This window comes from Cervus elaphus, chromosome 10 (genome assembly GCF_910594005.1).
Source record: "Cervus elaphus chromosome 10, mCerEla1.1, whole genome shotgun sequence".
NCBI classification, from domain to species: domain Eukaryota; kingdom Metazoa; phylum Chordata; class Mammalia; order Artiodactyla; family Cervidae; genus Cervus; species Cervus elaphus.
In genome coordinates this window covers 41,402,836-41,665,663 of record NC_057824.1, presented here as the reverse complement: position 1 = coordinate 41,665,663, position 262,828 = coordinate 41,402,836, and the positions used below count along the sequence as shown (strand labels likewise).

The following is a 262,828-nucleotide window of genomic DNA, read 5'->3' as shown; positions in this document are numbered from 1 at the left end:
GGCCTTGCTATACTCCAGTATAAATTAATTTAGAAGAGAGAAAAGGAAGAAGAGAAAATAGTTTAAAGCTGACAATATCACTTTCATAGAACTCTAGAGAATTTATGGAGCAGCATGAAATATTCAAGTCAGAGGATTCAGGGTGTGCTGGTAGCAACATCAGCATTCTAAAGAGGCTTAGAGTTCCTTTTTCAGTGAAGGTAGGGGTGCGCTGCTATATGGAGGGAGATGTCAGGATCTGGCCAGGAGTGGGCCACTTAACCTGTCTTTGCCTCCATGTCCTCAAAGAAGGGAAGGGAGGACTCAGGCATTCGTTCTCAGAAAAAGAAAGAAGAAAGGCATTTTAGAGGTATCTCTAACAATGCTGGGACTTCCCTCGTGGTCCCATGGCTAAGACTCTGAGTTTCCAATGCAAGAGACTGGGTTTGATCCCTGGTCAGGGAACCAGATCCCACATGGAGCAACTAAGACCAGGCACAGCCAAATAAGTAAATAAATACGTAATTTAAAAAATGCTACGGGTCTTCCCTCGTGGCTCAGTTGGTAAAGATTCCGCCTGCAATGCAGGAGGCCCAGGTTTGATCCCTGGGTGGGGAAGATCATAAAGAAGGACATGTAACCCACTCTAGTATTCTTGCCTGGGAAATCCCATGAACCCCAGGAGCCTGGCAGGCTACAGTCCATGGGGTCACAAAGAATTGGCCATGACTTAGCGACTAAACCAACCATGGGACAGGAACCCACAATACGACCAAACTGTCAAGTGAGTCAGAGTCCACGCAGAGTGGGAGAGGGGTGGCTGACCCTGAGAACCCTGAGTTTCTCCAGAGGGTGAAAGTTCAAAAGAGCTTGTGTCACAGCTGCACACCCTGCCCCTGAATCCGCTCACACCAGCAGCTGTCTGCACAGCCAGCCAATTAATCTTGTGCCAGCAAGATTGTGGCCACTTAAGACTTCTTATTTCCTAAGGATGAAAAAAAAGAATGTTTTGTTCTTTGGAACAAAGAATTTGTTGTTGAAATTTGCAGCTGAGGGGCACTTTCTAGATGACTGATTCCAACCCCTTTGATAATAAATTTCAGTCAAATGAAATCTAAAAGCAAAACACTCGCTACACTAAGAGGAGTTCTCGTCAATAAAACGTTAAGAGAGTGAGGGTTTTTGACAATATTGAATGATGTATTGGTTATTTGCTGTGCATCACAAATTAGCCCCCAAACCTTAAAACTTTAGTGACTTAAAACAGCAATAGTGGGATTTCTCTGGTGATCCAGTGGTTGAGACTCTGTGCTGCCAATGCAGAGGCGTGGGTTTGATCTTTGGTCAGGGAACTGAGATTCTGCAAGCTGCAGGTGTGACCAAAAACAAAACAGCAACAAAACAACAACAAAAACCAATAGTTATTGTTTCCCACGGTTTCTCTCAGTCAGGAACCTGGATTTCCAGGAATCCACAGCCCAGCTGGGTCCTCTGTCTTTGAGTTTCTCGAAAGGCTGTGCCAAGGTTTCAGCCAAGGCTGCAGTCTAATCTGAAGCTTGAATTGGAGAAGGGGCTGATTCAAAGCTCCATCACACGGTTTTGGCAAGATTCACCTCCTCACTCGTGGTTGCACTGGGAGCCTTAGTTCCTTGATGACTGCTATCCAGAGGTCAACCTCAGCTCTGGACTATCTGAGTCTTTCCAGGTGGCAGCTTGCTTCATCTGGGTAAGAAAGCAGAGACAGGAAGAGAGAGTACCAGCAAAGCAAAGTGGTAGTGAGATGGAAGTCCCAATGTTATAAGTAACCTAATCATGGAAGTGACATCTGATCATCTCTGTGCATTCTGTTTCTTAGAAACCAGTCATCAGAGGACTTCCCTGGTGGTCCAGCGGCTGGGACTACATATTCCCAATTCAGGGGGCTAGGTTCAATTCCTGGTCAGGGAACTATATCCCACATGCCCCAACTAAGACCTGAGACAATCAAATAAATAAATACATATTTTAAAAATTCCAGGTTTCTCTGGTGGTTCAGTGGTAAAGAATCCACCTGCCAATGCAGAAGATAAGGGTTCGATCCCTGGTCTGGGAGGATCCCACATGCCACGGAGCAACTAAGGCTGTGTGCCACAACTTCTGAGCCTGTGCTCTAGAGCCCAGGAGCTGCAATAAGAAAAGTCACCACAGCAAGAAGCCCTCGCACTGCAACTAGAAAGTAGCCCATGCAGCAGCAAAGACTCAACGCAGCCAAAAATAATAAATAAATAAAATTTTTTTTAAGTCATAAGGTTCAACCCACACATCAGAGGAAGATATTACCCAAGGGAGTGAATACCAAGAGGCACGGTTATGGAAAGTCATGTCAGAATCTGCCCACTGATGGTGTGTGGAAGGTAGGGAAGGAGTTAGCATCACAGAAATGTAGAATTTTCTGGTTGAAAGGAAAAGGCCCTGTAAATCCCGCCACCCACATGATGCCTGAATTCCCAATATAGCTCGCTGCCAAGTGGCTTTTCATTCTACATCTGCCCAGTGACACGGTTAGAAATGGTATCCCAGCCATTCTGGGCAAGAAGCCGTCTGCTGTAATGTTCACCCTTGCCCATGCAGGCAACCCGTAACCTGTGAAAATGGGGGAAAGGTTAGAAAATACTGTTTTCTTTAAATGATGGCTAACCACTTTCATGAAAGCTGAAAAGTAAATGGTAAATAAAGCTTTGGTCTAATTTTTAAAGTAACCTGGAATATGTAGCATGTTTCTGCAATTATTAGTCCATGTATTCTTTGACATATAAAACAGCAAAGATTTCTCTCAGGAGCTGGACCAATCAGGGAGTTTTAAAGGAAACAGCAGTAGGAGTGCCTGGTACAACCAAATCAGACATCAAAATCTGCAGTTAAAAATTCCAGAACTGAGAAAAGACATGGATCCAGAGGAAGCCCCAGTGCTTCACTCCTTTGACAGGAAGGATATTTTTCATGTGCGATTCTGAAGTTGGCAAGAAGTCTGAACTGTGGCCCAGTGACTCGCAGACAGCATTTCAGAATTTGCAGCACGCTCCCTGGGAAACTCTTACAGCCACAGTTATGGCATCGTGTTTGACCCTCCTTTATCCACAAGACCTGACTCAAATGGCTGTTTATAACTGCTAACTCTAGTCTCAAAAGACATATGATTGAAGAAGGTAATTAAGGCTATAAAAAAGCAAGGAAGCCACGAAGGAAGGAAGGAAAAGAGGAAGAAGGGGAATAAGATCTCTTTTTGCAAGTACTTCCTCCTTATTGGGGGTGATTACAAAGTTATAGGGGCTTCCCAGGTGATGCAGCGGTAAAGAATCCACCTGCCAATGCAGGAGACCCAAGAGACATGTGTTCAATCCCTGGGTCAGGAAGATCCCCTGGAGTAGAAAATGGCAGCCCACTCCAGCATTCTTGCCTGGAAAATCTCATGGACAGAGGAGCCTGGTGGGCTATAGTCCATGCGGTCACAAAGTCAGATAAGACTGAGTGACTAAGCATACAGACACACGCACGTACAAGGTTATAGGAATACATTAAGGCCTACCTTAAGGATCACAGCACTGTTTTGAGTGTTTGCTCACTAGAAAACCAATCTCGCTAATTATCTCATAGAATGGCCAAGATGGAAAGGATCTTGGAGAATTCCCTGGCGGTCCAGCAGTTAGGACATCACATTGTCACTGACAAGGGCCCTGTTTAATCCCTGTTTGGGGAATTAAGATCCCACGTGGAAAGAAAGAAAAGGATCTCAGGGAACTTGTGGTCTTATCCCTAATTTCAAAGATGAGGAAATCAAGTTCAAAAGAGCCTAATTAGTTCACCAAGCGGACAGAAAAGAGGAGGGCTTAGGTCAGCCGTTCCATAAGGGGTCACCTATGGGAGACTGTCTCCTCCTAAAGGGTCTGTCAGTCCCCTTTGCATCCGGCACTCCCTCCAGCAAGCAGGATTTCTCAACTTCCAGCTTATGCAAACCCTTGAGCAGTGCCAGCTCCTCAACCAGGTGACGCTCCACTCTGCTTGCCATTGAGGGCAAAGGCTGTGATGGTTCGGCCCACTCCCAACTCCCTCCTGAGGCCTTTGCTGTTCCCAGTTGGGTGAATAGAGACCAGGCTCCTCGAGGAGGGGCAGAAATGGACAGGCCAGCCTCAGGGACTGTGAGGCCCTGTCTTGGTCCCTCTGAGGGCTGGAGTGGGCAGCGGGGACCAGGGCATCCAGAATGACTGCCCAACACCACAGCCCGCAGGTCCCCGGGGGTCTGACCCAGGAGGCACCTGCCAGTCCTGACTGAGTGTTCGGGGAGGCTGGCTGTGCCAAGTGGGGGCCTCCACGGCGCCCCCCAACTCCAGGGTGAAGCCGAGGTCAGCCTCAGCCCCACACAGCGTTGGCACATGGGACCGGAGTGGAAGAGGACAACGTCTGTCCAGATCTGTCCCGGGGTCGGTGGGGACGCTGTGGGCCAGGAAGAGACCTCAGGGAGACGCCAAAGCAAGAGCGGGCGAGGCTCCGGTGAGCCGCCTCCCTAGTGCGGGGCCTGAGCTCCTCCTGCTCGCTCTCTGCGCGGAGCGGATTCCTCTCACGGGAGGGATCCCGTGCCTACCCCTCTTCTCCTGCAGGGGCTTCTGTCACCTTGTGTCAACCTGGATTTTTCACAAAAAAAAAGGAGGGGGCAAAGGTTACTTTCTTCTTGAAGTAAAAGAGAATATTCAAATGCTACTAATCTGGGGGGACTTCCCTGCTGTTCCAGGGATTAATACTCTGAGCTTCTACTTCTGGGGGTGTGGGTTCAATCCCTGGTCAGGGAACTAAGCTCTCTCATGCCACGTGGTATGCCAAAAATAAATAAATACCACTATATATCTATATCTATATCTATATTTTTTAAATTTGACTGCACCAGGTCTTAGCTGCAGCATGTGGGATCTAGTTAGTTCCCTGACCAGGAACTGAACCCAGGTCCCCTGCATGGGGAGAGCAGAGTCTTAGCCACTGGACCATGAGAGAATTCCCAGTACCACTATTCAAAAATTTATTTATTTATTTAATTTATTTATCTTTGGCCATGTTGGGTCTTCACTGCCGCGAGTGGGCTTTCTCTAGTTTCAGCAAGCCGGGGCTACTCTTTGTTGTGGTACACAGGCTTCTCATTGCAGTGGCTTCTCTTGTTGCAGAGCACAGGCTCTAAGGCAGGCGGGCTTAAGTAGTTGCAGCTTGTGGGCTCTAGAGCACAGGCTCAATAGCTGAGGCGCAGCACCTTAGTCACCCAGAGGCATGTGGGATCTTCCCAGACCAGGGATTGAACCTGTGCCCTTGCATTGCAAGATGGATTCTTAACCAGTAAGCCACCAGTGTTAGTTGCTCAGTTGTGTTCAATTCTGTGCAACCCCATGGACTGTAGCCTGCCAGGGTCCTCTGTCCATGGGATTCTCCAGGCAAGAATACTGGAGTGGGTTGCCATTCCCTTCTCCAGGGGATCTCCCCAACCCAGGGATCGAACTCCGGTCTCCCACACTGTGGGCAGATTCTTTACCGTCTGAGCCACCAGAGAAGTCCATAAATACCATTATTTAAACAAACAAACAAATGCTACAAATCTGTAGAAGAATTCACTGGCCACAGGCAGGGAACAGATGAGAAAGATCTTCAACGTTAATGCTGCTTGAAGGTTGAAATAATTTGTCTGCTTCTCTATACATTTTCTCTCAGCTCAAATGAAACCTAACTTTTAGTTCTAGATGCAAAATTAAAAAAACAAAAACAAAAGCGCTGAAATACAAGACAACACGTTGAAAAGACCAAAGAGTCGAAGGAAGCCAATTGTGTCCAGAGGGGTTTAGTGAAATCTGGGGCTAGAGATCAGGAAAGGAGAAAGTGGAGGGTGAAGAGGGAGGCATTTCAAGAGATGAACAGATTATTTTTTTTATCAGAAATAGTGTTTATTGGACTCTCCTCCATTAAAATATTGCCCATGGAAATAAGATTATTCCCTACAGTTCCCAGAATACCAAAAAAGTGGGAAGAGAAGGATGGGAAAGGAAGTTAGAAAAAGAAGGAGGGCTTGAGGGAGAACCAGGGAAATCCTCCAGAAAGTTAGGGGCAGGTGCAAGCCCTTGCTTCACTGCTCTCCCTTCCAAGCCTTTTTGTTTTTCCCTAATTTGTCCGCACTGAGTCTTGGTTGCGGCAAGCAGGTTCTTTAGTGTGCAGTGTATGGGATCTAGTTCCCTGACCAAGGATGGAACCTGCCCCCCTCCCTCACCCTGCACTGGGAGCTCAGAGTCTTAGTCACTGGACCACCAAGAAAGTCCCCTCTCCTCCACTTCTATATTAGCACCAGAAGGGATTCCAAGGCTCATTTTGGCTTATCTCTCATATCCCTCAATCCATGCTTGTTCCTCAAGTATTTAGCTAGGGAGGAAAGCTATGAGCTAGTACAATCTGCTCCCTCACCACCTCTGGAATTTTCCCCTTGGAAATAGGACACAATAAAGTCAGACAATGAAAGCATTCACTCCAGGGCAACCCGGGATGCCTTTGTTCTGGTGAACCAGAATGAAGCTTAACCAGAATCAAGTATGTCAGGGAGCAACTTAAAGTGGAAATGGAAAATTATTTTCCACTTGGAGATAGAATAAAACACATTAGCAAGAGCTTTGGGGTCTAAGAACATCCAATGAGTTACAAAGGATCATTTTCATTCTGTCCAATGAGATTGAGGTAAGTCAGTAACAAAGTTTAAGAAAAATGCCAACATGTTTCCTTTTCTTTAAAGTTGTATTCTCCCTACCCACTTTATTGAGGTATGATTGACATATAGACAGTTGTATATATTTAACACATACAACTCAATGTGTTTTGGGGGTAAAACTGTGTCCTCTTTTGGATCATATTGTACTTAGGGTGCTTAATCATTTAGACACACAGAAACGATATCTGAATCATTTAAAAGGCAATGCAAGATAACACTAGAAAGTGTCTAAATGTAGCCATTTGGGAAAGAGTTCCATCTTTGATTAAAAGACAGAGCTTAGGGGATTTCTCTGGTGGTCCAGTGGTTAAGATTCTGCACCGCCAGTGCTAGTGGTACAGGTTCGACCCCTGGTCAGGGAACTATGATTGGGCATGCCACAACTAAAATATCCCGCATTGTGCAACTAAGACCCAGCAGAGCCAAATAAATTAATATTTCTTAAAATATAACTTGAGAATTTTTTAAATAAATAAAACAGTCCCCCTAAAATAGTCACACTCTAGCCCCGTGCCCTGATTCATTTTTCTTCATAGATGTATCACATCCTAACATTATATCTTTAATACTAATGGTTTGTTTACCTCCTCCTTCTGAGAGAAGGAATCTTGTGCTTAATGAATGAATGAGTGAATAAAAAAAGTGATGACAGCAAAAAAACAGATTATTCTCTTTTAATTAGTCCAGACTCAATACTAGGAAATGACATGAGAGGGAACATTTCAACACTTTGCTTGGATTTCCACATAAAGGAAGTAAGCCACAAAGTCTCCCTCCCTTCATATTCATTCTAAAGATGAATACCTTTATTGCATGCCTGCTATGTGTCAATTACTCTATTAGGTTCTGAGAATGAACAAGAGGAGACCCCTGCCATGTGTCGCTTATGTTCTAATGCGGGGCGGGGGGAGGGAGAAGACACAATTTTTTAAAATAAACAAATAATAAGCCAATTTTTGAGTGTGGCATCTGCTGAGGAAACTAAGCAAGGTGCTGTGACCAAAAGGAGGATGGGTGAGAGAGGTGATGCTTGAACTGAGGTCCGGAAGATGAGAAAGATCCAGCCATGGCGAGAGGTATGAGAAGTGTTTCATGCAGAGAAGAGCATGTGCAAAGGTCCTGAGGAGAGAATGCACTTGGTGTTTACAGGGCTGGAGCACAATGAATAAGAGGGAAGAGAGATGGCAAGGCAGGACCAGATCATGCTAGGATTTGGTTTTTGATTTTACATTAAACTCAATTCTAGGAAATTCCCTGGTGGTCCATTGGTTAGGACCCTGGGTTTTCACTGTTGAGGACATGGGTTCAATCCCTGGTCAGGGTACTAGGATCCTGCAAGCCATGCAGTGAGGCAAAAAAAAAAAAAAAGTAAACTCAATTCTAAAAGAGTGAATGCTGTCAAGTGGGGAAGTCACACAATATCATTTATATTTGAAAGTCACTCGGTGCATCAGTTATCTATTGCTGTGTAACAAACCATCCCAAGTTTAGTGATGTAAGATAATAGGAACACACACTATCATTCTCACCATTCTGGGAGTTGACTGCACTCAGCCATGTGGTTCTCGATCAAGCTCTCTTCTGTGGTTGTCTTTTTTTAAAATTGGGATATAGTTGCTTTACAGTGTTGTATTCGTTTCTGCTGTACTGTGGTTGCCTTTAAACAATGGCTGGGCTGGCGTGACCTCAGTGTTCCCTTGCTCAGAGATCTATCAGTTGTGACCTCCCCTGTCGCTGTCCAGTGCAACACCTACACGTAACCTCTCCACGTGGCCTGGACTCACTTAAGGGATGGAGAATGGGTCCCAAGAGCAACCACCCCGGGAGAGAGAGGCAGGTGGACACCTTATCATACTTTTATGACCTGGCCTGGGAAGGCATAGGTATTCGGTTTTCTATTCTTAGAAGCAGGTAACTAAGTCCATATTCAAGCAAAGGGGAACTGGATTCCACCTCTTGATGAAAGATACATCAAAGAATTTGCAGACAGCTTTTAAACTACCACATCCTCGTTCCTAAGTGAAGAACAAATCCCTGAGGGGGCAACAGTGGAAGAGAGGCCAGTTAGGAGTCAGTGGAGTACCTAGACAAGAGGTAAAAATGGGGTGGAGATGAAATAGGTGCAGAACTCTGGGGAACACTGAGGAGGTAGATATAAGAGGATTTGGTCGTGGACTGGTTGCGGGCCATGAGGAGAAGGATGTCTATTAAGCCTTCGACTTGAGCAGTGGGGTGAATATTGGTGCCATTTACTCTAACAGAGATAACTGAGGGAGGAAAACTGGGAGGTGGGAGATAAAAACTAACAGATTCGTATAAGACATTTGGATTCTGAGATGCATATTAGATGTGAAGATGTCAAGGAATCAGTTGAAGTCTAATCTGAGTTCAACAGATAGGTGTGGGGACTTTCCTGGTGGTCCAGTGGTGAAGAACCCTCCTGCCAATGCAGGGGACATGGGTTCGATCCCTGGTCTGAAAAGTGATATCCTACATACCACAGGGAGATGAAGTCCATATACCACAACTACTGAAGCCCAGGCCCCCTAGAGCCCACGCTCTGCAATGAGAGAAGCCATCGCAATGAGAAGCCTGCGCACTGCCACTAGAGAGTAGCCTTCACTTGAAACAACTAGAGAAACCTGGCAGGCAGCAACAAAGATCCAGTGTCCTGTATCAAAGGCCCAGCACTGCCAAAAATAAAGTAATTGATTAATTTAAAAAACTCACTCGAAGAAATAGGTGTGGACTAAATGGGTAAGTTTGCCAGTCATTAGCATCTACATGGCATTCGATCATAAGACAGAAGAGACCCTCTAGTCAGAGGATGTAGGCAAAGAAGGGAGAAGGACCAGTCCTAGAGGTGCTAAACATTTAGAAACCTGTATGAAAGAAAATGCATCCCACACTTAGAAGAAAATGCCCCTACAAGTGCTTTATAGATGAATCATGAAATAAGAGCACAAGCTCAAGAAAATGACATCCAGAATGAGATGGAAAGGGAAATTACAGAACTAAGGAAGTGAAGAGAAGACCAAAACACCACCATGAACATCTAATCAATTAGACACGAGGAAGAGAACCAGCATGGTCAAAAATCAGGATTGTTAACAGAGGAAATGCTTGAGACAATCTTAGTGAATGCAGAGAAGAAAAGAAACAGGTGAAAGCACCTGGGGGAAAATTCATAATTGTGGAAGTTAGAAAGAGACAATCCAACACTTGGTTGCAAAGGATGACTCAGAGGCAGAGAATCTAAAAAAAAATCAGACAGGAGAAGTATGCAGAGATACAGTAGGAGGTAATCAGCGGTCAAAGGGCACACCAAATACCTCGAAAAATTAATAGAGTGACTGGCCTAGAGCCAATCCTGGCTAAGCTATTAAACTTCAAGGCAAGAGAAAGCATTCTACAGGCTTTCAGGCAGGAAAGTGTAATCTACATATGAGAAGAAACTTTATCTAGCCTCAGAACTTTTCATAGCTTCCACCAGTTCAAAGGAAGGGTCCAAGACGGGAAAAAATGAGTCAAGACTATTCAGTCTTGACTATTCTCTGATGGCCCAGTGGTTAAGAATCCCCCTGCCAGTGCAGGGGACATGGGTTTGATCCCTGGTGCAAGAAGCTCCCACATGACGCGGAGCATCTAAGCCCGGGAACCACAGCTACTAAGCCTGTGCTCTACAACAAGAAAGGCCACTGCAGTGAGAAGCCTGCCCACTGCAGCTAGAGAACAGTCCCCGCTCGCCACAACTAGAGAAAGCCCTCACACAGCAATGAAAACCCAGCACGGCCAAAAGTAATTAATTTTAAAAAGGAAAAAAAGAATATTCTGACAGAGAACAGACTTTTGGACGCAGTGAGGGAGCTAGGGTGGGAAGAAGAGGGTGGGATGAATTGAGAGAGTAATATTGATATAAACGGACTTCCCAGGTGTCGCAGTGGTAAAAAAAAAAAAAAAAAAAAAAAATTCACCTGCCAATGCTGGTGATATCAGAGACATGGATTTCATCCCTGGGTCAGGAAGATCCTCTAGAGTAGGAAATGGCAACCCACTCCAGTATTCTTTTTTTTTTTTTTTCATTTATTTTTATTAGTTGGAGGCTAATTACTTCACAACATTGCAGTGGTTTTTGTCATACATTGACATGAATCAGCCATGGAGTTACATGTATTCCCCATCCCGATCCCCCCTCCCACCTCCCTCTCCACCCTATTCCTCTGGGTCTTCCCAGGGCACCAGGCCCGAGCACTTGTCTCATGCATCCCACCTGGGCTGGTGATCTGTTTCACTATAGATAATATACAGTATTCTTGCCTGGGAAATCCCGTGGACAGAGGAGCCTGGACAGGCTGCAGTTCACGGGGTCGAAAAGAGTCAGACATGACTGAGCACAACACAGCAGCAGCATTGACATATACACGATGCCACGAGAAAAAGACAGCAAGCGGGAAGCTGCTGTAGGTCACAGTGAGCTCAGCTCAGGGCTCTCTGTTGACCTAGAGGGGTGGGATCGGGGGAGCTGGGAGAGAGGCTCAAGAGGGAGGGGATACATGAATATGTACAGCTGATTCACATTGTACAGCAGAAACTAACAGAATATTGTAAAGCAATTATACTCCTATTACATTTTTTTTAATTTTTTTAATTTAAATAAAGAATATTCCTTCCAGGGGGAAAATATTGGATCTGTGAAAATATCTGCTGTTCTCCATCACTGGTATGCTCATTCAGCTCTTTTTATCTTTATATTCCAGTAAGTTATTTCACTCTCACCGTTTAACAAAAAAAAAAAAAAAAGAGCAACATAAAAATCCTTGCATACCTTGTTTAATTGGAGAATTTAAACTTTTTATCATTGTAAAACCAAGGAATTTTGTAACATTTTTGTATGAAGCTATTACATGTAGGGCAATCTGCCTTTGTTGTTATTTAGTTGCTAAGTCATGTCAGATTCTTTGGGACCCCATGGACTGTAGCCCGCCCAGGCTCCTTTGTCCATGGACTTTCCCAGGCAAAAATACTAGAGTAGGTTGCCATTTCCTTCTCCAGCGGATCTTCCTGATCCAGGGGTTGAATCCTGTCTTTAAGTAGGGATAAACCACTCTCATAGAAATGAATCTGAAACAATTTTCCCTTCAAGTCAAGCATTTTGTTGTTTAAATAAACTTCTTGTTTAAAAAAAAAAAGAACAATAGTCCATCCAAAAGGATGTGATCCCAAGTATAAAAGCATTAAGCAGAAACTCTCAAACATGCACCAGTCCAGGAAACAGATATGAGCTAAATGGGAACTGTAATTTAAAAAGAATTACTGTATTTTGTAATTATCTTTTATTCATAAGCTTAATGAATCTCAAAGAAACAAATATCATTAGTACATAAGCATTTACCTGAAGTTCAGGAAATCTTTTCATCTTACTTTAGCTCCTGTTACAGTAAGCAAAATTAAAGTTCACATTTTCATTGAAACCAAGATACAAATATGTAAAGCTATTTTTTAATAATTTTATTTATTTGTATTCATTTATTTCTGGCTGTGCTTGGTCTTTGTCGCTGTGCGGGCTGCTCTCTAGTTGTGGTACTTCTCTTACTTCAGAGTAAGACAGTAACTACTTCGGGCTTCTCTTACTGCCGAGCACAGACTCTGGGTACGAGGTCTTCAGGAGTTGTGGCACATGATCTCAGGAGTTGCGATCCTCAGGCTCTAGTGCACAGACTCAATGGTTGTAACGCACAGGCTTAGCTGTTCCTCGGCATGTGGGATCCTCCTGGATCAGGAATCTAACTCACGCCTTCTGCATTGACAGGCGGATTCTTTATCACAGCCACCAGAGAAGCCCCTGTAAAGTTATTTTTAATCCACTTACTCATCCAACTACCTATTAAACTACCTATTTGCACAGAAAGAGGTGTGAAATGATTATAATCTAGTGTTAAAAATAGTTATTTCTTGGTGGTAGGAAATTGCATGATTTGTTACTTTCTTCTTTGTGCTTTTGTATTTGTTTTGAATTTTTTTTTTTTTTTTTTTTTGCTGTTCCACAAGGCTTGCAGAATCTTGCAGACCAAGGATTGAACCCAGGCCCTCAATGATGAAAACGTGGAGTCCTAATCACTGGACTTCCAGGGAATTCCCTATGACTTAAATTTTATATAATCACAAATTATTTTTTCAAGAACAATAGTCATTTAAAAAAAATTTAAGTTAAGCAGTCATTAAGAATGAACTATAGGAAACACTTATTCAGCCTTTATTATGTACTAAGTACTTTGCTCATATTGGCTCATCTAATCCACATATAACTGATCAAGGGATGAATTATCATCTTCATTTTTCAAAAGAGGAAACTGAGGCTCACAGGTATTTGTTAATTTTTTAGAGTCACATACTAGGAAGGGCATCATCCGAACTTTGCCTCAATGTCAAAGTCAATGTCCCTTCTAGCAGCCTGCCTCCCCCTGGTTTTATCAAGTTTAACCCCCACCCCCACTGAGTGTTCACACACACACATTTCTGCAATAGTCCACCTGCCTGAGCCAGGAACTTGTTATGACAAGCCAAATGCAACACCCATTTCCTAACCAAGGCTGTTATCCAGTATCTCTATGATTTGGGAAATAGCTGGTGATCTCACCCTGACAAGGGTCATATATAGGTCTTAACAGAAGTTGTCATCACAGCTCTATGTGAAAGGGTATGATGTTCAGATATAGCCAGCCCTTTGAGATGCTTTGCTGGAAAATGGTTGAAGTACAAAGTACTATTGACTCGTGGTCACTTTTGTCCACTTTCATTAATAATGATACTTTGTACTTCTTCAGTGTTTGCCATAAGAGTGGTTTCAAAACCCTGAGGAAGCTTATCATTTCTGGGTACTTCAAATATCTTTCTTAATGACCGATGAAAAACAAGTGGCAATATGGGAATTCCCTGGCGATCCAGTGGTTAGGACTCTGTGCTTCCACTGCCAGCGCTCGAATCCTGGTTGGGGAGCTAAGATCTCACATGCTGCGAGGGGCAGCCAAAGCAAAGCAAAAACAAACAAACCAAAAGCAAATGGCAATAAACGTGTCACCCACGTTTCCCAAGTCTGGCTAACACTAGCCTAGAGATGAAAAACGAGGCCACCACCAGAGTCATAAGAGAATGTCATTGGTTCTGGTCCTACCCCCACCTTCTCTCTGGGAACTCCATCGCATAAAAGCCTGAGTTGCCCAGGGTGTGTGTTGCATGTGTTCTTGGCTACCCCGTTTGGACCCTCCTCTGAGGCGGCATGCTCATGACCATGTCTCCCAGCATCGTGAAGGCCCAGAGTAGCAATGACTGCCAGGGCCATGGCCCCCTTGAGGTTCCATTGCTTCCACGAGGACCCGTATGCAAAGCAGACCCTATTTCCTCATGTCCCTCTACAATCTTGTTTCCACAAGACAGTAGGAGTAGTGTGTGTGAAACATGAATCAGACCAGATAGTTCTCTGGCTCCAAACTCTACAATGGGGTCCCACCACATACCAGGGCCTGAGAGACACAGCAGGGTCTGGCCCCATCTGCCTCTCTAACATCCCCTCTATCTGGGCTATGGGCTGGAGGATGATGAAACAGCCTGAAAAGCAACACTGAGCCACTATTCCCATGACCGTGGCCCATTACTCTTGTCGAGTGTGCCTTGGTGCTCTTTCTTCCTGATGACTCCCCTGTAAACAGATCCCAACAGCCCCACCCCAATCCCCAGGTGTGCCAACGGGTAGGTGCTGGGGGTCTCCAGTGCAGTATTCTCATCATTTTCAACACCCCCACTAAAGTCACACCAAAAAATGTCCCTACAAGGGGGTTCCCTGGCAGTCCAGTGGGTAGGACTTGGCCTGTCCACTGCTACTGGCCCGGGTTCAATCCCTGGTTGGGCAACTAAGATCCTGCAAGCCGTGCCATGCAGTTAAAAAAAAATTCAATACCATCTAAGCAAAAAGAGTGTGTTTGATAGTGAGACAAGTCAGGGAGCTGCAGCACCCTCCAAACCCAACTACCCCAAACCCAATTTCTGCCCCTGCATTTTCTGAGGTGGAGATTCTGCAGCTGCCGCTAAAGAGAACACTACGGTAAAGATATGGGAAAAAAGGACTATGGGATCTCAGACAGAAATCTCCAAAGTCAACTGGGAAAGTAAGAGAAGGTGGCACAGGTGAGAGGTCGCTTTTAAGTCAAGTTCTAATGTCAAGTAAAAGACATCATGGGGCTTCCCTGGTGCCTCAGTGGTAAAGAATCCACCTGCCATCGAAAGAGACAAGGGTCCAATCCCTGGGTTGGGAAGTTCCCATGTGCTGTGGGACAGCAAAGCCCATGCCCACATGCCACAATTACTGACGCTCTCCTGCCCAAGAACCCATGCTCCGGAACAAGAGAAACCACCACAGTGAGAAGCACATGCACTGCAACTAGAGAGAGCTCCCACTCATGGAAACTGGAGAAGGTCCAAGTTCAGCGATGAAGACCCAGCACAGCCAGAGATAAATAAATAAAATGAATCTAAAACAAAGCAAAACAAAAAAGACATCATGAAGGCTTGGTATGCCAAGCTAAGCAGTTCATTTGTCCAATGAATAAGTGGTATTCAAAGTGGGCAAATCCTCCCCAGGAGATTCCAAAAATAACTATTGAGATATGGAAAGAAAATACCAGAACTTCTATTTATTTTTACCTTGCACATTTTCATTTCTTTCTTTATATATTTTATCACATTTATAATTTATTACCCACTAGAATGTATTTAAAAATTTTTTATGAAATATAGTTGATATACAGTGTCTCAGGTGTAGAGCAAAGTGATTCAGTTTTAATTTATATATATATATGTATTCTTTTCAAGATTCCTTTCCATTATAGGTTATTACAAGATATTGGATACAGGTTCCAGTAGGTCCTTATTGCTTATCTATTTCATACCTGATAGTGTGTATCTACTAATCCCAAATTCCCAATTTATCCCTCCCCCCTCCATATTCATAATTTTAAGTAGAGCAGAATACGTATGTAACTGAAGGTACATAGACTGTGGTTGAATGCTCAAAAATGTGTCACTGATGTGTTGTAGAAACAAAGTTGGAGACTACTGTTAGAAACAATGGGAACCCATTTGAAGAATTTAAGCTGGGGAATGACAGGATCACTTTACTTTAGCAAAAATCACTCTGCCTGAAGTGTGGAGAATGAGTTAACAGAGGTGAAAATAGAGGCAGAGGCTATAGGCTAGGAGTTATTCGAACCCTCCAAGCAAGGCTTGAACAGAAGCGGTGGGAGTGGGCATGGAGAAGGGAGTGAGGGAGGGGAGTAGGGGGAATGAGACATATCCCGCAGACTGAATCCACTTGACCTGGTGATCAGTATGGGGGACAGTGGGGGAACAGAAGATTCAGATGACTCTTGGGTTTCTAGCCTCCATCAGTGAGTGGAACGAGCATCCAGGATAAAGAAATTACCCATAAAGCAAGAGCTAGGTACTGGAGAAGCGACTAAGATCACCAGAGTGCCAACAGGAGCACATCAGAAGCAGTAAGGAAAACCTCCTCCTGAAATGTCTCCGCAGTACCTCTGCTGATAGAGCCGGACATCTTACTAGCTGACACAGAAAACATATTTAAAGGACCCATCTTGGGACTTCCTTGGTGGTCCAGTGGTTAAGACCCTGCACTTCCACTGCAGGGAGTTCAGGTACCATCCCTGACCTGAGAACTAAGATCCCATTTGCCATGTGTTGCTGTTGTTCAGATGCCAAATCGTGTCTGACTCTTCATGACCCCATGGACTACAGCATTCCAGGCTTCCCTGTCCTTCACCATCTCCTGGAGTTTGCCCAAGTTCATGACCATTGAATTGGTAATGTCATCCAACCATCTCATCCTCTGTCGCCCTCTTCTCCACTCCACATGTCATGTGACCCAGCCAGAAAAAAAGATCCATCTTTACTTCTGCAGAGCTGACAATGAAGAATGGATCTGGATCTGAGAAGCAATAAATTAGTAACGATAATCCACCCCTTTGACTTTTCAGCTTCTAGGAGAAATTGTCACTTTTATCTGGATCCAAACATATGTTCCCATTCCAGGTTTTGGAACCTCAGTTTTTAGCAATTCATACTCTAACCTTCATGTGAGAAACTTGGTGAGACTTTGAACTCAACTCTACTATAAGCAACCTGGATATGTAAATAATTTAATTTTGCGCTTGATTTTCAACACTATCAGCCCTATGAACACAAGAAAGAAGAGATTCTTTCAGGGCTATCATGGAAATCTCAGATTCTTAAACCATGACTTAAGCTGAGAGTTAAAGAGCTTGTGGTTTTTCTACCTGTAAGTGCTCAAGTGCACACTCAAGAATCCATCTCACGGCAGTCTTCAAAGTCATCATTACTGTCGTAACTGTCAAGTGCAGCAGCTGCTCTGCCTCCAAGGCCATGTACTTCAGTTGGCATTTCACCACAATAAGCAACAAATAGCTTGATTAATTGTGATGTCACTTGATGTGATAAATTACCAGCATCCCATTGTCCACTGACAAGGTGTTCAGTGCTGCACTCAAAGCCATGACCGAACCTGTCCCCAAATCCCATCTTTGTGGGTCTATTTCCTGGTACCACTCTTGGTACCAGTCCTATATCTGCCAGGGTCCAATCAAGAGACATGGACCACACAGAAATTCAATAAAGAATTATTCTAACAGAGGACCTGAGTAACCAAGGACTAGTTAGTAAGAAGAGAACTCTAAAGAATATAAGAATAGCAGATGTAAGGAGTAGCTATTTTCCCCCAAATTGAGATAGAGTGTCCAAGGTAGGGCCCCCCTTCCTTCAGGGCTGAGATGCAGACCACCTTGGGTGGGCACAGTCATGAATAAGTGGAAGACAGAGTTGTGGTGCTAGAGAAGACTCTTGAGAGTCCCTTGGACTGCAAGGAGATCAAACCAGACAATCCTCAAGGAAATCAGCCCTGAATATTCATTGGAAGGACTGATGCTGAAGCTGAAGCTCCAATTCTTTGGCCACCTGATGCGAAGAGCCGACTCACTGGAAAAGCCCCTGATGCTGGGGAAGACTGAGGGCAGGAGAAGGGGGCAACAGAGGATGAGATGGTTGGACGGCATCACCGACTCGATGGACATGAGTTTGGGCAGACTCCAGGAGATAGTGGAAGACAGAGAAGCCTGGTGTGCTGCAGTGCATGGAGTCACAAAGAGATGGACATGACTGCGTGACTGGACAACAAGAGTCACAGTGGAGATTGCTAGAAATCCACACCCTGGAACTTGCTGGAAATTTCTTCAGGGTTCTAGAATAAGCTGTTAATGAAGAGATGTCTCACAGGAGGCTCTCCGTTATAAAATCACCTAAGTGGTGTGCTGCAGCAAGCTGCTGGCCACCGGGAGCTGCTAACCACTATCCATTGCAGATGTCTGAATGGTACCCCTTGTTCCTGCAATGTCTCTCCAGCGCCCTCTACTGACAATATTTAATATTGCATCAGCTGGAAAGGAAACAAAGGACCCATCTCCATCTTTGCAAAGCAGACCATGAAGGGTGGGATGTGGATCTGAGTAACTGGTACACAATACATCATTTCCATCTGCCAAGTAAAGAAGGAATGGAGGAAGAAAGGGAGGGTGAGGGAAGGAAAAGAAAGCTGGCCCTTTCAGGTTTGCAGAGCCAGTCTGAGAAGGACATGACAAAGACCACATAAGCCACTGTTAACTTCATGACTACCACCCTCCACTGGACCCTCGATGCTTCCAAGTTGTTTGCATGTTTGCCAACTTTATAGCCCTCATGTTTTCCAGATGCTTCTCTGTGCTCATCTGTCCCTTACTTGCAGTCAATGACCCCTTTCTCTGTTTCACAGAAACCTGGAAAGCATCAGACAGAAACTCTTAACTTTTTGCCTCTAAATCTACACACCATCCTGTATTCTGCCTTTCCTCCTTCCCTCATATTATAAAGAAAGTGCTATTCCCCCATCTCAGGGAATTTCCTCTCTGCCGTCTCTGAACCCTCACATCAATTTCCTTCCCACTTTCCTGTATCTTTAACCTGTCCCTGTTTTTTTGTTGTTGTTGTTGTTGTTCCTTCTCATTAGCATTTCAACTACTCATGATTCAGGAATTCCCTGGCAGTCCAGTGGTTAGGACTCTATGCTTTCACTGCTGAGTGTTCAATCCCTGGTTAGGGAACTAAGATTATGCAAGCCCACTTGGAAAAAAAAAAAAAAAAAAAAAAAGTATGAAAGAAAATGGATTCTTTCCTAGAAATTCCAGAGAAGAAAGCTGCCCTACCAACACTTTGTTTTTCACCCAGTGAGACCCATTTTGGACTGCTGCCCTCCAGAATTGTAACAGTAAATCTGTGTTGCTTTACACTATCAATAGGAAACTAATACAGTTACTCATTCATTCAAGGAATATGTATTGAATTTCTGCTCCTTGTCAGGTGCTTTTTAGGCACTGAGAATACAGCAATGAACAAAGGCTCACACCCTACTGATGGACAGAGTAGAGCTCATCAAACTGAATGAAGAAAGGATTGGGCAGGTTCTACCAGATAACAGAGGATTATATTCTTAAGCAGAACAGAAGAGTACCAATTTCCTTTCTTTAGACTAGAAGCAAAAAAGTTAACTGCTGCCATTCCCATTTTATGAAATAGAATGCAAGGGCACCCACGAGGGCTGAGCTGGGAACTGGAGAGTTATTCCTCAGCTAGGAGTTGTTCAGTTGCGATGATGGAAAACTCAATTTATCAAAAGAAGATGAACTGGCCTAGTAACCAAGAAGCAAGGACTGCCCTGTGATTCAAAGTGCCCTTTCTCTCCATCTCTCCACTCTGCCTCCCACAGTGATGGCTTCATTCATCCTTAGGACCCTCACAGTAAGGGTCCCCCATCCCCACCTACACACAGTCAGTCAGCCTCCTCAGCTGCAGCGGCTGAACCTCATATAAGCTGTCAAGGGAGAGACAGTCCAGTCCAGGAGCCAAGCTTTCTCACTGGACCACACTGGTCTCATGTTCATCCTTGAACCAATCATTGCGGCCAAAAGGATAAGACAAGCCAATTGGGAAATGCCACTGCAGGGGAATGGAGGCCTTTTTGAGACAGGTCATGAGAGTAACAGGAGCGCTGGCTGAGCAGGGACCTAGGGGAGGTTCAGGCCAAGGAAGTACAGAGGATAGAGGGCTGGCTGATGCTGTCCTCTGTGGTTTTCTCACCTGAGAAGGGCGTGTGGGTGATCTAATCCAGGGCTGGGCATCTCCAGAGCAGGGGGGCCTCAGGAATACCAAGAAGAGGAAGAGTGGTGGCTCATGAGACCAGGAGGGTCTTGACTAATGGGTCAGGCCAAGGCATTGAAGGTGTCAAGGAGGTTGAAGGGTAGGTGGGATTAAGGAGTCAGAGAGGAAGATGGACCTAGAAAATAAGATTCACATTGCAGTTCAAGGCTGGGGTGGAGGAGCAGTCCTACTCAGAGGTGTGACTCAGGGTGTGGTTATGGAAACCAGTTGCTCAAAAAAGTAGTGAGGAAAAAGATCATAATGGTCATCATGACGTAAAGAGTACTACTAGGAGTTATTTATTTGTTTATGCCCAATCAGAAAGGACTTAGGAGGACTTCCTTGATGGTCCAGTGGCTAAGCATCCATGCTCCCAATCCAGGGGGCCTGGGTTCAATCCCTGGTCAGGGAACTAGAATCCCACATGCCACAGAATCCCACATGCCACAGCTAATATGCAGTGTTGCCATATAAATAAATACACAATTTTTTTTTTAAAGAAAGGATTTAGGGTGGCTTCCAGAGATACACACAATATGTCAAGAAGAAAAAAAAAATTTAAGAAAGAAAAAAATGGAAATTAAAAAACAAAACATATCAAGACACAACCACCTAAGGTTGGGTGAGATGATGATAAAAGGAAAAAATCAGAGTGGGCAAGTAAAAAGGAGAACAGGAGTGAAGTTAATACACAAAATCCATCCCACCCATTCCTGCACACTCCACAGTGATGACTGTAGGCTTTCCATTAGTCGTAGAGAAGAAACGAACAAAATAAGCAGTTCCCTGAGTGCCCTAAGGATTAAAAAAAAAAAAAAAGATACTAAAGCAGAAAGCAATAAGAAATATAATCAGCACTGGTACTGACTTCAGATAAAGGTTTGTGAGTAGGTCCTGGAGGAGAAAGTCCTCAGGACATCACAGGGGCTTGTGAGTCTGACAGGCCTCACTTCTTCACATCCTGGTTCTAGCACTGTAGGTGCTCAGTTATCCCGTCAGTTAAGTGTAGCAATTCTCATCTTCCTTGGGCTGTTGTGAGGGTAAAACGAGGGCATGTGTATGTATGTGTTGAATGTGATCAACTCCCAGTAGCTATTGTACCCCCAAATCAATTCTCAGGTCTGCATCTTAAAGCCAGGTGCTTAAAAAGGACATTTACACTGCTTCCTACTGTACTTTTGGGGACTTCTCTGGTGGTCCAGTGGTTAAGAATCCACCTTGCGATGCAGAGGACATCTTTGATCCTTGGTCAGGGAACTAAGATCTCACATGCTGCAGAGCAACTAAGCCTGCAGGCTGCAAGTACTGAGCCCATGCACTCCACGTCTCGTGTGCCACAGCTAGAGGACCTGGGCACTGCAAAGAAAGATCCCTCATGCTGCAACTAAGATGTGATGCAGCTAAATAAATATTTTTAAAAAGAAAAAACAGCAGTCTCAGTTCATTTTGGGCTTTGGAAAAAAAAAAAAAATCAGTCTGCCTACCCAGACAGACTTCGCTGGACCAGAGCTGCTCCTGGAGGTGGGTCTGTTAACACTGGATGGTGGGTCCTCTCCCATCCATCTGAGTCTTCCCCAATTGTGGGTCTTTCGTATAGGATGGTGAATAATGGACCCAATCAATATCCAAAGGAAGGCTGATGATGGAAAACAGAGAGAGAGAGAGAGAGATAAAGACCCCAAGAACAACAGAGTAGCTAGCTGGAGACTAGAATTCCTTACAAGAAGTCTCGAAGTCTTCAAGCTCTTCCTTGCAGCCTGAAAGGGCCACATAGAGCCTGTGCCTCAGAGAGAGGGCATGGCTGTCCCTCTCCACCGCGTCCTGCTCTGTGTGGGGGAGAGGTGCAAGGCCATATCAGGAACCAGGCTTTGTGTAGACAACTGTGCGCCCACTGCAAAGAAGATGTTATTCATCCCATTTCACAGATGAGGACACTCGGGATCAGAAACAGTAAACAATAGTGGCAGAATCCAGATTTATTCAGTTAAAACCTTGAGTTGTAATGTACAGTATTTGCCTTTATATCCTTCTCCTCTACCACACTGTGAATTAATTGAGGTCAAGCCCAGTCCTATTATAACTGTGTGTTTATAGCTCCTGGCACAAAGCCTAGCACATGGTAGACGTCCACAAAAGGCTGAATTAATTAGTCAATGAATTATCAACCATATATCAGTGAATTTTACAATTATATAATACATATAATATACAACATGTAATAAAGTTGAGGAATTATAATAATCATATATCCCAAACAGATACATACAAAGTCAGATGACCCTTAGGAATCCTGACCCCAACCTCCCTGAAGCTTCTAAAGAATACTAGGATCCCATGAAGCATATCTAGAGACTCTCCTTGCAAGAAAATGCATTACCAAGAACGTCAGTCCCTTGTGTTGGGACTTTCAATATCATTTCAGGGCAATGCATGCCTAAACAATTCAGGTCATGGAATGGTTAAGCAGAATTTTTGTTTTACCTAGAATTATCCCTTTCTTCCCCACACACTATGGATGCTTCCAGTGAGAAGCAGGACTTTTTTGAGTCCCAAGAATCAAAGTGTTTCATGGCCACTGGATGTGCTGTGTTCTGTGTCTTGCTGGTAACCTATGAGCCAGCTGCTCCCTGGGGCTGGCTTCATGCTCCTCCGTATCAGAGCTGATGGGCTCTCTTCACCATGGCCAAGCATTCCCAGCGTGCACTGGTCTACATATTACAAATCATTAATGCTGTATTTCAAACTAAGTATTTGTTTCTCTAAAGGCCCAGTAAGCACATTTATGGGCTTCCCAGATGGTGCAGTGGTAAAGAAACTGCCTGCCAATGCAGACGACACAAGAGACATGGGTTCAATCCCTAGGTTGGGAAGATCCCCTGGAGAAGGAAATGGCAACCCTCTCCAGTATTCTTGCCAGGAAAACTCCATGGACAGAGGAGTCTGGTGGGCCACAGTCCATGGGGTCACAAAGAACTAGACATGACTGGACATGCAAGCACGTGTGTAATTGTCTTGTTTTTGCAAATTCTCAAGAAGCCAAGAACACAAAACCGTGTTTTATTTTGTTTTCCTTTGTTACCAGATACTCTTAAAAATAAACATTGAGGGAATCCCCTGCTGGTCTAGTGTCTAGGACTCTGCTTTCACTGTGAAGAATGTGGATTTGACTCTGGTTTGGGAACTAAGGTCCTGCAAACCATGCACACTGCCAAAATATTTTTTTAATTTTTAATAAAAAATAAATGGATACTTCTGCACTAGTGAATTACATTATGGTTTATTAGAAAGTATTATCCCATATATAATTTTATTTGGTCCTTGGAAAGTATGATTATCCCTGTTTTACAGGTGTGAAGTCAGAGGTTCAAAGAGGTTTTGTAATTTGCCCAAGGTCACACAGCTAATAAATGGCAAAGCCAGGACTAAAATCCAGGTCACTGGATACCATTCTCTCTATACTGGAAAGAACTTCAGTGACACTTAACTCTAAGCCCAAATGAGAAACTGTAGCTCAATGAGGCCAAGTGACCTTCTCCAGGGCACTGTCTGGTAGGCTTATTTATGGCAAAGAACAGTCTCCATTCTTCACAATTTACCCTAAGAGTCTGCCATGTTCAAAATCACTCATATACCAAGAGGGATAGAAAGGACTTAAATTAGTAATCATTTAGTGATTAGGTTGAATAACCAGAGAGACATTGGTCATATTCTATTATCAGAAACCTCCAACAGACTCTCCAAATAGTTCAGTTCTACTTAAATATTGTACTAACCAATACTTTGGGCTTCCCTGGTGGCTCAGTGGTAAAATAATATGCCTGCCAAGCAGGAGACGCAGGTTCGATCGGTGGGTTGAGAAGATTCCCTTGAGGAGGAAATGGCAACTCCAGTATTCTTACCTGGGAAATCCTATGGACAGAGGAGTCTGGCAAGCTACAGTTCATGGGGTCCCAAAGATTCGGACACAACTTAGCAACTTAACTAGAACACCAACAGGCAGTGCTTTAAAAATGTGGGGACTTCCCTGGTGGTCCAATGGTTGAGAATCTACCTCCCAATGTAGGGGACACAGGTTTGATCTCCGGTCCGGGTAGATTCCACGTGCTGCAGGGCAACCAAGCCCATGCACCACAGATCCTGACGTCCATATACCCTAGAGCCTGTGCTCCCCGATAAGAGAAGCCACCACAGTGAGAAGTCCCAGGCATCGCAACTAGAGAAAGACCTCGCACAGCAACAAAGACCCAGAGCAGTCAAAGATAAATAAATAAATAATTTTAAAAAGTGAACTAGGACTTCCCTGGCAGTCCACTGGTACAGGCCGCACATGCCGCACTGTGCAGACAAAAATAGGAAAAAAAAAAAAAAGTAGGCTGAAATCATCTTTGGATGGCACTATGATATTCCTCTGATGGTCAAGTAGTGTATATTTTTCCGGATTTTGGACAGTGAAATTTATACTCTAGGGATTGTGTGACCGCTATGCCTGCTGCCACAGTAGATATGATCCATGAGAGTAAAATCTAAGGACGTTCAGAAAAGGAGAGACCTAAGTAAACTTCTCTGATAGAAGCACAATGAAAAAAAATAAAGGAAATACAGTGAGTATAATTCTGATGAATGCTACGGAAATTCAAGAAACACTACCTTCCTCCATTCATTCTAAACTGCAGCTACCACTTAAAGAGCACTCACTTTGTGCCTGTCACTGACCTACGCACGTAATGTTTTTTTTAATGTTCTTTTTAAAACAATTGTTTTTTATTTCTGGCTGTGCTGGATCTTGGCTGCAGTGCAAGGGCTTCTCATTACAGTGGCTTCTCGCTACAAAGCATGGTAGAGCCCAGGCTAGAGCTGGGCTCAGTAGGTGTGGCATATGGGCTTAGTTGCTCTGTGGCATATGGGATCTTCCCGGGCCAGGGAGTGAAACTGCGTCCCCTGCATTGGCAGGCGGATTCTTATCCACTGTACCACCAGGGAAGTCCCAACCTATGCACTTTAAATGTATCAGATAAACCCTATTTGCCCCACGTCGCACCCTCTCTCACATGGTAGAGCAATTTAGGATGATCTGGTGGGGGTTTGGGCCGAGTGTCACCATGCTCTGTGCTCAGCTTCCACCACACGCACTCCCACTGCCAGCTCCGGTGGGGGCTAGACTTTCTCAGGAGCCATGAGGCAGTAAAACACAGGTCCCAGACCCTCACTGAATCCAACCCCAGAGGCCATCTCCAATAATCTAGCTCTGTTTTCCCAGGTTCACTTCCTCCAACCTCAGTACAGCATTGATGAAGTGATCTGTACTCCCCCAAACAAAAGCCTTACAGTCCAGTGGTTAAGACTCCAAGTTTCCCATGCAGGGGGTGCAGGTTCAACCCCTGGTTGGGGAACTAAGGTCCCACGTGCTGTACAGCAAAGCAAAAAAAGATTGAAAAAAAAAAAAAAAAACCTATGGGTGGGAGAGGAGCAGGGTTCCCTCCACTTAGGACTGTCCAATTGAGAAAATACAGATACAAGATGCTAAAAAATAAAAAAAAAAGCCTTACAGGTGAGAGGGGAACAGGGTGCTCAGCTAAATTTGTGTGTCAGATAAACAAGAAATAACTTCGGGGCAGAAGGGGGATATACTTATACTAAAAAAACCATTGGTCATTTATGTGAAACATAAATTTAACTGAGGATCTGTATTTTACCTGGCAGCCCTATTTGCACTCCACCTTTTCCCAGCTTCACAACATAAAAGCCAGCAGGAACCCTCTTAGGATGGGGAGACCCATACCCAGAACACAGAGGCTTCTTGGATGGGGAAGCAAAGAGTATAAAAATATCTCCCCTTCGTTTGAATCTTCTCTGCAGGGAGACTGAAGCACAAATGAACAGCCACCTCAGTGATGACTCTGCCACTGAAGCAAGGTGATAGCTCATGGTAAGATTTTTAGAATACTGTCTCTGTGACAAGGCAAATTTGTTATCCTAACCTAGGTATTCACAGGTCTAGTCCTGAGACCTTCCCAAATCCCCAACTACTACTTTAATGTAAAGTGCTGCTGAAAATTTTAAATTACCCTTCAGACTTTTAATGATTCCCATACATACATGATTTGAAATAGCCTGCAAATGAAATAGCCTTCTGGTTAAAAACAATTAGATGCCTCAGCTTTTCCTTAACTTCAGTCACCAGATTTAGCACTGACTTTCATTTCAGACCTTTTGCATTAAGAAATATGTTTTATCACTTCACACACACTAGGATTATAGAATAAGCAAGATAGATAATATTAATAACAAATGTCCTCCAAGTAAAACAAATAATAAAATTTTAAAAAATAACAGATGTTGGTAAGGATGTAGAGGAAGTGGAACCCTTGAACATTGCTAGCAGAGATGTAAAATGGTGCAGTCACTTTGGAAAACAATATGGCAGTTTTTCCAAAGGTTAAATGTATAGTTACCATATGATGCAACAGTTCCACTGCTAGGTGTATACCCAAGAACAATGAAAACATATGTCCACACAAAAACTCATACATTAATGTTCATAGCAGCATTTTTCATAATAGACAAAAGGTGTAAATAAACCGAATGTCCCTCAACTGATGAATAAACAAACTGTTATAGCAATCCAATGAGATATTTTTCAGCCATAAAAGGAATAAAATACTGATACTTGCTACAACATGGAAGAACACTGAAAACATTATGCTAAGCCAATTACAAATGACCACGTATTTCACAGTTTATTTGAAATGTCCAGATTAGGCAAATTTATTTACAGACAAAAAGTAAGTTTGTGGTTGCCTAACACAGAGGAATGGGGGAAATAGGAGGCAATGGCTAAGGGGTGTGAGCTTCTTTATTTTCTTCTACTTTTAAGTCGCTCAATTATATCCTCTTTGTGACCACATGGAATAGTCCATGGAATTTTCCAGGCAAGAATACTGGAGTGGGTAGTCTTTCCCTTCTCCAGGGGATCTGATCTTCCCAACCCAGGGATCAAACCCAGGTCTCCTGCATTGCAGGCGGCTTCTTTACCAGCTAAGCCAACCTGGAAGCCCAAGAATACTGGAGTGGGTAGCCTATCCTTTCTCCAGGGAATCTTCCCGACCCAGGAATCAAACCAGGGTCTCCTGCATGCAGGCAGATTCTTTACCAGCTGAGCTACCAGGGAAGTCCCAGCTTCTTTATAGGGCAATGAAAAGGTCATAAAATTGATTGTGGTAATGGATGCACAACTCAATATTCTAAAAACCACCGAACTGTACACTTTAAATAAGTGAATTGGATGGTGTATGAATTACAACTCAACAAAGCTGCTATTAAAAAAGCAAAGCAAGGGAGGTCCCTGGTGGTCCATTGGCTAAGACTCCACACTCCCAATGTTGGAGGCCTGGGTTCTGTTCCTGGTTGAGAAACTAGATCCCACATGCAGCAACCAAGGATTTGCATGCCACAACTAAAGATCCCACATGTTGCAACGAAGATCTCAGATCCCATGTGCCATAACTAAGATCCAGTGCAACCAAATAAATAAATATTAAAAAAAAAAAAAGGCAAAGCAAGTTCTTATCACTTCATGAGAGTGACCAAGAGGAGTACAGAAGAACAAAAGAGCACTGAGACATGATTTTGGGGGTACTGGTTGGGTTCAATCATGAGCTAAGTGGCTTTTGAAACTTGTAACAACTCTGGAGGGGAGTTATGCAGATACAATCTAAAATCCATTTCGAATGACAGTAATCTAATTTATGTGCCCTCTAATAAAAAAAAAGGCAAAGGGCCTAAATAGCAAGTGGTCTGAATGACAGCAGCTATTTATTAAAGATTATTTTTTAAAACAGCATGTTCTTTAAAATAACACCCATGGAAGTTCCATGCTAAAGAAGCTCTAATTTCACATTTGCTCAAGCATTGATTTGATGTAGTCAATATGACTCCAATCTTGAATAAAGATGTGCAAACAACATATTTTTTATTTCCTCATTTATCAAAATGGATTATGGGAAAAATTAATGAGGGAACCAACAAGATGTTACAAGCTGTTCAGAGGATTCTCAAGACTGCATGTATACAAGACTATCAAAAATGATAAAGACGTGAAATCTAAAATATTGATACACATGGGACTTCACTGGTGGTTGGTGATTAAGAATCTGCCTTGGGCTTCCCTAGTGGCTCAGACTGTAAAGAATCTGCCTGAAGTGCAAGAGACCTGGATTCAGTCCTGGGGTTGGGAAGATCCCCTGGAGAAGGGAATGGCAACCCACTCAGTATTCTTGCCTGGGGAATTCCATGGACAGAGGAGCCTGGTGGGCTATAGTCCACGGGGTGGCAAAGAGTCAGACATGACCGAGTGCCTAACACTTTCACACTTTTGCAAATTCAGGGGATGTGGGTTCCATCCCTGGTCAGGGAACTAAGATCCCACATGGAGCAGCTACTGAGACCTCAGGCCACAACCAGAGAGTCTGCACCCGCAATGAAAGATACTGCATTATTCGAGGAAGATCTCGCATGCCACAACTAAGACCCAATGACGTCAAATAAATAAAATGATCATAGATGTGTTAGAACACCAGATAAGGGCAATTTTTAAAATTTTCTTGTGTTTTCCAAACTCTTGATGTCATATACTGTCATATACATCTATAATTTTAAAATAAATTTTAAAAATATTTTAGCCCATTATTCACCTAGCTTCCAGCCCAAATTTAGAAAGTCACATATATCTCCCCAAATTAATATAATAAAAATAAGAGAACTATATTTTTAAAAAGTTCAGAACCTACTAAAGAGACATTTAAAGCTTTAGTGAGTTTATCACCTGCTCACCTGAAGAATAAAATTACTTCCTGAGAATCACTCCAGTAAATATTAACACAATGAAAGCTACTTATGAAAAAAATGTAGCCTTAGCCTAAGAGATTTTTTGAATTGTAATGGAATCTTGAGAAACACCTGAATCCAAATAAGGTGACTAGAAACAAGTTGCATGTGTAGATGAAAAAAGTTATAACTGAATTAACTTCCTGAAAATTGGACAAAGACTAGAATGGCAGAAATGTGTGCGTTGGTTAGTGATTCAGACTTGAGCAATGCACTTACATCTTGTAAAGGAAAAATTATGATCCTCATATGTTAAGGGGCTTCCCTGGCATTCCCATGGTTAAGACTCCTCACTTCCAATGCAGTGGACCTGGGTTTCACCCCTGGTCAGGAAACTAAGATCCCACATGTCACATGGGTCAGCCAAAAAAAAAAAAAAAAGTTGACCTATATTATTTTTATTATGATGTTACTTGAACACATAAAAACCAAAAAGTAGATATAAATGTCTTATTCTAAAAAAATAAAATAATTAAACGGCTTGATGTTATAGCTCCTTCTACAAGGATAAAGGGCTTCCCCGATGGCTCAGTAGTAAAGAATCCTCCTGCCAAGCAGAAGACTTGGTTTGATCCGTGGGTCGGGAAGATCCACTGGAGAAAGAAATGGCAACTCACTCCAATATTCCTGCCTGGGAAATCCCATCGATGAGGAGTCTGGCAGGCTACAGTCCATGGGGTCACAAAGAGTTGGACATGACTTAGCAACTAAAACCACCACAGAAACCACAAGGATAAAACCAAAGCAAGTCTGAAAATTAAATATAATTGTACCAGTAATATAAATATATTAAAAATGGTAAAATTCAAATGAACAGCATTCATTTAACATAATGTACAATGCTTTCTGAAAAGGAAATTCAAATTAAACCCATGAGGTATCATTTCCTGCCCACTAGAATGGCTAACATTTAAAACAATGAAATGCCTACCCGGTTGGCAAGGAAGTGGAGCAACTGAAACATTCACACGTTGTTGGAAAATGTAGGATGGTAAAACACTTTGGAAAATTTGGCAGCTACTCATAAAGCTAAATGTCACCTACCATATGACCCAGCAGTTTCATGCCTAGATAGTTTCCAGAAGAGTAATGAAAACATATGTCCACAAAATATATATGTCCGCAAAATACATATGTACAGAGTCTTTTTATTCATACCACCTTTATTCTGAACAGCTAGAAATTGGAAACAACTCAACGTCCACCAACAGGTGAATGGATAAGCCGAGTATGGTATATTCATACAGTTGGCTTGTACTCAGCAACAAAATACAGAAGAATACCAAAGCCCGACAGTGCAAAGCCAGTTCCTGACTGTCACAAATGACTTTTTCTTTCTCATTGGGTGGTTACCAATGTGCCCACGCATTTATCCAACACATCAATGAATTTGCAAAACCCAGTGCATGACAACCGCCTTACACTGTTGGTGGGACTGTAAATTGGCGCAGTCAATTGGTGCAGAAAAGCAGTATGGAGGTTCCTCAAAAAACTAAAAATAGAGTTATCACATGACCCAGCAAGCCCACTCTGGGGCATATATCCTGACAAAACTATAATTCAGAAAGATACATATATCACTATCTTCATGGCAGCACTATTTACAACAGCCAAGTCATGTTCATTGACAGATGAATGGATAAAGATGTGATATATAAACATACACACAGACACAGGAATACTGTGAAGCCATGAAAAAAGAACACAATAATACCATTTGTAGCAACATGAATAGATCTAGAGATTTTCATACCATGTGAAGTAAGTCAAAAAGAGAAAGACAAATGCCATATCATATTACGGGGAATCTAAAAATGATACAAATGAACTTATTTATAGAACAGACCCACAGACAGCAAACAGACTTGTGACTGTCAAGGGAGAGGGTGAAGAGGAGGGAATCACCTTGCTGTAGACCAGAAAGTAGCATGACATTGTAAATCAACTATGCTTCAATTTAAAATAATGTTTTAAAGTGCACACATAAGCTTCTTGTGTGTTATCGCATGTAAACTTTACCTAAAATATGTATAAACATATAAACCTTAAGAAGAAATAATATTTCAGAGAATCTGAGTAGAACTAATGAACTGAATGTTTGTGTGACTGTCACTTGAAGACAAGTCACTCTGACAGCATGGTTGACCAGCTGAAGGGAAAAGAGATGGCAGAACTGAAAGAAGCTCTCCACTATTTGACAAGGATGGTGATAAACATCCAAAAATTGAAGAGTGTAATGAGGTCTCTTGGGCAAAATTCCCTAGAAGCAAAGTTTCAGAGTAAATTAATGAAACAAATGGTGATGAAAATAGTGCAATTAACTTTCTGGACTTTTTGATAATGATGGCAAGAAAAATGAAAAACAGAGAGTAAACAAGGAATCAGAGAAACATTCCTTGTGTTTAATAAGGATGACACTGTCTATGTTGGTGCAACAGAACTACATCACATGATAAAACACCTTCGAGGAAAATTAACATGAGGAGGTTGATGAAATAGTCAGGGAAGCAAATATTGATAATAATAGTCAAGTAAACTCTGAAGATTTGTATAAATGATGTCAGCAAAGTGAGACCATTGTACAGAATATGTTTAAATTCCTGTACAAAATTAATTTGCCTTTTTTTTTCCTTTTTGCTGTCAAAAGAATATGCATGACTAGTGATTAGGGCTTACTCCTCTAACTTTTTCTCCCTTATCTCACTATCACTGTCTGTCCTGTACCTCATTTTTTAAAGTGCATCAAGTAGCAAGTTGCACGTGGCTTACTAAATTACTGGCTCTCAAATTTTGGAAGCTCAATATCCCTTAGCATTTTAAAATTTTACTGAAAATATCTAATATTTTTTATTTAGGAATTATATATATTAAAAGCTTGCAGATGTCCTTGGTGGTCCTGTGGTTAAGACTCCGAGCTTCCAATGCAAGGTGTGTGGGTTTGATCCCTTGTCAGGGAACTAAGATCCCATGTGCCAAGTGGCATAGCAAAAAAAATAAAGTAAAATGAAAAATAAAAAGATTAAAGTTTCCATATTAGAAATTAAAACAGAATTTTAAAATATTTAGTTGCTCATTACTAAATAAAAACCATTACATATTGACATAAGTGTTTTTTAAAAATTATATTTTCCCAAACAAAAAAAAAGATTAGTGAGAGAAGCGGACACATTTTACATTTTTACATATCTTTTTAATGTCTGGATTAATAAATAAATAAGAATAAACAGTTATCGAGCAAGAGAAGTAATAATAGCAAAGATAGTGAAAGTCACTCAGTCATGTCTGACTCCTTGTGACCCCATGGACTGTAGCCCACCAGGCTTCTCTGTCCATGGAATTCGCCAGGCAAGAATACTGGAGCGGGTTGCCATTTCCTTCTTCGGTGGATCTTCTCAATCCAGGGACTGAACCCAGGTCTCCTGCATTGCAGGCAGATTCTGGGTTCAATTCCTGGATTCGGAAGATCCGTTGGAGAAGGGATAGGCTACCCACTCCAATACTCACAGGGCTTCCCTGTGGCTCAGAGGGTAAAGCATCTGCCTGCAATGTTTCATCCCTGGGTCAGGAAGATCCCCTGGAGAAGGAAATGGCAACTCACTCCAGTACTCTTGCCTGGAAAATTCCACGGACGGAGGAGCCTGATAGGCTACAGTCCATGGGGTCCCAAAGAGTTGAACACGACTGAGTGACCTCACTTTCTTTCTTTCTTTCTTTCCAGTATTCCTGGGCTTCCCTTGTAGCTCAGCTGGTAAAGAATCACCTGCAATGTGGAAGACCTGGGTTCGATTCCTGGGTTGGGAAGATCCCCTGGAGAAGGGAATGGCTATCCACTCCAGTATTCTGGCCTGGAAAATCCCATAGACTGTATAGTCCCTGGGGTTGCAAAGATTCTGACATGACTGAGCAACTTTCATTTTCACTTTCTTCACCATCTGAGCCACCAGTGAAGCCCCAGTAAAGACAATAACTCCCAGTTCTGCTTCAATGGTAAAGACTAGCATGAAGCTTTCTTGAGATGTTTTGCAGAATTTAAACTCCCCAGGCACTTAACTACCAGGTCAATTGAAACCTAAGGGATGATGTTGTTGACATTTTCTGATTCTTGAAACTTCAATCAACTAAAGCTTGGACTCTGGACAGCCCAGGCCCTTTCATGAATATGCATGTACTCTTAGCTTAAAAATTTCCCAATTTTGCTGTTAAGGGAGATACACTGCTTTGGGAAAGATCTTCTGTGTTCTCTTTACTTGCTGCAAGTAATAAAGGAAGGAAACCTCTTTCACTCTTTGGCTTGATTATGACTTTTGGCTTGATACCTACCAAGAAGCAAATCCAGTTTTCAGGTAACAGCAGCGGCCCACTGTCTCTATGGGGTGCTGTGTCTATGGCTGTCATTTCCCCCCCAGGAGATGCTGTATGGTCCAGCTTCTTCTTACATTTTATATCCCCCACCACTCTGGTCTTGCAATATGGCAAGCTGCTGAGTCAGTGTTGATCTACTGCAGCTATGACTTCAGAATTCATCAGGGCACTTTGTGTTTCAGAAAGCAAACAGGTGAAGGTAGACGCAGCTCATCACTGGCCAACTTAGCGGGTTGAAGACACTAGCTGTGAGTCTGCCTTTGCTTCCAGGACTCTTTGAATAAAACAAATTCACTTCTCCCAAGGAATTCTCAAAGTACACCCCCACCAATGGTGAATCTGAAACTGTGTACCTCAGACTGGGACTTGAACCTACTGGTCAGGACTCAAACCCAGCCAAAACCTTTGGTTTTCCAACTGAGATCACACACCTGGTTTCAACACCTAATGAAACTCAGGTTCTTGATGTCTCATCACGGAAAGAATTCAGTGAGAGACAAGTGATAGGTAAGAAGTGGATTTATATAGAGAGAAACACACTCTGCAGTGTGGGTAGTCTCAGAGGGAGAGAGCAGCCTCAAAATACAGCAAGGTTAGTTTTTACCAGCTGGGTAATTTCATAAGCTAATAAGAGGATTATTTCCACTATCTCAGGGAATGGGGTGGGGCTTTCCAGGAATTGGGCCACGACCACGCCCACTTTTAAATCTTTGATGGTTCTCTGAACTGTGCTTGTGGGTGTGTCCCTTAGCTAGGTGATGTGCTACAATGAGGGTATGATGAGGCTCCAGGTCTAGTTGAAGTTGACTGATCCACCATCTTGGACTTATTTGGTTCTAATCAGTTTATGTTGTATTCTAGGGTTATGTCATTCTTTAAAGTTTGTGCCCTGCCCCCTTCCCTCCTATTTCAGATCTGTCTTTCTAGAAGTCCTATTTTAAATCCTCTTCTTATATTCTTTCCCTCCTTAAATTACCTCTCACACATCTGCAGGGATAGCAAACCCAGATCTCAGTGGGACTGGCAGCTAGCTTCAATGATGAAAGGAGGCCCTAATGTGGGGACCAGTGGGAACTGTGACAAACTGTCATTCACATTCAAAGGTTATTAAAACTGCTAGTCAAACCAAACATATGAACAGGAAGTCCACTTCAATCACCAGCAGCCAATGTGGGGTGTTTAATTTACATTTTATAGTACCAATTTCTTGGAGAAGGCAATGGCAACCCACTCCAGTACTCTTGCCTGGAAAATCCCATGGATCGAGGAGCCTGGTGGGCTGCCATCTATGGGGTCGCACAGAGTCGGACACGACTGAAGTGACTTAGCAGCAGCAGCAGCAGCAGCAGTACTAATTGCTTAGTATTATTTACAGGGCCCTTCAGATCCAGCCACTCCTACCAATTATTACAGGGAAGAACTGACTCCATGTTGGATCTGTTTCTTTTACCTTAACCTTTGCTTCCCATTGCTTTTGTTCACTAAAAGTGTTACAGAATCCAAGCTCACCCTGCTCGCCTGTCCACCTACGGATGGCTACAGGAAGGAAGAAATCAACACATCCCCTTCCCAAGGCCAGTTGTTCCAGGAGATAAGATTAATGGCCTTTTTTACTTTACCTCCTCACCTCCCTGCTCTCTGTTCTATAAAAGAACCTGGTATCCAGACCTCGATAAGACGGTTATTTTGAGATGGTAGTCTGCTGTCTTCATGGTCAGCCAGCTTTACTAATAAAGTCATATTCCTTGCTCCAACACTTTGTCTCTCAGTTAATTGGCCTGTCATGTGGTGAGCAGAATAAGCTTGGACTCGGTAACACCATATCCCCACACTCTGATTACATGACATACTTTCACATATTGTCCCTGTCACCTTTGCTTACTCATTCTTTTTGTCCCCCCAACATTTACTGAGCCCCTAATATGTATCAGGCACTATAATAGATCCTGAGGTAAAAAGGGTGAACAAGAGTTTCTGTTCTCATGTCTGTCAATGAAAAATTTATCAGTCCTAGTGGTGCTAGTGGTAAAGACTGCCTGCCAATGCAGGAGATGCAAGAGATGTGAGTTTGATCACTGGGTCGGGAAGATTCCCTGAAGGAGGAAATGGTATCCCACTCCAGTACTCTTGCCTAGAAAATTCCCTGGGCAGAGAAGCCTGGAGGGCTACAGTCCATGGGGCTGCAAAAGGCAGACACAACTGAGTAACTGAACACATACAAACATCTATGAAAGAAATCAAAATTTTTACCCAAGTCATACTGAGAATTATAACCCGGGAATGGTCTCTCAGAAAACTCTGAGAACTGTTCTGCCCATTAGAAGTCAAAGCCCAGTTAAGTAAGTTCTTCGGGACAGAGGGCTATACATTAAATGATATACTACTAATAGTTTACACAATCCTGATCTGCAAGTGCACAGTGATGGGTCATCATAATGCCTTACAAAATCAGGAAGGAATGTCATATTTTAAGAAGCTGCTGTGTTGGTGTTGGGAGAATGCTGTTCTTTATGGCTGAGCAGGTATGTCTGCCTAAGGGACGGTTTGGTCGAAACATAATGCAGATACACAAGGCACAGTAGAGGGCAGAGAGAAGTCAGGGGAAACTTTCTATGTTTAAATTTTTCCTTTCTTGCCATAAAGTATGAATTTCATGTCACAGTAGTGAGGAGACACATGAACAGTTACCAACCTGTGATAAGTATAATGACAGAAGTACGGGGTTTGCTTGAACTATACACAAGAGGCACCTAGCCGGATCAGAGGGAGATGGGCTTGGGAAGGCTTCTCAGAGGAGTAGCTATCTTGGCTGAGGTTAAGGATGAGCTAAGGAAGCAAAGATGAGAGTGAAAGGATGAGGGTGATGTTAGTGAGAGGGTTTCCTGGAAGAGGAAACAGTACTTATAAAGGTCCCCAAAGAAACTGACATTCCATGTGGCTGGAGAGAAAGGATGTAGGAAAGGGTGTCACAAGATAAAACTGGAAAGGTGAGGAGAGGCGGGATCTTTCCAAACCTCGTGGACAAATGAGTCAGATGCTAACCTAAGGGCAATGGGCAGCCAACAACAGTTGTTTTTTCTAAGCTATTTATTTATTGGCTCTACTGGGTCTTAGCTGCTGCACGTGGGATCTTCATTCTAACTTGTATTATGAATCCTCAGTTGCAGCACGTGGAATATTTTTTTAAGTTGTGGCATGTGGAATCTTTAGATGTAGCATGTAAACTCTTGAGTTGCAGCATGTGGGATCTAGTCCCTGATCAGGGATCAAATCTGGGCCCCTTGCATTGGGAACTTGGAGTCTTAGCCACTGGACCACCAGGGAAGTCCCAACAGTTTTTAATCAAGGACTCAAATTTGTCTTTTAGAAGAATTCCTCTGGAAAAAAAAAAAAAGAAAAAGAATTCTTTTGGCCTTATTGTGAAGAACAGGCTGAAGCGAGCAAGGGGTGGATCAAACAGGATATTTAGAGGTCCCTCACAGTAAACCAGACAGAGATGATGATGACCTGGCATGCGAAGTAGCAGTGGGGTGGAGAACATGGATCAGACTTGTGAGAGAGAACTGATGCCACTCAGAGATTTAGTGATGTGGGAAGAAAGACAAGAGGAGGTGTTAATGATGATGAACTTGCCCCGATCCCCTCTTCATCTTCATGGACCCTGCAGGCACCTTCTTACCCACTGTTCTCACACTCTGCCCCACTATGGTTTAGCACACCACACTGTATAATGGTGAGAGGCTGGGTGTCTTTCATCCTTGTTATGTTGGTCAGGGACCCTGTATCACTCAGGTCAAATTAGGAGATGGAAGCCACACAGCAGTTGGAACAGCTAAATTTTAATATACAGAATTATCAACTATAACAGGGGATTTCAGTAAAGAGAGATTGGCTACTAGCCAAAAAATAAAGCGAGCTCTAAAGAATATAGGATCTGCATATATAAGGTATATCCACCACCTCCCTAAGCTGAGGGGGAGCACCAGAGCTGAGAGCCAGCTTGTTGGAGACTTACGCAGCCATGGGTGATTGGATGGCACAGAACTCACTTAGCGCTGCACCAATGGTGAAACCGAGTGTGGCCCTGTGGGTCTCCTGGGCACAGAGGCCCTTCTGTCCCATTTCTGTTGTCAATGAATTCCAGGTTCTTTCTTCATCTCAAAAGAATTCAGAGATGAAGCACAGAGGTTAAGAAAGTGAGTGAGTGAGTGAGTGAAAGTCACTCAGTTGTGTCTCTTTGCAACCATATGGACTGTAGAGTCCATGGAATTCTCCAGGCCAGAATACTGAAGTGGGTAGCCTTTCCCTTCTCCAGGGGATCTTCCCAATCCAGGGGTCGAACCCAGGTCTCCTGGACTGCAGCCAGATTCCTAACCAGCTAAGCCACAACTCTTTAATATTTATTTATGTATTTGGCTATGCCTGGTCTTCGTTGCAGTGTGCAGGTTCTTTAGTTGTGGCATGTGGGATCTAGTTCCCTGACCAGGGCCCCCTGCATTGGGTGCTTGGAGTCTTTGCCACTGGACCACTAAGGAAGTCCCCAAGTCCATTCTTTAAACAAGTAAATGATTCTTCTTTGTTATTCTGAGCAGATTAAAGTTAGCTTTTCCATCTTCCCACAGACAACTTGGGCAACATTTCTAGACTTGTCTAAAAAGTAAAGCAAAAGTTTATTTAAGCAAGGATACATTCTCAAAGGGAGAGTGGTCTGGCAGGAGAGGAGCTGCCAATCTGGGTTTGACAAGTTGGTTTTGAGGAGGGTAAAATGAAGGGGCTGAATATTCCCTGGGGAATGAGAAGTTTGGGCATTGACCTTCCCGATTTTTTCATCGCAGCTCCATTTTACTGAGGAAAGGAGGGATTTTGTCCCTATTTAGCTTAGAGTAGAAGTGCCATGGTATACATGCCTGATGACTATTCTTATCTGTCAGGCTAATCTTATCATAATGACAGCACAATGAGCAAAAGGTTACATTTGGATGCAGGGGATTCCTGACTTTCCTCACCTTTCCTGGTCGCCTACTCAGTCCCTTATCACCCAATTTCCTGACAGTCTGAAGGTGCCCGCTTTCCTTATCTGCCCATGGACTCCCGATGTTTACAAGATGCATGACTCTTCTGTTACTTGGCCCCTGGCTCCATTTCTCTGCTCCTACCTAACTAAGCTGCATGCTGCAACATTTCTTGTGAGACTCCAGCCTCAATGACCTTCCCTGAGTTCCAAAGGGCAGAATCAAGGGAGTTGCTAATCAAGGGAGGAGCCATCAAGAAACCACTTGATTAAAGAGATCAGAGCAGCTCATCAAGATGAGATCACCTGAGAAAAGGTAGTGCTGAGCCCTGCACACACCCTAATCTTGTCAGAGACCCACCTTTGAGTCCCTGTTATAAAACCCTTCATTCAATCCTCCTGGATTGGCAGTCAAGGGGGAAAGGCAGCTGCAATGGACGTGTTCGTCATGGTCCGGCGCGGCAAGACCACCATCTTCACTGAGGCCAAGGAGTCGAGCACCGTGTTCGAGTTGAAGCGCATCATTCAGGGTATCCTCAAGCGGCCGCCGGATGAGCAGTGGCTGTACAAGGACGACCAGCTTCTGGACGACAGCAAGACATTGGGCGAGTGTGGTTTCACCAGCCAAACGGCACTGCCTCAGGCCCCAGTGACCGTGGGGCTAGCCTTCAGGGAAGATGAGGCGTTTGAAGACGTGTGCATCGAGCCCTTCTCCAGCCCACCCAAGCTGCCAGATGTAAGGAAGCCACAGGACTTGGGAAGCAGAGCAAATGGACAAGCTGTGCAGTAAGACTCCCACCTCAACTGCCCCACTCCCCCACTAAAAGAGGGTGGGTGTCTTAAAATTTTTTCCTGGGTTGGGACTGTTAGGTAGTTAGAATAGGGAAAAAGAGTCCAAAATGGCGGTGGCTAAAAGACCTGGGAGGGAAAGCCCGCGAAAATAGAACAAAGGAAGGTCCGAGGACCGGAGTGAGAACCTCAGGTAAAACAAACAACACTCCTCCAATCCTAACTGGAATTATAATGACCCTGAACACATCTGGGAAAGAGATCATTTTCTAATCTGTATAAAGGCAGGACTGAAAGCAGCCCAGCAAAAAGTAATCAGCTATGCCCAGGTCTCAGCAATAACTCAGGAGTCCAATGAGAACCCCAGTGCCTTTCTGGAAAGGCTAAAAGATGCCCTCCAAAAGTTTTCCAATTTGGACTTAGACTCTTACGAAGGACAGGTGATTTTAAAAGACAAATTCCTGTCCCAATGTGCATCAGAGATCAGAATTAAGTTACAACAGCTACAGCAGCAGGACCCTGCTGCCTCTCTAGATGAGATGATCCAGACAGCCACCAATACCTTTTATAACAGAGAAAGGAGAAGGAGGCCAAGGCCCAGGAGAGGGAGAGAAGGAAAGAGACAAGGCATGCCCAGATGCTGGCCGCCCTCCAGGGCAGCCCTATGGCATACCCCAAGACCTTAAATGACAAGGCACGAGGCAAATGCCTAATCTGTAGACAGGCGGGGCATTGGGCCAAAGAGTGTCCTAACCGTGACAAGTTTCCTAGAACAGCTTGCCACAAATGCCATCAACTGGGACATTGGGTGGCACTCTGCCCTTGGGACCCAAGAGCCTCAAGGTCAACCGCCAAGCCTTCCCTCACGATGGTTCAAGAGGACTGAAGCGGCCCGCTCCAGCCAGCCCGCCTGTCACAGATAACCATCACGGGGCTGGAGCCAAGGGTGCAACTGGATGTGGCAGGTAGGTCCGAGAATTTCTTGGTTGACACAGGGGCTACCTACTCTGTCTTGATCTCCTACTCCGGAGCCTTCTCCTCCCAAACCTGTACCATTTTGGGTGCTACAGGAAAAGCAACTACTAAAAGATTCACCCAAGCACTTCTTTGTTGCTGGGATGGACAGATATTTTCCCACCAGTTCCTGGTGGTCCCTGAGTGTCCTCCTCCCTTAATGGGAGAGACATATTCACTAAACTGGGGACCACCCTTGTGATGGGAAGCTTTTCAGCCCCTAGGGCCCTACAGCTTCTGGTTACTACTGAGGAACCCATTACACCTCCAAAAGAGAGAGAACAAAGACCATGGGAGGACAAAATTAACCCCCAGGTGTGGGACCAGGGGATTCCTGGACGAGCCCACCAAGCTGAACCGGTCATCATTGTCCTCCGAGATCCCATTCAGTTTCCTAACCGGAAACAATATCCTCTCAAAAGAGAGGCTCGGGAGGGACTACAGCCTTTAATAAACAAATTCCTTGCTTGTGGGCTATTGGTCCCCACCAGTTCGCCATGTAACACCCCAATCCTCTCAGTAAAGAAAAAGGATGGAACCTGGCGAATGGTTCAAGATCTCCAGATCATAAATGAAGCTGTAGTCCCCCTCCATCCCACAGTACCCAATCCTTATGTAATCTTGGGAGAAATTCCAGCCAGTGCCAAGTGGTTTACAGTCTTGGATCCCAAAGATGCGTTTTTTTGCATACCACTGGATAAAGAATCCCAATATCCTTTTGCCTTTGAATGGGAGGCTCCAGGAGAAAAACACCAACAGATGACTTGGACAGTATTACCTCAGGGGTTCAGAGATAGCCCCCACCTGTTTGGACAGGCCCTTAGCCGGGATCTCCTAGATCTGGACCTGGGACCTAATGGGAAAATATTACAATATGTAGATGACCTACTAATCTGCTCTCCAGATGAGAAACGTGCTCAACAACATGCAATTCAGGTTCTAAACTTTTTGGCAGAAAAGGGATATAAAGTCTCCCATGCTAAGGCACAGATGGTCAAGACAAAGGTCACTTACCTGGGTGTTCAGATTACACATGGGTCCAGGAGGCTGTCCTCTGATCGGGTACAAGGAACCCTCCAGTTGCCCTCCCCCACGACTCGAAAACAATTGCGAGCTTTCCTGGGGCTAACTGGGTACTGTAGAATCTGGATACCCAACTATGGTCTAATTGCCCAGCCCTTATATGAAAGCTTAAAGGGACGAGATGATTCAATCCCACTGATGTGGGGAACTCCTCAAAAGAAGGCAGAGGCTACACTAAAACAGGCCTTAACTCAGGCACCTGCCTTGAGGTTGCCAGATCCAAAAAAAGCATTCCAACTTTATGTCCATGAAAGAGAGGGAATAGCCTTGAGAGTGTTAACTCAAAGGTTGGGATCTGAGCCCCAGCCTGTAGCTTACTTATCCAAGAGACTTGATCCAACCTCCCGAGGCTGGCCCCCTGCCTTCGAAATCTTGCAGTTATTGCAATCATGATAGAAGACCTTTTGTTTATGTCAATGACCTCTTCCTAGATCCAGAGGTTCAGACCCTCCAGTCTTATACCATGGCCTTTGGGCAATTCCAACAGGATATATGCTTGTGGGGTATGAACCAGGACTCAACAGACTCTAAGGAGTCACCACTATAAGCTCCAGGGACTCATGTCCTAATTAAAGTCTGGAAAGATGGGTCCCCAAAGGCTCAACTCCAGCCCACATGGAAGGGCCGCTACCCTGTAATACTTTCTACCCCCACAGCAGTCAAGGTACCAGGACATGACTCCTGGACTCACTACTCACGAGTCAAGCCATGGAAGAAAACAGAAGAGGACACTCAATACACCTGTGAGCCCCTGGGAGATCTCAGATACCTATGCAGAACTACAAATGAGTGCCCTTCTAATAAACAACCCCAAAATCTGGTCCCTGGGGATAAGATTTCTCAAGACAGCTCTAAAGAGTCAACACAGCTTGGCAGAAATAATACTCCAAAACAGACAGGAGATAGTTCTTCTTATCTCTAAACAAGGAGAGACTTGAGCCATCCTGGCGATGTAAATTTAAAATTGGCCAATGCCCCTACTAGTCCTTGTTATGCCATACTGACGCTGCTGATGACTGCTCCATGTACTGTCAACTGTCTAACCTGTCTTGTCTCTGCCCAGGTCAAGCTACGACATGCAGCGCCAGTTCAACAAAGATAAAACTACAGCCAACCACAGAAAACATCAGTCACCCTTAGATGGACACCACTATAAGGACTCTGAGGCCTGAGACTAAGCAAGAGGGGGAGGCCCCATGCCCCTCGCCATCCCAGTTCAGCAGGAAGTAGCCAGAGAGACCTCGACGCCCCTATTCCCAAAGAATTGGGCTTTCCATCTCTTGAGGGGGGAATGTTAGGTAGTTAGAATAGGGAAAAAGAGTCCAAGATGGCAGTGGCTAAAAGACCTGGAAGGGAAAGCCCGCGAAAATAGAACAAAGGAAGGTCCGAGGACCAGAGTGAAAACCTCAGGTAAAACAAACAACACTCCTGGCTGGCCCAATTTACATAAGACAGGCCCAGGGACAGAGAAACATATAAGAGGAGCCAAAACTCTCTCTCTCTCTCTCTTTCCCACACGATGGGGCGCTCTTCTCTTCCTGTCGAAGTGCCCTCACACCTCGAAGATGGATTTTCCTGCTATCATCTAAATAAATAGAGCTGTAACACTAAGCTGTAACAGTGATTTATTTAAGAGCTATAACACGGTCTGTCCTCCGAGAGCTGTGACCCCCCGAGGGGCTTTAATGTCTGTCACTCCAAATCTTTGTTGTGACGAGACAAAGAACCGAGGAGCATACACTCGCGTGACAGGACACATAGTTTTTCAAGGCAGAAGCCCTTTGCCTGGCAAAGTAATAAAGCTCTCCTTGTCTATTTCACCCAAAACTGAGATTCTCTTTGGCACTGGTGTACAGAGAAGCTGAACTTTTGGTAACAATGGTAGTTGCTGGAAATTGCCCTCCAGAATGTGTCAAGAACCTACCACCTAGGGCTTCCCTGGTGGTCCAGTGGTTAAGAATCCGCCTTGCAATGCAGGGGACAAGGGTTGCATCTCCGGTCCAGGAAGATCCCACGTGCCTTGTGGCAACTAAGCCCATGTGCCACAACTACTTAAGTCTGCACACCTAGAGTTCACGCTCGACAACACGAGAAGCCACTGAAAGGAGCAGCCCATGCAATGCAGTGAAGAGTAGCCCCTGCTTGCAGCATCTAGAGAAAGCCTGAGTGCTGCAATGACAACCCAGCACAGCCAAAATATAAATTGGCTGCTATTAAAGAAACAAGCAAATTAAAGAAACAAGCAAAAAACAAACCTCCCATCTAGAGTGTCAAGAAAAGCCATTCAATGGAGGCATCCTGAGATAAAGCCACCCACGGTGGGGAGAATTCGGGGGAAGCTAGGGCTGCTGGGTGGTGTTGGCCCCTGTCACGGCAGGAGTGGGGCTCTGGAGGCGCTACGAGAGTTGGGACCATGGTGCTGGAGAAGCCATCTGCACTGCAAGAGCTGAGCACTAAGGAACCCACGCACACCGCAGGAGCCTGCTACAAGAGGACGCTAGAACTGTTACCACCAAAACGGCAGTTTCCTTGGTTCTTATCCCCAGAAGAAAGAATTCAACCAAGAGACAGAGAGCAGTTGGAAATAGCAAGAGTTGTATTAAGCAAAGCAGAAGTACACTCCAAACAGAGAGAGAAAATGAAGGAGAGCAGGCTGCCTGGAAACAAGAAGCCGCCTGCAACAGGGTCGGGTTGGTTTTTCAGAGTGGTGGCAAGTCCCTCTCTCTGTCCTGTGTTATTTGACTAAGTTGATTGGCAGGTTTAGGTTGTATGACTTTCCTCCTAGTGCACAGGCACTTACCCACAAGCACCCAAGTGGAACCCAAGTGGGCAGAGTGGGTGGGGCAAAATTCAAATGGTAATTTACTACACAAATACACAAATAATGAACCCCGGGCTACTTTGAGTCATCTTTTAGGTCTTGGTACACCTGTGCTGGCAGGTTTTATCTTGTTTGGTCCTGATAAGGCTGAAAACTTATCAGTCCTTGATCACAAAAAGGGAAGATCTCGAGGTGTGTTTTAATCACCAGTGTGGGGTAGGGGTAGGGAAGGCAGAGAGAAAGATGACCCTGTCCAGGATGGGGCAGGGACCAGCTCATGTCTGACTAACTACCTCACAAAAGGAGAAGGGAAACCCCTTCCCCCTGCAATTACTCTCCAGAGTTGACAAAAATTAACATCGTCCCAGCTGGTATAGAAAAAAATACTCAAGTGGTCCACCTCAATTTTTGCACAGCAAGCAATAAAGGGTGAATTTGGAGTCAAGAGGCAATAAATTGGAACCTGGCACAGACTCCATCTAGAAATCAACACAGCAAGGAAGGTTCTGAAAGAAGAAAAGTATATTCAAGTCTGTTGCCCATTTTTAACCAGTGTTGTTTTTTGGTTCTTGTTGTTTTTCATATATTCTAGATATTAACCCCTTATCAGATATATGATTTGCAAATATTTTCCTCCATTCTGTAAGTTGCTTTTTCACAACTCCTGATAGTATTCTTTTTTAAAAAGTATTTATTTTTACTTGTTTGCACCAGGACTTAGTTGCAGCATGCAGGATCAAGTTTCCTGACCAGGGATTGTACACTGGCCCCTTGCATTGGGAGTGCAGAGTCTTAATCACTGGACCACCAGAGAAGTCCTGCCCATGTATTTACCTTTAATAGGAATTTTTATGTCTTCATATGACTACAAGTTACTGTCTAGCATCCTTTCATGTCAACCTGAAGGAATCCTTGTAGCATTTCTGGTAGGACAGGTCTAGCGGTAATGTGTGGGAAGGTGGTATGGGTGGGGGTTTGGACAAAGGTAGTCAAAAGATACAAACTTCCACCTATAAGACAAATAAATTCTAGGGATGTAACATACAATATGATTAATATAATTAACACTGTTGTGTATTATATATAAAAGAGAACAAATCCTAAGAGTTCTCACCATAAGGACAAAAAATGCTTTTCTATGTCTTTAATTTTGTGCCTATATGAGATGATACAGATGTTGACTAAACTTACTTGTGGTCATCATTTCATGATAGTGTGAAAGTGTTAGTCACTTAGTGGTGTTGATTCTTTGCAACCCCATGGACTGTAGCCCAGCAGATTCCTCTGTCCATGGGATTCTCCAGGCAAGAATACTGGAGCGGGTTGCCATTTTGTAAGTCAAATGATAATGCTGTAAACCTTATACAGTGCTCTACACTAACTATATATCAATAAAACTGGAAGAAAAATGTATATTAAGGTATATTCATGAGGGAAAGAATTCTAGCTAATAAATGTAGAAGAAATTATTGAATTAAAAAATTGCCATCTCACAGCACCTAATGAAATAATAACAAATGAACACAACAGCAAACCAAAAAAATGAACCATGGTTGAAACTATTAGATTGAAACTATTAATGTTGAACTATACAATTGCAGGGATAGGCTGTCACCACCTGAGCCCACTGATCACTAAAATTGGGGCAATGAGTTATTGTGGGTCTCCTGGTGTGATGCCAACACACATCACCTCCTAGGAAAGTGAATCTGTGCATAAACCCACCTCTAGAATCAACCTCAATTTTCAAGATATGGGAGAGAGAGGAACAAGTTAAATGACATGACAAGGAAGCAGATAAATCCACAAAGTGGGGCATTTACAGGACAGCTGACCCAGTTTTTGCAACGAGTCAAGGGAAAGGGCAGGGGCCTGCCCTATATAAGAAGTGACTTAAACACCCTAACAAGCAAATTTCATCTGTAGATTTTTTAATGTATTCCAAGTTGTATGTTGCCTATTGTTGTTTAGACATCAAAATTATGTAAGAAATAGGTCGAGTTTTTCAGAGCTGTGTATTGAGATGCATGCTTCCTAGGTGGCTCAGTGGTAAAGAATCCGCCTGCCAAGCAGGAGACATGGGTTGGATCCCTGGGTCGAGAAGATTCCCTAGAGAAGGAAATGGTAGCCCACTTCAGTATTCTTGCCTGGGAAATCCCATGGACACAGGAGCCTGGCAGGCTACAGTCCATGTGGTTGCAAAAGTCTGACACAACTTAGTGACTAAACCACAACCACTGAGATGCACAGGAGTAAAATAACTTAAGATCTGTAGCAGAGCAAAACAGAGAGGGATAAAGCAAACCAGACAGGATCTTGATAATTGTTGAATCCCTGTAAGGGGCTATGAGAGTTCTTTGTTCTATTTTCACTTTTGAGAATGTCTGAATATTTTCATAAAAAATTCTAAAGAGATTTCTTTTTTTTTAAAAAAGGAGATAATGTGTGGGACAGTGGTATAGGGATAAACATTAGTTTCTCTCTTTCCCAGTAGCAGGTGTAAGACACGTGGGTGGAAGAGAAAATCCCCTGGGTGTTTTATTAAAAACACTCTCCTGGGACTTGCTCATTTAAGGAACTACCAAAATTGCCCTCAGAGCTCGGTATGTAGGCCACGCCCCACCAGGGACACGACTTTAGAGAGCAGGGAAAAAACTCAAATTGGCAACTTGGTCACAGACAGAAACTCAGCAAGATCAAATATATGAGGCCTTTTTATTTTTTTAAGTAGAGAATTATTTTCCATCTATTAAAAAGAAAAGTCCCTGGAGGGGGATGACTGCAATATTTGTGGGAAGAGAATTATCTGCACTAGTTAAAGCAAACGCAAACAAAGGCATTCTTGGCAATAATACCCTGAGAGCAGTGTTCAGGGAGGCAGTAATTAGGCAATTAGACCTGGGAGTCTCGCAGAGCCTCGGGTGCCGCTGGATGTTAATGACTCCTGCTCCGCCGTCCAGCAGCCCCCTGCGAGGAAGTAAGCCTGGCTTTTTCTCAGCGCAGAACACCCGGCCTGATTACTCTCGCCTCTGCTGCTCTCCGCGAGCATCCTTTCCCCCAATACCCGCGGGGCTGGCGGGTGGGACGCGGGGCGCGCGCGGCTGCTCCCCGACTCTCGGCCCTCACCCCCGAACTGCCAGAGCATCAAGCTATCACACCAGCGTCCCCTGACCACAGTACTTGGGCACCCGCGGATAATCCGAAATTGCCGCGCGGTTCCTGGCCTTGCACCAGGCAAGGTAACTTTCCCTTAATTGCTCGCTTAATACTTATTTTCTACTCCTTATCAAACACATGGACTATGGAAAGGAAAAAGAACTAATGTATGTCCCTAGCAGCCAGGAATACTTTTAGCATTCTGATGCATTTCCTTTTCATCTAGGTGTGTTTTAAAAATACATTACTGGGGGACTTCCCTGCTGATCCAGTCGCTAAGACTTGGCGCTCCCAATGCAAAGGAACGGTTCACCCCTGGTCAGGGGATTAGATCCCACATGCCGGCAACGAAGGTCAAAGAGCCCGGTGCAGACAAATGAACGAATCAATTAAAAAAAAAATACATTTCTGGGATACCAGAGATACTATTTCAGAACCCTATTTTTCATTTGCATCATTACTGCGCAAAGCTTCCCTTGTACCTCAGTTGGTAAAGAATCTGCCTTCAATGCAGGAGACCCGGGTTCGACTGGGAGGATCCCCTGGAGAAGGAAATGGCAACCCATTCCAATATTCTTGCCTGGAAAATCCCATGGACAGAGAAGCCTGGGAGGCTACAGTCCATGGGGTCGCAAGAGTCCAACACGGTTTAGCGATTAAACCACCATCATTACTGCGCACTTAACTCATGTCGTCAAATAACCTGACAAAATGCTCATTGTTGCTCACCCCGAGGAATGCACAGCCCCCACACTACTGATAATTGGCTAGTTTCCCACTTTTGACCGACATAAACGAATCTTCGATCGGATTTGCCAAATACCCCTCTCCCACCGGGGGTGCACAGAACTGGATGGAGAAAAATGCCATGGTTCCCCGGACTGTAAGCAGCGCGGAGGCCTCCTGCCGGATAGTATCCCAGCTCTGTGACGTCAGCCCTAGGCTCCACCCCGCCTCTGGCGAAGCCAATCGAAGCGCGGGGCGTGGCCCTCCAGAAACGCGCGCGCCCGCCCGAGCGGGCGACCCGGCGCGATGGACCCGGCCGTTCCCACTGTCCAGCCTCGAGCCCAGCCACCGCCACCCGGCGTGTGGCCGCCGGTGGGCTCCGAGGAGGAGTTCTATGACTGCCCGGATTACTACTACCTGCGCGACTTCCCAGCCTGCGGGGCCGGTCGCATTAAGGGCCGGACGCGGCGCGAGCGAGAACTGCGTACCAACTGGCTGGTGCCCGGCGGCCACGAGCGCAAGATCGCGCAGAAGCTCCTGAACAGCCAGCGCAAGCGTCGCCAGCGCCAGCTGCAGCCCCGGCCGCGCACCCGTCTCACCTGAGCGCCGGTGCGTGCGGGCAGCCAGTGGCCCGAGCCCCGGGGACCCGCGCGATCGCCCAGGCGGCGCTCCGATCCGTCCCCTGCGACTCAACCCGGCACAGTCGCCCCCTTCTGAGGCTTCCCTGCGTAGCCAAGTCATTAGCTGGGTGGGCCCCCTAAACTCCCAGCTTCTCTCCCGGCTGCGGTTGGAATAGTGTAAAATTATATTTTGGAAATTTGTAGTTGGGTAGACGGGGCTAGGAAACGCAGAAAACATCTTCCTAAAAATACAAGGAAGGGATTTAATTGCAGTGTTAATGCACGGACTAAAGAGAAGAATTGAATTTTGTTTTTTGTCTGGTTTTCTACAGGATACCCATACCCGAAGGACCTAAGTATTTTCTCTGACTCCACCTGTAATTGTGGTCCTAAGGGGAACAGTCCATGTTGGTCAGCAGAACTTCTTTTCAACATCGCTTAAGTTTACTGCTTCAGTGTCTTCCTTACTGATTGTTAAGTAACATCCAAGTGGGTATGCCTGCTTAGGGTTTAGGGTTTTTCATTAAAAGAGAGCAGCAAGAATGGCATTTTAAGTCTTCTGGTGTTTTTTGGTTAAGTTGTTGTGGTAATTTGTTTCAAGCCCGCAAATATTTGAGTTCTTAAGTGTAAAGAAGTGACAGAGATGAATACAGGCAGAACAAAGATAGGAATCTGTATAAGACTTTAACTCAAATGTCATCTAGGACTGTGTACCCTTAATATTTGTTTGTCAGAATAGGACTATTTTAAATTTAAATGGTGTATGCTAGGTTCTCTGCACTACTGGCCCACAACAATCCTTTGAAGTGAATGCTATCTCCATTTTACAGGGGATTCTGAGGCATAGAATTCAAGTTACTTTCCAGAGGCCATACAAGTTAGAAGACAAGACATAACAGATACTCAAAAACATCCACTCTTCCCACCACCACCATTTTCATCAACTGTAGACATCCTTTTGTGGCTCAGAACCACCCACAAATTCCATGTCCAAGAATTAGTTTAAAGATTATGCAGAGTATGGCAGGGTCCCTTTCCTATCTCTTGTCTGCATTCTGTCAGGCCTTTGCACCCAGTGGTGAGTGCCTGGTTAGGAAAGAAGGGTGGTGTTCTGGAATGATCAACCTGAATTTTAATCCTAGCGATGACTGTTCATCAACCTGGCATTCAGCAGACTTTGAGTGGTAACTACTTTCAACTTCTGCCAAGCTTCAGGTTTCACATTTGTAAAATGGGAATAATACTGGGTTACCCTGCCAAACTGATTATTGATAAAGTATATAAAATATCTAAGACACTTAAGGACTTGACACATAATTGGTGCTCAATAAATGGGAATTATTTTTAAGTTTACAGAACATGATCCCTCCTCTTTATCCTCTCTTGTCAGGAAGCCTTAAGTTCTTTCACTCACTTCATTAATTCTTTTAAAATGTCTCCAAAATTCAGGCAGTGTGGTAGGAGTCCTCCTGGCTTTGGAGTAAAATGCCTGTATGGACTTGGGCAAGTTGTTTAACTCTATACATCTGTATCCTTACCTATAAGTTAGGAATGATACAGTACTTATTTCAAGAGTTCTTGTGAAGCATAAATGAAATAATGCATATAAAGCTGCCTGATATATAATAGGCAAGTAGCTACTAATAATGTTCCCATCACCACTGTCTTATTTAGCATTCAGGATTTTTTTCCCTTACCCTTAGTCTCCCTCTGCTACATCACAGAGGTAGCCAGATTAATCTTCCTGAAGATCATTTTAATCATATAAAAACCCTCAATGACAGCTGTAACCTTGTAGGTTAAAAAGCTTAGATGCCTTATATTGTGCTGGAAATCATCTATTGGATTTTCTTAAATTTGTTTCTCACAACTTCCAAAAACACACTGGTTCTTGACACAGGTCTTCTGTCCTCTAAATTCACCATATTCAATTCTTCCTCTTCATTTAAATCTGTGCTATCCTACTCAGAGTGCCTTTAATCAATTTTAATTTTTCTAAAACTAGTGTCAGCTATACTTAAAAGTGCCACTTTCTCCCTGAAGCCATCATTCACACTGAATATCCATTCCCTTAAAATGCTTTCAGTTCAGTTCAGTCACTCAGTCGTGTCCAACTCTTTGTGACCCCATGGACTGCAGTACTCCAGGCCTCCCTGTCCATCACCAACTCCCGGAGTTTACTCAAACTCATGTCCATCGAGTCGATGATGCCAGCCAGTAATCTCACCCTCTGTCGTCCCCTTCTCCTCTTGCCCCCAATCCCTCCCAGCATCAGGGTCTTTTCCAATGAGTCAATTCTTTGCATGAGATGGCCAAGTATTGGAGTTTCAGCTTCAGCATCAGTCCTTCCAATGAACACCGAGGCCTGATCTCCTTTAGGATGGATTGGTTGGATCTCCCTGCAGTCCAAGGGACTCTCAAGAGTCTTCTCCAACACCACAGTTCAAAAGCATCAATTTTTCGGTGCTCAGCTTTCTTCACAGTCCAACTCTCACATCCACACATGACCACTGGAAAAACCATAGCCTTGACTAGACAGACCTTTGTTGGCAAAATAACGTCTCTGCTTTTTCATATGCTATCTAGGTTGGTCATAACTTTCCTTCCAAGGAGTAAGCATCTTTTAATTTCATGGTTGCAATCACCACCTGCAGTGATTTTGGAGCCCCCAAAAATAAAGTCTGACACTGTTTCCACTGTTTCCCCATCTATTTCCCATGAAGTGATGGGATGAGATGCCATGATCTTACTTTTCTGAATGTTGAACTTTAAGCCAAATTTTTCACTCTCCTCCTTCACTTTCATCAAGAGGCTTTTTAGTTCCTCTTCACTTTCTGCCATAAGGGTGGTGTCATCCGCATATCTGAGGTTATTGATATTCCTCCTGGCAATCTTGATTCCAGCTTGCACTTCTTCCAGCCCAGCGTTTAGAACTTCATATGAACAACACAACAACTTGTTTTATAGTATTTTGTACTTTTAGACCATTAGTTAAATTCATTCATTCATTTTTGTCTGGTATGTGCAAGCCTCTATAAACATATACATATGTCTTAGTTACCCAAACACAAAACTACATTTACAGTGTATGGACTTCCCAGGTGGTGCAGTGGTAAAGAATCCACATGCCAATGCAGGAGACACAGGTTCGATTCCTGGGTCAGGAAGAACCCCTGGAGCAGGAAATGGTAACCCACTCCAGTATTCTTGCCTGGGAAATCCCATGGACAGAGAAGCCTGGTGAGCCACAGTCCATGGGGTCACAAAGAGTGTTAATCAACTGAGCAACTGAGTACAAAGTGTATGGACCTTAATGTTTTAAAACATCTCAGTTCCTCACAATTTCTGCTGTAAAGTACAGCATACCCAGATAGACATCAGCTATGTTAAAGCAACCTGTAAAGTGTTCTAAGTAGATTTTGCTCATTTTAGATAGTAGAGCTTTTAAAATTCAGATATGGTCACTGTAGAAATTACGTGTATTGGTTATGTATTGCTGTGTAACAAATTACTATCTTAGCTTCTGTGGGTCAAGAATTTGGGAGCAGCTTAGCTGGGTAGTCCTAGCTCAGTGTCTCTCACGAGGTTGGAGAAGAATTTAATTTGAGTCTACCTTTTGAAAGGAGTGTCAACGAATTTGAGGACATGTTTTAAACCACCAGACTAGGTTTATTCATTGTGTGTTCACTGTAGACAAACTGGAAAATAGAGACAGGCCAAAAAAAAAAAAAAAAAGAAGGAAGCAGAGAAAGCAGTATCCAATGGATAACATCACTACTTGGCTGTATATAATTCCAGTTTTTAAAATACATATGAACTTTCTCAAAATACATACTGTATATACTATTTTATAATCTGCTCTTTCACTTAATATTGTGTGAAGACAATTCTCATGTCAGATATTCTTCTATAACATTTTAAATGGATGTCTAACATTTCATCATATGTAGGTACTAGAACTTATTTAACTAATTCTAAATACATTGCAAGACACTTAGGGTATTTCAGGTTTTCCCTATTTTATACATTTTGTTAAACCAACATCCTTATGGCTAATTTCTTTCACATTCACAACTTTTGAAAATTCCTAGATATGGAATTTATGGAGCAAAGTCTGCAGTTTTAAAGCTTCTGATAATTTATCTTAGCCTTCAGGATTTTTTCCCCTTACCTTTTGTCTCCCTCTGCAATTTTTAACTGCAATCATCGAGTCCACTCAGCCAAATGCCTGTATCAAATATCTGTAACAACGTCTGCAAGAGTTCTTTGCTCAAATTTTGATTACTGTTTAACTGAATTTGTGCCACTGCCTCAAGGCAACCAGTGTTATCAGCTAAAGATATTTTACACACACACAGTATGGTCTTTTCTCTCCATTTCACACAAATATAGCACCTTGCACTCAATTCTGCCATTTGCTTTTTTTCTCTTGACAGTTTATCTTGTAAATCATTTCATATCAATATACAGAAAAACTTTTTTTGTAGCTTTATATATAGCTTTATGATTTTTCAGTAGTCACGTATGGATGTGACAGTTGGACTATAAAGAAAGCTCAGTGCCGAATTGATGCTTTTGAACTGTGGTGTAGAAGACTTTTGAGAGTCCCTTGGACTGCAAGGAGATCCAACCAATCCATCGCAAAGGACATCAGTCCTGAATGTTCATTGGAAGGACTGATGTTGAAGCTGAAACTCCAGTACTTTGGCCACCTGATGCGAAGAGCTGACTTGTTTGAAGAGACCCTGATGCTGGGAAAGACTGAAGGCAGGAGGAGAAGGGGACGACAGAGGATGAGATGGTTGGATGGCATCACCGGCTCAATGGACATGAGTTTGAGTAAACTCCGGGAGCTGGTGATGGACAGGGAGGCAAGGCCTTCTGCAGTCCATGGGGCCGCAGAGTCAGACATGACTGCGGGATTGAACTGAACTGATATTGTGTGTGTGCCATAATTTTTTAAACCTGTATTCTACTGACAGAGACTTAAACTTTTTACTCTTTTACTATCACAAAATAGCCTTGTACAAACATTTAACTTTCCTTAATTTAGGAATGAATGACTTAGCAAGGTAAATTAAAACTGTCTCTGTTCTGGTCTGCATGCCTGTCTGTCCAAAGCTCTCCTCAGTCTAAGCTCTTCTGGTCCCAGAATGTCCTTTATAAATAAGGTTCCTAAAGCAATTATCCTTCAATTAAAAATAAGTATATATGGGGGGGTTGGGGGAAAAAAAAAAAAAAGTATATAAATAAGGTTCCTTTCTCCCATCTCTTTTTATGAATTATCCAAAGGGAAATACAAAGGTTTACCATTTACAGTTTTCATTTCTTTAAGAAATTCTGTGAAACTAAAACTTTTTCACAAAATTTTTTGCATTATTTACCCCTCAGTTCCACAAACATTCTGCTGTTGCCAGAAAGGCTGCTTTAAACTCTGTCACCTCTGGTGAAAGGGGGAAATTTCTGACTGACATCCAAGCAGAAATGAAGGTTCTACCTCTGCTTTCTCTCCTCCATAAAACCCATCCCATCTCCAAGGACTTTTCCATGAAGCCCCCCATGAAATGCCATTAGTTTACTTGTCCCCTACTGCAGAGGCACTAAAATATATGGTTAAAAGAATTTTCCACCAAGTATCACTGAAGCACAGATCCTTGGGGCCTTTGCAATTGCTGTTCTCACTGTGAGGAATGCTCTTACCCTTGAGGAGGCTTGCCTCCCCACTTCCTTAAGGACTCCGTTCAAATACTGACCCTTCAAAAAAAGAACTCCTGCCCTCTCCGACCCCTAACTCTCTACACCTGGCTTATCCTGCTTTTGCTTCCTATCACCACCATCTAATTAATATAGGTGTTTGTATCTCGCCTCTATGAATTTAAACTCCATGAAGGTAGTCTTGTTTCCTGCTCTATCTTCAGAACCTACCTAGCACTTGGGAGATCATTCAGAACACCTTATTTCATTATCAGTGAACGAATATCATTCCAATTACGGGCACAAGTTCTATAATACACATGAAGGGGTTCGGAAATGTGTGAAATACATAAAAGTAAGGCATTATTACTGCCTGAATCTAACTTTTGTTTACTGGATGAACAGACAAAACCCAAGTAGAACCAACTCGGCTCTGTCGATCCCTAAAATTGTCCGTTTTCTTCATTTCAGTTCTTATTATGTGCCCACACTGTGCCTCAAAAAATATTTACTCAAATGAGGAACTTAATGGTGAGAAAGGTTAAGTAACTGACCCAAGGTCCAGGGACAACCACGCCTGAGGTCTGACTCACTCTCTCAAGGTTGGAGCTGACCTACCACATTAATAAGAAAACGTTTGAAGGTAGAAGCGACGGTCCTTGTGCCCTAGGAAACGGTTCTGACTCGCGCTAGGCTCGGACAAAGTTTCCACACCCATGTCCATCTCCGGTTTTCTACAGTCCGGCCGCCGAGCTTCTGACGTCAACTGAGTGCGACGAGGCGCCGCCGTGACACCCTGCTCTTCCTGTGACCTTCAGACCCGCGGAGACGTCGGAAAACGGAAGGCCTGTGCGCTGATTGGCCGCGCGCTAAGACCAGCCCCGCCTCCCAACTTCCGCTGTCGCTCTTCGCAGAATCCGCCGGGGTCTGTGAGTGTCCCGCTTGTCTACGTCGCTTAGGAGTGCAGTCAAGATGCCTCGTGGAAGCCGAAGCCGCACTTCCCGCGTGGCCCCTCCTGCCAGGTGAGACTACTGCGGGGATGGGGTCCTGCCCGTGCCGTGACACAGAGGGAGGCTGTGCTTTGCCTCGGGACGGCGGGGCGTCTACGGGCGGGGGCGTCCGAAGGCTGGGGCGGCGTGGGCCTTTCTCCGGTCGCCGCAAACTGGTTATGAGGCTTTGGGTAGCTTTCCCGTTAGTGCAAACTTCCTAATTTCGAATGTCCATGAGTTATTTCTTAACATATTTTAGAGTCCATTTTATGTTAAAACATGCCAGTTCTAGAAAGTGGATATTTGTAAGTGTAATCTGGCTGAAACGTCAAAAATAGCAACAACAACAATAAGGAAAAAAAAATTAGAATAAAGATGGTATAAACAGGAAAATGATCGTATCTCAGTTCAAGTAAATAACCTTTGAGCACCTTCCATAAGCAGTGAGCGTTCCGAGGGCTCAGCCCAGTATACAGTGCCTAAGGTCTCACGTGTGCATGACATTTCCGGTTCATAAAATACTTGTAAAATATACTGTCAGTTGCACCTCCTGATAGCCTCAGAAGGTAGGTGTTTTCCTGTTACAGGAACAAGGAAACTGGAGAAGCAGAATAAGGGACTTGTCCAAGGTCATGCAGAGGTAGGAGATAGATGGGCCCCTGGGCCAGGCAGCTGGTATTTGTCAAGTGGAGTAAAACTGAAGCTTTGTTCTCGCCCTGATACTAAGGACAAAGCTAGTGGCAGAAGCTGAACTCTGCTGAAATGAAGAGATAAGGTGTCCTCTCCTGAGGTCGAGGAAAACTTTCCTCTCTGCACATGGGCAGAAAGGCTCCGTGGGGGTCAGAAAGAGAGGGTGTGCCACTCCGTGATAAGTGTGGAATGTACCACAGGCCTCCACAATGGGATCCATCTTAGCAAAAAGTTGCACGCACATCTTGGGGAGGGTTCTAGGAATAGTCACTGTGTGAAAAACAGACAATTGGCCAAATGTAAACAAAGACCTTGAAGGACTGTCCTGTGTAAGTGATTTAAATCACCTCTCTACTGAGTGTGTCATTCAGGATGCTGGAACTCCTCTCTGGGTGTGTATTTCTGCCTAGTTTCTGACTTAAGTTAAACTATATACCTGTTTTTATAGTTTTTGCTTCTTGGAAACATTTTTGCTTTCAAACAGGGCATGAGCCAGGAACTCTGCATCTAGCCTCCAGCCCCTGGTGGTCTCAGTTCAATTCAGTCGCTCAGTCGTGTCCAACTCTTTGCGACCCCATGGACTGCAGCACGCCAGGCCTCCCTGTCCATCATCAACTCCCGGAGTTTACTCAGACTCATGTCCATTCATTCAGTGATGCCATCCAACCATCTCATCCTCTGTTGTCCCTTTCTCCTCCCGCCTTCAATCTTTCCCAACATCAGGGTCTTTTCAAATGAGTTGGTTCTCATTTGGCCATCAGTTTTGGCCAAAGTATTGGAGTTTCAGCTTCAACATCAGTTCTTCCAATGAACATTCAGGACTGATTTCCTTTAGGATGGACTGGTTGGATCTCCTTGCAGTCCAAGGGACTCTCAAGAGTCTTCCGGTGGTCTAGTGGTTGGGATTTCTGATTTTCATCCTGGACATGAAAATTCATTCCTGATTACCCTGGACAGGGAGCTAAGATCTCTCTTCAGGACCACTCACTGCTGTCCTTCTCTATGTTTGGAGAAGCCAGGTCTCAGAGTTTTCTGGTGACATCTTCAAAACGTTTAGCACAGTACCACATTGCTTCTCTAGACTAAGGTGAATTGTGTTCAAACAGTGTGTTAGGAGTGTAGAGAAGGAGTTCAGTAATGGAAAGATGCTACTATCCAAAGGAGCGGAAATCACATTTTTTGAGAAGTTAGACCAGATACTGGATACCAGCTGATCGGAAGTCATAAACTTTTGACCTAGCCTTAACTGAGGGAAGAGCACTCAAGGAAACAATCTAAAAAATGGACAGAGAGTATAATCTATGTGAAAGATTTTTAGAGCGGTACTGGACATATTGGGTGGTGGTTTAGTTGCTAAGTTGTGTCCCATTCTTGCGACCCCGTGGACTGTTGCCTGCCAGGCTCCTCTGTCCATGGGATTCTCCAGGCAAGAATACTGGAGTAGGTTGCCACTGGACATTTTAGTGAAATTTTAAAGATACCCAGATGTATAACAGTCCAGGCAAGTCAGTTCCACTTGCTGGGTTTCAGTTTTCTAGTCTGTGAAATGAAGGAATTGGACTAAGTTTATTTCCGTAGATGACTGTCGGTCTTTACTCAGTTGTTACCTCCCTTGAGGGTCCTAAAATTGCAACATCCCAGAACATGCTGCCCTCCCTCTCTTAATATTTTTTCCTTAACATTCACTTGATCCCTCAGTGTCAGCTCCATAAAGGCAGAAGGTTTTGTCTCATGAACAGTTATATCAATTTTTATGAAGTTTTGGGATAACTGTGTTCTTAAAGATGCTATAGACTTTGTGAATACATGGAGATGGTTGCAAAAAAGCAGGGAAGAGAAGTTTATACTCGGTGATTACAACCTTAACAAAAGGTTCAAGAGAGGAAATGATGTAAATAGCTTAGGGAATTATGTTCTGTGAAGTTTTCTTGTATGTATATCGTATTTGTGTTTGATCATTTAAAACCCTGAGGTTTATTTTAATATACAAGGGTTGGTTGTTTAAGTTGACAGTTTCCAAACCTGGCTGGGAATGGGAACTTACTACTTTTTGTTCCTTTCTTTCACAGCCGCGCGCCTCAGATGAGAGCAGCGCCCAGGCCAGCGCCCGCAGCTCAGCCACCAGCAGCGGCTCCTCCATCTGCTGTTGGCTCCCCTGCTGCTGCTCCCCGGCAGCCAGGCCTGATGGCGCAGATGGCAACCACTGCTGCTGGCGTGGCTGTGGGCTCTGCCGTCGGCCACACTCTGGGTCACGCCCTCACTGGGGGCTTCAGTGGAGGAAGCAGTGCTGAACCCTCAAGGCCTGACATCACTTACCAGGTAAGACTTGGGGCAGCATTCCCTTTGGTGGTGTATTTTATGAGAAAACCTAGTTGTTTGTAGGTTCCTTATGTCTTGGCACTGTCTCCACATGTGGAAAATGGTTTATCAAGAGCCACGTTTGGTAGTTGAGTTAGTACCTTCCTTAGGCCAGTATCAGAGAATCTTGTACACAAGGTATTTCTCCCCAGGGCGTAGAATTGTAGCAGTTCATCCTGATGCACTGTCAAGCAGCCCTTTCCCCCTTATTTTGAATGTTCTGGGGAGTTCCCTGGTGGTCCAGTGGTTAAGACTTAGTTGTTTCACAGCCATGGGCCCTGGTTCACTCCCTGATTGGGGAACTAAGATCCCACAAGCCAGGTGGCTTGGCATAAATGAATGAATGAATATAAATATATATTTATTTTCCTGGTCACTCTTAACTCATCCAGTCTCAATCTTAGTTAAGTGTTCAGAAATCTTTTTTGTGACTCTTATGCTCTCTGATATCTTTCCTAATACTTGCCACTGCCCTTATTTCTGACACGTGAATTTTCTTCTCTAGGGAGGGTGGGCATATACTTTGTTGTCTTTCTAGTGTACCTAAAGCTCGCGTTCCTCTGTTTTTCTGTAGTAATCCCATTTTTTCCTTGATGAAACGTCACTGAACCGTTGATCTTTCGATGCCCAAATAACCACTTTAAATTGCATCTTTGTTCATGAGTCTTTCTGACTACAACTGGAATTTTTGTTACAGCTCATTTCTTTCTGCCTTTAAATTTCTTCATGTTCCATGTTAAGAGATAGGAACTTTAATTTGAGTCTGGTTCTAGTTCTGTTTCCCCAGTTAACCTCAGAGTGGCTGTTTCTCTTGGTCTGGGTGTAGGTCTGATTTCCTTCCTTAATAGTCCTAAACGTTGCAGGAGCCTCAGGGAGCCCAGCCGGCACAGCTGCAGCAGAACGGCCCCTGCTTCTACGAGGTGAAGCAGTTCCTGGAGTGTGCCCAGAGCCAGGGTGACCTTAAACTCTGCGAGGGTTTCAGCGAGGTGCTGAAGCAGTGCAGATTGGCCAACGGTAGGTGACCTCTCAATTCATGATTGAACTTGGATCTGTTTCATACACTGAATGGTACTCCTGGCCCCTGTAACACTTACAGAGTCTGTGTTTGATAAACTAAACTGACAAATTGGAGGAGATTTTGTTTACTCTAAAAATAATCCAACTCTTCTAACAAGGAGCTGGTCCAGAGACCTCTAGTCATTATCTTACCTTTTGCCAGTTATGTTCTTAGTTTGATTCTTCCTTAAGCAGGTATAGATTAGTGTGCCAAGATCTTAACTGTGGCTGTTGCATAGCCTCAGTGCTTATTTCACCAGAGTCCAGAAATGTGCACAAGATTTGATGGGGCATTGTCAGTCTACACACCCCCTTCGAGAGAGACAAGTTTATTAGATCCCTCTGAGGGACTTTGAGCTTTAGGCTCTTTGGAATATTGGCAGTCAACTTATTCTCTCTCTTGCTCTTTTTTTTTTTGATAATTTCCTCCTATCAACCTAGGAATTCACCATCTATTGAAAATGCTTGTTTTCATTTTACTGCCTTTATTTATGGCAGTAAATATGGCAGAAGTTAATTTTTTCAGGTGGTTGAACTGTGGAATTAAGAGATTGCATGGCCAAGTTTTATCAGAAGTCTATGGTGAAGCTCCATCTAATACCAAAGTGACTAAACTTCTGCTTCAGAACTCTGTGCCCAGAAGTACATATACCCTCTCTTTTTCATTTGTGACAAGTGTAGAGTTGAAGTTTGGTTGGTGGCAAGATGCCTAGGGCTCCCCTGGTAGCTCAGTTGGTAAAGAATCCTCCTGCAGTGCAGGAGACCCTGGTTCTATTCCTGGGTTGGGAGGATCCACTGGCGAAGGGATGGGCTACCCACTCCAGTATTCTTGGGCTTCCCTGGTGGCTCAGCTGTTAAAGAATCCTCCTGCAATGCAGGAGACCTGGGTTCAATCCCTGGGTTGGGAAAATCCCCTGGAGAAGGGAATGACTACCAACTCCAGTATTCTAGCCTGGAGAACTCCATGAACTGTGTAGTCCATAGGGTCACAAAGAGTCGGACACAACTGAGCAACTTTCACTTCACTTCAAGATACCTTAAACAGTTTCTTATGAAAGAAACTAATAACCTTGGCTTCCATCCCTCCTCCATCATTTGGAGGACTTCTGCTTTGTTGAGAACATGTAGCTAGTGCTCTTCTAACAAACCTTTTCTGTTTGCAGGATTAGCTTAATCAAGAAGTTCCAGTTGAAGACATGAAAAATCACCTCTCGTGACCATGTTGATTTAGCATTTAAAATATAATTAGTAGTGAAGATGTGAACTGTGAGACCACCCGTTAAACCTCTCCTTAATCATTAGTAGCTTTTGTTCTTCACCATTGCAGTGGAAGAGGGTGTCGTCACTATATAGAAGTTCATTGAGATGGTATTGAGTTTGGGATTGGGCAGAAGAGGTGGTTGTGGCCTCTTAAGCGTGCTTTTCTGATGTTATTGTTTGTGATTTAATTAGAATAAAGTGATTTTCTTTCTAGTCACTTTTCTTTCTTTCTTAAGTAGAAGGTTATAAATCACATATGCTGAACAAAATGGATTTTGCAGGAAAACACAGCTGTCTCTACATGCATATAGTTTATAGTCTCTGGGTATTACAGCAGTGGCCACATTGTTACTCCCCAGCAAATGTGCTGCGCCTTAAACAGGTTCCAGGTGCAGTACTGTCCTAAATCAGAGTGATAAAGGAAACATGGGAGCAGAGCCATTATACGTGCGGTCTCCATGTGGCCAGGTCAGCAGTACCTATCACTGTCACCCTGGAACATCCAGTTAATTGGTTGGAGATGAAAAATCATTCCCTTAATGCAGGTGGTTCCCCTGCCAGTGCTTTCACTCTACTTAAGGCATTAAGGGGCCTTCCCTGGTGATCCAGTGGTTAAGAATCTGCCTTGCAATGCAGGGGTCGTGGGTTCCATCCCTGGTCGGGGGACTGAGATCCCACATGCCACAAGGCAGCTAAGCCTGTGTGCCGCAGCTAGAGAGTCCATGTGCTTCGATGAAAAATCCCATGTGCTGCAACTAAGACTTGACATAGCCAAATAAAAAAAATTTTTTTTAATTCATTCTATTTAAGGCATGGCATGTTGCTCTTCCTGAAAGATTTAAGTTGCCTACTCCATGTTATCTTAAGGAGATGGACTCCATTTAGTGTGCATCTTTTTTTTTTTTTTTTATGAATCCAGCTCTATCCTTCACCACTCAAAATTTCATTTGCAAAAAAAAAAAAAAAATTTCATTTGCTTCTGGGAGTTGACCTCAAGTCTACATGGTCTGCAGTTTTCTGACTTTCAAATATACCTCTCAGAGCTCCCATTATCTGATTTTTTATTTTCCTCTCTGTTACCATGAGGTGAGTGAAATGCTGTTGAGTGAATTATTCAGTTGTTACCTCCTATCCTCAGCAGTGTTCTCAGAGTGCCCCATTCTGTACCTAATCTAATTCAGTTCCTCAAAGAGGTCAAGACTGCATTGCCCAAGGACCTAAATGATCATAGACAATTCATTCTCATCCAGTCGCCCAGCCTATTCCCTCCTGGGTTCACCAGTGGGCTCCTTTGTCTATTTTCCTAAACGCTTAAGACCTCTGAGTTCATAGTGTTAATGCTGTTTATGTCCAAGGCAAGATGGTTATGTTGGGTACCCAAATAGGGTTGAAGCAATGAATCCAAGGAAAATGAACCTCTGAAAGTAAAATGCAAGAGTCTGGCTGACCTGGCCTCCCCCTGGGTGGGAACCATGACTACAGAAAAGGGCACAGGGAATGATTCACTAGGTATGTTGGCCTTTTGCCCTGAGGTCAGAGGGATTTTTGTCTTGCATTGAAACTAAACTAGCATGAGTCTACAGCTTAGAATCAGGAGAGGGAGAAAAATGAGTCTTTTTGATAGTAAGAGGGGACTTAAGTGTTTTTATGCTTGGGACCAAATGTTGCATCTCAGTAAGGTGGTGGCCTTTATGGATAGACACAAAGTCATTCACAACTCCTTTCTGTGTAGCAATTCAGCAAAGTATTTCCCTGGAATGAAAGAGATGGTGACATGGAAAGAGCATGTGGGCCTACACCTGGGGTTGACTCAGGCCCTTCTACTTGGTGACCTCATTGAACAAATCACATTCTCTAAAACTGGCTTAATACCAGAGTTTAAGGGGCCCAAGTGAGAGTGCATTTGCAGTACATTGTAAAATGCTCATTAAGTGGGTTTTTATAGGCTCAGCATCTGTATGAAGCACAGTATTATCCGTTTCTTCATTTGGTGTATTAGAATTAGGGGTTTGAAGAACAGGTAGCTTTGGAATGAGAGAGCATTAAAAAAGTGTCTACTGGGACTTCCCTGGTGGTCTGGTAGCTAAGACATCACGCTCCCAATGCAGAAGGCCTGAGTCAGGGATGTAGATCCCACATGCCGCAACTAGAGTCCTCATGCAAAGAAGTGACAAGATCAAAGGCCCCTCCAGCCGCAGCTAGGACTCGACACAGCCAAATAAATTATAAATAAAAAATAAATATAAAAACGCTTAATTTGTCTGAAATGTTTTTTTAAGTGCCCTTTTGTGCCAGCATACATTATTTCCAATTCTGTCAACCTCTTAAGCTAGAATCATACTGATGAGGACCCTCACCCAAAGAGCCCAAAGCCGCCCACAGTTAGCACCCAAGTGTTTTTCCTGGCACATTGACCTCCTCTCATTCATCAGGAACTGCTGGCTGAACACAAAATGCGTTAAGAATGAAATCTTGATCAGAGATGGAGTACTGGATAACTTGAGGTCTACATTTGGTCAGACAGCCACACAAACCGTAGCTGAGCGGCTCCCCCGAGCAACCAGGCTTGCAGGGTAGGTGTACAAGGGTGTCTCCAGGGCACTCAGCACACAGAGAAGCCAGTGCATTCCTGGCAAGCTGGCTTTGTTCTCCAGGCCTGGAGGCTGAGTGAACTCCCGAGGGAAGACATCACTGACTGATCACCGTGTGCTGTCCTGCCTGCTCCCAGGCCACCCAAACTTCCTTCACCCTCCACCAGAGGTCACCACCTGGTGAGACTTGGCCTGCCAAGCCTTGGCCAGCCTCCCAGCTTTGCAGTTGTGCTTTATTTTTGGCACATCAGCCTTCCGTCCTCAAGTAGCAAAGCCCGAAGGAAGAACAGCAAGATACGCTACTCGGGCCGCAAGTGTCTGCTCGGGACACGCTTCAGTCCTCCGCTGTTCCCTCTCCCTGGGGGGGTCCGGGACCTTTGGGATTCCCATCCCGTTCACTCCAGGGCCTGCGAGGACATAGCGGTGAGTAGCTGGGTCAGTGAGTGATAAAAGCCAGGTGGGGAGCAGGAGAGGTCATGGGGTAGAGAAGACAGAACCCTCCCAAACCCACTAGGCCCACTTCTCCCCACTTCTGACAGTAGACAAACCCAGGAGAATGGCAGCATTGACTTTTGAAAGTTATTTGTCCACAGAAAGTAGATCCCTGTGACTGTTCGCTGACTGTCAGTTTTAGGGAGAGATGTCATGTTCCAAAAAGGACCGGGCTATGTCCTCGCATTTGGGGACCCTTTCCAAAGGCGTTTTGGGGGATGCAGGTGGGGGCAGTTGACAGAGGCACGAAGCTGGCCCAAGTTAGGCCTAGAGCAAGGGGATGGGGCAAGATGGACCTCCCCACCCCCCCCCGCCCAGTACCAGAACTCGGGTGGAGCTGGTTATGCCAGGGGATGGGGTACCCGGATGGGATGGCATGCCAGGCTGGGGCTGGATACACTCTCTGCGCATGGAGGGCTGGGGGAAGGGAGAGACCTCTTACCCAGCTTTGAGAGGTGGGGAGGGGGAGAACAGATGCCTGCCTTGGAACTTTACAGGACTCACCAGGAACTGGGTTAATTTTTCTGCGGAACAGACACTCCTGTGCTCAGCCAGGGTTGCTGACGAGGGTGGAGTGGAGGCAGCGCCAGGCCTGTCACTGGCAGAGGAGACTCTTGTTATTCTTGTCCTTCCCCCGGTAACCAGGCACCCAGCAGTGAGGACACCAGGCTTCCTGGAACAGCCAGCCTGTACCCAGGCAGCCCGGGCTGCCGCCAGTCAGCAAACTGGCCCCTTGATCAGGCCAAGCCTTCTTGGACCCAGAAAGCAGGATGGAAGTAGGACCAGAGGCAGCTTTGGCCATGGTGGGTGGAAGCTCGTGCCTGTTTTCTCTCTGCCCCTCTTCCGGTTGGTACAGCATTTTCTCCATTCCTCAAATCCTCCGAGCGAGGAAGGAGTTCAGTGCCCAGTGGCCTCCACATTCCTAAAGCAAAGCTGGCCAGCTCCTCTGGGTCCAGGCCCGAGTGTCCTGGCTCCGTTCTGCCCACAGTGCAGTGGAACCACCCAGGGCTCACTGGTCATTGTTAGGTAGGGCCCGGGGCATGCTGAGGACAGGACCATCCTGTGGGCAGGAATCTGGACCAGAGGGATACCTCTGGCCGCTGACTTAAATCTGTGGGGCAGCACTAGTAATACACCTGCCCTGGGCACAGCGGGAGGGATGGTTGGGAAGTCCCAGAGACCATCACAGTTGGATGGAGTGGGCACATGTCCACGAGTGACACCAGAAGCCGGGACCAGGACTCACCCATCAAGCTCCGCATCCCTCGGAGCACCTGGCCCAGTGCTTCTCAGAGTATGAAAGAAAGAAAGGAAGGAGTAAAGGGGACTTCCTTGGTAGTCCAGTGGTTAAGACGCCAAGCTTCCAGTGCAGGGGGTGTGGGTTTGATCCCGGGTTGGGGAACTAGGATCACGCATGCCCAGTGGTTCAGCTCCCAAAATAAAATAAAACAACAATATAGGGGGAGAAAAAAAACTTTTAAAAAAAGGAAGGGGAAAAAAAGAAAGGAGGAAAGAGAACAGAGGAAGGAAGGTAGAGAGCAGGAGGGAGAGTGACACAGAAGTCCTGGTTAAGGACAAGAGTGAGGAAGCAGCAGTGGGAAGCATAGGAAGCCTGTCCTGGAAGGAGAGGTGTTTTCCGGGTAGGACAGTTACTACTGGAGCGATAAGGTGAGATTATAGGGGCACCGTATTTGAAGATGAAACCGTGAAGTTTCTCACCTTTTCCACAAGTGCAGAGGGCAGGCAAAGGAAAGCAGGACCAGCTTCATCTCCTCAAAGAGGAAAAGGAAACAGCACTTTAATTTGTCCTTTGCAGAGTTTGTTGGTGGTTCTTCCTAAAGCCAGGGGTGTGTTGGCCTTGTCAGAGCTAACCCTGGGGCCCAGTGGTCTGATGATTCCTGCCTCGAACCTGGGCTTGGACCTGGCTGACCATCTGCTGCTCCTTCTGGGGAGGAGCAACAGCAGGAGTTGCTTCTGGGGAGGAGCAACAGAAGGAGCAACAGCTAACAAGGAGAACATTTTGGGAGCCACGTGGTCACCTGGGGTCACAAGAGTTTACACCAGTGGGGAGAAGCAAGCTGGGCTCTTTCCAGAGCTTCCTAAAAATTCACAAGTGTTTTTTAAATTATTTTTTATTTTAAAAAATTTATTGATTTTTAATTGAAGGGTAATTGTTTTACAGTGCTGTGTTGGTTTCTGCCATGTACCAACAGGAATCAGCCATAACTGTACTTATGTCCCTTCCTTCTTGAACCTCCCTCCCACCTCCCATCCCATTGCACCCCTCTAGGTTGACACAGAGCACCAGGGTGAGCTCCCTGTGTGATACAGCACATTCCCATTGGCCATCTATAAAATTCACAAGCATTTATTTTGAATATTCACAAGAGGTGAGCCCTATGCCAGGAAATACAAAGCTAAAGGAGAGATGGTTTTAGCCCTCACAGACCACATCCCCTAGGTCAGGAAGGCTGACGGTTTCTTTCTGTTCCCCTTTTAGAGCTGATATGACCCAGGACAAGTCGCTGCCAGACTCCCATTCTGCACAGGGCTTCTATGAGAACTATGAGCCCAAGGAGATCCTGGGCAGGTAAGGCCCAGACCTCCCCCACGAAGTGCTATCCAAGGTTCTGGCCAGCTCTGCAGGCAGGAACAATGTCTTCTTGACTCTGAGCCCTGACTGTCTTCATCCCCAAAGCACTGTCCACTTGGAGGAAACTTCAGTTTGGGGTTTGGGATGGAGGAAGCAGGTATAAGGGCACCCAGAACAGAGACCCTCCCAGCAAAGGGAGCCCCACCCCCCAACCCCAGAGCTGTTGACAGCACATCCAAACCCAGCCTTGGCTCAGGGTCAGGGATCAGGTGTCAGAATGAAGTTTGCGGTCCTAGGAGTGAGTGTACCATTTCTTCCTCTGTGCTGAGAAAGAGCACTGAACCAGGAACCAGGAGGCCTGAAAGCAGACTTCTTCCTCTTTGGCTCCAGGCAAATCACCCCCACCCCCTGTTCCTTATTCAACCTTCCGTCCCCCAAAGCAGGGGTTCCTAACCTCCGGGATCTAATGCCTGATGCTCTGAGGTGGAGCTGATGCAATACTAATAGAAATAAAATGCACAATAAATGTAATGCGCTTGAGTCAACCCAAAACCATCCCTCATTCCACAGGTCCATGGAAAAACTGTCTTTCATGAAACTGGCCCCTGGTGCCAAAAATGGGCCCCAAAGTTGGGGACTGCTGCCCCGAAGCTCACAGGGAGTTGGGGGACAAGGCAGGACCTCTCTGCTGTGGCCTGAATGTGGGCCTCCCCCGGGGGTGAGGGGCCCCCGGGACCATCTGTCCTCTGCACCCCCAGGGGAGTGAGCAGCGTCGTCAGGCGCTGCATCCACAAGCCCACGTGCCAGGAGTACGCTGTGAAGATCATTGACATCACCGGCGGGGGCAGCTTCAGCTCCGAGGAGGTGCAGGAGCTGCGGGAGGCCACGCAGAAGGAGGTGGACATCCTGCGCAAGGTCTCGGGACACCCCAACATCAGTGAGTGCTGGCCCCGAGCCCCGGCAGGGGGCTCTGCCACCGCTCTGCCCTGATAACCCAGGTCGGGGAGTGTGGCCCCAGTGCAGCTAGCCAGAAACACCCAGACTGTCTCCCGCAACCCAGGGCCCCACCGGCCCAGTACCCGGAGGCTTGGGGCTCCCAGCTCCACCTTCCTGCCCCCAGGATTCAGCTCCAAGCCTCCTCTTCCAGTCCCACAGAAGGGATGACAGGCAGGGATGCGGGTGGGGGAATGGGGAGTTCAAAGTCCCTGGCTGCCCCCTCTCCCGGGGGGCGGGGGAGGCTTCCTTTGAACCCTGATACCCCCTCCACCTTCTGAGTCAGCCCACAGCGCCTTTAATCCCCTCTCCCCTGCGCCTCCACTGCCCCGCCTGGGCTCCTCTGCTCCTGAGATGAGCCATTTCCATTTCAGTACAGCTGAAGGACACTTATGAGACCAACACCTTCTTCTTCTTGGTGTTTGATCTGTAAGTACCCAGGCCTGGGGCCTAACTGAGAAAATTCTATTGTCCCCCCCACTCTGCCCCCCGCATCCAGGGCTTCCTGGAGACCAGCAGCCAGCCCCCTACATGGTGGACATCAAATAAGGTCACAGAGGCTGTAGGCAGATCAGCCCCCTGGGGTCAGGCTGCCAGGTTTTGAACCGTGGGTCCCTTCTGGGCTGGATGACTTTGCACATCAGCTTTCTCATCAGTACTGCAGGAATAATAAATACACAGGGACTGACACAATGTAAACGTTGCTGCTGCTAAGTCACTTCAGTTGTGTCTGACTCTGTGCAACCCCATAGACGGCAGCCCACCAGGCTCCCCCGTCCCTGGCAAGAACACTGGAGTGGGCTACCATTTCCTTCTCCAATGCATGAAAAGTGAAAAGTGAAAGTGAAGTTGCTCAGTCGTGTCTGACTCTTTGCGACCCCATGGACTGCAGCCCACCAGGCTCCTCTGCCCATGGCATTTTCCAGGCAAGAGTACTGGAGTGGGTTGCCATTGCCTTCTCTGAATGTAAATGCTAGTCCTTACTAACTACCACGATGATGACCAGGGTGGCCAGGCAATGCTTATTCTAGACACTGAGGATATGCAAACCTACTGCATGCACTCGTTTTCACAGAGAGTCAGGAGAAAGCAATCAAGTCATAAAACACACACAGAGTTATGCACATATCCAGACACACAGGGCTGAGCAAGGGTCAGAGGGAGCGGGTGGGGGATGTTCTCCTGAAGTGACCTGAGCAGAGACCAGGATGAAGGGCGAGATGGAGTCCAGCCACAAGACCCAGAGAAGGAGCCCCCAGCAGAGGGAAGAGCTGAAGCAGTATTGGCGCAAGAGGCCAATGAGACAGGCAGGCAGTAGAGATTCTATTTGGCATGTAGTTCAAAGATTGACATTATCATCAACGTCATCATCACCATTATCACTGTCAACAACATGTTACTATTCCCCTGCTTGTGCACCAACAGGACTATTGAGATAAGCTCCTTGTCATCTAGGGACTAGATTTACTTCAGAGAATTGTTCAAGCAGATTTTGTATCATTGGAACTTTTATTTTTTGGTCACAATACTGAACATGCACAGTGTTACTTACTTTCGTGGAGACACCATTTAATGTGGCCTTTGTGTACAATTAAACTGCCAGCTCTAGGAAGGCAGGAGCCTGCTGATGGACCTTGCAGTGTCCCAGTGTTTACTGGTATATCTTTTTGCTGCTGCTGCTGCCATTAGTGAATTCTCCTAGTGTGTTTTAAATGGAATTGAAGTGATCAAAACCGGAGACACACACTGCTTTTTAGGAACATGGTACCGATAATGTCTGAAACAAGGGTTATTTCTGTAATTTCTGGGCTGCTCCTCAAAGAGAACTCCCCTCCCTGCTGCACCAGCTAAGTTCAAGGATTTCCTTGTCTCAAGGATACTGGCTAAAATCTCTTGGACCCTGCTTTCCCTGGAGGGGTGGGCAGGATGCACCTTTTTTATTCAACCAAGGGAGACTTTCCCAGCCTTGCCCAGCTGCAGCTGTCTCAAATATGCTCAGTGGCTCAGTCCTGTAGAGCCCTTGGGGGCAGCTCAAATGTCTCTAACCTTTGAAGAAGTTGCTTGGGAAGTTATTTTTAATGCTGCCTCAAGTTGCCCTCCAGGGTATAACTAGATTATTCCAGCAGAGACCTCCTTCTAGATCCTCCCAAGTGGGAAGATGGAACCACACTTCTTAATCCTAAGAAATCCAAAAACAGGCAAAACCGCTGCTCCATCACTTGTACTGCTGCTGCTTCCATTTGTTCCTGGAAAAAGTCAGGACACTCTGGTCCTTCTAATCTGGGTCTGGGACCTTGGGCCAGGGACTCAGAGTCCCTCTCTCCTCCCCAAACTGATTTTGGCTTTGATGGGTTCCAGTCCATGCTGTCACTCCCACACACGGGGGACCCTCACAATGGTGCCACCCCACCCCTCCAGTGTCCCTTGTTCTTCCTCCAAACTTCCCAGACAGCCTCTCCACTCACTTCCCCAGCTCCTCCCTGCAGATTGTGGTCCTTCGTGGGGAGTGGGCCACTTTACCCCTGGAAGTGTTAGGTGGGAAACAGGGTAAGGAGGGGGTAGCCTGCTGGTCCATCCAGTGACAAATCCTCTGTCCCCACAGGATGAAGAGAGGGGAGCTCTTTGACTACCTCACTGAGAAGGTCACCCTGAGTGAGAAGGAGACCAGGTGAGGGTCTGCTTGCCCCTCTCTCTACTTCCAGTCTGAGTCCAGCTTAGGCACAAAGGTCATGGAGGCCGCGTGGCATGCACTGGTCTGGTTGGGGAGTGTGCGCCATGGGCTATGGCGGCATCCCTCCTTCCTTGACCCAGCCTAGGTGGGTCCGCCTGTCTGGAGTCCTCTGTGACTTGCAGTCGGGCTGGCCTATGGGCTTTGGTCTCCCCGCCTGTTACCTGACCCTGCAGAGTAGCAGATGAGGGTAACGTGTGCCTGTGCCACCCCAGGAAGATCATGAGAGCCCTGCTGGAGGTGATCGCCACCTTGCACAGACTCAACATTGTGCATCGGGATCTGAAGCCAGAGAACATCCTCCTGGATGATAACATGAACATCAAGCTTACAGACTTTGGCTTTTCCTGCCAGCTGGAGCCAGGAGAGAAGCTGCGAGGTCCGGTAACGTGGCCCTGGCCCATGTCGGGGGCTCAGGCTCTCTCATCAGCTGTCCTGGGAACAGGGACTGCCCGGGTTTCCCCCCCCCCGCCCCCCCCAGCCCCCCCCCCAATAAAAAATCTTACCATTTCAAGGCTGAGTGTCTCTTCCTGGAACTGGGCTGAGCCAGGTTCCCACTGCCTGTGTTCCAGGCCAGTGCTGGCTCCTATGACCAAGCCACTGACAGGCCCCAAGCGGGTGGCCATAGGAGCCAGCACCCTGGCCTGCCCTTGGCTCTGAGCCTGGGGCTGTGTTCGGAGTCCCAGTCCGGCCATACCACTTCAGTTCCATGTCCACTGTCTCTGTGGGCCTTTCTCTTCCATGTGCCTCTGCTGACCTGCCCCGATGGAAACTGTTCCTGCAGAGGTCTGTGGGACCCCCAGTTACCTGGCCCCTGAGATCATCGAGTGCTCCATGAACGATGACCACCCTGGCTATGGGAAGGAGGTGGACATGTGAGTGTGTTGGGGGGAGGGAGGTGACCTGTAGGGACAGGGGTGCCCCTCTGACCGGGAGCACCTGGCAGGGGAGGGAGTGATAGAGGTGGGAGCTACAGCCCGCCCACCTGCCTCCCTCCGCCGCTCCCCCGGTGCCAGGTGGAGCACGGGGGTCATCATGTACACGCTGCTGGCCGGCTCCCCGCCCTTCTGGCACCGCAAGCAGATGCTGATGTTGAGAATGATCATGAGTGGCAACTACCAGTTTGGCTCACCGGAATGGGACGATTACTCGGACACCGTGAAGGACTTGGTGAGAGGCCGGGCGTGCTGGCTCCCGGGCGCAGGCGAGGGGCAAGTCCAGTGTTCCCGGCGTGGGGGTCGGCGTCGGGGGGAGCGGTGGGAGAGATGGAGGCGCCTGCTGGGGGAGAGACCCCGGCCTGACACGTCCTCCGTTCCGCCTTGTTTCTCTTAGGTTTCCCGCTTCTTGGTGGTGAGCCCCCAGAGCCGCTGCTCAGCAGAAGAGGCCTTGGCGCACCCCTTCTTCCAGCAGTACGTGGTGGAGGAAGTGCGTCACTTCAGCCCCCGGGGCAAGTTCAAGGTACTGGGGGCTCACCTCCCACTCAGGGTCCCCGGGGCAGGCGCCAGGGCCCCTGAAACCCAAGCCCCCAGGGCCCTTCATAAGGACTCCTTACGACCACGGCGTTTCAAGAGCACCTGCCCTTCCCCCTCCCACCCAGCCCTGTGATGGTTCCAGCTCAATTTCTTCTGGCTTCTGGCGCTGACAGCCTAAAAGCCTGCGCTTGCGGGTAGGGCGGGAATGGGGGTAATGGGGGTCGGGGGTCGGTGACGCTAGGACGTGCCCAGCCGACACCACACGAGGCTTGGAGGCATACAAGCTCCGGTCGGCCTGCGCTGGACGCAGGAGGAGACAGGCCCGGGGGGTGTGGCTCCGTGCTCAGGCCCCGCCTCCCGCAGGTGATCTGCCTGACTGTGCTGGCTTCCGTGCGCATCTACTACCAGTACCGCCGGGTGAAGCCCGTGACCCGGGAGATCGTCATTCGAGACCCCTACGCCCTCCGGCCTCTGCGGCGACTCATCGATGCCTACGCTTTCCGAATCTATGGTCACTGGGTGAAGAAGGGGCAGCAGCAGAACCGGGCGGCCCTCTTCGAGAACACGCCCAAGGCCGTGCTCCTCTCCTTGGTTGAGGAGGACTTCTGAGGGGAGGGCCGGCGGGGTAGGTGGGGCGGGGTAAGGCAGGGTGCAGAGGACACCGAAAGGGGGTGAGAGCATGTGCAGGGCCCTGTCCAGAGGGTGCACTTGGCCCTGGCCAGGACCCTAGGAACGGGGGCCACTCCCCACTCTCAGGGGCATCACTTGGTGGTCAGTGCAGCCGGAGCTAGGCCCCCAGACTGGGGGACCAGCTGCGGTCTAGAACCTGGAGCCTCTCGCAGCTCCACTGTCCAGGTGTACTACCATCTCCTCTTCTCCTCTGGGAGCCCCAGAGTTACTGACACTCAGTGCACTGCCCGGAGGGTCCCAGGGTGAGGATCAAAGAGACCAGTCTGAGAATCGCAATCACAGACGATTTTTACTGACCCCACAATATCCAGCGACACCACGGGAGCCGGTTCTTCTCTGGGGACGTTTATAGAGGCATGTGGGAGCCCTTGCATAATTAACAATAGAAAACAATAGAAAGGGACTCATCTGCTGTTTCTTCTGAGTATTATTCATTCTGTGACTCCCATGGTGCACAGTCTCATCTGGTAAATCCATGGTTCTCCTAGACCCTTTTAAGACTGACTTTGAGCTTTAAAGAGCCCATGGAACTGCATTTCATGTGCTGGAAACCAGGTTCCCTTGGAGATGTGTGAAACCCCACAAATAAGGCAAATAAAGGAATCATTTTCTTTTTATGGCAACTTGCTAGGAAAACAAGGAGGCCTGGGGAGATTCTGGATTCCCTGAGAGCTCGGTTGGTAAAGAATCCGCCTGCAATGCATGAGACCCTGATTCGATTCCTGGGTTGGGGGAGTTTCTGCCTTGAATAATGTCAGATCCCTGGATCAGACATCATGAAAGGGGGAAGGAGGAGATTGAAAATTTTTTTTACAAACTGCCTTTCTGAGCACTGTGTCCCAACTGTTTGAGTATCTGGCCCCTATATGGTCAATATCTGACCTCTAAGATAAACATCCAGCTCCTGGCCACAACCAATAAGCTGGGCCCCTTCTCCAAGACACAGTGTCACCCCTCTGTGGAGGTCAGGATCCTTTCCTGCCCTGGGGACAGGTGCCTGCCACAGAGGATGGGGAAGGGGATGGAGGTCTTCTGGAGTCTGGCTGTGTTTGGAATGTGGCTGGGGAGTGGCCTAGGTGCCATGGGACTCTTCTGGTTTCTGCATGGCCAGTCACAGCTCCCCTGGCGGTCGGCCTGCACTGGAAGCGCAGCGGAAGCCTAGGTTGTCTGAGGCTGAATCTGGAGTGTTGCCCATCCTGCCACCAGAGAAGGGGAGAGAGAATGGACATTTGCTGAGAAAGGGGCCTGGGCCTCACTCAGCTCTCCTGCTCCAGCTCCCAGGGCCTGCTGTGGTCTGGGAGATTTGGGGGCTGGGGACTGGGGAGGGCCTGGTCTGGTAAGAAAAGTGGTATGAGGGCAGGTCCAGAGAGTGTGCCATTCCTGGGGAGTGGGAGAGGTTAAGAAGGGACCTTGGGACAGGGTGGAGGAAGAGAGGGTGGTCCTGAGACTGCATGAAAGGCAGGAAAGGCCATGCCTAATAACTTCCAACTGTTGGTAGTTTAGACTAATAACTCAGTCAAAAAGAACTTGTTGGCAACAAGTGAGAACATCATAGAGTCAATCAGTACTCACACTTTTCAAAGAACTTTCACACGGATTACTGCATTTGCTATTTCTCTTACTGCTCTGGAGGGTAGGTTTTGTTCACCATCTCACAGATCCCAGAATCATATACCAGGAAGACTTAAATGTCTTGCCCAAGGGCAACCACTGCTTCAGCGGAATCAGCAGCAAACCCAATTTCCTGGTCCCCAGATGAATCCTTTCTCCACTACTTTGTCCTAAGATAAAAGGGGGAAGACTTCCCTGGTGGCCCAGTGGTTAAAAATCCGCCTTGCAATGCAGGGAGTGGGGTTCGATCCCTGGTTGGGGAATGAAGATCCCACATTCCTCAGGGCAAGTAAGCCGGTGCACTGCAGCTGAGCCTGAGTGCCACAACTAGAGAGTCTGTGAGTCACAATGGAAGATCCTGCCTGATGCAATGCAGGCAAACACACAAGTAAATAAATGTTACAAAACAGAAAAAGGTGAGGCTAATCCACAGCGCCCCTCCACCACCCTTAAGGAATCCAGGTGCAGGAGGAGCTGCAGGGAGATTAATCAAAACAAGTTTACAGACAGAGCAGAAAGTCCTAGAAGGCAATTTGGGAGCTGGGAACTCTACCATTCAGGGGCCAGCACTAACTGTCACTAATCATCCGTATGAAATGAGCAGGTCCCAGGACCTCCCTGAGTATTTTTCCTTGATTGTAAAACAAAATGGTTGCAGAAAATGTCTTTTTACGTGCCCTCTTGTTAGAAAAGTTAATATTTCAATGATCCCTGGTCATGACCAGGGCCATGTGGCCACTCCAGTCCCCTCCCTCTGCACGCCTAGCTATGAGGAGAAGAGAAACCCATATATTAAAGACGTCAGACACAGTCTTCCTCGGTGCTGAGAGCTGGCAGGAAAAGGCATCGGGCTCCTGGCTTTACCTGGTGAGTTTGGCTTGCTTTCTCTTCTGGACCCACACCTCCCCAGTGGAGAGAGAGGTGTGGAAGCAGTGCCCACACCAGCTCCGGTGCTACCTGTGCTCCAGGAGACCAGGACCCAGCCCCTCACCTGGTGGTGACACGCGCCCGGTGGTTGGCAGAGCCGTCAGCTGTGTCGATCCAGGACGCCCCCCGGAGGACACGCATGTCCTGGTCGGCAGCCTGGTACTGTGACGCCGTCCACTCCCATACGTTGCCCACGAGGTCATAGAGCCCTGAGGCACAGTGGCAGGTCAGGCCCTGGCTGGGTATGCCACCCCCACCCGCCCTGACCAACAACGGCCTGGGGGACCAAATGCTTCCCAGCGCTGCTTCTCCTGCCTCGACCACCAGGCAGAACCATTCCACCAACCAACCTGTGAACGCTGACAGCAACCCGCTGTGCAGTCTTACCGTAGTCGTTCTGTGGGGGGAAAGCATTCACGGGGGAGACGCCGTGGAAGCCATCCTCAGCCTTGTCGCCCTTGGGGAACTTTCCCTGGGGTGGGTGGGAGGGGATGTTTAGGCTTCAGGATTTACCGTCCACTTGCCCAGAGGGGTTTTAACCAAGGCCATCTTGAGGCACCCTCTGGGGCAGGGGAAGGGCATGGGGCAGTGACCTGAGGTCCCAAGCTAGCTGCCTCATGTCCTCCACCATGACATCCTGACTGGATTAGGAATTGTGTGGTTCCCCGTGTGTCCACACCCGCGCAGCCCACCCACAACTTCTCCACTCTCAGCGACTTCCCTCAGCTGCGTGAGCCCCATGTGCCTTCAGAGGAAAGGCCCCACCTCCCCGCTCTGTACCCCGCCTCTCCCTACAGGAACCAGTGTTCCCCTGTACCTTCGCCTGCCCTTCCACCACCAACAGGCTGCACTCTCCCTCACCTGCCCTGACCCTGCCTTCCTCACCTCCTGCCCTTTACCACCAAGATTCTACAACACGTAACTGGTCTTTGCTGACGTCATTTGTTCAACTTATTCATTCTATTGGAGTGCAGTGGCTCTGGGCGCCAGCCTTCAGAGTCTGTCACGTCTCTGAACATGCTGTCCCCTTCCCCACTGCACACGCATGTTGTTTCCTACACTTTTCTCCTGGCAAGCTCCAGTTCCACCAGCTCAAACGGCATGTTCACCGTCCAGTCACTCCCCCACCGTCCCAGGCAGGGATGCGTGCCGGAGCACACACTGCTCATCTTCACTACGCAGCCCCACTACTACACTGTCTTTCACCTCACCCCGTTACTAGTTTTCCAGTCTGTTAGAACATGAAGGCCCCTGAGTCCCATGGCCTGACACCATGCCCGGCCCGCAGCAAGTTTCAATCCGCACCCTGAGAAAAGAACAAGGGTGAGGAATTTGTCTTACCTGCCACAGGTTGGTGCGGTTTGGCTGGAACTTGTTTCCCCAGGGGTACACCTGACCTGCCAGGTGGGCAAGGAAACAGCGGAGGGGAGAGGTGAAGGGTTGGGGAAGAAGGGAAAGACAGAAGGAGTGAGGGGACCGAAAGGAAGAGAGGAGGTGATGAGAAAGAAGAGTAAGATGACTCACTTTGACATCTCACACCCTTCCCTTGCCCTCACAGAACTGCACTCAGAGCCCCTGACTTCTGATCTGTTCCTAGACAGCACAATCCTAGGTGTGGTTTATGGACCAGTGCCATTCTGTAAACTATGTGTTACCCACTCATGCTGGGGTAAGTATAGAAACCGAGGGTAAGCATTGAGAGACTTGTTCATTGGACTTAGAAACAAGCAATCTCATTTATCACATTAACAATACTGACTATGGGTATAGCTGGTGTTCATTCAAAGAGTGTGTAGAGGCAGTGAATATGGGGAGTTGCTATTTCAACTCTTTTTGTTTAGTTAGGATTGAAAAATAACTGAGTTATGAACAAACAGCAGTTTGTCACATTAATCCCTCCACAGCTATGGAAAAGGTATCCAGTGTAGGTTATACTTTTCCTCATGCCACGTGGTTCTGATTATATTTATCTGAAGTGGCACATGTCTGTGGAGTCTCCACTAATTAAATTTTCATTCCATTTTCTAGTTATTTTTATGGTATTTTATGGAAGTACTGGTTTGAGACAGATTAGAAGTAACAGTAACAACTGATCCATGACCACAGAGTGTAAGAAGCACTACTCCAGGGAGTGTGAGCCCGTCCCACCCTTTGAAGCCCACCCCACCACCCCCATGCAAGGCAGGATGGAGAGAAAGAATCAAGGGAGATCGCCCTGGCGTCTCTATACCCTTCAAGCCCCCTCGGGCAGCAAACTCCCACTCTTCCTCAGTGGGCAGCCGTTTCCCCCGCCAAGCACAGTAGGCACGGGCATCATTCCAGCTCACGTGTACCACTGGGAACTCCAGTTTCTCTCGGATGCCAGAGCCAGGACCTGCAGGCTGATAGCCAGGATGAAGTGAGACAAGCTTCTGGGAGCTCGTGGAAGTCTGAGGAAGGCTACGCTTAGGGTGCCTGTGTTCAGCTTTTACCACTAGATGGAGCAAGGAAGTAGGAAGAGAGAGCCTGGTGAGTGAGGAGAGGTCCAGAGACAGAAAGGACTACGGGACACAAAAGGGAGAAAGTGGACAAAGCGGACGGGCCAGGGTAAAAGGACTGGGGCAGAGCGCACAGGGCAACTTGGCTGCTTCCCTGAAATTTCTCCGTCATCCTTTTAAACTCAGTATTCCCAGATGGGCAAGGGATCATGGGAAGCCAGGCTTCCACAATGAGTCAGCAGCGGTAGAAAACAAGACAGAGGAACCAACCCTTACCTGCCTCCAAAATGCCCTTTCCACTGGGAGCCACCAGAGGAGAGACTGCAAAAAAGAAGGAGTGCAATTACAAGGTGCTCTGACCCAGCGAGGCCCCTTCCTGATGACACCTAGGAGGCAGAGACTTCAGGCTGAGACTCAGGTGGTCCAAGTGAGGCTGTGTCCGGGATCTTTTACTTATTTATTTATTTATGGCTGTGTGGGGTGTTTGCTGCTGCGCTGGCTTTCCTCTAGCTAGGGTGAGCGGGACTACTCTCTAGTTGTGGTACACGGGCTTCTCGTTGCGGTGGGTTCTCTTATTGAGGCTCATGGGCTTTGGTAGCTGGGGCTCCTAGGCTCTAGAGCACAGGCTCAGTAGTTGTAGCACATGGCCTTAGTCACTCCTTGGCATGTGGGATCTTCCTGGATCAGGGATCAAACCCCCATCTCTTGTGTTGGCAGGTGGATTCTTTACCACTGAGCCACCAGGGAAGCCCCTGTGTTCAGAATCTTTAAAGTTTGACACCTCACCACCCTTATTAGAAGGAGGCTTCTCCAGGGGTTCTCTGGCTGGTCCAGGGAGTACCCTGAACCCTGTGTATTTCTGCATCTTTACAGGGTCTCTCTATGCGGACCTCAGCACAGAGTGAACATCCCAGGAGTGTGTGTTCATCTGGCTCTTCCAGGGTGGGTCTCTCTGGCTTCTTCCCTGCCTCTGGTTCTCAGGTTTGAGTCTCTACTGTGGCCCAGGTGACCCCCTAGACCCCATAGGGTTCTCGGTCCAGGTCCCACTCCCATGAGCCCAGCTGCAACCCTGGGTTCTCTTACCTGCATTTTCTGGGTTGCTTTGTTTCTAAGCTCATCAGAGACAAGGTCCTCAAAGACAAAGCTCCACCCAAACACCTCAGCTTCTGTGCGGTACTTTTTCTCCCTGACAAACTCCCTAAAAAGAGAGATTTCATAGAGTTTAGCTGACAGGCTTCTGTGCTCCACCCTCACCCTCTCTTGCTCCAGTAAACCTCATACACGCTTATCCTATTAGTCACACATCATAGAGTCTTCAGGAACTGCAAGGAATTAACCTCAGAGCCTGAGCAGATTTTCTTTTAAAATTTGTTTCTGTGTGTGCAGTTCACAAACAGGAGAATTCACACTTTCTGGGGTATAGTTTTGTGAGTTTTGATAAAGCATATAGTCATTGTCACAATCAAGATACAGAGCAGTTCCATTAACTGCCCCCCAAAATTCCCCGATGCCTCCTCAATCACTGCTCTGTTTTTTGTCTCTATAGTTCTGCCTTTCCCAGAATATCAATTCACATAAACTGAATCATGCAGTATGTAGTTTTGGGGTCTGGCTTCTTTCACTTAGCATACTGCTTCCAAGAATCATCTGTGTTGTTGACAGTGTCAGTAGTTTGTTCCCCCCTTTTTTTTTTGGCAGTTTTTGTTCTTTTTTATTGCTGAGTAGTATTTCACTGGATGGATAGACCAGATTTCGTTTATCCATTCACCAGCTGCAGGTCATCTGGGTTATCTCCAGTTTTTGGAGATAGTGAATAAAGCTGTTGAGAAGATTCAAGGGCAGGAAGTTGGTCTCTCTTCATCACATACCTAATCTCACATCGATCATGGGAGGAAGGGAGAATAGGTTTTACCATCTCCCTCAGACAGATGAGAGAAATTGAGTCAAATCACAATGACTTGCTGAGGGACTTCCTTGTGGTCCAGCGGGAATCTGCCTTGCAATGCAGGGGATGCAGGTTCGATCCCTGGTAAGGAAACTAAGATCCCACATGCCGAGGAGCTACTGAACCTGAAAGCCACAACTAGAGAGTCCAAGTGCTGCAACTAAGACCCAATGTCACCAAATAAATAAACGAATGTATTTTTTTAAATGACTTGCTGAGATTTTAGAATGGATTTTCATATAGTTTGGTATGGCTGAGCCAATTTCAACATGCAGATTTCCAGGATAAGACAGATTGTTTTCTCTGGACTGAGAGTACCCGGTTGGTGTCAGCCCTCTGATATGAGAAGAAACTGTTCACCCATCAAAGGGGTATTGAGAATGCAGGAGATTTGGTAGCAATAGCTACTTACTGACCTCTGACCATCTGAATGATTTGAGACTCTTACCAGAGAGGTAAACACAGATTATGGGTTCTAAGCAGAGTTTAGGGGCTTGGTGGAGGTGACATTATACTTCCTTCATCTAAAAGGTCATCATTTGAAACATAAAAGAATGCACCTATCTAGCTAGCAATTTATGGTTGTCATGATGTGGTGTGAGCCTGATCAGAGGTGATTTCTCCTTTGATTTTAATAACTTTCCTTTTAAAAATGTTTTTTAAAGCATATATAACATTATATTATAGAAACATGAGAAAACATAGGTAAGTAAAAAGGAAAAAACTAAAACCATCCATTATCACACCAAGATAGTGTCTATATTCGCTCCCTCTTCACTCCACAACCAAGTATTTTTTTTTTTAAAGATGACATCTCTATTTTAATTTATTTATTTTGGCTACACTGTGCAGCATGCAGAATCTCAGTTCCCTGACCAAGAACTGAACCAGTGCCCTGCCTTGGGAACACAGAGTCTTAACCACTAGACTGCCAGGGATGTCCCCAGTCAAGGGTTCTTAAATCGCTTTCATAAGGTTCTTCCTGTCATTATTTTCATTTGGAAATCGCAAAAACATGAGCAAAATCCATCACCTCATGCAATATTGCATCTTCCAGTTCTTTTTAGTGCATATACATTCTATACACATAGTTTAAAAAACTGGGCCATATCCTATGTAGTATTTTGTAACCTTTCTTCACAACACTTTTTAACTATCTCTTTTTGACAACAGGTTTTTTAAGGCTGCTAAGTATTCTGTTATACTGATACAATATATTTAAGTGATCCTTAAATTGTTAACATTTATTTGCAAAGTCACCTTTTTAGCTAAACTTTTTTTGACAACCTTAAATCTTCAAGACAAATCCCTAGATGTGGAACCAATGAGTCAAAAGGCCTGAGGAGTTTACTGACAATCTTTACACTTATTTCAGCCTGAGTCTCCTGAATCAATTTTCACCAGCAAGTTTTGATCTTAAAAAGTTTTAAATCCACAAATGTAAAATTTAAGTCATTTTTCACATTTGCTTTATTTGTCTTCCCATCCTCCCCTCTTCCTTTCCGCCTCCTTTCTATATACTCCTCCCTCCACTGTTTGAAGGTAAATTACTGACATATGCTGGATCATTTTCTACTTTAGCCTACTCATAATGTATCACTGTGGGGACACTGAGGCATTCAACATGGCTTCTTAGATTGAGCTGGGATCAAAATGTTTGATTCTGGAAATAATTCCATTTCCCTAAGTAATACTGGGTTGGCCAAGAAGTCTGTTCAGTTAGTTCAATAACATCCTTGTTGAAACTGGAAAATATGTCATTTTAACTTAAAACCAAACACACTTTTTGGCCAACCCAATATAAAGGGAATTTAAGGAACTCTCAACTATTATGACCCTTCTCCCGATTCCTCCTCCCCTGATGAAGAGTGTCTGACTTCTGCCCATATTTCTCAGTGGTATGCCTAGTGCATGGAAAAATCCACTGGCTCAAGAGTCAGGGGATCTGAGTTACAGGCCCAGTTGGCCACTAATGAAAAATGAAGTAAACCTCTTTGGATTTCAGAGTCCTCATCTGAAAAATGCAGGTAACACTTGCAAAGATGATATTCTGATAGTGAACAAGCTTAATCTCCTTTTAAATATTGTGAAATATTAGAATAACTCTTCTAGGAGTTACTTCTCCTGGAAGAACATTGGGAGTACCTGAAGTCTTTGTTGGTGACAGGAAATATGTCGATGGCAAAGGGTTTTACCGTCACCTCCCGGACAGGTCCTTCACCATCTCTGCCGTCTGGTGAGTTGGTTCCCATCTGGAATCTCCCACCTGGCAGCTGGACCATGTTGGTTGTCTGTCCATTTCCTGCAGAGGAAAAAGAAAGTGGTCATTAATTACATGAATATATATAAAATAAGTGGTAATATTTGGATCATATGTAAGGCTCAATGCTATAGTGAAAAAATCTGGAGGCCGAAAAATTTGGCTTTAAATTCTTATTCTGCCACTTAATTTGCTGAATGACTGCAGGCAAATTACTTCTTCTGGATTTCAGTCTCTTCATCTATAAAATGGGGGTAATATCTAACTCAAATGCATGGCTATATTAAATGTGTGAAATGTTTAGCACATGGCAGGTTTTCAATAAATGATTTTCTTTACTTCTGTCCCTCTACATGACAACCCTTTGTCCCAGTGAGATAAATCTAAACATTGTAAGAATCTGCCTGCCAATGCAGGAGACAAAGGTTTGATCCTCGGGTTGGGAAGATCCCCTGGAGAAGGAAATGGCAACCCACTGCAGAATACTTGCCTGGGAAATCCCACGGACAGAGGAGCCTGGTAGGCTACAGTCCCTGGAGTTGCAAGAGTCAGACACAAGTTAGCAACTAAACAACAACATAGCCTTTAAATACATCTATCAACTTGCCACTCATTCTTCTGCTCATGTTGTTTCTTTGCCTCTTCTCCATTATATCATATAAGAAAGAACTACATCTATTTTTCCAGGCTATACCTGGCACCTAGCACAAGTGCACAAAAATTATCATCAAATAATCAAATGAACTCTCTCATACTTGCTGCTTGAATACCTCAAAAAAATCATAGAATTAAAAGGATCTTTATTTCAACCCCCTCATTTGACCGGAAGAAACTAAGACCCTAAAGGCCACACTTTTCTGGCTTGATGTACTACTTTGTTGTGTTTTTACCTAAAGATGTCTAAGTACTATAAGTTTTCTAAAGGCAGAGTCCACATGTTTTCATGTTCCCCAGAATCTTATCTTTGGCCCTTTTCTGGATCTCACTGACACACACTAATGATTTCATCATCTTTAAGGGAGGCTGGAGGGTGGAATAGAGCAAGCAGGAAATTCTCAGACTAAAAGAGAATTAAGAAACAACACACAATAGCAATATTTGAATTTTATTTTGACATTAATTCAACAAGTAAACTATAATTTAAGAATACAGCAGATGAGTTTGAACACTAACTGGATGTTCAATGACATTAAGGAGTATTGTTGATTTTTTAGGTGGGAGAGTTAGTGACACTTTGTGTGTGTGTGTGAGTGTGTGTGATTTCTTGTCTTTTTGGCTATTCAAACTAAATAATTACGAATAAAACTATATCGTGCCTCAATCCACTCCAAACTAAATCTCCCAGAGTAATGGAAAAATGGAAGGGGTTCCAAACAAGCAAGATTAAAACTGGCAACTGTTTAAACTGGGAAACAGGTACGTGGGGGGTGGGGAGGGCAGGCGAGAGAGGCTCGTCTTATTAACTTTTTTATGCTCAAAAGATTCCAGAATAATAAATTAAAAGTTAAAATAAGTGAAATACAACGATATGAGCTGTTAACCCCCTCGCCCAGTTGGCCGCCTCTGGGAGGTAACTCCGGGCGCTGCCAGCCGCGGTGGCCGAGCGCCCCACCCCTTTCCTCCTGCCTCCTGGGACAGTCGGGCAGGCCAGCACACTGACCTAGTTCGAGCCACCGGCCGGAGAGGAGCGACAGAACAGTCAGCAGCGGCGACAGCGAAGTTCCCATGCCGGGAACACGAGCCCCGTGAGCACCCGCAGGAATAGCACCACCCTGCGGCTCTGCTGCGCACGCGCCCCGCACGCCTCACGTCGGCCGCCGTGCCCTGCGCGCGCGTGCGCACTGCTCACGAGAGCCCACCCCGCTGGAAGTCCGGAGTTAGGCAGGGACTCGAGTCCCAAGTTCCACGTTGTGTTCTGCTAAGTCACTTCAGTCGTGTCCGACTCTGTGCGACCCCACCCCTGGGATTCTCCAGGCAAGAACACTGGAGTGGGTTGCCACTTCCTTCTCCAATGCATAAAAGTGAAAAGTGAAAGTGAAGTCGCTCAATCATGTCCGACGGCGACCCCATGGACTGCAGCCTACCAGGCTCCTCCATGGGATTTTCCAGGCAAGAGTACTGGAGTGGGGTGCCATTGCCTTCTCCGACATTGTGTTCTAGAACCGGTTAATTAAGAAAAAGCTGTTTCCTCAGGATTAAGGTCTAGAAGCTGAAGCTCCAGTATTTTGGTCTTCTGGCGTGAACAGCTGATTCACTGGAAAAGTCCCTGATGCTGGGAGTGGTTGAAGGAAGAGGGCGTCAGCGGGTGAGATGGCTGGGTGGCACCACTTACGCAACGGGTGTGAACCTGGGCAAACTGGGAGATGGGGAGGGGCCGGGAGGCCGGGCATGCTGCAGTCCACGGGCTCGCAAAGAGCAGGTCGGACACGACTGGGAGACTGAACAGTCTAGAGGCCCTGCCAGTTCAGAATCCCCTTTATTAACTTGTGAACCACTGTTTGGATTGATTTCCTTCCCTTTTATATGCAGATTCCTTTTGTACCCTAGAATACCATCTTGAGAGCACAGAAAGGTTTTAACTTCATATTTATTACACACTCACTGTAGGCAACTGCCAACTCCTCAAAACACAAAGTTCAGCAACACAACTTCACTTTCAAGGGCTTCAGATATACCTACTGTATTTTGTGCAAACATTTAGAAGAGAACAGTAATTTAAGATAAACAGGACACTTGAGGATTTAGGAAGGGTATCAGTATAAGCAAAGGTTCTGAGCTGTGAAAATAACAATCTTGCCGGAAAATCTCTAGTCCTTAGTCACCATATATTCAGTCGTGTTTTTAACCTCTGCCTTTTGTATTTTGCCACTTTATACTTTCAGCTCTTTGAACCCCTCTTGCCTCTGGTTCCATCTTTCTACTCACGATAACTTAACACTTCTGGGAAGCATTTTAGCAAAGCTACTTTAAAAGCATGAAAAGTCCAAAGTGTGCTCGGGAAGCAGGAATGCTTCAAAACTTTAGGTTATTTAAGTCTTATGCTTAATGACAGGGAACTACTGGAAATAAATTAAAATACATCCATTAGAAGAAATTATTAAACTATTAAAATTTGTTTTTCAATGAATATTTAATAACAAGATAGATAACATATGCTTATCTAATATTTTTATATCACTGAGGGTAAAGCAAAATGTCCTGTTTACTGGGTAAGTATGACCTGCTGTATGTGGACACTGCAGTGCAATTTAAAAAATACTGTAATTATAATTTCAGAACTTCAGAATCTGAATAGGTACCAGTGTTCTCTCCTTTTTTAATATGGGAAAAGAAAATCCTTTGAAGATCATTTGAAGCTTGGACCAAAATTCCATAGCTGTATTATTAGGATCACTCTGTAGTCTTCAGGATTCAGATACAAGGGAAGCTTCAATTCAACCTTTTAGAGAAGACATTCCAGCTCTCATGATCTCATCAACCAGGAGAATGTTGGTGGCAATCACAGTGCTGAAAAGGGGGAAAAAAATCAAGACAGCTCAGGTTTGAGGTATGAACTCTAATTCAACTCAATCTCCAACTAACTTGTGCAAATTATGTCAAATTTCCCCCTTACCCCTCCATACACAGAAGGATAGCTTCAGTTGCTATACTTTCGCCTGATTACATTTTCTTATGGAAAGAAAATTAAAATGTACCAATTTTAAAGAGTATGAAGATTCCCTAAATGTTATTTTACAGTTCTGGCTTTCCCAAACTTACCAGGAGTGAAGAAGCTGTTTCTTTACACAATAGTTATCCCATATGCCTGCTTCTGCTGCTACCATTGGTTCACCTGAAAAGTAATTCAGTCTTCTTAAAATCACATAGAGCAGGTTCATAAGATCAGAATGCTGTCTAAAAGAACTAATAAGAGTATTCTGTGTGCTTTTACTCCTCAGTGGTTACTCATTTCCTCTAGTATTAACTATGAGAACCCGAAGTTCCTCACTTAGCCCAATGTTGTATTACAGACCATGACTCCTATGCACAGCAGCTTTGATGAGTGGCTGACCTCTACTTAGAATACTTTCAGTGACAGGAATGCTCTAGTTGGTTGCCAAACATTTGCACATGTATCTTTTTCTGGAGACATTCTTATTTGTACATATTAAAGTACAGCACTTGAGCTATAATCTGGCAAGATAGGCTTATCATTTCCCTCATTCCAGAGAAACCTTTATTAACTGGGAATCTGGGAATGACATATACACATTATTATATAGAAAATAGACAAGAAGAACCTACCGTGTAGCACAGGAACTCTACTCAATCCTCTGTAATGATCTATATGGAATAAACTCTAAAAAACAGAGTGGATATATATACCCACTGATTCACTTTGCTGCACAGCATAAACACAACACTGTAAACCAACTACACGCCAATAGAAATTTTAAAAAGAAACCTTTACATTAACTTGAATGTAAATGCTGTTGTCCACAATAGGTCTTCCACATACTGCACAGATGTATGCACATCTTCCACTTTCTACTTGTATGATCTGTATTACACTGGCCTAAGATCAGGGCCTTAATCATTTCATTAGGTTTGGTTCCCTCTTCCAGCTTTTGCTAATCCTTAGCCTGTTTTCACCCATAGATATGATCATCAAATGTATCACTTTAATCAAAGTCCCTGATAAAAAGGTGAGTAAAGCAAGCTCAATATGAAACCCTTCAATATACACCTGAACCACCTACCACAACTCAGCAACATCACCAAATCTGTACTCTACTTATAGTATCTAGATCTCCCCCTTCAAATGGTTGCATCCTCCTTACCAGTGTTCAAGTCCACACCCACAAGCTGACCGGATTCTGAATGTTCTGCTTGAACTTTAACTAGTGTTTCCTGAAGGTCAAAACCGGAGTTCTGAGCAAGAACCTAAAGGAAACAAATGTAACTATTTAAAGATAGGACCTACTAACTGATAGTCAAGTCTAAAATAAATAGTATTTCTAACTTAACAGTTAAAAAAAACTTTTAATGAATGCAGACTGATATTAATGTTCACTTTACACAATGGCTAATATACATCACTAACCCATTCACTAATCCACCTCAGTCTCAGCAATAACACTAGCCATAAACTGTACTTTCAAATGAGCACACGATAGAAAACCAACATAATAATCTTTCTCCAACTCTCTGTGACCCCACAGACTGTAGCCTGACAGGCTCCTCTGTCAATGGGGACTGTCCAGGCAAGAATACTGGAGTGGGTTGCCATGCCCTCCTCCAGGGAATCTTCCCAATCCAGGGATTGAACTCAGGTCTCCTGCACTGCCGGCATTCTTTATCCTATGAGCCACGAGGGGAGCCCATATTACTCTTAGTTTAAAACAAATAAAAACAAAAAGCAAGCTTGTACCCAAGGATAAGCCCTACACTACAACTTCAGATAGTCAAGCCTCCTGTCCAGAGGAACCAACACATTAGATATTGAGAAACACCTGTTCTAATGTTAGGGTGAAAATGGATGCAATCTATTTATTCAAAATCCACATTATGAAAAAACCCACATTAGCAAAAGCTTTCATCGGATGAATCACTCTGGTGTAGTTTAGAAAACTGTGAAAAGCATTCACACCTTGGGGATAATGAGCAACGCATCAGCAAACGCCTGAACCCCAAGCTGGGCCCTGCCCTTTACGCTGGGCTTGTGTTTGACCAGGGCTTCTGCCATCGCCACTTCCACTGCGCCAGCGCCTGGGACTACACAGCCTGTTGGGTGAGGGAAAGAGGAAAGTGCTAAGATACAAAGAACATAAAACTGTTGAGTCAATTATAAGGAAAAATATACATAAAATTAAAACACAGGAAAGCCATTAATTTGAGAATGCCATGTAACCGCAGCAAGTTTAATACTGCATTTGAAAGCGATACAAGCAACATCTCAAACAACAGAATGATTTAAGGAGCACATGGCAAATCCTGCAAGCTTTTAGTTCATTTGTATCCCCTTTTTAACAACAGCATGCTATGAAAAAACTTAGCATACCATCATAGCCATTTTAAAGGGAAAACTTTACTTTTGCATGGTGTCTGGCTGTGTAAACTACTGACAAAAAGAACACAGTATTCAGCCATGCCTTTTAGACTAGCAGAAAGAATAAACACAGGGAGCATCTTACCATCATCAATAGCATTTTTAACAGCCCTCAAGCCATCTCTTATTGCGTCTTTGATTTGAGTAAGCGTGTGCTTATTTGGTCCTTTGATCAATAATGTGACAGAGCGAGGATTGTTACATTTCTCAATAAAGGTGAACTTCTCTTCTCCCTGTGTGAAGAGGGGGTATTTTAAAAAAACAGGATATGGTTGTGCAAGGGATGACCAGAGGAGAGGGGCTTATGGAGGAATAAATGGGGTATTAATCGGGCACCACACTGATCACATTAAAGCTAACAATTTCTGTGAAAAAAGGTCACATAAATGAAATGTGATTTTCCCATCAAGGGCTTATTGTTACTATGCACAAGTCATCAAAATGTATGTAAACAAAGCAAAAACACTACCCTGAGTTTGGAAGAATTCTTAACTACTGAAGAATTCATGAACCAAAAAGTAGTAGTATTTTGGGAAGAAAGTACACTTACCAATGTATATTCATAGACAAGTCCTGCATGTCCCAAACAATCAGGATTTAGGTCATCAAGAGAATTTAGGGCTATCCCACCACAAGCAAGAGTCAGCCTGAAATATTCAAGTATTTTAAGGGAAATGCAGAAGTGCTTTTATTAGTTATATCTAGAGGTTAATTCTTTTTAGAAAGCAATCTTTTTCAGAATTACGTACTAAAATCATGTTCTAAAATATATTTTACGTAAGCCTTTCCATTTGCCACCAACCAGCTGAAAACTGGTCTTTTCTCCTAACTCTCCGTTTAAACCACTCTCCTCAAGTCAGTAAATACTCCTCTGACATGAAATCTAAAGGCACACCAGAGCTCTGCGGGAGAAAGCATTCTCTAAAACCCTTGGTGCAGTCTCTTGATAAGGAAAAAACGATACTATATAGGTCATCATTTAAAAATAAAACAAGTATATATCAACACTCATAGCGGCACTATTCACAAGAGCCAAGGTAGAAACCCAAAGAAATGTCCACGGACAGATAAATGAATAAACAACACGTGGTATTATTCATCCTGAAACAGAAATGTGATCCCAATACATGCTACAACATCAACTTTGAAAAGATTACATTAAGTGAAAACAATCCAAATGCAGAAGGACAAATGCTCCATGATTCCCTTACATGAGGTACCAAATTCATAAGAGACAGTAAGTGGACTAGTATTTACCGGCAAGACTGTGTACAGTTATTGTTTAGGAGTACAAACTTTCTGTTTGCAATGGAAAAACTTCCGGAAACGAACAATGGTGCTAGGTGCACAACAATGTGAATTTCACTTTATGACACTGAATTATATATTTTAAAATTATAAATTTCGTATTATGCATATTTTGTAAAAACAGAAAATTAGAAACTCACAAAAATAAGAGGGAAAAAAGGAATAATCCAAGTTAACTCCAAAATAAAGTGAAATTCCTGTCACACAGATAATCTGCCACCCGTACCTTTCCATGTTTCTCCTTTTAGCTCTGCGCAGAGCTATTATGCCTTCTTTGGCAAGAGCATCTAAGGAAAAGGGATCAATTCCCTGTAAAAACAACAAAAGAAGTTTCAACATTTTACCTTTAAAATACAAATAGATACAGACTAGTTTATAAAACAAGATTTCTCACCTTTTGATTAATAACAACAAATCCTTTATCTGAATCACCACAGACTTTCTTTTTCAGGTCGATTATTTTTTTAACTCTGTCTTCAATGAATTTCCTTTCAGCTTTCACTAATTTCTCTCTCTCCTCTGCACTCTTGTAAAAAAAGCCAGAATTCACTTCTCTAAAAAAGAAATTACAGACGGGGGAGGAAATATTTAGCAAATGGTCACCAAGCTCCAATCCCACCCCCTGGTATGCTTTCAGAGGCTATTTCCTAGAATTTTCCAAATCCCTGGTTGAGGCATTTTGCCCTTTTGAGTGGAGACACTGAGTCTTAGGGAAATAAAAAAAATGACTTGACCCAAATGCCAAGCCTTTCCCATTTCTAAGGAGCTATAAACTCACGTTTTTTCATATTCTAATGACACGTTGCATGTGAGGATGTACGCATCTTCTACTCTCTTCTTCATATCAGGATGCCGTGCCCCGTGGTCCAAAACAAGACCTCTGATTAAGCTGTTAAAACATGTAAGAGATTATATTCTTACTGAGTTCCAGATGGGGGTGTAAAATATGCTAACAAAATTAAAACACTGAGACTGTATTGACAATTTTCACACAATTAACTTTATTACTTGAGTTACTTGAATACGACTTTTGGGTACTACCTAAGAAGGTTCAATTGTAAAAACGCAAAATTCCAGAACATGATAAAAACAAGCCATTCAAATTAAAGCCACAACCCTTTCTTATACAGAAAATTCTCCACAGAAACAGTCACAATTGGTTGCTATTAAACTGGTGATCACCTCCTTCTAAAAATGTTTTCAAACTAGGTCTCTGAAATAATTATCTCTGAGATTCCTCAAAGTCTCCTATATGCTCTGTACTCAATAGTTCAATAAATGCCAAATGACTGATGTAACTGACTTTTCAGGATCATTCTGACTATAAATACATAAAATTGACTTCAAGAGGTAATACTGCTAAGTAAATGATAACTTGTCTAGGCAACATACAATAATTCAAAAAAATCAGGCAAAAATAGGTACTGTGTAACCTTCAAATGTGTACTCTTTTAAGTATTTCATAGAATTCTAACACCTACCTTGTATCTGTTTCAGATTTATGTTTCATCTCCATGATCTCAACCATGAAGAGATCAATAGGTTCATCTTGTTTTTTAATGGCCAAAATGGAGTCCACTACAGCCTGCAAGAGGAGTATAACCATTCAATGAATTTGATTTGTGGAAGTTGAGACATTTATGGTACTTATTCTTCACAGATGTTTAAAGCAGTTTCTCGTCTTTGAAAATCTCCAAACTGATCTAAGTCTTTTTCTACATGCTAACAGAACACGATGCACTGTGTGTAAAGGGCTGAGTAATTTACATTCCTGAAACCTCCATTGTAATTCAAGAATCATTGACACCTCTATAATAAAAAATACTGACACAGGAAACTTCTTAATAATAAAATCTCCATTTTATAAACCCCCTTTACTGAAAGGTCTGATTATACCTTTGTAACCTGGCCAGGAATACTATTAATACTATTATTTTCTCACTTCTTCTAGGGACACAGATCAGGTTATTACTGCCACAAAAATGAACTTTATGGCTGACCAAACACTTAGTTGACACAGTATGACACTGTGAAGAGTTTAAATAGCACTTTCTAGTTGCAATTAGTAAGAATACGGATATTTCCAGTTGCCAGGGGTTCTCAGTATAGGCGTAAAGTACCAGACACATGCCACACTTAACACATACCTCTGTTAAGACGTCAGCGAGTTCAGCATGAACTTTAGTACGTAGAGATGTTCTGGCCACGTCTATAAGTGTTTCCCTGTCCATCTCTTTGCTTACTTTGACTTGTTCCAAAAACTGAAGTGCCTTTTCCTTTGCAGCTTCAAATCCTTCTGTAATTATTCTGGGATGAAGACCCTATGGTAAACATACAATTACAAAACCACTACTAACACTAGAAATCTTCAGGTAGATGCAACTACAGTTCATTACAAAGCAAGATGTATGAAAGTTTACTCTGCATCATTCATACCCCTAAACACAATTAATATCATGTGCTGACTTTCTGAATACATTTAAAAGGATAAACAGTCCTTTCAATGCAGAGGGAAAGAACAGACATTACTCTAGCACAGGGTCAAAGCCAAGGGAACTACAAAGCACTCTTGGGTGTTCACTGTGCAAACCACAAGGGAAAATGCCCAAAACGCGAAACTGTGTCATGACAATGTGGCTATTACATCTCTTCTACAGGTAACCTGAAAGTAATTCACATCATTTCCTAATGAAAAACAGGGAGACTCTGTTTTTCAGACTCTCTCTCTCTTCCCAAGAAATCCTTCCTACATCAGATTAGTACTGAGGTTTGCTTTACCCTTGGAACTACTGAAAGTTAAAAAAAATTTATGGCATTCTTAAATTTTGTTGACTTTTTCCTTAAAAATATGCCATCCTGGATATCCCATTTCTAGATCTCAATTATTAAGCCATGTTATAGACATATAAAAAATTATACATGGAATGCAACTTGATTGAAAAAACAAAAACCACCTTTCAGGCAAACAAAGATTCTACAATTCATTGAGGATCACAATAAATTTGTGTCAGACAAGGATACAGACTCTGGTTCCCAGATTTAAGCCCTTTGCTCTTTACATTCCATTATATGGCCTCAGCTACTATCAGCACATCAGTTTGTAGGAGTCAAACTGAGATTATTTCTTATTGACAACGAAGTATCAAAGAAACACAAGAATCATGTATACTTCAGAAATGTAGAGATCCGCCTGCTTCAGCAGCTCTCCGATGATGAGGACATTGGAAGTAGTACCATCACCAGTTATGTCATCCTGGGCTGTTGCTACTTTGGCTATTAAGGAGGCTGTTGGGTGTTGAATTTGCTGCAAGTAGAGAAAGAGAAAAATTCCTTAAACAGCTTAAAATGAAAATAGTCCAAATATACCTTAAAATGTGTAAAGGGCTAATCTATTTGCACAAAATGTCAAAGTATCCAGCTACAAATTGCTCTGATTAAAAACATGATTAGCTATTCTGAGTTATCAGTTTATGCTGACAATAACATTTTCATGTATAAATTTACTTCTCAGATTATCTTGATTTTATCGATGAGGAAATATGAGGCCCAGTGAAGGTTTACTCAAGATAATGGAGCTAACAAGTAATAGCAACAATTTCAAATCCATGCAAGCCTCTTTATGACAAATGTAGGATTCTTGTGAGAATAAACCAAGTGCCTTTTAAAACTGAAAGCTCAGCAGCCCAGTTATCATTTGGCACTGCAGAAACAATTTAAAACGGGAAAAAAAAAAAAAAAAAAACTTAGCCTCTTTAGCAAATATTACCACAGTGGATGTTAAGTCACTGTGGAACAGTTCTGGAAGAACAGAATATTCTTTATGTTTGTCACCCACAGATTCTTAACTACAAAGTATCCAATCATGGCCCCTGCACAGTTTTTGTCTCATTGTCCTCTACTACAGCCTTTTATGTCTTTAGGGACACTGACCGTTTTAAGAATCTAAGCAGACTAGCTTATTAGATTAGGTAAAATTAAACAGTCAGGTAAAGATGACTTTTCTGACATCGACTTTAAACTATGACTCCTATTTTTCTCTGCAAGCAGAGGCCACCACTTAACCCACCAACAAAAACTACACCTTCCAGGTTAGCTAATCCATATTGAAGATATTAACAAAACATCTGGACATTGAAGGGATGATACACTATTTTTAAAGCCTTAAATCTTATTCTGAACTCAAAACATAGGCAAGTCATTTCCTTTTCTAGGATTTTAACTGTTTTGGGGAACTCAGGGATGAGTAAAATGACTGCTCCTCTCAATAACCTCAGATTCTTAGTCACTGGGACTTTAAAAATGGTAGTTTTATTTCTCCTTCAGATGGTGGTGGAGAGGTGTGATGTAACACAGAAGAACTGTTGTTTGAAAAAGTATAACCATTCTGTGGCATTCTGCCTATGTCATTCCTCTTAGTTCTTTAGGTTTTATTAGGATTTTAATTAACACCCTTTAAAGAAAACCTTAAATGGTAAGAGTAGGGGATTCAAAAGTACGTTTATTAGACTCCAGGGCTCCTCACTATTCGGTACTATCAATAATAGTACTGATAACATTTTTTCCTACTCTTTCCCACTGTCTGGAAAACCACCTGTTGAGAGTAAAAATCTTCCTACAAATCAAATGTACTACGGAAAACCAAGACACTTTGGATCTAGGACAGCAGCCTCTCACCATTTCATGAAGCAGCACATTTCCATCTTTAGTGAGTTTGATGTCTCCAGCACCAGAAACAAGCCTGTTCAATGGGCAGAAATGAATCGCACTGTGACTTTATCAATGGAGATCAAGTTAAGAGGCCCTTAACAATCGGGTTTTATCCAGATCTTCAGGAGCTGGGGCCAAGGGGTTGGTTCTCTGTACCCCGCTAACAGGGATGGCGCAGTGCCCACCCTCCTCCTGTCTGGGAAGCAATCTGAAAGGGCGCTCAAGTCCCAAGCGCAGGGGGGCGCCGCGCACGCGGGCAGCATTGTTCTCGGCGGAGAAGGAATCGAGCACCAGGAAACGACCAGGGTAAGAAATATGACCCAGCCGGGACAATAGGGGTAAGAAGGGCAGCAGTGGCGAGTTCACAGGCCCGGAGGCTGCTGGCTCCAGGCCGCGGTCCCCGGTGCAGACCCGCGACAGCGCGAGGTGCACGGTGCCCGCCCGCCCCTCCCCGCCAGTCCCGCCTTACATCTTCATGGTGCCCTTAGGCCCCAAGTTGGTCCTCAGCACGTCCTGCAGCCCCCGGGCCGCGCTAATGTTGACCGCCAACGCCGCCTGCGCTCGGGCCACCTCGGCCTTGGGGTTCAGGGTCTTCACGGCCGCCATAGCTGACCCAACAGAGGAAGATAAGGGGACGCAGCGTGGCGAAAAGCCCCGAGCCGGTTCAGCGTGGCTGGGCGGTGCTATCCGGGTCTTCTGGAACAGTCGGGCGCGCCGGGCCCGCCCCCAGCGTGCCCGCGCGCCGCCGCCATTGGGCCGCGGGCCGGCTGGCGCCGCTCATTGGATTGCGGCCGAACGTAGCCCCGCCCCTCGCGTCTGCTGCGGCGCCATTGCGGTCGGGCAGAGCGTGTACCCATGCGACCGGCAACCGGGTCTCCTGAGGCTCTGGTGTCGCAGGTGGTTGGGTTCGGGCTTTGTGCACCCCGGATCTGAGGACGTAGGCGGAACGAACTTGTCGGCCGCGTGCTTCAGGGCGTGACTGGAGAGGCGGCTGCTCTTTCGCGGAGGTCTCCGGCCTTAGGGTGTAGGGTGGGCCTCCTCCATTGCGCACTCGCGCCGTTTACTTTTTGCCTCCCTTTTTGAGTTTATCCCGGTGACCAGAGTTTTCTGGACTATGTACAGTGTGCAGGACGTATTCTAGGTGCTTTGGCGGTTACACAGTGGACCTGAGAAGGACCCTTGCCTAGTGTCCTAGGTGTCTTAGGCCTGGGGAAGAAGAAGAGATATAAGGCAAGATGGAAAGTGCTAGAAGCCTTTAGAAAGCTACCTGATTGGGGCGATGACAGTTGAGAAGCAAGAGTCGGTCCACCCTTCGGGCTTACTACACAGTGCTGAGACCTCAGGCACTTAAGGCAGGTTTGAAAACTCAAACTTGGCTAAGCAGTGATGTCCAGCCAGCCTGTGAGAGGACTCCCTTATTCTGACAGATGCCCCCAGTTGTTTCTAGTATCCAGTTCCCGACCCCCACCTAGATACCAGGTAGTCTCTGATATTTTGTTTTATTTTTATAGGTCATAGCTAAAATTGTTCAGAATGTAGAAGGTGCCAGAAGGTATATGACGAAAAGTGTTTCTCCCTCTACTTAAATTTTCTCCTGATGTATATGTACCTTTAGATACTCTGAATTTCCCAGATGCTGTCTGGATTTCTAAATAAATATGTGTATAAATATTTTTAAAAAGCCCCACCCACTCCCCAAAATGGCAAATTATAATAAACACTGTTGGGTGTGTCACACTTAAAGTATCCTGAAGATGGTAACATATCAATATAAAAATGAGGGGTTCCTCATTCTTTTTTTTTTTTTTTTGGGTTCCTCATTCTTATGTTTAAGCAGCTGCATAATATTCTTTATAAGAATGACCTGACTAGCCAGTCACCTACTGATTGGCTTTTAGGTTGTTCCCAATCTTGTCTTTCTAAGGCTGCAGTAAATATCCTGGTATGTAATGCTTTTCAGTGGCTGTTTATATTTGAGAATCACAAAAGCATGTGTATGAGTTACACAGTAGGAGATAGATGATTAGTCCTGAAGATCCTTCCTTAATCCACAAGAAGTACATAGCCTAGTTAGATAAACTTGTAGACAAAGACAATGACAATGAACAGTAAAGATTCGGATGTTGTAATTAAGGGATGAATGAAGTGCTGTGAGCATGAAGGTATTAACTCTGAGCATCAGGGAAGGCTCTTTGGAGGAGGTGAAGTTTTTTGTTTTGCTCACTGCATGACAATTGGGATCTTAGTTCCCCTACCAGGGATCGAACCCCGGCCTCCTACACTGGGGGCCTGAAGTCTTAACCACTGCCAGGGAAGTCCCTGAAGGAGGTGAGTTGTGAACAGTAGGTAGATACTTTGCAGAAGAGAGCCTAGGAGAGTGGTATCAGACAGGAAGACAGTGGGAGGGCCTGTCAAGCCCAACCAAAGACGTATGCATAGAATGAGGGGGAAAGGTTGCAAGAGACAAATTCAGGGAAGTAGCTTGTCCTGACTGTCAGGGCCTGGTTTGCGAGTTAAGATGTTTGAGCATATGCTTGCTGGCAGTGAGAAACCAAAGAACTAATGATGAAGATATTGGTGGAATGGAGAATGAACTAAGGGAGGACTGAGGATAGGGCAATCAGAAAGGTTTTGAAAACTATGTGTAGAGGATGATGAAAGCATATTTAATTACACAAATAAGGGAGAAAAGCATGGTTTAAATAGCATGTGTAATGTGTTCTCATTTTTTATAACTATTCCCCAGGCATCTGCTCAAAAGGCAGAGGCCATCAAAATATTAACATGGACTATATTAAAAACATTCAGAATATTTTCATTTTTGCAGTACCCCCACTTTATGTGTCCATAAAAGGGGGAGGCAGAAGTATTTACAGGAAAATATGAAATATACAAAATATGTCCATTGTCTTATTTTTATTAAATCATATTGAGTTAATAAACATTTTAATTAAATCATTTACCTATATATGTTTATATGATTTAATAAATATAAATATATATATAAAGGAAAGGATGTCCTCAAAATGTTTAACATTTTGTTTCTATCTGCCAATTTTATAGGTGAAAATGATATCTCAAAGTTTCATTTGTTTAGAGTGATGTTGAGTGTATCTTATATGTAGGAGCCATTTGTATTTTTCTGTGGTCTAGTCATGTCTTCTGTTTTTGTATTTGGTTTCTAAATATTCGTAGGAGCTCTTTATGTTTTCTGTGTTGCAATTAATTTGTCCTAGTGTTATTTGTATTTTGTATTTATGCCTTTTTTCCAATTAAACATTAATTTTTTTCATGTAGTCAGATGTTTCCTTTTTTTATGCATGTTTGAATTTTGTGCTGTGTAAAGTAGGCCTTACACACTTAAATATTTTAAAATTTCTCCCATGTTTTCTTTTGTATTTTCAAGATTTTGTTTCATTTTAAAGTTTTATTCATTTAGAATTTATTTTAATAAGGAATTAGATAAGAATTTGTGATAGAATAAAAAATATATGTTGTCTTTGTCCCTGGTTCCTAACTAAAACCATGGTTTTCTGAGTGATAGGGGTGTCTTTTGTTACCTACTACAGTCCCCTTTAGAATACACCTGAGTCTTTGCTAATGAGGTGTGAGTCAAAGTAGGGAGCCTAGATAACCTCAGATAGAAGCTGGTCCCTGGCGAGAACAAACGTGATTAGAGGATGGGAAGTCTCAGCCCTCTACCCCCAACCTCCAGAGAATGGATGTGGTGGAGGTGGGTTGTAAAAATGCTTAAACAATCTGTGAAGGGACACATTGATGTCCTGGTAGCATGGTATATCCAGAGGGCATGGAAACTGTGTGTCACTCCCCTCACATCTGGTCCTGAGTATCTCTTCCATTTGGGTGTGCCTGAGTTGTATCCTTTATAATAAACTACTAAGTCAAGTGATTTCCTGAGTACTGCGTCAGTCTCAACATTTTTTAGTTTCCCCATGGAAGGGATTATAGAAGCCCCCAAATTTGTCGCCAAGTTGGACAGAAGTGTGGGTAGCTTAGAGACCTTGGACTTATAACTAGTGTGTGAAGTGGAGACAGTCTTGTGAAACTGAGCCCTTAACTGTGGGGTTTGCACTATAGATAGTGTCAGAATTGAATTGAATTTCTGGATGGCAGTTGGTGTCTGAGAATTGGAGAATTAGTTATTGATGTTTGGGAAAAAATTCACACAATCCAATTGTTTTTTTCAAGAGTAATGTTTTCTACCATTAATGTGTAATGTAATTATTAGCATATGCTACATTCCCAGGTGTCTCTGGATCTACTTTGGACTGTATTCACTTGTGTACTGTTGTAAGTGTACACACCATATTGTTTCATTTACTGTAGTTTTACAGTATGTTTTAAAATTTGGTAGGGCCAGATCCTCTTCATCTTTTTTCAGAAATTTTCTGGCTACTTTTATGTTTGTTTTCCTTTTTAAATGAAAGATAGAATTAATCTATCTTTTAAACATCTCTTTTTTTGGATCATAGGTTGCTTTCAAAGCATGTATTACTTTTTAAGTAAAACATACATTTACTAGGTAGAATATTCAAATTAATGCAATAGAAGTGTAGATAGTGAAAGGCCAAGGGGTTAGAGGCATTTCTGACAAAATAGAATTTCAAAATATATGCTACATAGTTACCATTTATAGACTAGGAGTCAGAAGAGTTCAAGAAAATTCCAGAATAGGGGCAGGTTTTGTATGAGGATGTGGGGTAATACTGATTTTGGGTAATGTTTTTCCTTTGTTGGCCATTCATTCTTTGAGTGTCTACTTTGTGGCAGAGTATTGTGCTTGGAGTAAATAGACACATGAAAAGAGAAGGCCCCTCCAAAGACTTCCTTCCCAGTATAGAGACAAACATACTCCAGCACACATAAGGTACACAATGTACTAAAAACCTATAATGGTATATATGATCTCAGTTCCATGCTATTATAGAAGACTTCCTAAAGCAAATCTTTTTCCTAACTATTGAAAAAAATGTGTTTGATTTTCTTATTATAAAAATACACATAAAAAATAATCATAGAAAAAGTAGCAAAAGCAAATAAATTTAAATTCATAATCTTATCACTTAGAGATGACTGTGATGGCTAATTTGATGTGTCAGTGTGACTGGGCCATGGTGCCCACATATTAGGTCAAACCTGTTTCTGGACATTTCTGTGAAGGTGTTTTTTTTTTTAGATTAACGTTTATTAATAAATTGGTGGGTTAAATATACTCTGTTGGTGGATTAAATATACTCTGTTGTAAAGCAGAGTATCCTACATAATGAGTGGGCCTCCTCAGCTGAAGGCCTTAATGTGATCAAAGACTTCTCTCCCCCTAGCAAGATGGGATTCTGCCAGCAGACAGCCTTTGGACTCTGCGTCTCTTCCCTCTGCCTCCCATCTGCCAGCCTACCTTGCAGATTTTGAGTTTACCAAACCTCTACGGTCATGTGACCCAATTCCTTAAAGGAAATCAATCTTGGACTTCCCTGATGGTCCAGTGGTTAAGACTCCACACTTCCACTGCAGGGGGCAAGGGTTCATTCCCTAGTGGGAGAACTAAACTAAGATCCCATTTGCCATAAGACGTGCCAAAAAAAGAAAAACAACTCTCTGTCTCTCATTTTTTTAAAAAATAATTTCGTTTATTTATTTTTGGGTGCACTGGGTCTTCGTTACTGTGTGAGGGCTTCCTCTAGTTTCAGAGAGTGGGGGCTATTCTTCACTGCGGTGCAGGGGCTTCTCTGCCGGGCGCAGGCTCCAGGCACATTGCTTCAGTAGCTGCAGCTTGCAGGCTCCACAGCACGGGCTCGGCGGTCGTGGTGCGCGACTTAGTTGCTTCACATCGTGTGGAATCTTCCTGGACCAGGGATTGAAGCCCTGTCCCCTTCATTGGTAGGCGGATTCCTATCCACTCTGCCACCAGGGGAGTCCTCTCTCTCATTTTAACAGCAGATGATGCCCTAAATATCTTTAACAGCAGATACCCTGTGAGGTTGGTTTTGTGTGTGTGTGTGTGTGTGTGTGTGTGTGAGTATACATAGATAGATAAGATACACATCCTGTTGGTCTTGTTTCTCTGGAGAATCTTGACTAATATGGATAACGCTGTGAAAGGAGCAGAAATTTAAGAATGAATTTTCTTTTTTTTTTGGCCATGCTGTACAGCATATGGAATCTTAATTCCCTGACCAGGGATCAAACTTGTGCTACCTGCAAAGTAAATGCAGACCTAAGAGAAGTTACTTTAAATATATATGTTTAAATTTTATTAAAGTATAGTTGATTTACAATGTTGTGTTAATTTCTGCTGTATAGCAAAATGATTTAGTTACACGTGTGCTTACTCGCTGAGTCATGGTTACAGGGTTACTCTCTTTGCAACCCTGTGGACGATAGCCCACCAGGCTCCTCTGTCCATGGGCATTCTCCAGGCAAGAACACTGGAGTGGGTTGCCATGCCCTCCTCCAGAGGATCTTCCCAACCCAGGGATTGAACCCAGGTCTCCCACATTGCAGGCAGATTCTTTACCATCTGAGCAGGGAAACCCTTAGTTATACATACATACATACATATATATAATATATATATGTATATCCTCATTTTTTTCCATTATGGTTTATCACAGGATATGGAATATAGTTCCCTATACTATACAGTAGGACCTTGTTGTTTATCCATCTTACATATGATAGTTTGCATCTGCTAATCCCAAACTCCCAATCTTTCCTACCCCCAACCCCCACCCCGCTTTTGGCAACCACAGTCTATTCTCTATATCTGTGAAGTCAAATAATGTAGCGAGGTAAATTCTTAATTCTTTTTACTCCCCAGAGTTAACAACTATATAGAGACTCAGATATACTGAGTGTATATCATATACTGCACATGTTTATAGACATACACAGAGTTCTTTTTCAAACTAGTAATCAAGCTATATATAATGTTCTGCAACCTGCTTTATTCATGACATATCATGGATATATTTCCAGAGTGTGACTTATTTGATTGTCACACATTCTCATATGTGACTCTTGACACTCATGTATGGCTTTCTTCTGAGTACATTCTTTTTTTCTTTTTTTCCTTTAATTTTGGCTGCACTGGGTCTTCCTTACAGTGCTTGGGGTTTCTCTCATTGTGGTGAGTAGGCTTAGTTGCCCCACACAACATGTGGGATCTTACTTCCCAAACAGGATGAAATCCACATCCCCTGCATTGGAAGGTGGAGTCTTAACCACTGGACCACCAGGGAAGTCCCTGAGTGCATTCTTGAGATGGAATTGCTGGGTCATAGAAAATGTACAGGTTCAGTGTTGCTAAATAATACTATAGTGTTTCCTAGAGTGACTGTCCAGTGTACTGTATTTTAGAAGGCTATTTTCTTAGCAATGAATTACTTTATAAAAATAGCACTTGATTCTAAAATAGTTAATCATTAAAAAATTTGTTAGCTTATAGAAATGTGATCTATAGAAAACCTTTCAGGAATACTAGTATTACTTGTATTAATAACCAGTTATGATTAAACTCCATATTAACTTTTTAATAACCAGTTACAATTAAAACTTTGCAAAATAATTTGCTAATGTTTTTATTAGACTTACAATATGTTTATATTTGGTTCAGGTATGCTATTTACCATTACTCCAGAAGAACAACAATGAAGCATATTAAAATCTGTTAATATAGTTATCCCTTGTCTGATTGTTCCATGTATCTGTGACTACTCATTAACCTCCTCTGGATAACCTTTTTTTTGCTGTGTTGCATGGCTGGTGAGATCTTAGTTCCACAACCAGAGATTGAACCTGGACTCCTGGCAGTGAGAGCCTCCTGGCAGTGAGAGTCCTAACCACTGAATTACCAAGAAATTCCCTGGACAATTTTTTTTCTAGTTTGTGTTCTAGCTAAACAGTGTGCACAACACTGCCACCTCACATCCACAAGTGTTAATACAGGTGTGAATGTGAGGTGGGTACGGGCATCATAAGTAGTTGACAGATTTTATTTGGTATATTTTACCTGAAATCTGTTTAACATTAAGCATCTATGAAATATGAATAATAGCAAAAATGAACACTTCTACTGTTTCTTTTCCTCTTGAAATAAGTCCTCAATTACCATTTTAATACTTATATACAAGTATTTGGTGTTTACCACCTTGTTTCTTCTGTTCCCCAGTATTTCTAAATTACTTGCCATAGAATATAAACAGGTTCTTGACAAGATTATTTTTTAGACCCCCTTATTTTGTCCTCCCCTATTAATTATATAATCTTTTACCTCATATTTCAAATCATCAAAATTCCTCTTTCTTGTCCTTCATCAAAACCATCCCTGGCAGATCTGGGAAAAACTGAATGGGTTGTGCCCCAAACCTGCAAACATTTCCTTACTGATGAAATGTGAGAATATTGAACTTCAAAGTCACGTGTGACCTCGGAGCATCAGGACTCTTGTTTCTGGATAGAACTGTGTTTTTTGAGAGGTCTGGTAGCAAAGGGCAGGGATGCTGTGTCCCAGCCTCACTCCAGCATCCCCTCTGTGTGAATCACCAGTTTGGAGGGAGCCTGCAGATGTGAACTGTCAGTATTCGAGGTGTCCGTTGTTTAGGGTAGGACCTCACCGCCTAGCTCCAGACAGCTCTGCCCAAAGGTAAACGTTTGCGGGCAGTGACTCCTTATTTACAGTAGTCAACATAAAACTAGCTGGGCAAGTGATACCAAGAAGGAAGTAAGAGGACCCCCTCAAAAAGCTGGGGGTGCAAAGACTCATTTTGTCACTCATGGGTTTCTGCATTTTAGCTGCGAATGTGAGCAGTTTTTGCGGTTCTCTTGGGACTTAAATTCCTACAAGAGCATAAAGCCAAGTGTGGATTAAAAAAAATAAAGCCCCTAAGGGGCTTTCGTTAATTGCAAAATCAGTACAGAGGTCCCTCTCTTCTCTCACCGACTCTTATCCCAAGTGGGTGGTGACGGTAGGGAGCGCTGGGAAAGGACCGGAGCTTTTGCATTTCTCCTCTGCAAAGTGGAGGTGGAGTGGCCCGCGGCTCCGCAGGAAAGCGTCCACCGCCAAATGCAAGTCGAGGTCTGCCGACGCCGAGCCCCCGGCGGGAGGAGGGGGCGGGTTCAGGGAGTCCCTCCCTCGGGGGCGGGGCCAAGGGCTTCTTCCCAGCCCGGCTCTGCAGAGAGGAGGTCTTGCAGGCTCCAGTTGAGTATAAAAGAGATGCAAATCCCGCAAGAAGCCACCGCACTTGTCAGCGGATCTGGTGATTGACAAAGTCCCTGGGGCTCTGCACCGGTCACCTCCCTCAAGCTCCACAACTGAACGTCGGAGCCAACCCTCGGCCCCTTGCAGTCGGAACTTTACAGCCGCGGGAGACCTGAAGGCGGTGGCAGCGGCCCAGGAAGGAGCAGCAGCGCCGGGGTAAGTCTGGGCAAGTGTTTATCTCGCCGTGTGCCCAACTTTCTGATTGAGCGGCCGGCCTGTCCTATACCCGGGGCCTTTATGATTCTGCATTTCTTTCTCTTCATCGGGATAGGTAAATTATGTCATGGGATTCCAAGGCTTTCTTTTCATCCATTTACTTTTGATGGTTTTCACTTGTTTTATCCCACTGCTGCCTGTTACCAAACAGCATGAATGAATGATGCAATCCCACATAGGGGAGTCATCAGTACAAGAGTAGGAAAAGTTCCAGAATTTAGAGTTGCAGTATCTGACTTCGTCAACTTCTTTTTCATCAGAATTCGAATTTTAAATGTATATTTACCAGATACATTGTTGTACGGCTTCAAGCCGGGAATTAAATAAATAATGCTTCCATTCATCAAACTTAACGTTCTAAGTTTTCCTTATATGTGACCTGCACATGGTGTTTACTCTTTAAATATTTGACTACTGGATTGAAATGAGGATCAGGGAAGAAAAATGAAATCCAGAATTTCTATATGCTATCTCCACTGCCCGATGTGTTCTCAATATAATTATCCTAGTCCTGTGGCTTTCATATTGGAAAACAAAATACTCAGGATGTTTTAAGTTTTCAGATTATCTGATACATATCTAATAACTCTTCTCTTTTGGCTGGGAAACTCAACACGGGAAATCTTAGTTTTTCTCTGACCAGGGATCAAACTCAAACCACCTGCTTTTGAAACAGAGTCTTAACCACTGAACCACCAGGGAAGTACCCCTTATAACTTATTTTTAAGATTACATTTTATTGATGTATAATCTAATGCAACAATATGCACCCATTTTAAGTGTACGTTTTGATGAATTTTGATGGCATTGTACACACTTATATTCACCATCACAATAGAATACTTCCATCTCCCCTAAAAGTTTCCTAGGGTCTCTATAATGATTTTTGTCATTATAGCATTTGTTGGTATTTTCTAGGGTTTCATATAAACAGAATCATACTCTTTTGTGTCTGGCTTCTTCTGGTCAGTATAATATTTTTAAAATATTTATTCATGTTATGATGGTGGTTAGTTTAGTCACTAAGTCGTGTCCAACTCTTGTGAACCCATGGGCTGTGGTCTGCCAGGCTCCTCTGTCAGTGGGATTCTCCAGGCAAGAATACTGGGGTGGGTTGCCATTTCCTTCTCCAGGGGATCTTCCTGACCAAGGGATCAAACCTGGGTCTCTTGCATTGCAGGCAGATTTTTACCAATTGAGCTATTTATGTTATAGTATGCATTGGTAATTTATTCATTTCTTATTGCCGAGTAGTGTTCTGTTTATCCCTTCATCTGTAGTTTGGGCTATCGTGAATAAAGCTGCTTTGAATGTTTTCATTTCTCTTAAATACACCTCCAGGTATGGGATTGCTGACTGACTCTTACAGTAAGTAAATGTTTAATTTTGTAAGGAACTGCCAAACTGTTTTCCAAAGTGGTTGTACAGTGTTGCATTGTATGAGAGTTCCAGTTGTTCCATGTCCTCACCATTACATGATAATGTCAATCTTTTTAAAGTTGTTCTTCTTTTGAGCTTATTTGCACATCTTTTTTGAAATGCCTTTTAGGATCTCTTTTTGCTCATATTTTAATGGGTTGTGTGTTTTATTGAGTTGTAAAAGTTCTTTATTCTAGATAAAAGTCCTCTCAAATATGTGGATTGTGAATATTTTCTCCCATTCTGTGACTTACCTTTTTTTTCCCGTTCCTTAATGGTGTCTTTTGAAAAGCAGTTTTTAATTTTGATGAAGTCCAATCTATCATTTTTTCCTTTTATTATTCATGCTATTTGGGTTTTATTTAAGAAAATGTTTACCAATTATGGTTGTTCTATTAGGTATCTATCCCTGCATAACAAATAATCCCCAAATTCAGCAGTTTTAAAAGACAAACATTTATTTTCTTACAGTTTCTGTGGGTCAGAAGTCTGGGAACAGCTTATCTGGGTGGTTCTGGATAGGGTCTCTTAAGGGGTTGCAGTTGGCCAAGGTCAACTTATCTGAACACTTCAGTGGAGGAAGATCTGCTTCCCAGTGCACTCATCTGGTTGTTGACAGGATTCAGTTCCTTGAGGGTTGTTGGACTGAGGTCTTCAGTTTCTCCCTGGCTGTTTGCTGCCAGTTCTGCCACATGCATTTCTCTTAGGGCAGCTACCAACATGACAGCTGCCTTCCCGTAGAGCAAGGAGTGGAGGTGGGGCAAGAATGGAAGCCACATTTTTTTTTAAATTGACAGCAGGCGCACACACTCTTTATTTTTTGGCCATGCTGCCTGACTTGCAGGGTCTTAGTTCCTTGACCAGGAATTGAACCCAGGCCCTGGCAATGAAAGCACTGAGTCCTAACCAAAGGGCCACCAGGGAATTCCCCTAGACAAACTCACTTTAAAAAACCCACTTTTTTGTGTGTGTGTGATTAGAAATAATTATGGATTCACAGAGGGCTGCAAAGAAATATACAGGGAAATCTCATGCACTTTTTCTTCTCCCATGTCCCTTCCCCTGAGGCCAACATCTCAAGGAACTGACTCTGGCACAACCCATAGAGCTTGTTCAGATCTCACAGTTATACACACTCATTTGTGTCAGTCTAATTTTGCAAGTGATATCCTATCACCTCTGCCTCATTCTGTTCACTGGAAGAGAGTCACTAAACCCAGCTCACTGTCAAGGGCAGGGGGTTAGAGATGGGTTGGAATAGCAGGAAGTTGGTTCATTAGGTGTTGTTTGTTTGTTTTGGTTTTTTGGCCAAGCTGTGTGGCTTGCGGGATCTTAGTTCCCCAACCAGGGCTCAAATCCAAGACCTCTGTACTGGAAGCACAGAGTCCTAACCACTGGGCCTCCAGGAAATTCCTACTAGGGGCCATTTTAGAGGCTGCCTGCCACGGGAGTGCAATTTTCCTCCTGCATTTTAGAAGTCTTATAGTTTTAGCTTTTTTTGTTTAGGTCTTGATTCATTTGGAGTTGATTTTTGGCATTGGACTACAAGTTTTATTATTATTTTTACATAATTTGTCATTGGACTACAGGTTAGGGAAGGATGTACATTCCAGTATTTCTATGTATAATTAAAACTACCAGGTAGGATTACAATATAATGACTATCAGAGTCTCGTCATATTCATATTGGTGAAACAAAATAGAAAGAACATTTTAAGTTTTCACATGATTTAATACATGCCCAAATGGAAAAAAAAAAAAAAAAAGGTAAGTAGCAATGTACGAATTCTAAATTAGAAGAGAAAAAGAGCCTGCCTTTATAATGAAAAGAATTTCTCCTTTAGATGTAAATGGATCAAAGGAGAAAGAATAAACTATCTTAAAGAAGCAAATTAGGGCCTTCTCTGGTGGTCCAGCGGTAAAGAATCCTCCTGCCAATGTAGGGGACACAGGTTCGACCCTGGGTCTGGGAAGATCCCACATGCCTCTGGGCAAATACCAATGTGCCACAACTACTGAGCCCGGTCTCTGGAGCCCGCGAGCCTCAACTACTGAAGCCTGTACACCTAGAGTCCGCGCTCTGCAACAAGAGAAGCCGCCTCAATGAGAAGCACCTGAACAAAGAGTAGCTCCCAATGGCTGCAACTAGAGAAAGTCCAGCCACAACAAGAAAAACCCAGCCGTGCCAAAATAAAATAAAATACATACACACATAAAAAAATAATTCACGCTTGAAAAAGAAACAAACAAAAAAGGAGCAAATTGGAAATAGTACCATTCTTGTGCTGCCATTCCGGGCAGTGGGTTGTCTCCTAAAAGGAGCAGCTTCCGGGGAGGGCCAATAGGATGCAGCTCTCACGGGCCTGCAGGGGAGCGGGATTCAGAGCACCTGCAGAAGCTCAGCAGAGTGGGGAAGACACGCTAGGCTTGCATGCTCAGGTACGCTCTTCCTCCTTCTCGGGAGTATTATCCTCTATGACTGGTGAGAGAAAGGGTACGCCACACCGTTTCTGAGTGCAGTGAGGACTGTCTTTGAACTTCCCAGAAGATTTCTTTCCATTCTGTTGCTTTCCTTTGTCAAGCCCCACTTTGCTCTTTCTTGCTGCTTGTTCTTAACTGCTTCTTTTTGTCTCTTTGTTTCTTCTGAGATTTAGCACCTCCGTCCACTTCTTTTTACAGTTTAAATGATGAGGATAATAATTGGACGTTGTTGGCTTCGTTCCCTTCTTACGGAGCAGCAGGGTTCCTCTCTGACTATTCTTGGAATGTTGTTGACTTTCCTCATTTTGAAGACAGCAGGGACCATTTTGTACAGTCTGTAATGTTCCTACATTGGCTTCTCTGTATTTGTATTTTGTTTTTCCCCAAGATCCTCTTTCCCTTTTTCTCTCCTTTCCTTTGCCTCTGAGACATGCCAATCAGGTGTAGGTGATTTTCTATCAGATTTGAAGCTTTTTCTGGTTTAAAGCCACAGAAAAGGGTATATTTCCTCTTCTGTGGAGCTTGAAGGAGGTAGATGTGAAGTATTTCCCAGAGAAAGTAGCCTTAGGAGACTTTGCAGCCAACCTTTCTTTGTTCTAGTCCTACATAGGGAGGATAGTGAAGCTAGACGGTCTCTTTCTTCTCCTGTGTCTGGACCTTGATGTTGATTTCCCAGTTCTTTCTAGGCTCTTACTCTTGCAGAACTCATGAGATCTCTCTTAAAGAAATTTGTAGTTAGAACTTTATCCTGAATTTCTTTATCCCCCGCCTCCTCCCCAGGAAAGAAGTGGGAAGAGAAGACCGTTGTCTCCTGGGAATCCAGCACTGAAGAAACGTGAGTCCGATTTGTCAGTTGTTGTTGTCATTGTCAATGTTATGTGTTTATCAGTTATCAGTTTACTCTTCACCTGCATAAAAAGAATTATCTGCTGTAAAGCTATGTGGTACACATACAATCTTGGTTTCCCTGAAGAAGAGCTGTTTTGTTTTAAATCATAAAATGTACTATAAATGCATTGGCAGGAACCCCCCGTCCTAGTTACAGGAAGGCCCTTTGACTCTCCACTGATCCAGAAACCTCTCAGACTCCATTGGACCTTGTTTCACTGCTTGGAGGGCCCCAAACAGCCTCACCACCAGGACCAAAGCCATCCAGATGATGCCCTTCTGAGTCCAGGAAGCTTTGCTCTGTTGGCTTCCTCAACCTCTGTACCAGCTTATATTTGCTCTTACATAGGTGAAGGTAAGAGGTCAACCCCAGCAAAAGGGGGAGTTGGTGAAGGTGATCTTAGATGTCTCTTGTGAGACACTTAGATGAGAAGCTGGAAGAGAGTCTGTTGGGATGAGAAAGTTTTCTCCCTCTTATCTAACATCAGACTTCCTAAGGTTGGCCTTGAAGGAAAGCTTGCTTTTCTACTTTTGGAACTGGGAGTGGGTGACAAGCGGTTGTCAGCTGTGGCTTCTTTACCAGTTGGCCCTCTGCTTCCCCAAGGGGGACCTGCTTGGGGTCGGGTGGGCAGGAGTCCTGTCCTGAGCCCCAGAAGGCAGTGGTCCAGGGGTCGGGACCAGGCTTGGGAACTGCCATGTCTAAACACAGGCCTTCCCACCAGGATTTCCTCCACCCCTGTCCTGTCCCCCTTCCTTGCTAGTCTGGATGTGAGGGCTCCAGAGTCCATTCTCCAGCATTTTTCTTTGTACACAATTCACTTTGAAGCAATTGGACTTACTCAGCAGATTTCCCTTCCCACCCCAGAACTATGAGAATTTTGAATTTGTATGAATCACGAGTCACTCCTGGTGGAGACGATGAAAAAAAAGGGAACCAGAAGTGAACAGGGAGGTAGAGCATTTTACAGTGGGGGCTGCAAAGTGCTGAAGGAAGCTGAATTTGCTCTGTAGTCTAAGCAGGGGATTGAAACCCATGTAAACTGAGGAGTGGAGGGCATATCCCCTGGCACAAGCATTCTGGGGGCAAGGTTAAGGTCATATAATCTAGCTCTGTCCTCTAGGGAGGGCATGGAGAAAAAAATTAGCCTTCCAGGTAGCTTCAGTGTAATGTTTGTGCATGGCTGTTAGCATAACTAGCACCATCTTGGGTCCTTACAGTTTCTCCTGTCCTTCTGCTGACCCTACCCAGGACTGTATTGTGCAGTGAATCACTTCTCTGTCGTCAACGGCTTTGCAGTTAATAGACATTGTTTAATAATCATCAGGGCTGGGTAGCTCTATGCTCTGTTAGTCCCCAAACAATTATGAAAACCCTCCCTGACATATTTCCAGCACCCCCAAGACTACTTACCCTTTCATCAGTCTTGGCTTAGGAGTGCACGCCCTGTTCCCAAGTACCCCGATTATATGGATCTGCCTGCCTCATCTGTCGCTCTCAAGATGCCTTCTCAGTTTGTGGGTACTTTTTGTTCCCTCTGTCCTCCAATAGTTTGTCTCAAACATCCTGTCGTGGGACCCACAGTGCAACCTACAGGTGTCAGCAGTTCTAAGTCGGGACTACTGTTCATCCGGGCTTGTAGAAATCAGTCCTCACTTCATTAGAGGAAGTGTATGTTTCCTTTTGTATTTGAGGCTCATGATCTGGTTGAAGCTATTGCTGGTATCAGTGGTTGGAAAGAGGCTCAAGGCTCTGGCTTTTTAAATGTGAGCAATAATGATTTGTTCAGCCATCCCAGTGAGACTGAGAGCATCTTGAAGATGGTGCCCATTCTGTGTTTCCCAGATCTTGTGCTGGGCAGAGAGTGGCATTGTGGACTGGCTTCATTGTCTTTGAAGAATAGTCTGAATTCTTTTTATTTTTTAATAATTTTATTTATTTGACTGTGTTGGTCTTAGTTGCAGCATGTGGGATCTTTCATTGTGGTGCATGGATTCTCCAGTTCTGGCACGTGGACTTGGTTTCTCCGTGGCCTGTAGGATTTTAGTTCCCTGACCAGGGATTGAATCCACGTCCCCTGCACGTCAAGGTGGATTCTCAACCACTGAACTGCCAGAGAAGTCCCCAGTCTGAATTCTTGGTGGAAGTGTCTGACATTTCCTGGATCCGTGTTATGTTCTTAACAATGTCTAACTTTACTTAATTCTGCTTAATTTATCCACATCTTTTATGTTGTCTCTGTGCATTTGAGATCCAAATTTCAGTTCTTTGACCATCACTTAGGAGCTGTATGACCTTGGGTAAAGCATTTAATTCCTTATACCTCTATTAGTTAATTTGGTAAATGGATGTATCTGTATTGTTCCTGTAGAAAGGCACAGGACTAGCCCCAGATAATGGCTTTGAGATTCCTTCCAACTTTGGAATATATGATGTTGATTTTGTTTCTCTGTGGTAGTCGTCATTTCTGGTTAAGGATTTTAATTTTAGGGTAATAGCATACTAAATTGGAATTGTTTAATTGAGAACAGTAATGTACTCGATTCTGTGTTGGGTTCTCATTAACTGCTTAGTTTCAGCTCTAATTCCTGAAACATTTCAATTTAACACCCACTGTGCTGGAACAGTGGAGAAGGCAATGGCACCCCACTCCAGTACTCTTGCCTGGAAAATCCCATGGACGGAGGAGCCTGGTAGGCTGCAGCCCATGAGGTCACAAAGAGTCAGACACGACTGAGCAACTTCACTTTCACTTTTCACTTTCATGCATTGGAGAAGGAAATGGCAATCCACTCCAGTATTCTTGCCTGGAGTATCCCAGGGACTGTGGAGCCTGGTAGGCTGTAGTCTATGGGGTCTCACAGAGTCAGACACGACTGAAGTGACTTAGCAGCAGCAACAGTGCTGGAACAGAAAAGTAATTCAGTCAAGGTCCCTACCCTGAAGGAACTCACATTCTAGGAGAGGCATGGGGGTAATTAATTAATTCTTGGTGGGGATTATGAAGGAGATAGTACGGGGAAAATAGTTTAATCTGCACCTTGAAGAATAAATAGGAATTTGCCCCTTAAACATGAGTAATTAGGTGATTTCAGGCAGAATAAACAGCATTTGCAAAGATATAGAGAACTAAAAAACCATGACATGTTTAAGGAGCAAGAAGTCCTCTGTATTCTTTGAGCATAAAGTATGTGTATGTGAGTGTTTGTGGGGGGAGGAAAGTGGTGGGGAGCAGACTGGTGAAATGGAGAGGATTTGAATCATGAACGGCACAAATGAATCAAGTAACAGAGACATTATGTTGATTTCTATGCTAATAATGAGAAATGGATAAGCAGGGACATTCTGAGGTGTGCTGTGATTAACCTGATTTGATTCCACAGTTGTCAGCGGCCAAACCTGAATACAGGCAGGTGCCAACAGAATAGTTAATAAATGCAAATGACTATGTATGTTAAAAAGAGCCTTTACCCTTTAAGTATATACATTGAAATATTTTTGTATGAAATGATATGATTTACTGTGAGATAAGTCAGATTTATCTCAAGATGGAATCCTGTGGATGTGAGAAGGTGATTTGTAATAAACACGTGTTTGGACCTGTCCTGTTTCTGACACAGAGCTCCTATAACCCTTGGAATTTTCCATGATGAGACAGATAAAGATGTCTCTTGTGTGAATGAGGTGACTTTTGGACCTACCTAAGGATGAGGGCTGTTTGCCATGAGAGCCAACCATGTGACGAGAGGGTTGGAACCTTCGTCCCACTGACCTGACCCCGAGAGGGGTTAGAGGCTGAGCTCGGGCACCAGTGACCAATGATTTCATCAAGCGTGCCTTTGTAATGAGTCTTCCTCAAAACCCGCAAAGGACGGGGTTCTAAGAGCTTCTGGGTAGGTGAACACGTGAAGATTTGGGCAGAACAGGGAGCCTGGAGAGGGCATGGAAGCTCCCCTCCCCTCCCACATATCTTTGCCCTGTGCATTTCTTTCATTTGCTTTTCCTAAGTTATATCCTTTAATAATAAACCTAGTAAATTTTGTGAGTTGCTCTAATGAATTAATTGAACCCAAGGATAGGGTTGTTGGAACCTCCACTCTATAGCTGGTCAGTCAGAAGCACAGGTGATGATAATCTGGACTTGTGACTGACATCTGGAGAGAGAGAGTGTGTGTGTGTCGGGGGTGGAGTGCGGTCAGTCTTGTGGACTGAACCTTTAACCCATGGAATCTGATGCCCTCTCTGGGTAGATAGTGTCGAATTTGAATCGAAAAGTAGAACACCCTGCTGGTATCCAAGAACTACTTGGATGTGTGGGAACCCCAACCCCTGTTTCGGAATTGGGGTGCAGAACCTTTTATAGTGGGGTTGTTGATGAAGTAAGATTTGCTATGATTATTGAAACAGGATGATAAATACACGGAGTTCATGTATTCATACTTCCTATTTTTATATGTATGTGAAATCTGCCACGATAAAAAGTTTTAAAAAATCATTAGCTGTACGTATGTAATTCACAATTGTATCATTTTATTTATTCATTCAACCTTCAGAAATTAATTGAGTATCTACTCAAAAAAGGTTCAAAACAATAGGTGTTTTGGAAAATTTTGTATCTTAGTACAAAGAGCTTGCCATTCAGGAGTGAAAGTGATATGCACATAAATCAATATAAGATAAGTTGGAATATTATGAATTCCATATCTTAAAGCAGGTCTCCATAAAGTACTGTGGAAGTTCTGGGAGAGATTTTTTCCAGTTCAGGGGATCAGGGAAGACTTCATAGAGAAGATGGCATTTGAGCTTTATTCATTTACACACATTACTGAGCCTTGTGTGTGTGCTAAATCACTTCAGTCATATCCGACTCTTTGTGACCCTATGGACTGTAGCCTGCCAGGCTCCTCTGTCCATGGGGATTCTCCAGGCAAGAATACTGGAATGGGTTGCCATGCCCTCCTCCAGGAGATCTTCCTGACCCAGGGATTGAACCCGAGTCTGTTATGTCTCCTGCATTGGCAGGCAAGTTCTTTACCACTAGTGCCATCTGGGAAGCCTTACTGAACCTTACGTGCCAAGTACCGTTCTCAGTCCTAAGGATCCAGCAGTGCACAAAGATGATAAAGATTCTACTCCTGTGAAATTTACATCTTAATGGGAACTGATAGACAACACGTAATAGACATATATTATCAGGTGTTGGAAGATGAGAGATGTTACAGAAGAAAAGAAGTAGGACATCATGAGGGAGATCAGTAATGTTGGGGGTAAGGTCAGGGAAGGGGGTTACAGTGATAAACAGGGTGGTCAGGTTGACATCTGGGCAAACTGCTTCTGAGGGAACTGGCCAAGCGGGTATTCGAGAGATGAGCATTCCCACCAAGGGCGAAGCTAGAGCAAAGACCCTAAGAGGGGAGCCTTCCTGGTATATTTGTAGAGCAGCGAGAAGACCAGTGAGGCTGGAGCAGAGTGAACAAGGGTGAGGGGGGGTAGGAGATGAGGCCAGAGCAGTAATGGGGAGGGCATGCTGGTGGTGCCAGAGTGGGGGGCAGATCTTATAGGTAATCATAGCAACTTGGGCATTTACTTTTAGTAAAATGAAAAGCCACTGAAGGATTTTGAGCTAAGATTGTGACATGATTTGGCTTATAGCTTACAGTGATTCTCTGGGTGTTATGTTGAGAGCAGATAGTAGAGGTGGGGACATTTTAAGAGGCTGTTGGTACAATCTTGGCTAGAAATATTGGTAACAGACTGGAACGACAGCAGTGGATGTGGTGAGAAGTGGTCATACTTTGGTTAGATTTTATTTTGGTTAGCTCTTAAAGGAAGAACCGGACTTTCCGGGAGGTCCAGTGGTTAAGACTTCACACTTCCACTGTAGCAGGTGTGGGTTTGATCCCTTTTCAGGGAACTATGATCCCACATGCTGCGGGGCTCGGCCAAAAAAAAAAAAAAAAATTAAAGGCAGAACAAATAGCATTTCCTGAAAGATTGGATGTGGGATTTCAGGGAAAGAGAAATGTTAAAGGTGACTGAGGAGTGGAGTTGCCATCGAGAGAGAGAAGGAAGGCTGCAAGAATGGCAGTCTTGAGGAGGGGAGGGAAGACTGGGAGTTCAGTTTTGGACGTTATGTTTTATGTTTGGGATGTTCACTAAACATATGAGTGGAAGTCAGGTAAGTAGAGTTTAGGATTTGGGAGAGAAAACTGAGCTGCAGATGTGCATTTGGGAGTTACTGTCATAGAGCTGACATTTAAAGCTATGATCTTGGATAAATTAATTCCTCTAAGGAGTGACCAGCTGGCGCTAGTGGTAAAGAATCCCCCTGCCAAAGCTGGAGACAAAAGAGACTCCAGCTTGATCCCTGGGTGGGGAAGATCCCCTGGAGGAGGAAATGGCAACCCACTCCAGTATTCTTGCCTGGGAATTCCCAGGGACAGAGGAACCTGGTGGGCTACAGTCCATAGGGTCGCAAAGAGTTGGTCATGACTGAAGTGACTTAGCACTTAGCAAGGAGTGTATATAGGTAGAGAAGACCAAGTACGGACCGTGGGCTATTACATTAAGAGAACCAACCAGCAAGGAAGCTTAGCCTCCAAGAGCAGATATGTGAACCTGGGAAGTTGGTCCTCTAACTTGAGGGGTCAGCTTGAACAAGAACATGATGTTGGGGGTAAAAAACAGATCGTATTGTGTCGGCCAAAAAGTCGATTGGGTTTTTTCATAATCTCTTACAGAAAACCCAATAGATAACCAGCAGCAGATGTGTTTTGTATTCATGTTTTTGAAAAATACTTCTCTTCTATGGAGACTTATTCAAATTTAGGTTGATAATGTCAGTGCAGAGTTTTAAATTCTGTTATCTAACTGGATTCATTCATAACTGTTTTTAGTGGGACTCCAACGAAATTGATGTTTCCTGTTTGGAGTACTCTCTTGTAAGGGCTCAAAACAAGGATCAGCAAAATTTTTCTCTAAAGGGCCAGACAGTATGTATCTCAGGCTTTCCAGACCATAATGTCTCTGACGCAGCTACTCAGCTTGTCTGCTCTTGTGGGCAAGTCACTATAGACATGTAAATGATGAACATGGCTATGTTCCCATAACATTTTATTTACAGACTGAATTTTGAATTTTATGTGACTTGCATGTATCACAAAATACTACTCTTCTACTTTTTCCAACTATTTAAAATGTAAAATTCATTCTTCACAGGCTGTACAAAAACAGGTGGCAGGCTGCATTTGGCCTACTGGCTGTGTTTTGCTGACCCCTGGCTTGAAAGATTTTTCCCCCCCCCAGGTCAGCTTTGAACTGGATCATTCTACCAAATGCACTGGTTTGTAATCAGTTACAAAGTGGGTTGGGCAGGCTCCTGTGAGTCAGCTGTCAGCCACTGTTTATGCTGATTTGCATGGTCCGTGTACCTTGTACATGACGTATTAGTTTCTTTGATGGGAGAGTGGCCCCGGACGACCTCTAGGATCTAGTTCACCTCCAAGACTCTAGTCCATTGATTTTCTTTCTTTTTTAAAAAATAATTTTGTTTATTTGTGGCTGTGCTGGGTCTTTGTTACTGCTTGAGCTTTTCTCCAGTTGTGGCGAGCGGGGGCTTCTCACTACAGTGGCTTCTCTTGTTGTGCAGCACGGGCTCTTAGGTGCAAGGGCTTCCATAGTCGGGGAGCGTGGGCTTAGCTGCCCCATGGCACGTGGGATCTTCCTGGACCAGGGATTGAACCGGTGTCTCCTGCATTGGCCGGTGGATTTTTTTTTTTTTTTTTTTTTACCACTGAGTCGTCGGGGAAGCCCCAGTTTTCTTAAAAAATAAAAAAATACTCAAAATTCTTTTGAAACTGTCCTCTGTAGCTTCTGCAGCACTGTGGTCTCTCTCAGTTCCTCCCTGTGACTTCTCCCTCTCATTTTCCTTCACAGGCTCCTGACTTGACGGTCCTGCTCCTGTGTGCTCTGTCCTCAGCCTTCTCCTTTTTCCCTTTCTCTACTCTCTCTTCCAGCAGCCTGTGGCTTCAGTTACCACCTCTGCACCGGAAACAAACTCACGTGTATGTTTGGCTCTGACTTTCTGAGGTGTAAAGCCTTTCAAGGTTTCCTATTAGCTAAAAGTCCCCCCCCCCCATATTTACTTATTTGGCTGCACCAAGTCTTAGTTGCAGCATATGAACTCTTAGCTGAGGTGTGTGGCATCTAGTTCCCTGACCAGGAATTGGACCTGGGTCCCCTGCATTGGGAGCATGGAGTCTTAGCTCCTGCTCCACCAGGTAAGTCCTTCCGTGAGCTAGAATGTTAAAATCCAGACTCCTTAAGACTTACCTGGTGGTCCAGTGGATTAGAATCCGCCTACCAATGCAGGGGACACGGGTTCGATGTCTGGTCCAGGAAGATCCCACAGGCCGCGGGGCGACTGATCCCGCGCACCACGACCCTGAGCCTCAGCTCTCGAGCCTGTGCTATGCGACCGGGGAAACCACGGCAATAAGCCCATCTACGCAACGAACAGCGGTCCCCAATTGCCGCAACTAAAGAAAGTCTGTGTGAAGCAATGAAGACCCAGCAAAGTCAAAAAAAAAAAAGCCTCTTAGCCCGCCCACACTAACTGCCCGTGCACTGCCTGCCAGCTGGCTTGGGCCGTTGGGCAGCTCCCAACTCATCAGCCATCATTCTGCCGCCTTGTCTTTGCACATGGTCTTCCCTTTGCCATCACTACCCCCCTCCTTGCTGCTGTTCTCCCTCTGGCTTATTCTCAGGACACAACAAACTGATACCCTTCCCTTTGAGAGCCCATGGAGAAGGCCACTTACTCTGCAAGATTCAGCTCAAATGCCTGTACCTCTTGGAAGCCTGTCTCATGGACAAGGTTAACCATTTACTCTGTGTGCTGACAGTATCTTCTGCACATTTCCATTGTAGCACTTGCCTTATTGCTCTAATTAGGTCAAAAGTACGTGAATATTGGTTGAAAATCACATACATTCATAAATTGATAACCTACACTAGACTTAATTTCTGGGAGCAGAATCTGGGTCTCCACTCATCTTTGTAGCCCTAGAGCCTGACATTTAGAAGGTGCTTAATTTGTATTAAAAAAAAAATGAATGAATCCATAAGGACATGCTTATACGGGCTTCAGCGACTTTGATAGGAAATACAATATATTGACATTCGTAGGCAAAATTAGACCTTTTTATGATTATATTTTGTCTGATGCTGGGAAGGAGCGAAGGCAAAAGGAGAAGAGGGCAACAGAGGATGAGATGGTTGGATGGCATCACCAATTCAATGGACATGAACTTGGGCAAACTTCGGGAGATAGTGAGGGACAGGGAGGCTTGGCGTGCTACAGTCCATGGGGTTGCAGACAAGTCTTAGCAACTGAACAACAACAACAAATGATTATATTTTATGTCTTTAAATAGATTCATCTTTTTCTGTTGTAGGAGGAAAATTCTTCCAAAGATGGTCTCCCATTCAGAGTTGAAGAGTCTTTTCTGTTCAGCTGATGCAGTGTGCTTTGATGTGGATAGCACCGTCATCCAGGAAGAAGGGATTGACGAGCTGGCCAAGTTCTGTGGGGTTGAGGATGCCGTGTCAGAAATGTAGGAACAGTGTTTATTCACCTCATGAAATGATAGAGGATTGCCAAAGGAGAGTGACTTTTGGATGACGCACAGGACCAGAGCCACAAGTCCCTGATTTTAGTCCCTTCCTATGAAACATGGGCACTCGGTTATTTTTTTCCATCACTTAGAGCTGAATTTGTTGGTATAGTACGTCATCCAACCATCCATATCTCCATGTATATGGATATGGGCTTATATAAATATATGTGAGTGTGTGTGTGTGTGTGTGTGTGTGTATGGGCTTCCCTGTGTGTGTGTGTGTGTGTGTGTGTGTGTGTGTGTGTGTGTATGGGCTTCCCTGGTAGCTCAGCTTGTAAAGAATCCATCTGCAATGCAGGAGACCTGATTCAATTCCTGGGTTGGGAAGATCCCCTGGTGAAAGGATAGGCTACCTACTCCATTATTCATGGGCTTCCCTGGTGGCTCGGATGGTAAGGAATCTGCCTGCAATGTGGGAGACCTGGGTTCAATCCCTGGGTTGGGAAGATTCCCTGAAGGAGGGCATGGCAACCCACTCCAGTTTTCTTGCCTGGAGAATCCCCATGGACAGAGGAGCCTGGTGGGCTACAGTCCATGGAGTCACAAAGTTGGACATGACTGAGCAACTAAGCATAGCATATATATATAGGATCGAACTTGTCTCCCTGCAGTGGAAGCATGGCATCCTAACCACTGGACTTCTGGGGAGTTTCCCATTTATACACATATTTATGCCAAAAAAGTGTATATATAACACTAATATATACACTGTGACAAATAAGTATGGATGACACACCCTTAGCTTGGCCAGGGGAATGATGACCACAAATAACCAAGGAAGATAACCTACGGGATCTCCAGGGGTCCGGGGCTTTGTGTCATGGTTGAAAGTATGGCCTTAGAGCTTTGCTAGAAAGCTAGTTTTGGTTCAGAGTCTCCACGGATGCCCAGGTGAGAGTTCCTTCCTCCCTTCTGCTCTCCCCTGTGCCACCCACACTGACCAGGTCCTAGACCATTTCCTATTCAGCTTCATTTGATGCAAGCATGCCTGGCCTAGAAAACCAAGCTGTACAATTTAGTTTATGATGGCAGCATCAGAGCTGCTCCAAAATATATATAAGTCAACAGCGGTAAATACTGTAGATTTATATATATATGCAAAAATATATGCACACTATTCTTAAGTCATCTATGACATTTTTTATCTGTATACTTTAAAAATTACTTATTTATTTTGGCTGTGCTGGATGTTTGTTGCTGTGCCTGGGCTTCTGATCACAGTGATTTCTCTTGTTGTGGAGCGTAGGCTCTAGGGCAGGCTTCAGTAGTTGCAGCTCCTGGGATCTAGAGCACCAGCTCAATAGTTACCGCTCACGGGCTTAGTTGCTCCAGCATGTGGTATCTTCCTGGACCAGGGATTAAACCGGTGTCTTCCGCATTGGCAGGCGGATTCTTCACCACTGAGCCACCAGGGAAGCCCCCATATACTTTTTCTTTGATGTGATTGTTTTTAACATGCTAAATTATGTGTGTGTGTGTGTGTGTGTGTGTGTGTGTGTGTGTGTAAAGAGTACTGGCCTTTAGTCTCTTTCTTGGTTTACAAGTGCTCATGGTTTCTAAGGAAAGTACCTGTGGATAGTACATGGGTTTTTCTCAGCTCACTGGATGGTGTATTTGTGGATGCAGAATATTAATGTGATTCTCAAGCACACCCTCCATAGTTTATCCCTGGCCCCACTCACTCCCATGGCAACGTAGCACGTCTATTGTATGGTGGGGCACCTTCCTCGTGGATAGACCTTGCGAGGAGCTGGGGAGGGTGGGCATGTAAACTTTGATGACAGCTGACTTGGCTGGCTTGATTGTTGGGTGTTCCTCCTAGGACACGGCGAGCCATGGGCGGGGCAGTGCCTTTCAAGGCTGCCCTCACAGAGCGCTTAGCTCTGATCCAGCCTTCCAGGGAACAGGTGCAGAGGCTCCTAGCAGAGCACCCCCCTCACCTGACCCCCGGCATAAGGTAAGGGATGCCCAGTCTGGGTACACTGTCTCTCTATCATCACCTGCGTTTAGGGGCATGTCCTTTGTTACTGTAGAGCTTCTGTGTGGTTCTTTTGGTACTTGTGAGTGGTCTTGTCTGGGTGGTTGGTCCTGCCCATGTCTGCCTTCCCTCTCTCCCAACAGAGAGCAAAAAATCTCCTCTTCGTCTTGTGTTTCTAGGTCCATGGGCAGAACAGAGTTGTGGAATGGTTTCCTAAAGCAGTCAAGCCCCACCCACTAATTTCTAAGTACATTTAGAAAAACATATATGGAACGTTAATTCACTAGGTGATATACCTTGTCTGATGTACCTTGGACAGATGCATTAGGAGAAAATATATATTTGAGTTTCCTTTCCACGTTTCCTGTTTTCACTTTTGTATTGATCAGCATTTGGTATTTGCAGTTTCCCTTTTTTTTTTTTTTACAGGGAGCTAGTAAGTCGCCTACAAGAACGAAATGTTCAGGTTTTCCTGATATCTGGGGGCTTTAGGAGCATTGTGGAGCATGTTGCTTCAAAGCTCAACATTCCATCAACCAATGTGTTTGCCAATAGGCTAAAGTTCTACTTTAATGGTAAGGCTTTCATGGTCACATTTTCCCCTCTAATCAGTTTTAGTATTTAATGTCTGTCAGAACACAGCTTCAGCAAGGTGGCCTCAGAGTTAAATGCTGAGATAGAGGGCTCTCTTTACTGATGTCTTTCACACCTTGGTACCCTTTGCTCTGCAAGGTACACTTAGGGCATCATCTCTCCTACCTTCAGTATCCATAAGATCATCTATCTGTATATACATGTCTGCATTTTAGTAAATAATGTCTTGTAACCCATATGCCTTATTTTGTTATTCAGTATATTTCAGTTTTATGAAAGCTCTCATGTATTAGAGCCAGTTTGGCTCATGTGTTTGGCTCAGGAATGAGAGTTAATTTGTGAGCAAGTCACTGCACTGTAGCTGCCTTTGGAGGCGCCTCCTGGCCCCTCTCTGGACCATCACAGAGCCCCCACTGTAATCTTCTCGTCATCTTAAGATGTCTCCGGTTACGTCAGGGGGTGGCTGGCATTCTTAAAACCAAATGGTATTAATTTAAAACATTTAAATGTGTTACTAGAACACTTTTGAAGAGTTTATAAGATAGAAATCATTAAAAAAAGAGTAGAGAATAAGTGTAGTAATTACTGTAAGATGGAAATAATCCGTCAAATGTAAATTAGAATCTCCTCTTAGAAGAAATTATATAATAACATGTTTTAAATTAATATATTACTGTTTCATGGTGTTCTGCCATTTCAATAAGTTTTGAGATTTGCTATATTGGAAGCTTAAAAGATAAAACCAATTAACCGTGAGTTGTTTATCACCTAAAGGAATAACCTTGACAAGAAGTTTGTAATTTAAAAGCATAGCTTGTTTCTGAGAAATAAGTGTGAAAGTCCAGGCTGTGTTACTTTATCAAAGGCCACTTTTAGCTTTGCCAGTGGTATGTAAATGAGGATGTCATCTATGCAAAAAAGTGGCCCTACTAATCTAATTCTGTGGATCTGTTTTATAGGTGAATATGCAGGTTTTGATGAGACGCAACCAACAGCTGAATCTGGTGGGAAAGGAAAAGTTATTAAATTTTTAAAGGAAAAATTTCATTTCAAGAAGATCATCATGGTTGGAGATGGAGCCACAGACATGGAAGCCTGTCCTCCTGCTGTATGTATTAAGCATACTAATTTTTTTGCAGTTTGTGAGAATGAAACAAAAACCTGTATCACCGTAAAACAAAAAACCAAAATAAACAAAACACATTCAGTCTCAATATATTAATTGGCTTTTTGCAAACCCAAGAAGGTTGCAAATAAGGAACTTAAACCCCATTTAAAACTTCCAAAAATACCCCTTGTCCCTGCAGTATGGCTGCTGCCTCTTAGCCCAAGTATGTGCTCGGTGAGGTTTGGCTTCATTTCCACAATGAATGCAGCTCTTACACTACAACCAGAATTTCAGTGTTTTATATTTGATAAACTATTTCCTCAAACGTTATCTCATTTAATCTTCATAACAGCCCTGTGAAGTAAAAAGTATCATCTTTTCCTTTTTACTGATGGGGTAACTGAGGGTCATGGGTGATTCGATATCATGCCCATATTAAAGCATTTTATTCTTCTTCTGCATTTACATTGCTTTCTGAGACTAGCAGGAAACAGGTGCTCTGTGTGTGTGTGTGTGTGTGTGTGTGTGCGCGCGCGCGCGCGTTCAGTCGCTCAGCTGTGTCCAACTATTTGGGACCCCATGGATTGTCGCCAATACCTTAAATATCACATGTCCATTTCACATAGGACTGTGACTAACTTTTCGTTCTACCTTAAAAAAACTGAACCAAAAATATAGCGGTGAACGTTTCACTACCTAGTTTCCTCAGATCTAAAAATAACATCTGTCTGTCAATGATTAATCAAAAGCCGTTAAAGAATTTTTGGGGATCCTTTTAACATTACTTGAGTCAGTTTGAAATAACGCGTTCTTAAATGATTTACAGCCAATGTCAGGGTCGACTAAGTACTGAAAGCCAGGCTAGTGGATATCAGAGTACAAGGCGTAAAATGCAAGGTTCTCTCAGGGGGCCCTGAGTCCCGGTATCCAACAAGGACAAAATTACAAATTACAGAAGATCCTATCGGTCAGAAGGTGACACAGCCCGACTGAACCAAGAGAAGGTGGTGTGTGCAGGTCTGTAGCCCTGGAAGGTGGTCTGAGGAATCTGCTCCCTAATGAAGGGGTTCCCCAACCTTTGTGGCACCGGGGACCAGTTTTGTGGAAGGCAGTTTTTCCACGGACTGGGGGTTGAGGGGCGGAGAATGGTTTCTGGATGATTCAAGGGCTTTGCATTTATTAATGCCGCCACTGACCTGACAAAGTGGAGCTCAGGAGGAGTGCAAGCGATGAGGAGCGGTTTGTAAATACAGGTGAAGCTTCTGTCTCTCTCCTGCTGCCCACCTTCTGTGTGCAGTGCCAAGTGTCCCGGGAGTGGGGAGCCCTGCCCTAAAGGACAGTTAGCAGTCGCCATGTGGAAGCCGGGCAGAACTTGGCGGGGAGGGCTTCTAGAGGGAAGGGAAGCAGCAGAGCACAGTCCTAAAGTACTAGGTACAGTCTTAGGCTGGTCAGTGGGCAGGGAAGTGTGGGAGTGGGCGTTCTCTTCAGCAAGAGAAGAAGACCCCACGTACTAGGCTCTCTGGTGTTACCTTTGGGTCATGGGAAGTCCTGGAAGCCTCTAGACCAAGAAGGACCAAGTCAGGGTGTTAGGACAGCAGAACTGGTTGCTGGCCTGCAGAGGGCTGCCGCAGAGGCAGGAGTTCAAGAGGTTCAATTTAACTAAATGTAAGAATCTACTTATTTTTCCCCCATTGTATGGTATGAAAATAAAAATGAAGAGAAAGGGCAAGTAAGATAAATTTGTACTTCTAAATCAGTGTATATTGTGTCTGTGTCCTGGCAGAAAAAAGAGAAAATACCACTTAAAAAGACCACTGACTATGGGATTTCCCTTGGAGAAGGGCATGGCAACCCATTCCAGTATTCTTGCCTGGGAAATCTCATGGACAGAGGAGCCTGGTGGGCTGAAGTCCACGGGGTTGCAAAAGATTCGGACACAACTTAGTGACTAAACAACAATGAGGCTTCCCTGGTGGCCCAGTGGTTAAGACTCCACTTTCCAGTGCAGGGGTGTGGGTTTGATCCCTGGTCAGGGAACTAAGATTCCACATGCTGTGAAGGTGCAGCCAAAAAAAATTCAAATGATCATTGAATGAAAGAAGGTATCACTGAGAAGAAATGAAGGAAACAATGTGCCTTGAAGTCATTCTACCAGTGAAAAATAGAGTGCTGCTGACATACTCGGGGGTTGTCATCTCCTTCAGCCCCGGAAAACAGGCCTCCCTGCAGGCAGCGAGGTGGGTCCCTCAGGTTCACCCAGGACACCAGCTGGGAGGTATTCTACCACAGCCCTGATTCCATGCCTCGGGCATTTCCCCAGCCCAACAGGCTTCTCTTCAATCTTCTTTCTTTGAAATTGGCCTGGATGTGATTGCCACCCAGTTTAGAACTCAGATGTTTACCACCTGGTGTGGTTTTATTTACTTATTTTTTAATATTTATTTGGCTGTCCTGAGGCTCTCTTGTGGCACTTGGGATTTTTAGTTGCAGCAAGTGGGATCTAGTTCTCTGACCAGGGATTGAACGCAGGTCCCTCTGCATTGGGAGCATGGAGTCTTAGCCACTGGACTACCAGGGAAGTCCCTATTTTTAAGAAAATATATATTTATTTGGCTGTGCAGGGTCTTAGATGTGGTGTGCAGGATCTAGTTCCCTGACCAGGAATTGAATCTGGGCCCCCTGCATTGGAAGCAAGAAGTCTAACCCCTGGACCACCAAAGGAAGTCCCAGGTTTTATTTTTGTAAGCAGTTGTCTTGATTTTACAAGGATTTCAGTTCTTCTGAAGCCCACAGTGTCCAGCTGAATGCTTCTGCTGCAGTGGTGGTCAGACTCATTTATTCGCGTGGCAGGAGGAGGGGAGGAGGTGAGCAGGCTCACAGGGAGCTGGGGAGGGAGGCATCCCAGGTGATGCTGGGCTCACCTGTCTTTGTACAGAGTTTCTTCTTTTCAATAAAACTTATTTCCCTAGGCTGCTGCTGTCTCTTTTTCTCTCTCTCCTTTTCAACTATTTCCCTTTCTTTCTCTTCTTAGGATGCTTTCATTGGATTTGGAGGAAATGTGATCAGGCAGCAAGTAAAGGATAACGCGGAATGGTACATCACTGATTTTATAGAGCTTCTGGGAGCACTGGAAGAATAAGATCCATTTTTATAAAGTTCATAACTTCAGGTTAATTTTAAAAAATTATGCAGTTTGATACTGTTTGCTTCCAATTGCTGACTACAACCCAATCTATGAATTTTGTATTGATTATCTGTACCTCCAAGTAAACGATAGTTAGGGCTCATAGAACATTGTGGTTTGTTTTTTTAAACTGTAGTTCCAGTATTATTTTGACCATTTAATTGCCTGGAGAGTTTTATAATCTGAATTCTTTATCAATCTATCAATTCTTTATCAATCAATTCTAGCTATGTTTGATTTGAAGTCTTTGGAAGGTGGATGGTAAATTAAACACCTTCACTATTGGGCATGTGGATTAGGCAGCTTTAAATGAAATTGGTTTTCCCTTTATATATAAATAAAAATTTATGCATATATCAAAACAGATTTGTAGTTTGTTTTCTTTTTGAGCCACACCACTCAGCTTGTGGGACCTCAGTTCCCTGACCAGGGATTGAACCGAGGCCCTTGGCCGTGAAAGCTCAGACTCCTAACCACTGGACTGCCAGGGAATTTCTGATTTGTCGAAGTTTTAATTCTGCCTATCATGTATTTCAGTATCCAATATTTCAGATACTCTAAGTATATGAGTAGAAACAGCCTCCAGGCCAGGAACCAAGGGGTGGAGATCCTGCTGAGCCCAGGGCAGAGTGCTGGTCACAGCACAGCCACCATCAGCCCCACCACTGGGAGCGGTGCTGAGTGTGAGGGATGGAAGCTCTTTTCTTCCCTCCTGGTATTTGTCACGCAGGAAATATTACAAAGGCTTTTTTAAAAAAGGTAACAGTGGAGCCTTAAAAGTACTGACCTTAAAAGAGAGATATTTGAGCTCAGCCCGGTGTCTGTGATGACCTAGAGGGGTGGAAGGGAAGCTCAAGAGGGAAGGATGTACGTATACTGATGTACCCAAACATAGCTGATTCACGTTGTTATACAACAGAAACTAACACAACATTATAAAGCAATTACACTCCAATTTTTTAAAATGGATATTTGATAATGACATGAATTAAAAGAACTAAAAACAAACCAAAAAGAACTGAAAACAGATTTTATTAATCTCAAATAAAGATCAGCATTTTCCCTTAAATGAATTAAGAAATAACTCATCAGAACTTATACGAACCATTTCTTTCTTTTTTCTGAAATGCTGATTTATTTGGCTGTGCCAGGTCTTTGTTTTGGCACTCAGGATCCTCTAGTTGGGGCCTTTGAACTGTTCATCATGACATGTGGGATCTAGTTCCCTGATCAGGCAGGGACTGAACCCAGGTCCCCTGCATTGAGAGTGAGGAGTCTTAGCCACTGGCCTACCAGGGAAGCCCCTGAACTATTTCTGAACTATTTCACAAATGGTTTGGGAGGATCCGAAAGGCCAGGTTCATGTTTATTCTGAGCAACAGCCTTAAAAGGGACATTTCAGAACATGCTTTGAAAAAATCTGAGATTTTATACTCTTGCTGGTTTGAAAATTTGAGATTTTATACACTCCCTGGTGGGAAACTGGGGGAAGACAAAGACGCACAGGTTTAGGAAGAGACAGGCCTCGAGTGGATACTGTCGGATAATTTAAGTAGCAGAGGCCAGAAGGGTTTAACATCAGAAGAGATTTGAAAAATTTATAGTTTAACCAAATAATCAACTTTGGTCAAATAATCAGATCATTATTTAGCCAAATAATCAAATCAGATGAAACAACCTCCTTCCAAATCAGTTTCTGGAGGAGAGCTTATGACATAGGTTTGGCAACATTTAAATGAGACCACAGACAAGAGGGCGGTTGTCTTGCCATTGTGAGCTCTCACTGGCAGCTCTCCTCAACGCTGTTTCGCAGCTTTAGTGCCGCAAAGTGGGCAGGACCAAGCAGGCCGGGCTGTGGAGAGCTCTGCAAACCGCCTCAGGCTTGGCCACCACCCTGTGTGTGTAGGAGCTGGAGCAAGCCGGGCAGAGAGGTGGAGGACAGGGCTTCCGTCCAACCCCCCGCCCTCCATTTCTAACCTCCAGGCCTGAGAGCCTGCCCTCCACTGGGGAGTGGCCTGAACAGGAGGTGCATGCTGAATGTGGCGCAGGGGTATCTGATCTGCCGAGGAATCGAGAGACCCACAGAGAACCTCTTACACCAATCACGGCCCCTCCTCCCGCCCCCAGGCTGCCCAGCTCTCACAGGCTGCCCAGAAGCAGCAGGCACAGTCCTGTCTTTGTTGTGTCGGGGGTGAGTCTGACGCGTCCTAACAACTGTGCTAACCTCTTCCATGATTTTCTCATTCCGGACTCACTGGAAACGGCCACAGAAAAGCTCTTCCAGGAATTATGTACACGGTGGCACCAGGACAGGGCTCAGAAGGCGGTGACAGTGTTATATGGTTTCCTATCCTTGTGACATCTATCAGTTTTCATTCTGATCATGAGCATTTACTTATGTAAACGGACTAACATTGAGAATTGGGTTCAAAGCAGTCAATCCTAAAGGAAATCAACCCTGAATATTCATTGGAAGGACTGATGCTGAGGTGGAAGCTCCAATACTTTGGCCATCTGATGTGAAGAGCCGACTCTTTAGGAAAGACCTTGAGGCTGGGAAAGATTGGAGGCAAGAGGAGAACAAGGCAAAAGAGGATGAGATGGTTGGATGGTATCACTGACTCAATGGACATGAATTTCAGCAGACTCCGGGACATAGTGGAGGACAGGGAAGCCTGGTTTGCTGCAGTCCTTGTGATCGCAGAGTTAGACGTGACTGAGCAACTGAACAACTCTCTCAGTGGAGACAAGTGTTTCTTCACGACATCTAGGGAGGCCCTCTTGGCTGCCACTCCCAGAGCAGGGCACAGCGCTCTAGACCTGGGGCAGGAGTGGAGCAGGAGATGCCAGAGATGAAGTGGTCGGCCTCAGTCGTGATGGCATAGCGTGGTGGCTCTTGCTTCTGTGACCCTCAGAGTCTTTATGATCAAGTTCAGCAAATTTGGAGAGTCATCTAGTCACAAGTCACACTGCTTTTTTTTTCTTTAAGATTTTTTTTTTTTTGACGTGGACTATTTTGAAAGTCTTTATTGAATTTGTTACCATAGTGCTTCTGTTTTATGTTTTGGGTGTTTTGGCCTCGAGGCATGTGGAACCTTAACTCCTCGACCAGGGATCAAACCTGTACCCTCTGCACTGGAATGCAGAGTCTTAACCACTGGCCCGCCAGGGAAGTCCCAGTCACACTGCTTATTTTCACATTTTCCAAGATGTGTTCAACTGTTTCCTCCTGTGATTCTCACAACCCTGAGGTCAGCAGTATAGAGGTCGCTGTCCTATTTCGGACAGATAGGAAACAAGCTCACAAGTTAGTGACTACTACGTGATCTCATTCAGAGCTGGAACCCAGGCCAGCGATTTGCACAGCATCCTTTATCTTATGCATGACTAGAGCGTTAACTATTTACTGGGGCCGAGACAGTCCACCCTCAGCTGTGATCACAGGTGTTAACATAATACACAGATGAAACTTTACCTCTTAGGATTGAGGACCGTTTTGCAAAAAAGTCAAGCGGTTTCTTTTTAAAAAAAAATTGTTTGTGGTTGAACTGGGTCTTCGTTGCTGTGTGAGGGCTTTCTCTAGTTGGCGGCGAGTGGGGACTGCTCTTCATTGCCGTGCGTGGGCTTCTCATTGTGGTGGCTTCTCGTTGCAGTGTGCTGCTTTAGGGCAGACCGGCTTCAGCAGTTGCCGTGTGCAGGCTCAGTAGTTGTGGCACTTGGCTTAGTTGCTCTGCAGCATGTGGAATCTTCCTGGACCGGGGATCAAACCTGTGTCCCCTGCTTTGGCAGTTGGATTCTTAACCACTGTACCACCAGGGAAGTGGTTTCATTTTTAATGGTTACTGAACTCTGGAAAAAGGACTAGTTTTAGTACTAGTTTGACCACAGTTTCCAACTCAGAACATACATAGATGTGTGTATATATATACATATGTATGTATATATATGTATATTTTTGGCCGTGCCATGAAGCATGTAGGGGATCTTAGCTCCCTGACCAGGGATTAGAGCCACACCTCCTGCATTGGAAGCATGGAGTCTTAACCACTGGACCACCAGGGAAGTTCCTATAGATGTTTATTGTCTCCCTTTTATCAATACATTGTTTTTATGGAGCTTGTCTAAGCAGATCATATTTCTAAGGATTTATAGAACATGAAAAATAGGAATAAAGTCACTGCCCTTCTTTCTGAGAGCGCTGTGTATTTTCCAGTTAGAACTGAGTCTCTTTTCTTTCCTTTTCCCTGCCTTCCCTTTCTCCCTGTTTCTTCTATTGACTCATCAAGCATCTTATTGAACATCTACTATGTCTCAGCCAGAAACTGAAAGTATCAATTTAATAAGAAATGTGAAAGTTTAATGTAGAATTGAAGAAAAAGAATCTTTCACAGGCAGTTGTGAGGATAAGGGAAAAGAGGCAAATTCTATCAAGTCCCGAGTTGGGAGGAGAGCAAAGTGAGGTTCCAAGAGGGCTTGTAAAAAATAATAGGGATGATGTCACATGAACTATAATTAAAAATAAATTGGCTTGTATAAATAATAATCACCAGGCTTATACCCAGTGAGTGGAAGATGAGTTTGGAAGTTTTGAATATTGCCAGGGAAAATTAATAGTTGGACAAATAAATAAGATTTGTTCTACTCCAGGGGTTTAATAAAAGAATTTGACAAATTGGGTAGGAATTGCTAAAATGAAGTGTTAATTTGATAAACTGGCTTATTTATAGACCACTCCTGTCAAAGGTCACCAAGTGACCACCATGTTACTAAATTAATGATCTGTTTTCAGCCTTCATCCAACCCAACCTTGCACTAGTGTTTGACACTGGTAGTCTCATCCTTGATGGACCTTCTTCACTTGTCTTTCATGAAATCCCATTGCCTTGAGTTTCTTCCTGTTTCCTTGGCGGTTTCTCACTCCCCCTTCCTGGTTTGTCTTCGCCTTGGTCCTGCTCTCTGTCTACACTCACTCCTCGTTGATTTAAAAATATGTGTATATTTTTGGCTGCACTGTGTCTTCATTGCTACACACGCAGGCTTTCTTTAGTTGCGAGCAGGGGCCACTCTCCAGCTGCAGTCCTCAGGCTTCTCATTGCAGTGGTTCTTATTGTGGAGCACAGGCTCTAGGCACACAGGCTTCAGTAACTATATTGCACAGACTCAGTTGCTCCACAGCATGTGGAAGCTTCCCCGACCAGGAACTGAACCCATGCCCCCTGCCTTGGAAGGCTGATTCTCAACAACTGGACCACCAGGGAAGGCTTCTCCATTGACTTTCAGTTCTATATGCCGACAGTTCTAACTCCAGGCCGGATGTGCCCTGCATTTGAGACTCATATACCCAACTGCCTACCTGACACCTCCACCTGGGTATCTGCATAGACATCTCAGACTCAAACGAAGCAAAATTCCCATTCTTCACAACTCAGATCTTTTCTGCCTTCAGCCTTCCCCATCCTTTCGGTTGCCAAGGCCAAATTAAGTCATTAAAATTTTTTTCCCTCTCATCCACATTCTAAAATCAGTTGTTCACCAAATCATCTTGGCTGTGCTGTCAGAGTATATTTAGAATCTGACCATTCTCCCTACTACCACTGCTACTCCTAGTCTGGGCCACCACTTACAATGTTAAGTCAGACCATATGCCCTTCCTCTGCTCAGAACCTTCCAGTGGATCCTGTCTCAGAGTAAAAGTCCTTCCAATGGCCTCCAACCCCCTATGGATCCAGCTTCGTGACCTCTTCTTCCACCAGCCACAGTGGTCTCCACTGCACACCAGGCAGGAGCCTGCCTTAGGGCCTATGCTATAGCCATCCCCTCAGCAAGAAGGGATTTCTCCCCAAACACTGGCTAACTTCCTCACCTCCTTCAAGTTTAAGCTTAAACCTCAGCTTTTCAGTGAGGCCAACTCCGATCAAACATTTTTAATATTACGTACTGCCCCTCCCAGCCCAGCCCCAGATTCGTGATCCCCGTTACCCATTCTACCTTCTTCCGCTATGGCATTTATCAACTTCTGCCATAGCATGTAGCTTACAAAGTTTTGTATTTAATTGCCAGTCTCCTTTCACTGGACTGCAAGCTTCACAAGGACAGGGATCATGATTTATGTTATTCCAAGTGCCTGGTGTTGGGCACATAATAGCAGCTCAATGTTTGTTGAACTGAATGAAGGGCAAAACCCAGTTTTTACTGCCTCAAGTTGTGAAACCTAATGACTTAATTAGAACAGAAATTGCTCCAGACTCTAGAGGAGGGTGTACTCTGACAGAATCCATTTTAGACTTGCTTTATTGCTGTGCTTTTTTGAACAGAAAGGTTGTTTAAGAAAGCAAAACAAAAAGAGAGTAGCAAACTATTTCTAAAAGATCATTTTTTCATAGTCTATTGATATTTAGCACCTAGACATCCAGGTTCTCACTAAGAATGGCCCATGGACGAGCAGTCAGGTAGATGAGGCAGTTTAGGGAGGCTCTCAAGCCCAGTTAGTTTTATGTATCAACTTGTCTGGCCTAAGGGATGCCCAGACAAGTGGTAAAACTTTATTTCTAGGTGTGTCTGTCAGGGTTTTCTTGGAAGGGATTAGCAGGAGATCCCACTGCCCTCCCCAGTGTGGGTGGATATCACCCATCCATTGGGGGCCCAAATGGAACAAAAAGGTGAAAGGAGGGCGAATTCACTCTCTTTATAAGCTGGATTCTCACCTTCTGCTCTGATACTAAAGCTTCTGGTTTTTGGGCCTTTGACCTCGGACTGGGACTTACATCATCTGCTCCCCCTGATTCTCAGGCCTTTGGACTTGGACAGAATCCTACCACTGGGGCTCTTGGTTTGCCAGCTGGCACACGGAAAACTATGGAACTTCTTGATTTCCATAATGGCACAAGCCAATTCCTATAATAAGTCTCCTCTTAAATACATCTTTCAAAACAATTTTTATTGAAGTACAGTTGATTTAGAATGTTAATTTCTGCTGTATAGCGAAGTGACTCAGTTATACACACACACACACACACACACACATTCTTTTTCATATTCTTTTCCATTATGGTTTGTCATAGGACATTGAATATAGTTCCCTGTGCTATACAGTAAGACCTTGATATTTGTCTATCCTATACATAATAGTTTGCGTCTACTAATCCCAAACTCCCCATCCTTCTCTCCCCCAAATACATCTATATCTAGATAGCCTATTGGTTCTCTTTCTCTGGAGAACTCTAATACACCAGTGAATGACAGGAGATTCTTAACTTCTACAAGGTTTGTTTCATTTACAAGTCCACATAATTTTGTAAGTGAAAATTCCCTCTGTCCAGAGCAACTTTTTTTTTCCAGTTCTGAATAGCTAGATTACCCTTACTAGTAATAGTCATTCTGCCAGTTTTCATTAAGTAGTTTAGAAAGTAGCTCCTGATCAATGATTCTTTCATTCACATCCTGCTAACATGCTCTGAGCATCTAATCAGTAGAGCAGCTGCTGCTGAACTGCAGGTTTGCCATGGCAGAGTTCAAGACACCCGCTCTCCCCATCTGTTTCCTGTGCCAGCAAGAAGAGCCAGTTACAGAAATTCAGAGCTGAAGGGTCCTTAGACGCTACTGAATTCAACCTCCACATTTTATAGGCTAAGGACCCAACACCAAAGAGGGCAGGGACCCCATCAACGAGCAGAGCCTGATCTTCCATCGGCGGCCCCGACTCCCAAACACCAGACCACTATGTGCTGGTATATAGACACCCACTCCCCATAACACCTACCATGTGGCCATAAGAACCAGCTGATGAGCTTATTTTATTCTGTAGACTCACACATGCCCGCTGAACTGGGACAAACCATCTTTCAAGAGTGATGGGCTCACTCTCAGAATCAGTTCATTAAAAAAGATCACATACATATAATATGTGAAAATTAAGAGGATTTTTATTAAGTTTTATATGTTCTTGGAGAAAACCATTCACATGTAAAAGTTTGACATTTGATATGAGATTTATTCACACTTTAACATAAATTCTTTGATCTGGGGGTCAGACATAATTTTTCATTTCAACAGGACTTTCACATGATTACAGTCACAAAATTGGCACTATTAAAAAACGAAATCAGAGCTAGACAAAGTATGCAGTTTTATGTCAATTTAAATCTCAACATGCACACCCCCCTCCCCCCATTCATGATCTTGGAAGAATCTGCTGTGAGCTTACTAAAATGCAGGTCACAGATGACTGTTTACAAAATAAAACCTCTTTTCCTAGTGCTACTTGTTTTGTTGTAGAAAAATATTACAAATAAAAATTAGTGCTATTCAAGGTGTTCATTTCAAAGTCACATATGATACACAAGTTCAAGCCATCTTTTCCTCGTGTATAAAGACATCACAATACATAAAGTGGAGACTGAATTACTGATCAACCACTTCCCCCTCAGTAATGACACAGTTTACTATGCTGACATTAAAAATGAGAGTGAAGTAAAACATTTCCAGGTATTGAGTACACTTATAATTTGTTCCTAGTCTGAAACTCAGAAAAAAATGCTACAGAAACATGATGAAATTTATATTTCTTCCTGATACAAGAAATCTGTCTAGAAAATCTGTAATTATAAAACAGATTTGCTCTTTATAAAGAAATGGCTAACTTTTTTTTCCCATGGTTAGATTCTTACTTGGAGATGACTCCAATTTTCAATTGGGCTCTCTTTTCCTGGGGGGGTGGGGAGAGGTGGCTTGGTGTTAATATTACACGGTATATTCGACAAACCTAGGGATATTTCAGAGGGCTACAGCGCACTTGTACAATCAGCCAAACTGTAACAGTTTCCTGTCTTGTGATTATGTAAATTTTAAAGAAAAGAGGTCTTTTACAAGCTATATACAGCAGTTTACATTTCAGTGTTTCTCTCTCACTTGAAACGCAGTTCAAGTTGATTGATGACAAGCACATGTCACATAAACTTCTGTAGGCACATCTCCATTCTGTTGCTTCACTGGAGGGGCGAGGTCTTCTGTGGGATCATGATTCTGGATTCCATTTCCTGAATAAGTGGGACTGAAAACAAGGGCCATAATCACTGGGGCTCACTGTTTTCTAAACAGATGGCAATAAATACACACTAACAAGTAGGCTGCGAGGATATTCATTCAGAAGACATGCTGCCTGAAATCAGAGTAGTGGAATACTTAGGACTGGTCTCGGGCAGAAATAGACAAGCTAATGACAGATCAGCTGACATCCTATAATGTGTCATTAAAATATTCTGTCAGGAGATGTATTTCATGTGTTGGAAATCAGGAAAGTCTATATTGTGAGTAAAATGGTGCTTTCTTAAAAGGTTCTTTGAACTGAATTAAAATGTATATAGAATCAAATAATCTGTATATCCTATATATAGCAACAATACACTGTACCTGTAACACCATCAGTGCTGAGGAAACATGTCTTTGGGACCTGATGAAAGTGTAAGAATAAGCAGCAAAGCCACATACAGTTAGAGGATTTATGATATATGAACTAACAGACAAGATAATAGTTATTTTCCAGAACAAATTACTCTTTGGTCTTCCTGGTAGGGTACAGGCTTAAGTGTACCTGACGTGCATCATGGGTGTACTTATTACCTGCATTGGTAATAATGTCACTGGGTGGCATTCAGTCTGGCTGTTTTATTCTAAAAATCAAGCAACTAGGATTTCATAGTGTATGTATTATATATACACATGAGTATACACAGATGTGTAGGCTTACATGTATGAACACAGGCATACACACGTACATAGGGAAAGTTTAAATATCAAAGTAATTTTCAAAATTACTTTTTAATTGCTGTATTAAATTGTAATGCTTTAGGGAATAAACAGTTTTGATGAGAAAGCTTAGGAAAAATTTATTGGTATGATAAATTTCAGAGAATACAGAAATGTACCAAAAAAATGTAATGACATAAAATTTACAACACAAAGATCTGAAAACTGTACTAGACAACATGTATACTTGAAAGAATGAATATTCTCTATTGAAAAAGTCATGTAACTATCAAAGAAAAATATGACTATCTCTCTATTCCCTCAACCTTACAATTCACCATCTGACAGCAACACATTATTTTTTTTCAAATACACCATGAGCTTCAGGGTGAAAGAACATTAAAACAATGAGATGAGAAGAATGAAATGCTTTATGCCTATTAAGATATTACCTGTATAATATACTAGTTCTTCCCAGCCATGTTTATGCCATGCTGCATTCCGTATATCTTCCCTGGTCTGAAGATCCTTGTAAGCTTAAAAACAGCCACACAGAAGAATTAACCAAACATAATGCCCTACATTCCACTCGTACAGTGGGGGAATGACTCCAGGACCCGCCATGAACACCACAACCTGCAGGTGCTCAAGTCCCACTGCTGGCCCTGTGTATCCATGGCTCTGCACCCTCGGATTCAACCAGCTGTGGGTTGCATAGGCCTGTGCGTATCAACTGAAAAAGATCCATGCGGTCGAAACCTGTGTTGTTCAAGGGTCAACTGGATGTCCAGTAAGTGCTGATTCAGCTGCTCATCTTGTTTTCTCAAACAGCCTACATATCTTCCTCGACCTGTGATGGGGTTACGTCCCAATAAACCCATCATAAGCTGAAAATATTGCAAATTGAAAATGCATTCAATACATCGAATCCACTAGAACATCCCAGCTGAGTCCCCCTTACCTTGTGTGTGTTATGTGTTAGTTGTTCAATCGTGTCCGACTCTTTGTGACCCCATGGACTGTAGCCCGCCAGGCTTCTTTGTCCATGGGATTCTCCAGGCAAGAATACTGGAGTGATTGCCATTCCCTTTTCCAGAGGATGTTCCTGACCCAGGGATCAAACCCTGGTCTCTTGTATTGCCGGCAGATTCTTTCCATTTGAACTACAGGGAAGTCCTTCCCTACCTTAAACGTGCTCAGAACACTCATGTTACCCTACAGCTGGGCAAAATCATCTGATGCCAAGTATATTTCATATCAAGTGTTTAGTACCTCACGTAACTGAATACTGCACAAGAAGTGAAAACCACAGTAGTTGTGAGTGTACCGGCTCTTCACCCTTGTGACTGCGCAGCTGACCGCTGCCACCGCCCAGCATCATAAGAGAGTGTGCCAAAAGCCTGGGGGAAAGCACAATTCACACTTCAAAGTTTCTACTGAGCATGGATAACTTCTGCACTGTCATAAAGTTGAACAATTTTAAGTTGAACCATCGTAAGTCAGGGACCATCTATATTCCATGAACTTAGTACTAAGCTGGGCTAACTGTGAGCTGGTTATTCTGAGTAGAATTGTCAGGCCATGTGGGAGAGGCAAAACAATCTGCTCTCAAGGCTTACAGTCTAGTAGATTCAAGATGTGCCTTTACCAACCACGTGAACTTCCTCATTAATTTGTTAAATCCATAACCAGAAACTGTCAGGCCACAGATAAGCAATAGGAGATTCAATTTTACTCAGTATTTATAAGGCCCTGCAATGATCTGGGAGACTGTGTTCACAACAGTGGAGAACAAGGCGACTCCACAGGGCGAACACAGCTGACCAGGGAAAGCTCCATGGAAGGTACGATGTGACCAAGTGGGGCTTCCAGGTTGAAACCGACATTTCATTGTCCACACGCAGGAACTGGAGAGAAAAGCCCTCCAGTGGAGGGAAGGGCTGAGGGTCAGGGTCCTAGGGGTACAATCCAGATACCTCACTGGGTGCTTTGGTTTCTGCTTCCTAATCAGGCAAGATCCTTCCAACCACTGAGTCAGGAGGGCTCCCCACTCAGTTCTAGTCCTGTTTTGGGTCTTCCTTCTCCCTGTGAGAAGACCTAACCTTGCAGGCCGAGTAATTTCACCAAAAGTTCCCCACTAGTAAGGGAGTGTAAATTGATTACATAACATTTTGAAGACACTGAAGAACAGAAGGAAAAGGAAATCCTCTACCTCTCACGACCCGGGTGAAAATGGCTAAGATCCAGGTGACAAGCGGCAGTCTTCTTCACGGGGTCAGGTGCACCCCGCGTGCACTGTGTGGGGACTCCCCCTTGGAGGGAACACAGGTGGGAGGGGCCTGTGTTCTTTAAAAATTTTTCTTAATTAAAACAAATTTGGGGGGATAAACTATACATAACAAAATTTACTATTTTCTTTAAAAAAAAAAAATTTTTTTTGCCACAGCATGCGGCACGCAGGATATTAGTTCCCTGATCAGGGATCAAACACATTCCCTTTGCAGTGGAAGTGCAGAGTCTTAATCACTGGACCACCAGGGAAGTCCCTATTGTAACTATTTTTAAATGTATAATTCAGAGGCAATAAGTACATTACCTTGTGTCACTACCATTATCATCCAGGTCCAAAACTTTTTTATCAGCCCCAATTAAAACTTTATCCATTATAAACCATCTCTTCCCATTTCCCCTCTCCCCTCAACCCCTGGTACCTCCATTCTACGTTCAGTCTCTATGAATCTGCACAAACATTTTGTTCATCTGTTAATGGACTTTTGGGTTTGGGGAGGCTTTTAAAGATGGGAGGCACTGAGACTGTTCACATACTGAGGGAAGGAGCCCACGGATGGGGTGATGGAGCAGTTGTGGCCGCAGCAAGGCCTCGAGGGAGGAGGGGTGCTGGTGGTGGGGGTGGAAGGCCGGCATCACGTGCGAGGGTAACAGGAAGGGGAGCTCCGCCAGGGGAAGACCTGCTTTGAAGCCAGACCGGCTGACGTCTGAGGCTGGCCCAGCTCCTGCACAGCTGCGGCTGGGGTGATTTCTTTACCACGTCTGAGTCATGGTATCTCATTTCTGGTGTGTGGCTGTCAGGGCTAAAGGGAATGGTGCAAAAATAACCAACACACAGAGGTGCCTGGTAAGTGTTGGTTCTCTTTCTCTAAAACAGATGGATAAGTGAGGGTAAGTTGTGGCCAACTGAGAATGCATCTCTGCACATCTCAATACTTTTTCCTATGAGGTAGGAAGTGGGCAGTGGACTTTTGGGACACTGGCTGGAGACACAAAGGAAGGTGGAGATGGGCGCTGCCTGAGAGTAGACACGAGTCTGACCTTGGCCCGGGCCAGAGTACGGGGTCCAGACACTCCGGTCCCCGTGCTCACTCGTAGGCCGCTCTCACAGGCCCCTCCAGGCTGGGGAAGGGGAGGGGTCTGTCTCTTCAGTTTAAATCCTCTGGACAGATCATACACTAAAAAATCACAATAAAAACGACCTCACCCCTGCCTCAAGCCTGTAAAGGTTAAGTTAGACTTCACTGGTCTGCTTGCAGACGTCACCTTGTCCCTGAGCCTCCAGCTGCCCCAGCAGACGCACGCCCCTGCAGCATTCGGCGGGACCAGAGAAGGCAAACCCACACCTCAGCAAATTAATACGGTTTAGGGTTTGGAAATGAGTCAGGCTTTTCATCTTTTTAACGTTAATAACCATTTACAAGTGTTCCCTGGTAACTCAGATGGTAAAGGATCCGCCTCCAATGCCAGAGACCTGGGTTTGATCCCTGGGTCGGGAAGGTGCCCTGGAGAAGGGAATGGCTACCCACTCCAGTATTTCTTGCCCAGAGAATTCCATGGATGGAGGAGCCTGGTGGACTCCAGTCCACGGGGTCGCAAAGAGTCAGACATGACTGAGTGACACATAACTATTTACAAATGTGCCCAGAATGAGCCAAGCTGCCGCTGTGACCTGCTTCCTGCTCAGCAAGAGAGACGGACACACACAGCCACGACCATGACCACGCATGTGGTAGCAGGCTCTGGGAGCTCGGGGACAGTGACATTCAGTGGGGGATGAGGAACATCCGAGTCAGGCCCAGAAAGGCACCAAAGAAGGTGTCAAACCAAAGGGCGTGGGGACGGGAAAGGTGTGCGAAGACGCCTCAGAGGACGACAGATCCAGACCCGAGGCAGTCAGTGGGCCCTCCTGGAGGACATCTTTCTGTGTGGAGGGTGGGACTGTCCCTGAGAGAGCCGGGGCGTGTTCAGAAAGGGAGGCTCGGACACCCTGCGAGAGGCCCGCAGCACCTCTCTCAGCCCTGCACTCACTCTCACCAGCTCACGAGCAGCTGAGCGTCTGGGGACCCTTCACTGTGGACCTCTTGTGCTGGGGGGCCTAACACCTACCCTCCATCTGCGGCATCTGGGTCAGCTGCAGTGTTCCAGGTTCCTGACCTGAGGTATGATTTACAGGCTAGGACAACTGATTCAGTAATGAATACTGAAATCCCAGGAACATAAAAATGAAAGGGAAAAAAACATACCCCAAAGATGGTGCACCATATAGAGCTGCCCAATCTGGGAGAAGAACCCTCCAACTGCTTCATTACCATCCTGTCTGAAGCGAATGGCACGAGCCCTACGAGAAAAAACACAACGTTCAGATACCGCATTAGGTATGTTAAAAAAGTGAGTTTCCGCCACTCTCAGTGCAAGTTGTTCAGAACAAAGAATACTTTAAAAATTATTGAATGTATTCAAAAGTTATTTTAATGTACATCAGATGTCAATCTACCTTTCTGTAGCAATATTAGTCATTTTTGTAAAACATGTAGAGTAATTCGTAACTATTAAAACAAAAACAGCATGAGCTACGTGGTTGCAGTCCTGATTTTTTAAAAAATGGAGATGTCTTTATTTTATTTTGCGTGGCATGTTGGATCTTGGTTCCCTGACCAGGGATCAAACCTGCACCCCGTGCCTTGGGAGCTCGGAGTCTTTAATCATGGACCACCAGGGAAAACCCTGATGCTAACTTCTTTAACCTTACATTAGGTGTTACATGATCACAATCATCACCCAAAATTACAAACCTGATTAGTAAATTATTAAAATTAGGCAAATTACTATAGTGTCCATTTTAACCCAAAGAGGGGAAAGCCCTCCATATTCATCCATAGTGATAAATGTTTAGGATTGTTCACTTCATTCGGAATTTTTCTCATCCACTTTCTCAGTAGGCAAAGAAAACATACTTGCCTTAGCCTGGAAATAATCAGAAGCATGTACTGAAGAGAAGATCACCATCTTAAATAGTTACCTATGTGCCAAAATATAAATTGCATGCTGAACTGGGCTTTGTAAATAATTTTTTAAAATAACTGAAGAATAAACTAAGTACTTCTCTGTAGATTCCACATTGGACATGTCTCAGTAACATGGAAAAATAGAAATGAGTGATTCTATCCTGTGGGCAACTAAATTACTACATTTCAGGGGACCACCCACCAATTCCTTAATAAAATGATGTCTATAATCAAAGTGTTAGGTAGTTAGAACAGGAAAAAGAAATCCAAAATGGCGGTGGCTGAAGGACAAAGAAAGGAAAAGCCCATGAAAATGAACAAAAGAAAATCCGAAGACTGGAGTGAGAACGTCAAGTCAAACAAACAGCCCTCTTGGCTAGCCCAATTTGCATAGGACAGGCTCAGGGGGGAAGAGACAAAATGTATAAAAGGAGGATGCCAAGACAGACTGGGACCTCTGCTTTGGGGTGGGCAGATACCTATTCTAATGAACACCCCCCAAATTAAGTTTCTGGGGATAAGTTTTCTCAGGATAGCTCTGAAGAGCCAACACAGCTTGTCAGGAATTATACTCCAAATAGATAGGAGACAGATCGCCTGATCCCTGAGCAAGGAGGGACTTGAGCCATTATGAATGAGGCGTGTTGTTTCTGGGTAAATACCTCCAGCTAAGTTGAAGAAAGTTTCACAGTTCTCAAGAAAAATATTCAGATCCTATAGGATCTCAAAGAACGAGCTGGAGAGTTCTCAGGGTGGCTACAATCGCCCTCTGGGGGATCCTTCTCCTGGCGAGGGGGAATTTGGTTGGCTAATGCCCCTACTAATCCGTTATCACCACACTGATGCTGCTTTTGATTGCTCCATGTATTATCAATTGTCTAACCCATTTTGTCTCTGCCCAGGTCAACAAGCTACAACATGCAGTGTCAGTTCAACAAAGATATATAAAACTACACCCGACCACAGAAAATATCACTCACCCTTAGATGGACGCGGCTATAAGGACTCTGAGGCTTAGATTACCAAGAGGGGGAGACCCAATGCCCCTCACCATCCCAGCTCAGCAGGAAGTAGCCAGAGAAACCTCGATGCCCCTATTCCCAAAGAATTGGGCCTCCTATCTCTTGAGGGGGGAATGTTAGGTAGTTAGAATAGGGAAAAGGAGTACAAGACAGTGGTGGCTAAAAGACAAAGAAAGGAAAAGCCCACAAAAACAGAACAAAAGAAAACCTGCAGACTTCTGGCGAAAGAGAACTTCAGGTGAAACAAACACGCCCCCTTCTTAGCTAGCTCAATTTGCAAAGGGCAGGCTCAGCAGGGAGGAGACAAAAGGAGGTAAAAAACAGGAGGAAGCCAAGAGGAAGCCAGAGGAGGAAGGCCTCTCCTTTGGGGGTGGCCTGCCCTCACACCTTGAGGGTGTACTATCTTTTGTTTGCCAAATAAAACTGAGTTGTAACCAAGCTGTAATACTGGCCCACCGTTTCAAATCTTTTTTTTTTTTTTTTGTTTCAAATCTTTGCTGCGGCGAGACAGAACCGAGGAAATTACACACTCCCCCAACAATAGCATACAATCAAGTATGTATTTCTTAGTTTTCAAATGAAAGGGAACGCTATCTTGTATTAGTTAGCCTTGATGATCTAAGAAGAAAAGAGTTATTAGGAAGAAAGGTTCCAGAACTGTTTTTGGAGGTAAAAAGATCTTAGAAATTATCAAGCCCAAAGCAATAAATTTCATAACTGAAGAAAAGAGAACATATATAAACTGAAAATAAAAAGTCATAGCTCCACTGTTCCAAAGTGGCTGTGCCATTTTACATTCTCACCAGCAATGTATAAAGGCATCAATTCATTGACAACCTCATCAACACTTGTTATTCTTTTTAATTACAGCCATCCTGGGGGGTATGAACCGCTATCAATGTGGTTTACTTCACATCTCCACAGTGACTAAGGACATCGAGCAGCTTTTCACATGTTTATCAGGCATTCATAGAGCTCCTTTGAGGAAATGTCTATTTAAATGCTTTGCCTATTAACTTTTTTTTCAAATTTATTTTACAATTTTATTTTTTATTGTGGTAGAAGGCACCTGACATTAAATTTACGTCAACCATTTCCTACTGTACAGGCCAGTGGGGCCAAGTCTATTCACACATTGTTGTGCAACACCTCTCTCCAACATTTCACTTGTAAAACTAAAACCACCCACTAGGCACCAACTCCCTTCCGCCAACCCAGGCCCTGGCAGCCACCATTCTGTTTTCTGTTTCTTTGGTTTTGACTACTTTAGAAACTTTGTATTAGTACGTGTCATTTTGTAATGGGCTCACTTTGCTTAGCACAATGTTCTCAAGGGTAACTGCATGTGGCAGGATTTCCTTCTTTGTAAAGGCTGCATAAAATTCCACTATATGTGCATGCCACATTTGTATCCATTCATCTGTTGATGGAAATTTACCTTCCTTCCACCTCTTACCTCTGTGAATGCTGTGATGAACAGTGCTGTGCAAATCTCTCTGAGATGCTGCTTTGAATTCTTTTGAAGTAGGATTGTTGCATCAGATGTAATGCTATTTTTAATGTTTTTAAGAAGTGCTGTATGAAAAAACATTTTCCATAATGGCTGCCCCATTTTATATTCCTACCTACATTATGCAAGGGTCCCAACTTCTCTGTATCTTTGCCAACACTTGATATTTTCTGTTCTTTTGATAATGGCCCTTCTAAAGGGTATGAGATGGTTGGCATATATTTGTGGTTTTGAATTGCATTTCTCTTGTGATCAGTGATGCTGACCATCTTTTCATCTCCTTTTTGGCTATTTGTATATCTTGGGAGAACTGCTTTTACAAGTCTTTTGCCAATTTTTAAATTCGGTCATCTTCTCATTATTGAGTTGTATGATTTCCTTACATACTTGGGATATAAGTCCTTTATCAGATATGTGATTTGCAAAATTTTCTCTCAGTCTGTGACCTCTCTTTTAATTTTTAAAACTGTATCCTTTGAATCACACAAAAGTTTTTAATTTTGGTGAATTATAATTTATCAGATTTTTTCTTTTGTAGATTGTGATTTTGGTGTTTAAGAACTCTTTGCCTAACTCTATGTTACAAAGATTTTCCCTTATGTTTTCTTCTGAAAATGTTACATTTTAGCTCTTACACCTAGGTCTCAATTCATTTTCAGTTAATTTTTATATATAATATGAGGTAGGGATCTAAATTCATCTTTCTGCAAGGCTATCCAACGTCTCAGAACCCTTTGATGAAAGACTATCTGTCCCCATTGAATTGCCTTCGTACATTTGTCAAAAACCAATTGTTCACATATGTGAAAATTTGTTTCTTATCTTTCAACTCTATTCCATTGACCTAAATGCTGTCTGTAGGTCAGTACCACACTGTCTTGATTACTCTAGCTTTGTAGTCAGGTTTGAAGTTGAGCAGTGAGTCCCCCAATTTTGTTCCTCTTTTTCAAGGCTGTTTTAGCTATTTTGGGGTCCTTTGCATTTTTAGAGTCTGCTGAGATTTTGACTGGGATTCTGTTGAATCTGTAGATCTACAAGATAGAAAAACTGGTATTTTGCTAATTAAACAATGAAGAAAAAATGGAAGCAGTTATATCATTGTGGTGTCCTGTTTATGTGACAAAAGCAACATTTCAGAAAAGATAATATCCAAGAAGAATATGAAATAACCTCATGTACCACTGGGGTTTTGTTTTTATAAAAAGTCCTTATCTCTTGGGAGATATATGCTCACTCAAATACCCAGAGATGCAATGTTATGTTGTTTGGGATTTACTTTCAAACTCTGGCTGGGGCATTTAGACTTAAGCAAGACTGGCCATGTGTTGATAATTACTGAAGTTAAGCAATGGGAGGAAGGAAGGGGGTCTGGTGGTATTATTCTCTCTAGTTTTGTACTTGTTTGAAAAATCTCATAATACAAATATGTCAAACAAAACAACAGTCTAATATAAAATTGTGGCATGGACCCCAGATTTTATTTCTAGAATTAACACTATGGTGTAAAAGACTCTAAGACTTACAAATCTAAGACTTACAAACTCATCATTTGGTAATATACTCACCAGTAATTGCCCCATTCAATCATAGTTCCTGGCTGAAAAGAGATTTGGATTTGGTTTGTTAGTTCTATGAAGAAATATGGAAACAGCAGCATGAAAAATATCAGATAACAAGACTAACTAAGAAATTAGTTTTAATAATGTGAGATCTAACAAGTAAAAAAATGTAACAAAGCAACATTATGCACTCTGTTCATACCTATCCTACGGTGGGAGTAATAATTCTATGGCTTCATCTAAGGAGACAACCTATACATAAGGTTAAGAGTTAAGGTCATCCAGTTATAGCTATGAAAATCACAGTTAGGCCAATCATGATTAAATTGTTGGTACCTATCACACTTTATTGAGAAATTTTAGTTTTTTATTTATTAATTTTTTTGCTGTGAAGCAGGTGGGATCTTGCTTCCCCGACCAGGCATTGAACCCATGCCCTGTGTAGTGGAAACACAGAGTCCTAACCAGGGAAGTCCCTACTGTGAAATTTTAAAATAATTCAATTTAATTAAACCTAACAAAGACATTCCTTGATTTTCTCCCCCCCCCCAAGTATAATACTGAATGTTAGACCACTGAGATCTACTGATATGTTTTCAGTTTAACTATGCTGTTATCTGGACATTTTTTTCAGTCGTGTCCTAGCAGGGAAACATCTAGAAAGTTGTAGAAATATTATTCCCCTTTTCTCTTACAGTGCTGTATAATGTATTCGTAATCACACGCTTATTAGTTGCTCTAGTTCAATGACAATAGATGCTATATAATGTACCTGATGCTGCATTTTAGGTATTTTCTCTTATGTCTAAGGCTATAAAAAACAAATGTGCTTAGCAGAAGAGAAAGAATGAGAAAGAAGATTAAAAAAAAAAAGAAACAAGGGACTTCCCTGGTGGTCCAGTGGTTAAGACTCTGCTTCCAATGAAGAGGGGCATGGGTTCGATCCCTGGTCAGGGAACTAAGATCCCACATACTGCACAGCAAAAAAAAAAAAAAAAAAAAAAAAAGACCAAACAAACCAAAAAAGGAAATGAGGAGAAGAACTGGACAGGGGAGAAAATGAGCCAAGCACACATCACAGAACACATGCCCAGCGACTGCTCTCAACATCGGGGTGTGCGTCCTGCTGCACAAAAGAACGAGGGGACATGGTGAGCTCCTACTCCAGGACTTACTCGGAGCTGGTAGGATCTGAGTTCATATATGTTCGGTCCTGACCGTGGGATGGGTTCATTCCAGAAACTGAACTCCAACAGCAGCTGATTCTTTCTCGAGAGAAGCATGTTGCTTCTTGCCTTACGGAATTCCGAAAATTCCTTTGAGTGAACAAAGGTGCTCATGAGATTTGCTAATATTTATATACAATATAAACCTACCTGAGTAACATGTATGTTCCTCCTCTAGTAGAATACTATTATAAACAGGGTCCCTTGGCTTGAGACAGTCCCAGTTCACATCTTGTTGAGTCAGCAAAATGGCTATTAGCATTCCCTTTCACTTTCAAAAGTGTCCAGGTTTAGACAAACTTCACAGTCATCTTGATTATTTGAATGACAATGGAAACAAATTTAATTTCCTATGTTTTTAGGTCATCCTGACAGTGTTTGACAGCATTTTAAGGCAGATGACATGGATACCTCAAAACATCAGATAAACTAAAAGCCATTTATATAGGGACAGGGAATCGACACACATTTTCTTCTCTAATAATGTTAAGCTGGTAGAATTTTTCCATGAACACTTTTCTATTAGTGAAGGGAGGGAAGAACAGCAAAGTCAGCCCAAGGTGAAGAATACGGATTGGCAGTTCCTAAAGCAGGTATGTGTTAGGTAACTCAGGCTGACTGTGATGACTAGGTTAACTTACTGGCTTCAAAGGACCAGCTTATCAGTTCCAAAGTACAACTGACTTTTACAATAAGAACTGTTATTCTAATAGTATTACAACTGATGACTCTGTTCAAATACAACTGCAAGAAACCAAATAATAAAATCTTTACTACCGAAAACTAACAGTTTGCTTACAAAAACTGATGCTAGGAAAGAGTCATTTAATTCTGTACTAACATCTACTATATCAATAGTCTGAATAAGCAAACATTTTTCAAAATCATTACCTGATTTTCTTTGAGTTTACTCATCACCTCTGTGAGGGCTGGATAGCCTCCTTCATACCTCCAAAGGTGAACTGAAATATATTTTAAAAGATAACATACATTTAGACTTGTATGATACTCTGATCTTGAAAATATTCCAGATATGCTTAGTGTTAATACAGTACAAAACTGTAATGTGTGTTGGCCTGAGTTATACCGTAAAGTTTCTATCACAGATTCAAATGTGAAAAATGATCAAAAAGGAGTTTCTGCGGTGATTTACTGAGAAACTACTTCAACCATAACACTAGATCAAGACTTGGAAAGCTTTGATTATAAAAACAAGCACTAAGTTGAAAGTCATTTAAGTGATGACTTAAAGGCTTAAGGAGCAAGTGTTTATCCCAAAGACGGCTGCTTCCTACCAGCTTGATCCTGCTCTCCGTACCACGTGTTCCAGGTCCCCACCAAGGTACAAGGGTAATGCTTGTCTTCATGAATCTTTGGCAACACCTCTTGACTTCAAGAGAAGAAAGAGCAACACTAATTAAACAAGCAACAAAATTACATCAGGTGGATAACACACGGTCAATAATAGGAAAAGGTCATCTACTCTGTCTTCTGACAACTGACCTCAGGATATGTTTATGATGCAACAAACTACAGAATTACGTTTTTAGCTGAATTCTGTTATAAAACTCTAATGGCCCAGTTATCAAATGCTTAGGTTACTGATGACCCAGCTATCTAGAACAGTGGTAAGTAACTCAAGTAGATTGATAAAAATGATAAAGAAGAGCCAAAGGTCCCCGAATTCCACAACTATGAGACTATTATTCACCGTTTCAGGAGAAAAAAGCACTTAGGAATGGTGATATGTATAAAAGCTAAGTTCTGGTGGTTCCAAAGACAGGACGGATGAGAGTAATGGGAAAAGAACGTGCGAGAAGCGAGAAAGAGACGAAAGTAATGTTGAGGATGGGGGAGATGACAGAAGTGGCCTGAGAGGCAGAGGAAGCAGGGGCAGAGACGGGCGGGCTTTAAGGAAGAAGATGAAGCTGAAACACAACAGAGTCTGGAAGCACCTCCACCCCACCGATCCCAAAGGGCATCCACGGTGCAGCAGAATCCAAACGAAAGACACAACATGAAGTACAAATTGGTTTCTATCCAATTCAACCAGCTAAGGGGATGTGAAAGGATGTGAAAGGTATTGCAGAATCCCACACTGGAAACAGCGCCCGGGCTGTTGCTGTCCATCACACGTGGTCATGGCAGGGTGTTAGCGAGCAGAGGTGGCAGGGCCTCACCCCACGGAAACCCTCCCACAGTGCAGATTTTAATGGACAGGGAAAGACCAAGGGAAGAGGCATGGCTGAATCATACCAAGAGGAAAGCTAAAACCTGCACGCTTTTTTGAGTAGAAAAATTAAGACGAAAAAGTACAATACAGATCCAACAATGGGTGCAAAAAGATATCAAGGGTCAGAAATGGAACCTGTTCAGATTATTTGCTGACATCAGGTGATATTAAGCTAGTGATCATCACTCGATGTTGGGGCCCTAAGATGGGGTGGATGTGACTAGTTAATGGAGAAAAGCTCTGAATGGTCTTATGTCTAACTAACTGAAAACTCAAATGTCTTTCTGACCAAGTACAATGACCAAGCCATGTATTATTTTTTGAAGGGTAGCATTTACTTTTAAAATTAAGACCAGATATTAAATCTATTTGATGTGTGACCCATGAATGTTCAGAAGTAACATGGGATTGATGGAAATTGGGAAAGATGGATTATGTTAGGGAAACGGAAGTGGGTTTTCTTTTTGCCATAAGACATGAGCAGGAAGTAAAGAACCCAGCACTGGAGCAAGTGTGGCTGACGGAAGCCCGCACAGACGACCGACGTGAATCGGGGCTGTTAGGTAGGTAACCCCAGTACCCAGAACTGGATGGGCTGGGCAGAACCTCATTACTGGAGCCCCTAAAAACCAGGCAGGTGTTAAGTCTTTATGTACTGGAAACAGGTTGCTGCTGAAAGTTCCAGAGAAAAGGAAAACAAACAGGATGAAGGAGAAAACAGAACTCAAGCAGACCAATTTGACAAACTTTTGGGTAATGGATTGCAGTGGGCTGGGGGGAGGGGAGGTTTGAGGTACTGGTGCAGCTTCAAGCCCAGGAAGGCAGTCAGAAAGGGCTACTTGGAAATGGGCCTCAACCGGCCTGGAGAGGGAAACAAGCAAAGAGAAGCAAAATGCACGTCAAATGAAGATGCCCAGCCCTTAGTGACGGACTGGTCACAGAAAACTAAGGCAAGAGTCAAATAAAACCACAGTTGAGTGTCACACATGGGGAAGCGGGAGGAGCAGAGTGATTCTACATTTTGAGTTTGAAGTGAGAACAAGACTTTCAAATAGAAACATGAGTAGATGGGCAGGAATCTGAGACAGGAGATGAACTGATAAAAAAAATAGAACAGGAAAGATAATCCGGGGAAATATAAGCATACAGAAAATTTTCATCTTATGAAAAGAGGTTTAGAGAAAAACCATCTGCTTTGTTTTAGGTCATTTTTTAAATAAAGAGAACAGTGCCGAGGTGAGCAAGAAACTACCCTAATGTTACCTTTTGAGACCCACCTCCAAAAACAAAACAACAAAAGATTTTTTTGCTTCTGAAAGTTAGGCTGATTCTGGTAACAAAATCATTTGCTTTCTCATGAAAGCAGTAGATATGCACGGTTTTTAAAAAGCGCTTTTAAATCATGTTTGCAGACAACTGATCATTGAACTGCTATTTCTATTAACTTAAGAGCTGGTACACTTAATTCTCTTTGGCCTTAAAGTTTACAAATTCTGTAAGAGTATGTGGATTTCACATCACTCTAAGAATCTGCTGAATGGATTTGAACCCAGGCAGATGGAAGACTGAAAGAAATGGCAGCTCTACTGAAATCATACAGGGCTCTTACACTGCAGGGGTACTTAGGCGTAAAACTGGAAATAGGGGCAGTCCCAGGGACGTGCAATCTAACTCTTAATGTTCAGAGCTGTCCAGAGATGGAGCATATGAATGTATTTAAGAACAGTGTCAGGAAGGGCTCCAGAAAGGACTCAAGCACTGGATGAGTAGCTGGCCTGGACAGACTAGCAAGGTTCCTTCCAACCTGAAAGTCCAGTAACATTCCAAAGTCTGACAGTCTATGCAGACTTCGGTGAACCAGTGCTTAAAATCAGAATGCCCTTGGTAACCCCACACAGAGCTCAACTTAAGAGCCTCTCAATGTTCGGCTTTAAGAAGAGGCATGAAAGATCTCGTTCTGCTATCAAGGGTTAGTGCAACCAACAAATATTAAAATCATTACTTTTCCCCAAGTAAAGGATAGTCTGGTATACACACCAAATTTTGTTGTATGCTTCTAGGCATTCCGGTTTAACATTGTGAACTGAAACAAAAGAAAATTCAACGATAAACTTATGAACCAAGGGAAAAACGTTAACTATGAAGATAGCAAACCTAGGACTCACACTGTAATTTGTACAGACTGCTGGTTTCCTTTTTGGCTAGGAGGTTAGAGTGAGCATCTTTCCTTGGGTCAACTTTCCGGACAAACAAGGATTTTAACCAGCTGTCCTCTCGAGGTCTGTTATTGGAAGATGTCAATTTCCTACGGAATCACAAATGCAAAAATCTGAGTTTAATCAGAGGTACAAAGATGTCAGGGTCTTTGGGTGGCAGCGCGTGGCACACCGTTTTCATAAACTCATCAATCCGTCAGCAAACACGCCCTGGGCACACATTTGAAGCCCTGTTCTAGAACCTGAGATATCATGTGTCCACTTTCCGCGCCAACAGCGTGCACTCTGAACGCAGGAGCAAAGTGTGAGAAAAGGAACTTCGGCAATCCTCGGAGAATCCTCACGTGCATCTCCATGAGTCCCGCTGTGTTCTTCCCTCCTCCGAGGAAAATTTTCAACATAGGAAAAACATACATGGAAACTGAGAACAGTCAAATTCACAGAGAAAGAAAGTAGACCAGTAGGTTCCAGGGGCAGAGGAGAGAATGGGGAGATATTAATGGGTGAGGAAGATGACAAGGTTCTGCAAGTAGATAACAGTGACGATTATACAACAATGTGAATATACTTAATGTCACTGAACTGTACCCTTAAAAATGGCAAATGTTTTATGTATCTTACCACAATAAAAAATGTGAAAAGGAATATACAGAGAAAGTGACATGAATTCCTTCCTTAAAAAAATTATTTTACCCCTAGAGTCAATTTTAACTTACAAAAACCTAAGAATATAAACCTCATTAACATATAAATGACTTGCTAATTTTCATCTTATAACTGAACTTCTACTGTACACACTGTTGGAGTGATGATTAATCTGACTGAACTAACAAGCAACATTTTACCAGTGAAATTTGAGCTGAGTGTTTAACTCCCATATGCTTGCAAGTGGGATCACAAATTTGTGTGACTTCCCTAGAGGGCAGTGTGACATTTATCTACAGCAAAATGCAAACTGTGTAGGCCTTTTGGCCTAAGGGCTGCACTTGCAGTTATGTCCGAAGGGCAGCTATATTTAGACAAGTGCACACAGCTGAATGCAGGAGAGCATTCCTTACTGCCTTCCAGTTTGTTCCTGGTAAAGGCAATCTGGACTCCATTAATGGGGACTGGGCAGATCAAACAAGACAGATCCAAAATCAGGATAGAATGCAGTCATTAAAAAGAATGAGGTACACCTACACACACTGACATGTTGGTATCTGAGTTCTGTGGAGAAAGCAGGCCCAGAACAGTGCCATAAATACACACACAAAGTGAAATGCTAATAGTGAGGACATCCAGGCTATGTGACTGGGCTTGGGGTGTGAGGAGTGAGTTTTCCTTTTCACTGTCTAACCTTCTGCACTCTGAATTTTCCATATACATATATTATTTTTATACTTAACATTAGCTAAAATATCTAAAAGTGCATGTTTACAAACTCCTTTATAGGTAAGCTAGATAGGTATATATAACCTGAGAAAAGATTTTAAAAATTAAAGCCTGGTAGGGACTTCCCTTGTGGTCCAGTGGTTAAGACTCTGCTGCACGTCAAATGCAGGGGCTGCAGGTTCAGTCCCTGGTCAGGGAACTAAGACCCCACATGTTGCATGGTGTGGCAAAAAAAAAAAGAATGAATGAATTACAATTCACATATCACATAGAATTCTACTCTTCCACTGAGTGGAAGAGCCAGACACGTAAGTTCAAAACCAGACAAAATTAACCCAAGATGTTAGAAGTCAGGGTAGTGTTACCCTTGACAGAGCTCACTGAAAGAGACACAAGAAGGGCTTTGAGGGCTTGTAATGTCCTGTATCTTGACGTGGGTGCTGGTTACACAGTTGTGTTTATATTGGGGGAAATTCATCAAGTTATAAATCTAGAATTTGTGTACTTTCTTGACTGTATGCTATACTTCAGTAACAATTTTTAAGTTAAAAGGGCAAGTATTTTAAATAAAATAACGCATGTAAGATCTTAGTTCCCTCACCAGGAATTGAACCCACACCCCCTGTGCTAGAAGGGGAAGTCTCAACCACTGAGCCAGGGAAGTACCTCTCTTGTATATTTTTAAGTACACATTTAACACACTTAAAACATGTAGGACAGTACCTGATTAATGGTCAGAGATTTAAAAATTATTTTTAAAACTACTTTAAAAAACTAAAAAAAGTTATATATAAAAACTACTAGATCTTTGAAAGTTGCTCAGTTGTGTGACTCCTTGCAACCCATGTCCATGGAGTTCTCCAGGCCAGAATACTGGAGTGGGTAGCCTTTCCCTTCTCCAGAGGATCTTCCCAACCCAGGGATCGAACCCAGGTCTCCCGCATTGTGGGTGGATTCTTTATCAGCTGAACCACAAGGGAAGCCCAAGAATATTGGAGTGGGTAGCCTATCCCTTCTCCAGCAGATTTTCCCGACCTAGGAATTGAACCTGGGTCTCCCGCACTGCGATTCTTTACCAATTGAGATATCAGGGAAGCCCTTAAGTATTAGCCCTTTAGCAAAAATCAAAATCATATGGTATTTAACTGTTTTCAATTCATTCTTTAATTATATAAACTAATTCTGAAGATGGCAGTTCTCCAATGAATCATGGTAAAATTCATTTCAATAACAATAAAAACATTTTGTCAGTTTGTTTGAAGTATTTTCCTTTTTTTTTTTGGCCCTACGCAATGGCTTGTGGGATCTTAATTCCCCAACCAGGGACTGAATCCAGATCCTTTGCAGTGAAAGCGCTGAGTCCTAACCACTGTTCTATCAGGGAAGTCCCGTGTTTAAAGTATTTTAAACACACCACATTTTAGGATACTGGGTTAAATAATATCATGAAGCAAAATGGCAAGCATATAAAATTAGTGATATGCAAAGTAGAAAGTTTTAAGATTTGTGAGCAGGACTTTGTACAGTTCCTTGAGTTTTAATTTTAGATTTCACATTTACTAAACAGAAATTGTGTTTAAAAATATGTTTTGGTTAAATAAATTTTAAGACTTTAGGAATAACAATTATGAAAAACTAGGAAAGAGATACAATGGAAGTTTCTGAAAACATCGGTACTAAGGAACTTCATTAAGAAGTAACTCACCAAGGTAAGCACTACTCACAGTTCTTAATGAATCCTTCCAGAAGTACATAGACAAGCATATGCCACATGCACACATATCGCTATTTAACTCCTAGTGTATTTAATGCTTTGTAAAATAAGAGCATAATAAAGAATTATTGACAGGCTAAATCTGGAGGGGGGAAAAAATTCTGAAGTAATTCTTCCCTTCCTCTTTAGAATTTAAGGGGATTACAAGTTAATAAGCACGTACTTCCTGTCAAGCTCTGGACAATTTGTCTATGTCTTCTCATTTAATCCCCAGAACAATCTAGCAAGGTAGGTTACTATTGCATTTGAAGGACTGGACCCCAGAAGTTATTATTACTCAACCTGAGCTAAGAAGCGGCAAGACAAAAAATATGAACCCAGATCTAACTATAAAGTTCAAAATATTTTCACTGATAAGGGACACCTCACCCACACGAATCTCCCCAAGTAAGCATTTGTTCCAGATTTTTAACACCAAAGGGATTTACTTTAGGACAGGTAAGATGAAGTAAGGGTTATGACAACACTTTGTAAACTAAGATTAACGTAAGAAACAGTCAACATCACGGGACACACATAAGAACCCACATGCTGTTTACTTGTCAAAGTTGGGTAGCAATTGTCTTGACAAATGAAAGGCAGTGTGACTCGGCATTAGTGCCAAATGACTCTTGACCTCTGAAATCTTTCGAGTGGCAGGTGACTGAAGCTGCCCCGGGTGCCCAGTCCACCTCACTGAACCATGGCAATGGGCTGAAGGAGCCATGCCAACAGCCATTGGCACTGCAAGGCCTGGGCTGGGCTGGCTCTTTACTGAGAGCAACAAACACAGTGATCAGCTGTTTTTACACCATCATATACGCGTTGGGTGGTACTTTACGTGGGGTAGGGGGCAGCATATCCAACAAAACATCTTCTTTTATTAATTTACTATTATTATTTCTTTTGACTAAGCTGCAGGGCTTGTGGGATTTTTTTTACACCCCGGACCAGAGATTGGAACCTGGGCCCTTGGCAGTGAGAGATCAGAGTCCTAACCACTGGATTTCCAGGGAATTCCCCCAAACACTAGATTTTAAACCGAATAAGCATTGAGGGCCTGGCTCAGTGGATACAGAGATGAACAGATGCTGAGTCTGCCCAGTCTCAGGGGAAAAACCTATCAGTAAACAGACAGAGCGGTCATGGACACCGTGGACTCGCAGGCACTGCGGGAACTCGAGGGAGTGACCCGTCTTGGCCTTGGCCGGCAAGGAGCCGGAGGGACTTCAGGGCAGAGACTCCGGCTCCGTCTTGGAGGACAGGCAAGACAGGTGCACGACGCTGCTGATAATTCCAGTCATAGGAACAACGTGTCCAGGGGTATGGAGTCGTGAAGCCATGTGGCGTATTTCTGGAACAGCAAAGCGTTCAGGAAGGCAAGAGAACACGGTGGGAGGACATCGAGGGGGACAATGGGAGGGCAAGGCGGGGCGGCGACGGGGAGGGCTGGGCTCCCACGCACCAGCCTGGCAGCTGGACTCTATCCTATACGTGGGGCAATGCCAGCAAGTTTTCAGAAAAGATCTAGGAGTAAAAAGCAGCCTGGCAGTGGTGAGGCGGGTGGGCAGCAGGAAGAAAGGCATGGAGCATGGCTCCTGGTGGGGTACGTGCCCAGCAGGACCGGGCATTCAATACTCGCTGGACAGACCGAAGGATGATCCTGGGTTCAGATGATGACGAGGGATGAAGCGCAATGAATACATTCAAGAGATACTCCTGGGAATTCCCTGGCAGTCTGGTGGTTTGGACTCTGTTCACTGCTAAGGGCCTGGGTTCAATCCCCGTTCAGGAACTAAGATCCCACAAGCTGCATGGCATGGCAAAAAATTTAAAAAAACAAAAACAAAAACCCAACCAAACAAAAACCCAACAAAACAAAAGAAAAAACTCCTGAGGAGAAGAGGAGGAGACTAGGGTCCTGTTTAGGTGTGGAAGACAGTTCTGGGTTCAGTTGGAGCAAATCACAGAAGGGAAATACATTTAACGTGGAGACCATGGGATGAGGCAGCAGTGGTGCAAAGGGCTTTGGTCACCTCATCACCAGGCATTTACTGATGGCGCACTGCACGTGCCAGGCTGAGGAACAAACCCGGCCCCGACTTCACAGAGCTTGCTGTGCCGTGGAAGCAGGCAGACAGAAGTAATCACGGTGCAAAGCAGCAGAAAGGAGCCCCTCCGTGAAGACAGACGGAGGTGGTGGGTGTAGCAGCGGTGGCGGAAGGTCGGCCTCACGGAGACGTGGACCAACTCTCTGGGGAGACACTTGTTGAGCTCCGGACTTGGAAGACGGGGAGCAGTCTGTCAGGTTGCTGCCGGTGGGAGGAAGGACATTCTCGGAAGCAGAACTCTACCTGCTGCCAAAGCCAGGAGTGTGTGAATATGGCAGGGGTGAGGGGGAGAGGGGAGGCCGAAGGACTGGATCCAGAGAAGAGTTCTGCCTTAAAGCGGGAGCTATCGGACTCCCCTCCCCACCACCCAACGCGCCCCCCCCCCCCCGAATCCCAGTGAATCTGTCTTCACTGTGGCTGCTAGAGAGAGCTGTCCCCAACATTTCATTCTGAAAAACTTCAAACACAGAAATGAAAGAACAGTACAATAAAGACCTCTATGCCCTTCATCTAGATGGAAAAATGACGACTATTTTATCCTTCTGAGTCTTTATGTGTATTTTGTTTATTTTTACCAAACCATATGAAACCAGAGTGCAGACATTATACTACTCCATCCTTCAATGCTTCGGCACACAGCTCCTAAGATCAAGGACAAACTGAATCTCTAATAATATCACATCTAAGGAAAACAGTAATCCTATAATATCTAATACCTACTTCATATTAAAATATCCCCAATGGTTCCTAAAATGTTGTTTACACCTTTTCTTGGTGGAGGTGGGGTGGAAGGGAAGAGGAATGAGGACCTGGGCAAGGTTGACATGATAGAGATCTTTCTAGCAAGAGACGGTCCTGCCCAGAGTTCTCCAGCTGCCCCCTCACCAATGGCTTCACGTCCACACTCTTCACAAGAACCTAGCCAAGAGCTGCGCAGAGTTGAGCTAGGGGCGTGTTCCTGCAGAGGCAGAGTCAAGACATGCCGGAGGCAGAATTAACAGGTCTGGCACCTGACGAGATGGGCGGGAGCAGCGGGGGAAGGGCATGGGGAAGATCTTCTGGTTTCTGGCCTGGGGCACTCCGTGGAAGATGTTCCCTTAGTGGGGAAAGTGAGCCCAGAAGGGGCAAGCAGGATTAGCAGGAGGAAGATGAGTTAAGTTTCTGCGCCTGGTCATTTCCAGGGTCTGGGGGAAAGTTCAGTAAGCAGCTGAGCGGGGGACCTGGCACTGAGCAGCACTAAGATGTGTGTGGCAAACAGGCCTCCCAGGAACACTTCCGCCGTCCCCCTGAAACCACTCTTGCAAGGTCACCCACAACACCCCTGCTGGTAAGCGGTTTTCTTCTGTCATCTTAACCTTTTACCAGCATCTGGCACAGCTGACCCACTCTCTCTTTGCAATACCTCCTGCCCGGGCACTGACCCATAACAATGACCTCACAGCTGCCCCCTCTGGCTCTCTTGCTGCCTCTCCTTCCAGCGTCTGGCCTGTAAATGACCAGATGTCCCAGGGTCTGTTTCTCAGCTCTTTTCTATCCACACTCCTCAAGCAATTGCACCCATTCCTATAGTTTAAAAAAGCATTTTATTATGAAAAATGTCAATCAAAGAGTACACTGAAACCCATGGATCTATTAACGTTTTGGATTCCTATATGCTCACGACTCTCAAATATGGTTCAGACATCTCGCGGAGGAGTCAGACAGCTCCAGAAGGCCAACTGCCTACTGGGCCTTTTTGTCTGAATAGCTCACAGCCATCTCTAGCGTCACCAGGTTCAGAACTGCCCTGGACCCCCGCTCCCCTCCCTGTATCTGTCCTTCCTTCTCTGAATGACCAGCAGTCTCCCAGATGGCAAGTACCTGTGTGCCTTATTCACTGATGTCTCCCTGGCATGCAGTGGGCACGCTCACCGTGGGAACAGCTGGCTCTCGGTGAACGGCACCAGGATCTGCCCAGTTGACCATCATCCTGATGTGGTCCCCTTTTCAAAGTCTGACTGATCTTTTAAAAATATAGATCAGATGACGTCATACTTGAGTGTATACCTTTAAATGTTTCCCATGGCTCTCAGGATAAAAATCCAAGCTCTCAAAATGGCTTGTAAGGCCTGGAATTATCCATCCCTGAGCCTGGCCACCTGTTCCCTGTCTTCACTGCTGCTCCTAGATTTTTCTGGGGTTTCCCAGCCTGCTCTACTATTCCCATTTGGGGCCTTCATGGCCACTGATCCTTCAGGTCTCAGTCTAATGTCACCTTCTTAAAGAGGCCTTCCACGACTTTGGCTGGGAGGTTCCCTGAGTTTCCCCCAGGGCACCTACCTCATTCTCTACATCTACAAGGGTTTTCACCACGGCTTCCTGGGGAAAGCAACCTGCACTATTATGCTCAAGTCAACAGAGCCTCAATGACATTGTATACATTCAGTATTTGATAGAATCAATGAATTCACTGGGTCTGGACTGAGTCCTTTCCAATGGAGGAAAAAGTCCTGACGCTGGGAAAGACTAAAGGCAAAAAGAGAAGGGGCAGCAGAAGATGAGATGATTATATAGCATCACCGGCTCAATGGACGTGAATCTGAGCAAACCCCAGGAGATAGTGAAGGACGGGTGCGTGGTGTGCTGCGTCCATGGGCTTGCAAAGAGCTGGATGGGACTGAATGACAATACTGAGTCCTGAAGATCAGAACACCAACAGTTAAGGCAGACTAGAGCCCGGGAAAGAGTCAGAAGGTACTGGGGACCCTGGATAAAGACACAGACTGCAGTGTCAAGGGCACTGGTCCCACCAGGAAGTGGGGGTACCAGGTCCAGTTCTCCAGTTTACGAGCTTAAAGGGATCTTGGGCACTTTAGGTGAACACTGTCAGTGTCAGCTGTCTTTTTAGTCAAGAATAAAATATCAATTTCACGGGCTTTTATCACTTGTGTGAAAAAAGCAACAGGAGATACTAAATAACAGAATAAAGACAAAAGGAGGCCGACTTGGTGCTCAACTTGGAAACAATATCAAACTGTGAAACATAACTTGAACATGAGCCCCAGGAAGGGTACTGGGCCTGAAGCCCGACAAACTTGGGGTCAAATGCCTTTTCCAGCCACGTGTCTCAAGTTCTCTGAGGTTCCTTCTCCTCTCTAAAATGCAAATCCTATTACTTCTTAAGATTGTTACAGGATTACGTTAAGTAAACCATATCAGAATCAAGCTGGCCCGCATTAACAACAGGTAGCTAGCTCCTTCCCTCTTTCATTTTTAAGTGTCAAGTGTATTTTCTACGGGCTCATTGTTTAATCAACAAACAAAAACATAAACGTTCAAAGTACCTAACAGAAAGACGCCGAGTCAGCAAATTGACGTGCAACTTCGTAAGGGCTTTGCTTTTTCAATTTGGGAAGATGCGGAATGGCGATGTCAGGGATGGATTCAGAAAACGGAACACTGAATCCAATGAGGTTAGAAAAAAAAGTTTAAACATGAACCCCACGCCGACTCAGTGCTGATAACTGTCCATACTTTTCGGTCCGCTACCTACTTTTAAATACCCGTCTTCACTACCACTCCCTTGACCTGCACTGAGGGCTCACCCCGGACGATGCGTTATTTTATTTTCTTCCTCCCAACAACCCAGGACGTGAGGGTGTCTCTACTGCCATGTGCGATGCTGACACTGAGGCTTCGCGCGGGCGAGCAGCGGTCTCGGGCGGTCCGGCCGGAGCCCCGCGGGCCAAGTTCAAGGCCTGCAGCCTCAGCCACGCGCCCGCCGCTCGGCCACCGCTCCGGGTCGCGCCGGGTCAAGGTCCCCCAGGCCGGGCCGGCTCGGCGCGCGGACGTGGCTTCGGCGCCGAGCGTCGTTCTCGCCATGACCTTGAGCCCGGCCGGCCGGACAGGCGCTCGGACCCCGCCGAGGCTCCAGCTCGCCCCGCTGCGCCGACCGCGGCCCCGGTCCCGCCGCCCCGCAGCCCGGGCGGCCCGGCCCCGTGGGGAACGCGGCCGGGGCGGAGACCCGCGCCGGGGACCCCGCGCCCTCCGCCCCGCAGCGGCCCCTCCCCGGCCGCTCCCGGAAAGGGCGGCGCTGCTCACCGGAGCCCGGGCAGGAGGCTGCCGGGGCTGGCCCGCCGCAGGAAGCCGCTGGCTGAGGCCGCTCCGCCGGCGCGCAGCACTCGCGCCGCCATCTTGCTCCGGCGCCTCGGCTCCCACCGCCCGGGCCGCCGCTGACGCCGCCGCCACCGCCTCCGCCGCCACGGCCGCCACGACCCCTCCCCCGGCCGGGCCCGCCGAGGCGGGGGCGGGGCAGGGCGGGGCGGGGCGCGCGACCGCTGCCGTGCGGGGGCGCGGCCGCCAGGGGGCGCTGTGCGGCCACGGTGGGTCCCAGCGCCGAGGTCCCGCGTCTGCGAGAAAGGAGCGGGAAACCGGAGGAACAGATTTTGACTTTAAGCGCCAGCGAAAGGAGTTTGGTGCGCAGCACAGGTTGCGCCAAAGGAACAAGGGCCAGGCTTGTACGTACGTGGAGAGATCCACAAGGAGAGAGTAACACGATTCCTGGAGGAATCCAGGGCCTGGGGGGCGAAGCTGGGAGGCGGGCTTCTCCCCGGATAACTTGTTTTGGACTTCGCACCATGTAAATATATTGACTTTCAAAAATAAAATACGCTTTATTTTTATTTATTTATTCTATTTAAATTATTTATTTTACTTTACAACATTGTATTGGTTTTGCCATGCATTGACTTGAATCCGCCATGGGTGTACATGTGTTCCCCATCCTGAACCCCCCTCCCAACTTCCTCCCCATCCCATCCCTCTGGGTCATCCCAGCGCATCAGCCCCGAGCATCCTGTATCATGCATCGAACCTGGACAGGCGATTCGTTTCACATATAATTTACATGTTTCAATGCCCTTAGCCAGGACATGGAAGCAACCTAGATGCCCATCAGGAGACGAATGGATAAGAAAGCTGTGGTACATATACACAATGGAATATTACCTAGCCATTAAAAAGAATACATTTGAATCAGTTCTAATGAGGTGGATGAAACTGGAGCCTATTATACAGAGTGAAGTAAGCCAGAAAGAAAAACACCAATAGAGTATACTAACGCATATATATGGAATTTAGAAAGATGGTAACGATAACCCTGTATTCGAGCTAGCAGGAGGGACACAGATGTATTGAACAGTCTTTTGGACTCTGTGGGAGAGGGCGAGGGCTGGATGATATGGGAGAATGGCATTGAAACATGTAAAATACACTTTAATAGAAACATCCTGGGTGGAAGCATAATGAGGTTCTCTCATGGTCTCAGAACTCCGATGTTCCTGTTGATCTCAGCACCGGTGGCCCCATCCTCGCGCGCAAGCAGTCCCAGTCAAGTGAGGCAGGGTGTGAAATGATGGAGTGTCAAGTGTCGAGATGGACAGAAGGGAACTGGGACGGGAAAGCATGTAACCTGCTCTGGTGCCTGGGGAGGGGAACATAGACCCTGGTGTGCTGGCAGGATAGCTCAGTCCCAAGGGAAGGAGGTGACCTGTGCAAGGAGGTAGGACAACTCCACCTGGCCAAGGACACAACTTAAAGGCATGGGCCAGTATGGCACTGTATGAGGAAAATGTATCCTGCGGAAAGATAAGAGCCACAGGTATACTCAAGAAACTGCAACCAAGACAAGGTGGGCGGAGAGTGAGCTAGATGGTAGTTCTCTGGGAGCTCCCCAGCCGCCAGGGGGAGCATTTTGAGGCCAGCTGGAGTCTCAGAAGAGGAAAGTGCCCTCAGGACTGGGTGGGGCTGGGAGTTCTCTGCTATCTTCTGTCTCTGCTACCTAACTGCCCCAGTCAGAGCTCCTCCTCTGCCTTCACCTCCCAAGCCCAGTTATTACCCAGTTATTGCCCCCATCACTCCTAGGCAATGTTCTAATATGTTAAGGCAAGGAGCTGCCAGGGACAGAAATGGGTCCTGTGGACAGAGAAGTGACGGCAGGATCTGCCCCACACCAGGGAGAGGCAAAGGTGGGAAGGAGGCCCAGGCACTCAGGGACAGGAGGCTGGAGGCTGAGTTCCGGATTTGGCTGACACTTCATGAGCCTGTAGAGGATGCAGAGACCCAACAGGGAGGCTGGGGTGAGCTCTCCCCAGGGTGGAAAGGACGCGTCCCCAGTCAGCACTGTGGGAGGCAGGGCCTCTTCAAGCCAGTGGTGTCCGTGTGACTTTCTCACACCTTCCCCTGATTTCTCAGTGCTATTTCTGGAGACAAAGTCTTTCAAATCTATTTTCCTGACATGTAAACTTGGTAGGCATGTCCTTACAGACCTGGATTTTGTGTTTAGTGTTAGGTCCCTCATTCTGCACCTTTTTTCCCACCATCATTTTGCTCTGAAGTTTCACTAATCTGATGCTTTCTCCTGAGGGGAGAGAGGTCCTCTTATTTCACAGGTGTGTGGCTTAGGTTAAAACATCATCGGTCAACAGAGGGCATCTTCCTGGAGCAGGATTTTATATCAAGATTGTCAGGAAAAATATCTATGTTAAGATAAAAATGACATATGTCAGTACATGTAAACATTTGAAATATTTGAGCTTTTCGAGATAACTTGGACAGGTGTCCTGTTCCCTCCGCGGTAACTGGTACCACAGAGCCCCACTTAGATAAAACACTGAGGTGCCTCCTTTCGGTTCACCCTCCCTGGTGCCAAGCCCTGGGAGCCTGGCACATCATCTACCCAATCTCTAATAACTTCCCTGACCAACTTAGTTCAGGTCTTAGGACCAGGTCACTGCCTCCCTTTCATCTTTCTCATTCCAGTCTCTTCCTGACACTGATGTTGTTTTTCTTATTGACTCTTATTTACTCTTTAAAACTGTTTCATGGGACTTCCCTGTGGTCCAGTAGCTAGGCCTCTGTGCTAGCAATGCAGGGGGCCCGGGTTCGACCCCTAGTCAGGGAACTAGATTCCCACATACCCCAACTAAGAGTTCACAAGATGCAACTAAGGATCCCTAATGCTACAATGAAGATGGAAGATCCTGAGAGCTGCAACTAAGACCTGGCACAGTCAAATAAATACATATTTTTTAAAAAGTTACATAACCCAGACTTCCCTGGTAGTCCAGGAGTTGAGTTTCCACTTCCACTTCAGGGGGCGTGGGTTTGATTCCTGGTCAAGGAACCAAGACCCCACATGCCTGCAAGCTGTGCAGCATGACCACTTAGAGTATGAAAGTGAAAACGTGAGTTGCTCAGTCATGTCTGACTCTTTGCAACCCCATGAACTGGAGCACACCAGGCTCCTCTGCCCATGGATTTCTTCAGGCAAGAATACTAGAGTGGGTTGCTATTCCCTTCTTCAGGGAATCTCCCCAACTTGGGGATCGAAGTCAGGTCGCCTGCATTCCGGGCAGATTCTTTACTGTCTGAGCCACGTATAACTCATGCCTACTTCTCCACCTGAAGTGCTCACCACTTCCAGAACCCCATGGTTACACTCTTCTCTCATCCTTTGAGGACTGTATACTCCCTTCCCCCTGCCTGGAATGTTCTTTCCACATGCCTCACACACTAACCTGGAGACTCTTCCTTTAAGACTCAATTTTAGCATTCTCTCACTTTTTCTGGAAAGTCACCTAACTTCTTCCATACCCATGTGCTTCTGAGTTTGCCATGAAGGCACCTGTGCATACCTGTCCAGGAGATTATAAGCCTGGGGCAGGGTGGAGAGGGAAGGGGGTGGGAGGAGGGCAGAGCCTGAGGTTATTACTGGAACCCAGTGCTTGCACAACACACTTATTAGCTGAGGTTGAAATATAATCCAAGTCCCTCCTGGGAGCCAAAACACTGAAATGTGTAACTCAGTGTTACATCAGGTCAAAATCTAAATTATCAGGGTTTATCAATGAACAGCAGTAAAACTCTGAAACTCTCCCACTTCAATGCATGTGTGAAGGACTTCCCTGGCAGTCCAGTGGTTAAGACTCCAGGTTCCTGGGAATTTGGGGGAGAATGGATACATGTATATGTATGGCTGAGTTCCTTTACTGTTCAACTGAAACTGTCACATGGTTCATCAGCTATACATCAATACAAAAGTTGAAAAAAAAAAAAAAGACTCCAGGCTCCCAGGAATTAGGGGGAGAATGGATACGTGTATCTGTATGGCTGAGTCCTTCTGCTGCTCACCTGAAACTGTCACAACATTGTTAATTTGTATAGCTGTACACACCAATACAAAAGGAAACCTCTAAAAAAAAAACAAAACTCTGAGCTCCCAGGGCAGCAGGCATGGGTTCAATCACTGGTCGGGGAAATAAGATCCCAGTGCTGAAAGAAGAAGCTGAGGGGAAGAAAAAAGATGCATGGATGAGAAATTCCACTACTTCATCAATGTATTGGATTTTAAGAACTCAGTCCTATTTAACCGAGCCTAGGATCCAGGATAAAAGAGAAATGATAGAATTTTAGTTTTGCTTTCTACATGCCAACATTCTAATTAATACAGACTTTAATCAGATCAAGTCTGACCCAAGCATATTAACTGTTTCTGTCTGTGGTTAAATCAGAGAAAAATTTGAATTAATTTTGAATATATATGATCAAAACTAAATATTCAGGAAATCAGTCCAGAATGTTCATTGGAAGGACTGATGCTGAAGCTGAAACTCCAATACCTTGGCCACCTGTTGCAAAGAACTGACTCACTGGAAAAGACCCTGATGCTGAGAAAGATTGAAGGTGGGAGTAGAAGGGGATGACAGGGTAAAATGGTTGGATGGCATCACTGACTCAATGGACATGAGTCTGAGTAGGCTCCGGGAGTTGGTGATGGACAGGGAGGCCTGGCGTGCTGCGGTCCATGGGGTTGCAAAGAGTAGGACACGAATGAGCAATTGAACTGAACTGAAAGATTCACTTAACGTGGTCTTATCTGTTTATGATCTCAAAAGGTTTTCTTCTCCCAAAATAAAAGTTTTAAGATAAATTCAAGATTCCTCTGAATGAGAAAAATATATATACCTTCTAAAACAGTGAGCTTACAAAACAACGTAGTGGATTGCTAGGCATACTCTGTGTAACAGAAAAGTACGTCCACCAAGAAGGAAATCTGAAACATGACCATAAACCTTTATGAAAAATTATAACAAAGACTTTACTTCATTTATTTTTAGTGATTTCATAAATACCAGATGAGAAACTGGACGGTTTGTGAGGAAACTGAGAAAAACTCTTCCATAGAGTAAACTTAGAAATTCCCTTTTGGCTTGTTTTCCGATCCTCCTTCACTGTGTTGTGGAGAGATTGAGTTCTCCCAGGTTTTTGGCTAGGGGAGTGGTCTCCAGATCAACTGGGCTCTCCAGGTAGGTGGTTCCTGCACAGCGCTTTCCGGTCACTGGATCTACGACTTGTCCAACTTTGAAAACGATCTCAGCCAGTTCATGCTTCACGTGCTTTGTTCTCGGGACAGGGAGCGCTTTGAGAAGCACAATATCCCCAACGGTGCACTGCTGGAGAGCATCATGGGCAAAGTAGGTTTTTCGCTTATTAAAATACTGTTAAGAGAAGGAGGAAACACATCAGTAGTTCCCATTCATGACCTGGCAAGATAATAGACAGTCTGAAAAAGGAATGTCCAGAAAACAAGCTGGGACTTGGGGAAAAGAAACAGGAAACTTATGGAATCCACCTTCCAAATCCACCCTGATGCTGGGAAAGATTGAAGGCAAAAGGAGAAGAGGGCACCAGAGGAAGAGGTGGTTAGACGGCACCACTGACTCAATGGACATGAATTTGAGCAAATTCCGCAAGAGAGTGGAGGACAGGGAAGACAGGTGGGCTGCAGTCCATGGGATCACAAAGAGTTGGACATGACTTAGAGTCTGAACAAAATATATTTATGGAGGCTTCCAACGCAAAAATTAGCTGCTTAGTTTCTGGAAAACAACAATGACTTTTCCAGAGCTGATCTTGTCTCCGAGTTCTCCAGTCCACTGCCTGCAGTATCCTTGCTCTAAATTATCATCCTTTTCTACACTATTTAAACTTCCTGGGACTTCCCTGGTGATCCACCTTCCAATGTAGTGGATGGGGGTTCATTCCCTGGTCAGGGAACTAGGATTCCACATAGTTGCCTCGGGGCAACTATGCCTGAGTATCACAACTATTGAGCTCCAGTGTTGCAACAAGAGAAGCTGGAGAGCCTCAACAAAGACCCAAAATAAAAATAAATAAACAAACTCTTCCTTCCTGGTAGAGTCTTCTCTCCAGCCAAAAAACACCCAAAGTTATCAAGAGAACAAAACGTTATAATGTATGTAAAGCACTTAGCTCCATGCCTCGCTCAAAGTACTGCAAACAAGCCACAGACGAGAACCAGAACCATCTCTTCCTCCAGACAACCCGGCTACAGCAGGTAGTTCCATTTAACAGGTAAGAAGAACAAGCTCGGGGAGGTTAAGTAAGGTGCAGAGCCAGCAAACAACAGCCAAGGGACTTCTCTGGTGGTCCAGTGGTTAAGAATCCGCCTTCCAACGCAGAGGGCATGGGTTTGATTCCTGGTTGGGGAAACTAAGACCCCATGTGCCGTGGGGCAATTAAGCCCGCATGTCCGAACTCCAGAGCCGACCTGGTCTGGAGCCCGAGTGCCACAACTAGCAAGAAACCCACGTAATGCAACTATTAGTAAGACTCGATACAGCCAAAAATAAACAAACATACGTTAAAAAATAACAACAAAAAACAGCCAGTACACAAACTAAGGTCTTCTGATTCTAAGACCAATGAACATGTTGTCACTCTTCAGCTTCCTCCTGTGGTTTTATTTTTGTTTTTGCTTTGGGATCAAGCCATTTTATGGAGCGGCTTTGAGGCAGTCAACGGGCTGGGAGGATGATGAGACTGGCTGTTCTTCTCCTGACTGGGATCTATCCAGCTTCACAAGATCCTGTAAGGGCCCTGAAAGGGCCCCTGTATTTTTAATCCTAGATAACAAACAGCACTTGGGCCTACCAGGGTGCCTAACCTTGCATGCAGAAACATCCCTGGCACTTGCCCCTCCCTAGCACAACTACGTAATCAAGGACTCTGTCCCTTTCTGCCTGAAATCTACCTTTTCCACTCCATCCTCACTGCTCCACAGACTGTTCGGTCCTTTACCATTTCCACCCTAGACTTTGGCAACAGCCTCCTCACCTATTTCCTTACCTCCTGTCTCCTTTTCTCATGAAATGAAGTGAAGTGAAGTCACTCAGTCATGTCTGACTCTTTGCAACCCCATGGACTGTAGCCTATTGGGCTCCTCTGTCCATGGGATTTTTCCAGGCAAGCGTACTGGAGTGGGTTGTTGCTATTGTCTTCTCCAGAGGATCTTCCCGACCCAGGGATCGAACCCGGGTCTCCTGCATTGCAGGCAGACGCTTTATCATCTGAGCCACCAGGGAAGCCTTTTCTCATAGGCTGAAATCAAAACTATGACACAGGAGACTCTTCCCACTCTGATTCCAATCATTCTCACATTCATTCAAAGACAAGGTCTACTTAGTGCCAAGCTCTGAGCTCAACTTTGCCAAAGCATTCGCTGCTCCAGTACAGTGTCATGCCTTTTCATGTGTAAGAAATTAATAAACAGAAACTTCAATTAAACAGAGTCAAGGGACTTCCCCAGTGATCTTGAGGTTAAGAATCCACTTGCCAGGGCAGGGGAGATGGGCTCAATCTCTGGTTGGGGAACTAAGATTCCACATGCTGCAGGGCAACTAAGCCAGTGCATCACAACTGTTGAGCCCACGCACAGCAATGAAGACACAGCGCAGTCAAAAATAAGTAAGTTACTAAAACACAAAAACAAAAAACTCAGAATTGGGAGACCAGAAGGGGAAGCTCTCATACCCTGTCATGACAGCAGAGCTCAACAGGAAGAAAGATCTCCTTCTCTTCTTTCCCAGCAACAATTCAGCCAACGAAACGCCATGGACTCTTTGTTTACCGTCCCCTCCCAACTTTCTGTCCCCTCTGTAAAAGCACGCTCCTCTCTGGTCACCTCCACTTTTGTGGGAGACCTGCACATGGCTCATCATGGTTGCAGACCCCGATCTGCAATTCTCTGCTGATTCCAAATAAACCTATTTTTGCTGTATAAATAACTGGCAGTGTATTTGTTTTAGGTGAATACATGGCTAAAGGAACTTTCACAAACTATTCACCATGGCTGGAATGACTTCCCCCACTCCTCCTGCCCCCAACCTGGTCTTCTGGATAAAATCTTTTTTTTTTGGCTGCACTGCATGGCATGTAGGGTCTTAATTCCTGATTGAACCCCTATTGGAAGGCGGAGTCTTGACACTGGACCGCCAAGGAAGTTCCTGGATAAAATCCTTTTGGAGATTCAGCTTGATCTTATATAACCAAGAATGCTCTTGGGACTTCCCTGGTGGTCTAGTGATGAGGACTTTGTGCTTCCTACTGCAGGGGGCATGGGTTTAGTCCCTATTTGGGGAATGAAGACCCCACATGTGGCCTGGAATGGCCAGGAAAAAAAAAAAAAAGCTCTCCTTCAGCAGGCAGGGAAGGAAGAATTAGTCTTACCTTCTGCTTCCGCAGTACTCTGCACACAGAATGTCTATAGCAGTATCATCAGACTGAATTGAAATGAACTCTGTGCAGTCTCTAAAACTTGAGTGTGAACCAGGAATCATCCGTTGTGTTACACCCACCGACCAGCACAATGCCTGATGTTCAGCACTGGCTCAGCCCACCTTCCCTGACAGTGTTTCTGCTCAGAACCCTGAACCTGTTGGTGATTCATCAATGCCATCTGCAAAAAGCGATGTTCCTTACCTTTAATAAATAGGGATCCAGAACAAGTCTGGTCACTCTCACTTTAGCAGTTTTTTGCATGGCTGTCCCAATCACCTTGCCCACGACCCATTTGGCATGGACGGATGAACGAACTACGGACATGATGTGGCTTTGGTCACCTGAAAATAAATTCCAAAGTTTAGTCTGACGATTGTGACTCACCCAAAGAATTGTCACTAGAACCGCCCAAGTGCAGAAACAGTTTTTGTTGGCCTTCTGGAATCATCACTTCATAGAGGTCCTTACACATTTCACTATTGTAGTTTTAACCTCAAGCCTCAGTTTCCCCCTCTACCAAATGGGAATAACGGGGCTTACTCACTGAAGTGCTTCGAGGATTTAACCCATAAGGCGCTCAACAGCGCGAATAAACACTGGCATTCGCTGGCGTCCCTATTTCTTTCCATCCCGCTGGGCTGCCTCTCCCTAAAGGCTCAGAGCCCGGCTACTTGGGGCGTGCGAGGCTGAGGCGGGCGGCCCGGGAGTTCACCCCACCGGAGACCTTGACTTGGAGACCTTTCGAGATCAATTAATACTGAGTCTATGCCGCCCAGCCAGGGGATGGTTTGCGGTGATTGCTCCCTTCGCCCCTAAAACCCGAGGTCCTGTAACTCGACTCGACTCGCCTAAAGGGCTCCCACGCTGCAGCAATTCGGGACCCGAAAACAGCCCCCTTCTGCGACGGCGCGCGGCCGGCGGTCACCTCAGAGCTCCACAGTTTCGGCGTACGCCCGGCAGAGCGCCGAGCGGAGCGTGATGGCGTCACGTCGTACGCAGGTCGCTCCGCCCCAGACCGCCCACTCATTGGCTGCGAGTCCTCTCAGTCGTGGGCGGGATTAAAGACAGGGCTCTACCCACTCCCTTTTAATTGCAGCCGCGGGCTGTGGCTCCGCTGGAGACCTTGATGTCTGCTTTTTGCACCCGTACCTGGTCCGGTGCGTGGGGGACTTGGCCTTTACTTTACCTATTCCACTTAGTTTCTCTCTGCTTTTGTTGAGCTCCCAGACATTGGACAAGGCCTTCCAAATAAAAGGAGCTTCATTCATCAAACATTGAAACATTAGAGGCTGCCAAACGCTGAGACTGAAATGCTTAAGCATTTCCACCCCCAACAGTTGCATTTAAGATAAACTTATGTAGATCTTTATGTCTGGTATGACTTTAGATGTTAATTCTCAATATTGTGAGATGGAGAGAAGTCTGAAATGGGTACATATATATGTATGCCAGTTAGGAACATCTTAGATGGGCCATGAGCAGGCTACTGCTGCTGCCTTCTCAGATAGAAGAAAGTCTGGGAATATACCAGGCTCTTGTTAGGCAATTGCTCGACTAGGAGAGACCTAATGGATAGTTGAAAAAAAAAAAAAATAGCGATCGTGGCCTTTGATTGAAGTGTGTTTTCAGATAAAGAATTAAGGCCAAGGGCACACTTAGCACATAGATTTAAAAGGAGGGATGGTGATGGGGAGAATGTGAGATGTTTGAAATTTCAGAAATGGGAGCTGATTTTCAATAAAAGTGGTAATTATTTTATATGCAGCATTGCAGGAGGATTCTTTACCCACTGAACCATCAGGAAAACCCTATAACTTTATGTACCTTATTTCATATAAACAAAAACTTTTCCAAGATATTTCCTTCTAGCTATGAACTTAAATCCCTTTCTTTTACAAGCAAGCTGAAAACCTCTCTTGCTAATGCCCAAAGTGATTTTTTAAAATGCAAATCAAACCATTTCACACCATCAAAGGTAGAATAGACATCTGTTGATTTTTTTCCAACCCTCTACTTTCCCTCAACTTTCCCTGTTCTAATTTAGGTTTGTGTTGGTGGTGGGACTGTGAATGAACCGATAATAGCTCACCAGGCAAAAAGACCAGGTTTATTCACAAATGCACTCAAGAGCAAAAGGAGAGACTTGAAAAACTACATGTAGGGGATATATACCAAAACTAGAAATGGGGGATTGAGATCAGGAGAAGGGGGTGACAGAGGATGAGATGGTTGGATGGCATCACCAACTCAATGGACATGAATTTGAGCAAGCAAACCCCGGGAGACAGTGAAAGACACAAAGTTTGGCATGCTGCAGTCCATGGGGTCGCAAAGAGTTGGACATGACTTAGCGACTGAACAACATATACTAACTTAACAGGGGAAAGGAAGGAGCGAGAAAGGGCCTCTGGGAAAACAAATGGACTTTTAGACAAGGCAGATGGGCTTTTATGAGAACCACAGAAAGTTCAACATTTTATGATAGTGTTTGTTTAGGCAATTTCTCATCCTGGTGTCAGTGGTTGGTTGATCTCCTTCCTAGCTGGAATCTCCCCTGAGCGGAGATTAACAACAGCTTCACTCTTAGAAAGCTCTGCCTGTAGTCAGATAAGCAACACTCTGAAAAGGTTTTTTGTTTCTATTTCCCTGCATCTGCTGTATCTTCAATGTCCTCAGTTTAAGAGAATCTGTGTACCATTTGGTGGATTTGATAGGGTCCCATCACCCCTTAGTGTCCTGTCTTCTGGGGTGAGAGCACTTTGTGAATTCCTGTGTCTGCACCTGTTAGGATTCACAAGGGGCTCATAGCGTATAGTTAAAATATGGCCCATTGTGGTGACCTGACAAATAAGGGATGAAGTCACAGTGGCCACATTGCCCTGGTGGGCATCCTGTTTTTTCCTTAAGGTGATACCCTGTTTTTCCCTGCTGGTGCCAGTTTCTCAAGACTACGTGACCACCCAACCATGAGACCCCCTTCACTACATGAGCACAAGATCCCAGCTGTGGGCTAAAGATAAACTCAGGTCCCCGCCCCCCCCCCCCGCCCCCCCCCCCCCCCGCCAAGGGCACAATTTCCCATTGATAGGGTATAAGAAGGGTTGGCTCTAAGGGGAGAGCGCTGGCTTCTCTCTAAAGCCAGTCTCTTTCTTCCTATAATAAATCTTCCTCTGCCTGAATGCGCAGCTTACTATCTTTTTCTCCATGCTCGCCTTACATTTCTGGTGCGGAAACCTGGGAGGGAAGACCCAAGGCGGCTAGGTGTGCTCCTCTCCAGAGGTTCCCTCCCCTGGACCTCCCCGAGAAACTGGGACGAGCCCCGGGACGGGACTCTTCACTTACCTTGCTGGACTGACATCCACACACCGGCTCTCATTTCATCACCAGCAGGGGTGAGTGAATTCCTTCTAGCTCGGATCCTTTTTCTCTCGTCTGGTTTTTGAAACCCTAGCGCTAGGCGGAGGATCCCACGGCCCTTGGGCCCTGGTCTCACTTTGAAATAGGGGACACCCATTTCATGGGAGACCCTGTCGCTGTCTGAGAAGGCCGTGAGAACAGGGACGCCTTTTCTTTCGGACCTTTCTCCTCCTTTTTTTCATTCGCCCTTGTTTGCCCTCCCTCCCTATTTGACTATAATGGGAAATTCTCAGTCCCAACCTACCCCTTTTAGCCTGCCTTCTCCAAAATATAAAGAATCTTGGGTTTCAAGGAGAAAGAAGGCCAAAGCGGCTCACTTATTACTCTCACACTGTATGGCGACTGGATAATAGGGCCCAGTGGCGAGAATACAGAACTCTCGATCACACTGCTCTACGGGACCTCGATAACTTCTGCTGCCCCAATGGCAGTGGTCAGAGGTCCCTTACGTTCAGGCTTTCTTTGCTCTCTGCTCTCAGCCCTCTCTCTGTACATCCTCTCCTACTTCCCAAATACTTTTAGCCCATTCTGGGCCACATCCCCCCAGTACTATGTCTCCTGATCCCTGTTTGGATTTTTCCTCTTCTTTTGACCCTTCTGACCACAGTGCACCTTCAGTCGCCTCTAATCCTATCTTAGCAGACCCGGTCCCACAACCTCCACCTTACATTCCCCTGGCTCCTTTCCACTGTCAGGCGCGGGCCGCTGCCGCTTCCGACCCTCCCCCCAGGGCTGTTTCCGAAAGGGGCTCTGGGGCTTCGGCTCAACCCCCTACTCCGGAGTCTCAAGGTCAAGTCCCTATCCAGACCTTCCTAAATCCCCTCCTTTTACCCGGCTGCGAACGGCCTTAAAGAGACAGGACCCCGAATCCCTCCCCACTACCCTCCTTCCCTTATGAGAGGTGGGTGGTACAGAAGGCATTGTTTGGGTGCACGTCCCATTCTCCCTCTCCAATTTGTCTCAAATCGAAAAACGTCTTGGCTCTTTTTCCTCTGACCCTGACACTTATTTAAAAGAATTTAAATATCTCACTCAGTCTTATGACTTGACCAGGCATGATATTTACATTATACTCTTCTCTACCCTCCTCCCAGAAGAAAAAGAACAAGTCTGGCAAGTCACTCAGGCTCATGCCGATGAAATACATCGGACTGATGATTCTAAGCCTGTAGGCTCAGCTGCTGTTCCCAGGGATGACCCTAATTGGGACTACCAGGCAGGTGTCCTGGGCGAACAGCCCGTAATCACATGGTGACTTGCCTTATTGCAGGCCTCCAAAAAGCAGGACATAAAGCTGTTAACTTTGATAAACTCAGAGAAATAATTCAAGGGCCAGATGAAAATCCAGCACAATTTCTAGCTAGATTAACAGAAGCCCTACAAAAATATACAAAATTAGATCCAATTTCAATAGAAGGTACTATTGTCCTTAATACTCATTTTATTTCCCAGTAGTCCTCAGACATTTGAAAGAAGCTAAAAAAGGCAGAGGAAGGTCCTCATACCTCTCAATGAGATCTTTTAAATTTGGCTTTAAAAAATTTTTCAATAACCAGGAAGAACAGGCAAAACCAGAAAAGGCCTAGAGAGATCAGGCTAAATATCATCTCTTAGCCACTGCCCTACATGGCTCCAAACCTCAATCTTCTGACAGAGAAAAGAAATCATCTAGGTCCTGTTACAAGTGCAATAAAGAAGGGCACTAGGCCGGCTCATGCCTAAAGCCCAGGCCCTCTCTGGGTCCATGTTCTAATTGTGGCATGAAGGGACATTGGAAGGTAGACTGACCTAATCCCCCTCTAGGGGTCTAGACATTTCCTCCCGGTCCTGAGCAGGAGTCCTCGGACCCATCTCTGCCCAGACTCCTGGGACTCGCTGTTGAGGACTGAAGGTGCCCAGGGCCCCAGGCCCCAAGCTCTATCCTTCAATACGTAGATGATCTTCTCCATAGTAGCCCCTCACTCATAAACTCTCAGCGACATACAATACAACACCTCAACTTCCTAGCTGATCGGGGGCTATCAAGCATCTCCTATTAAGGCTCAACTTTCCCTTCCTGAGGTCACCCATCTTGGAGCTCTGACATCACCAAAGAGACATATAACTACTGATAGAAAGTCCTTTATATCTGCCCTACCACTTCATACATCAAAAACAGAAATTCTGTCCTTTTTGGGCTTGGCTGGGTATCTACGATCCCCAATTTTGCCCTCCTAGCACAACGTTTATACCAAGCTACCCCGGGGGGTGGGGGGAGCAGATCTTTCGGAGCCTCTTGAGCCTATGTCAAATGTCAGGCGTTAATGCTCTAAAACAAGCTATTCTCTCGGCCCCAGCTTTAACACTGCCTGATCTTTCTCGCCCTTTTATATTCCACATACTGAGAGATATAAAATTGCCCTAGGAGCCTTAGGACAGATACAGGGCCCTTTCTTTGCCGCCAGTGCTCCTCTGTCAAAACAACTGGATACCACCACACAGGGATGGCCAGGCTGCCTGCGTGTTCTGGCTGCAGCTACACTTCTCGCTCAAGAAAGCAAGGAAACTTACTTTTGGGACACCCACGGTCATTCGCTCATCACATGACCTTAAGGACTTACTCTCACACAGGGCCAGGGCTCTTCTATCACCTTCTTGTATCCAACTAATTCACATCACCCTCCTAGAATCTCCCGAGTTCTCTTTTGAACGCTGCCCTACTCTTAACCCCGCCACCCTCATCCTTAATTTTCCTGAGCCTCCAATTCACACCTGCAATGAGACATTAGAAGACTTGATACCTCAATTCTCCCATATCTCCTCAGCCCCTTTAAATAACCCTGATCTTGCCAGTCCAGGTTTGATGTATGAGACAGGGTGCTCGGGGCTGGTGCACTGGGATGACCCTGAGGGATGGGATGGGGAGGGAGGTGGGTGGGGGTTCAGGATGGGGAACACATGTATACCAATGGCTGATTCACGTCAATGTATGGCAAAACCCACTACAATATTGTAAAGTAATTAGCCTCCGATTAAAATAATTAAAAAAAAAACCCAGGGCTGGCAAAGGTATAAGGAAGTGTGCATTTCCAAATACAGTCATGTGACTTGTTTACAAACTTGAAAATAATTAAATAAATAACCCTGATCTTACTTGGTATATCTTTATTGCTCCTAACAATCAAACCCTCCCTATCCCACTAATCCACAATGGACTCAAAGAAACAATTCAATTCATTCCCTTATTGATAAGCTTAGGAATAGCAGCAGGGATTGGAACAGGGACTGCAGGGCTCATGACCTCTTTAAACTACTATCAAGTCTCTCTAAGGATCATACTGAAAGCCTAGAAGAAGTAGCTGCTGGCCTTATCACTCTCCAGGGCCAACTAGATTCCCTGGCAGCTGTGTTCCTTCAAAACAGAAGAGGGTTAGACCTTCTCACTGCAGAAAAAGGAGGCCTGTGTTTTTTTCTAGGCGAAGCCTGCTGTTTCTACGCCAATAAATCTGGTGTTGTAAAGGAGGCAGCAAGGAATCTGAAAAGTAGGGCCTCAAGAATAAGTCAACGTCTCAGTAATTCATGGGAAAACTGGTTAAGCAGTTGGGATTGGATGCCATGGGTTCTACCTTTACTGGGCCCCCTTCTCATATTAACCCTCATTCTAACTTTCAGCCCCTGTCTAATAAGTTTTTTTCAAAGTTTCTCCAGGATCCCCTATGAGCCTTCACCAACCAGACTGTTCATGAACTACTTCTAACTTGCTCCAGTTATCAAAAGCTTCAAGCCCACTCAGACTTCCCTTAACCCACATTCCAGTCTTTTCTAATCTTATCCCGTGACGTCGCCCCAAACCAGCGCAAAGCAGATATAGAAGACTGACTTCGACCCTTATCCTGTATCAAAAAGGCTAGAATGTTAGGGTTCACAAGGGGCTCATAATGTATAGTTAAAATATGGCCCATTGTGGTGATCTGACAAACAAGGGATGAAGTCACAGTGGCCACATTGCCCTGGTGGGCATCCTGTTTTTTCCTTAAGGTGATACCCTGTTTTTCCCTGCTGGTGCCAGTTTCTCAAGACTACGTGACCACCTGACCGTGAGATCCCTTCGACTACATGACCATCTAACCATGAGATCCCTTCACTACATGACCACAAGACCCCAGTTGCGGGCTAAAGATCAACTGAGGCCCCCTCCCTGCGGTGCACAATTCCCCATCGATAGGGTATAGAAGGGTTGGCTGTAAAGGGAGGGCACTGGTTTCTCTCTAAAGCCAGTCTCTTTCTTTCTTCCTATAATAAATCTTTCTCTGCCTGAATGCCAGGCTCACTTTTTCTCTGCTTGCCTTACAGCACCCTCAGTGGGTCTGCCAATCAATATGCTCTGTCTTCGTTTAGCACAAGGCCCAAGCTGAACCGATCAGATTACCTTCCAGGAATATGAATCTTGAGTGCTCTGATGGGAGAATGGGAGGTGACAGGGGATAATGGATCCTGGGGGAGGTGTTCTGAAGAGTCAATTCTGCTGCTTGCACCAACAGAAAATTAACCTATAAAGAAGTTGGCACTCGGAAAATAAAAAACAACATGCAATCATTCATGGTGTAAGACACAAATTAGATGCTTATTTCGAAAAGACTAAAAGATCCCCATATTTGATAAACTTCTTTCTCAGCCATCAGCCTCCAACCCATCATTCATTCTCATATTCAATCTTCTTCATTCTTCCCTCTGCCCTCCCCCAATCCATCCTTCTTGCTATTTCTCTTCATGGTCACTGTTATGTTTGTATCCTTCCAGGATTCTTATTTTGGATCCTGACCCCCATGGTGAAGATATTAGGAGATGGGGCTTTGAGGAAGTGATTAGGTTTTGCCCTCATGAATGGAATTCAGTCTCTTTTATAAAAGGACTCCAAGAAAACTTCCTTCTACTGGGTGAGGGCACCAGGAAGTGGGTCCCTACTAACACAGATCTTATGGTACCTTGATCTTTGATTTCCCAGCCTCCAGAAGTGTATGCAATTAATTTCTGCTTTTATAAATCACTCACTCCATGGTCCCAGGTGGCACTAGTGGTAAATAACCCACCTGCCAATGCAGGAGACCTAAGAGACATGGGTTTGATCCCTGGGTCAGGAAGATCCCTTCGAAAAGGGCATGGCAACCCACTCCAGTATTCTTGCCTGAAGAATCCCATGGACAGAGGAGCCTGGTAGGCTACAGTCCATGGGGCCACAAGGAGTCGGACACGACTGAAGCAAACTAGCAGTCTATGGTATTTTGTATACGTTGTTGATGTTGTTCAGTTGCTAAGTTGTGTCCAGCTCTGTGCGACCCCATGGACTGCAGACCACCAGGCTCCTCTGTCCATGGGATTTCCCAGGCAAGAATACTGGAGTGGCTTGCCATTTCCTTCTCCAGGGTATCTTCCCAGATCAGGGATCAAACCCGTGTCTCCTGTGTTGGCAGGCAGATTCTTTACCACTAAACCACCAGGGAAGCCTCATTTTGTATATATAAAGAGAAGGAATTTGTATTTACATATATACACACATACATCTATAATGTAAAATATATAGTATTTTGTGTGTATATATATGATTTTTCCTTTTCCATTCATCAGATACTCCTCAGGTTGTTTCCCTTTTTAAAAATCTTTTTGATTTCTAAAAATATTATTTAGCATTGCTGGGTCTTAGCTGTGGGATGTGAAATCTTTAGTTGTGGCATATGGGATCTAGTTCCCTGACCAGGGATGGAACCTGGGTCCCCTGCATTGGGAGCTCGGAGTCTTAACCACTGAACTGTCAGGGAAGTCTGACATTTTTATAACTAGTTTCGTTATAATTATTTTGATATTCTGGGTACCTCTTACCTGTTTCTTAATGTGTTTAAGGCACTTAAATAACATTTGAAATTTTAGGTCTGCAACTTTAATGAAATGTTTAGATGTGTTTAAATCTGATCAGTGTTTACAAGAGTAAGGATATCTCATTTTAGAAATTCTTAAGTATTTATTATTTGCACATCTATGAATAATTAGAGGAATGTTGGCTACTTAAGGAATGTCATTTGGTTTCTTAAATTAATAAATTGAAAATTAATCAAAATCCAAATGAGTGTTTTTCTCTCAGCCCATAAGCCCTTTGGATATAAGAGAATCTATCAACATAATAATCCTTTTTACTCTGAGATTCTGAGAAAGAGAGTCATACGAATTTTGGTATTGAGCAGCAATCTCTCATTTTATTAAATTTAATACATTTATCAAATGTTTTCAGAGTGCTATAAAACAGTGTTCCAGGCACTGTTTTTATTCACTGGACTAGGAGTAAGACGATCCATGTTCTAGTGACATTCCAGTCTGAGAAACTCTGAATAATTATCGCTTATTATCATATCTAAGCTTAAGTATCTCTTTTCATTTAAAAAAAAGGCAACGTCACCTGGTTGGATGGAACAAATGAATGAATATATGTAAAAGGGTAATATCTTGCCCTCCTAGACAGAGGTAAGTCATTATGTTGGGTTTCTGAATGAGTAAACCACTCCTATGACTCCCTAGAATTTTGATGTAATAAATATATTTAGGATTCACTTAAATTAGAACATGTTGAAGATAACAAAGGACATGAGAATGAATTCACACCAGAATGACATAGTTCACTGTACAGTTAACATAGCATAATCATTTATGACCTTAAGCATAGATAATAGATTCTAATATTATGAAGAATTGGTAAAAATCCATGGCCAACTGGTCTCCTTCAGTTCAGACTCCTCTTTTCTGAAATTGTCCAAATTCTGCTTATCTTCTTCTGAAAATCCTGTACTGCTCTCCTTCTTCCCCTGTGTGAGATACACTGCCTTCTGTTGAAGCCTTTAGCACTCTTTGTGGATTCAGATTTTTTTTTCTTGGTTGCATACTTTGATCAAAGGCTTCACCAACTGTAATTAATCATTACTTCCTTTAACCTATACCTCTGCTGTCTGAGACTTTATCTTGCCTCACTCTCTCTTCCTGAAACCTGAGAGCTCTACACTCTGCCTCTTTAGGGCAAATAAATCTTGCAAGTCACTCCCTTTGGTGAAGAGACACTTTCAGAACTTATCTGTCTTGAAATTTGATCTCCATTACACAGGTATTTAAACATATTACTAGAAATCCTCCCTCACTCCAGTATCTCAGGGTTTTATTAACTATTTCATCCACTGATGTATGGGACAAAAATATACTTGAAAAGTTTAACTTCCATGATGAAATGAAATAATTTCATTACTTTCTCAGTTTTTAGTGTCTTAATTTTTTATTAAAAATTTAAATCATTCCAGCTTTGGCGTAAGGCCTATGATATCTAGTCCTTCACAGGAATAAAGAAATGGGGAAGTCTTGAGCTAGGAGATATGTTAGAAGAAAGGTGAGAAAGCAAGGGGACTGGGGAAGGAAAAAAAAAAAGAAAGCAAGGGGAGTGGGTTGCAACTTGGTCTCATGGCTTCTTCAGCCAAGACTAAGAAGGCCAAGAGAAAAACAGAAAGCCCAGAAACAAGCAGCTCCCTACATGTAGCTATTCATGGTTTATGACGGTTTATATTTACAATGCTTTGTAACATCAAACTGTGATTTCTGTCAAACAAGGCAATGATTATAAAATTTAACCACCTTAAGTTCCTTTTGGGAAAAGGTGGTACATAAATATACTTCAATAAAAAAAGTGAATTATTAAGCAAACTAGTAATACTTACTTGCATGTGTGCTCAATCAGCTCTGACTGTTTGCAACCCTATGGACTGTAGCCCACCAGGCTCCTCTCTCCATGGAATTCTCCAGGCAAGAACACTGGAGTGGGTAGCCATTCCCTTCTCCAGGGGATCTCCCCAACCCAGGGGTTGAACGCACAGCTCCTGCATTGGCAGGCAGATTCTTTCTCACTGAGCCACCTGGGAAGGCCCTACACTTCCCTAGTTGTTTATATAAACCAATAAGGCTCTCTCCTGGTTCTTTGCCTCAATGTGGCACCACTGCTCACCCTCTGGTACAGCCCCTACTTCTGACTTCCACAGTGATGCAGGGAGGTGAAGGGATTCTTATAAAGTCCCTGTCAGTATAAAGTAAAACCTCCTCTCTATTCAAACCTGCAAATGTAACAGAAATAACAATTTTGATTCAAAAATCTGTTTGCCATAGGGAAATTTAAAACTAGAACAGGATAGAAAAGTAGATTTCTCTGAATCACTTTTCAAAGTTCATCAATATGACCCTCAGTCTCCTCTAAGACTCATCTTAGAGATCCCAGGACCTGTTTGATGAAAATAATGCAAGGATTCCTAAAAAATAATATTACTATTGCCATATCCTATCACATGGCTTCTCAAATGATGGTACAGAAGACTTAGATGATACACCAATGAATATTTTCAACTTCAAAATTATATATGTATTTTTATGGAAATTAGAATATAATTAGCATATAAAACTCACAATCTCCATAAATATTTCCTAGGACAAGGCTAAAAATCCCGAGTCTTATTAAAGAAAAATATTAAGTAAACATTAAGTATGATAAAATTGGTAAAGGATACACACAAATGACTTAAGTTTGAGAAATATTGCTTTCTCCTTATTTCAAGTTTATGTGACTGGTTATACTACACAATAGCCTTAATTAATTTTTATATAATTTAAAAACTGTATGCTATAAAAATCACAAGGGAATAATGATAGGTCATTGCCTACAGGATTTCTGGTCATTAAAAAAAGTTTGGAACATGACTACTAATATAATCTTGTTTATAAAATAAATTATTTTCACTATGTATAACTTCTCCTGGGAATATAATATGCTAAATTTAAGGTCTAAATTTATTTGGCTTCTATGCATTAAAAGTTTATTTATAAGCTTTCTCCCTACTATGAATAATCTGATATTGAACAGGATGAAAAGGTCTGACCCAAATTTTCCTATATTTATATATTCATACATTTCCCTTACCACCCCCAACACCCCCATTAGGACAAAGCTAAAAATTTTGAGATATGTGCTGTGGAGTAAGGGAAGGACTGTGGCTTAAGGTTTTCTCACATTTATTATATTCACACAATTTCTCCCGAGTGTGGATTTTCCTATGTTGATTAAGGTGTGCACTCTGACTGAAGGCTTTTTCACATTCATTACATTTATAGGGTTTCTCTCCTGTGTGAGTTCGCTCATGCTGATTAAGATGTGTCCTCTGGCTGAAGGCTTTCCCACAAAAACTACATTCATAAGGTTTTTCTCCAGTGTGAAGTCTATGATGTTCAGTAAGGGATGTGATCCGGCTAAAGGCTTTACCACACTGATTACATTTATAGGGTTTCTCTCCAGTATGAATTCTCAGATGCTGAGTAAAGGATGAATGTTGACGGAAGGCTTTCCCACATTCGTTGCATATAAAAGGTTTTTCTCCTGTGTGAATTCTCTGATGTTGAATAAGGTGTATTCTCTGGCTGAATCTTTTCCCACATTCATCACACTTATAGGGTTTCTCTCCTGTGAGGATCATCTGAGGTTGAGTAAGAGATGAGTTCTGGCTGAAGGCCTTCCTGCATTCACTGTGTTTCCCTTCAGCATGTATATGACTGGTAAGAAGAAGATGTTGATTGAAGATTTTTCCACACTCATTATATTCATAAGGATTCTCTCTTACGTAGTTTCCCTGATAGTAAATCAGGTCTGAATTACGTTTGATGCTATTTCCTTGTGTGTCAGAATTAAGGGGTATTTTCATTGAAGGAATTCTCTGTTGCATAAGAAGGTTTGAGTTCAGATTATAGTTTTCCCTAAATCTACTACATTCAAGGCCTCTCTCTTGTGTGATCTTTCTGTGGGTAAAAGATACTTGTCCTAAGTATCTCTGCTGGTTTTCTTGGTTGAATTCTAACTGGTAATCAAAATCCCAGAGTCCACCTAAGATGGAGTACCAGAAACTGTCTCCTGTTAGTCTCTCCATTATCATGTCATGGGTTTGATTTTCATCAGAAATATTATGGTTTGATTTTTTAACTTCTGGTCTATTCTCCCCATCTAAAAGAAATTCAGAACATATAAACACTTCAGTATTCTCTGTTTGAAAAAGAAATTGCTGCATAGTAAATCACCAAACGAAATTGACAGAAGTGCAGACAGTGAAAATGGGGCATTGAAAGTTTTGAAATAAAGCCATGCAACAAAGGAGAAAGGCTATAAGAGGATGACAAAGAAGCAGTGAGCAGGGAGAAATTTTAAAATATGAGGGGTAATCATAAAAAGAAGAGATCAATCAGGAATATACAAAATTGGGAGAAAACGGAAAGGAGAATAAGAAATATCAGAAGCAAGTCTGTGCTCAGAGGTGGAAGACAGAAAAGACTGTGCTTAGAGAACACAGGGCCACGTCCAGGACCTTCTCAATCTCACCTGTGGATTATTCTATTGTAGTGCCCACTATCTGTTTATTTCAAAAGTATTTCTTCCTATCTTAATCTTTTGTTTAAAATGATAAAACTAATACTTAATTTTCAGCTGTGCTGGGTCTTCATTGCTGCATGTGGGCTTTTTCTAGTTGTGGCAAGTTTTGTATTAGTTGCTGAGTTGTGGCCAACTCCTTTCGACCCCACAAACTGTAGCCCATGCAGCAAGTGGAGGCTACCCTAATCTCCTTGTTGTTAATCCTACTCCCATCTCTTTTAGAACCTTGCCCCATTTTTTCTATTTTCTACTTATACTCTCCCTGACCCCTTCCATTCAGCACTTTAAACAAGCTGGAATCATTCCTGCTTAGAATGATCCTGTTTTGACACTGCCTTCTGGTCTAGCTACATGGTTCATGTGGTAAATAATCTGCCTGCAATGTGGGAGACCTGGGTTCAATCCCTGGGTTGGGGAGATCCGCTGGAGAAGGGAATGGCTACCCACTCCAGTATTCAGGCTTGGAGAATTTCATGGACTGTATAGTCTATGGGGTCACAAAGAGCTGGATACAATTGAGCCACTTTCACTTTCACTTTCTTTCTAGTTTAGCAGTCACCCTCTTTTTTTGCTTCACCTTCTCATTTGAGTTTCTTGTAAGAAGTACCATATATGTACTAGCTGCACTGTTTTTTAGTTCTTGGCTGTACCAGCAGCATGTGGGACCTTAGTTCCCTGACGAAGGATCAAACCCACACCCCCTAGAGTGGAAGTATGGAGTCTTCACCACTGGACTGATAGGGAAGTCCAATTACTAGCTCTTTTCTTTTTTTAAACCTCCTGTTAACTCAGCAACATACAAACTGACTGTTTTGCTAATTACTCCCCTGTCACTTCTCTCATTAATATCATTCCTAACCTTTTCATTGCTAGATCCATTAGACATTTTCCATGTCTCGCCTTAGCTAGGAAGATAATTTCTAGATATTAAACAGACATCAGCTAAAGTCAAAGACAAGCAATACCCCAGAGGGCACACCAGAATGAGGTTGCACAAACCAGATCATTCTATCTCAGTTCTTCCATCAACAGAAACATTTTACCACATCCTTGTAAGAGAAACAATTGATTGTGTCTCACAGGAAAATGCAAAAATGCAAGCAGTCTCCTTGGAGGACACTGCTAGGCTGCCTGCCCTGACAAGGAGGATACAAATAAACCACTTATTCAACCTCATCTGTGGACCAAAAGCCTTGACCACTTAGGTACAGCTGATAATGAAGTCTAGAAATTTCTTTTCTATTCTGGCCATGCTGTACAGCTTGCAGGATCTTAAATTCCAAACCAGGGACTGAACCTGGGCCCTATCAATGAAAGCACTGAGTCATAACCACCGAACTGCCAGGGAATTACCTGGAAATTTCCTTGAGTGTAGTAATTATTTTCTCTAGTTGAGAGTCTTTGGGTAGGGACATAATGGGAGACAGTATGGCTCCTTCACATGGCAGCATATGTACCTGTGGGAAAGAATAGCTCAGGTTTCTGCATGGGCACCTACACTGGCAATTTGCCTGAAAAGGGAGTTTTTCATTTTCCTTTTTTAGTTTCCTATTCTCCAGGTTCCAGGATAGGAAGGTTTGTGGAAATAATGTTACTCATCATTGTCAGGAAAAGTGCTAGGGGTTCTTGACAAACTTTTTTAATTATCAGCCTCTAAACAGGGTTTAGAGCACTGCAGTGCAGCACCTGTCAGGCTAAAAATTTAGGTCCAGTGAGGCTGAAAAAGGAGTAAGTTTTCCTACCTAAGATAACAGAGAGCACTAAAAGCAAGAAAGACAAGTGAGTCAGAGTCAGCTTTAGAAAGCTCAAGTTTGAATGACAGAAAACCAAGCCCAAATGATGAAACAAGGTGTCTGAGCAAAGAATTAAGATGGAGTACATTAACCTGGCTTAATGACTCGGTATCTGACACATACCCATTAGTTCACTGTTTCCTAATATAACCAGGCAGAGCACTATAGGTGGTATGCCCACAAAAAGGAGCCAAGATTTTGGGGTTTTGGGTTGTTTTTTTTTTTGGTCAAGAAGTCTCATATTTAGTAGGATGGTTTAAAGGAGTAGAGAGTCAATAGGTCCAGGGTTTGAAATACTTGATTAAAATGACAGTATGACATTCATAAACAAAAATATAATCTAAACTCTGGGAAGAGAATGTACGATGAAATACTGAGGCTAGAGATGTATAAATGAAAAAATGACATAGAGAAGCTACTTAAAAGCACAGTACTGCAGAATGAACACCAAGTCCATAAGAAATATGTGCCTTTAGAAGAATAAGGAGCAAGAGAAGGTATTCAAAAGAGTAGGTAGGATACCTATGATAGATTCATGTTGATGTATGGCAGAAACCAACACAATGTTGTAAAGCAATTACCCTTGAATTAAAAATAAATTAATTAAAAAAAAAAAAGAACAGGTAGGGAGAATGGTGTGAAAGCCAAGGTGCGAGACAATTTCAAGAGTCAAGTCAACACAGTCAAATGCAACCTGATCATAAAACATGATAATGGTGGTTTGTTTTAGCCACTGGACTTCACTGGAAGGAAGTTAGTGGTAATCTCCAAGAAAAAAATTGTAGTAACATAGGTATGACAGGGATCCTATCACAAAGGTGAACAAGACTGAGAACCAAGGCTGTGGGTTTTAGACAAGTTTAACATGTTTGATAATAAAAAGAAAAAAAATAATGAAAAACAGGTAAAAATGGTAGAGGGGTTTTGGTATGGAAAAGAAAAAGATTTAATAGCCAGGACATGGAAGCAACCTAGATTTCCATCAGCAGACGAATGGATAAGAAAGCTGTGGTACATGTACACAATGGAATATTACTTAGCCATTAAAAAGAATTCATTTGAATCAGTTCTAATGAGGTGGATGAAACTGGAGTCTATTATACAGAGTGAAGTAAGCCAGAAAGAAAAACACCAATAGAGTATACTAACGCATATATATGGAATTTAGAAAGATGGTAACAATAACCCTATATGTGAGACAGCAAAAGAGACACAGATGTATAGAACAGTCTTTCGGACTCTGTGGGAGAGGGCGAGGGTGGGATGATTTGGGAGAATGGCATTGAAACATGTATATTATCGTATATGAAATGAATCACCAGTCCAGGTTTGATGCATGAGACAGGGTGCTCTGCGCTGGTGCACTGGGATGACCCAGAGGGATGGGATGGGGAGGGAGGTGGGAGGGGGGTTCAGGATGGGGAACACATGTACACCCGTGGCGGATTCATGTCAATGTATGGCAAAACCACTACAGTATTGTAAAGTAATTAGCCTCCAATTAAAATAAATAAATTGATATTAAAAAAAAAAGATTTAAAGAATCCTGAAAGGATGTATGAACAAAAAAATAGTAAGAAAGTGCTTTGTGGAGATTTGCAATATCAAGGTATTTATGAACAAACTAGAACTTTCAAAATAACTTTTGTGTTGTGCAAAATTTTAAAATTGTAAGTATATATATATATTTTTTATCTGTTTAATCAGAAAAAAAATAGTCATTTCCACTTTAGAAAAATGTCAAATATGAACTGAAATTTTTAAAAGGCCTCTGCTGCGGCTTCGGTTTAGTTGCTAAGTCGTGTCCAACTCTTTTGGACCCCATGGACTGTAGCCTGCCAGGCTCCTCTGTCTATGAGATTTCCCAAACAAGAATACTAGAGTGGGTTTCCATTTCCCTCTCCAGGGGATAGTCCCAACCCAGGGACCAAACCCATTAAAAATGCCTTGATATCCTTTAAATCCCAGAGGGATTTAAGATGTTCAGAGCACACTCCATTAAGTATTTCAAAAGTGCCTATTTTCCTTCACTGAGTCACAAATACTCAAATGCTCTCTTCTCACCTGGATGAGTGTCTGGTGGGCTGACTCTTCCCATCATCCACCGCTCCTCCTGCTCCAACTGAGTGATCACCTCTGGCTTATACAGTTGATGCCCTGTTCAAGAGGAAAATGTGTATCTTAGAATTTTACACAGGGAACAAAAATCTCAAAACTCTTTTCCAAACTTTTTTATCTTTAGGGTCTTTGGATTTGGAAAGGGGAGGCTTCCAAGGCAGCAAAATAAAGCTATCTATCTCAAAGTCAACACATTTCACCAGAGGAGAAAGCAGGAAACAGAGGTCTCTTGTGTCCACAACTGATTGGCTTTCTTCCATTCTGGCCTCATGCTTTCTAACTGTGGTGCTGAAGAAGACTCTTGAGAACCTCTTGGACTGCAAGGAGTTCAAACCAGTCAATCCTAAAGGAAATCAACCCAGAATATTCATTGGAAGGACTGCTACTGCTGAAGCTGAAGCTCCAATACTATGGGCACCTGATGAGAAGAGCTGATTCACTGGAAAAGACCCTGATGTTGGGAAAGACCGAAAAGAAAGGGAGAAGCAGGCAACAGAGGATGAGATGTTTAGATAGCATCACCAACTCAATGGACATGAATTTGAGAAAACTCTGGAAGATAGTAAAGGACAGAGGAGCCTGGCGTGCCGAAGTCCATGGGGTCCCAAAGAATCGGACATGACTCACAGAGATGCCCTCCTTACCCAGTGCAACCAGATTCCTGTAGTTTTCCAGCATCACATCTCGGTAGAGGTTCTTCTGAGCAGGGTACAGCTGGTCCCACTCTTCTCTGGTGAAGTCCACAGCCACGTCCTGGAATGTCAGTGATTCCTGAAACATCAAGTATATCCCTGCTCAGCCAGAAACCTTTTTTTTTTTTTCCCTTTACAGGGGCCCTTAGGGGAAGAGTCAAAGGTGGTGCAGTAGACAAAGGATCCCTGATTCCTTCTAGTGGTTAAATACTGAGCTGCTCTGCTTCCCCAGCTGATACAGGGAGGCAGTCTGCCATGTTCTGCCCTGTTGGTCAAATCCTTAAGTGCTATGCCTGGTTCCTTTTAATGAAAAATGGCACTAAGACCCCAAGATCTGGGTACTAGCTGCATCCAGTGCTACTGGAGTACCATCTCTTCTAGGCCCTCTCAGGGGTCGTATCTAGGAAAGAGGGGAACATATACAATGATGTACGTATACACACACAACTCCATATCCAACCCTGTATTTACTGATATTTATTAAAACCCATAGGTCAAAAAAAAAAAAAAAACACAAAAAACCCATAGGTCAAGAGAGTGACTGGTTAAAAAAAAAAACAAAACACCATGGGTCCATATTGATATCTCTAAATCTAATCCAACATAGCAGGGTTCATTCTATCCTCTCTTCTCATATCTGTAATTCCCTTCTCTGACCATGAGACACCTGGTCTCCAGCACTGCAGGCAGATTCTTCACAGTCTGAGCCACCAAGGAAGCCCAAGAATACTGGAGTGGTAGCCTATCCCTTTTCCAGGGGATCTTCCTGACCCAGGAATCAAACTGGCGTCTCCTGCATTGCTGGGAGATTCTTCACCAGCTGAGCTACCAGGGAACATGCCTCTGCACAGAACAAGCCTACAAATGAGAGTCCAGTATTGAGAACTGTTTTTGTTTTTAGCCTGAGGACATAGAGTACAAGTAATGATTTAGTTTCAAAAGTTAACTCCTTTTCAGCGTGGTTATATCAGTAATTTGAAATACAGTTTGGCTCACTTATTTCTGTTTATTTTCAATTTTAAGCCCTCGCATACTGCCCACCTCCATTCCCTCTTTTCACCCCGTTTCCATCTAAGTCCTACAAGTAGCCAATCTCATTAGATGCAAGTTTATCCTTCCAATGTCTCCTTTCCCTCAAACAAGTATTTGATGCATTTATATATTTTTGTTTCCTCTTCTTTCTCACACAAAGTAGCAGAAGTCTTTTGCTTCTGATTTTTTTCACTGACCAGTTTATACTGAAAATCCCTCCACATCAGTTCATAGATTTCTTCCTCCTCCTTTTTTTTATAGCTGTGTGGTATTGTGTGAATGTCCCACAATTTATGTAACTAGTCTACTAACAGGCATTTTAGCTATTTTCTACTCTTGTTACTATAAATTGTGCTGCAATGAATTATCTTGAATGTATATTATTTTGCTATTGCATATAAGTCTATCTCTAGAATCCATTTCCCAGGAGGTGTCTGGCAAAAGAGTATATGAATCTGCAATTTTGATACATATTGTAAAGCTCACCTCTGTAGGGGTGGTATCAACTGCTGTATAACAAACCACCTCCAAATTTAGTGGCTCAGTACAACCATCATCTATTTTATTCACAGAATCTGGAACATGGGCAGAATTCAGCAGGAGTAGCTCATCTTTGTTCCATTTTGTTTCAGCTGGGAGGCTCAACTTGGGGCTGCAGGATTCACTTTTAAGAGGCTCATTCATGTGGCTGGCAAGTCAGTGCTGAAAGCTGGGAGCCTGGCCAGGTGTCTTCAGTCCTCTGCATACAAACCTGTCCACACGCTGCCCAAGCTTCCTCATGGCATGGTCGCTGGATGCCAAATGCAAAGTTCCCAAGAGAACCACCTTTCTTCATCCAGCCTCAAGAGTCACGTGGCTTCAGTTCCACCACAGTCACAAGCCAGATCCAAGGGGAAGGAACACAATCATACCTCTCCTGACAGAGGAGTTAAATCAGTATAAGAGGAGCCTATGGAATGGGAGAAATTGTGCCATTTTCAGAAAATACAACCTGCTACTGTTTACCCTCTGAAGGTAAGTATTCACATCCCTTCCTCATGCAAATTTCACTCATCTTTCCCAAGACCCCTACGTTTCATCCCGTTATGGCATCAATTTGAAGTCTGGGATCTTATCATCTATGCCAGGTCCACAGGCAGATGAGGCTCTTGGAGCATAGTTCCTCAGGTATGGTTCCTTGAAAGCTTTCTATTTTTCTTTCTGTGAGCTGAAGAAATAGGTATTTGGCCCCACCCTCTATCCTTCACAAACTCAAAGTGGTGGGAAACTCATAGAAATAACTGCCATAGACACTCCCATTCAAGTAAACAGCAATTCAGAGCAATTCTATAATGTAGCTGAGCTGGGCACATGTTGAGAGGTGTGAATAAGAAAGTTTTATTTTCAAACTCAGTATTTCTAGCTCCTTTATATTTTTTTGACATTTTAAAAAATTGAAATACTGTTGATGTACAATATTGTGTAAGTTACAGGTGTACAATGTAGTGATTCATGAACTTTAAAGGTTATACTCCATTTATAGTTATTATAAAATATTGGTTATATTCCCTGTGTTGTAGATTCTTGTAGCTTATTTTATACATAATAGTTTGTACCTCTTAATCCCCTATTTCTTGTATTGCTCCTCCCCCATTCTCTCTCCCCAGTGGTTCTTACTAGTTTTCTCTCTATATCTACAAGTCAGCTTCTTTTCTGTTTTATTCACTAGTTTGTTGTATTTTTCAGATTTCACATAAAAGTGATATCATACAGTATTTGTTTTCTCTGACTTATATCACTTAGCATAAGGCCCTCCGAGTTCATCCATATTGCTGCAAATAGCATAATTTCATTCTTTTTTTTATGACTGAGGAGTAATTTCATTGTATACATACATCACATCCTTATCCTTTCATCTCTTCATGGACACGGAGGTTGCTTCCATGTCCTGGCAATTGTAAATAATGTCTCTTTGAACACTGGGGTTTATGTTTCTTTCTGAATTAGTGTTTTAGTTTTTTTTTTGCGGGGGGGTATATACCCAGGAGTAGAACTGCTGGGTCATGTGATAGTTGTACTCTTAGTTTTTTGAGAAACCGCCATACTGTTTACCATAGTGGCTTCACCAATTTACATTGCCACGAATAGCGTATGAGGGTTCTCTTTTCTCTACATCCTCGCCAAAATTTGTTATTTCTGTTCTTTTTGATGATGACAGCCATTCTGACAGGTGTGAGGAGACAGCGCACTGTGGTTTCGATTTGCATTTCCCTGATGATTAAAGATGTTGAGCATATTTTCATGTCTGCTTCCTTTATATGTAACAGTTCTTTATTTAGTTTACCTTTTCCTCTCACATTTTACTTTAACCAGCCAGAAGCTGACAGCTGGCACTTTCAATCTTCTACCTGAAAATCTCCTTAAATATATCATTGAGTCCATTAAGTATAGTCCCTATTTTTCTTGTTACTGAAGGTGACACTGTTAACCAAAATTCCTTCTTCAAGTGTCCCCTTTCTTCAGCTCATGACAAGATTTTCCTTATTATCCTTTAAGTCCTGTGAAAGGTCCTTTAGGGCCCCACTAACTCTCCTGGATGCCCTTTATGGTTCCAAAAATAATCTTTTCCTTTCTGTCTTCTGCCCTTTGCTCAGCTGGCGCGCTCTCTCTCTCTCTCTCTCTCCTGTCTGTCTCTCTCTCATCAATCTCTTCTTTTATGGCTTCTGGATTCTCAGTTGTAAGTTATAAAGGAATTCTCCCATTTTTTTCTTGTGTAACTTCTGTGGCTTAGTTTTTCACAAAAATTAAATCAAAAATATTTAAATTTAAATATTTGATCAATTTGAAGATAGTTCTAATGTAAAGTATGAGGTATGGATTCAACTTCATCTTTTTCCACATGGCTCCACAGAAATATCATCGATTATTGAGTAAACCATCTTTTCACCACTGATTTGAGATGTGACGTTTATCATATGCAAAATTCCTATTTGTTCAACAAATATTTATTCAGTGCTTCCTATGCGCCACCTATAGGGCTTGAGATATACTAGTGAACAAGAGAGACTAAAATTCTCTTCCTTTATGAAACTTCAGTAGGGGAAAGTAGACAATAAGGATGATGACTGGGTAAATTATATGTTATTAAAAGACGCCTGTTCTTTGGAAGAAAAGCTATGACAAACCTAGACACCGTACTAAAAAGCAGAGACATCACTTCACTGACACAGGTCCACAGAATCAAAGCTATGGTTTTTCCAATAGTCATGTACAGATGTGAGAGTTGGACCATAAAGAAGCGCTGAAGAACTGATGCCTTCTAACTGTGGTGTTTGAGAAGACTTTCCTGAGAGTCCCTTGGACAGCAAGGAGATCAAATCAGTCAATCCTAAAGGAAATCAGTTCTGAATATTCACTGGAAGGACTGCTGAAGGATGCTGAAGCTGGCTTAATTTGTCACATTAATTTGTGGCAGCAGAGGTCCTCAGGTATATTAATTTCATTACCTCCAAGTGGTCAGTGACATGGGCATCATTCATTGTTTGAAGACTGAATGGCAAGTGTTTCAATTCTAGTGAGCTGTTTAAGGGAAGGGTGATTTAAAGAATCTGCCTGCCAATACAGAAAATGCAGGAGATGTGGGTTTGATCTCTGGGTCGCAAAGATCCCCTGGAGTAGGAAATGGCAACCCACTCCAGTATTCTTGCCTGGAAAATTCCATGGACAGAGGAGCCTGGTGGGCTACAGTCCACGGGGTCACAAAGAGTTAGACACAACTGAGCACACACACATGCACTATTAACAGATAGTCTATGGCTTCTTGTGGCTTCTTGTGTTGCCTTTACAACATCCAGCAGAGACATGACTCTACGAGCTGATAAAAATGCTGAAGGAGAGAAGAGCTATAAAGAGGCATGGAAGGTGAGTGGGAAACACCACATACAGATATGTCACATCTGTCACAAGAATCTCAAAGGCTCTGGACTTCGGGGGCTTAGTTCTGAGAATTAAAAAATAAAAGTACCTACCTTCTGCGAACCACCATGGCATTTCAGAGGAGAGGAAAACAACTTACCTGGGGCTTCCCTGGTGGCTCTGTGGTAAAGAACCTGCTTGCCAACGCTGGAGACATGGGTTTGATTCCTGATCTGGGAAGATCCCACATGCCTCAGAGCAATTAAGTCTGTGCACCACAACTATTGAGTCTGTGCTCTAGAGCCTGGGAGTTGCAACTATGGAGCCCATGTTCCCTAGAGCCCCTGCTCTGCGACAAGAGAAGCCATTGCAATGAGCAGCCTCCACACCACAACTAGAGAGTAGCTCCCACTTGCCACAACTGGAGAAGAGCCCCCACAGCAACAAAGACCTAACACAGCCAAACAAAAAAAACCCAAAAAATAAGAAATAAAATTATTAAAAAAAACAAAAACAAAACTGAACTTACCTGAGACATGATTGTCTGTGATCCAACATTCATTTCCTTCTCTGTGTTTCCTTCCTGGGAAAATATGGCATCCTGAGAGGGCATTCCTGTGAAAAGAAGAGAAGAACCTTGTCAAGGAATGATATTAAGGCTGCACCTAAATTGTGCACCTTTTGTCTTGTAGCAGGATGGCAGACGGTTTAGAGAAGCCCTCTTAAGACATAAGCCTAAAGGCTGGGTGACGTAACTGTGACATTCTTGTTCCTCTATTACACTGAGGAATTTAAAGTATGGCTGTCTCTCTTCTGTGGTACAACTCCATTTATTGTGACATATGGGAAGCTCAGGGGTGCTCACTGGTTTTTAGCACTAGCTACTCACTTGGGATTTTAAAAAGATGCCAGTGCTCAGCCCCTCTTGCCTGAGATTTGGATTTAACAATCTCAGGTGAGCCTGGGCAACAGCATTTTAAATTCTGAAGTCTCCAAATGATTTCAAGTGGCAGATGAGACCACTGAGATGATGTGATGCAGAGAACATATGTTGAGGAGTTATTCTTACTCTTTAGGGGAATAAACTCATCCCTAAACTCAAAGTCCAGGCATCTCCTCTACTCTCTTTAAGATGATCCTTCTACTCCACTCCTAGGCATATACCATGAGGAAACAAATATTGAAAAAGACATGTACATGTACAATGAACATGTACCCCAATGTTCATTGCAGCACTGTTTACAATAGCTAGAACATGGAAGCAACCTAGCTGTCCATCGACAGATGAATGGATAAAAAAGTATATGTGGTGCATATACAAATGGAATATTACTCAGCCATAAAAAGGAATGCCTTTGAGCCAGTTCTAATGAGGTGGATGAACCTAGAGCCTATTATACAGAGTGAAGTAAGTCAGAAAGAGAAAGATAAATATCGTATACCAACACATATATATGGAATCTAGAAAGATGGTACTGATGCATTTCTTTGCAAGGTAGCAGTGGAGAAACAGACATACAGAACAGATTTGTGGACATGGGGAGAGAGGAGGAGAGGGTAAGATGTATGGAGAGAGTACCATGGAAACTTACACTACCATAGTAAAATAGATAGCCAATGGGAATTTGCTGTATAGCTCAGGAAACTCAAACAGACGCTCTGTATCAACCTAGAGGGGTGGGATGGGGAGGGGATGGGAGGGAGGTCCAAGAGGGAAGGGACATCTATGGCTGATTCATGTTGATGTCTGACAGAAAACAACAAAATTCTGTAAAGCAATTATCCTTCAATTAAAAAATAAATTAATTTTAAAAAAGATTAAAAAAAAAAAGATGATCCTTCTATGGCTTCCCTGCTGGCTCATTGGTGAAGAATCCCCGTTAATGAAAGAGACACAGGTTCGATCCCCGATCCAGGAAGATCTCACATGCCGTGGGGCAGCTAAGCCCATGCACCACAATTACTGAGTCTGTGCTCTAGAGCCCATGAGCCACAACTACTGAAGCCTGTGCACTGTAGAGCCTCTGCTCCGCAACAACAGAAGCCACCGCAATGAGAAGCCCACGCACCGCAACTAGAGAGTAGCCCCTGCTCGCTGCAACTAGAGAAAGCCTGCACACAGCAAAGGAAGACCCAGCACAGCCAAAAATAAATAAATAAATAAAAATAAACATGACAAATGATTAAAAAGATGACCCTTCCAATACAGAAAGGAGATTTCACTCTTTTCATTCTTCAGAATGTTCACCTTCCTTTTTGAGTACCTGGATTCAGTCCTCCCCGAGGATGACTGCAGCTCTTTGCAGTCCTTCAGTTGTAATGTCACCAAAGCCTTCTCTTTGGGCACGACAGTCAGGAGACATACCAGTTCTAACAGCTTCAGCAGACCTGTCAGTCCCTGAAGGCTGATTTTCCAGTGCCTTAAAGGCAACAGCCAGTCCTAGGTATTAAAGGTGCCTGATCTCATGAGAGGGTCAGGAGCCAGTGGATACCCATGAGAGTGATTTCTGCTTCCCAGGGCAGCCACTCTCAGGATCTTGCCTTGTTCATGTAGAGCTGAGATGCGGAGGTTCCTGAAGTTGGCTATTACACTGTCGTTGTTGTTGTTTTTCACTAAAGGCATCAATCCTACATGTACATACGTCACTATGATATTTGAATCTGCCTCCCGGCAGAGATCGTGAGAGATACAATTTTGGGTTGAGCACCTGTAATGAGATGCATCAGAGTCAGCAGAAGAACTCCAGCCGTGTTGGTTCCCTAGAGACCTATGGAGTCTAAAAAGGGACAGACACACTATTCATTGATAGAGACAGAGCACCATAGGAGGTGGAATTCATTAAAACGATCCAAAGAGCAGTTTTAGAATTTCTCAAAGAGCAGAGAGATACAGAAGCAGCAACTACAACAAATTTAGCCTTAGTCCTCTCCCACCCTCTTCTTGGAACAGAAAACATGTAGTCCTTTCCCACAGAAAGACTTTCAAATAGAGTGGCTTTCTCCTCAGAAAGAAGAAAAAACCAGGCATTTCACCAGTACCAATAACAGAAAGAAATGTATTGATCTGTTAATAATCATGAGAATACATTTGTTCTCTGTTCACAAAAGTTGACCTCAAAAACTACTGATAGAAAAAAAGAATAAAACCATTTCTGAGAAGTAAGAAGAAGAAAGAAAGGAAACTGTGGTTCCAATGCAATGGCCCTGTTAGAGAAAGAAGCCACTCAAGCCAAGACATGCCAGGAATCTAACATTTTACAACCAGTTTTCACTAATAGGAAGAGCTTTCAAGAATAATTTAAAAGCACTTTAAGGATCAGGTCCTTATTTTACCAAGCAAAAACTCTAAAAAGGTCCCATGGTCTGAAAAGCCAGACTAAATTTACAAGAATGTCTTGGGGTTTCAAACCCAATCACCTGAAAACCATATATTCACGACAACAAAAACTGCACTAACCATGTTAGGAAGACAGGTTTCTCCTCCTATGAACCCAAGGGAATGAGGAATATTTCAAGTATATTATACATTGTATACAAATATAGCTAGTTTGAGATTACTTTTTATGGCATCTGATGGGAATAGGGTTCCATAAAACACAGCTTTGGAAATGCTGATCTTAGAGATCTTTCTTTTTATTAACTTCATAATAAACTACCTTATTCTACTTTTATAGCAGCACAATATTACACCGTACAGATCTATCACAATACATTTAACCATAGTTAGCATTTAAGTGGTATCCATTTCTCAAATTACAAACAATATTGTAATGAACATCTTTGTACACACATCCCTATGCACCTGTGCAAGTATTTCAGCAGGACAGATCTTAGAATAGAATTTCTGAGCCACAGAGTGAACTCACTTAACATTTTACTAAGTGTAGTCATACCGCCACTCAAAATACTTCCTCAATTGTACAACCCAGGCCCTGCCCCTCTGCGTTTGCCTCAACACTTTGTTAGCACCAATACTGATATACTTTCCCAGTCTAAAGGGTGAAAAGTATCTTTGTCTTCATTTGCATTCTATAGTTACTTATGAGGTTAAGCACTTTTTTTGTTTATTAGTTACCTGTATTTCATCTATAAATTGCCTGTGCATATTCTTTGTTCACCTTTTTTTTAAAGTTAAGATTTTCACCTTTATTATTATTATTTATTTGGCTGTGCTGCATCTTAGTTGCAGCATGTGGGGTCTTTAGCTGTGGCATGTGGGATCTAATTCCCTGATCAGGGGCTGAACTAGGGCCCCCTGCATTGGGATAGCAGACTCAGCCACTGGATCACCAGAGAAGTCCGACACTTTTCTTTTTTCAACAAGTATCTTTACATATTATGGATACTTTCTCTAACACATGTTGCAAGTATTTTATGTCTCTAATTTTAAGCACTTTGCTCTTTTCAAATACAGCAAATATTTTTCAAAATATTTGGCACATGGGCTTTTCTGATGTAATTTTGATATAATTTAATTAATGCATTTTCCCCAGAGGGTTTTCGGTCCTGTCCTGGCAGTTTGGTACGCCTATAACATAAAGTGCAAGGACAGAAGGCAAAGCAGTATGCAATATTAAGGTCATAAAGGGCTTTGTCGTTGTTGTTCAGTCACTCAATCATGGCCAACTCTGCAACCCCATGGACTGTAGCATGCCAGGTTTCCCTGTCCTTCACCAACTCCCGGAGTTTGCTCAAACTCAAGTCCATCAAATTGGGGATGCCATCTAACCATTCTGTCCTCTACAGTCTCCTTCTCCTCCTGCCTTCAATCTTTCCCAGCATCAGGGTATTTTCCAATGAGTTGGCTCTTTGTATCAGGTGGCCAAAATATTGCAGCTTCAGCATCAGTCCTTCCAATGAATATTCAGGGTTGATATCCTTTAGGATTGACTGGTTGGATCTCCTTGCATTCCAAGGGACTCTCAAGAGTCTTCCCCAACACCACAGTTCAAAAGCATCAATTCTTCAGCGCTCAGCTTTCTTTATAGTCCACCTCTCACATCCATACATGACTACTGGAAAACCATAGCTTTGACTACACCGACCTTAGTTGGCAAAGTAATGTTTCTGCTTTTTAATACGCTGTATAGGTTTGTCATAGTTTTTCTTCCAAGGAGCAAGCAAAATCACTGCAGATGGTGATTGCAGCCATAAATTTAAAATATGCTTGCCCCTTGGAAGAAAAGGGCTTTGACGTCACTGCTAAGAAACTAAAACATTATCCTGATGGCATCAGGGAGGTATACAAAAGTTTTCAGCAACAGAGTGACTTTCAATATTCTCCATTTAATAAGAGCACCTACTGTGCCATGATCAATTCTGTCTCTTAGAAAATGGTAATTTTTGTACCTTTAATATTTCCCACAATTCAAAGTAAGTAAAAGAAACAGAAAACTCATTAAATCAAAAGACACAATTATGGGGATCTGCTCTGCCACATATTAAAACTTATTTTATATTAAAACAAAATGGTATCAGTGCAGAAACTGTGAGAGCAGTGTAACAGGCTAGAAACAGATGTGAGTACACAAACGTCTGTAGAATAGATGATAAGTGTCATTTCAATTCAGTGGGAAAGAGATGATGGCAAGCCCACCGGGGAAAAAGGCATTTTTCTATCTTACAGGTTATCACAAAATTAATATCCAATAGGTTAAAATGTAAAAAAAAAAAAAACAAAAAAAACCCTATTTTAAAAATCCTTTAAAGGTATTAGACGAAAATAAAGGTGAATCTTTTAATACTCTTGCGATGGGAAAAACTTTCCAAAAATGATACCCACCCACGCCTATACAAAAATAAATTGCAGAAAATATTAGAGGAAAATAGGTTTGTAATCTTGGGAATGGGGAGGCCTCCCCATGAGAGGGGAACAGAGGATCCGAGAAGCCGGAGGGCGCCGCTTCGGGGGCTCGGAGTCGAGGGCTCCGCGCCCCGTGACCCCCGCCCGCCCAGCCCCCTCGCCCGCCTCCCGCCCGCGGGCGCCGCACTCACCCGCCTGCACAAAGGGCGCCGCGGGCGGCTCCGCCCCCTGACGCCGCAGCCGCCGCCGCCCGTCCGGACCGAGGCGGGAGAAGGTGATGAGGGCCCTGATGCCTGAGCCAATGACGCCCAGTGACGGGGCCCCTGGGGCTGGACCAGCCGCCGGGGCCAGCCAGGCTCTGACGAAAGCCTCCCAGCAATGGCGGCCGCGCCGCGCTGGCTCCGGCTCGGCGATACGCATGCGCCGGCGGTGCCGGGGCCCGACCTCTTCCCACAGGCCGGGCTGGGAACTCCCACCCGCTTCCCGCGGTCGGCCGCTCACCAGGGCCGCGGTGACCACCGGTCCCCGGCCCCCGCTCCCGGCCTCGCAGAACTGCTTCTTCAGAGAGGACCCAGGACCCTCCCAGAACCCTTGACGATCAGAAGCTCCAGCGGGGGGCGCCGCGCGGTGCCTAGGTGACCACACAAGTCGTCGCTCTCCTCAGTCCTGAAATACCACCCCTTCCCCAATTTTATATCGACGAAACTAAAGATATAGTAATAACGATTGAATGTATAATACAAGTATACTGATGAGAACAATGGAATTCTTTTAGCGGAGATAAAATTGGAATTCACCAAAATCGATTGCAAATGCTTATCTGTTAATGCAGGAATTCAATGAGGAAGGGAGAGACTTTTCAACAGTGCTGGGAAAACTGGATGTGCACTTGCAAAAGAATAAAATTGGACCTTAGACTTAACAGCACATACATAAATTAATTCAGAACGGATCAAAAAACCTAAATGTGAGAGGTAAAATGATAAAACTCTTAGAAGAAAACATAGGAGTGAAAAGCTTCATGACATTCTTTTGGCAGTTATTAGTATTTATTGTAGATGGCATCGAAAGCACAGGCAACAAAAAAGAAAAAAAATGGATAAATTGGACTTCAATATTTAACACTTCTGTCCATCAAAGAACAATAATAATAGAGTGAAAAGACAATCCACAAAATATTTGCAAATCATATATCTGATAAGGGATTAAGGTCCAGAATGAATAAAAAATTCCTGTAAGTTAACAACAAATAAACAGGCATCCAGATTTTAAAATGAGCAAAGGGGTACTTCCCTGGTGGTCCAGTGGCTCAGATTCCATGCTCCCATTGCAGGGAGCCTGGGTTTGACTGGTGGTCCAGGGAACTGGATCCCACATGCTACAGCTAAAGATTCACCATGCCCCAACTGAGATCTGACACAGCCAAATAAATAAAAATGAATATTAAAAAAATTAGGCAAAGTAATTTAATAGGGATTTCTTCAAGCAAGGTCTACAAATGACCAATAAGCACATGACAAGATGTTCAGTATCACTCATCATTAAGGAAATGCAAGTTAAACTGCAGTGAGGTACCAAGTCACAGACACTAGGATGACTACTATTCAAAAAACAGAGTACAAGTGTTGGCAATGATGTGGAGTAATTGGAACTCCTGTGTGTTACTGATGGGAATGTAAAATGGTACAGTTGCTGTGGAAAACAGTTTGGCGATTTTTCAAAACATTAAACATAGCCTTACAATATGACTCAGCAATTCCATTTTGGGGTAGATAACCAAAAGTATTGAAAGCAGGATCTCAAAAGAGATATTTGCATCTCCATGTTTGTTGCAGTATTATTCACAATAGCCAAGAAGTGAAAGAAATACAGTGTTCATTCACAGATGAATGAATTCGCAAAACGTGGTATTTATACGTGTACTATGGAATATCATTCAACCTTAAAAAGGAAGGAAATTCTGAAACATACTACAACATGGATTAATACCTTGAAGACATTATTCAAAGTAAGATAATTCAGTCACAAAAGGACAAATACTATTTGATTCCACTTATAAGTGATACCTAGTTAGACACTGACAGAAATTACAGTTGTTGCCAGGGGCAGGAAGTGGGGTGGAGGTGGCTGGTTACTGTTTAATGAGTACAAACTGTCAACTTGAGAATATGAAAGGAGTTCTGGAGATGGAGGAAGCTGATGGTTGCACAGAAATGTGAATTACTGAATGCTACTGAACTTAAAATGGTAAATTTTATATTATGTATTTTTAATACCATAAAATGAGAAAAAAAACAGCTGGATCCTTGTATCTGTTTCTACCTTGAATCTTCTGAACTATGTTGTTTTGGTTGATGTTTCTGAAGAAAATCTGGCTTCATATAGATACTTAGTTGGAAAAAAAGAATCCTTTAATAAGTCTTCTCACATAATTGTGACTATTTTTCTTTGATACTCTACCAAAACTCGATGAGATTAGTTGCAATGTAGAATCTGAAACCATATTCATACACTTTTTGTTTCTACATAAAAATCTGTTGAAAAAGTAGAATTGTTAGTTGCTCAGTCGTGTCCAACTCTATGTGACTCTATACTGCAGCCTGCCAGGCCCCATTGTCCATGGGATTTCCCAGGCAAGAATACTGGAGTGGGTAGGCCATTCACTTCTCCAGGGGATCATTTCAACCCAGGGATCAAACCCAGGTCTGATGCATCGCAGGCAGATTCTTTACAGTCTGAGTCACCAAAATCTATTTGTCTGTCTCATTCTCCAAATGGATCTTGAACTCATGTATGACTTTGTAATGTCACACATTGGCTATTTGGAAAATAGCTATTTACTGAGTTACCTTACTCAGTAGGTCCTAGCTGGGTATGATTTTATCCTCCAGGAAATTTTTGACAATGTTTAGAGATTTGGTTGTCAAACTCTGGGACTGCTGCTGACATCTACTGGATAGAAGCTAGAGATACCGTGAAATATTTTACAGTGCACAACAAAGGATTATAGAGGTCCAAATGTCTACAGTGCTGAGGTTGGAAAACCCTAGTTTATTTAGGGCTGACATATTTCACTATAAAGTATAAAAACATATATTTGTTAATGTCACCACTAATCTTTTTGGGAAAATTTGTTAAGTATTTGGAAGCTGTCAAGATGGTAGACACAAGTTCTCCAAAAACTTAAAGCTCAAATGTTACCATTTACAACATGTATTTTCAGTTCTTTTCCTTTCTGTTACAAAGCACACTTCATTTATTTTCAAGAACCTGTCTTAGAAATAACCAAGCCTAAAAAACTAGTATGTGTCAGTTGTTTTTACAGTTGAAATTGACATTCCATAAAATAAGGAGTTACTATTTCTCATAGCCACATAACTTGTTTTACCCAAGAATGCCATCACACATGGTATAAATGTTTTATGGATACTCACTACCTTGATTGAGCTTCCCTGGTGACTCAGTCATTAAAGAATCTCCCTGCAATGCATGAGACCCGAGTTCGATCCCTGGGTCAGGAAGATCCATTGGAGAAGGAAATGGCAACCCACTCCAGTATTCTTGCCTGGAAAATCCCATGGACAAAGGAGCCAGGTGGGTTACAGTCCATGGGGTAGCAAGAGTTGGACATAACTGAGTGACTAAACCACCACCACTTCTACCTTGATTAAAGTAGCAGCAGATTTATCTACTGTTGCTTTAGAACCATCAATGCAAATGCTGACACAGTGGAAAAAGCAAATTAACCTTAGTATTATTAGAAAAAAGTTGACCTTATGGGCCCCCTGAAAAAGAGTCAGCGTCCTCAGGGGCCCAGGGACTATACCTTGTAAACTTCAGCTCTAGATTTATGTGAGAGAAGTAAACCCCTGCTTGTTTAAGGTACCATTAATTGGGTTTTAAAAAACAAGTTAACTTGTACTTCTGGTTTTCAATTTTTCTTCTGCAGACTTGCCAGAGTCGGCAGTAACACAGAGATATTCTTATTTTTAAAAAATCCTCTCTTTCTTCCAGAGTTATTGAGATATAATTGAAAATGATAAAACTTTAAATATAGATAAAATTGAAAATATAGATAGAAATTGTATATATCTAAGGTGTATGATGTGGTGTTTTGATACACACACACACACACACACACAGCTAAAATATCCATCACCTCACGTAGTTACCGTTTTTGTGTGTGTGTGTGTGTCTTGGGGGGAGAAGAACACTTAAGACCTATTCTTTGAGCAAGTTTCAAGTATACAATACAGTATCATTAATTATACTCACCATGCTGTACATTAGATCTCTAGAATTTTTTCATTTCCTTCCTTTTTTGCCATTTCCTTCTCCAGGGGATCTTCCTGACCCAGGGATTGAACCTGGGTCTCATGCATTGCAGGTGGTATCCTACATTGCAGGGGGATTCTTTACTGACTGTAACATGGGAATCTTAAATTTATACTGCTTGACTTCAAATTCTGAGATACAATGGCACCCCACTCCAGTACTCTTGCCTGGAAAATCCCATGGATGGAGGAGCCTGGTAGGCTGTGGTCCATGGGGTCGCTAAGAGTCGGACACAACTGAGCGACTTCACTTTCACTTTCACTTTCACACCTTGGAGAAGGAAATGGCAACCCACTCCAGTGTTCTTGCCTGGAGAATCCCAGAACCGGGGGAGCCTGGTGGGCTGCTGTCTATGGGATCACACAGAGTCGGACCATAAGTATAAGAAGTTAAGAAACAATTACTTTTCCGTGGCTTAAGTGTTTACTGTTAATTAAAACCCAGAAATCACTGCGATACCCATCATTGTTGCTCTGTTAAATAATACAGAACCTTTATATATACTAGACTAGAGTAAACCATGGGCTTCCCCAGTGGCTCGGTGGTAAAGAATCTGCCTGCAATGCAGGAGCTGCAGGAGATGCAGGTTTGATCCCTGGGTCAGGAAGATCCCCTGGAGAAGGGCATGGCAACCCATGCCAAGATTCTTGCCCGGAGAATCCCATGGACAGAGGAGCCTGGCAGGCTACAGTCCACAGGGTCACAGAGTTTTACAAGACTGAGAACACATGCACAGAGTAAACCATATCATAGAACACAGCATCATCTGTAATAGAAACCACTATTTACCATTAGGAGGAAAAAACGAGGTAAATTTATGTATTAATAAATTTATGTATTTTATGTATTGCTCAATATGTCAGCTCTGTCGCAGATGCAGGTCTGAACTGACTCTGAAGCTGGTGTTCTTTCCACTGTCCCCACTTGTGGACTTAATATTCTCTGTCTTTGCAACAATTTGGAATGAGGGAGGTAATTTATGTATTAATAATCCTCAGGATATATCAAGTGAAAAGACCATTGTACAGAGCCATTCTTTAATTCTGTTTGCTTTTCTCTTTGCTATCAGTTCAGTTCAGTCGCTCAGTCATGTCCGACTCTTTGCGACCCCATGAACCGCAGCACGCCAGGCCTCTGTGTCCATCACCAACTCCCGGAGTTCACCCAAACCCATGTCCATTGAGTCGGTGATGCCATCCAACCATCTCATCCTCTGTCGTCCCCTTCTCCTCCTGCCCTCAATCTTTCCCAGCATCAGGGTCTTTTCCAATGAGTCAGCTCTTTGCGTCAGGTGGCCAAAGTATTGAAGTTTCAGCTTCAACATCAGTCCTTCCAATGAACACCCAGGACTGATCTCCTTTAGGATGGACTGGTTGGATCTCCTTGCAGTCCAAGGGACTCTCAAGAGTGTTCTCCAACACCACAGTTCAAAAGCATCAATTCTTATGCACTCATATTCTTTATATAGCAAAGCTTTCTTTATATAGCTCATCAGCTTTCTTTATATAGCAAAGTTTCTCTTTGCTATACCCATATATAATATTTCCTTTTAAAACATGCCTCATAGTCTCAATATCTTTGTGTTGTGCTTAAAAACAGGGTAGCATGTCCTTCTCAGGCAATGTTGCTTAGAAATAAGCACAGTGTGCTCTCCTGTACCTCTCCTCCCTCATTCCAAATTGTTGCAAAGACAGAGAATATTAAGTCCACAAGTGGGGACAGTGGAAAGAACACCAGCTTCAGAGTCAGTTCAGACCTGCGTCTGCGACAGAGCTAACATCTTGAGCAAGTAAGTCCCTTAATTTTTCTGATTCTGAATTTTCTCTTTTGGCATATGGTGATGAAAATATGTGTATCTCATATACTCTGGAGATTAAAATAAAAGCGCATACACACTCAGCACAATGCTAGGTGCATATTAAGTGCTTCATAAATGAGAACTATCATTAATTTAATTCCATGTTTATGGGAGTCATTTAGATTTTTAGAAGCTCTGCTTTCCCAGTTTTCCTTCAGTAAGTACACGCTTAACACCTCAGCCTCTGCTGCTAAGATACTCTGGAAAGTTAAGTAATTATGAGTGTCTTTCTGCTTCTTTTAGCACTTTTTAAGAGGAATGTGAGGGTGGGTAAGGTAGGGATATAGGCTTAAGAGACACAACCTAGTATGTATAAGTCGCTCAGTCATGTCCGAGTCTTTGCAACTCCATGAACTATACAGTCCATGGAATTTTCCAGGCCAGAATACTGGAATGGGTAGCCTTTTCCTTCTCCAGGGGTTCTTCCCAACCCAGTATGTATAAAATAAATGAGTATCAAGGATATATTGTACAGCACAGGGAAATATAGCCATTATTTTGTAGTGAGTTTAAATGGAGTAGAGTCTATAAAAATATTGAATCACTATTGTACACTTGAAATTATATAATATTGTAAATTAACTATGGGCTTCCCTGATAGCCCAGATAGTAAAGAATCTGCCTGCAATGTAGGAGTCCCAGGTTCAATCCCTGAGTTGGGAAGATCCCGTGGAGAAGAGAATGGCTACCCACTCCAGTATTCTTGCCTGGAGAAGCCCATGGACAGAGGAGGCTGGTGGGTTACAGTCCATGGTGACTACACTAAAAAAAAAAAGGGAGAAAGAAAAGCAAAATTCCCTATTTCCATTTCTCATGACCAGCGAGTCATTTAAAGAAGAGAGAACTGTGTCCTTTTGACTTCAAAATGGAGTTTACCTTTCTTTAGATGCTTTTTGTGTGTTTATGATTAAATGTATGAATGTATGTTACAAGTTGAATGTTATATATAATATTGTTTATTACATAGAAGCCTAACTAGAAAAATAACCATAATTTAAAACAGGTCAATAGTATGAACTGAAAGCCAAAATCTGGGATAATGTCTATATTGGATTCTCTTATTGCTATAAATTATATTGTAGGAATGTAGCCTTTTCATCTTTTTAAGGTTTTTGTTTCTTCGTTTTCAGCTCCTTCAGTCTGACATGGCAGAAGAACCAGTGTGTCCCTCCACACAAATACCCGATGATGAAGATACAGTTGAGTATATCTTTCAAAGAGAACTCTTCATTTTGTACTTCAACAAGATTGTGTATTTTCAAAATATTGATTCAGTAAACTGATATAGACCTAGCTGATAAAGGATTATCTTTATTACCTTTGGGCGTGAATTAAGCTTTATGCTGATTGGACTTAATCATTCCTCTGTCAATGGACATTTAGGTTGCTTCCATGTCCTGGCTATTGTAAATAGTGCAATGAACATTGGGGTGTCTATATCCTTTCAGATCATGTTTTTCTCTTCATAGAGGCCCAGAAATGGGATTGCCGGGTCATATGGTGTTCTGTTTTTAGCTTTTTTAAGGAGCCTCCATACTGTTTTCCATAGTAGTCATACTGATGTACATTCCCACCAGCAGTGTTGGAAGGTTCCCTTCTCTCCACACCCTCTCCAGCATTTATCGTTTGTGGATTTTTTGATGATAGTCATCCTGGCTGGCATGAGGTGATATCTCATTGTATTTTTGATTTGCATTTCTCTAATAATTAGCGCTGTTGAACATCTTTTCATGTGCCTCTTGGCCATCTGTATGTCTTCCTTGGAGAAATGTCTGTTTAGATCTATCTGTTTTTGAATTGGGTTGTTTGTTTTGATTCTGTTAAACATCACAAGCTCTTTGTAAATTTTGGAGACTAATCCATTGTCAGTCACATCATTTGCAAATATTTTCTCCCAATCTGTGAGTTGTCTTTTTGTATTGTTTATTGTTTCCTTTGCTGTGCAAAAGTCCTTGAGTTTAGGTAGGTCCCATTTATTTTTGCTTTTATTTCCCTTGTTCTGGGAGAGCAATCAAAAAAGATATTGCTGTGATTTATGTCAGAGAATGTTCTGCCTACGTTTTTCTCTAGGAGTTTTATAGTGTCCAGTCTCACATTTAAAGTCTTTAATCCCTTTTGAGCTTACTTTTGTGTGTGGTGTTAAAGAATGATAAAAATTCATTTTTTTCCATGTAGCTGTCCAGTTTTCCCTGCACCATTTATTGAAGAGACTGTCTTTCCTACATTGTGTAGTCTTGCCACTTTCGTCATAGATTGTGAAGCTGCGAAAGTCACTGAGCTGTGTCCGACTCTTTGGGACCCAGGAATTCTCCAGGCCAGAATACTGAAGTGGGTGCCCTTTCCCTTCTCCAGGGGATCTTCCCAACCCAGGGATTTAATCTAGGTCTCCCACATTGCAGGAGGATTCTTTACCAGCTGAGCCACAAGGAAAGCCCAAGAATATTGGAGTGGGTAGCCTATCCTTTCTCCAGAGGATCTTCTCAACCTAGGAATCAAACCAGGGTTTCCTGCATTGCAGGCGGATTCTTAACCAACTGAGCTATCAGGGAAGCCTTGTCACATTAATTGACCATTAATCTATGACTAGGTGCATGGTTTATTTCTGGGTTCTGATTGGAGTTAAATATCAATGATGGCTTAAATAATTGTTGTATATCTCTTGCATCTGCAGACAATTTAACATATTTATTTTATTTATTTATTTGGTTGCACTGGGTCTTAGCTGCAGAACATGGGATCTTTAGTTGCAGCATGTGGGATCTAGTTCCCCAACCAGGGATCAAACCCAGGCCCCCTGCATTGGGAGCATGTAGTCTTAGCCCCCAGGCCCCCAGGGAAGTTTTTTTTTTTCCCCAGGGAAGTTTTGCAGATATTTTTAGTAGTGCAAAAGACTATTTCAGTTTTTTTTGGGGGGAAGGGCTCTTTTTAAAAATTTATTTTTAATTGGAGGTTAATTGCTTTATAATGTGTTGGTTTCTGCTGTACAACAGCATGAATCAGCCATAAGTATACTTATATCCCTTTCCTCAAGACTATTCTAATTTAACTCCAACGAATAAAAAATGAAAACTCAAGAACCTCCTAGTACGTGGGAGGAACAGTACTACTTTGATGCATATGCTTGTGAAACTTTAGGCACTGATAATAAATAATTTTAAAATGAAGTTATTTTAGAAAATGGCAGGGTGGCTGCTTTTTAATTACTTTACTGAGTGAGAAATTGAACCAAGTTCGATTTTAAGATGAGCCTCTCTACTAGGGAAAATATAGTACCTCAAATAAAATTTCACACTAATAGAGTAGCATGTCTGAATGAGTGAAAACTGGGTTTTAGAACTGTCTTTGGTCAAAACATCAAATAGATCCATGGGTACTGAGCTACGTTAAGTAGTGGTTGCTTATGTCTTTTTTTTTTTTTTTCTTATGTCTTAATAATGGTTCTCTTGATGTTTTCCTCCAAATATGTATGTTTTTTTCTAGATCTTAGTTTAAATCAAACTAGCATATTTTTTTACACTGTCGTCATCTTGGATTGAGGTATGGTGCACAGTGCTTCTCCATATGGTGTACCAGATTGGGGTGTTGGGTGCAGTGGTCTGAACCAGGAACTCTAATCCTCTGCATTTGGCCCCCTTAGGAAGCAAAACTAGACTAAGCACAAAAGAAGAGGTTACATCTTTTTTGATCACCTAGATTCCATCTTACTTTTCCTGGGGACCCTAGTGGGCTTTGCTGGTGTCAAAACTACTGTCAGAGTCCTATCTCAGCGACTAAACCACTGGCTTATGCCCATTCCATTTTAGCTTTGGCCTCTCTGATGCATTAAATCATGGTGAGTGCTCCTTTGTTAACATGACATTAAAATAGCATTTTAGAATAGGTGGATCCCCAAGGTCAGTTAGTCTAACTTTAATCTGATATATAAATGTTTGCTACAAATGCTTTAACAAGTAACCTTCCAACCTTTTTTTGAACCCCTTACAATTGGCAACTTAGTTTACTCTCCCTTTTGAAATTAAAAATACCATTCTCACATTATTAAAAGAAAAATTCAAATAGTAGAAAAGAGAAAATTCTCTTCTCTAGTTCTTTCCAGGCACTAGTCTAATCTTCGGACAACTTTTTATGTCAGCACATACAGATCAATCTTATTCTTTTTAATAGCTCTATTATTTTACTGTTGTAAATACTTTTCTTCAATGACCAGTCCCCTGTTGGTAGCTATAAGGTCTGGCTTTGTTTTTGTTTTTTGTTATTCTATACAATACTGCTTTGAATATGCTCCTGCATACCTTTTTATGTACATGATAAAATATTTTCCTAGAAATGAAATTGTTGGGTCAGATGGTATATGCCATTTAAATTGATAGTAATTATCAAAACACTCTGTAAAGTTACATTTACACTCCAGTCGCCAACATGTGAAGATGCCTGGTATCTCTTTCTTAAATTGGAATTCAAGGCTTAAGTAGATCCATTTAATTTTTGCGTTAACTTTAATTATGAGAAAACCCTTCTCATATATTGTATAAAATTAGTCCTTTGGAATTTGTCCCCTTTTGCCATTCCCTTGAATGCCACAAAATAATGTAATCCTTTTTCCATAGGACAGTCTTCATGTGTTTTCAGATCTGTCCCTCTAAACTGCTTCTTTTGCTCACCTTCAAATATTCAGTTTATTACATAGTTTTTTAGAAATTGAGGTATCATTGACATATAACATTGGATTAGTTTTGAGTGTGCAACATAATGATTTGATGTTGTATATGTTATATGTGTCAGTCGCTCAATCGTGTCCGACTCTTTGCGACTGTAGCCCACCAGGATCCTATGTCCATGGGATTCTCCAGGCAAGAATACTGGAGTGGATTGCCGTTCCCTTCTCCAGAGGATCTTCCTGATTTGGGAATCAAACCCTGATCTCCTTCATTGCAGGCAGATTCTTAACCCTTTGAGCTACAGGGAAGTCCTTATTGCAAGATGACTACCATAATAGGTTAGTTAGAATCCATTACCACATGCTGTTCCATCTACTCTCTTCTCATGTAATGTTTTAAATTCTGTTATTAGCCTAGTCAGTCTCCTTTGGATTCCTGTCTTCACTTCTCCCTCTCGCCTCTCTTTTCCCTTTTCTTCCTCTCATTCTCCCTTCCTCTTTTCCTTCTTTCTTCTCTCACCCCTTTCCTTCCAGGCTTTTTATATTGAGCAGCAACAATGTACCAGAAACTATGCCAAATGTGAGATGATGTAGTGTTCTAGTGTCCTTCTTAGAGCAGAAGATGAATTTCCAAGGAAAGTTCCCACAGAGATAAGTTCAGACTTCCCATCCTTTATCTGGATACACTGACCACCCTAGGGTTTTTTTTTTTTCTCTACAGTTATATTACAATGTTAAATTTTTACCTTTATAATCATCTGAGTTTCTTGCTTCTTCTTCCTCTTTATGCTTTTATCAAGCTTCACTTGCCATTAAGCCATGGATTGTAAATGCAACATGATGTGTTTAATTCTTTTGGATTTTTCCACAGTTCTCTCATCTGTCATGATATTTGTATAGTTGACACTATATTGATTCTTTTTTCTGTCTTCCTGTCTGCTCATTCTTCATCTTTTTAGGCTTTTCTTTTCACCTTCTCAGAGTGGGCATTTTCCCATATTTCATTCTTGTTCTTTTTTATCTTTCTTCAAGCCTCCACTGTGCTCAAATATATGTAATCACCTTCAGGGTATTTCTATACTTTCTTTAGAATTAAAATTTCAAAATTCAAACTTATCTTGTTCTCACACAAAAATGTGCTAACTTCCTTTTCTGATTTTCCTATTACTGGTCATAGTATCTATACCTGATTAGTGGTCAAGTTTTTTTTATTTTTTTTCCCAGAAAACCTCCTCATTCTCTACATTTTTCATTTACACTAGTAATTTTATCACCATTCATTTTAGGAATTTTTATTTATTTCTGGCTGCATTGCTGTCTTCATTGCTACATGTGGGCTTTCTCTAGTGGCGGGAGCTGGGGCTACTCTCTAGTAGTGATGCATGGGCTTCTCGTTGTGGTTTCTCTTGTTGTGGAGCGTGGGCTTTCGGCACAAGGGCTTCGGTAGTTGCAGCACACAGGCTCAGGAGTTTAAAAGCATAAAGAGGAAGAAAAAGTTTAAAAGCATAAAGAGGAAGAAGCAAGTGGCGTATGGGCTTCGTTGCCCCAAGGCACGTGGGATATTCCTTGACCAGGGATTGATCCTGTGTTCCCTGCATTGGTAGGTGGATTCTTAACCACTAGACCACAAGGGAAGCTCTACCACTCACTTTTATAAGGGAAGGTCTTCCCAACTCACGGCTCTAGTTTCCTCTCCAGGCCAATTTGCATGCTAGTGCCTCATTCATCTTTTTGAAATGTTTCTTCCTTCTGTTATTCTCTGACTCAAATCTCTAGCCACTGCCCACTACTAATTCGGTAAAATCCATATTCCTTAGCCTCATATCAAAAAACTCTCTATTGTTAGGGTCCTTTTTATCTTTTAAGTCTTCCCAATTTAAGTCTTTTCCTTCAGTTTTCCCAATTTAAGTCTTTTCCTTTAGTAGGCAAGTTCTTTACAACACAAGGGCAAATAGTACATTGTTCATTTGCCATATTTCCCTCTTGCTCATAATATCTACTTCCTCCATACAAATCTTATCCTATTTTCAAGAGCCAATCTGTAATCTTTTAAAATTATTTTTAACTACTCCACGTTAACAGTCATCTATCTTTCTTCCAAATTCCTATATTTTTTATTGGCTTTTCTAAAATTTTGATACTTAGTATGATATTAATAAATATTTTAACTTTTTCTGCATGACTTTTATTCTCCTTGAAATTATATGCTCTTCATAAATAAAACTCTCTGACTTATAGAACATTAGAGTGTGAAAGAATTTTAAGCTCACCTGGTCAAATGTTCTCATTTTATAGAAGAGAAAACAGGCACCAGTGACTGTCCCAAAGGCTCACAATGACTAATGACTTTTCTTATTCAGCTACCTTTCCCTATATGACTGGGAAAAAAGCTCATTGATTACAGGGTAAACATCAGGGCTTCTCAGAGCTTGAAGAGTCCTTTATAATTTACATACTTTGCATGCAGTATCCCATTTTCTAGATGTAGTCTGTATGTCCTTGTTATCATGAGAGATTAAAATAATGTATGGTTAGCATTTCAGTTTCATTTGAATGCATATGAAATAATCCTTTTCACAGTAGGTTAAACCTTATATTTTTATATACTTACCTTATGTATACCTTATACACCTTCTTAATTTGCTTTACTGTGGATGATGCAAAGGTGAAATCAAGAAAGAGATTTGCATGATCATAAATGCCAAATTAGTAGAACCTGAAATATTGAAGTTTTCTACATAAATTATATCATAATTTTATAAAAATATATATTATAAAAAGAACTTTCAGCCCAATGGAAGACATTTGTTAAGTAATCGTATGATTCAAAACTTTGCTTGTTCTATTTGTTCTGTGGGTAAAAACTCAGTGCTAATGAGGCCAAGGTTTCTGGTCTTTTCCTGATAAAAAAAAATGGGCTATATTTTGTTCTGTGGACACTTTGATCTGGTACCTCCCTGAGTTGCAGTTTTTAAAATGAGTGAAGCCTATCACAAGGGAGTCTAGGACAGAGAGAACAATACAGCATCCAAATCTGTTATTGTTTCATATTACCTTCAGATTTTATGGGTCAGAATGTTCTCTTTGAATAGAGAACTCAGAATTTGCCACATATATTAAACCCACTAAGAGCACAAATAGTAACAAATTAAAAAATTTTCTTATTTGATTGTATTTTCAGTTTAGTATTGCTCAATATGCTGTCTTTAAATATAAAATCCCCATGGAATTTTTATTAATTAATCCTTGGTTAATGCCTGGATTCCTGATTGGGACCAAATAGGACCCTGGTAGGGTCCTATCCCTACCCTTCATTGTTCATTTAGCATGTACTAATTCAACTAAAGCTGAGTGCCGAAGAATTGATGCTTTTGAATTGTGGTGCTGGAGAAGACTCTTGAGAGTCCCTTGGACTGCAAAGAGATCCAACCAGTCCATCCTAAAGGAGATCAGTCCTGAAGATCCATTGGAAAGACTGATGCTGAAGCTGAAACTCCAATATTTTGGCCACCTGATGCGAAGAACTGACTCACTGCAACAGACCCTGATGCTGGGAAAGATTGAAAGCAGGAGGAGAAGGGGACGACAGAGGATGAGATGGTTGGATGGCATCACCAACATGATGGACATGAGTTTGAGTAGGCTCCGGGTGTTGGTTTTGGACAGGGAAGCCTGGTGTGCTGCAGTCCATGGGGGTTGCATAGAGTAGGACATGACTGAGCAACTGAACTGAACTGAACTGAATTCAACTAACAACTATATCATCATCTTTTGTATATCTAAAATTACCTATTGGGATTTTCCTGGTGGTCCAGTAGTTAAGACTCCATACTTCCAATGCAAGGGGTATGGGTTCAATCCCTGGTCAGGGAACAAGATCCCACATGCCAAGAGATGTGGCAAAAAATAAAATAACCTATCACTTAATCCATTAAACTCGTCTTTTTCTGTAGATTCTTAAACATGTTCGTAATAGTTACAGTGTTTATCTGCCAGTTCCTCTTTGTGTGGGTGTTTCTTTTGATTGTGGTTGTCCTTGGCTGTGAGAGAGATTCTTTTCTGCTTCTTCCTATCTAGGAATTTTGATTATACATTGTAGAAAGTCTAAGTTCTTTTATTATATTTCTCTAAAGAGTAGTGAATTTGTTTCAGCAGTTAGATTACTGGCAAGTCATTTGGACCCTGTTGAGTCACGATATTCTTTCTAAAGGTGGATTTACCTTCATTGTACCCTTCAATTTGGGAGTAACTCTTTAACTTAGAACATAATCCTTGATCCTATAGCAAGTCCTTTTACAAATTTAAATAAAAAGTTCAAAGTATTTATTTAAAGTGTTGATGAAACTCGTCTAACTGGGAAGAAGCTTAAACTCCAAACTCTGTCTCCTTGGGTCTTCCCAGTACCACTGCTAAAATACCAGCTCAGCTTTCTTAGAATGCCAATTCTTCTCTGAGTTTTCAGTGAGCTCTTTACAGTCATACCTACACGTACAGAGTTAGACTCAGCCAAGTATTCTAAAGTTTGCACATTTGGGTCTCCCCATGCTGTGGCTTGCTCTTCCAATATTTCTTTCTCTGTATCCTTGCATTTTGGCAGCCCCAAATTCTAACCTTAGATTTCCCAGCTCAAGATTGTCGCTCTTTGCTTGAGCTCTATGTTTCAAGTTTCTTATTTACTAGGGAGTCGCTTCATGGGAGTATGTGGATAAATCTAGTTTTACCTATTATGCTAACTTGTTTCCAGAATTTGATTTATTCTTTTTTCCGCCTCCTTTTCTTTTTCTTCCAATGCCTTCAAACAGTTGTTCTCGTTGTTAACGTAAGGAAAGGTAAAATGCTGTTAAGTTCCTCTATCATCAAAAGTTAGGCCCGTACACACAATTTTATATCTTACTCTTTAAAGAGTTTCATGTATTTTTCAATTTATTAAAGAATTTTTTATAAATATCTCAAATGACTGAAGAAGGCCCCAGTGTGTATGTGAATAAATATATTATCATTTACTTGGATATTCTATTACAAGGAGTCATGTTTGGATGTTAGAGAGCTACAGCAAACACTTTTCTGCATAAAGCATTTATGAAAATTTCTAGTTGTTTGGGAGAGATTTCCAGGGCTGAGACTAGTATAGATTAATAAGCCTTCTTTGAATTATTTTCCACTTTTAAAAATAATCAATTGGTAAATTTATGTATAATAAATTATAATAAATAAAATAAAATAATAAAATATAATAAATATATTATTAATGGATTTCTGAGTTTCTAGGTTGGTGTTATTAGCAGTGGATTCCTTTAACAACTCGATACAACACAAGTTCTTAGAGGCATATCACAAATATGAAGTCAAAGTTTTTAGTTACTTTTTAAAAAATTCAAATAAACTTTTATTTCTTGCATGTATTAACATATACTGGATCTCCTGAATATATTACCAAACTGAAATGGAATGAAACAATGCTGTTTTCTTTTTTCCACAAAAATAGTTCATTATTGTAGAACAACATATTGGGCTTTCTTGTGGTATGTCTTTAATTTCCTACTTTTAAACTTAGAAACATAGTCTATTTGAGTGTGAACAAAGATAGGGTCACTATTTATAAAAATGATGACAAAAGTCTATATTTCTGGTTCTGGTCTCTCTTCTTACAAATTTACTTCATTTGCATCTTGTCTGAAGTATGATAATCAAAAGATATTTGATCATTTGAATGATCATATGAAATGATATCATTTCTCAAATAATCATTTCCATTTCTTTGACATATTAATATAGTCATTGTCAAGTGATATCTTCTAGCTAATCAAAATATTGTTTTTTTCTTTAAGCAAAAAGAAGATACTATCCGTTGCTTAAATATGCTTGGCCATTTTGGTTTCGATTGTTTGGCTCATCAGCTGGTGGACAAATCTGTTCAACAAGGATTCTTTTTTAATATTCTCTGTGTGGGTAAGTGCCAAACCCCTCCCATGAATTATTTCTTAATTGTTCATTTCAACTTATTTTAAGCAGCATAACACTGGGACTGTTACTTTAAGACTGGGTCTTTGTGTTTGTATTGGTTCGCATCTTCTTAGCCGTGTTGCTTTGACATTTTTTCTTTAAGTGTTTCAGTGCTCTTCAAAATCTGATACACCTTTCTGTATATTATCTTTGCATATTTTGTTAATGATGGATGGAGTCAGAAGTATATATATTTCAAGGACATTCCCATCTTTGAAATATTTGGGACCCTTTGTAAACCATTCTAGGGAGGGGACAGGGTGTTACTTCACAGCTATCTTTTGCCCCTGTGATGTGTCTGTTTCTGTACAGGGGAAACTGGAATTGGAAAATCAACCTTGATTGACACACTGTTCAATACTAATTTGAAAGACAAAAAATCTTCACATTTTTACTCAAGTGTTGGACTTAAAATTCAGACATATGAACTCCAGGAAAACAATGTTCAGTTGAAATTAACTGTTGTGAAAACAGTGGGCTATGGTGATCAAATAAACAAGGAAGCCAGGTGAGTGTTTTCTTAATTTGAAAAGTTACTGTTATTTCAAGGAATTTGCTTTTTTGCTCCATATGTTAAAAAGTAATGTTCTTCTAGAATATATCTAAAATTTAATCACTTTGCTGCACAGCAGAAATTAGCACAACACTGTACATCAACTATACTGCACTTAAAAAATAGTAAAGTGGGCCTATTGTAGATGGCATGTAGTTGAATTTTTTCTTGAATCCATTCAGCCACTCTTTGTCTTTTGATTGGGGAGTTTACTCCTTTCAAATGGGCTTCCCTGGTAGCTCAGCTGGTAAAGAATCCGCCTACAATACAAGAAACCTTGGTTTGATTCCTGGGTTGGGCAGATGCCCTGGAGAAGGGAAAGGCAACCCACTCCAGTATTCTGGCCTGGAGAATTCAGGGTTGCAAAGAGTCAGATGTGACTTTCACTTTTCACTCTTTTCAGATAATTATATATAATATATACTCTATATGAGTATATATGAGTAATTATTCACAAGGAATGACTATTATTATTTTGCTATATGTTTTCTGTCTATCTTGTAGTTCCCTTGTTCCTCATTTCCTCTTTTTAGTTTCTTTGTATTTTGTTGATCTTTGTAGTGATGTGTTTTCTTTCTCTTTTTCTTTTATGTATCTTTTATAGGTATTTTCTTTGTGGTTATCATTTTATAACAGTTTATTTTAAGCTTATAACAACTTTAATCACATGCACAATTTTACAGTTTTACCTGTTCATCACTTTTGATATCAAACTTCATATTTTTATGTTGTTCATCCATTCGAAGATTTTTGTATTTATAGTGATTTATACTTTTTTCTTTTTACTTCTCTGATACAGGTAAAAGTGATTAACTTACCTTTTTCATTATAGTGTTACAATATTCTCTATTTGTCTATATTTACCTTTATTTACCTTTACCTGTTTTATACTCCTGTTTGCTTTCGTGTTACTATAATGAGTCCACTTATTTCAACTTGAATAACTCCCTTTAGCATTTCTTTTCAGGTAGATCTAGTGGCATTTCTTTTAAGGCAAATTTAGTGGTGATGAACTTCCTCAGTATTTATTTGTCTGGGAAGTATTTTTTTTTCTTTTGTTTCTAAAAGGCAGTTGGTAGGTTTTTTCTTTTTATCACTTTGACTATATTATCCTGTTCTTTTCTAGCCTGCAAATTTTATGCTGAGAAATTGGCTCATGGTCTTATGGGGGCTCCCTTATATGTGATGAGTTGCTTTTCTGTTGCTGCTTGCAAACTTTACTTTTTGTCCTTCACTTTTTAAAAAGAAATTTTATTGGAGTATAGTTGTGCTACAATGATGCATTTTTGTCTATTGTGCAGCAAAGTGAGTCAGCCATACACATACATGTGCTGTGTGCTCATTTGCTCAGACATGTCTGACTCTTTCTGACCTATGGACTGCAGCCCACCAGGTTCCTCTGTTCATGGAATTTTCCAGGCAAGAATACTGGAATGGGTTGCCATTTCCTACTCCAACAGATACATGCAACCCCTCTTTTTTGTATTTCCTTCCTGTTTAGGTCACCACAGAGCACTGAGTAGGGTTCCCTGTGCTATACAGTAGCTTCTCATTAGTTACCCATTTTATACATAGTAGTATGTCTATGTCAATCTCCCAGTTCATCCCACCCCTCCGTTTCCCCCCTTGGTGTCCATATATTTGTTCTCTACATCTGTGTCTCTATTTCTGATTTGCAAATAAATTCATCTGTACCATTTTTCTAGATTCCACATATATGTGTTAATATACAATATTTGTTTTTCTCTTGCTGACTTACTTCACTGTATGTCTCTAGGTCCATCCACACCTCTGCAAATGGCACAATTTGTTTCTTTTTATGGCTGAGTAATATTCCATTATATATATATGCCACACCTTCTTTATGCATTCCTCTGTTGATGGTCATTTAGGTTGCTTCCACATCTTGGCTATTGTAAATAGTGCTGCAGTGAACACTGGGGTGCATGTATCTTTTGGAATTATGATTTTCTTGGGTATACGCCCAGGAGTGGGATTGCTGGGTCATATGGTAGTTCTATTTTTAGATTTTTAAAGGAACCTCCGTACTATTCTTCATACTGGCTGTATTAATTTACATTCCCTCCAACAGTGTAAGAGGATTCCCTTTCCTCCACACCCTGTCCAGCATTCATTGCTTGTAGATTTTTTGATGATGGCCATTCTGACCAGTGTAAGGTGCTACCTCATTGATTTTGCATTTCTCTAATAATTAGTGATATTGAACATCTTTTCATGTGTTTTTGGTCATCTGTATGTCTTCTTTGGAGAAATGTCTACTTAGTTCTTCTACCCATTTTTTGATTGGGTTGTTTGTTGTTTTGATATTGAGCTACATGAGCTGTTTACATATTTTGGAGATTGATTCTTTGTCAGTTGCTTCGCTTGCAAATATTTTCTCTCATTCTGAGAGTTGTCTTTTTTTGTCTTGTTTATGGTTTCCTTGGCTATGCAAAAGTTTTTAAGTGTAATTAGGTCCTCTTTGTTTATTTTTGTGTTTATTTTCATTACTTTAGGAGATGGGTCTAAAAAGATCTTGCTGTGATTTCTGTCAAAGAGTGTTCTGCCTATGTTTTCCTCTGAGAGTTTTATAGTGTCTGACTTACATTTAAGAATGCATTGAGCTGTATATCCACCTCCTCAGCTGGGACCTAGAACAGTTGTAACACATCCAAAAATTCTCTTGTGCTTTAGTCAATTTATCCTTGTGCTGATACCATGCTCTATTAATTATTTTAGCTTCACAGTAAGTCCTAATATAGGAAGAATATATCTTCTTCATTTTTTTTCAGTATGTCTTGAGTGTTCTTGGTTCTTTGCACTTATATATATATACATATACATACAAAAACTTGGATTCTACTTGAGACTGCATTGAACTGAGAGAGCATTTTGCCTTTGCTGTAAACAGTGGGTCCTTAAAAAAATTATTCATTTTGACTGTGCTGTATCTCCCTTGCTGCTCACGGGCTTTCACTCGTTGTAGCAGGTGGGGGCTACTCTTCCTTGTGGTTCACAGGCTTGTAGTGGTGGCTTCTCTTGTGGTGGAGCATGGGCTGTAGGCATGTGGGCTCAGTAGTCACAGCACTCAGACTCAATAGTTGCAGAACACCGGCCCTAGAGTGTGGGCTCAGCAGTACACTGCACAAGTTTAGCTGACCCTCAGCACGTGGAATCTTTCTGGACCAGGGATCTAACCCATGTCTCCTGCATTGGCAGGCAGATTCTTAACCACTGTACCACCAGGAAAGTCCAACGATGGGCCTTTTTATTGGTTTATAATTGTTATCTTTGTAAGGACATGTTATGAACATTTTAATTGCTGGGGCAAGCTAGTGAGTGCACATATTCACTATATAGTAAATGATAAAATCACAGACATCAGATGATATTAATCTGTTATGTTAAATGTTTGAATAATCTTTTTTTTTTCAGCTACCAGCCAATTGTTGACTACCTAGATGCTCAATTTGAGTCCTATCTTCAAGAAGAGTTGAAAATTAAACGTTCCTTAGGTGACTACCATGATTCCCGCGTCCATGTGTGCCTTTACTTCATTTCACCTACAGGACATTCTCTGAAGTCTCTTGATATATTAACCATGAAGAACATTGACAGCAAGGTGCGTTTGGTAAATCCGTCAGCCTGTCAAGATTTAATACTTATTTTGAAAAAATACAAATCTTGAACTTCCCTAGTGGTCTAGTAGTTAAGAATCCATCTGTGGGTGCAGAGGACATGGGTTTGATTTCTAGTCTGGGAAGATCCCATATAACGCGGGGCAACTAAGCCCATGTGCCACAACTACTGAACCTAAGAAACAGTGCAAATCTTGAAAGCATTTACACACAAGAACTTGGCTTCCCTGGTGGCTCAGATGGTAAAGAGTCTGCCTGCAGTGTGGAAGACCGGGTTCGATTCCTGGATTGGGAAGATCCCCTGGAGAGGGAAATGGCAACCCACTCCAGTATCCTTGCCTGGAAAATTCCATGGACGGAGGAGTCTAGCAGGCTACAGTCCGTGGGATGACAAAGAGTCGGACACGACTGGGTGACTTTACATATATATCATTTTTTCTGTTAATCTTTAAAGCATTTGTGTTAGTTTTCTAGAGATACCATTACAAAATGCTGCTTAGTGATTTAACAATAGAAAGTGCTTTAAACAATAGACATTTTTTTTCTTACAGTTCCGGAAAGTGTCACCAAGGTTTGTTTTTTCTGAAACCTCTCAGTTCAGGAAGTAGATGGCCGCTTTCTCACTATCACCTCACATGATCTTTCGTTTGTACACACATGTGATGTCTCTGTGTGTCCAAGTTTCCTGTTTTTATGAGGACACTGGTGAACTGGGTTTAACGCTATTTCAATGGCCTTAGATGGTGCAAATGAATCATATGTAGAAGGACAAAGTGGATCTATTCTACAATGTTGATGAAAAGTCTCTTCTGACATTTTAATACTCAATAAGAAATCAAATTGATCATACTTCATTTTGCCACTTACATTTTACCAAACCCAGATGTATTGGAAGCTAAGAAAACTTAAGAAGAGAAAAACCTGAGCCTTCTAAACCTGGTTTCTGATTAAAGTTTAATCTTCAAAAATACTGATGATTTTGGAAAGCAATTTTCTGAAGAAGTCATGAAAGCTAGGGATTATTTGGTTACGAAAATGTGTTGTCAGATATTGTGAGGTTTTGACTGTAAAAATGCCATTTAATAATTAATTCTCAATGGTGAGTTTTTCTTTGCTTCTTTCTTAATAGGTGAACATTATACCAGTGATTGCCAAAGCAGATGCAATTTCTAAAAGTGATTTACAGACATTTAAGTGTGAGATAATGAATGAATTGATTAGTAATGGCATCCAGATATATCAGTTCCCAACAGATGATGAAACTACCACTCACACGAACTCCTCAATGAATGTAAGCCTCTAACTATTGAATCTAAATTCTATTTGACAGGGGGGATGAAAATATAATTTATAAGTAACCTTATTAGTAATACAGAAAAAATTGGAAAACACCCTGATGCTGGGAAAGATTGAGGGCAGAAGGAGAAGGGGGTGACAGAAGATGAGATGATTGCATGGCATCACTGACTCAGTGGACATGAGTTTGAGCAAACTCCAGGAGACAGTGAAGGGAAGCCTAGCGTGCTGCAGTCCATGGGGTCCCAAAGAGTCGGACACGACTTAGCGACTGAACAACTATGTTAGTAATATAGTGTCACTTGTATCTGACAAAGAGACTATAAATAAGGTATTTTTCCCCAAAATCCAGTGTGGGAAAATGTTTCTTTTTCTTGATTTTGAAAAATATTTCCTGAGAATCAATTATTTTAAGAAGCATTTTATTCTTTTAAAAATCCTTTTAGAAAGATATAGTTCACGTACCGAATGACTCACCCACGAAAGTACACAATTTAATGATTTTTAGTCTGCTCACGGTGTGCGCAACCCTCCACAGCCAAACTGACATTGTTATTATATAGTAGACATAGAAATATTATCTCAAAAAGAAACCCCATACTCTCTAGCTTTTCTCCCCTACCGCCTGTCAGACTTCCTCTCCCCCAGCCCTGCTGCTGCCCTAGGAAACCACTAATCAACATCTTTCTCTTTCGATTCCTCTGTTCTGGATATCATATGAATGGAATTACATAGTATTTGGTCTTTTCATGTTTTAATTGGCTATCAGTGTGTCTTCCCAGGGGAAAAATTTACTCAGATCATTTGTGCATTTTTAATTGAGCTTTTTAAAAAAATTATTATTGAGTTGTTAGAGTTCTTTATGTTTTCTAGATACCAGGTGCTTATGAGATACATGATTTGCAATTATTTTCTCCTAATCTATTAGTCATTTTTTCATTTTATTTCTGGTGTCCTTTGAAACATAAGCTTTTAAAAAATATTGATGAAGTCCTATTTATTTATTTTTGTTGTTACTTGTGCTTTTGATGTCATATCTAAGAATGTTTTGTCAAATCCAAGGCAATAAAGATTTTCTTATGTTTCCTTCTAAGAGGTTTTAAAATTGTGGTAAAATGTACGTAGAATGAAGTTTACCATCTTAAACTTTTAATTTTTTTTATTTTAAAAAATTTAAAAATGTTTTTCATGTGGACCATTTAAAAAGTCTTTACTGAATTTGTTACAGTTTTATGAAGTCATTACTGAATTTTTTATGGTTCTGTTTTATGCTTTTATTTTTTTGGCTGCGAGGCATGTGGGATCTTAGCTCCCTGACCTGGGATCAAACTCCTAACCCCTGCATTCGAAGGCAGAGTCTTAACCACTGGAATGCCAGGGAAGTCCCCAACTTAAATCTTTCGAAGTTCACAGTTGAGTGGCATTATCTGTTCATAGTTGTTGTGCTACCAACTATATCCACATAACTTTTTTCATCTTGAAAAACTGAAGCTCTGCAATAAATAATAATTTCCTATTATTCCTTCCAATCAACTTTTATGAATTTGACTACTCAAAGTACTTCTAGTAGATGGAATTATAATATTTGTCCTTCTCCTGTACAAATATTTCTTTGAGTCTCTGCTTTCAATTCCCTTGGGCCAATTCTTGTATGTGCCAAGAAGTGGAGTTGCTGGATTGTATGAAAATTGTAGGTTTAATTTCTTGATGAACCGCCATACTTTTTTCCATAGTGGCTTCACTATTTTTGCATTCCCACAAAAAGTGCACAAGGTTTCCAATTTATCCACATTCATACCAACACTTGTTATTTTCTATTTTTTTAAAAAAATGGTAGCTTATCTTAATGGATATGAGTTGCTATTGCACTGTGGGTTTTGTGTGTGTGTGTGTGTATAGTCATCTTTATTGTAGTTCATGAGTACATTAGAAACTGACATGGATTTCTTTATGAAGACATGTAGATTGTTATGGGCAGCTGCTTTCCACTTTTACTTGAGAATGGTAAAGAAGCCAATATCAGTGTCATTATATCAAGTTTTCACCTGATAGGAAACCTGAACAGGTCTCTTGGGGTCTTCTAGGTCACTGTTATATTGTCTGCAGACCTCCCTGCACCCAAGTGTCTCTGGAATTCCTTATACATTTCAAAAGGCACTTGGGCAAAAGAACACTATTACTCTGCTTGTTTTTAAGGTGCAATTCCTGGGTTAAATATTGTGCATATACATCTCCAAATTGCCCAGGCTTATCTTCCAAATAAGGCATTACTCATTTTACTGATCTCCCTGCCAAACAAAGGACCCCAAAGCATTCTGTTAATCTCAAAGAAGTCAGGTGAGGCTCTTCTCTCCTCAAATCAAGTTATTTGAAATCCCAAATGAAATGCTAGTGGCAAAGGGCAAAACAGTAGCCTTTCCTGAAAAGCTGCATTGTGATTTTTTTTTAAAAATTTATTTATATATTTATCTGTTGGCCGTGCTGGATCTTCATGTTGCAGCACACGGGCTCTAGGTGCGTAGGTTCAGTAGTTGTGGCACAAGCGGCTTTGTTGCTCTGCAGCATGTGGGATCTTCCCTGACCAGGAATCAACCCATATCCCTTGCATTGGCAGGAAGATTCTTTACCACTGGACCACCAGGGAAGACCTGCCCTTTTTAAAAAATGGGTTGTTTGCTTTGATATTGAGTTGTATGAGCTGTTCATATGTTTTAGGTATTAACTCCTTAGTAGATATGTCATTTCCAAATATTTTCTTTCATTCCATAGGTTATCTTTTCATTTTTTGACAGTTTCTTTTGCTGTGCAAAAAGTTTTGAGTTAAATTAGGTCCCATTTGCTTAGTTTTGCTTTTGTATCCTTTGCCTGAGAAGGAAGATCTAAAAAATATTGTGACCACTTATGTCAGTGTTCTGCCTAGAGTTTTCTTTTAGGAGTTTCATGGTTTCTGGTCTTACATTTAGATCTTTAATTCATTTTGTATTTATCTTTGTACATCTTATGAGAAAAGTTCAAATTTCATTCCTTTACATATTTATTTATTTATTTTTCATTTATTTTTATTAGTTGGAGGCTAATTACTTTACAATATTGTAGTGGTTTTTGTCATACTTGACATGAATCAGCCATGGATTCCTTTACATATTAACTGTGTAGTTATCATGGATTTATCCCAGCACCACTTATTGAAGAGACTCTCTTTTCCTGTCATATATTTTTCTCTCCTTTGTCATAGATTAATTGGCCATATGTGTATAATTTATTTCTGAGTTCTCTGTTCTGTTCCACTGATCTGTGTGTCTGTTTGTGCTAGTACCATACTATTTTGATACTGTAGTTTTATAGTATAGTCTGAAGTCAAAGAATGTCATACTTACAGTTTTGTTCTTTTTTCCTCAAGATTGCTTTGGCTATCTGAGCTCTTTTGCAGTACCATACAATTTTATTATGTATTATGTAACTAATTCCATTAGTTCTGTGGAAAATGTCATGTGTGTTTTGATAGGGATTACATTAAATCTGTAGATTACTCTGAGTAGTATGAACATTTTAACATTATTAATTCTTCCAATCCATGAACATGTTATATTTTTTCACTAATTTGTGTCATCTTCATATTCTTTCATCAGTGTCTGATATTTTTCAGAATATTGGTCTTTCACTTCCTCTTTTAAGCCAATTTCTAGGTATTTTATTCATTTTGATGCAATTTTAAATGGATTGTTTTCTTGATTTCTCTTTTTGACGGTTCACTATTAGTAAATAGAAAAGCAACATGTAGAAATTTGTATGTTAACCTTTATTCTTCAACTTTATTGAATTGATTTATTATTTCTAGTGAATTTTTGGTAGAGACTTAAAGTTTTCTGCATATAGTATCATATCATCTGCAAATAATGACAGTTTTACTTTTTCCCTTCCAACTTGAATACCTTTTATTTATTTTTGTTGTCTGACTGCTGTGGCTGAGACTTCTAATATTATGTTAAGTAGAAGTGGGATCTCACAAATGCTTATAGAAATTAATCTGCACATTTTTAATGCTAAGTCATAAAATCTGAGGCAGGATAAATCACTTGTTTGAATAAACTTATTATGTATTCTTGTCTCTGTTATTTCCATAACAGAAATAAGAGTAACAGAGTAAGTCATATTGGTATAAGAAAATATGATGAAATTCGTTCTTACTTTCTAGGGCCTCTTACCTTTTGCTGTAGTAGGAAGTACGGATGAAGTGAAAGTTGGAAAAAGGACAGTCAGAGGACGTCAGTACCCCTGGGGAATTTTACAAGGTAAACATAACAAACGTCCATGAGAAGTCTTGTTCTGGATTGATTATACTTAAATATATATAATTATAAAATTATGTAAACTATAACTGTAAATATATAAAACAAAATATTTTAACCAGTCAATATTGGTGACTCTCATTAAACAGCAAATTAACAGTTACTAATAAGGAGCACAGATTCTGTTTCATTTGAGATAGTGATTATTTTGACTATAATTTATTCTCATGGGAATTTTCTGGAATTTTTTTGTACTTTAGGCAAAAACTCAGAAACTGAGCAGAACCTTCTCATTTACCCTAGTCTGCCATATACAGATTATCTCTGTGGTGCTAATCCATTGTATTGACTGCTGAAAAGTTCTTTGAACAAAAGAACTTTGAACAACATGGAAGCATAAATATTGGTACTTGAAACATATTATATAAGTTAATTGCTACCCAATTTATAAAGCACTATTAAGTGGTTACTAGTAAAAGGATGGTAAACTATTTCAAAAATAAAGTAATATAATTTATTTTTGGATAAATTATACCTAGACATTTATATTAGTTATCTAGCATCATGATGAGTTAGAATATTGTCATAACAGTCATTAATTGTCTGATTCATATACTTATGATAATAATTATTGGGGACTGGATTATCTCTATCTGTAGAGATAATGTTCCAAATATTTTTTTCAATTAATATGTTATAAATTTTTAAATTTATTAAATGTACTTAAAGACAACATATTTTAATGAATATTATATTTGGTTACAATATCATACCCAATACCCAAAATATTGTGATCAGTCTTTTGGATATGACAGGCACAAGAGAGAGCCATGTGAATTTATTGAGTGATTTTGAAAAGTGACTAATTCATTCTCATACATATGGTATAGAAATATAATTTAATAACTACATCATGTACAATTGTTAAGGCCTTTACATTAGTAGGATTTAATTAAATTATTTAGTTAAGTGAATCTTAGTTTAGTTTATCTTCTTTAAAAGAAGATAATTTATAGTTTATTTATAGACCAGGAAATTTGCTTTAAATTTATTCGCCAGAAACTAAATAGGAAACAGTGAAATAATATGTTACATTATATTAGTATATAGCATCAGTTCATCAATTCATCAGTTTACTGCTCTGTAAAATACCCTGAGAATATTCATTTGAAAAATACTAAATTATTAAAGAAAACTTATGCTATATAAGTTTCAAAACCACAAAATTAAAAGACTCTTGCTCCTTGGAAGAAAAGCTATGACCAACCTAGACAGTATATTAAAAAGCAGAGACATCACTTTGCTGAAAGAAGTCCATATAGTCAAAGCTATGGTTTTTCCAGTAGTCATGTATGGATGTGAGACTTGGGCCATAAAGAAGGCTGAGTGCCGAAGAATTGATGCTTTCAAATTGTGGTGTTGGAGAGGACTCTCAAGAGTTCCTTGGACTACAAGGAGATCAAATCAGTCAATTCAACTATTGAATTTCTATATTCAGGAAATCAGTCCTTAATATTCATTGGAAGGACTAATGCTGAAGCTGAAGCTCCAATATTTTGGCTACCTGATGAGAAGAGCCAATTCATTGAGAAGAGTCTTTTCCCCATTGGAAAAGACCCTGATGTTGGGAAAGATTGAAAGCAGCAAGACAGGGGACAACAGAGGATGAGATGGTTGTATGGCATCACTGATTCGATGGACATGAGTTTGAGCAAGTTCCGGGAGATGGTGAAGGACAGGGAGGCCTGGTATGCTGCAATCCATGGGGTCGCAAAGAGTCAGACACAACTGAGCGACTGAACTGAACTGATGCTATATACTAATATAATGTAACATATTATTTCACTGTTTCCTATTTAGTCTCTGGCTAATAAATTTAAAGCAAATTTCCTGGTCTATAAATAAATTATACCTATAATTGACATGTACCATAGAAGCATAGTTACATGGTTAAAAGATTTATAGCTATTAATCAGAATGCTCTAAGCTCATTCAAGAATACTTATTGAGTGATAGGGATTGATACTAAGCTTTGTGGTTTTATTATTTTTCTGCCTAGTGGAAAATGAAAACCACTGCGACTTTGTTAAGCTCCGGGATATGCTTCTTTGTACAAATATGGAAGACTTGAAAGAACAGACTCATACTCGGCACTATGAACGTTATAGGCGCCACAGACTTCACATAATGGGATTTACTGATATGGGTCCAAACAACCAGCCAGTTAGGTGAGTGGAGATCTCACTCGAACAAGATGATAGGTGACTTGGAAATCCCCTACAACCGTAGATATGATTATTTTGGAATGAGAATAGCTCTGCTTCTCATATTCTGGGCCATCTGAATCTTGTGGTTTTTCATTATCTTCAGACCTCGATGGAGGCTTAGTAGGAGCATCATAATGCAAAGGCTCATTTATATGCCTCCAGTATGTACATGTCCCTGGAGGAGGGCATGGCAACCCACTCCAGTACTCTTGCCTGGAGAGTCCCATGGATGGAGGAGCCCGGCGGATTACAGTCCATGGGATTGCAGAGTTGGACACGACTGAGTGACTAAGCACACACAATATGTACTTGTGCTGAAACCCTCCATGTCACTCCCAAAGAGAGAAGTTTTTATAAGCAAAATTTGGGAGGGAGGGTGTAGGGTATGTAACCCTCCCCTTATCGGTTGGTGGTGAGGTAACAAGATGGTGTTCAATCATCAGCCTTCTGGTTTCAGCCAGTCTGGGGTCCATATGCTTGTGCTCAGCCTGAAGTTACCATCCTCCACCTGGGTAGGAGCCTTGGTACCTGCAGAACTCAGAGATCTTTTCTGTGTCTTGGCTGTTGTGAACAGTGCTGCCATGAGCACAGGGGTCCAGGTATCTTTTTGAATTATAGTTTTGTTCTGGCATATGCCCAAGAGTGGGATTGCTGGATCATATAGCAACACTATTTTCAGCTTTGGGGGGAATGTCTATACTGTTTTCCATAGTGGCTCTTCCACTTTACATTTCCACCAGCAGTGAAGTTTTGTTTTGTTTTTTTCTCACACCCTCTCCAGCATTTGTTATTTGTAGATTTTTTCATAATGGCCTTTCTGACTGGTATGACATGGCACCCCATTATAGTTTTGATTTGCATTTCTCTAATAATTAGGAATGCTGAGCATCTTTTCATGTGCCTGATGGCCATCTGTATATCTTTTTTGGAGAAATGTTTATTTAGGTTTTCTGCTTGTTTTTCATTTGAGTTGTTTGGTATTTTGTTTTCAGGTTATATGAGTTGTTTATATTGGGTTGGCCAAAAAGTTCATTTGGGTTTTTCCGTACAATGTTACATATTATTAATATACAATATATATTTTTATATGTTTATTTATATTAACATTTTAATATAAGAGCACACACATTTCTTTTTAGTTTTCAAGAGATCTATGAAGCCAAAAGGCAGGAGCTCTTGGAGCAATGTCAGAGTGAAGAAGAAGAGTTGAAACAGAAGTTTATGCAGCGAGTAAAGGAGAAAGAAATAGCGTTTAAAGAAGCTGAAAAAGAGGCAAGTCCTGCTAGTTGATATAATCCATATTCAAGTTTAGGTGTCCTATTAAATTGGGGGTTTTCATCTCAAGAGTTTAGATGATTTTGTTGAAGGATACTTTCTATTCTTCAAAAAGTAGTGATTTACCATGTAAGTTTTGGATTCAGCCTTTAAAAAAATGATTGCCTGTAATCTTATTTTTTCCTAGAGCATTTGGAGAATCAGCTTTTTTGAATTTTTTTAAACTGAAGTATTAAATTGACTTACAGGGACTTCCCTGCTGGTCCAGTGGTTAAGAATCTGCCTGCCAGTGCAGGGGACGCGGGTTCAATCCCTGGTCTGGGAAGATCCCACATGCCACGTGGTGACTAAGTCTGTGTGCCGCAGCTTCTGAGCCCGAGCACTCTAGAGCCGGTGCTCCACTACAAGAGAAACCATCGCAATGAGAAGCCCGAACACCGCAACTAGAGAGTAGCCACAACTTGTTGCAACTAGAGAAAGCCCATGTGCAACAACAATGAAGACCCAGTACAGCCAAAAATAAAATAAATGTATAAGCCATTTCATTTAAAATAAATAAATAAATAAATAAATAGACTTACAATATTATATCAGTTTTGGGTATACAACATTGAGTCAATATTTTTATATATTAAATGCCTTCTGTCAATGAGGAGGACATGGCATCCCACTCAGTATTCTTGCCGGGAGAATCCCATGGACAGAGGAGCCTGGCAGGCTACAGTTCAGAGGGATGCACAGAGTTAGACATGACTGAAGCAACTTAGCATGCACGCATGCACCATCTGTCAGCACAGAAAGTTATTAAAATATTATTCACTATATTCTGTATGCTGCACATTACATCCCCATGACTTATGATTTTATAATTGGAAGTTTGTACCCTTTAATCTTCTTCACCTATTTCATTCATCCCTCTCCTCTGGCAACCACCATTTTGTTCTCTGTATCTATGAGTGTGTTTCTGTTTTGCTAAGTTTATTCGTTTGAGTTGTTTTTAGATTCCCTGTATAAGTGAAATCATGTGGTATTTATCTTTCTCTTTCTTATCTATTATCTACCTCTGACTTATTTTACTTAGCATAATACCTTCCAGGTCCTTTCATGTTGTCTCAAAAGGCAAGGTTTTTTTTTTTTTTTTTTAAAGGGTAATGTTCCATTGTATGTATGTATATATATACATATAGCACAACTTTAAGTGAAAAGTTTTCTCAATGATCTTGCTATCATTTATAAATACCATAATCTCACATGCCCAGCCTTTCCTGTCATTCTTCTTGCCCATGTATGTAGATGCTCATTTGCCCTCAGGTTTGAAAATGTACTTAAAAGTGATATGACTCCAGCAGAGATACTTTTTGAGACTGCTATTAAGATCAAGTGCTATGCTAATGATTAGGGTAGATTTGATAATCAGAAGGAAAGAAACATGTTCTTGGGGATGTGCCCCATAGGGTGCTTTGAGTCACAATTGTGGGTTTGTTTTACAGCTACAGGACAAGTTTGAACATCTTAAGAAGATCCAACAAGAAGAGACAATGAGACTTGAGGAGGAGAGGAGACAACTGGAAGAAGAAATCCTAGCATTTTATAAAATGAAGGCCTCCTCTGGAACCTTGCAGGGTCAGGTGTGCACCAGTATAAAGAAGGACAAAGAGCGTAAGAAATAATCCTTTACCATTCTGTGTGTTGTAGAGCCTTTTCACTCTCTCTCTCATCTTCCTGTGAGATTTTCCTCGTAGCACTTAATTCTGATTGAAATTATGCTAAGTTTTAAAATTTGTTTACTTGCTGTGCATTTTTTCCTGCTAGCAGGTGAGCTCCCTGAGAACACGTACCTTGATCATCTTGTTAGATGCTCTATCATCAGGGTTTAGAACAAGAGTAGCACAGAATTGGCGCTCAATAAATATTTGCTAAAATGAAAGAAGATCAAAGATTTATGTACCACAGTGTAAAAGTGTTGATTAGCTCTGGAAATTCTTTTACCATAGCCCTACCTGTGACTCTGGTGACCAAGTATATGTATTATTTCATATCTAAATAGAAGTAGGGGATTTGTTGGCATGCAGTATTACAAAAAGCTAATCCTTATGCTCACATTCCTTATAAAATTCTACTGATAATAATTTCTTGATAGTTTTTATTAAATAAAATGCTGTTTCTGATTATAACTCTTATACTTTTATGTTAGACCTTGTAAAACTAACATTGGAATTAAACTTCAGAAGTGAAAGAGGGTCAGAGAATAATGGGAAACCATGAGTAACATTTGGATGATAATATTATGCCTTACATACTAACTCTGGAGAAGGAAATGGCAACCCACTCCAGTACTCTTGCCTGGAAAATCCCATGGATGGAGGAGCCCGGTAGGCTATAGTCCATGGGGTTGCAAAGAGTCGGAAACAACTGAGCAACTTCACTTCACTTCTACATACTAACATTTACTTAAAACTAAAGTTACCAAGGTTTTAGAAAATAAAGTAGATTTTTTTTAACTATTTCAAAAGTTTCCTTCTGACTATATATCCTGAATTTTCTGCATTTACAATGTCAGTTCACCTGTTTGTGTGGCTGAACTTTACCATGACTTATTCAGCAAAAGTACTACCCTTGAGGGTCTGTGTATATTTACTCCAAAATTTTTCTCATGTTCCTGAAAGAATAAAAAAAATTTTCTGTTGTAATTTTTTTTTTACTGCTTTCATTTCAAAGGCAGCATTTTTTTTCAGGGCATCAGGATATTGTGATTTAGGTTAGAAAGGGAAAACCTGAAATATTGAAAAAGTTGAGAAACAATGAAGAAAGAAATATCAATACATCAAAGCAATGTAAAAAAAAAAAGCAATGTCAGAAAATAAAACATGGTATCATTGATTTAAGGGGCATGGGGTAAAGAAAAAGAAAAAAAAAGACAACTGAAGACCTCAAAAATATCAGGCTTTTTGGATGCCAGTCTTGTTCTTGGCTATTTATGAGAACTTCTCCAGCCCCAAGGAAAACACTCCTGTCACTCATTGAAAGTGACAGTGCTGACAAGACTTTTCAGAGCCCCTTTTATGTCCTTGTTCCTTAGAGAGTAAATAAATGGATTCAGCATTGGCGTGACCACAGTGTACATCACAGAGGCTATTGCACTGGTTCTGGAATTTTGGGTAGTGGCAGAGCTGAGGTACACCCCAAGACCTGTGCCATAAAACAAGCAAACAACTGAAAGATGAGACCCACAGGTGGAAAATGCCTTGTACTTCCCTCTTGCTGATGTAATCCTCAGTACGGAGGAGACAATCCGAGAATAAGAAACAACAATGCCAGAGAGGGGAATAATGCCCATGAGCACAGTGGCAAAATACATCTCTATGATATTGAGAAGACTGTCAGAACAGGCAAGTTGAATAACCTGATTGATTTCACAGAAGAAATGGGGGATCTCCAAGTCAGTACAAAAGGACAGCCGCAACACCAGTAAACCACGTAGCAAAGAGTCCAGGACACTCAATATCCAAGATGCCAGCAACAGCAAGACACAGAGCCGGGGGTTCATCTTGGTTGTGTAGTGCAGTGGATGGCAGATAGCTACGAATCGGTCATAGGCCATTGCAGAAAGGAGGAAAATGTCCAGTTCTGCAAAAAGGATGAAAAAATACAGCTGAGTGAGGCAGCCTTCATAGGTGATGCCTTTGTTCTGGATGTAGAGGTTCAGCAGCATCTTTGGGATGGTGGTAGAGGTGAAACAGATGTCTGAAAAAGACAGATTGGAGAGGAAGAAGTACATGGGTGTATGAAGGTGGGAGTCATAGATGGTGGTCAGAATGATGAGCAGGTTTCCAGAAATAGTTATCAGGTACATGGAAAGGAAAAGCCAAAAGAGGAGAGGCTGCAACTCTGCTTCATCTGACAGTCCAAGGAGAAGAAATCCTGAAAACTGTGTGTGATTTTCCTGTTCCATATAGCTGGTGTGACTGTCTTGAAAGAGGAAATTAAAAAATACAAACAAGTAAATATTATCAACCAACTGAACTACCACTGATTATATTTCTCATATTATTTAAATGCAGTTCATATTACAGTTTACACATAAAATAAGTAATCCCTATATTTTGTTAATGGATCAGGGTTATTATAGCCCAAAAGTTCAGAGGATTAAAAATATAGCCAATCTCTTTCTGCCACTGTCTCCACTTCAGTATGCAAACTAGCCATTTGTCATATCTTCTTCCTCCAAGCCAGCATAATTTCTGCCATTTCTCTGAGATAGAATTATGCAGCTCCTTGCCCTTCATTGTCACTCACGGACTCACAGCATTAGCATCATCTGGAAAGCTTGTTAGAAATGCAGAATTATATAAGAAAACTTAGGGATTTCCCTGGTGGATCAGTGGCTAAGACTCTGTGTTCTCAGGGCAGGAAGCCCAGGTTTGATCCCTAGTCAAGCAACTAGGTTCCACAAGTAAGACCACATGCCGCAACTAACATGGCCAAATAAATAAATTTCTTTTTTTTTAAAAGAAAACTTTTATGAAGCTCATGGCTAATTAGAATAGAGCCATGGTTCTAACCAGCTTGTCAATTCATTTGATCCTCATAGTGCTACGAGGTAGGCAAATTGCCACTTACTGGCTGCTTGAAGCAACAGTGGCCCAGCAGCAAAGAATCTGCCTGTGAAGGAAGAGACCCGGGTTCAACCCCTGGGTTGGGAAGAGCCCCCGGAGGAGGGCATGGCAACCCACTCTAGTATTCTTGTCTGGAGAATCCCATGGACAGAGGAGCCTGGAGGGCTACAGTCCGTGGAGTCGCAGAGTCAGACAAGACTGAGGTGACTAACACAAAGCAATACCAGTGTATTTTCTTACAGTTCCAGAGTCTACACTTTTGAAATCAGTTTCACTGAGCTAAAGTCAAGGTGCTGGCATGGTTGGTTTCTTCTGGAGGCGCTAGAGTGGAGTCTGTCTTTTCCAGTTTCTGGACGCTGTCTGGATTCTTTGGTCCCTTTGTTCACGTTACTCCAACCTCTTGTTTCCGTCACCTCATGGTCTTCTGTCTCTTTGATCTTCTGCCTCCTTTATGAGCAATGCTATGACTAAAATAAGGACTTCCCTGGTGGCTCAGATGGTAAAGCGTCTGCCTACAATGCAGGAGACACGGGTTCAATCCCTGGGTCAGGAAGATCCTCTGGAGAAGGAAATGGCAACCCACTCCAGTACTCTTGCCTGGAAAATCCCATGGATGGAGGAGTGTGGTAGGCTATAGTACATGGGATCCCAAAGAGTTGGACACGAGTGAGCGACTTCCCTTCCCTTCATGATCAAAATAAGCCCACCCAGACAAGCCTAACCCTAACCCTCCCTCTCAGACCTCCCTCCCACTCCCCTTATCCTACCCCTCTAGGTCATCACAGAGAAGCCAACCGAGCTTCTTGTGCTTTATACCAGGTTCCCACTAGCTATCTATTTTACACATGATAGTGTATATATGTCAATCCTAATCTCCCAGGTCGTCCCACCCTCCCCTTCTGCCCCTGTGTCCACATGTCTGTTCTCTACATCTGTGTCTCTATTCCTGCCTTGGAAATAAATTCTTCTGTACCATTTTTCTAGATTCCACATATATGCATTGATACACTATGTTTGTTTCTCTCTTTATCACTTACTTCACTCTGTATGAGACTCTAGGTCCATTCACGTCTCTACAGATGATCCTATTTCATTCCTTTTAGGGGCTAAGTAATATTTCATTGTATATATGTACCACATCTTCTTTATCCATTCATCTGTCGATGGACATTTAGGCTGTTTCTGTGTCCTGGCTATTGTAAATAGTGATGCAATGAAACAGCAAGACATGGAAACACCCCTGGTTCTAAATTCTGGTTTCATTCAGTAAGTACTGGCTTATTGTTATGCACTGTGTCTCTCAGATATTTCAATTATTTCCCCACTACTTCTGTCCCATCTCTGTGGTCCCTCATCGTGTCTTCCTCTGAAATGACAGGAGACTAGCATGTCTCCAGCACAATCATTGCATTGGCCCCAGAGAGATCTTTCTACAATGTAAACCTACTCACGTATCATAGTTTCCTTTCTTCAGATATTGGACTGGTTTTGTATTAAATTTAGAAATACCCTAATTGTATAACAGGGCACTTACTGATTTTTGTCTTGCCAAGTCAATTTCATCTTTTACTGTTCTTCATCTCCCCCACATTGTTTTCCAGGCATTTAGGATTATTTTCCGTACTGTAAGTATGCAATGCACTTCTTAAAAATTGTGATAAAACTCACATAACATAAAATTCACAACTGTGATCATATGAAAGTATACAGTTTCATGGAACTTAGTATAGTCACAGTGTTGTATGAACATCACCAGTATTTACTTCCAGAAATTTTTTGCTATCCTAAAAGAAAACCTCGTACCCATCAAGCAGTCATTCACCATTTACCTTTCCTCTAATCTCTGGCAACCACTAATCTACCTTCTGTCTCTACATATTTGCCTATCCTGGATATTTCATGTAAATAAAACCATACGATATGTAGCCTTTTGTGTCTGGCTTCTTTCGGTTATTATTACTCCACATTTTTACACCCCAATTTCTTCTACCAGGAGAACTCATACCTTGAAAATTCCAATTTCTTCATCAAGACTCATTCCAACATTTTTCTCAGGGTTCATACTCTAATTTACCACAGGTCTTTATTGCCCCCTGCTCCCTGAAAGAGCTGAACAGTTTTTATTGCACTCTGTCGACACTGTTTTGCCTACTGTGAGATTTTTTAAAAAATATTTATTTAACTGGCTGTACCTGGTATTAGGGGCAGGATCTTTTCTTTTCTTTTTTTTTCAGTTGCAGCATCTGAACTCAGAGTGGTGACATGTGGGATCTAGTTTCCTGACCAGGGATCTAGTTTCCTGACCAGGCCCCCTGCATTAGGAACATGGAATCTTAACCACTGGACCACCAGGGAAGTCCCCATATGTCCCTTTTAAAGAGATGGTAGCTGTCTGGCTCCAGCTACTTTTTGTCCAGTGGGAATATGGTCCTCAAGCTGTCTAATCTTTCAAATTGTCAAGAGAAACCATAACTCTAGACTGTATATGAACCTTCCCCCAATTTGGTAGGGAAGTCCCTATCATGGGATATTACTTTTAGTTTTTTGGCCCTGTCCCCTCTTTGATGGAAAGAGTAACATCTTATCCCTTCCTTTATTCTAGAACACAGTTAAATGTTCAATTTAGAGTAATCCTTGCTAATTATTTCCTGAATAAAAGAGTTTGAATAGAAATTGTTGATAGTGGAAGATAAGAGAAACAGAAACGAAAGTGGGTATGGAAGATAAACAGGAGAAAATGGGGGAGAGGAAGGAAGGGGAAGCCCATGCTACTGAACTGAAAGCCAAAGCAGATAAACCATATTAAGAAACAATAGGCCACAGTTGATGCTAAAACTGCTTCCAAGTTCTTAAAACTGGAAAGTCTTGGTTTTGCTGAACTTTTATTTCTTAATCTCTGTTAGGAAACTTGAAAGTTGATACCATTAATAGGGATCCTCCCTTCATAGCTCATTTATCTCATTTTTTTCTGCACTTACAAGGATTCTCTGGCTTCCCAAGTTGTATCACTGAAGAGTCAGTGTAAGTTCCATTTCTCCTGTGAACAATTGTTAAAAGATGAAAGCTCTGCCCCCATGAAGGGCAGGGAGACAAAATCACTCATGAGATCTCTGGAAGATACAGTTGTGCTTCCTCTATTACTGAATAAGCCAAATTGCCAAATATGTACAAAAAAATAAAACCATTACAGCTTTAGAAGTTTCCAGGATCAAAGTCTCATTGTGCCTCATTAAATAAATTGTTACATTGTTACTCTGTTCTCTGAGGACTAGAATTCTCTAGAAGCTAAGGAGCTAAATAAAAGTTGATTTTGTTTTGGCAGTCATGCCTCTTGGGAGTAGCTATGGATCTCAATGTATGTCTTCTAATCAAGGTCAGGATTATTCCCTTAGATGTGATCTGTAGGGAGCAGGGTATAAGGATGGTCCCCTTTATATCTAAGTGTAGTTAACTCATTATAGACCTGAAGCAAAGGGTTGGAGAAAGTCTGCTGAGCTCCCTAGGCTTTGACCAAGAAATTTGAAAATTATAAAAAAATGTAAAAATCACAAAGCTTCATTGTTTCTCTGTGTTATTTCTAAATATTGGTTATCTGGACCTTTGTTGCTCCTTCAAATAAAAGATTTTATAACCATTGTTATTAGTAATCACTGTTTATACTTCATTTATCTTATTATTTTACTTACATAAATTTAATAAAGATGGAATTTCTTAATACAGAGTCTAAATATAGACTCTTTTCAGTGTCTAATGTACATTTTTCATGTAAATGTCTAATGTATTAATACATTTTCCAACATTAATCATTCTCAGCAAATCAAAATAGTCCACCAAATGGAAATGGGTCTTTAAATACTTGCCCATTTTTGGACATTTATTTGCTTTCTAAGTTTTCTTTATGATGATGTTGTGTTGGTTGGTTTTAATTTATGTATTTCATTTTAGAACTATGTAAACTATATCTTTAGAGCTATATCTTGCTCAGTTTCTAAAGATATTTCCTTGTTCAAATTCTTATAAACGATCATCTATTCCATGATTTTCAGTTCAGTTCAGTTCATTTCAGTCTCTCAGTTGTGTCTGACTCTTTGCAACCCTATGGACTGCAGCATGCCAGGCCTCCCTGTCCATCACCAACTCCCAGAGTTTACCCAAACTCATGTCCACTGGGGAGAAGGCAATGGCACCCCACTCCAGTACTCTTGCCTGGAAAATCCCATGGATGGAAGAGCCTGGTAGGCTGCAGTCCATGGAGTCACTAAGAGTTGGACACGACTGAGCGACTTCACTTTCACTTTTCACTTTCATGCATTGGAGAAGGTAATGGCAGCCCACTCCAGTGTTCTTGCCTGGGGATCCTAGGGACGGGGGAGCCGGGTGGGCTACCGACTATGGAGTCGCACAGAGTTGGACATGACTGAAGCTACTTAACAGCAGCAGCAGCAGCATGTCCGTTGAGTCGGTGATGCCATCCAACCATCTCATCCTCTGTCGTCCCCATCTCCTCCCACACTGAGTCTTTCCCAGCATCAGGGTCTTTTCCAATGAGTCAGTTCTTCACATCAGGTGGCCAAAGTATTGTAGTTTCAGCTTCAGCATCAGTCCTTCCAAAGAATATTTAGGACTGATTTCCTTTAGGATGGACTGGTTGGATCTCCTTGCAGTCCAAGGGATTCTCAAGAGTCTTTTCTAACACCATAGTTCAAAAGCTCAAATTTTTTATGCTGTCAACTTTTTATTTTTTGTGCCATATTTTTATTTATCTATCTGCATAAAATGCTTAAATAATGAGTAGAAAAAATGTTATTTCTGTCTACAATACTTTTTTGTCAGATACCAGGTTACCCTTTCTAACAAACTTCAGAATCATCTAGCCTTGTTGCAAGAAAAATACTATGGATTTATTGGATACTCCATTAAACTTAAAATTTAATTTGCAAAGAATTGACATATTTATTGTATTCAGAATTTCATTCCAATAACAAGAATTTGCCTGTAGGTATTTCAGCCTCTTTTGGGATAAGCTTTCCTGTAGTTTGTAGATTATGCTAATTTACTGATAATAGTGTTTTCATATATTTTAGGTTTACTTCCATTAAGGTTTTTTTCCCTATTATCTGATATATTAGGAAAACTTCTGATATTTCTATATTTATGAAGTATCATGTTAGTTTTCAGGATGTTTCCCTTAATTTTAATATTATTTCCAAAATTCAACTTTATCCTAATAATGTGTGTTAGTAGTTCAGTCTTGTCTGCCTCTTTGCAGCCCCATGGACTGTAGCTTACCAGGTTCCTCTGCTCACGGAATTCTCCAAGCAAGAATACTGGAGTAGGTTGCCATTTCCTTCTTCAGGGGATCTTCCCAATCCAGGGATCAAACCTGGGCCTCCCACATTGCACACAGATTCTTTACCGTCTGAACCACCAGAGTTTTATAAAACCTATTTCACTTTTAGGTCTTATTGCATTGATTTGACATTTCAGTGCACTATGAAAATTTATGGTAGGAGTTGGGAATTCTTGATGGCAAATTGAAGATGGTGATGTTTAAAGACCCTGACCTCATCTCCTTCTATGGGTAGGCCAAAACTGCAACTATTACAAAGCAACTATCTATGAGAACAATTTCCATGATAACAAGAACAACAATATCCCTGAGACTAGTAGAAAAGATCTTCTACAGCTAAAGATATAAAGAAGGAACCACAGTGAGTCAGGTAGGCAGAGCAGAGATGGGGCCCCACCCACCAGAGGCCTGCTGCTGTAGGACCCTCCTGAGCCCTGGTCACCCCAAGACCTGGCCTCACTCACCAAAAACCCAGGACCAGCCACACCCACCAGCAGGCTGACAGTAGCCCTGGGACCAGAGTGGTCCTATAGCCAGCATGTCAAGACTTGGCTTACCCACTGGCAGGCCAGGAATGAGGCTCCCCTGAGGCGTGCACAGCCCCACCAACCAGTGGCTGGCAGCCTTGGCACAAGACTTCCTGACAACCAACTGGACCTGCCATGCCCACAATAGACAGCTCACCACAACAGAAGGACTCCTGCAGCCCACACAGAGGGCATCTCTAAACTATATAGCTCTAGTGACCTGAGGGGAGTGCACTACTGGACCCTGTAGGATATTTCCTACATAAGGCCACGTCTCCAAGATCAGGAAATGTAACTAACCTACCAAATACATAGGAATAAAAACAACAAATTATGCAAAATGAGGTAATAGAGACGTATGCTCCAAATGAAGAAACAAAATTAAACCCCAGAAGAACTAAACTAATTGAAGTGGAAACAAGTGATCTACCCAATAAAGAATTCAAGGTAATGATCATAAAGATACTCAAAGAACTTGATGAAGGGATGAATAGAGTGAGAAGTTAGAAGTTTTTAATAAAAGAAAATATAAAGAAACAAGGAGAACTGAAGAATACAATAACTGAAACAAAAATACTCTAGAAGGAGTCAACAGTAGATTAGATGATATGAAGAACAGACCAGCAAACTGGAAGACAGATTAGTGGAAATCACTATAGCTAAACAGAAAAAGAAATTTAATGAGAAGAGTTTAAGAGACCTCTGAAACAGCAGTAAGCGTACTAACACATTCTCATCATAGGGATCCCAGAAGAAGAGGGGAGAAAGGGGCAGAAGACGTATTTGAAGACATAATAACAGTAAACTACACTAACCTGGGAAAGGAAACAGATGTCTAGGTCCAGGAAGACCAAAGAGTCCCAAACAGACTCGCCTCAAAGAGAGCCACACTGAGACGCCTTGTAATTAAAATAGCAAAAATTAAATATAAAGGCAAAATATTAAAAGCAGCAAAGGAAAAGCAACAAGGTGCATACAAGACGCACTTCAGAGCCAAAGACACACACAGACTGAAAGTGGAATCTGTTCTCCATTGATTTCTGTTTGTCTTCACACTAAACCACAGTGTCTTGATTTCTGCACCTTTAGAGTAAGTTTTAAGTCAAGTAGTATGAGACCTTCTCTTGTTTTCTTTCAAAACTCTTTCAGCTATTGTAGGTTCTTTGCATTGCTACATAAATATTACATAATGGTCAATTTCTATCAAGCAGTCCTAACAAATTTTAATTTGGATTTTACAGCATCCACAGAGCAGTTTAGACAGACTTGCTCTGTATCAGGTCATTTCCCATGAGCTCTAAAATATTACTTACTTCTAACATCAACTCATAATGTAGGTGGAATTTCCTGAGTTTATCGATAAAGAACCAAAGACCAAAATGTTTTACTTCCTGTCATTAAGGAAATATTCAACAGGGAGGTATAAACTTGAGTACGCAGAGACTGAGCTACCAAGTCCCACATTTGACCACCTAATGTCAGACCTGAGGTGTGGAACGGTCCTTGGTAGAGAAGGTCTCAAAATACCTACATCTGACTCTAACAGTAGACCGCAATCTTGATATTCAAAGTGGTTCACAGAACAGGACCAGAAGCATCAATATCAACCCAGAACTAGTTCCGAATGTAGAATCTCTGGGCTTGCTTAACCAGAATCTGCATTTGAACAAGATTCCCAAGTGATTCATATACACATTAATGCTATAGATCTTTTGGTCTAAAATACTGTTTCTCAATGTATTAACTTTTGTGTTGGATAATTCTTTTTTAAAATTAGTTAATTATTTTATTTTTTGGCTGTGCTGGGTCTTTGTTGCTGTGCATGGGATTATTGAGGTAGCTTCTCTTGTTCCGGAGCACTGGCTTTAGAGCGCAGGCTTGGTAGTTGTAGCGCATGGGCTTAATTGCTCTGTGGCATGTGGGATCTTAGTTCCCCAGCCAGGGATTGAACCCATGTCTCCTGCTTGGCAGGCAGATTCTTTTTTTTTTTTTTTGAATTATAAGAAGCTGAACTTTATTCAACAAAATTTATCCAGTGTATCAAGCACTCAGCTGGGTATGCAGTGTGGCACAGTGAACAGGACAGGGTGACTTGGCTCTCATGGAGCTTACACTCTAATGCGAAAAGCGGACAACTGTAAGTCAGACAGGTGCTAAAAATAATCAAAGCAAGATGCAAAGTGTTTTTAAAACCAGGGATTTGGGAGGCAAGCATCCAATTTAATCTATAGGAGGACTCCTTATGAAGGCTAGTAAGCTAATCTAAAGATGCTAGATATTAACTGAGTGAGTCTCATTGTGGTCTTTTGGAAATTGATGGGTTGTTGGTTTTGTAATAATTGCGGACTTTTACTGGCATTGGGTGGATCCGGCTAGGGATAAGAAATGTCCCTATGGTGTATGGGTTAGTCCCATACAAAGAAGACTTATTCGCTACTCTATACGACTTTCTAAGGTCCTACTAGACACTTATGTAGGACCTACAGCTCGCCTGAAAGGATATAATTCTTTTTTTCCTCTTAGACAATCTGTCATTTGTCTTGTCCTGCTAAACTTATTTCAGTTAAGATAATTTCGTTCTTCCCCTAACTACATGCAGAAAAGGTATATGGTCTGTTATGACTTACCCTAATACTGGTTTTCATTCTGGTGTCACCTATACTTCTAATCTTTCCAGTACTTCTTTATAGGAAGTAGCCTCCGATCGACTCTTAAATCCAAACCTATTCATTATTAGTAGAAGTAAATATCTATTTCATGATGTCGTATAGCGTGGTCATGCTGGAGCATTTACATATTGATATTCATTTTATCATTATTACAAACTTCTTGCCTTCTGTTTCTCCATTATAATAGTGAGGGCAATAAATTGATTTCTTAAGAAAAAAATTCATGTAGATTGTAGTATTTGAATCATCTCAGGACAGCAAAGGGGATATTATCATACAAATCATTTGCTCTGAAGATGGTGAATAGGTCTGATAAGGTTTGTGGCTGCCATCATAATGGGGGAGGGCGCTACTGGCATGTAGTATGTGAGAGCCAAGTATGCTGACTATCTGGCAGTACCCTGGGCAGCTGCTCACAATAAGGAATTACTCTGCACCTGTACGAATGTAGAATGTCTCACTAGACATTCGTGTATGACCTACAGCTCACCTGCAAGAATATAGTACTTCCTCATTTTCTCCATTTCGACAATCTGTAGATTTCCTTTTTTTTTTTTTTTTAGGTTTTTTAACTTTTTTTGGCCAGGCCACGTGGCATATGGGATCTTGGTTTCCTGACCAGGGTTTGAACCCGTGCCCCATGCAGTGGAAGCTTGAAGCCTTAACTTTTGCACTGCCAGGGAAGTAAGTCCCTGTTGGAGCCCTTTCAAGTCAGAGAGTTGTAGAGATCTTTGCACCGATCTAAAACCTAATATAAAATCAACTCTAATGCTAATTCATTTTTATAACATATCTGCTGGAAGTAATTATAACATGAAATGTTGGTGACTGGTATGGAATGTTGAAAATTGGAAGGAAAACCCTCATTCATAATAAGAAAGGAACTCTTGGTCCAGGCACCTCAGCTGCTCTAAAAACTGATTGTGCTACAATTCCACACAATCTGTTATATTTAGAAAAAGAAGCCCCTCGCAGGCGCGAGGCTTGTTTGCGGCACTGTTCCCTTCGTTTTGATTCTGTCTCCCTAGGAAACTAACCTCACCTCCTTAGGGGGCCCATCCTTTAGTAGAATGGCCCTAATTGCTTGTTGAGCCTCAACTAACATAGCGAACGACTACAACAGCACTCGGATTTATCAGTCGTGATTGTGTGAATCTGGTTACTGCAACTCGGTCCACCCAAAATACCAGCACTTCATGTATGTCTGACCTGAAAAAAGCCTTCTCTGTTAGTTAGAATATAAATGTCTACTTTGCCCAAATGGGCAGTTAATTACAGTTGGTTGCTGCGCTCTGAGCCATACTTAGCAGCTCTTTTTATTGCATTTCATAAAGCGTCAACTTGGATGGAGTACCTAAATAAACGTAGAGATAAAGAAATGCATGCCCTCAAATCAGTTTCACCACAGAGATAAGGTACAGTACTGCAGTTATGTCTTGCTAGCATTTAAATTGCCTTTACGTTTCCACCCCCTGCAACTATATTCCTATGTATTTTCCCCCAGCTTTCCACAATTTTCCAAGGCTGTACTGTCTTATGTCCTTATTTCAATAGGAATTTTTAGATTTCACTTATTTTTATTTCCCAAATAAATTTTCTTTCAATTTAACCAAAACAAAACCAAATCACACAATCAACTAAGAGTAGTTGGGGGAGAAAGGTTGCTGCATTAACAGAAGCTGTAGAAGTGAGTCTTTACCAGTTACATCTAAGGTAATGAGTGATTCCCAAACTTATGACACATTTCAATCATCTTCTTGGCTGTCAACCCCAAAAAAGTGATCTAGTTGGAGTGGGGTGTAATCTGGACAGCGGAATTTTTTTTTAAGGCTGCATGCACTGTGCAGCATGCCAGATCTTAGTTCAGGGATTGAACCTGTGCCCCCTACATTGGGAGTGTGGAGTCTTAACCACTGGATCACCAGGGAAGTCCCCTGGACAGTGGAGTTGTTTAACGCTTCCCAGATAATTCAAATGTGCAGCAAAGTTTGGGAACCACTAATCCAAGGCATTTATAGGAGAGAAGACGTAAGTTTAACTATCATCCTTCTGGGAGATTGGGTTCAGTACGTGAACAGAGTGGTTATGGCATCCTTTATGACGCTGTAGCCATCATTTCTAACTAATCACGCAGGGTTTCTCTGTTTCGGTATATTCAATCACATATTCTGGGTAAATCTGATCTTTCTGAAAGATGACAAAAACAGAGGGATTCAACCTTGTATCCACGCAGCTGTCATACCGCGGAGGGGGTCTCTGGTAGCTCATATGGCCTTCAATGAAATTTCCAACCAGGACTCGGGCTACAAACATAACGATGTTTTTGGAATCAAACGGGCAATTTTTATGGGAACTAATGGCATCTTTTGTGAAGTAGATTCCTTTTCCATATTTGGCATCATGACTTCCATGTGAGAGACAGTCAAAATTATTCTTACAGATAGACGTCATGTTGCTGCGTCTTGCTGCACAAAATAGGATTTGCTGGTCTCTCTTCATCTCCTTTTTCTTGCTTTCAAAAGCCTTCAAGAGCTGTAGGTTCTGGACCTTCCTTATCTTTTCAATCTTGAAATTTCTCATGGAAGCTTTAAAAAGATCACTTACTTCAACATATTCTGGAGTACTGTTATGGATTTCAAGCAACTCAAAGTCATTTGAGAATGAGACGCTTGTGTCCGGTTGGGGAAGATATATCTTGATGTAAGGTTCTGACGAGGTCTGCCCCTGCTGATGGTCTTGTCTGCGTTTCACCTGCTCCACATCCCAGTAAGACACAAACGTTGGCCTTCTTATGACATCCTTTTGGGTCTTGGAAACTATGTTTGTCTGAATCATCCCTTGGAAACTCAGCTCGTAGTTTTGTGAACCCGCCTGAAACGGCACAACTCCCCTCGGACAGGATAGAAAAAGAGACTCCAGGTATGAAGAGTCAATGTTTGAAATCTGCCGGCAGGCAGATTCTTAACTGCTGACCACCTGAGAAGTCCCTGGATAATTTTTTGTGGTGGGAATACCTTGTGCAGTATAGGATGTTGAGCAGCATTCCTTGCCTTGATCCAACAAATGGGAGTAGTACTTTCCCACTGGCGGCAAATAAAATTTCTCCCCCAATTGCCAAGTGTGCCTGCAGGCAAAAACATCTCGGTTGAGAACCACTGGCTTTAAGCATGAGAACTGGAAATAACTTGATGCGGCTCCAATCAAACCTCATCCTTTAGTAACTTAGGGCAGATTACCTCACCCATATAAGCCCAGTTTCTGCAAATACAGAATGATATTTGAAACAGTATGGACCTCAGAGAGTGGGCTTTAGTAAAAATTAAATAAGACGATTTGCATGAGAATGTTAAGTTCAGTTCCTGAACTGATCCAAATATATATTATAGATACAAACATATATTATAAAAAAAACTAATGTTTTTTGAATGGGTGAATTTAACTCAGGTGACCATTATATCTGCTACTGTGGGCAAGAATGCCTTAGAAGAAATGGAGTAGCCCTCACAGTAAACAAAAGAGTTTGAAATGCAGTACTTGGATACAATCTCAAAAATGACAGAATGATCTCTGTTCGTTTCCAAGGCAAACCATTCACTATCACAGTAATCCAAGTCTATGCCCCGACGAGTAATGCTGAAGAAACTGAAGTGGTTCTATGGTTCTATGAAGACCTACAAGACCTTTTAGAAATAACACCCAGAAGAGATGTCTTTTTTCTTATGGGTGACTGGAATGCAAAAGTAGCAAGTCAAGAGATACCTGGAGTAACAGGCAAATTTGGCCTTGGAGTACAAAACAAAACAGGTCAAAGACTAACAGAGTTTTGCCAAGAGGACACACTGGTCATAGCAAACACCCTCTTCCAACAGCACAGGAGACGACTCTACACATGGACATCATCAGATGGTCAATACTGAAATCAGATTGATTATATTCTTTGCAGCCAAAGATGGAGCTCTATACGGTCAGCAAAAACAAGACCGGGAGTTGACTATGGCTCAGATCATGAGCTCCTTATTGCCAAATTCAGACTTAAATTGAAGAAAGTAGGGAAAACCACTAGACCATTCAGGTATGACCTAAATCAAATCCTTTATGATTATACAGTGGAAGTGACAAATAGATTCAAGGGATTAGCTCTGATAGAGTACCTAAAGAACTATGGACGGAGGTTCATGACACTGTACAAGAGGCAGTGATCAAGACCATCCCCAAGAAAAAGAAATGCAAAAAGCCAAAATGGTTGTCTGAGGAGGCCTTACAAATAACTGTGAAAAAAAGAGATGCTAAAGGTAAAGGAGAAAAGGAAAGATATACCCATTTGATTGCAGAGTTCCAAAGAATAGCAAGGAGAGATAAGAAAGCCTTCCTCAGTGATAAATGCAAAGGAATAGAGGAAAATAACAGAATGGGAAAGGCTAGAGATCTCTTCAAGAAAATTACAGATACCAAGGGAACATTTCATGCAAAGATGGGCACAATAAAGGACAGAAATGGTATGAACCTAACAGAAGCAGAAGATATTAAGAAGAGGTGGCAAGAATACACAGAAGAACTATACAGAAAAGATCTTCACGACCCAGATAATAACAATGGTGTGATCACTGACCTAGAGCCAGACATCCTGGAATATGAAGTCAAGTGGGCCTTAGGAAGCATCACTACAAACAAAGCTAGTGGATGTGATGGAATTCCAGCTGAGTTATTTCAAATCCTAAAAGACGATGCTGTGAAAGTGCTGCACTCAATATGCCAGCAAATTTGGAAAACTCAGCTGCGGCCACAGGACTGGAAAAGGTCAGTTTTCATTCCAATCCCAAAGAAAGGCAATGCCAAAGAATGTTCAAATTACTGCACAATTGCACTCATCTCACATGCTAGCAAAGTAATGCTCAAAATTCTCCAAGCCAGGCTCCAACAGTACATGAACCATGAACTTCCAGATGTTCAAGCTGGTTTTAGAAAAGGCAGAAGAACCCTAGATCAAATTGCCAACATCCGTAGGATCATTGAAAAAGCAAGAGAGTTCCAGAAAAAACATCTACTTCTGCTTTATTGACTATACCAAAGCCTTTGACTGTGTGGATCACAATTAATTGTGGAAAATTCTGAAAGAGATGGGAATACCAGACCACCTGACTTGCCTCCTGAGAAATCTATGTGCAGGTCAAGAAGCAATAGCTAGAACTGGACATGGAGCAACAGACTGGTTCCAAATCAGGAAAGGAGTACGTCAAGGCTGTATATCGTCACCCTGCTTATTTAACTTATATGCAGAGTACATCATGTGAAATGCTGGGCTGAATGAAGCACAAGCTGGAATCAAGATGGCGGGAGAAATATCAATAACCTCAGATATGCAGATGACACCATCCTTATGGGAGAAAGTGAAGAACTAAAGAGCCTCTTGATGAAAGTGAAAGAGGAGACTGAAAAAGTTGGCTTAAAACTCAACATTCAAAAAACAAAGATCATGGCATCCAGTCCTATCACTTCATGGCAAATAGAAGGGGAAGCAATGGAAACAGTGAGAGAGTTTATTTTCTTGGGTTCCAAAATCACTGCAGATGGTGACAGCAGCCATGAAATTAAAAGACGCTTGCTCCTTGGAAGAAAAGTTATGACCAACCTAGATAGCATATTAAAAAGCAGAGACATTACCTTGCCGACAAAGGTCTGTCTAGTCAAAGCTGTGGTTTTTCCAATAGTCATGTACGGATGTGAGAAGAGGACCATAAAGAAAGCTGAGTGCCGAAGTATTGATGCTTTTGAACTGTGGTGTTGGAGAAACTCTTGAGAGTCCCTTGGACTGCAAGGAGACCCAACCAGTCAATCCTAAAAGAAATCAGTCCTGAATATTCATTGGAAGGACTGATGATGAAGCTGAAACTCCAATACTTTGGCCACCTGATGCGAAGAGCTGACTCATTTGAAAAGACCCTGATGCTGGGAAAGATTGAAGGTCGGAGGAGAAGGGGATGGCAGAAGATGAGATGGTTGGATGACATCACCGACTCAATGGACTTGGACTTGAGTTTGAGTAAGCTCCAAGAGTTGGTGAGGAACAGGGAAGACTGGCGTGCCACAGTCCATGAGCTTGCAAAGAATTGGACACGACTGGGTGACTGAACTGATTGAGTCTCTGTTAAAAGCATAAAACTCCTAATTGACTTACCAAAGGCATCATGAAGCTTATGGCTTTAGTACCTATTATTTTACCTCAAAGGAAAACATCCCTCACCCTTGTGGAGGAGATGAATAGCAATTTTCTAGCGATTTCAGGAGATGTGCCCTGACAGAAGTCAATAATTTGAAGGCTCGTGAGACCTTTGTAACACAGAATCCTCAGTCTTAGAATTGGACAAAACATGAGCTCAAGATTGAGAGACAGTACAAAGAGGTGAGACCTTTGAAAGACAGGAGAATTCATGGAAAAAGGAGTAAAAACTGGAGTCACCTGAGGGCCAATCTGGTCTATTAGGAATAGACAATCAGCCGGGGGTTTTCCCCTTGTGTCCAGATCGGTGTCCCACAGGAAAATGGTATGCTCAGAGGTACAGGTAATAATAAAAAACAGTGCCTAATGAGCAGACCCCGGAAACTGTAAATATCTTCCCTGCTATTGTTCCTGAGCATGAGCACCCTTAAGCTGGAAGAGGGCATGGTTGTTGATTTTAGATTCCTAAGTCTGGCTCGGAAACTGATGTTTCACTTCTTTCTGCTGTCCTCTGTGGTGACAGATCCTCTGTCTCCTTCACTAACCATCCAGAGAAGAATTAAGACTTCCACACAGAGCCCTTCCTCTCAGATACCCCATTCAGGTGAGTCTGGGAGCTTGGTAGGTACTTCAGGAAAGATTCAAAGAGGAGGGAAGTGGAGAATTTCCACCCGAGGTCACCTGAGAGAAAAACTAAACTAGCCCAGAGCCTAGAGATTATTTGCTAGGTAGATTGATTAATGGATCATTAATTTATTTAGTACATTAGAAGGAGAAGTGTCCTTTGAACTCAGAAATACAAGAATCATTGCAACAATTAAATGATGGGGATGCAAGTCCTTTTGGAGGAGAATAAAGAAGGGAACAAAGGTGTAAAATAGTTCCAATAAAATTATATCTGAAGCATTTTGTATTGAAGAGGAGTAGCAAATAGAGTATTAGCCATGGAGGCCTATGCAGTGAACTGAAAACATTTAAAAATATTTACTATGGGGTGTATTTGAGCATGTTCTGTATTTATTAGAAATCCCAGACCACAAGAAGTCAATATAACTTTGCAACAGCAGTTCTTAAGATGAACATTTTGCATTGGTAGCATGTTGAATATTCACATGAAAAAAATTGTATTTAATATGAAAAGGGAGTATGCTAAAGAGCCTTACTTTACAATCGTTTTATTACCTAGTTGTGGAAGTGATGGATGCATTTGAGAGGTAGAAAAAAAAGTTTGGCCTCACTGCATCATCATCTTCATCCACAGGAAGGAACTACACTAAACTTTTTACATATGTTGACTAAATCAGTTGATCACCTCAGACGTAGATACCGCTATCCCCATCATTTGAGTAAAGATTCGTGGGTCAGGAAGATCCCCTGGAAAAGGGAAAAGCTACCCACTCCAGTATTCTGGCCTGGAGAATTCCATGAACTATATAGTCCATGAGGTCACAAAGAGTCAGACACGACTGAGCGACTTTCACTTCACTTTCACTAACATTTTAAATGATTTGTTTGGCTCTCCATAGATCAACAGCTAATACATGGTAGATCCGATATTCTATAGGTGGTTTCATGATTCTGAAAGTTTTGCATTTAATACCACTTAGACAGTCTCTTTCCATTTCATCTTTTACAATCCCTAATATTGTATGTTGTAATTTTCTGCTGTAAATTGAGGGTTGATTCCCTTTGCTCATTTTTCTAAGGGCATGTTCAATCAATAAGGTGTCTCAACATTGTGAGGTATCATTCCTTTCCCTGGAGAATAAATTTTTTTTTTTTTTTTGCTGCTTTAGTAGTTATTCTGGGTGTCAAGGGGCTATACTGGGATGGGAATGCTGCGAGAACCAAAGAAGCTTTCTCCCTATCACAATCTCTCAGAAATCTCCTGAGAATCTTGGATCTCTTTCCTTTCATATGTCTTTGTCTTTTCCCTCTCTCTGTTTTTGAAATGCTTTTTTGGTTTCCTTAAATATGAGACACAAGCTGGTCATATAAATAGGGAACCCCATGTCCATGTTAGCTTTCCAACTGGAATTGGGTTACTGTTTCTATGTTCTTTAGGTGAAAAATAATCAGATGTCCACAGCTTCCTTTGTATCATTTATTTCCTAATCATTGTGACACTGGTGAGAAGATCCTGGTAGTAACATGACCCCAGGAAATCATAAAATGGTAATGCACTCGGTGTGTCTATGTGTTGTATGTTGGTTGTGTGTGTGCCCTTGTATTTTGAGGGGCATGAGCTGTTCTCAGGGCAGTGGTCCCCAGGCCATAAGCCCCAAAATCTGACCTTTAGTACAGATGCCAGAATGTTAACCAACAGATGAAAATAAGACATCATCATTACCCACAGGATTCCTGTGGGTAATTATCTACAAAATTGATGAAATATGAGGGATGGCCTGTGAATGAGGACTCCCTGTGTCTTGAAGTTTCACTGCAGCAGAAAAGTCACCTGGTTTCTCCACATCCTCTGACAATATCTTCCATCATATTCCCTCTTGTCTCCTCTCAGCACACTGGCCCCATTTTGAGTTTTGGACGTCTGAAACAAGCCCCTTTTTCAGAGTCTTTGCTAAGTCTCTTTCCCTTGTGAAAGTGTTTGTAGCTCAGTCCTATCTGACTTTTTAACCCCATGGACTGTAGCCCTCTGTCCATGGGATTCTCCAGGCAAGAATACTGGAACGGGTTGCCGTTTCCTCCTCCAGGGGGAACCCCAGGGACTGAACCCCAGCTCTCCCGCATTGCAGGCAGGGTCTTTAACATCTGAGCCACCAGGGAAGCCCCTCTTGTCCTCATAGGGCAACCATTTACCCCTGAGAACCTCATGTCTTGTATTCGGTCTTCCTTGAGTTTTCTATTTTTATTTGCAGGTCTTTTTGAGTTCCTAATAAAAAATAATACCCTTTCCACTACTTTTATATCTACTCTTTCTTTCTTCTTGACAGATGGTAGTACCTGTCACCATCTGACATGATATATAATATTCTTATTTATATTTTTCACCATCATTATATTCTAGGGAATTTTTCTCTTAGTGCCTTATACCTTTTGCCTAGAGGATGGTCGGTACTCAGCATTTATTTCTCAAATTCATGAAAGCATCTCTCATTAAACTTTGCAATATACGACCTCTTTGGGGAAAATCTGAGTATGGGGTAGGAATCGCTTGTCAGAGAAGTCATGGGAGATCCCTTGAAGAGCATTCATGGGTGCTTGCTTAGTTGCTCAGTCATGTCCAACTCTTTGCAACCTCATGGACTGTAGCCCGCCCGGCTCCTCTGTCCATGGAGATTCTCCAGGCAAGTATACTGGAGTAGGTTGCCATCTCCTCCTCCAGGGAATCTTCGCAACCCAGGGACTGAACCCGAGTCTCCTGTCTCCTGCATTGCAGGCAGATTCTTTACCTGCTGAGCCACCCAGGAAGCCCTTAAAAGAGGATGAGATCTGTACAAATATATATGTTGATTTCTTGCCTAATATAAATAGTAGCAATTCAAATGTATTAGCAATGTATTAGTAGTCATTATTTTTTGTTTCTTGGTAGTCACTACCACCATATGGTACCAGGCAATGTTACACAATTTTCAAGTTTTCTTCTGGGAGTGTCAAAAGAACCAGAACTGCAGTCCCTCACAATTTGAGCTTTTTTCCTCCATGTACATAATCACTGTGTTCAGAAATTTGCTTAACATCCCAGCCATCAGTTCAGACTCCCACCTCCACATGCCCACATACTTCTGCCTCTCTAATCTGCCCCTTGTAGCCATCTGTTTTGTCACTACCACAATTCCAAAGATGCTAGTGAACACACAGAGAAAAGTTATAACCTATGAAAGGTGCATCAGTCATATGTATTTTTACTTATACTTTGTAGCATTGGATGTAGTATTGGATGTCTTTCTTCTGACCGTGATGATCTATGACCACTTGTTGGTCATCTGCCACTCCCTGCACTAAGTGATCATCATGCACAAGTCATCTTATATCAAGTAGGATATCATAATATCTTTATTATCAAATGAAATTATATGCTGTAATCTCCTCTGTGCTCTGAGTCCGTAGTCAGCAGTCAGTCTCTACACTGTATCTAAGGCTCATCCATGCTGCGTGTGGCTGAATGCTCTTCCAATTTATTATCAGTTTACTACATTCTTATATTTAGGTTAATCTTCTATTTACAGCAAAATGAGTTTATTATGTGAATTAATTAAAATTAATTCCATTGCTTCTGTCTATATATAGCACTTGACTTTCTATCTAGTTAAAAGAGATATTTTCCACCCTATAAAGTGAAAATCAGCTACATGTGCTCCATATACTACCCTTAGCTATGCACCATGCAGTTTTCCTTTTTATCTAAATTATTGGAGTCTAATTGCATAAATAATAATATATTATAAATTTTATATATTAAAAATTGCATACAACCGTATAATTGCACAAAATAAACTGCATATTTAAAGTGTGCATTTGATGAATTAAAGGAGCTATACAAAAATCAAGGTACATATTGCTTGCTTCCATTTGTGTTTAACTTAAGACAGTGCACATGAATTTTAGCTACTTATTATGTAATTGTCAACAAATTTAAAAATAATTGTTAAATTTAAAAAATTTAGCTTCCTGAGCCTTGGTTTCCTTATTTCTGAAGATAATGTGGGATACTAAATATAACTTCATATAGATGCTGTGAAGAATGGTGAAATGTGTGGTAATTTATTTTTAGTATAAAGAAAATATTCAAGGGCAAAGGTTATATTTGTGCGCATGTGCGTATATATTTTTTTCAAGAATATGCACATGTATACCCACACAGATATCTATCTTTTAGTCCATCGCATATGTTAAAGGGTAATATGAAAACTGAAAATGATAGAAATAAAAAGAATGAACATTTGAATTAATATGAAATAAAAGAAAGCTGAAATCGATTTAAAGTAAGATGGGTAATCTTAATTTTAATAATATGTTGCTTTTCATATTTCAGTGCCAGAAAAGTCCCACAGTGAGAACCACAGTTACGTTTATGCAATGAGAGATTTACTGTGCCAGCTGACAGAGTGGAATATATCCAACCTGATTTAAAATTTTTTTTCTACTTAATGTGAATTTTCAATATAGATTGCCCTTACTCAAGGGAAACTAAATGAATTACTTGATAGGCTTAAACTCATTTCCCTAAAACAATTTTATTGAATCAATGTCTCTATGATATTCCTGTTGCCACTATCACAAAAGACCACTTATTGGCTGAAAAGAAACCAGTTTATGCTCTTACAGTTCTGCAGTTCAGAAGCCTGAAATGGGTCTCAGTGGGCTAAAATCCAGATGTCTGCAGGGCTGGGTTCCTTTTAGAACCTCCAAAAAAGAATCCATTTACTTTCTTTTCTAAAAAAGATATATTAAAAAAAAAAAAAGACATATTTGACTGTGCTGGGTCTTAGTTGCTGCACATGGGAGCTTCTGTCTTCCCTGTGCCTTGTGGGGTTTTTTAGTTTCAGCATATAAACCCTGCAGTAGGAAATGGCAACCCATTCCAGTATTCTTGCCTGGAAAACTCCATAGACAGAGGAGCCTGGAGGGCTACACTCCATGGGGTTACAAAAGAGTCAGGTACGACTGAACATGCACACATGTGAACTCTTTGATGAGACATGTGGTATCTAGTTCCCTGACCAGAGATCAAACCTGGGTCCTCTCCGTTGGGAGTGTGGAGTCATAACTACTGGGCCACCAGGGAAGTCCTCGTAAACTATTTTGTTTGCTTCTATTCTTTCCCCATCATTGGACTGTAGGGGCTTTGTTTTTTTCAGCACCTTGTACTTATTGCCTAGATAGCATCTGCATTGTGGTGGGCACTCGATAGGTACCCCTCAAGTGCATGAAAGATATTCTCAGTAAAGCAGTAGAATGCATGACTTCTTGGGGAAACTGCTAATATGTGACCAAAATTCCTAATCAGAGGTGAAGTGGGAGACCCTCTAAAGAAGACAAACCCATACACAAAATATCAAAATTAACTTCTTGAGTGCAAATATATATATATTGTGACCTTGCAACCCAGCGAGTACTGCCAGTTATGTGAAAATGAGTCATGCTATTATCCTCTTCTCTATTAGTCCCCTTCATCACATGGAACCATGGAATCTTACAGGAGTTTCAGAATTTATTCTTCTGGGGTTTTCAAAGGAACCAGAATTACAGACACTCATATTTGTGATTTTCCTCTCCATGTACCTGATCACTGTGTTTGGAAATCTGCTCATCATCCTGGCCACTGTCCATGACTCCCACCTCCACACACCCATGTACTTCGTCCTCTCCAACCTGTCCTTCGCAGATATCTGTTTTACCACCACTACCGTCCCCAAGATGCTGGTGAACATCCAGACACAGAGCAAAGTCATAACCTATGCAGGTTGCATCACCCAGATGTACTTTTTCCTATTCTTTTCAGGGTTGGACATCTATCTTTTGACCGTGATGGCCTATGACAGGTTTGTGGCCATCTGCCATCCCCTGCATTACATGGTTATTATGAACCCCCGACTGTGTGGACTCCTGCTTCTGGTGACCTGGATTATAAGTGTCTTGCATTCATTGTTACAAAGCCTAATGGTGTTGCGGCTGTCCTTCTGCAAAGACGTGGAAATCCCCCACTTTTTCTGTGAACTCAATCAGATGGTCCAACTTGCCTGCTGTGACACCTTTCTTAACAACATGGTGATGTATTTTGCACCTGTGCTGCTGGCTGGCGGTCCCCTGGCTGCTATCCTTTTCTCATATTCGAAGATCGTTTCCTCCATACGTGGGATCTCATCAGCTCAGGGGAAGCAAGCAGCGTTTTCCACCTGCGTGTCTCACCTCTCAATTGTCTCTTTATTTTTTTGTACAAGCCTAGGGGTGTACCTTAGCTCAGCTGCTACCCACAGATCACACTCAAGTGCAAAAGCTTCAGTGATGTATGCCGTGGTCACGCCCATGATGAACCCCTTCATCTACAGTCTGAGGAATAAAGACATAAAGGGGGCTCTGAAAAGATTCCTGGGGGTGGCAGTTATAAAAGGGACAGTGGTCACAGGGCTGAAGAGTTGCCTATGATTTCGGGGCTCAAAGTCTCAGTGTCAGAAGTTATAATTCTTCAATCAGTCTGCACAAGTAAAACTTACTCTATTTATTTTCTGAAAATTTTTTTACTGTACCAGGTTTTAGTTGAGTCGTGCGAGATCTTTGTTGCAGCTTGTGGGATCCAGTTCCCTGACCAGGGATCGAACCCTTGCCCTGGGAATGAGAAGTCTTAACCCCTGGTCCACCAGGAAAGTCCTTGAAATTTATATTTTTTTCAACTTCTGTGTACAATTTAGTCATTTACTTGATTAGACTTTCTTCTCTCTCTGATATCTAACATATTTCTCTCCATTTTCTTTCTGTTTTCTCTAATTTATTCCCAACCACCGATATGGAAAAAAAATGAGAACTTTTCATTTATCTCATGGAATTGCTTGGATTTCTTAAGAATAATTTCTTCTCAGATGACAAATATTACCCCATGTAATGTCTTTAGTTTTAGTAGAAGAAGAGTCATGAGTTTTGCCATTCCAATGGAAGCAACCAAACGTGGCAACTATGCTATTTCTGTAATTTCATAGGAGGGGAAAACCTGAGACCAGTTTTTCACTTTTGGGTCCTTGATTCCTCTCTCTCTCTCTCTCTATTCACTCAGCAGTGTCTGACTCCTTGCGACCTCGTGGACGTAGCTTGACAGGCTCCTCTGTCCATGGGATTCTCCAGGCAAGAATACTGGAATGGGTTGCCATTTCCTTCTCCAGGGCATCTTCCCAACCCAGGCATCAAACCCTGTGTCTCCTGTATTGCAGGCAGACCCTTTACTGTCTGAGCCACTGGGGAAGCCCTCTCTATATAAAACTATCTTACCTGGTCTTCTTGATAATGTAGACTTAACCTACTAGTTTTTTTGTCATTGGTTTTTATTCTCTTTAGTAAGATACTGTACTCTTTTCCAGGGTCTACTACACAGTGCCTACCATTGTCACTGAAATAACTAAATATCAAACACATTTATTCTAATGGCAACTACACTGAAACAGAAAGTTGAGGAGCTTGACTTAATATGGCCTTAGAGTCAGACATAACATTATGATGAAACATATTTTAAATTATACTCTGTATTTCATGCATTAAGTTTCTTTTCAAACTGTACATCTATTCACTGAACTATGGAATACCAGTGTCAATGTGTAAGGGGATTTATTCATTGAGATGAAGAATGTTAGCAGATTTTATGTTTTCTCATTGAATTTCCTCACTCTTTCTGCTTGAAAACTTACAGTGATGCTACAAATATGTCTATCTTCCATAAAATATCTCATTCATTTCCAAATTTTCTCATAAACACTAAACAGACAGTGAATGAACAATATCATCCATTATATATTTCTTATATAGAAAGGAATTTCTTCTATTTGTATGATCAAGACTAACTTGTAAGAGAACTTGAATTCTGCTTAGTCATATGATTCTTTACTTAATGCAGTTTTTCTTCACAAACATGCATATTCTTGCAAACTCTCCTGGGAACCTGGAAAGAAATACCAACGTAGTCATTTTTAATACAATTATCTGATGAAAATGTGAATAACAAAGTGATCAGAAATGTTGTCTTCCAATAGCAGAACAAAAGATAAAAATAAGAAGCAATAGGGCTCCCCTGGTGGTCTAGTGGTTAAGAACCCACCTGCCAATGCAGGGGGCAGGGATTCAATCCCCGGTGGGGTAGATCCCACATGCCGTGGAGCAGCTAAGCCTGTGTGCCACAACTACTGAGCCGTTGCTCTAGAGCCTGCAACAAGAGAAGCCACTGCAGTGAGAAGCTGGCACACTCCAACTAGAGAGTAGCCACTGTTCTCTGCAACTAGAGAAAGCCCGTGCACAGCAATGAAGACTCAGAGCAGCCAAAAATGAATACATCTTTTTTAAAAAGAAGAAGAAACAACAGATTATTACAATTACCCTTAACTAAGTTCACTTTGATTGTTGTATCTTTAGCTATTGCTGCATAACTAACCATGCAAAAATAAAATGGTTTAACGCAATGTGTTTAGTATTGAATGAGATGATGGTGGGGAGGAGTCTTGAGCTCTAAGACTCTTCATGAGTTTGCAATTAGTTGCCAGTCTCTTCACTGTGTTTCTAGGCTCATCTATGAATCTGTGCACTGCTGCAGTGCTCTTCTGTCTCCAACCCAGTTACAGTCAGTTCATTTTTATGTTGAGGTTAATTTTGTCTCTAAGAAAATGAGTCTTTAAAATGTGAATTGCCTTAATTTAACTCCATTGTACATATAGACATAAATAACAATTTCCCTTTTCCCAGTTAGAAGACATGTATCATATACCTGTTCAGTGTGACTCAGCTGCCTGTGATGAAGATCAGACAGTATGGTACTGGCACAAAAACAGAAATAAAGGTCAATGGAACAGGATAGAAAGCCCAGAGATAAACCCATGCACCTATGGCCACCTGATCAATGACAAAGGAGGCAAGAATACACCACAGAGAAAAGACAGTCTCTTTGTTAGGTAGTTAGAATAGGAAACAGGAGTCCAGAGTGGCGGTAGCTAAAAGACAAGGAAGGGAAAAGCCCGTGAAAATAGAACAAAGAAAGGTCCGAGGACCAGAGTGAGGACCTCAGGTAGAACAAACAGCACTCCTGGCTGGCCCAGTTTACATAGGGCAGGTCCAGGGGGAAGGAAGAAACATATAAAAAGAGGAGCCAAAGGGCCGGGTTTCTTTCTCTCCCGCGCACTCGCACGCTCTCCCTCTCTTCTCTTCGCGTCTTTGGGTCCGCATGCCCTCATGCCTCGAGGATGTATTTTCCTGCTATTTTCTAAATAAAATTGAGCTGTAACACAGAGCTGTAACACTGATCTGTCTAAGAGCTATAACACAGTCTGTCTGAGAGCTATGACACGCCGAGGTCTCTAAAGTCCATCGCTTCAAATTTTTGTTGAGATGAGACAGAACCGAGGAGAATACATTCGCCTGACATCTTCAATACATGGTGCTGGGAAAACTGAGCAGCTACATGTAAAAGAATGAAATTAGAACACTCCCTAATACCATACACAAAAGTAAATTAAAAATGGGTTAAAGACCTAAATGTAAGGACACTATAAAACTCTTAAAGGAAAACATAGAAAGAATACTCTTTGACATAAATCAGAGCATGAGCTTTTTTTGACCCAGCTTCCTAGAGTAATGAAAATAAAAACAAAAATAAGCAAATGGAACTTGATTAAACTTAAAGGCTTTTGCACACCAAAGCAAGCCATACATAAGATGAAAAGACAATCCTCAGAATGGGAGATATTTGCAAACAAAGCAACTGACAAGGAATTAATCTTCCAAATATACAGACAGTTCATGCAGCTCAATATAAAAAAATAAACAACCTAATAAAAAAATGGGCTGAAGACCTAAACAGACATTTCTCCAAGGAAGACATACAGATGGCCAAGAGGCACATTGAAAGATGCTTAACATCACTAATTATTATTATAGAAATGCAAATCAAAACTACAATGAGATATCTACTCACACTGTCGGAATGGCCAAGATCAAAAAATCTACAAACAATAAATGCTGGAGAGGGTGTAGAGAAAAGGGAACCCTCTGTCAATGGGAATGGGAACCCAACTGTCAATGGGAATATAACAGTCACTATGGAGAATACTACAGAGGTTCCTTAAAAAACAAGACTAGAACGACGATGTGACCCAGCAATCCCACTACTGGGCAGATATCTTGAGAAAACCATAATTCAAAAAGGCATACGCACCCCAGTGTTCACTGCAGCACTATTTACAATAGCCAGGACATGGAAGCAAATTGAATGCCTATCAACAGAGGAATGGATAAAGAAGATGTGGTACATATATACAAAGGAATATTACTCAGCCTGCTCCAACAAAAATAGAAAGAAGTTTTTTTTTTCTTTTCCTCCTAAAAAACACGGAAAATAAAGGGAACAGTGAATAGGCTAGAGAAGAAACAAAAAATGGCCTGAAAAAGCTAGCCAATATTTTAACTATTACTAATCTGTAATGTGTATAACTAGATTTGTCCATCTCAAAGCTTACCTCCTATCACCCCTAATATTATGTAAATTACTTCCTGCACCTGGTATTTCCTCTCCCTCACTCTCTAGCAGATCACCACTTATAGTCTGCATTTCAGAAAGAAGGTTGCAGGCCAATAAGCCAGAGAGGAATGGACCCAATTACAGGGCTGTTAGACCCAAGTACCAGGCCACCTGATGCCAAAAGTGATTGTTTTATAATAATGCCCACAGAAGAAGAATGCAAAACCTTCACCACCTTTTTCCTTATCACATACCCTGGACTACAAGTTTCCACCTATAAAACCCCACGTAATTCCCCAGGAATGGGGTCACAGTTCTTGAGGTGCTAGCCCATCAAGTTTCCCTTTTGCCAGGCAAAATAAAGCTACTCTCTTCTATTTCCTCCAAACTCTATCTACATATTTCTAAATTTGGCCTCAATAGACAGGTAGCCAAGATTTTTTGGCAGCAAGCTATCAAAAGGAACAAAATTGGGTCATCTGCAGAGACATAGATGGACCTAGAGACTGTCATTAAGAGTGAAATAAATCAGAAAGAGAAAAACAAATATGTATATTAATGCATATGTGTGGAATCTAAAAAGTGGTACAGATGAACCTATTTACAAAGCAGAAATAGAGACACAGACATACAGAACAAACACAGATGTACAGTATGGATACTGAGGGGGGTGGGAGGAATTGGGAGATTAGAAATGACAAGTATACACTGCTATGCGTGGAATAGATAATTAGTAAGAGCCTGCTATATAGTGTGGGGAACTCTCCTCAATGCTTTGTGGTGATGGGAGGGAAATCCAGAGGGGCGGGGATACGTGTACACACAGGGCTGATTCACGTTGCTTTACTGCAGAAACTAGCACAAGACTGTGAAGCAACTACACAGCAATAAAAAAAAGATCCTAGGATGAGTCATGCATCATTTCATTTTTCCCGTTTAATTAATTCACTAGAGTATGCGGTGCTTAGTTGCTCAGTCGTGTCCCACTCTTTGCCACCCCATGGACTGTAGCCCGCCAGGCTCCTCTGTCTATGGGGATTCTCCAGGCAAGAATACTGGAGTGGGCTGTCATGCCCTCCTCCAGGGGATCTTCCCAACCCAGGGATCGAACCCAGGTCTCCCTAATGACATAAAACAAACTGCAAATATTTAAAATATACAGGCAATAGAAGAAGTAGAGGACTTTCTTAGGCTGATGTCAATAAGACAACAGTAAGGAACTTTCTACCATTTGTCCCCACCCAGAAACAGCAAATTGATAATGATATAATTAAGATAATGATATCCATAATTATAACTACTCTATATATGTATCTATATAATTTTAGTACATGAAAGAAAATGGCCATACCAATATGGAGGCCCAGATTTATCTGTCATGAAAGGCTTAAAAATGTTGATTTACAATGTTGTGTTAGTTTCAAGTGTACAGAAAAGTGATTCAGTTATACATATATGTGTATATATATATTTTTTATTTCAGATTATTTTCTCTTATGAGTTATTACAAAATATTGAGCATAGTTCTCTGTGCTAAACAGTGTCTTCATTGGTTATCTATTTAATAGATAGTAGTGTGTGTATGTTCGGAGAAGGCAATGGCAACCCACTCCAGTACTCTTGCCTGGAAAATCCCATGGATGGAGGAGCCTGGTAGGCTGCAGTCCATGGGGTTGCTACGAGTCAGACACGCCTGAGCGACTTCCCTTTCACTTTTCACTTTCATGCACTGGAGAAGGAAATGGCAACCCACTCCAGTGTTCTTCCCTGGAGAATCCAGGGAGGGGGGAGCCTGGTGGACTGCTGTCTATGGGGTCGCACAGAGTCGGACATGACTGAAGCGACCTAAGCAGCAGCAGCAGTGTGTGTATGTTAATCTCAAACTTCTAATTTATCCCCCACTTTTCCCGTTTGGTAGCCATAAGTTTGTTTTCTATGTCTGTGAGTCTATTTCTGTTCTGTATGGAAGTTCATTTTTCTCGTTTTCTTAGATTCCAAATATAAGTGATATTATATGATTTGTCTTTCTCTGTCTGGCTTACTCCACTTAGTGTGAGAGGCTACTGAATTGGGAATTCTGGGTACCATTTCTACATTCTTAGAGACAAGATAATACATCTGGCTGGTGTGAGTTGTATTTGTTGTTGTTGTTCAGTCGTCCAGTTGTGTCTGACTCTTTGCGACCCCATGGACTGCAGCACGCCAGGCCTCCCGGTCCTTCACCACCTCCCAAGTTTGCCCAAGTTCATGTCCATTGTGTCAGTGATGCCATCCAGTCTTCTCATCCTCTAATACCCTCTTATCCTTCGGCCCTCAATCTTTCCCAGCATCAGGGACTTTTCCAATGAGTCAGCTGTTCACCTCTGATGACCAGAATACTGGAGCTTCAGCTTCAGCATCAGTCTTTCCAATGAATATTCAGGGCTGATTTCTCTTAAAATTGACTGGTTTGATCTCCTTGCTGTCCAAGGGACTTTCAGGAGTCTCCAGCACCACATTTCAAAGCCAGTTCTTTGGCATTCTGCCTTCTTTATGGTCCAGCTCTCACAACCATACATGACCACTGGGAAGACCATAGCCTTGACTATATGGACCTTTGTCTGCAGAGTAATGTCTCTGCCTTTCAACACACTGTCTAGGTTTGTCATAGCTTTCCTGCCAAGAAGCAATCGTCTTCTGATTTCTGAACTTCTTGAGTTATATTTACTCCTCACCTAATCAGTAAGCCTGGGAGTGGAAAAGGCATGGTAGTAACAGCCCAGAAGACCATGGTTGGATGTGTGCATGTGTTTGGGTGTTCATGTACCTCGTGGGATGAAAACATCCTTAAAGGCAGAGCTGTTGTTGAGTTGCTAAGTCATGTCAGACTCTTTGAGAGCCCTGGACTGTAGCCCACCAGGCTGCTCTGTCCGTGGGATTTCCCAGGCAAGAATACTGGAGTGGGTTGCCGTGTCTTTCTCCAGGGGGTCTTCCCAGATTAAGGATTGAACTCGGGTCTCCTGTATGTGGCCTCATAATTCCAAGGTGACTCTTACATTATAGACACCAGAAATAAACCAATAGGTTGTACTAAAGAGGCAATCAATTCAGGGGAGGCCCTTGCGAAAAAATTAAGAGTGTGGAAGAGGACCATAGTGTGGATGAGGGATTCCCTCTGGCTTCCTTTCAGCAGCAGCAGGGAAGCCACCTGGTTCCTCAGATTTTTTCTAACACCATCTCTCACTATGCACCTTCTTGCTCACACTTCTCTGACATACCTCATTCCTTTGGAGCCTTGATTTTTCTGAAATGAGCACCTTTCTCAGAGCTGTTGTGCTGGCCATTCCTGCATTGAGGCATACACTTCAGATTGAAGAAGGAATTCATAGGGCCTGAACTCCACCTCAGGCCTGTCCGTGCTGGCTGTGCTCGACTGCCTCTCCAGTGGACTCTGAACTCTCTGCTTAGTGCCTGTGAGGACGACAATGGAAGGATAAGACCCCCTCCAGACAGAGGAATCCTGAAGATCACATCCAGGCTACTCATTGCCTAAGAGGAAGCATACTGTAATCACACCTGTCTCCGGACAGGTCATAAACTTTTTTTCGTATCTGTCAAGATGTAATCACAGGCTTATCGATTATTAACTGGTTGGAATGTAACTGCGGGCTTATTGACTATTGACTGTTTAAGACATGTACACATGGGGCAAGTGGTGTGTTAAGACACGTACACATGGGGCAAGTGGTGGGTTAAGACACGTACACATGGGATAGGAGGTGGGTTTAGACACGTACGCGTGGGGTATAAAAGATTTTCACAAATGCTGGACGGGGTCCTTGGCTAAGAGGAGACTCTGCCTTGGGCCCGCCGGCGTAATAAACTGCACTCCACTATCTGCATTGTCCTTCTGAGTGAGTCTGTTTCCCGGAAAGCGTGGCTATAACAAGATAACTTCCTGAATCCAACCCTATCTTCTTTGAGATCTGTGTTCAAATGTGGGACCTCCCTGGGGTTCTAGTGGTTGAGACTCAGCGATGCCACTGCAGGGGGCGCTGGTTCAATCCCTGGTCCGGGAACTAAGATTCCACATGCCAAGCAGTGTGGCCAAAAAACAAAAAAAAGTCACCTTGTTTGCTGGTGTTACCTAAACACTCAGTAAAAAAAAAAAAAAAAAAAAAAAATCACACTCCTTGTCTACTGTCTCATTTATAACTGATTTCTTCATCTTGGCAGCGCTCACCATCTGACCTGTTATATGCAGTGTCTTCAGTTAGTGTGATAATTTCTAGGTCCGTCATATTTCCTTGATTTTTAAATAGCGTTTGTAGGTATGTGTCTCTGCTTTCAGGTTAGAATTCAGTTTACAAATAGAAACTTCCTTAACTAAGCTTTTAAGCCTTCCGTTCTTAACCATTCAACAGGCAGGCTGTTAGAATCCTTTCTTTTGTTTTCCAGAAGGTGGCGCTACAGCCCGTTTGTATTTTCTCCCTTGGCCTGCGCTCCCTCCGTGTCTACTAGGGCTCACTCTGGCAGAGGTGCCTGGGAGCCGGCTGCAGAGTACAAGGAGGTATGGGTTTAGCCCTTGAGGTTCTTGGGGTGCCCACAGTTTGTAGGGGTTTCCTTGGGTGAGGTTCTCCAACCGGTTCTTGGGCAGACTTCTTGCGGAAGTATTGGAGGACAGCAGGAAATGAACAATTAATGCCATGGGATATTCTTAGGTTTCCTTCCATTGTTTCCTCTCTCCCCTCAGTTATGGAGATCCCTCTTCAGAAATCTGGGTACTGCTGGAGAGAAACGGGGGTTTCTCCAGTTGGAATGTGCGCAATTAGGGATGGGGGGCAGTCACTCACCCCTTGCGCTTCCCACCCACTCTGTGAGAGGGGTCACCACTTTCCACCTCCTTTGCCTGATGGGGGTCACCCCTGCTGCTGTGAAAAGCTCAACGTTGGTGGAGTCGCCCTGGGGAGACGGGCCACCTTGGCAAGTTCCTTCCTCTCGCCTCCAGACTCATCCTCACCTTGCTCTAACGACATGCTGAAGTCCCCTCCAGGCATGCTGGACTTCCACAACGTCTCCAGAAGGGTCTCCAGAAGGGTCTCTGAGTCTCTTCCCAGTTTGCCATCTCCAGGCTTCACCCCTCCACCCCCTGCTCCCTTGTGAACAGTGGAGATAGAGGAGATTTATATCTCCCTTGAATCTGTAGCCCTTACTGAGGTCCTATTTGTTAATTTTCAGATACACAGGTGGGTTAGAAACCTCCTGGGTTCCTTGATGGAGTGTGCAGAGGCACTTTTGTTCCCTTATGGATGTCTACTTAGTTGTTTAAAAAGGGAGAAGGGGGACTTCCCTGGTGGTCCAGTGGCTGAGACTCCGAGCTCTCAATGCAGGTGGACTGGATTTGATCTCTGGCCAGGGAACTAGATCCTACATGCCACAGCTAAGAGTTTGCATGCTGCAACTTAGACCTGGTGCAGCCAAATAAATAAATCTTTAAAAAAAAACAAAAAGGAGGAGGGGGACAGGGAGGGAAAAGAGGAGCAACGTAACCCACCGGCTATATGCCATCATCACACCAAGTCTGTCCGTACTGATATTTCTAACTCCAATCCATTACCACATAGATTATTCTAACCTCCCCCCCACCACCTTGCCTCTCCCTAAATTCCCACTCCGACACTGAGAAACCCAACTCCCGTTATCCACCATGTACTTACGCCTACTGTTCAATTCCAATGAGCATGTGCAACAGTATCAGAATTATTAACCCATACTAGGGCACAGTGTTTGTATGCAGTTATTTGTGGCTTAGTCTTATAGATTCCATCATTTCCACATCTGATATGTTAGTACATTTCACTCCCCAACCCCCTACAGCGAGGTTGTCTTGTCTTTTTGTCATAGTTTGATTCTCTTGTCACATGCTGCAGTGTAGGGTAAACAAGACTGGGAGATTCCAAAAACTTTCTTCTAGACAGCATGTCACAG

At 42.7% G+C, this 262,828-nt stretch overlaps 12 protein-coding genes and 2 non-coding genes across 29 annotated transcripts; 7 read left to right on the top strand and 7 right to left on the bottom strand.

Annotated features, from left to right (window-relative positions):
- The first annotated feature begins 38,742 nt into the window (after positions 1-38,742).
- On the top strand, positions 38,743-39,099 carry LOC122701417 (elongin-B-like). Its single transcript, XM_043914341.1, has one exon. The coding sequence runs from the start codon at positions 38,743-38,745 to the stop codon at positions 39,097-39,099; it is 357 nt and encodes a 118-aa protein (XP_043770276.1).
- Positions 39,100-48,165: 9,066 nt separating this feature from the next.
- On the top strand, positions 48,166-49,066 carry NUPR2 (nuclear protein 2, transcriptional regulator). The gene is made up of 2 exons (XM_043915592.1): positions 48,166-48,507; positions 48,851-49,066. Exon 1 carries the CDS (start codon positions 48,205-48,207, stop codon positions 48,499-48,501), a length of 297 nt encoding a protein of 98 aa, XP_043771527.1. The 5' UTR covers positions 48,166-48,204; the 3' UTR covers positions 48,502-48,507; positions 48,851-49,066.
- A 6,009-nt stretch (positions 49,067-55,075) lies between these two features.
- On the top strand, positions 55,076-60,778 carry CHCHD2 (coiled-coil-helix-coiled-coil-helix domain containing 2). Its single transcript, XM_043914873.1, has 4 exons — positions 55,076-55,234; positions 57,961-58,210; positions 59,113-59,263; positions 60,469-60,778. The coding sequence occupies exons 1-4, from the start codon at positions 55,185-55,187 to the stop codon at positions 60,477-60,479; spliced, it is 462 nt and encodes a 153-aa protein (XP_043770808.1). The 5' UTR covers positions 55,076-55,184; the 3' UTR covers positions 60,480-60,778.
- A 2,634-nt stretch (positions 60,779-63,412) lies between these two features.
- Positions 63,413-72,747, top strand: PHKG1 (phosphorylase kinase catalytic subunit gamma 1). Of its 2 annotated transcripts, XM_043914867.1 has the most exons (11): positions 63,413-63,579; positions 64,294-64,451; positions 66,149-66,238; positions 67,000-67,178; positions 67,609-67,663; positions 69,837-69,902; positions 70,178-70,341; positions 70,747-70,837; positions 70,979-71,132; positions 71,295-71,420; positions 71,798-72,747. In XM_043914867.1, exons 3-11 carry the CDS (start codon positions 66,156-66,158, stop codon positions 72,041-72,043), a joined length of 1,164 nt encoding a protein of 387 aa, XP_043770802.1. In that variant the 5' UTR covers positions 63,413-63,579; positions 64,294-64,451; positions 66,149-66,155; the 3' UTR covers positions 72,044-72,747. The 2 variants fall into 2 exon arrangements, with proteins under 2 accessions (XP_043770802.1, XP_043770801.1); XM_043914866.1 differs by lacking the exon at positions 64,294-64,451 and having other exon boundaries at positions 63,414-63,579.
- SUMF2 (sulfatase modifying factor 2) lies at positions 72,395-83,322 on the bottom strand. The gene is made up of 9 exons (XM_043914868.1): positions 83,005-83,322; positions 81,230-81,386; positions 78,223-78,337; positions 77,416-77,460; positions 76,893-77,043; positions 76,004-76,059; positions 75,050-75,134; positions 74,727-74,871; positions 72,395-73,320 (listed from the first exon to the last, which is right to left on the bottom strand). The coding sequence occupies exons 1-9, from the start codon at positions 83,069-83,071 to the stop codon at positions 73,236-73,238; spliced, it is 906 nt and encodes a 301-aa protein (XP_043770803.1). The 5' UTR covers positions 83,072-83,322; the 3' UTR covers positions 72,395-73,235.
- A 591-nt stretch (positions 83,323-83,913) lies between these two features.
- On the bottom strand, positions 83,914-94,158 carry CCT6A (chaperonin containing TCP1 subunit 6A). The gene is made up of 14 exons (XM_043914865.1): positions 93,917-94,158; positions 93,415-93,478; positions 91,910-92,044; positions 90,888-91,061; positions 90,222-90,325; positions 89,519-89,629; positions 89,135-89,294; positions 88,967-89,049; positions 87,983-88,079; positions 87,518-87,665; positions 86,974-87,107; positions 86,165-86,267; positions 85,104-85,176; positions 83,914-84,851 (listed from the first exon to the last, which is right to left on the bottom strand). The coding sequence occupies exons 1-14, from the start codon at positions 94,051-94,053 to the stop codon at positions 84,779-84,781; spliced, it is 1,596 nt and encodes a 531-aa protein (XP_043770800.1). The 5' UTR covers positions 94,054-94,158; the 3' UTR covers positions 83,914-84,778.
- On the bottom strand, positions 87,335-87,475 carry LOC122702353. Its single transcript, XR_006343222.1, has one exon. It is a non-coding gene; the product is annotated as a small nucleolar RNA SNORA15 (small nucleolar RNA).
- LOC122702355 lies at positions 91,195-91,328 on the bottom strand. The gene has a single exon (XR_006343224.1). It is a non-coding gene; the product is annotated as a small nucleolar RNA SNORA22 (small nucleolar RNA).
- An 8,417-nt stretch (positions 94,159-102,575) lies between the features above and the next one.
- Positions 102,576-124,633, top strand: PSPH (phosphoserine phosphatase). 4 transcript variants are annotated; one of them, XM_043914872.1, is made up of 8 exons: positions 102,576-102,880; positions 107,621-107,675; positions 107,864-108,083; positions 117,182-117,340; positions 119,226-119,360; positions 119,811-119,956; positions 120,935-121,083; positions 124,115-124,633. In XM_043914872.1, exons 4-8 carry the CDS (start codon positions 117,201-117,203, stop codon positions 124,220-124,222), a joined length of 678 nt encoding a protein of 225 aa, XP_043770807.1. In that variant the 5' UTR covers positions 102,576-102,880; positions 107,621-107,675; positions 107,864-108,083; positions 117,182-117,200; the 3' UTR covers positions 124,223-124,633. The 4 variants fall into 4 exon arrangements, with proteins under 4 accessions (XP_043770807.1, XP_043770806.1, XP_043770804.1 ...); XM_043914871.1 differs by lacking the exon at positions 107,864-108,083 and adding an exon at positions 115,662-115,789 and having other exon boundaries at positions 102,577-102,880; XM_043914869.1 differs by lacking the exon at positions 107,864-108,083 and having other exon boundaries at positions 102,591-102,880.
- Positions 124,634-132,167: 7,534 nt separating this feature from the next.
- On the bottom strand, positions 132,168-158,590 carry NIPSNAP2 (nipsnap homolog 2). 2 transcript variants are annotated; one of them, XM_043914863.1, is made up of 10 exons: positions 158,393-158,587; positions 149,024-149,163; positions 148,896-148,941; positions 145,921-146,015; positions 145,517-145,587; positions 144,575-144,715; positions 143,406-143,437; positions 138,547-138,641; positions 134,464-134,547; positions 132,168-133,316 (listed from the first exon to the last, which is right to left on the bottom strand). In XM_043914863.1, exons 1-10 carry the CDS (start codon positions 158,482-158,484, stop codon positions 133,252-133,254), a joined length of 861 nt encoding a protein of 286 aa, XP_043770798.1. In that variant the 5' UTR covers positions 158,485-158,587; the 3' UTR covers positions 132,168-133,251. The 2 variants fall into 2 exon arrangements, with proteins under 2 accessions (XP_043770798.1, XP_043770799.1); XM_043914864.1 differs by lacking the exons at positions 145,517-145,587; positions 148,896-148,941 and having other exon boundaries at positions 158,393-158,590.
- Positions 158,591-163,423: 4,833 nt separating this feature from the next.
- Positions 163,424-196,486, bottom strand: LOC122701661 (28S ribosomal protein S17, mitochondrial). Of its 10 annotated transcripts, XM_043914855.1 has the most exons (6): positions 196,336-196,486; positions 190,871-190,956; positions 185,368-185,494; positions 184,670-184,762; positions 167,132-167,271; positions 163,424-163,848 (listed from the first exon to the last, which is right to left on the bottom strand). In XM_043914855.1, the coding sequence occupies exons 2-6, from the start codon at positions 190,952-190,954 to the stop codon at positions 163,579-163,581; spliced, it is 714 nt and encodes a 237-aa protein (XP_043770790.1). In that variant the 5' UTR covers positions 190,955-190,956; positions 196,336-196,486; the 3' UTR covers positions 163,424-163,578. The 10 variants fall into 10 exon arrangements, with proteins under 10 accessions (XP_043770790.1, XP_043770793.1, XP_043770794.1 ...); XM_043914850.1 differs by lacking the exons at positions 163,424-163,848; positions 167,132-167,271; positions 196,336-196,486 and adding exons at positions 176,547-180,389; positions 192,606-193,231; XM_043914851.1 differs by lacking the exons at positions 163,424-163,848; positions 167,132-167,271; positions 196,336-196,486 and adding exons at positions 176,547-180,389; positions 187,199-187,396.
- Positions 187,352-228,479, top strand: SEPTIN14 (septin 14). Of its 2 annotated transcripts, none has more exons than XM_043914860.1 (10): positions 187,352-187,461; positions 203,468-203,536; positions 212,823-212,943; positions 213,310-213,505; positions 216,986-217,172; positions 218,318-218,479; positions 222,680-222,776; positions 224,833-225,001; positions 226,180-226,312; positions 227,806-228,479. In XM_043914860.1, exons 1-10 carry the CDS (start codon positions 187,399-187,401, stop codon positions 227,983-227,985), a joined length of 1,377 nt encoding a protein of 458 aa, XP_043770795.1. In that variant the 5' UTR covers positions 187,352-187,398; the 3' UTR covers positions 227,986-228,479. The 2 variants fall into 2 exon arrangements, with proteins under 2 accessions (XP_043770795.1, XP_043770796.1); XM_043914861.1 differs by lacking the exon at positions 187,352-187,461 and adding an exon at positions 202,219-202,268.
- Positions 228,480-228,608: 129 nt separating this feature from the next.
- On the bottom strand, positions 228,609-230,678 carry LOC122701664 (olfactory receptor 7A17-like). The gene has a single exon (XM_043914862.1). It carries the CDS (start codon positions 230,265-230,267, stop codon positions 229,329-229,331), a length of 939 nt encoding a protein of 312 aa, XP_043770797.1. The 5' UTR covers positions 230,268-230,678; the 3' UTR covers positions 228,609-229,328.
- A 21,151-nt stretch (positions 230,679-251,829) lies between these two features.
- LOC122702019 (olfactory receptor 7A17-like) lies at positions 251,830-252,801 on the top strand. Its single transcript, XM_043915537.1, has one exon. The coding sequence runs from the start codon at positions 251,833-251,835 to the stop codon at positions 252,799-252,801; it is 969 nt and encodes a 322-aa protein (XP_043771472.1). The 5' UTR covers positions 251,830-251,832.
- Positions 252,802-262,828: the final 10,027 nt, after the last annotated feature.

What these genes read in the sequence shown, in the direction of transcription:
- LOC122701661 (XM_043914849.1), bottom strand. Translation starts at nt 187,131, where the DNA reads ATGAATGAGCCTCTTAAAAGTGAATCCTGCAGCCCCAAGTTGAGCCTC. An exon ending in TTGATACCACCCCTACAGAG is followed by an intron (nt 185,495 to 186,933) that starts GTGAGCTTTACA and finishes TTGATGTTTCAG; the next exon opens with GAATCACTGACATTCCAGGA. An exon ending in CCCACCAGACACTCATCCAG is followed by an intron (nt 180,390 to 184,669) that starts GTGAGAAGAGAG and finishes AATTTCTTTTAG; the next exon opens with ATGGGGAGAATAGACCAGAA.
- CCT6A (XM_043914865.1), bottom strand. Translation starts at nt 94,053, where the DNA reads ATGGCGGCCGTGAAGACCCTGAACCCCAAGGCCGAGGTGGCCCGAGCG. An exon ending in CCTAAGGGCACCATGAAGAT is followed by an intron (nt 93,479 to 93,916) that starts GTAAGGCGGGAC and finishes CCCATTGAACAG; the next exon opens with GCTTGTTTCTGGTGCTGGAG. An exon ending in AAACAGCTTCTTCACTCCTG is followed by an intron (nt 84,852 to 85,103) that starts GTAAGTTTGGGA and finishes CCCCCTTTTCAG; the next exon opens with CACTGTGATTGCCACCAACA.
- LOC122702019 (XM_043915537.1), top strand. Translation starts at nt 251,833, where the DNA reads ATGGAACCATGGAATCTTACAGGAGTTTCAGAATTTATTCTTCTGGGG.
- CHCHD2 (XM_043914873.1), top strand. Translation starts at nt 55,185, where the DNA reads ATGCCTCGTGGAAGCCGAAGCCGCACTTCCCGCGTGGCCCCTCCTGCC. An exon ending in CGCGTGGCCCCTCCTGCCAG is followed by an intron (nt 55,235 to 57,960) that starts GTGAGACTACTG and finishes TTTCTTTCACAG; the next exon opens with CCGCGCGCCTCAGATGAGAG. An exon ending in GGCCTGACATCACTTACCAG is followed by an intron (nt 58,211 to 59,112) that starts GTAAGACTTGGG and finishes TAAACGTTGCAG; the next exon opens with GAGCCTCAGGGAGCCCAGCC.
- NUPR2 (XM_043915592.1), top strand. Translation starts at nt 48,205, where the DNA reads ATGGACCCGGCCGTTCCCACTGTCCAGCCTCGAGCCCAGCCACCGCCA.
- PHKG1 (XM_043914867.1), top strand. Translation starts at nt 66,156, where the DNA reads ATGACCCAGGACAAGTCGCTGCCAGACTCCCATTCTGCACAGGGCTTC. An exon ending in GCCAGGAGAGAAGCTGCGAG is followed by an intron (nt 70,342 to 70,746) that starts GTCCGGTAACGT and finishes CTGTTCCTGCAG; the next exon opens with AGGTCTGTGGGACCCCCAGT. An exon ending in TATGGGAAGGAGGTGGACAT is followed by an intron (nt 70,838 to 70,978) that starts GTGAGTGTGTTG and finishes CCCCGGTGCCAG; the next exon opens with GTGGAGCACGGGGGTCATCA.
- LOC122701417 (XM_043914341.1), top strand. Translation starts at nt 38,743, where the DNA reads ATGGACGTGTTCGTCATGGTCCGGCGCGGCAAGACCACCATCTTCACT.
- SEPTIN14 (XM_043914860.1), top strand. Translation starts at nt 187,399, where the DNA reads ATGGAATGGGAGAAATTGTGCCATTTTCAGAAAATACAACCTGCTACT. An exon ending in CAAATAAACAAGGAAGCCAG is followed by an intron (nt 213,506 to 216,985) that starts GTGAGTGTTTTC and finishes TTTTTTTTTCAG; the next exon opens with CTACCAGCCAATTGTTGACT. An exon ending in TTAAAGAAGCTGAAAAAGAG is followed by an intron (nt 226,313 to 227,805) that starts GCAAGTCCTGCT and finishes TTTGTTTTACAG; the next exon opens with CTACAGGACAAGTTTGAACA.
- SUMF2 (XM_043914868.1), bottom strand. Translation starts at nt 83,071, where the DNA reads ATGGGAACTTCGCTGTCGCCGCTGCTGACTGTTCTGTCGCTCCTCTCC. An exon ending in AAAGGGCATTTTGGAGGCAG is followed by an intron (nt 77,044 to 77,415) that starts GTAAGGGTTGGT and finishes CCTGGCTATCAG; the next exon opens with CCTGCAGGTCCTGGCTCTGG. An exon ending in CCCCCCACAGAACGACTACG is followed by an intron (nt 74,872 to 75,049) that starts GTAAGACTGCAC and finishes ACTGTGCCTCAG; the next exon opens with GGCTCTATGACCTCGTGGGC.
- LOC122701664 (XM_043914862.1), bottom strand. Translation starts at nt 230,267, where the DNA reads ATGGAACAGGAAAATCACACACAGTTTTCAGGATTTCTTCTCCTTGGA.
- NIPSNAP2 (XM_043914863.1), bottom strand. Translation starts at nt 158,484, where the DNA reads ATGGCGGCGCGAGTGCTGCGCGCCGGCGGAGCGGCCTCAGCCAGCGGC. An exon ending in CAGTCTGTACAAATTACAGT is followed by an intron (nt 148,942 to 149,023) that starts GTGAGTCCTAGG and finishes CTTTTGTTTCAG; the next exon opens with TTCACAATGTTAAACCGGAA. An exon ending in ATTGAATGGGGCAATTACTG is followed by an intron (nt 138,642 to 143,405) that starts GTGAGTATATTA and finishes TTTTTCTCGTAG; the next exon opens with GGCTCGTGCCATTCGCTTCA.
- PSPH (XM_043914872.1), top strand. Translation starts at nt 117,201, where the DNA reads ATGGTCTCCCATTCAGAGTTGAAGAGTCTTTTCTGTTCAGCTGATGCA. An exon ending in GCTAAAGTTCTACTTTAATG is followed by an intron (nt 119,957 to 120,934) that starts GTAAGGCTTTCA and finishes TCTGTTTTATAG; the next exon opens with GTGAATATGCAGGTTTTGAT. An exon ending in TGGAAGCCTGTCCTCCTGCT is followed by an intron (nt 121,084 to 124,114) that starts GTATGTATTAAG and finishes TTCTCTTCTTAG; the next exon opens with GATGCTTTCATTGGATTTGG.